Raw genomic sequence first — 283,921 nt, forward strand, 5'->3', positions numbered from 1 at the left:
CCCAGCCCACAGCCACCCCTGGACATGCCCTGCCCACCAGAGGGCCCAGGACCTTGCCCCCACACACCGGAGCACAGGCGCTAGACCAGGGAGCCCCAGGTCCTGCAGTCAGAGATCCTGGGCCTCAGCCCTGCCCACCAGCAAGCCTAGTCCAGCCTTGAGGCCACCCTCACCTACCAGTGGGCAGACACCAGCCCCAGGACAACTGCAGCCCCGCAGCCTGTTGTGACAGGACGCAGCCCGCTGACCAGCAGGCCAACACAAGCTTCAGGACCCCTGGACCCCACCCATGAGCAGTCTGACACCAGCTACTGAACCCCTGGGCCCTGCAGCCAGCTCCCAGGACCTGGCACTGCCCACCCATGAGCCAGCACTAGGCCGGCGTGCCCCTGGGGATTCTGCAGCCAGCCACCTCGTGACCTGGCCCCACCAACCAGAATGCGGCAGCCTCTGTGCAAGGCAGGGCCTGGCAACCAAATGGATGGGGGCTGGCCACGCCTACCAGGGCACCCTCAGTAGTCAGACCACCACAGCAGTAGGACCTATGCAGCCCTCACTGGGGGAACCACTAAAGCATACAGCTCTGGCGACAGGAGGAGAGTGTGCTTCTGGGGCACACAGGATGCCTCCTACAGAGGGCCACTTCTCCAAGGGCGGGAAACATAACCAACCACCAGATGCATAGAAATACAGCGATTCAGGCAAGATGAAGTGGCAGAGGAACATATTCCAAATGAAGGAATGAGATAAAACCCCAGAAGAAAACCTAAGTGAAGTGGAGATAAGCAACCTACCTAAGGATAAATGGTCATAAAGCTGATGGAAGAACTCGGGAGGAGAATGCATTAACGGAGCAAGAAGTAAGAAGTTTTAAAGAGTTAGAAAAGATAAAAAACCCAACAGAGGTGAAGAGTGTAATGAAATGAACACAGTAGGAGAAATCAACAGACTGATACAGAGGAACGGATTAGTAAGCTGCAAGACAGTAGTGGAAATCACTGATGCTAAAGAGAAAAAATAAGAAATGACAGTATAAGAGACTCCTAGGACCTCAGATGCACTAACATTTACATATAAAGGTCCTAGAAAGGGAACAGAAAAAGGGGCAGAGAACACTTTTGAAGAAATAGCTGAAAACTTCTGTAACCTGGGAGAGGAAACAGACATCCAGGTCCTAGAAGCACAGAGAGTCCCAAACAGGACCAACCAAAGGAGGATCACACCAAGACACACTGTACGTAAAATAGCAAAAATTGGAGCGAACGTTAAAAGCAGCAAAGGAAAAGCAACAGGTAACAAGGGGACTCCCGTAAGGCTATCAGCTGACTTTTCAACAAACTCTGCAGGCCAGAAGGGAGGAGTACAATATATGTAAAGTGATAAAAGGGAAAAACCTACAACCAGGAATACTCTGCCCGGCAAGACTTTGATTTGATGGAGAGATCAAGAAATTTACAGATGAGCAAAAGATAAAAGTTCAGCACCCCCAAACCAGCTTCACAAGAAATGTTAATGGGACTTCTCTAAGCAAAAAAGAGAAGGCCACAACTAAAAACAGGAAAATTACAAAGGGAAAAAGCTCATCAGTAAAGGCGAATATTTAGTAAAGGCACTAAATCATGTACAAAGCAAGTAAGAAAGTTAAAAGTCAATTTAGTGTGATCATCTACAAAACAGACGTAAGATATGACAAAGATAGTAATCATGAGGAGAGTAAAAATGCAGGATAAAATGCGTCTAAAATTAAGTGATCAGCAACTTAAAGTAATCACACGTGAATATTACTATATATAACCTCATGGTAATGACAAACCCTAAATCTATAATGTTACACAAAGATACAAAGAACAGAGGAAATCTAAACACTAAAGATAGTCATCAAATCACAAAGAAAAGGAATTTTAAAAACCACAAAAACAACCCCAAAACAATTAACAAAATGGCAATAAGTACATACATATCAATAGTTACTTTAATGTAAATGGACTAAATACTCCAATAAGACAGAGTGGCTGAAATGGATACAAAAGCAAAACCTGTATATACGCTGCCTACAAGAGACTCACTTCAGATCTAAACATACAGACTGAAAGCGAGGGGATGGAAAGTGGTATTCCATGTGCCTGGAAATCTAAACAAAGCTTAGGTAGCAATACTTATCAGACAAGAGAGACTTCAAAATGAAGACTGTTACAAGAAACAAAGAAGGACATTATATAATGCTCAAGGGGTCAATCCAAGAAGATACAACTGTTGTAAATATATATGCACCCAACATAGGAACACCTAAATATATAAGGCAAGTATTGAGATAAAGGGAGAGATTGACAGCAGCACAGTAATAGTGGGGGACTTTTCAACACCACTTAAAATCAGCGGACAGATCATCCAGATAGAAAATTCAATAAGTAAACACTGGCCTTAAACGACACATTAGTTCAGATGGACTTGATATGTACATATTTAGAATATCCCAAAAGCAGCATACAGTAAGTCTCCTACACATGAACCTTCAAGATGTGAACTTTTAAAGATGCAAACATACACTCGCATGTCCAATCACATAAGTTAGTTCACGTCTGGCGTGCACTGTCACATGCGTGCATCCTCTACAAGCTGTTGTGCTTTTGTGTAGTTTACTATACAGCATAGAGTACAGTAGGTACAGTATTTTTATTTCAAGCCCAGGATGCCCGGAAGCAAGTGTAAAAGCAGTGGTGATGTAGCTGGTACTGCTAAGAAGCGCCAAGCGATAACAACTGAAACAACAGTGAAAACAGTTGAGAGAGTGGAGCAACAAGAGGAAGAAGAAGTGAAGAACCAAAGAGATTCACGATGCAGGAAGTGGCACGGGGGCTTTATCTGAGGAGGCACTGTTAGTGTTTGAGGCACAGGACCCGAATGCAGAATGGTAGACAAAGGTTGCAGCCGCTGTTCAGAATGTAATTCCACGCTACCGTGTCATCTATGATGAGGAAAAAAGAGCTACTACCCAGACATCACTGGGTCATTTTTTCAAGAGGGCAGACAGAATTGAATCCAGCAAGGAACCAGAACGTGTGGCATCAACATCAGGGGTGAGCGAAATGGCAGGTCGCCCTCCGTCTCCTATTGCTGACAATCCTTCAGCTCTACCATCTCCCACCTCCTCTCCCTCCTCCAGTCAATAACTCTTCTCGCCTGTTCACTTGATGCCAGCCCCTGTATGCCAGCTGTTGTGCTGTACTACTGTACTTTTCAAGGTATTGTACTGTTAAAAATTAAAACCCTTTTAATCTTGTTTGGTTTTATGTATTATTTGTGTGAAAAGTATTATAAACCTATTACAGTACAGTACTATATAGCTGACTGTGTTAGTTGGGTACCTAGGCTAACTTTGCTGGACTTACAAACAAATTGGACTTACGAACGCACTCTCAGAACAGAACTCATTCATGTGTAGGGAACTTACTGTACACATTCTTTTCCAGTGCACATGAAACATTCTCCAGTATAGATCACATGCTAGGCCTCAATACAAACCTCAGTAAGAAAATAGAAATAATATGAAGGATCTTTTCCAACCACAATGCTATGAGACTAGAAATCAACAAGAAAACTGCAAAAAGCACAAACACATGGAGCCTGAATAATATGCTACTAAACAACCAATGGGTCACTGAAAAAGTCAAAGAGTAAATTAAAAAAATACCCAGAGACAAATGAAAACAAAAACACAATGATCCAAAAATCTATGGGGTGCAGCAAAGGCAGTTCTAAGAAGGAAGTTTTAGGGATACAAGTTTACCTCAGGAATCAAGAAAAATCTGTAACAATCTAACCTTACACCCAAAGGAACTAGAAAAAGAATAAACAAAACCCACATTCAGAAGGAAAGAAATCTTGAAGATCAGAGCAGATATAAATGAAAAAGAATAAAAAACAGAAAGACCAATGAAACGAAGAGCTGGTTTTTTGAAGAGAGAAACAAAATAGATAAACCTTTACCCAGACTCAATCAAGAAAAAAAGGGAGAGGGCCCAATCAGTAAAAATCAGAAGTGAAAAAGAAGTTACAACCGGCACCACAGAAATACAAAGGATCAGAAGGAGACTACTATGAGCAACTATACACAGTGAAATGGGCAAACTGGAAGGAATGGACAAGTTCTTAGAGATGTACAAAATCTTGAGACTGAACCAGGAAGAAACAAAGCATGAACAGACCAATTACCAGTGGCGAAACTGAATGAGTAATTTAAAAACTCCCAACAAACAGAAGTCCAGGACCAGATGGCTTCACAGGTGAATTCCACTGGACTTTCAGAGAAGAGTTAATACCTACCCTTCTGAAATCATTCCAATAAACTGCAAAGGAACACTTCTGAACTCATTCTATGAGGCCACCGTCACCCTGATACCAAAACCAGACAAATCGAAGAAAAAACAAAGTTACAGGCCAGTAACACTGATGAACATACATGCAAAAATCCTCAGTGAATTAGCAGCTGAATCCAGGAATACATTAAAAGGATCGTACATCATGATCAAGCAGGGATATAAGGATGGTTCAGTATCCACAAATCAATGTGATACACCACATTAACAAATTGAATTAAACCCATATTATCATCTCAATAGATGCAGAAAAAGCTTTTGACAAAACTCAATAGCCATTTATGATAAAACCTCCAAGTGGGTATAGAAGAAACATACCTTGACATAAAGGCCATATAAATAAGCCCACAGCTAACATACTCAATGGTGAAAAGCTGAGACATTTCTTCTAAGATCAGGAACAAGACAAGGATGTCCTCTCTCGCCACTTTTATTTAGAAGTCCTAGCCACAGCAATCAAAGAAAAAGCAATAAAGCGGATCCAAATTGGGGAAGAAATAAAACTGTCATGTTTCCAGGTGGCATGATACCACACATAGAAAATCCTAAAGACGCCACTAGAAAACTACTAGAGCTCAATGAATTTGGTAAGGTTGCAGGATACCAAATTAATATACAGAAACCTGTTGTATTTCTGTATACTAACAAGCTTATCGGATGATGGTACAGACGAGCAGACACAAATACAGTGGCTCTTCAAGCAATTCTGTGTAACCGTATTGGAGACGCTGGATTTATTATATCAATAGCATGATTTCTGTTTAATTTACATGCGTGAGATCTGCAACAAATCTTCATACTTGACCTAAGCCACTCAAACCTACCTTTAATAGGACTTGTACTAGCTGCAGCTGGAAAATCCACCCCATTTTGGTCTCCGCCCTTGACTCCCTCAGCAATAGAAGGTGCTACCCGTTTCAGCCTTTCTCCCCTCAAGCACAATAGTTGTAGCAGGTATTTTCCTTCTCATCCTCTTCTACCCTTTAACAGAAAAGAATGAGCTTATTCAGACAATAACACAGTGCTTAGGGGCTAGTACTGCATTATTTACAGCAATATGCACTCTTACCCAAACGGATATTAAAAAAATTGGCACTTTCTCCACTTCAAGCCAGTTAGGCCTTATAATGGTAACAACCGGTATTAACCAGCCTTATCTAGCATTCCTCCGTATCTGCACACACACACCTGTTTTAAGGCCATATTATTTACATGCTCTGGGTCTACTATTCACAGCCTAAACGATGAACAAGACATTCGAAAAATAGGGGGCCTAATCAAAGCAATACCCTTTACTACAACAGCCCTCATTATCAGAAGCCTAGCCCTAACAGGAATACCTTTCTGTACTGGATTTTATTCTCAAGACCTCATTATCAAGACTGCTAATACGTCTTATACCAACGGGCTGAGCCCTGCTAATAACCCTAATCACCACATCCCTCACAGCTGTTCACAGTACTCATTATCTTCTTTGCATTATTCGGACAACCTCGCTTTCCCACCTTAACTTTCATGAGTGAAAGTAACCCATTCCTAATCTATTCTATCAAACGCTTATTAACGGGGAGCATTTCGCGGGGTTTATCATCTCCAACAATACTCCTCCAGTAACAGTCCCTCAAACACCTATACCCTACTTCGTAAACCAGCTGCCCTTGCTGCAACTATCCTCGGCTTGACTCTAGCCCTCGAACTTAATCTTACTTCTCAGAACTTAAAATGTAAGTATTTCTCAGACATCAAGTTTTCCAACCCCTCAGGATACTTTCCCACTCTCACACACCGTCTAACACCCTACTGGAACCCGTCAACAAGCCAAAAATCAGCATCTTCTCTCCGAGACTTAATTTGACTAGAAAGCATTTTACCAAAAACCACCTCCCTTATTCAAATAAAATTCTCTACATTAGGATCAGAACAAAAAGGCCTAATCAAGCTATATCCCCTCTCACTCCTCATAACCCTTGCCCTGAGCACGATTCTAGTTACGAGTAACCTCTATAATAACCCCAACACCAATAAGCAGTGATCAACCAGGAACAATCGCCTGCCAAGAAGCACAGCTGTACAACGCCGCAATTCCCAGCCTCTTCCCTAAAACACCAGACTCACCACCTGTATCATAAATTACTCAATCCCCTAGCCCACTAAACTGAAGTACAGTTTCTACCTCCTCATCTTTCAAAACATAAAACACCACTGAAAACTCTATTATTAAGCCTGAAATATACCCAAGACAGTCTTATTAAGAACCCACACTTCTGGGTACTGTTCAGTAGCTATAGCTGTCGTATTACCAAACACTACCAACATCCCCCCTAAATAAATCAAAAGTACCATTAATTTTCAGCCAGTTAAGCCAACTATGCCCTTTTCCCCGTGGGGGCCCGGTGTGCACCTCCTTGGTGGTACATGCAGCCTGTTGCCTGTACGGGTTGTCCTCAGGGACGCTGGGTTCAGCCCTTTCCAGTGGACACTCGTGACTGGAATGCTGTCCCCAGTCTAGGCTGCAGACAGGGATGCGAGGTGCCCTTGGAGAGCTCCAGAGCACAGTGGCCAGGGTCCACGATGGCCAAGTCATCATGCACATCCACACCAAGCGCAGGACAAGGAGCTTGTGACTGAGGCCCTCTGCAGGGCCCAGTCCACGCACGTGCTCTGGCCTCCAGAAGATCTACGTCTCCACGAAGTGGGGACTTACTAAGTTTACTGCGGATGAATTTGATGACATGGTGGCAGAAAAGTGGCTCATCCCGGATGGCGGTGGGGTAAAATACAGCCCTAGTCACGGCCCCTGGACACGTGGCGGGCCTTGCGCTCAGGAGGGCCTTGGCGCCGTCCCCTCCTTACTCGGGCGCACCAATACATCCTACTTTCCTGCTTTTTTAAAAAAAGAAAAAACCATTAAATCTAAAAATGAACCACCAAAAGTCAACACAGTCCCACAACCAGCACCACCACCCAGTCAGTCCAAGCCCTCCAGAGACAGGGGAAGGTTTTGAAGAAAACCCCATAAAATCACAAAGGACTCAAAATAAATACGTTGTATCATTATTCTTCCGTGGAATCTAACCATGGCCAATGACATGCAAAATCATCATTGTTATTCAACTATAAGAACACTAGTGACCAACATCCGAAAATCACACCCATTAATAAAAATCATCAACAGTGCATTCATTGATATTCCAGCCTCATCAAACATTTCATCGTGATGACATTCTGGCTCCCTGTTGGGTATCTTTGATTTTACAAATCTTAACAGGCTTGTTCCTAGCAATACATCACAACGTCAGACACAATAACTGCTTTCTGATCAGTGACACCCATCTGCCGTAAATCAGAGATGAATCATTTGGTATGTACATGCAAACAGAGCTTCCATATTCTTCATTTGCCTACTTATTCATGTAGGACGTGGGCTATATTATGGGTCCTGCGCTTTTCTGGAAACATGAAAGATCAGAACTATCCTATTTACAGCGATAGCCACAGCATTCATAGGCTAAGTATACCCTGAGGACAAATACCGTTCTGAGCAGCAACAGTTCTTACCAGCCTCCTCTCAGCAATCCCACACATCAGTACAACCTGTTGAATGGATCTGAGGCTGCGTCTTGGTAGACAAAGCAACTCTACACAATTCTTCACCCTCCCTTTTATTCTCCCATTCATCACTGCAGCACTAGCAGCCGTCCACCTACTATTCCTTCACGAAACAGGACCTAATAACCCCAAAAGAATCCCATCTGACATGGACAAAATTCCATTTCACCCCTACTATACAATTAACGACATTTTAGGTGTTTTATTACTAGTTCTAGCATTGATAGTATTAGTCTTATTCTCACCCTACTTACTAGGAGACCCCGACAACTACACCCCAGCAAATCCTCTCAATATACCACCTCACGTTAAACAAGAATGTACTTCCTATTTGCATACACAATCCTACAATCAATCCCCAAGAAACTAGGAGGAATACTAGCCCTAATCTTTTTGATCGTAATCCTAGCATTTATCCCAATGCTCCACACATCCAAGCAATGAAGCATAATATTCTGACCCCTTAGCCAATGCCTGTTCTGAATCCTAGTGGCAGACCTATTCACACTAACGTGAATTGGAGGACAACATGTAGAGCATCCTTTCGTTATCACTGGACAACTAACATCTATTTTATACTTCTTTCTAATCCTAGCACTAATGCCAGTAACCAGTATTGTGGAAAACAATCGCCTGAAATGAAGAGTCTTTGTAGAAGATACATCATCCTGGTCTTATAAACCAGAGAAGAAGAACAACACATCTCCCTAAGACCCGAGGAAGTAGCTCCAGCTCCACCGTCAGCACCCAAAGCTGAAATGCTCCTTACACTCTTCCCTGAAACTTTGGTCATGGGCCATTTACAAAATTGAGTACTATTTCAGTATTAAAATGACCTCATTTTACAATAAACTAGTGTGTACTTCGTGCATATCTGCATCACCACATCAATACATACATACATGCCGTATCATACATAATACATTTTATGTATAATCATACATTTACCCCGTGCTTATAAGCATGTAATTGTATTATTGATATTACATAGAACATATACATTGTCAATCGTACATAGCACGTTAAGTCAAATCAATTCAGGTCAACATGCATATCATATCCAATAGATCACGAGCTTAATCACCAGGCCGAGTGAGACCATCAACCCACTTGGCATGTGTCCCTCTTCTCGCTCCAGGCCCGTGATCTCTGCGGGTTTCTATTGATGAACTTTATCAGACACCTGTTTCTTATTTCAGGACCATCTCACCTAAAATCGCCCATTCTTTCCTCTTAAACAAGACTTTTTTTTTTTTTTTTGCGGTACGCAGGCTTCTCACTGCTGTGGCCTCTCCCGTTGCGGAGCACAGGCTCCGGACGCGCAGGCTCAGCGGCCATGGCTCACGAGCCCAGCCGCTCCGCAGCATGAGGGATCTTCCCGGACCGGGGCATGAACCCGCGTCCCCTGCATCGGCAGGCGGCCTCTCAACCACTGCACCACCAGGGAGGCCCTAAACAAGACATCTTGATGGACTAATGACTAATCAGCCCATGCTCACACATAACTGTGGTGACATGCATTTGGTACTTCTTAACTTTTAAGGGATGCTTGGACTCAGCTATGGCCATCTGAGGCCTTAACTCAAATAAATTGTAACTGGACTTTAATTGAACATCATTTACCAACATCATCAACCATAAGCTGCTGTTCAATGGTTACAGGTCATAAGAAGATTACACGCACGTGTGCAAGTAGAGTTTAACCACCTACCTAAAATTAAACAGACAAGAAAACAACCCAATCACACTGTTGACCTTTTAAAAAACGCACAACATGAGAGTTGCGAGCTAAGTTTTATTTGGGACAAAATGAGGACTGCAGCCCGGGAGAGAGCATCCCAGATGGCTCTGAGAGACTGCTCCCAAGAGGCAGGGGGAAGGTCAGTATATATGTGACTGGTGCAGGGGGAGTACCTGCAATCAAGCACATACTTTTTACTGAAGGTTTCTGCTGGTCTTATGCAGGTTACTCTGCTGATCTTGTGCAGGTTACTCTGCTGGTCTTGTGCAGGTTACTCTGCTAGTCTTGTGCAGGTTACTCTGCTAGTCTTGTGCAGGTTACTCTGCTAGTCTTGTGCAGGTTACTCTGCTAGTCACGAAGAGCAGGCGTTGCCATGAAGGATTTTAGTGCTTTTCTAGATATAAAGAGATACAAGAATTGGGCTCATAAAATGGGCTCCTGGAAGTATCTAACTATCTGAAGACCTGTTCTGCCAGTTCTTCCCAGCACAGAGAGCCTCGTTCCAGCTCTCCACCTTGAACTCCTTTCAGGGGTGCTGAAAGGGAGAGCTGCAGCAGCACAGAATTTACTCCTTGTAGAGGTCGATGGCCAGTACCAATTTGTCATTAACAGGACCAATAAACTACTTAGGTATTCACCACTTATATAAACAGACATCTCCCTAGATCCAGTGGCCATTTTAATCAAAATTTTAATACTAAATCTGACATAAGCCACATAAAATAATCACAAATATTAATCCATCACATACATCAACTTGTTAATGTAGCTTAAACCCTAAAGCAAGGCACTGAAAATGCCTAGATGAGTTCATTAACTCCATAAACACATAGGTTTGGTCCCAGCCGTTCTCGTTTTTAATAAAATTACACATGCAAGCATCCACGCCCCGGTGAGAATGCCCTCTAAACCACTGAGATCGAGAGAGGCAGGCGTCAGGCACGCTAACACCAGCAGCTCACAGCGCCTTGCTTAACCACACCCCACGGCAAACAGCAATGGTAAAAATTAAGCTATAAATGAAACTTCGACTAAGTTATATTAATTAGGGTTGGTAAATTTCACGCTAGCCACCAGGGTCATAGATTAACTCAAATAATAAGAAATACGGCATAAAGCGTGTTAAAGAGTAATGCAAAATAAAGTTAAGTTTTAATTAAGCCATAACTCAAATGAAAGTAGATGAAGACGATTTTACTATTTCCTGATAACACAGCAGCTAAGACCCAAACTGGGATTAGATACCCCACTATGCTTAGCCCTAAACCCAAATAATTACAAGAACAAAATTATTCGCCAAAGTACTACTGGCAACAGCTTTAACTCAAAGGACTTGGCGCTGCTCCACACCCCTCTAGAGGAGCCTCTTCTATAATCGGTGAACCCCGATAAACCTCACCAACCCTTCCTAGTTCAGTCTATATACCGCCATCCTCAGCGAACCCTAAAATGGCATACAAGCAAGCATAACTATTATACATAAAAACGTTAGGTCAAGTTGTAACCTACGGGGTGGGAAGAAATGGGCTACATTTTCTGTATCAAGAACATATTTTCATCACACGAAACTTTTTATGAAATTTAAAAACCAAAGGAGCATTTAGTAGTAAATTAAGAATAGAGTGCTTAGTTGAATAAGGCAATGAAGCACGCACACACCGCCTGTCATCCTACTCAAGTATAATAACTTCCTATAATCTATCAGCAAATACTAATCATATGCAAGGAGACAGGTCATAACAAGGTAAGCATGCTGGAAAGTGTGCTTGGATAAATCAAAGCATAGCTTAAATAAAGGACCTGTCCACCCAGGAGATTTCATATCCCATGAATGCCTTGAACTAAAGCTAGCCCAACACCCCTCCCATTATATTAGCATAAGCAGATTAAACATTCACTCAACACTTAAAGTATAGGAGATAGAATTTAAATTACCCTCTGGCGCTATTGAGGAAGTACCGTAAGGGAATGATGAAATATTAAAAGTAATAAAAAGCAAAGTTTACCCCTTGTACCTTTTGCATAATGATTTAACTAGCAAAAATTTAACAAAGAGAACTTAAGTAACCCAAAACCAAACGAGCTACTCATGAACAGTTTATTAGAACAAACTCATCTATGTGGCAAAACAGTGAGAAGATTCGTAAGTAGAGCTAACAAGCCTAACGAGCCTGGTGACAGCTGGCTGTCCAAAACAAGAATTTCACTTCAACCTTAAAAAGTACTAAAAATCGTTTTAAGTGTCTTTTTTTGTTTGTTTTTACGGTATGCAGGCCTCTCACTGTTGTGGCCTCTCCCGTTGCGGAGCACAGGCTCCGGACGCGCAGGCTCAGCGGCCATGGCTCACGGGCCCAGCCGCTCCGCGGCATGTGGGATCTTCCCGGACTGGGGCACGAACCCGTGTCCCCTGCATCGGCAGGCAGACTCTCAACCACTGCGCCACCAGGGAAGCCCCGTTGTAAGTTTTAATGTATTTTTAAACGTTAGTCTAAAAAGGTACAGCTTTTTAGAAATGGATACGACCATAACCAGAGAGTAAAAAACAAACACCACAGCTGGCATAAAAGCAGCCACCAATTAAGGCGTTCAAGCTCAACAATAAATATATCCCAATACCAACAATAAACAAATCAACTCCTAGTCTTACTACTGGACCAATCTATTAAGTTATAGAAGCAATACTGTTAATAAGAGTAACAAGAAATATTTCTCCTTACATAACTTTACATCAGTAACTAATAATATGCTGATAATTAACAGTAAATAAATACAACTCAACACTAAATTATTAACTACACTGTTAATATAACACAGGCATGCACCAAAGGAAAGATTAAAAAAAGTAAAAGGAACTCGACAAACACAAACCCCGCCTGTTTACCAAACACATCAGTTCTAGCATAACCAGTATTAGAGGCACTGCCTGCCCAGTGACAACTGTTAAACGGCCGCAGTATCCTGACTGTGCAAAGTAGCATAATCATTTGTTCTCTAAATAAGGACTTGTATGAATGGCCACACAAGGGTTTTACTGTCTCTTACTTTTAATCAGTGAAATTGACCTTCCCATGAAGAGGCAGGAATAACAAAATATTAAGACCCTACGGAGCTTTAATTAGTTAATCCAAAAATATATAATTAAACCACCAAGGGATGACAAAATTTCACATGGGTTAACAATTTCAGTTGGGGTGACCTCGGAGAACAAAAAAGCCTCCGAGTGATTAAAATCTAGACTTACCAGTCAAAACATAGTAGCCCTTATTGATCCAAAAACTGATCAACGGAACAAGTTACCCTAGAAATAACAGCACAATCTTATTCCAGAGTTCATATCAACAACAGGGTTTACAACCTCGATGTTGGATCAGGTGGTTCTGAAGAACCTAGGGGCAGGACAGGAATAAAGACGCAGACGTAGAGAATGGACTTGAGGACACGGGGAGGGGGAAGGGTGAGAGAGTGGCATGAACTTATATACACTACCAAATGGAAAAGATAGCTAGTGGGAAGCAGCCGCATAGCACAGGGAGATCAGCTCAGTGCTTTGTGACCACCCAGAGGGGTGGGATAGGGAGGGGTGGGAGGGAGACGCAAGAGGAAGGGGATATGGGGATATATGTATACATACAGCTGATTCACTTTGTTATAAAGCAGAAACTAACACACCATTGTAAAGCAATTATACTCCAATAAAGATGTAAAAAAAAAAGTCCTACCTGATCTGAGTTCAGAGCGGAGTAATCCAGGTCAGTTCCTATTATATATTTCTTCCAGTATGAAAGTACAAGAGAAATAAAACCCACTTCACATAAGCACCTTAAAATAATTAATGATATAATCTTAACTTAATTAACAAATACAAAATAGCCACCCTAGACCAGGGTTCGTTAAGGCGGCAGAGCCCGGTAATTGCGTAAAACTTAAACCTTTATTACCAGAGGCTCAAATTCTCTCCCCAGCAAAATGTTTATAATCAACATCTTAATGCCTATTATCCCTAGTTCTTTTAGCCATAGCACACCTAACACTAACTGAACGAAAAATTTTAGGTTATATGCAACTCCGAAAAGGGCCAAATATCGTGGGACCATATGGCCTATTACACCCCATTGCAGATGCAGTCAAGTTATTCATCAAAGAACGGCTACTACCAGCTACATCCTCCATCTCCATACTCATCATCGCCCCAATCCTAGCTACCCCTAACCGTATGAGTCCCCCTACTCCTTCATTAATAGAAGCCTGGGAGTGTTATTCATACTAGCTACATCAAGGCTGGCTGTATACTCTACGTGATCCCGATGGGCTTCCAACTCAAATTACACACTAATCGGGGCCCTACGAGCAGTAACACCAGCAATTATTCTTTCATTGGTTCTCCTAATAAATGGATCTTTCACTCTTTCAACCCTCATCACAACACAAGAACAATTATGATAATTTTCCCATATGACCACTGGCTACAATATTTCTTCCCATTCTAGCAGAAACTAATTGAGACCCCTCTGACCTGACAGAAGGAGAATCTTGATCTTGCATCAGGTTTCAATGTAGAATACGCAGCAAGCCCATTCACTGTGTTTTTCCCAGCAGAATATGCCAACGTTATTATGATAAATATCTTCATGACAATCTTACTCCTAGAAGCATTCCACAACCTGTACATACCAGAACTCTATACAACCAATTTTATCATCAAAACACTATTACTGGGTTTCCCTGGTGGCACAGTGGTTAAGAATTCGCCTGCCAATGCAGGGGACACAGGTTTGAGCCCTGGTCCAGGAAGATCCCACATGCCGCGGAGCAACTAAGCCCATGCGCCACAATTACGGAGCCTGCACTCTAGAGCCCGTGCTCCACAACAAGAGAAGCCACCGCAATGAGAAGCCCATACATTGCAACTAGAGAGAGCCGGTGTGCAACGAAGACCCAACACAGCCAAAAATAAATAAAATAAAATTTAAAAAAAACCTACTATTAATAGTCTCCTTCCTATGAATTCAAGCATCCTATCCTCGACTCTGATATGATTAAGACATTTACTCTGAAAAAATTTCCTACCACTAACACTAGCCCTATGCATATGACCCATCTCATCACCCATAATATCAAGCATCCCTCCACAAACATAGTATGTCTGACAAAAGACTTTGATAGAGTAAATGATACAGGTCTAAATCCTCTTATTTTTAGGATCATAGAAATTGAACCTACCTTTCAGAATTCAGAATTTTTCGTGCTTCCATATTACACCATATCCTATAATAAGGTCAGCTAAATAAGCTCTTGGGCCTCAAAAATGTTGGTTTATACCTTTCCTGCACTAATTAATCCCATCATCTTTATTATCATCTTAACAACCATTATCTCAGGAACTGTAATAACCAGCTCCCACTGATTAATCTGAATCAGCTTCAAAATAAATATACTAGCCATTATTCCCATTATAATAAAAAAAATTTAACCCATGAGCTATAGAAGGATCCACTAAATATCTTCTAACACAAGCTGCTGCATCGATACTACTTATAATAGCAGTTGTTAACTTGCACTCCGGCCAATGAACCATCACCAAAATATTCAATCCAACAGCAGCAACAATAGCCCTAACCATAAAACCAGGCCTATCCCCATCCCACCCACCTCAGTGCATCCCGTTAATAGCAGGCTCAACGCTATTAACACGACAAAAACTTGCACCCCCGTCAGTACTGTATCACATCTCACCATCTGTCAACCTAAACCTCATATTATCTATAGCCCTGTTATCCATCTTAATTGGGGGCTGAGGTGGATTAAACCAAACCTCATTCAACATGCATGTAGTGGAGGCTATTTTGCAACCACGTGGATGTAATAGAGGGTATTTTGCTAAATGAAATAAGTTAGAGAAAAACATACTGTATGAGTCTCACTTAAATGCGGAATCTAAAAAATAAAACTCGTCAACAAAAAACACTCAGAGAATGAACTAGTGGTTCCCAGCGAGGAGAGGCAGGGGGCGGGGTAATGCTGGGGGATGGGATCAAGAGGTACAAGCTACTGCGTATACAGTCAGCTTGAAGGATGTACTGTACAACACAGGGAACACAGGCGATGCCGCACAGTAACTGTAAGTGGAGCACGATGTACATGCTGTAAAAGCTCGCAATCGCCACACTGTGTATCCGAAAGGAACGCTGCTAACTGACTACACCTCAGCGCAGTTATGCAGACATGACCGTAAGGGTGGGGCAGGGGACCCATCGCCTACACTGTTCAAGGTCACCTGCAGTCCCCGCTGTCCTGGCGTTGCCGGGTCTTCTTCCCGTCTCTCCAGTCTCTTCTTCCTGGGAGGGGAGGCAGTTCTGGTCTGCCTCAGGCTGTTCCTCTCAGAGATGAGGACTCAGCCTGGCCTGAGCATCTGCAGGTGACCCTTCTCCAGCGTTAACGTGGCACAGCGGGTAGGTCCGTGCCCCCTGGGCTCCGGCCCCGGCCCTGCTCCTGAGATGGACGAGGTCTAAGCACGGTCACGTGTGTCTCCTGGCCCTGTATGCCTGCCCAGGAGAACGGGGTGGGCAGCCTGAGAGCTCCGGCCTTCACTCTGCCAGCCACCCGCCCACCCACCGGGCTGTGAGGAGGCGTCTAAGACCCGCCTGGCCCAGGCCACCCCCAGACTGGCGAGCACGGTGGGCGTTATAACTGAAGCCGGCCAGCGAGGGACCTGGGGCCAGCCCCAGCCATGTCAGGAGCCAGAGACAGTCCTCCGCCGGGTCCCCCCTTCCCTGTGACACAGGCTGCTGCAGGGCCCCCTGGGATGACCTGCTCCAGGTCCCACAACACGTGCTGCGCGGTACGCATTCAGTAGGCACTGAGCGCAGAGGTGACAGCATCTGTCGCAGCAGTAGCAGTAGAAGAAATGTCTCTGGAGAACGCTCAGCGGGCGAAGGGCAGTAGTCACCAGCTCTGCGTGTGGTCACCTCGCTGGGAGAGGGGCAGGTGGCCGTGTTCCCAGGCTGGCTGCCCCAGTCGCCAGCATCCTTGCCCGCGGAGCAGAACAGGAGACCTCCGTGCACGTGTCTGCAGAGAACAGGACGCAGCCAGGACCTGCAGGATCCGGGCTTCCCCAACCCGCAGCTGTGGCTCCATCCACACACAGCCCCACGGCCCACCCTCCTGCATCCCACCACCCTCCCCGCTCAGCTTCCCCCAGGCCCCGCCCAGCAGGGTCACGGAGCTGCCCAGCCTGAGGGTCATTCCAGGTGTCCACCTCCTGCATCACCCGGTCTCTTTCCGTCAGACTAGGGAGGTTGCTCAGGAAGCTAACAGACCTACCCCATGACCCTGAAATCCTGCTTCTGGGTATTTATGGGTAGGACACAAAAAACAAGATCTCAGAGGTAAAGGTTTTACCATACGTACACGCTACTGGGTACACGAGTGTTTACTGTGCACCCGGGAGTAATCTACACCTGTGTGGATACAGGCTAGGGTTTGGGGAGGACAGGGCAGGAGCTGGGACCCACGACAGTCAGAGGCAGATCAAGTCGGCCCTGTAACAGGAGGGTGTCCGGAGGGTCTCGGAGATCAGAGCCCAGGCGGCGGGGAGGGGGATCTGAGCCTCTGCACCGAAGAGAACATCCAGATATTCTCACCTTCAAGTTCACCATCTCCCGCTGCCGCGAGGGCCCCGTCCGCACCCCATCTAAGCCCTCTTCGCGCTGGCGCCAGGGGCCCATCCAGGCCTTTCTCAGCAGCCACCCTCTCCCTGCACCTGACCGTTTCCTCTTCTGCTTTATGAAGGTTACCCCACAAACGCAGCGACAGCTCCCGACGCTGAGAGGTCCCGGGAGTCCACTCCTCCAACCGCCACTTTCCCTCTTCTCGGAACACCCAGCAAGAATCTCCCATACACGCGGCCCCCGTGCCCTCTGCCCCGCCCATCGACAGGCCTGGCTCCCTCACCACCTCCCACCGCCCCGCCCCGCCCCATGGGCACTGGTACCGGACGCTGACGGCGTTGACTCGCTCGCTCGCTCGCCCTTCGCCAGGCTCCTCCTGGGGGTCCTGAACACGACCGTCTTCATCCTTCCGTCCGCCCGCTGCTTTCCCCCATCTCCCAGCCTCTCCCATCGTGCCCTCCACGGGCGCCCCCCGACCCAGCTTTCAGCTACATCTGTTCCCCACAGGCTCCCAGGTTTTACCTCCGCCCGGCTGCACAGCCAGCTTCCCTCGAACATCTCGTCCGCCGTGTCGGGCAGGCGTCGGGCTCCACTTCACCCCAAACCGGCTTTGATTTTCTCCTCGACAGCCTGTCTTCCTCCAGCTTCATCTTTACTGCCTGTTTACGTCACAACTCCTGGCATCGTCCTTGATTCCACCGTTTGATTCCTGAACATCCACTCCGTCAGCAGGCCCCGCTGGCTCTGCCCGCAAGATGTACCCGCAAGGCATACCGTCACCTCCACCCACGTCTCCCCAGCTTCCCAGCCTCCGCCGTCGTCCCGCTGCTCCCTACAGCCCGGCCCACACGGCAGAGCGACCCTGGTGCTAGAGTGGGGACACAGCCGCCCTCGGCTGAAGGTCCCCCAGCAGTCCTGCTCTCAGGGTTGGAGCTACAGACCTCCCATGCCGGCCAGGCTGCCGATGCAGTTGCCCGGGGGTGGCCTGGGGCCCCAGAGGTCACAGCTGGGTTCCCATCAGCCCCAGGGCATTATTCCCTCCACACTCACGTTCCCCCAGTTACGGGCCAGGGTTCCAGGCACTGGTACTGTCACGACCAACAAATTCAGAAACAGGTGTTAACACTTCTCGCTTCTGTCAGTCGAGGATAAGATGACAAAAATGTATAATTTACTCTTCTCAGTGGAGAGCTGTTTTTGGAAAGCAGTTCTCACAAAACAGGAAATGTTTTGTTAGTATGTAACGGGCTTACTATATTTTAGTGATTACTATAAGTGAAAACCGAGACAACTATCGATACAGCCCACCAAATCCCAGCTCCACTCTCTCTGTGAAGTCAGTTGTCGCCCAGTCCTGAGACCAAACACATGAGGACACTGCCTGACAGGACGCACGGCAGCCACCCCTCTATCCTTAGGTCCCGTCGCTGTCCCACCCAACACTTGCCAAGACAGAAGAAGATCCAGGCGACAGGGATTCATTCCTGCCCTGGGGTTGTACATGGGGGACAAGTCGGACTCACCTCCCACTGTGGTGCGGGGGTGACAGCCGGGAGCAGGGTGGTGCCACCAACGGGCAGTCAGAGGAAACAGCAGAGGTGGAGGCGTCTGTCTGAGCTGCTCTAACAGGACCGGACTGGGGGCTTAAACACGAGTCGAGTCCTCACAGCCCAGAGACTGGACGTCCAGGACCAAGGTGACGGCAGATTCAACGTCTGGTGAGGCTTCTTCCTGGTTCACAGACAGCGTCTTCTCTCTGTGTCCTCACATGCAGGAAGGGCTGGGGGCTCGCTGGGGGCTCTCATCAGGGCACTAATCCCATTCACAGAGGCTCCACCCTCATGACATCATCACCTCCCAAAGGCCAACACCATCACGTCAGGCATTAGGATTCGACAGGAGCTTGGGGGACACACATTCAGACCACAGCACTGAACCGACGTACAGGATTCATGCTGAGGGCAGACCAGAGAGTGAGACCTCATTAGGGGGAGGACGAGTAATAAGGAATCCAGCCAGATGTTGATGGTGGTCAGAAGTTGAGCCTGGGGAGCTCTGACTAAACTGACAGGAATCTTGCTGAAATGAACAATGAAAATCCAGATGCTGAAGCCTGAAGGGTCAGGGCCTAGTTGGGAACTGCTCAGAGAAGCCCAACCAGTTTGGTCCAGGAGAGACTGTGACCCTCCTCTGCTCCAGACCACTTGTCACTTCTGTCACACTGGTCCAGGCTGTCCCTTCTACAGGGTGCAAGGGGGCACAGTGTTCCTGGAGCCCCAGTCCTGTTCCCAGAGCTCCACAGGCTCCCCCAGGGCGTGTGACAGGCAGACCTCAGATGTGAATCCAAGATCTCTCCATCACTGGAAACTGATCACAATAACAAGAATCACATGACTTGGTGGGTGTCCCGGTGCATATAAACCTTGTTCACACTATGTTTCAACCTGTTATATATACGGACTTGCACCTGAACAGCCTATACACCTTAACACTTCATCGCTAAAAAACGCTAACCAGCACCTGAGTTTTCCAAGTCAGAATCAGTAAAATCACTGTCACACATCAAATAACGAAAGTTTGAAACACTAAGAATAACTAAAACACGACAGGGTGAGTAAATGCAGTTGGAGAATCGGCACCAGGTTTGCTCAACGCAGGACTGCCACAAACCTTGGATTTGTAAGAAACGCAGCATCTGCAGAGCACAGAGCAGTGGTCGCCGGAGCCCGTGGGGAACAGCAGAAACGTGCGCGGCAGCTACTCGGGAGAAATGTGTTATCTGACCCAGTGCCAGGAAAGTCACCCAGGGTCCCACTCAAGGAGCACCTACCCTCAGCGCAGGACCAGGCGGGGGTCTCACGTGCAGGAAGCACAGCTGCCCACCACCCTCTCCTCAGCCCTGCAAACAATGGCATTTCCCACAGTGGTCGGGGGACTCGGCCCTTGTCCTTCACATTCAGAGCCTGCCATCTCTTGGAAAAGCGTTAGTGACCCTGGGCTTGCCTCGTACCCGGTTCCTCAGGGCTCCATCCTGCAAGTCGGCCCCTTGGGTTGATTGGGAGGGGCTGCACAGGCCAGCCCCAGGCCAGCCCTCCACACCCCTGGGCCACCTTCCTCCCCTGCTGCCCCGGGTAATTCCAGAGAACTCGGTGCTCTGACGGCACGGGGTCCGCTTCTCGCTTTTAAAGGTGAGCAGCTTCCCCTGACAGAGGCTTTGCTAGGGTGAGACCCCCTTTCCAGCTGTGGCCCGGGGGTCACGCGACAACGCCCCCGGGATCAGCCAGGACGTGATAACACGGTTCCCTGCGTAGAGCCTGAGTATCTTATCTTGATCCACCCCGGAGGGGAGCCTGCCTGTCGCATCTTCATTTGGAAGTGGCAGCACAGGCGACTTACGTCTTGTGAAGTGACCCCACTTCCTCATAGCTCAGAAGACACTGAAATACGTACACCTGTGGTTTCTATTACGTTACATTTGAAACTGTACAATCAGAGACTTCCCTGGTGGCACAGTGGTTAAGAATCCACCTGGCAGTGCAGGGAACATGGGTTCGAGACCTGGTCCGGGAAGATCCCACATGCCGCAGAGCAACTAAACTCGTGTGCCACAACTACTGAGCCTGGGCTCTGGAGCCTGTGAGCCACAACTATTGAACCTATGTGCCACAACTACTAAAGCCAACACACCTAGAGTCTGTGCTCCACAATGAGAAGCCACCGCAGTGAGAAGCCCGTGCACCACAAAGAAGGGTAGACCCCGCTCGCCACAACCAGAGAAAGCCCGCACGCAGCAAGGAAGACCCAATGTGGCCAAAAATTAACTAATTTAAAACACCTGTACAATCAGGGAATGGAAATCCTGTGTCACAGCTGCTGATGAAATCCACAAACATGGTCTTACCGTGTTGAAGCCCCGGGCTGAGAATCGCATTCTGTCCGCTGCACTAAGGGCACATCCGCTCAGCCCGCAGCACAGGACGGCACGTGGGGACACAGCCTAGCGCCCCGGGGCCTGAGTCTCTGCTGCGACGACTGGCCTTGCAGCCACGGGCAGCTGGCCCTCCCTCCGGCTCGTTCCTCCACCTGCAAGCTGAGCCTGGCCCTCACAGCCGCAGAGTTGTATCCGTGCTGCCAGGGACAGACAGACAGGACCCAGTCTGTGTCGAGGGTGAGGGGCTGGGGCTGGGTAGAAGCCTCAGGTCCCCATGCGGGCTGAGCGCAGATGAGGTTCCCTCAGCAGGTGACCTCTGTTCCCTGGGATGGCCTCCCTCCAGCCCACAGCTCTGCCTGCGGTGCGTCAGCCTCCCCCTCCAGCTTCACCTGCCGTGAAGGGTTAGGCGTTAGGAGAGCCGTTTACTAGTCCTCTGCGCCGAAAGCCAGGTGTTTACCTCAGGCAGTCACCTCCCCGCTCCGGGTCAGGCTCGCCTCCCTGGGAGCTGAGATGCTGGACCGGTCCACGGGACCAGCTGGTGTCCATCCTGGAGGTGGGGGGGCGGTCTACACCCCCCGGGATCCAGTGCCCTGGGCTCCTCCAGCCTTCGTCCTCCACTCAGGAAGTGCACTAGCCAGGAGGGAAGGGAGGACTGCGGGCCTGGGAGGAAGGAATTGCCTCCGAGTTCTGAGACCTAAACAACTGAAAGACTAGCTATTTCTGGTAACGAGTTACTTGTGTCTTCAGACCAACTGGAAAGGCCCAGCGTCTGAGGGTGCTGAGCCCAGCTGGACCAGGTTTCCCATGGGGGCTTTCTGGAGATGGTGCATTCGAGCACCCTCCTAGGCGACGTGTCACAATTAGTCACGGTTGCTGAACCAGGTTCGTTCTGCCTGGTGCAGAGCCAGCCAAGACACTAAGCCGCCGAGGTCTGCAGCAAGAAGTGCTTAACTGCAAGGCAGCCAAGCAAGCAAGCTGGAGAACAAATCCCAGGTCTGCCTCCCAGAAGGCAAGGCGCTGGGGTGCTAATGGGACAGCAAACAGGGCAGCCACAATGGGAAAAAGGTGTGTACTCGTCCTTCTGCGCAGGCGTAACTAGGCTCCAGGCCTCTGCACGTTCACAAGGTCTCCAGTGCAGGCGCAGGCCCAGCTGAGGGGCCGGTGGTCCTACCCCATCTCAACTGGCTCAGCCCTAACTCGACACAGCTGACTCCAAGTTCCTGGAGAACAACTCCGACAAACACTTACTGATTAGGCTGCCACGCAAGTCTTCACAACCTTCATTAGGGACGGCAGGTGAGTGCGTTTAACCCACGGTTCAAGGTTCAGCACCCCCATCTTCTCATCGTTCCTCAACCTCAAGGGAGGGGTGAGGATGCCTCTGGCTACTCCCTGCTCATAAGGGGCATAGATCCAACAAAGGCTTGAGAAGTCGAACTGTCAAGCACTCATTTGAGTGTATTTTCTTGTTTCTGGTTTGACATTAACACTGATCCCAATAAACAAATTCCACCCAGACACCGCTGTCAAGGTAGCCACAGGACCAAGATTGGTAATTGAAACTGCAAAGACGTACCCCTCAGGGGCACAGAGAATACCAGCCAGGGTTAACATTTAGGATTTTTAGGGATCCAGGGAAAGACAGGGGTCAGGTGATCAGCCTGATAGGTTACCAGCACAACCAAAGCAGAAGTCCTTCCAAGCCTGGGAGGTTAGAAACAAAGGACTGACAAGAGAACAGATCCTTTTTATAACAAGTTATTTAAATTGCCTTCTGAAGCATCTGATGTGACCAAAGCCACCACTGCAGCAAACCCACTCACCCTGATTTCTTTCTCGCAGCTTCTGAAAAGCAGCTGAAGATCTGTTGGGGTTCACCTGCCGCTGGAAGAAGTCAGTGTCGGGGACTGGAACCAGGCAAGGTTTGGATGACCTTGGTCGCGGTTTTCCATCGCATTTCTCATAACGTCCCGTCCTGCAGGGATGAAGCCTGTCTCCTGTATGTTTATCCTTCAAGATTTCAGCCTAGGGTTTCTGTGTAACTGCCTTTAAAAGCTTCATTAAAAGGATTTTGCTATGAGTCCAAACCTGAGGGTCCAGGTGTAGCAGCACCCAGGCGCTCCCAGGAATCCCACAGTTGTCTCCTGGTGGCAACTGCAGTCCTGGCTAGAGCTTCCCTCCCGGCAGGGAGCAGCTCTCTGTCCTTGAGTTCAAAACCCCAGAATATTTAACGGAGGGCTGAGAATCTATCTTTTTTTTTTTTTTTTTTTTTTTGGCGATACGCGGGCCTCTCACCGCTGTGGCCTCTCCCATCGCGGAGCACAGGCTCCAGACGCGCAGGCTCAGCGGCCGTGGCTCACGGGCCCAGCCACTCCGCGGCATGCGGGATCTTCCCGGACTGGGGCACGAACCCGCGTCGCCTGCACCGGCAGGCAGACTCTCAACCACTGCGCCACCAGGGAAGCCCTCTATCTTTTTCTTGGACACCTGACAGCCTCTTTCAGCCAAGAAGTTGGAAGTCAAACCCATACCTTGGTCTCAGAAGTCCTTTGTCTCACTGGTAATGAGGGCGTTGTCCACAGCCTGGAGCAGGGCTCCCCTGTTTAGTGCAAGGTCCCTCAGGTCTCGCCAGGATTTCTCCAAGTATTGCGAGAATTTTTAACTCCCTGAAGAAGCACTGTCCAGCAGTGAAAGCAGACAACTCGGGATTCAAAACTCAAGGGTGTGCAAAAAAGACCTCCTTCAAGTCCAAGATGGTAACCCAACAAGAGTCTGTGGAGAGAGTCCTTAGCAGAGTATGGTTAGGGGCTAGGGATGAATTCCTACAGCTTGTTAATTGCTCTTCAATCACGTAACACACATTCAGCTGTGGACCAATCACCACGTGACCAGCAAGAGCATATTGGCTCATAATGCAAGGAGGCTGTTAGAAGTTCACCCCACGCTTTGCTTGCTACTTTATTGGATACTGCATTAAGTTTGGAATGTCTGGCCCCCTGCAGAGCCTGGCCCATACAGGTGTGGCCATCTCTGCTCTCCCCAGCACCCCCCATCCACCCATCCCCCAGACTCACCCTCTGTGGTATCGCTCCCAGAATCACTGCAGGCTGTTTCTGAGGTTAGAGCGATAGAGCCTGCAGCGTGCAGGTCTGCTCAGGCGGTGCTTCAATGTCCACTCAGCGTCCAGAGGCAAAGGCAACCCTGGTGTTTAATTCAGTCCGTCTCATCCCAGAAGGGGAGTGAGGCCACCAGGCACGTACAGAAAACTATCAGTGGTTCTTTCCCAGCCGGAGAAAAGGTTTTCTCAAGGGCTCTCCGCACACCCCTGTTACTAACAGTCTCAAAACAAAGTTTAGAAAGCCAGATATTTAAAACCGAGTTCCCCCCACCACCTGTGCTGATAAGCCCCACCCTTGACTCCCACGGCCACGTCACCCATATGGAAAACAATAATGGATTCGGAGCGATCATCCTTGGTCGCCGGCATCATCAGTTACCTGGGGCACCTGAGAATCATCCTTGGTTGCCGGCATCATCAGTTACCTGGGGCACCTGAGGATCATCCTTGGTCGCCGGCATCATCAGTTACCTGGGGCACCTGAGGATCATCCTTGGTCACCGGCATCATCAGTTACCTGGGGCACCTGAGGCGCCACCTGCTTACCATCAAGAGTCTCAGGATGGGGCACTCGTCCAGCGTCCCTCCTGCCTGCAATATCCACATTTGGGGGGGTCCCACTATCAGGCTCCGCGTTCAAGGAGGGGAGCCTTGAGGCTTCCTACCTTTTGCCGAGTCCCTCATGGGGGCCTCCGTTTGATCCGGCTCTTCCCTGGGTTCAGGCGGCCGCCAGCAGAATAACCCGTTTCATTCTCCTTTGCTCCCTTTTCTCCTGAACCTGGTCCCTGCGATTAAAAACAAAACAAGCAGACACAGACAGACATGAACACATGAGACCAGAAACCAGAGCCCCAGCCTCCCACCCCGGTACCTCAGCAGCCGCGACCTTTCCTATTGTCCCCCAAACGCCCGCCAGCCGGGCCTCCAGCCACCATTGGGTCAGGACCATCCAACGATGGAGACGCAGGTGCAGTTCCACTCACCCAGAAAATGTCTTCCTAACCAAACCCAAAAACCGTTTTTCTAGCACAAAACAAAACAAGCACAGAAGGTCGGGGTGCCTGGTGGGGAACTGGGGGACGGCCCTGGAGCCAAGGGACCCGAGGCTCAGGCTCGGCTACCGGCTCCCGGTACCCAAGAGGGGCCACAACCCTCGGGCCAAGGTTCCTCTGGACTCCCTCCCGGCCGGCTTCCAAATCTGTTACCAAACCAAGTTCGTTTCGCTCAACGCCCAGCAAACCGAGGTTTGAAGCAAGGAGAGGTTTACTCACAGCCAGACCAAGAGAAAACAGGGCGCCTCAAGCCCACCTCAGCGAAAGCCAGGCCTTGCCGGGTCAGGAATAAAGCGGCTGGGAGGGGTGGGGCCTGAGCTGCGTGGGGCACGTGGGGGCAGGCTGAGGCGGGGCGTGGAGGGGTCGCGGGGGACGTGGGGGGCGGGCTTAGGCCGGGCAGCTATGGGATGTGGGGGGGGGGGGTGGGCTGAGGCGTGAAGCACGTGGGGGCGGGCTGAGGCGGAGCGTGGGGGACGTGGGGGGCGGGCTTAGACCAGGCGGCGTGGGGGACGTGGGGGGGTGGGCTGAGGCGGGGGGCGGGACGGACGTGGGGCACGTGGGGGGCGGGCTGAGGCGGGGCGTGCGGGGGCGTGGGGGACGTGGGGGGCGGGCTGAGGCGGGGCAGGGCAGGGTGTGGGGGACGTGGGGGGCGGGCTTAGGCTGGCAGCGTGGGGCACGTGGGGGCGGGCTGAGGCGAGGGGGGGCGTGGGGGGCGTGGGCAGTGCGGGGAGGGCGCGGGGAAAGGGAGGAGGTGCGTAATGGACCTTCTGCGCAGGCGTAACTAGGCTCTAGGCCTCCCCAAGGTCACCAGGTCTCCAGATCTTCGGCAGGCCCAGTTGAGTGGTTAGTGCTCCTATCCAGTCTCAACCGGCTCAGCCTAAGCTCGAGGCAGCTGAGCCTGCAAGCTGCCGGAAAACAGCTCGGGCAAACAGCTTACTGCTTAGGATCCCTGCCGCTTGGAGGACGTGAAGTCTTAAAATGACCTTGATTAGTGAGGGCAGGTGCAATGTATTGACTCATTACCCACGCTTTCAGTTTGAGCCTCAAACGAGGGACGTGGCTGTGATCCTTGACTTATAAGGAGGTTTTAAAATGAGATTGCTCACAGGAATAGAGCCTCCAGGAGACGTTCAATTGTTCACGGTCAGTGTCCGGGGTTGAAACCTGGCCCGACTAATAACAGGGTCTGGGTGGGGACACAGCATGTCTCATGCCTGCTTCCTCCTCCTGAAACCCCGGGGCAATGCCTCTGACGAGTGTTTAATGACTTAATGTAGGAAAGCAAATATCTCGACTTACTCTCATGTTTTAAACTGACAGCCAGCCCTTCTGAGGCTCAGAACCTCAGGAACGGAAGCCTTAAAAATCATACAAGCCAAGTTTAAAATGCGTTTTAGAGCATCACATAAGCAAACAACCTGACCTATAGGGGTTCAGAGAAAGAAGAAACCGCTAGGCGGCGGGGGCTACAACGGAGACAAGTCTTAAGCCCCGAGTTAGATGGGAGCTCTGAGGGCACAGGTGTGGCCTGTATGGTTGTTGACTGCACGAGGGACTTGTGGCAGCTGAAATCCAAGAGCTCCACTCACCAAGCCCCGTACTTCCACTTTGTGGACCAGTAGGAGAAGGGCAGAGATGAACCTCATTCAGGGGGCAGAATCTATCAGTGTGGGTTAGGGAGAAGGGCTGCACCACCTTCTAGAACTGGGACTTCATGGAGGGAGAAGGGAGCAGACTGGAGGCCAGTTTCAGCAGGAATCCGCCCTGCTTTACTTTGGTGCCTGGCAAAACAGAATCCCTCAGCATCAGCTGGGTGCAAGTAACAGCGGTACGAGCAATAAATAGTGATACAAGTAATAACTAGTGATACAAGCAATAAACAGTGATACAAGCAATAAATAGTGATACAAGCCATAAATAGTGATACAAGCAATAGTGATACAAGTAATAGTGATACAAGCAATAAATAGTGATACAAGTATTAAATAGTGATACAAGCAATAAATAGTGATACAAGTAATAGTGATACAAGCAATAAATAGTGATACAAGTAATAAATAGTGATACAAGCAGTAAATAGTGATACAAGCAACAGTGATACAAGTAATAGTGATACAAGCAATAAATAGTGATACAAGCCATAAATAGTAGTATAAGTAATAGTGATACAAGCAATAGTGATACAAGTAGTAAAGAGTGATACAAGCAATAAATAGTGTTACAAGCAATAAATAGTGATACAAGTAATAAATAGTATATGTAATAAATAGTGATACAAGTAATAGTGATACAAGCAATAGTAGTATAATAAATAGTGATGATACAAGCAATAAATAGTAGTGTAAGTAATAAATAGTGACACAAGTAATAAATAGTTATAGAAACAATAAATAGTAGTACAAGTAATAAATAATGATAAAAGGGATAAGAGCACAGCCACCACCACTATTTTTCTTCCCCTGTGTCATGAAAGGCTTCATTACATTTACAAGGAAGTTCAGGCTTGAGTTTTATCGGTTTTTTTCCAATTTTTTTAAAAAGGTATATTTGACATATAGCATTGTATTAGTTTCAGGTGTACAACATAATGATTTGATATATGTGTATATTGTGAAATAATCATCACAGTAATTCTAGTTAACATCCATCCCCTTACATGGTTACAAAATGTTTTTCTTGTGATCTTTTAAGATCTAGTCTCCTAGCAACTTTCAAATATACAATATTGTTAACTTTGGTCACCATGCTGTACATTACATCCCCGGAACTCATAACTGGAAGTCGGTAGCTTTTGACCCTCTTCACCCATTTCGACCATTCCTCACCCTCATCTCTGGCAACTGTCAATACAATCTCTGTATACACATATATATATGTATACATAAGTGTGTATATATATACACACACACACACACACACACACACACACACACACACACACACACACACACACACACTACACCTTCTTCATCCAGTAATATGTTGATGGACACTTGGGTTGTTTCTATATCTTCGCTATTGTAAATAATGCCGTGGTGAACATGGGGGTGCAGATATCTTTTCCAGATAGCAGTTCTGTTTCCTTTGGATAAATACCCAGAAGTGGGATTACTGGACCATATGGTAGTTCTATTTTTAATTTTTTTAGGAATCTCCATACTATTTTCCATAGTGCCTGCACAAATTTACTTTCCCACCAACAGTGTACAAGGTTTCCGTTTTCTCCACACCCTCACCAACACTTATTTCTTGTCGTTTTGATAACAGCCATTCTAACTGGTGTGAGGTGATGTTTCATCGTGGTTTTGATTTGCATTTCCCTGATGATTAGTGATGTTGAATATCTTTTCATATGCCTGTTGTCCACTTGTATGTCTTCTTTTGAAAAATGTCTATTCAGTTCCTCTGCCCATTTTTAATTAGATTGTTTGGTTTTTTTTGGCTACTGAGTTGTATGAGTCCTTTATATATATTTTGGGTATTAACCCCTTATCAGAAAAACAGGCTGTCTATTCCCCATTGTATTACTGGGGGGAAGTGTGAGATCATCCATCCCATCTCACAGGGCTGAGAAATTAAACACTTTATCCAGTCATTCAACTAGTTGAAGCATGGCTAAGGTGAAGACATACATCTTTCTATTTTCAGCCAAATTCACATTTTATTACCACAGGATGGTGCTTCTTACGAGTAATGTTTAACTAGCTTATCATTTTCAATTAAGATTCCCATGTCTGTTTTCAGAAAAGGAAATGCTTAGGAGATTTTAGAAAATGGTACCGTTTTCCCCCTCAAATTAGTTGGTTGATTTTTTTCATCTTCAGCAACATGGTGGTCTTGTCTAAGTTTCATTTGGGAGGGAAATAGGAAAACCACCATACTGTGAGCATACACTGAGTCATAGCTTTTCCACAAATGCTTTCAAATCTTGGCTGGATCTGAGCCAGCAGGGGCCAAGAACCAGAAAGGGTGGGGCTCTTTGTTTTTGAGAATAGCTTCTTGGTTGTCTGCTTGTTAAATAATTCAGTCAGATTTAAATTTGGGGATAATTAGGTGAAAATCAAAAAAGGTAAAAAGTGATAAAAGCTAATTAAAATCTCTGATTTGGGACGTAGTAAGAAAACTGAATCTATTGCTACTAAGGGCTTGCCAGTAAAATTGGCACCTTATGGGGGAGTGTCTGGTAGACCGAGTGTCCCTAAGCTGAAGGTGGCTTGAGACACAGAACTTGTCCTGCTCATTAGTTGAAGTTAATATCTGTGACAGTATTGCTCTGCTTGTTGCTTTATACCCAGGCAAGCGCACAAAACCTAACAAAGCTACAATACCATGCATTTGGAACTATAACATAGAACACAGTGTTTCTATCCACATAAGTAAACCAAAGAGAAAAATAATAGAATTGAACCTGAAATTATTTAAATTTTATATCAAATGTTGCTGCCCCCAAAGAAGTAAGTTTAATTAGAGAGGAAGGAGGGAGAGCCTTGAGAGTCTGAAAGGAGGCCGCAGGGATGACGAACTCTAACATTCACAGTGTTTCTTTATCACATTAAAACTCACTTCAGGGATTCCCTGGCAGTCCAGTGGTTAAGACTTCGCCTTCCAATGCAGGGGTACCGGTTTGATCCCTGGTCAGGGAGCTAAGATCCCACATGCCTTGTGGCCAAAAAACCAAAACATAAAACAGAAGCAATATTGTAACAAATTCAATAAAGACTTTAAAAATGGTCCACATAAAAAAAAAATCTTAAAAAGAATAGTCTCTTAAAAAAAAAAGAAAAACTCATTTCAAATTCTGCCTCTTCTTTACCTTGATATCTGACTCACTTAAAAAAAATGAACTCGGGGCTTCCCTGGTGATGCAGTGGTTGAGAATCCGCCTGCCAATGCAGAGGACACGGGTTCGAGCCCTGGTCCAGGAAGATCCCACATGCCACGGAGCAACTAAGCCCATGTGCCACAACTACTGAGCCTGTGCTCTACAGCCCACGAGCCACAACTACTGAGCTCGCGAGCCACAGCTACTGAGTTTGTGAGCCATAGCTACTGAGCCCGTGAGCCACAACTACTGAAGCCCACGCGCCCGTGCTCCGCAACAAGCAAAGCCACCAGAATGAGAAGCCCGTACACCACAACAAAGAGTAGCCCCCGCTCGCCGCAACTAGAGAAAGTCCGCGCACAGCAACGAAGACCCAACGCAGCCAAAAATAAATAAATAAAATAAATTTATTAAAAAAAAAAAAGAACTCCCTTGAGGTACAATTTAAATACTATAAAGTCAATGGACCCATTTTAAATATACAGTGAGATGAGTTTAGAAAAACGCATACACCTATGTCACCGGCATGCCAGCCAACATCTCCATCACCCCAAGTGCCCTGGGGGGGCTCCTCCCAAGCCATCCCCCCTCTTGCCCTAGACTTCACTGTAGATTATTTTGCCTGTTCCAGAACTTCATGTACATGGGAATAGACAGTCCTACGTGTCTGACTTCTTTCACTCAGTTAACCTTTGCAGCTTTATCAATGTTGTTCTTTTTGATTACCGAGTAGCATTCCATTGTATGGATGTAACAGGACTTGTTTATCTAGTCACCTATTTATTGATGGGTTGTCTCCATAGGGGCTGTTTTGAATAAAACTGCCAAGAACACTCCTTGTACAAGTCTTTTTATGTAGTTGGGATAAATACCTGGTGGAATTGCTGGGTCAGATGGCACTTATACACTTAATTTATGAGACTGCAGGTGGTGTTCCCAATACAATGTCCTATCTGTGCCCCCATCACCAACATACAAGAATTCCAGTCGTCCCACAGCCTTGCCGACACTTGGTGTTGTGAGAATTCTCCACTTTATCATTCCAGGAGCTGCCTCGTTAGTTAATCTTTCGAATAACTGCAAGAATTAAACTGTAGTGTGATCTGCTAACACGGTCTAGTGGGAAAGGCAGAAACCAATGCAGCTGACCCTTGAACAATGGGGAGGTGGGAGCACTGACCCCCAAGCCATCAAAAACATGGGTACTGTTATCTCTGCCTCAAAAACAAAGGAAATGGTCCACGACTCGGCCGAGGGCAGGAAGCTGAAACAGTCTGGATGGAATCAGGACTCCACCCCTCGTTCTTTTGATCCCACATATTGTGATCTCTAATCAAACACAAACTTTCCCCAAACTTAGTCAATTTAAAAATCTGTAAAATGAAAATACAGGTACTACGCTTATTGAAAAAAAAAATTCGCATATAAGCAGACCCTTGTAGTTCAAACCCGTTCAAGGGTCAGCTGCAATTATACACTCCAAGCTGCCCATTTCTGTAAAGTAGAGGTTGGGACTTGATTCTGCCGGGGGTCGGGAGGGAACCATCCTAGGTCCCTGAGATTCGGCGTGACTGCATCCGATCTGCTTTGTGCGTCTCTGGCTGCTCTGCAGAGACTGGCCATCAGGAGGATGAAACTTAAAAGGGGAAAACAGAGACACACGACACAGACCAGACTCTGATCCTGAAAGCTGACTGTAGGGCGGGAGAGAGTGTAGGCGGAGAAACGGGCAGGTCTGAAAACACCTTAACCAGGAAGGCACCGTGTCAGCTAAGGGAGAAGGCAGCTTTGAGCAGCCAGGCCTCAGGGTGCAGAGCTCGGCACAGAGACAGAGCTGCCCGCTCGCTGCCTGGGGGCAGCAGCTGGGGACCAACCAGGTCCTCAGCCAGATGTTTCAGCAGAGTGATGGCAAGAGAAAGAACTTCTATTCACAACACTTCTGACACCAAGCGTGTGGGTTTTTCCGCATGCCAACCAATCCTCCGACGCCAGCTGGGTGTGCTACCATCCACACGGAGTTAGCATCACGTCCTGCAGTTGAGGGCTTGGTGCCACGATGCCCAGCTCCACACACCAGCCCAGGTCTCTCACACTTCTGACTTGGGTCCCCACAAGCCCTTTCTTGGGTTCAGTAATTTGCTCACAGAACTCAGGCAAACACTGCTTACTGGTTTATTACCTACTGAGGGATAAGATTAAAGGTTACAGACGAACAGCCAGGTGAAGGAGCACAGAGGGCGAGGTCTGGGAGGGTCCTGGGGGCAGGAGCTTCCGTCCCGGGGAGTTGGGGATGTGTCCATCCACCTGGAAGCTCTCCAAACCCCATAGTTTGTGAATTTGTTTGGAGGCTTCATCACGTAGGCACGATCCATTGTTAACTCAATCTCCAGCCCTCTCCCCTCCCAGAGGATGGGGGTGGGGCTGGAAGTTCCAAGCCTCTCATCCTGGCTCAGTATTTCTGAGCCATCCAGGAGCTGCCTCACTAGAACAAACATGCTCCCATCACCCAGGAAGCCCCAGGGTATTGCGGAGCTCTGGGCACGGGCACTGGGGGCAGACACATCTGTCCGCTAGGTCACAGCTGTGTCACAACAGCCAGGTGGGACGGGGCGCAGCGGGCAGGGGAGCTGGGAATTGAAGCGGTGAGCATCTCAGGTCGGGTTCTGCAGACACACACCCTCGTTCAGAGTTCACGTGAAGGGTCCCAGAAACAGAGGTGGGGCCCGCCTGCAGGCACCGTGATGAAGGTCTGGAAGTCGGGGTGGGGATCTGTGGGGTGGATGGAAGCAGAGACAGAGCAGAGGTCTGAACCTGGACTACAAAGTAACCGCGGTGACCTTGGGCAGGAGCAGGGCGACTCGTCCCCGAGAAAGGCGTTCATGTCCTTCTGGTGTGGACGGGAGTGGGCAGAGGGAGGTCACCCTCTGCCTCAGCAGTTCTAGATACAATGGGAGTCAGCGTCCTGCTGAGAGGGAGAAGCGGTGGTCAGGGGGTCAGCCCCGTGGGATGGTCAAGGCTGGGATCATCCCTGTGGGGATGGGAATGAAGCCGAGCTTAGGAAACATCCTCGAGGATCGTCCTGGGTGACGCAGCTCCAGAAACGGGGGAGAACTAGAAGCAGGGACTGCGGGTGGGGTCGGTCTGAGCCCCTCTGTCCACTGCAGCCTCCTTCCTCTCCTCCGCTGCTCGGACCACTCGGCACCAGAATTCCCAGAGCCCGGACACGGTCCTCCCCCACCCCCTGCTCTTCCTAGCAGTCCTGGATAATAAGGTCAAGGTGGCTGACTGCCCAACCCTGAGGTGTGCTGGCCTCTTACAGGACAGCAGGGGCTGCAGATGCCCTACTTCTCACCGGCGGAGAAGCTCAGGCCACCAGGTCAGAAAAACATATGTACCTACACACAGGAGTGGGGTGCGGGGCGTTCCTTTGGGCTCCTCGAATCATGGCACCTTCCTGACTGCGTGTCTCCTCGGCACTGACGACCCTGTGCTCACCCTGCTGAGAATCAGAGCTTATTCTGGGCAGGACCAGGGCTCTCCGAGCAGGAAAGAAGCTTCTAGAACAACCGTCCTCCTTCTCTGTCCCTTCTTGGACATTCTTTTCCAGCTCCAGCTCCCCAAACTTTGAACCGTCCTGCCAGAGGAGAGAAGGGGAGGGCGGGATGGAGGGAGGGAAGAGACACAGGGCTCCAGCCCACACAAGTCCAGGTGTCACCTGCTGGCCTCAGGGGAGCCTGCATGTGAACCTGAAGCCCTGGGATGGAGGCCTTGCACCCGGCTCTCGACCCACGTCTGCGGCTGGTGGGCGCTGCCTGCCCTTCTCGGGGCCCTTCGCCTCCCCCGCTGGACACGGAGCAAAGCGAGAAAACAGCTCGGGCCTCATGGCAAGGGCTCTGGGAACAGAACAGCCCTGTCTCCGCCTGGAACAATGCTTCCTTCTCGCCCTCCAGATTCCCGTGACGCCAGAAACAGCAGCCGTGGGACCCGCCTCACTGATCTTGCCGGGTTCCTCCGCCTCGTCGCCGCTTCTTGGCTTTCCTTTCCCTCCCTCGCCCCCTCGTGTCTCGTTGGGCTGCCGGCCCTCGGAGGGGACGCGGGTAGGGGCGGGGCGGGGCGGGGCGGAGATGCTGCAGGCAGGCCGCGGAAGGGCGAGCGAGAGCGAGGGAGGGAGCGGCCCGGATCAGCGCACAGGGGCTGGGAGCCCCTCCCACTCGCCAGCCGCCTCCGTCCCAGCCCGCTGGTTTGGGGCTGAGCGAAGGCACCCACACACCCACCACGGCGGTCGTTTCCATAGAGACGGACACGCAGCTCTGGGCAGGGGGTGTGCTCCAGGTCTGTTCTCTTTTCACGCAACGCAGTGTGTTTGACGTTCATCTCAGCCACTGAGTGCAGTTTATTCCTTTCTGTTACTGTCCTTTCTGATACTGTTACACGCAGCGCTCTCCTGTGGGGCCAGACCACACTTCGTGGCTACAGCCACCCTTTGATGCAATTTGACTTTTCCCAGTTTTGAACTATGTGCACTGTTTTGAACAGTTTGAACTGTTAACGAATAAAAAAATTCTTTTAATGGTCTTTTTACGGGCTTATGTTTTCTTGTACCTTGAAGGAATACCTAAGAGGGCGGTTGCTGTGCTTGTCCTACGAGAAGCTGCAAAACAAATGTTCCAAATGATTGTACCATTTTACACTCCCATCAACAGTGTGTAGTTGTGATGGTTAATATTATGGGGCAACTGACGGCCATGGGTTACCCTGATTGAACATTTTTTCCGGGTGCTTCCAGAGAAGATTAGCGTTTGAGCCCATGGACTCAGTAAATGGCCCCCACCCCATGTGCGTGGGGATCGTCCAATCAACTGAAGGCTTGAAAAAAACAAAAGACGGAGGAAGGAGGAATTCCCCATTTTTCTGCCTCATTGATGAGCTGGGTCATCTCAGGTCATCTCCTGTCCTCTGACTGGGATTCACACCATCGGCTCCCTTGGTTCACCGGCTTTCCTGAGTCAGATGGCACGTCCTGGGGCTTGTCAGCCTCCATACTTGTGTGAGCCACTCCCTCATATTCAGTCTCTTTCTCTCTCCCTCTCTCCCCCTCTCCATATATGTATATAATATCCCACTGGTCAAAGAGGAAATTACAATGGAAATTCTGATTCTCTTCCACATCAGGGCTTACAGGAAATGGTGATATATCTGAAGAACACTAGAATAAACTAGACAGGACTGGAGGCTTCAATCGGAGTTCTTTCTGCCCCAGCACCATGCCCCACCCACTTCAGCATTGCCCTTCCTGATGGCCCTGAGCTTAGGGGGTCAACACAGCCATTGTGGAAATGGGGAAGCTGCACTCTGTGCTTCTAGTTATGATGCTGCTACTGTATTGTCCCCATGGTCCAAAATAGCATGATTTCTGAGTGAAAAATGATGACAATAGCAGCCTCCTGAACTTCCTTAAGTTTCTTAAAATGAACTTGTGAGCCATCTATTAGAAATAGTGATTCAATATGTTTTGTTGCTCCTGAAAAAAAAAAAGTTAGACCCAAATTATATTATGGCTTAGTGAGCATCTACTCTTCCCAGACATCATACTGCATTCTTTATATAGTTCTCCCTTTTAAACTTCTTATCTATGATGTAGATATTATTAGTCACATTTTCTAGATGGTGAGATGGAAGCTCAGAGACCTGTGTAAGTCACACAGGATTTCGTTAGTGTTAGAAACCAAAATAGGATCCCCAAATCGACTCCCAATCCCTTGTTTCATCCATATACAGTATAATTTCCCTCTTATCTCTGCTCCACTAGATCAGAAACACAACACGTAACAGGATTTTCCTGTTGTGTGGTGAACAGAACTAATTCACTTGGTCTTTCTACCTCTGTCTACCATGGCTACTAAGAAAATTGGGTAGGAGAACTTTGAATAAGGTATTCAAAGAGCCCTAGGAAAAGAGACCCCAAATAATGTTTCTGATACTAAAGACACTGAGAGGAAGTATCTTTTTCAATTGATTCAGGCTCTAGTATCTTCCCAGGGTGCTCTAAGATAGGTCTGAAATAGTATTTAAAAACAGCTCAGTCTTTTTCCATAAAATTAGAGAATGCTAATAATAAACATTGCTAAAATATTCCCTTACCTACTCTTATTTTTTTCCCAAGCATTGTAGTCTTTATATGGTAGCTATGATTTATGAGTCACAATTTCCAGGGAAAGAAATTTTACAGAGCATGGGGGCTTTAAAGGCACTCAATGTTCAAATTAGCTTTCTGACATTTAGCTACATGGTCTTCCTTCTATAAACCTAGTGAATGGTACCTTAGATCTTTAAGGTGTCTGGCAGTTCTGACGTTCTGACTTTAAATTACTTCTAGAGAGAGATTTGGTTGAGAGATTTGGGCAGGAGATGGGAGAGGCTTAGGGCATGGCTCATCTGTTTACCTTGTTGACCAGGTAACAGGCAACATTCTTCAGCTGTCATTTTGGTTCCTATTCTTGTTAAAGATGCTTTGTCTCGAGTTTTGTCCTATAGCAGAAATTAGAGCAATAATATGCTTCCTTTTTAAAATTATAAAACAAAGAAATGCTCCTGGCAAACAATTCCAACAGCACAGAAGGAAGTTCTTGTTTATCTTAGGCGCTTCTGTGAGGAACCAAACATATGCGTGGATTTTTTTTTTTTTTTTTTTGTGGTACGCGGGCCTCTCACTGCTGCGGCCCCTCCCGCCGCGGAGCACAGGCCCCGGACGCGCAGGCCCAGTGGCCATGGCCCACGGGCCCAGCCGCTCCAAGGCATGCGGGACCCTCCCGGACGGGGGCACGAACCCGCGTCCCCTGCATCGGCAGGCGGACTCCCAACCACTGCGCCACCAGGGAAGCCCTGCGTGGATTTTTAACCTCAAATGGGCTCGTAGTATAAGGATGCTTTTTAGGCCCAATAGCGCTGTCCATTCCAAGGGTGAAAACGCAGGGTCAAGCTCTCCCTCTTACAGCATTGCTTTTTGGCTCTTACAAGATACGGAATTCTAGAACCCATGTTCACCGTCAAGGTAAAGGTGAAAATGAGCGCTTTCCAGTAAAAGGCAAGCTTTAAAAATTGTCTCGGCAATGTGTGAAATCATTGCATTTCCAAACTCCAAACACTTGGCGGGCCTCGGGGCAGCTGACCTTCTGAGGAGCCAGGAACGCCCCTGCTGGCAGGGCCAGCGAGCGAAGGGAGGGTGGGTGCTCTGGGGACAGCGAGGGGGGTGGGGAGATCTAGGGGTGTGATCTACCCGGCGGACTCCGCCCACGCGCGCGCAGCCCGAGGGCTCCCCGGGGAAGAGATGGGGGTCTGGGGGTCCGGGGGTGCCCTGCCGGGCGCCCCCCTGCCCACGAGTGAGCAGCCCGAGGGCTCCGTGGGGAAAAGACACGGGTCTAGGGGTCCTGCCTGGCGCCCCCAGCCGACGTGGGCGCAGCCAGGCTGGGCTTTGAGCCGAAGGAGGGGGTGCGGGTGGCCACGTGGCTCCGCAGGAATGCGCGGGCGCGGGGGCGGGGCGCCGCAGAGGAACGGGCAGGCGCGGAAGCCAGTGGGAGCCCGGCACCACCCAATCCAGCCAATCACGGCGTGCGGGTGGGCCTGCCTCCCAGTGGGTGGGGCGGGGCCAGGGCGCATCCCGGGGCCGCGGACAAGAGGAGGGGAGAGGGGGTCCTCGGAGGGACGGCGGGCCGGGGTCCTGTCCTGGCTGCAGGGTGAGTGCGGGCCGGGGATGGGCGGGGGTCCTGTGGGTTGAGCGCGGGCGGGGGGCGGATGGCGGATGGTGGGTGGGGGTCCTGCGGGGTGAGAGTGGGTGGGAGGCGGGCGGGGGTCCTTGAACGGCGCCTCCAGCGAGCCCACCTATCGCGGGGATTCGGAGTTTCCTTTTTTTCCTTTGAAAGTTGCACTTCTGCCTAACTCTCCCGAATTGGCCAGATACCACCGCTCCTAGACGTCCGGGCTGCCCGCCCGCCCCAGGTTTTGGGTGACTGTGCGAGGGCCACTCGGGGTGCACCTTGCCCCCGGGCACGGACCGTGCAGGTGGCGGAGCTGAGGCCCGGGACAGCCCCCATTTACCGCGAATCCCGGCGGTAACGGGAGCCGGGTCGAGACCCCGCAGGCTGTCAGGAGGGTGCAGGAGGGACCCCAGGCCGGGGCCCCAGTGACGTTGCAGGAGGAGTGGCGAGTTGGGGTGTTTAGGTGGGGAGCAGTCATGTATATTTTCCGATAGAGGAAGAAGTCCTTGGCCCACTTTAGGGTGAAAATAATTACTATTGTACTTAAAAAACCCGTACGTGTTTCCTCCCCCTCCCCCCATCTACCATTCCTGGGGAGACTGAAGCGGGTGTGCTGCCAGTGGTCGGCAGGTACCTTGCTCATCCCCACCTGGCCGCACCTCCCCTCTGGGAGACCCTCGGTTTGAACGTAAAAATCTGAGTAAATGTTTTAGCTTTTAAAAGGACGTGAACATTCTGAGAAAGCAGCAGACGTACTTGGTGCAATGTAATATTCTTTTCAATTACTAGAGGTAAAAATTGTCATTAACTCAAAATGCAATGGATTTTTAGCTCTTCTTTGGTTGAGCCACAAAGAAAAAAAGTAGCATCAGTGTTCTGGATTTTGTGCAAGAGTTACTTAATATCCCTTCAGGTAGAACATTGGGAGGGATAACGTTTTCACTGTTCATTTATTGCTTAAAAAATGTATTTTGGACATCTGTTTTCTAGGAAATAACTTTTATTATAATGGAAAGATGAGATATACTCTGTGTAATTTAAAAATATAATTTACCCCTTAAGCTCGCACAGTGTTTACTTCATTGGCCCTGGGATATGATTTAGTGGCCACATGTGCAGTTAGGTGACTCAGTGACTCTTTATGGTTTCCTGATTTCATGTCCATAAGAAAAGTCACTCATAGAAAGTGGTATTTCATAATAGATTAGCCTCTCCATACAGGCCAGATTCTATCAAAGCAGTTGTAGACATTTAGGGATGAAGTAAAATTCAAAGTTATTCAATATAACTTTTCATCTTTTAAAAATCGAACTTGACTTTCTCGTTTTACCAAATTTGTCATCTTGATATTTTGACGTGCCGCGTTTTCTCTGCAGTTTTTCTGGTGGGGTTAGAAGAACTTCTTGACTCTTTGGGAATTCTTGGAGATCGAGGGGTTCTGGTGGCATTTGGACCCTGGGCTGAGTTCTGGAACTGCTCACCCCACCCTGGGGAGTCAGGTCCCCACAGAATTTGTTTACTCACTTTGGAAATTGCTGGACCGCAAGTGTGTGGAAATGCGTTTTAAAATAAGGACGTTCTGCATAAGTTAGAGTAAAATAAAAATGCTGTGAGTTTGGCTGTATTACTCTGGAATATCAATAATACAGACCCCTGTTGAAAACTACAATGTTCTTATTGCACAAGGCATGATAGAAAAGCTGCAACGAAAAATTCACATCTTGGGATATTCAGAGCATATTCATGTATACTTCATACATTATTCATAGTTTGCACAGGTAGAAACATACATGGAGTGAAACAAGATAGAAGGGAACATGGATGTTAAACATTTATGGGGAAGGATTACGGCTCTCTCGGTTAAGCCTTCTGGAAGTGTAATTTGAGAAAACGAGGTGGCAAGTTCTGGGAGCTTTGCGGTACAGAGGGGTGTGCAGGTCTGCGGGTGGGGGGCAGGGCCAGCTCTGGGGTGATGGCTGTGAGCAGTGAGGCACAGGAGAGCTGGCAAAGGACCCTCTTATCTGCCACCAGCCCCTACCCACCATACCCCCCCTCGTTGTCTCTCCTTCCCAACTCAGGCTTTTCAAAGGTCCAGACATCAAAGTTTGTTTTTGCTGCTTCTTTGTTTTTGCGTGCACAGTTTCAAAACTTTGATTATAAAAATGAGCAGTCATGGCACTGGTGTTATTCTTTCATTTCCTGTTCTTCTTTATATCATGAAAGTAATGCGTACCTGCTAGTAGAAGGTGCTTTCTCTGGGTTGTTGATGTTTTATGGTTTCATTAAAGAGTGTTCAAAAGATTTTTTTTAAGTTTTTATTTATTTTTTTTAGGTTTAAAGTGTTTCTCTTCCATGAGCTACGTTCTGATACTAGAAATTACTTTTTGAAGTAAAATGCAGCGCCAAAAGCTTCTCCAGCCTTGCAGTGCCCTTGGGAAGGGGAGCTGTGAAGAAAGGTCATGGGTGGGTGAGGGTGATGCTTTGCGCTCCCACACAGATGGCTGAGCTAGCCTTCCACTGGGGGGGCTGGTGACCTGGTGGCCTGTCTGAGACTCCAAGGGCTTGGCTCAGTGAGTCCCCTGTGACCCTGACCTGGGCATTTAGGAAGAAAACAAAAGGAATAGGTGAGGATGCCCGAATACTCTGTACACTGATAGCTACACGTAGCAGAGGACCTTTCACACGCGAGGTGTGTCAGGGTCCTGAGGGCAGGGCTTTGCTTCCTGGGCTGAGGTTTTGCTCTTTTTCTTGGGCTGGAGGCCAGCAGGCTGTGGGGAACCCGAGCCTCATGTATGGACAACATTTTTTTTTTTTTTTTAAGAAAGCACTCTGGACATTCAGACTCCGAAGTCAAACAGATACGAACTTTGAACTTGAGTCATTTCTCAGTGGTGTGGAGAATGGGAGCTGACAGTACTGGAAAAGCTAAGGAGTTTTATTTTGATAAAAGTGTTCTGTGCACATCTAGTGTTTTATTCTGTTATTCGCCTTATTTCCCTGAAGGGAAGATGGGCGGGGGGTGACTTTAGCTGGTTTCTGACTTGACGGGACGGAGAACATCGAGCAGAAGGGGTAGCGTCTGTGCTGAGGCCGTGCTCAGCGCCCATCTCCACTGGGGTTGGAAGGCCTTAGACCCCCGGAAGGACGTAGGGGAGTCGCTTGGCTGCTCTGCCTTCTGGCCAGGCTCTGCCTTACGGGCTTCAGCAATGGCTTGCAAGGGCTGCTCGAAAGTGTAGGCATCTGCCTGGTGGTGGGGATGGGAGGCGGGGTGGGCCACTGTAGATACTGCCCAGGAGTTCCAGATTTAACCGTGATCCCATCTTGGGAGCCAGAGCCTGCTTCTGGGTGAGGAGTGCTGAGCTCTGAGGGCAGGAATCTGGCATGTTTCTTGCCTCCCTGTGTGTGCAGGTCTGAGCCTGGCCGGGTGGCGGCGCCTGCTCCGGGCTGGGGCTCGTCGCGGGGCTGGCCGCCTGTTCCCTCCCGAGGACGTGGACTTGGCCCCTGGCCCCGGCCGGCCGGCCCTCTTGCTGCAAAAGTGATAAGACGTTGACTGATGCTTTGTTCTCAAGCACTTGACTCCGCAGGTCGCTGGGAAGCAGCCGCGTGGGCAGCACCGATTCACGTCCATCAGAGAAGCTTGGGCTGGACGTCACCTGCGTGGTCAGGGACTCAGCCAGCGGGGCCCTTCTCCCAGAGCAGTGCCGGGCATGGGCCTCCGTCTCAGAGTTCTTGTCCCGGCTGGCGTGCCCTAGATCGCTTTTCAGTTGGAACTAAAATCAGACTCAGGCTGTTGGGGTCCAGGGTCTGCGGAGGACAGAGTCCCGTCTCAGGCCCAGAGCCGGGGTCTAGAGGGAGCCCACTGGGCCTGCTGCCGGCCTCTGTTCTGCAAGAGCGTTTAGACACGTGCTGCTCCTGGTGATTTAATAGGAAGGAATGAAAGGTGCAGCATTTGCCAGATGACAGCAGTATTTGGGAAACGAATCCCAGGTAGTTGCAGGGGGGAGAGATTGTTTGCAGAGTGTGCGGCCGCTGCAGCCAGTCTGGGCCGACAGGAGGGCATCCGGACCCTGCCTCATCTCCTGCTCGCCCCGGAAGAGCCGCCGCCTTCTCCACCTTCGTGGGAGGAGGGTGAGGACCCCGGGGAAGGTGAGGAGGGTTCACACCAGGGTGCTGTGCCCACGGCTCATTCCCTGCCGGCGCCTGGGTGTGCTCCGTGGCCCCGTTTCCTGGGCGCGCCTGCCGTCTGTCCGGAGCTTCCAGCAGGGAATCTAATGTTAGGCCATCGCCTTAGGCCTCCGTCTCTCCCCTGATGAAATACATTCAATGTCATTTTGTTTTCATGCGTTTTAAAAATCAAGTTCTTGTACTTAAACTTTAAAAAAAAAGAACAACCTTTTTAGAGATGGGAAGAGGTGCGGGTGGTCACATGCTGCAGCAAAGCTGGAAGGGATTTATTAATTTGATGGATATTTAGTGAGCACCTACTGGGTGCTGACTACCAAGTGCTCTCAGTCCCAAGACTAGGCAGTGAGCAGAAGGCCCAGGTCCTTTTCTCATGGGGCTTGTGTCCTGCGCCCGGGAGACACTGTAGACAGGAAAGTAGATAGTACTTTAGATGATGATAGAAATAAAGCAGGAGACAGGCCTGGGGGTGCTGGGGGGAGGGGCCTGCTACTCACAACGATGGCGGGTAAGGCCTCACCGGGAAGGTGATGTTCGAGTGAGGACCTGATGGAGAGTGACAGCTGCGCTCATGTCCACCCAAGAGCATTGCAGGCGGAAGGAGCAGCCCGTGCAAGGGCCCTGCGGCAGGAGTGTGTTGGGAGCAGCAGGAAGACTGGTGGCCGCAGTGCTGAGTGATGGAGGCTGAGGCAGGGCTCCACCTTGGGGAGGAAACAGTGACAGAAAGGGGTGCGAACGCCGACTGTGCTTTCATGGGGCCTGCTGGGTGCAGCCTTGAGAAGGTTACAGAGGAGCAGGAATGGGGGAAGGGAGGCCAGTTACGAGGCTTTTACAGAAACTTAGGCAAGAGATGGATGGTGGCCATGGAGGGAGGGAGAGACGGCTCACCTCATTGGGGATGTGCTCTGAAGGTGGAGCTGACAGCATTTGCTGGTGGATTAGATGGTGGGGGGAGAGAGAGAGAGAGAGAGGGAGGGAGGGAGGGAGGGAGGGAGGGAGGGAGGGAGGGAGGGAAGGAGGGAGGGGGAGGAGAGAGGGGGCGTGAACAAATATCTTTGTGATATCCTGTTTTTGTTTCCTTTGAATAAATACCCAGAGATGGGATTGCTGGGTCATATGGTAGCTCTATTTTTTATATTTTTGAGGAACATCCATACTGTTCTCCATAGCGGCTGCACCAATTTACATTCCCACCAACAGTGCACAAGGGTTCCCTTTTCTCCACACCCTCACCAACACTTGTTATTTCTTGTCTGTCTGTTGATGGCCATTCTAACAGGTGTGAGCTGATATCTTATTGTGGTTTTGATTTGCATTTCCCTGATGATTAGTGATGTTGATCATCTTTTCATTTGAATTTCTTCTTTGGAAAAATGTCTATTCAGTTCTTCTGCCCGTGTTTTTAGAAATCAGATCGGTGGTTTTTCGGCTATTGTGTTGTATGAGTGCTTTATGTATTTTGGACATTAGCCCCGTATTAGATAGATAATTTGCAGATACTTCCTCCCATTCTGTAGGTCGTCTTTTCACTTTGTTGATGGTTTCCTTTGCTGTGCAGAAAGTTTTTAGTTTCATGTGGTCTTGCCTGTTTATTTTTGCTTTTGTTACCTTTGCTTTTGGTGTCAAATCCAAAACCTCATCACTAAGACTGATGTCAAGGACTTTATCACCTGTGTTTTCTTTTAGGAGATGTATGGTTTCAGGCCATACATTCAAGTCTTTAATCCAGTTTGAGTTAATTTTTGTGTATGGTGTAAGGTAGTGACCTAGTTTCATTCTTTTGCATATAGCTGTCCAGTTTTCCCTGCACTAATCATCGAAGAGATTGTCCTTTCCTCTTTGACTGTTCTTGCCTCCTTTCTTGCAGATTAATTGAACATATACACATGGGTTTATTTCTGGGCTCTCAGTTCTTTTCCATTGATCTATGTGTCTATTTTTTTGCCAATACCATTCTGTTTTGATTACAGTAGCTTTGCAGTGCAGTTTCAAGTCAAGAAATGTGATGCCTCCAGCTTTGTCCTTCTTTCTCTTGGCTATTTGTGTGTTTCCATACAAATTTAAGGATTGTTTGTTCTATTTTTGTGAAAAAAAAAACCATGGGAATTTTGATAGAGATTACATTGAATCTGTATATTGCTTTGAGTAGTGTATAGACATTTTAATGATAGTAATTCATCCAGTCTGTGAGCACAGAATATCTTTCTATTTATGTGTGTCTTCTTCAGTTTCTTTTACCAGTATCTTATAGTTTTCAGTGTATAGGTCTTTTGCCTCCTTGGTTACATTTTTTCCTAGATTTTTTCTTTTTGATGCAATTGTAAATGTGATTGTTTTCTTAATTTCTCTTTCTGACAGTTCATTATTAGCATATAGAAATGAGACAGGTTTTTCTATATTGATTTTGTATCTTGCAACTTTACTGAACTTGTTTATTCTAACAATTTTTTTGGTGGAATCTTTAGGGTTTTCTATATATAATGTCGTCAGCAAATAGTGACAGTTTTACTTTTTCCTTTTGATTTGGATGCCTTTTATTTCTTTTTCTTGCCTAATTGCTCTGTCTAGGACTTCCAATACTATTTTGAATAAAAGAGGTGAGAGTGGGCATCCTAGGCTTGTTCCTGATCTTAGAGAAAAAGTTTTCTGCTTTCCATTCTTGAGTATGATGTTAGATGTGGGTTTGTCCTAAATGGCCTTTATTATGTTGAGGCACATTCCCTCTGTACCCACTTTGTTGAGAATTTTTGTTTTGAATGGGTGTTGAATTTTGTCAAATGCTTTTTCTGCATCTATTGAGATGATAATATGATTTTTATCCTTCTTTTTTAATTTATTTTTTATTTTATATATTTTTAGAATTTATTTTATTTTTGGCTGTGTTGGGTCTTTGTTGCTGTACTTGGGCTTTCTCTAGTTGCGGTGAGTGGGGGTTACTCTTTGTTGTGGTGCGTGGGCTTCTCATTCCGGTGGCCTCTCCTGTTGCAGAGCATGGGCTGTAGGCACGTGGGCTTCAGTAGTTGTGGTTCGCGGGCTCTAGAGCGTGGGCTCAGTAGTTGTGGTGCATGGGCTTCATTGCCCCACGGCATGTGGGATCCTCCCGGCCCAGGGCTCAAACCCGTGTTGCCTGTATTGGCAGGCAGGTTCTTTACCATTGTGCCACCAGGGAAGCCCCTGTCCTTCATTATTTTTTAAAATATGGTGCATCACATTGGTGGATTTGCAGATGTTGAACCATCCTTGCATTCCTGGAATAAATCCTTTTTACTTAATGTTGAATTTGGTTTGCCAGTATTTTGTTGAGGATTCTTGAATCTGTGTTTATCAGGGATATTGGCTTATAACTTTCTTTTCTTGTGACATCTTCATGTTCTGCAACTTTAGTGAAATTTATGAGATATGTACAGCACATTCCATCCAAAAGAAGCAGAATGGACATTTTTGTCAAGCACACATGGAACATTCTCCAGGATAGATCACATTAGCTGACAAAACAAGTCTTGATACATTTAAGAAGACTGAAATCATATCAAGCATCTTTTCTGACCATGATGGTGTGAAACTGCTAATCAACCACCAGAAGAAAGTGGGAAGATTCGCAGAAGGTGCCCATCCCTGTGGCTTGGCTGCCATAGTTGCACTTTCTGTGCCGTCTCCTTTGCCTCTCCCTCCTCATTCCCATCATCATCATGGTCATGAGCCTAGCCTCTTGCCCTACAGCCTCCTGGGGGATGGCCTCCATCCACCTGGCCCTCCTCCCCGATGCCCTGTCCACCTGATGCCAGTGTGACTTTTTTTTTTTTTTTTGCGGTACGCGGGCCCCTCACTGCTCTGGCCTCTCCCGTTGCGGAGCACAGGCTCCGGACGTGCAGGCTCAGCGGCCATGGCTCACAGGCCCAGCCGCTCCGCGGCATGTGGGATCTTCCCAGACTGGGGCACGAACCCGTGTCCCCTGCATCGGCAGGTGGACTCTCAACCACTGCGCCACCAGGGAAGCCCCAGTGTGACCTTTTAAAAAGGCAACTCTGGCCACATCAGTCCCTGATCAAACACCTTCCGTGGCGCCTTCCGAGCTGAGGCTCTGACCTGGACAGGCCCCACCTCAGGCCACAGCCTCCTCTGCCTGCCCTTGCCTCGTGCTGCTCTCCCCCGAGCCTTCCTCAGGAAAGCTCTCTCCGCTCCCCACACTGAGGCTGCACTCTGGCTCTGTCCTCCTTCCTCCCATCCTAGGGGAGTCTCAGCCCCCCTGCAGCAGGGCAGGTGTGATTGCAGATGCTGCCTGGACACAGCCCTCCTTCCCACCCCACAGTGGTCCACAGTGTGGCCCAAGCCAGTGCTGGGTGTGTGGACAGTGCCAGCATCCCAGGGGATGGCGTCTGTAGGGTGGGACCAGGTGGAGCCAGGCCGCCCCACACCTGGGCTGAGCTGCTGCCCCTGGACGCGTGATGAAAGGCTCCAGGGAGCTTTGCAGGGACAGCGGCTTCGTCTGCATCCGACTGCTGTAATTACACGTTCGCACAGCACACTTCCTTCTCTGTGGAAGAATTCCATTGTGTTTCCTGTAAATAACGGGAACTCCTGCTGGAATATGAGCCCCTCGGCCAGGGCCCTCACGGTCTGTCACCCTTGACCTTGACCCACGTGCCCCTGCAAGGAAGGCGGGGGATGGACGTCAGCCCCAGGGTTTTCCCAGGTTCCTTCCATTCCTGAGGCTGGATGTCCTTGTCTGTAAGGATTGTTTCTGAAAGTTGGGATTCACATCATGCAAGAAATTGCTGCGCGTGTGGGTCACAGGAGGAGGGGTGGGGCGTTTGCTGCCGTCTCGCCTCCTCGCCGCCCTCCTCCCCTGATCCCTTGGGGTGATTTGGTGCCTGTTTGCTCTGCGTCCTTGGTCAAGTCCTGAACTGCCAGTGGCTGGGGTGCTCTGTGCCTGTCCTTGGAGGGGCATGTGTGGCGGGGGAGGTGACAGGGAGGCCTGGGCAGACGGAGGACAGGCTGCAGCCCAAGAATTAATCAGAGGAAGAGATGCCCACCAGCCGACTGAGAGGGCACAGAGTGTCACACACGGAGACGCAGAGGCCAGGCCGGTGACCCCCTCGCAAGAGTAACTTTGTCCGGTTTTGTTTTATGAATATAATACCCCCTTTGATGAAAACATTTCTCAAGGACACTGCCAATTAAAGACAGAACTAACTGCGTCCTTGGTAAGTTTTGCGATGAAGCGACGGTGCTTTTTGTCTAGGTGGTTTTGAGGTGAGAGAAGGCTCTCAGGCTGGGTTGTGTGGCCACGGACGACCGTGTGGGGGGCCTTGGATGCGGGCAGGCTTCAGGAGCCCGTGGGGCGTGAAGCGTTTGTGCTGTGAGTCTCTGGGTTCCTTGGTCCTCGGGGGCAGCGGGGCAGCTGTCTTCCTGATGCTTGAGTCTGGCTCGGGGCGCGTGCATCCCGGCTGACGTGGGCCTGCGGCTGGGGGCAGGGCCTGCTGGATTCTGGAGGGACCTGGCACAGAACAGCAGCAGTGCAGGCCAGGCCAGTCCAGGTCAGTCCAGTCCAGGCCAGGTCAGTCCGGTCCAGGCCAGTCTGGTCCAGACCAGGTCAGTCTGGTCCAGGCCAGTCCAGTCCAGGCCTGGCCAGTCTGGTCCAGGCCAGTCCGGTCCAGGCCAGTCCAGTCCGGTCTGGGCCAGGCCTGGCCTGTGGTCCAGGTGTTTAAGGGATGGAAGAGTGAGGGGCAGAGAAGGTAAGGGAGAGTGGAGACAGGAGCATCGCCCCGCCCCGACCCCCCCCCGCCTTGTCCACCCCTGCCCCCCACAAGTGTTCTTCTGAAAGCAGACCCCGTGTCAGGCACAGTTCTGGGTTTTGTTCCTTATTAGCAGGCCCTAATAAATAATTAAATGCATGTTTTCACCCCATAAAAGTGCAGATTATGGCCTGGGCATCATCAGCCAAGCTTCCACGTGTTCATTCTTTTGGGCCTGTGTGTCGCGGCCTGTGGTGTTTGCAGGGACAGTGTCTGGGGAGGCTCCAGGGCTGTATCCCCCTCCTGAGCCACGTGGACTCCCCAGGGGGTGGGCACACAGAGAGAGACAGAGAGAGAGACACAGAGAGACACACAGAGAGATACAGAGAGAGAGACACACAGAGAGACACACACACAGAGATACAGAGAGAGAGACACAGAGAGACACACAGATACAGAGACAGAGACACAGAGAGAGAGACACGGAGAGACAGAGACACAGAGAGACAGAGACACAGAGACACACACACACAGAGATACAGAGACACAGAGAGACAGAGACACAGAGAGACACACACAGAGATACAGAGAGAGACACAGAGAGACACACAGATACAGAAACAGACATAGAGAGATAGAGAGAGACAGAGAGAGACAGAGACACAGAGATACAGAGAGAGACACACAGAGAGTCACACACACAGAGATACAGAGAGACACACAGAGATACAGAGAGACACACACAGAGACACACAGAGAGACACACAGATACAGAGAGAGACACAGAGAGACACACACAGAGATACAGAGACACAGAGAGACACACATACAGAGATACAGAGAGAGACACAGAGAGAGGACACAGAGAGACAGACACAGAGAGACAGAGAGAGGACATGGAGAGACAGAGACACACACACACCACACACACACGCAGAGGTGCCCGGGAGCTGTTCGCAGGGTGAGTTTGGGTCAGGAGTATGCAGGAGGGGGTTGGTTCATAAAGATTTGCAGTCAGGGCAGCAGGGCCGAGGCAGCGCGGGTGTGGGTGGCAGAGCGTGCGCTGCCTGGGGCGGGGAGGGCACGATTCCCAGCCTCCGTCCAGGTGAGCACCCCTCCAGGAGTTCTGAGGGGTTGATCCCCTGGACAGGGGACCATTTGGAAAAGATGGTGAGCAGGTGAACATCTGTGGGTTGGATGCTGTGTAATAGCCATTGCCACACGGAATACATCACTTCTGTTCGCTTTTTTCCTTTCTGAGGGGAGGGGAGGAGGCCCCATGGAAGTGGCCTCAGTCTGACGTGAGCAGAGAAACACGGGACCCAGGACACACCCCCAGCGAGGCGCCATGTGTGCTCTGCACTCCTGTGCCCTTTGCGGTCCAAATTCGATGAGCACAAAATAGACGCCCTGACGGCTAAGTTCTGTGCTCGGCTTAGGGAGTCCCTCCCTCTCTCCCCGCTCCCTTCCTTCCTTCTTGTTTCTGTGCTTTTCTTTCTTTCCCTCCCTCTCTCCCCACTCCCTTCCTTCCTTCTTGTTTCTGTGAGCATTATGTCTACTTAAAAATCTATGAAAATGTTCAGTGAAAACGGTTGGTGTGTTTGGTTTGCCCTGGAGTTTGTTTGGTTAAACTTAGATGGAGCCTTTCCAACAGGACTCATACCGTAAGGTCCTGTGAGCTTTTAGTTTTTCCTTCCTGGATCTCCATGTGGAGACAGAACCTTCCTGACGTGAGGTCGCTGGGAAGCTCGTGGTTTTAGGCAACGGCGGACCCAGCGCCAGCGGCCGTGAGCCATGAGGATTCGTGCGTCCCCCGCATCCCCGGGCTCTGTCCCCGGGCTTGAGGTGCACTGGCTCCCGCTGGGCTCTGAGTGGACATCCAGCCCTCGTGCGGGACGCTAGGTGCCCCTGACCTACCGCGGCGCAGTCTCTGGTGCGTGGACTCGACGGGTCCCAGCTGGGTGGGTCGGGGGCAGGCTCAGCCTGTAGTCTGTCCGCCAACTTTTTGTGACTGGACAGCACGGAGGCCGGGGTGGGAGTTGGGGAACCAACCCCAGTGCTGTCTGCTCCCAGGCCCGTGGCCGCCAGCAGAGATGTCCCTGTCACCTCGGTTCACAGCGAGGAGACCGAGCTCGTCCAGCCGGAGGGCGGAGCCGAGGAGGGTCTCCCCGGACTGGCTCTCGAGTCCAGGCTCCCAGCCCCCTGCTTACTCGTCATGCTGCTTCTCAGTGGAAAGGACCTTGTGGAGAGCCCACTGCCTTCCACACCCGCAGGACCCAGCGCGTCCCCTGCGCAGGGAATACCTGCTGGGAGTGGCGGCGGGTCCCGTCCCTCAGAGCGTCCACACGTCCACGGTGCTCTCCCTGCAGGTCTGCAGAGACGGCCAAGATGCTGGAAACCTCACTGGAGCAAAGACTCAGGCTATTTCCATGAACTTAAAAAAAATCAAGTGACTGGGGCACTTCTGTCGCCGCCCAGGCTCTGAGGCAGAGTCACAGCCGCACTGCAGGGACCATCTCTGTGCCCGTCTCTCCGGGCTGCTACTTCTACCGCGTGTGTCATCTTTTTGTTGGAAACCACAACCTGAGTGCACAATGAAATCTCTCATTAGGATGCTTAAGTTGGAAAATGGCAGTGACGATCCCCACGGCCCTGCAGCCCAGGTTGGCCTTATTTCCTGCTGCTCCTCTGCCGGGGAGGAGCCTCGTGAAAGCGAGACTTGTCCTCCGTCCCGAGGTCGGTCATGGGCCGATCGGGCTTCATGCCGTCCCTAAAACCACCCGGAGGGCATCCGGGAGATGGCAGGTGCCCAGTTTCGGGGAGCAGGCTTCCTAGGGCTGCTGGGAGGTCCAGGGGCTGAAACTTCAGTGCTGGGTGATGCCTACGTGGAGTGGAATTCAGATCACGGACACCCAGGCCCCCCACATCCAGAGGCAGATCCTGTGTGTGTGTGTGTGTGTGTGTGAGCTTCCAGGAAGGCAGTTTCCCATGGATGCCGATTTGGGAAGAAAAAACAGTCCCTGAGTGTCGTGGTCTGACTGAAATTCATACGCAGTCACACACGCAGACCGAGGCACCAGGGGCCTGGGTTCCAGTCCCAGCTCTGCCTCTGGAGACAAGAGCCGTGCTCTCTCGGCTTCTCACCCTCGGGTAGGACGACTAGGACGGCTGCGAGGTCCATCTTGGCACCCTGGGAGCGCTCTGCGGGTGAGCGGTGGTTGTTTAATAGGATCGGGCATCAGAGTAAGAAAAAGCACAGGCATAGTCTTTCTTTGTTTTGTCCCACACGTTAGCAATGGGAAACGAGAAGTCAATTTGACTCTGTTTTGTGCATTTTCAGTAGAAACAAATAGCATTAATGAGATTTGTCCAGCGTGGTTTAAGGTGAGTAAATGACGTGATGGAGAAACCCGAATCTATAAGACACGGAAAGCCACGTGGCCGTCAGGTCCCGCGTGGCTCTGCGCCCCACTTGTTCTGGACGAGCCCGGGCAACGCGCCAGCAGTGTCTGCGAGGGACGGTGCTGGGGTCACACGGGTGCACGGGGCGTGCTCTGCTCTGACGCCCAGCTCCCTGGCAACTTGGGCCCTGTTCTCACCGACCCGGCAGGGCCTCGGACTGCTCTGCGTTTGGCTGGTTCGTGCTGGGGAGTGAGGCAGAGCCTCCGTCCTCAGTCAGTGGTGCGGATGTAAAGTAACGTGGGAGCCCTCATCGCCCCGGGAGCCCCGACCAGTTCCTTCTTCCTCGCTTCCTCCCAGGGCAGGGATCGCACTGTCTTCCTCCTGTGGACCCATGTCTGTCCTGCCCAGCAGTGCCTGTGGGGTCCTGGCACCGGGTCCAGGGCCGCCCAGCAGCCCCACCTGCTTCCTTCTTGGGCGTCACCTAAGGCGCAGCACCGTGGACGCGGTCCGTGTGTCTGTGTCATGTCACTGCTAACCTGGCGCCACACGAAGCCGATGTGAATCCAACGGGATGTTAAATTCGCACTCGGGTATTTTGATTTACTTCTTGGGAGAGGACACGGCAGCAGACGTCGCCCCGGTTCTGTGTGCTTCTGAGGCCCCGAATCCTCCTGTCCTCCCTCCTGTTCCTTCCCTGCAGCCCCCTGGGCCTCCGTGTGTGTGTGTGTGCGCGTGTGTGTGTGTGCACGTGCACACATGCACTCACCTCTGTGTGCGTGTGTGAGCACTCACCTCTGTGCATGTGTGTGCACGCGCATGAGCATGTGTGCGTGTGCACACACCTCGGTCACGTGGCCGTGCACGTGTGCATGCGTGTGCCCTTGTTGTGACTTCGCAGACCAGGATGTGGCAGGTGTTGGTTGAGGGTTTGTTGACTGAAACGGAAGCAGTCGTTTTACGTTCGCTCTCAGGAGCCGGTATGTCTCCCTGTCGAGAAAGGTTTGGTCGTCCGCTTACTGTTCCAGGTTCTCCGGGACTCGAGTTCCCTGACCCTTGTGGTCTGAACCTGTCTGTCGTAAATGGTTTGGAAACCGCACTGCAGTTTCTCTCTGAGAGGGTGAACTGCCTCGGTTGGCGTCACTGAATGTGGTGTGTCGTCCGTGGGGCTAGGGTGTCACTGAGGGGCTTCCCTGGGCCTCATCTGGGACCCTGAGAACCGGGAAGGTGCTTCTGCAAAGTGAGGCTTCCCGAGTGAGGTTTGCTTTCCTGCGGCCATTCTGGAAGAATCCAGGCAGGTGTTGGTGGTGTCAACACCCATAACCAGAGACCTTGGTTCACAGGATGCTGAGGGGTGCGGGACCAGCCTTCTCACGGCTTGGCGGTTCACGCTCATTCTTAGACCAGCGTGCGAGGAAACAGGAAGAGCAGAAAAGAGAAAGGAAACAAAGCAGGATGCAGGCATCCGGCCCGGACCCAAGGGTTTACTGACCCTCTGGCTCGAAAGGGCTTGTGGAAACGGTCAGCCTCCTCCTTCATCCTCAGAAACTAATCCTTCACTCAGAACTGTTAAAGATTTAGTTGAAGGAGGAAGAAAAACCATTGGACTTGCGTGTCCATTTCTCCCCTTAGAACATGTGTGAAATTAAGCAGAGAATCAAGGCATCCTGGGCCGGGCCGGGTCCGGCCATTGAATCCAGCTGCAAAAATCAACCCCTGGCTGCAATTCAAGGTGACGTCAAGACACCGGCGGTCTCCATCTGGCTTTGCCCTGAGCGTTATTTCGAGGCGGTTTGCGGTCCTCACGTCCTTAGATCTTTCGCTGCGGCTATGGATGGAATCTGCGTTTTCCTTCTCTCAGGCTGTCGGCGGGGTGCCCAGAGGCGTCCGGGGCCACCCTCCCCCCGGCCCTGACAGCCTGTTTCATCCTCGCAGGTCCCGGATCCTCCGAGCCCAGGAGCGAGGTGGACGCGGCAGCATGGACCAGCCGGGCCCGCCGGCTCCCGCCCGGGAAGGTAACAGGTTGCAGGCCGGTGGCGGGGCAGGTGAATTGGGGCTGTTTCCCAGGCTCCATGCTCTGGGCATCACTAACCCGCGGCCTCTGGGGTGGGGCCTGGGCTAGGAGCTCCTGGGAGGGAGGAGGGTCTACCCAGGCCCTAGGGGGCGGAGGCCTGGGGGTCCTGGCCCAGCCCCTTCACCCATCCCTGCGGTGCCCACACCAGTGTCTAGGGTCTCCTGTGTTTACTTTCACCCGACCCATCAGAACCCCCTGGAGGTGGTAAGGGGGGTGACGGCCCACTTCAGAGACGAGATTTAGGCCGAACCCTGCGGCCACTGGCCACCTGCCAGCGGAGCTTAAGGCAGCCTCCTTGTCGGCTCCCTCCAGGTCTGCCAGGGGTTCTGGGGCCTGTTTCTGGGCCGCAGTTTGATCTGAGTGTGAGTGGCTGACCTTTGAGGTCTTCCAGGCTAGACCCGACTTTGACTGTTTGAACTGAAAGCGAGACAGACCAACACCGCTCACCACTTTTCATCCCCGTCAAGGAGGTGATGCCCAGACGATGCCGGGCAGCGTGGCCTCTCGGGGACAGGCCTGGGGTCCCCACGGCCCCCTGTGCGCTGGGCCATCTCCTGGTGCTGGCCGCACGCTCCCGAGCGTGGCCCGGGCAGTGGGCTCCCTCCTACCCCCCGACTGCCCTCCCGCCCCTTCCTTCCTGGCCTTTCACTGAAACCAGCCGTCGCTGTCTTCTGTGCCGTTTCGCTGTTTCCATGGGGCACCAGCACCCTCGGCACCCACGCAGGATAGGGAGCTGCCGGGCTCCGAGGTGCTCAGGGGGCGTCGGCTGTTGGGGGCATCAGAATACAAAAGGCAGGCCCAGAAGCACCTGCACCTGGATTTTAGGACTGGGTGACGTGCGCGCTGCTCAAACCTGGTGGCAGGTGCGTTGTCCTTCCAGGACACAGGGCCTGCTTTCCGCAGAGGAGGCCACGCCTGCCTCCCCAGCTCTCGGCAAACGCCCGTTGTCCGCCGGTGCCCACCCCCCAGGGGCTCGGCCTCCCAGTCACGCCCCGAGTTCTGCAGAAACGCCCGTCCACCTTCACCCCCAGAGGCACCTCTGCGCTTGGTCCCGGGAGGAGAGGGCCCGGCCCAGCAGCACCGCGTCCTGGCGGGTGGGCCTGCAAGCCTGGGACAGGCCTCGGCCCAGGGCGCATGGCCAGACGCCCGGGCACCGCGAGGTGGCAGCCAGGCCTGTGCGGGGACTCAGCTGGCAGGAGGCCGCGTCCGAGGTCCAGCCGCAGGGATGAGATGCTGAGGCCTGTCTGCTGAGAGGGCAGCTTACATGTTCTGCCGGCGGGAAAAGCAGAGAAGAGAAAAGACGGTACCTGTGTGGGGTGGAGGCTGATTGCGGTGATGATTTCACAGAGCACAGGTGGATCAAATCATCCAGTCCTGCGCCGTAAATACACAGTTTTTATTTGTCACTCATACCTCAATAAAGACGGAAGAGGACGGGCACAGAGAGCGAAGGGTCCCTCGGGGGGCTGGAGGGGCGCTGAGGGCCGAGCAGAGTTCACCACCCTTTCCCACGAGCGCCCTCCGTCCTCTCCCCGCAGTGGGCCGCGTGCCCCCCACCCCTTGCTGCTCCAGCACCAGGTGCTCCTGGGCCCTGCTCGCCTGCTGTCTTCACGGTCGCGAACGAGTCTCACCGGCAAGGCCTGTCGCTCCCGGGGCGCAGCCAGTCTTGCCAGGCTGTTCACGGGTGATTCCCCCGACCCTGTCCCCAGGCAGGGCCCCTCTTAGCTGGGAGGTGACTCGCAGCTGGGAGTAGGTGGGACCTTCTACGTGGACCAGCTTCTACATGGGCCGCTTGGGAGGTTTCCTCTGGGGAGCCTGGGGAGGTCCCGCCGACGTGGGGTGTTGAGGATGCCGGGAGAGGACCAGCTCCATCTCCCTGGGCTGATGGCTGTTTCCTGGTTGACAGCCCAGGGCTAAGACCACGATTTAAACATGTTAGTACCATGCCTTAAACATGATTATACTCTGATACAAGATTTTCTGGGTAGTTAACACTTGTGACGATTAGCAATGGGGATAACAGCCTGGCATCGTTTTTGATGATTCAGTGATGCTTTAGGTATAATTTCCCCCATTGTGAAAATGAAACTGTCCTCTTAAAAATTCCCTTGAGGGACTTCTCCGGTGGCGCAGTAGATAAGAATCCACCTGCCAATGCAGGGAACACGAGTTCGAGCCCTGGTCCAGGAAAATCCCACATGCCATGGAACAACTAAGCCTGTGCGCCACAACTACTGAGCCTGCGCTCTAGAGCCCGTGAGCCACAACTACTGAGCCCGCGTGCCGCAGCTACTGAAGCCCACATGCCTAGCGCCTGTGCTCCGCAACAAGAGAAGCCACCGCATGGAGAAGCCCGAGCACCGCAGCAAAGAGTAGCCCCCACTCGCCGCAACTAGAGAAAGTCCGTGCGCAGCAACAAAGACCCAACGCAGCCAAAAATAAATAAAATTAAATCTTAAAAAAAAAAATTCCCTTGAACATGACAGAGGGGCTGGAAATCACTGAGGTCCGTTCTCCCCAGCACCACTGGGACACTTGTGTTTTCATCTGTTCTCTGTCTTTTCCCTCATATTTCTTTTCTGCATAATTGCAGCCATTGAATTTACATTTTTAAGATTGTTGAGTATACATTTTTATGTCATACTTGAAACTTTACAAGTATTTTCCGTGTCACCACATAGCTTTCACAGCTGTCATTCTCAGTGGCTGCATAGTGTCCTGTGCACAGTGTCATAACATGTTCAGGTGAGGTAACGCTATCCATGTCCATCGTTACCTGTCATCAGGCACCTGTACCTTTTCCAGAAGCTTCCTTGGCGACAAGTCAAATCGTCCGGGTAAAGTGGGATTTGGGAGGAGGTGGGGTGTGGCGGAGAAGCCTGCGGCTTCGAGGGTTTTGCACACAGCTGCTCGGGTTTGAGCGTGGTCCCTGAGGTGCGTGAGCGGATGACTGGCCTCATCTCTCCAGGCCTCAGTTTCCTTCTCCTTTGGGATAACAGCTGGAGCAGCCCCGCCCTCAGGAGGTAACATCCATAAAGCTCTTAGAGGCGGGGCCCCTGGAGGCTCTCAGAGAGTCAAGTTAGAAGATGCTCCGGGATGTAAACACGGTATTACAAGATGGTCCAGGATGTCTCAGGATGCAGAACTCAACACTTTGATGATGGTAAAGTCACTACCAGCTAAAGCTTTTCTATAATTAATAGCAAAACAAAAGAAAAGTGAGTCATGGTGGGGAAAGGACGTCAGTAATGTCACCATGTTCCTGCTGCTTCGGGACAGTCCTCACCAGGTGCCCGGTGACGGTGACGAGCTCGGGCAGAAGTGAAGGACAGCGGGTGGCATGCCAGCGGGTGACAGGGGGCGGCATTGTTCCGCCACCCTGCTGCCCTGGGACCTGGTCCCAGCTGTGACACGCAGAGCCTAGAGGCAGCAGAGGACGGGCTGTGAATAGCCCCTTGTTGGTGGGGCTGTGTGCGGCCTGTTGCTTCTTAAAGCTCTCCTTCATAACAGTAAGAGGAATTAAGAAACAAATGCCTTCATTTGAAATAAAGAGAAGCATATCTCGGGTCCAGCTTGCATATTATAATCAGCTATGGTCTTACAAGCCCCAGGAACAACATGCCTAGCTCCGATCTCTGAATTTACAAATACTCTTTTATTTTTTTCCCTTAATGTGTTAATTTGTGGCACATCTTTAACAGGTGTTAATGGGTTTTCAGCTGTCCTGGAGCGTTGTCTGCTCACAGAGGAGGGATGACCCCTGCGGCCAGCGCTCTCCCACTGGGAGTGCCAGGGACCCCAGCCAGCCCATCCTGATTCCCGGGGTTCCTGGTCAGCTGTGTGGACTGTGGCCTTTGGTCCTAACTTCTGCCAGGAGTTGCGGGCTACCGGGCTGGGCTGGGACTGATGGATTCCCTCCCCCACCCCACCCCGCTTTCCCTGCAGCTGCCGCCTCTTTCTCTCCTTTTTCTTGCTAAATCATTAGGTACTCAGTTTATTCACTGAAGTAAACCGGCGAACACATATTAGAGCAAAAAATCTCTGAAACAGGGCTTCCCTGGTGGCGCAGTGGTTGAGAGTCCGCCTGCCGAAGCAGGGGACACGGGTTCGTGCTCCGGTCCGGGAAGATCCCACACGCCGTGGAGCGGCTGGGCCCGTGAGCCATGGCCGCTAAGCCTGTGCGTCCGGAGCCTGTGCTCCGCACTGGGAGAGGCCACAGCAGTGAGAGGCCCGCGTACAGCAAAAAAAAAAAAAAAGAAGAAAATTAAAAAAAATTAAAAAAAATCTCTGAGACAGAAAAATAAAATTTTCCAGAACGTTTTCTAAATACAATTGTCATCATTTCCTTAAATTCACGTTTGCCAAATACATGTGACAGGGAAATAATACCAATTAAATACCCTGACAAAAGTGATGGGGAAAAAGTAGCTTATGTTTTGACTTAGTAACAACAAATCATGCCGGGCAGTGTTGAGATTCTCGAGAGCACGGACTCCGAACTGCATGCTGGGGTTTTCTCTTGTCAAACCTCTTGTTTGAGATTATATCGTACAACTGCCAGACTTTGAGAATTAGATAAAATATACCTACAAGTGAATTTATGAAAATTGTTAGAAAAAAGCTTTACAATATCTCGCACTAAATGGGCTCTAAAATATCTGGGAGGGGACAGAATGAAACATGAGCCGTGGGACCTGAGACACAGGCTCTTCCGTGACCACCTTCACCCATTTCTTTTTAGAACAAAACATTTGTAAGTGTAATTTATTAGTATTTATATACATAATGTACAGAAAACTCAGACACAGAGGATTTTAATGCCATTTCACATTTTAATTCCAGCATGTGCATTTTTTTTTCCTGAAAAAGATTTTTAAAGAAAGTCACCCCCTAGTGATTTGAGATTATTGCAGGAACAGTGTTCTGAGCCTTTAAATTCAACTGACTTTTTTTTTTTCCTTTAAAAGTCTGCATGAGGGATCTTATTGTTTGTCATGTAAAAACCCTTATATGAGCAAATCCTTGCATCCCCTCTCACTTTCCCCCAAAGAAAGCAGTGTTGGAAAGAATTCTCATGACCAAGGTGACACAGGTAGCTCACCGCTGTGGATTTTAACCGTGAGGACGGTACGCAGCCCGCCAGGATGAACAGAAGGGATGAAATCATACTGATCGCGTAGGAACTCCTGAGTTACACGTTGCTCCTCGCCTGGTGGTTTATTTAATGTTATTCCAAGTTGATTTTTACGAATGGGGTTCTCAGTCCAGGTGTAAAGTGTGGGAAGTGCTTTTTCTCTTCCTTTCTGTCTCTCCTGCTTTTTTCTTTCCAGACTGTGAGTTGTGGGTCCTTTTGAGAGGAAAGCCAGATCGCTGCCCCAAAGCCTGATGGCACGAACTCTCCCCAGTAGAAAGGCAGTGGGTCAGGGCTTCCCTGGTGGCGCAGTGGTTGAGAGTCCGCCTGCCCATGCAGGGGACGCGGGTTCGTGCCCCGGTCCGGGAAGATCCCACATGCCGCGGAGCGGCTGGGCCCATGAGCCATGGCCGCTGAGCCTGCGCATCCGGAGCTTCTGCTCCGCAACGGGAGAGGCCGCAACAGTGAGAGGCCCGCGTACCGCAAAGAAAAAAAAAAAAAAAAAGGCAGTGGGCCAGCCCGGCGGGGGATGCGGGGAGGGCGTGTCCTGGCGCCGCCAGCACCTCCGGGTGCCCATCTGGGTGCTCATCGCTGGCTGACTTTGGCTGCGGTGTGTTTAGGAGCGTGGAGGCCGTTTTCCCGGTAACGCTAACACTGTGGTTTACGTTACTTTAAACTTCAGAGAATGAAGTCAAGTACGACACTAACAACAATGAGGAAGAGGAGGGGGAACAGCTGGATCTCGACGGCGTAGATGAAGCTCCAGAAGCAGACAGACGGGCTCCGGGCGCCCCCGAGGCCCGGGACACGGGAGCAGACAGCCCCGCCGCCAACACCACCGTCCCCGCCACCAACACCGCCACCCCCGCCACCAGCACCGCGGCCGGACCAGGTGCGTCCTCGGGCCACCCAGGGACCAGCCGGCCCACCTGTGGGTTGGAACGTCCTGGGGAAGGTGGGGTCCGGGAGCCCGAGATGTGTGATGTTTCTGTAATACGATGTGAACTGAAATGACTTAAGTTTGGCCGAGATTCTCTTATTTGTTTTCTATTTTCCGTGATTTTCAGTCTTGTCTACCTACCTTTCTATTTATATTTTGGGGGAAACAGGTATTGTTATTTTCTAATAAAAATGGCCTCACCAGTTTGTCACTGTGTTGCATAAAACATTTTTTCAAAATAATGCCGTTTGAGATGAAATGTAGAAGTTTAATTTATATTTTAAAATTTGGGGGTGGAGTTGGTGACTTTTATTCACTCAGCGATGGTCTGGTTGGGACCGTCACCACCTCTCCACGTGGTTAGTGACCCCCCCCACTTCTGGCAGCGTGTCACCCATTCGCCTCATTGGAGGAGCCCCCCTGGGCTCAGCCAGGCTGCGTGCCCCGCCTCCAAGGTCGCGCTGACCCCACCGATGCCCCAAAGGACAGTGCTTCCGGACCTGGGGTGTGTCGGCCGTGCCCTTGACGGCCGGGTGTCTGCCACGGGCTCCTCTCACCCTCAGGACACGAAAATGGCACGGGAGCGGACACAGACGCCCTGGCGGAACCGCTGAGACCCGGGGTCCCGACGAGAGTCAACCCCTACTCCGTCATCGACATCACACCCCTCCATGAGGACCAGCCGCCGCCTCCGGACCCGGAGGCCGAGGGGGAGGGCGGGGGCCTGCACGTGCCCAGCGGGTACTCGGTGCCTGTGCCCTGCGGCTACGCCGTGCCCTCCGGCCTGCCCCTGCTGCTGCCTGCCTACTCCAGCCCTGCCCTCACCCCCGTGGGCCCCGCAGGTAGCGCTGCCGCACCTGTGCCTCACCTCGCGGGGCGGCGGGGTTGGGGGGGAGGGCAGAAGGTGCTCTCCGTCTCTCGGGGCAGACTGCACACCTGGGGCGTGTGTGTGCGTGTGCGTGCGTGTGTAGCAGGCACACTGAGGACCCGGGAGAGGGGCAGGAGTCGGGAGAATCAGGAGGTTCCTCAGGAAGCCGGGCAGGTGCAGGGAGCCTGTCCCTGTACCTGTGATATTGGCTGTCGGGGGCCGGGGTGCTGAGGGGGCCCAGCTCTGTGATTGGGGTTTTGGTTCAGTGAGTCACGGCTTTCACCTCCACTTAGCGGGAAGAAGCAGGCGTGTAGCTTCGAGGACGTGGTTTACGCAGCCGCCTCCGTCGTCTTTGCAGATGCCCCTTGGCTGCATTGCTTCAGCATCCGCTGTTTCTGCAGGGCTTCAGTTTTTAGGTTTAAAGGGAGAGTGTGTGTCTCCCCGAAAGTCACATGTTGAAACCTAACCCCCAAGGTGACGGTGTCAGGAGTGATGAGGTCATGAGGATGGACCCCCACGCATAGGTTCAGGGCCCTGATAAAGGACCCCAGAGAGCCCCCAGCCCTTCCTCCAAGTGAGGACGCAGAGAAGATGGTCTATGAACCTCACAGAGGGACCTATGCTGAGGGACCTCAGCAGACACCGCACCTGCCAGCGCCTTGACCTTGCACGTCCAGCCTCCAGGTTGTCCATAAGCTGCGCAGGCTGCGGTGCTTTGTGGGAGCAGCCGGGGCCCGAGTGTGCAGCTCACCGTTGTCCCGGCCGAAGCCCGTGGGCAGTTGCCACTCCCTCCTCACCTCCCACCCCCCGCACATCCAGGTCAGGAGGGCAGCTGAAGACACAAACCATCCCTCCTCTGGAGAAGTGCAGTCGGTTCTGTTCAGAATGAGCCCAGTAAAGGCATCTCGGCTGAGTTTTCCCTTCTCTCACCTGCTCTGCTTCCATGTTCTGTGCTGGGACGCACCGTGAGGACTGTCCCAGGTGTGGACGTCCTGATGGGCAGGAGTAGCCCCGAGGACATTGGCGTCACAGAAGCATGATCAGGACATATTTGTGTGAAATTTCAGTAAGAGGGTTCTTTCCTTCCCAGTTAAGACAGTTGAGGAAAACAGGGAGTTTGGTTGTCAGATATCACCAACTTCAGTACTTCTTTCTTGAGAATCTTTTGAGCTTGTCATGTAGACACATTTTCAAGTAAATCACAATTGCAAATTCCCATGAAAACTTAAGAAACAGGAGATAATTAGGGTGTTTCTCTAGCTTGGTTTCTTTGGGCACCGTTTTATTTCAGGTAGTTTCATAAGACCTTTGGGTGTCACTCTTCATCATAATCCTATTTTGAATACGTTTGATCTAAAAACTGAAAATCTTAAATCTATCAGTTGATCATCTTCACAATAAGGTAAACCTCTCATTGATAAGAAAGGAAAATATGAAACCATTTTGAGGATAAAAAGCAACTTCCTCAACATTTCCTTCGGGCGTAAAACAATGTGAACTTCTTCTCTTTCCTGGCAGAGACACAAGAAGGAGCAGAAGACAGCCAGTTGAATTCCTTGAGTTCTGAGGATCCAACAAACAGGTATCTTTACTAATTTTCCACGGATGTTCTGAGTCCCTGACCTTCTCCTGAAATGTCGTGCGCAGTGATTCCGAGGCTCTTACTGCCCAGGCCCCTCCCCCACCCCGTGGTCTTTCTGTCCTCCGTACCCTCTCCCCTCTCACCCAGGGACCCCAGATCGGGTCTTCCTGAACACCAGGACTCTTAAAGACGTTAACATTATGCTTTGCAGAAAAAGAGAAAACTGCGGGTCCACAGCCACAGAGAGCTGGATGACGCGCCACTCCCGTCTCCCTGCCAGAGACGTTCAGAGTACTTAACCTTGTAAAGGTTCTCAGAATCCCGAGGGGGAGAAAGGATCTTTAACTTTGTCTAACCCAGCTTTCATCTACAATTCTTGAAACTAACTTGATTATAAGTCTTTCTTTCGTGCCACTTGCCTTCACAAATGCTGTTGCATCTGCTCGAAATTCCCAGGAAAATCCCCTCCCCTAGGCAAACTCCTACTCACCCTTCAAAACCCTTAATGTCTCGTTTAGCTTAAATGTCTCGTTTCATGAAACTGTCCTCCTCTGCGCTTCCAGAGCTGTGTGCACGCACCTGCATTGTGCTCTGCTTTGTGCTTTCACTGTTATTTCTGTGTCCCTTTCTGCTACTAGATTGAATTCTTCAAAGACAAAGACCAGGTTTTGTGCTCTGCACACACCTGCATTGTGCTCTGCTTTGTGCTCTCACTGTTATTTCTGTGTCCCTTTCTGCTACTAGATTGAATGCTTCAAAGACAAAGACCAGGTTTTACCAAGTCTTAGAGCACCTACCCCCTAGCATGGGAACATGCTTGGTGCATGGTAGGTGTGTTTATTTTTTTGTTTTTAAACAGCTCTATCGAGTTATAATTCCCATACCGTAGTACATTTCACTTATTTAAAGTGGACCATTCTGTGGGTTTTGGTATATTGCATTATTCGTTTTAAAATTGTGGCAAAAATATATACCATAAAATTTGCCATTTTAACCATTTTAAAGTTTAAAATCTGGTGGCATTAAATACATTTACATTGTTGTGCAACCATCACCACTATCTACTTTTGAAACTTTTTCATCGTCTCGAACAGAAACCCTACCCACAATCCCCCCTCTTCCCAGCTCCTGTAACCTTTATTCTGCATTCCGTCTCTATGAATTTGCCTACTCTAGGTAACTCATATAATTGGAATTGTACAGTATTTGTCCTTTTGTGTCTGGTTCATTTCACTCGGCATCGTGTTTTCCAGGTTCATCCGTATTGCAGTGTATGTTGGAATTTCCTTCCTGTTTAAGGCTCAGTAATATTCCATTGTGTGTATATACCACATTGTGTTTATCTACCCATCTACTGATGGACACTTGGTCATTTCCACCTTTTGGCTACTGTAAATAACGCTGCTGTGAACGTTGGTGTACAGGTATCTGTTCAGGTCCCTGCTCTCAGTTCCTTTGGGTACATACCTAGGAGTGGAATTGCTGGATCACACAGTAATCCTATGTTTAACTTCCTGAGGAACAGCCAAACTTTTTTCCATCACAGCTGCACCATTTTACATTCCCACTGGCTGTGTGTGAGGGCTCCAATTTTTCCAAGCTTACTAAACGTATTTCCTGCTTTTCAAAATCATCGCCTTCCTGGTGAGTGTGAAGTGGTACCTCGTGGTGGTTTTGATTTGTGTTTCCTTGATGACTAATGATGTTGAGCATCTTTTCATGTGCTTATTGGCCATTTGCATGTCTTCTTTGGAGAAATGTTATTCAAGTCCTTTTGCCCATTTTTGAATTGGGTTTGTTGTTGGGTTGTAGGTTGTTTTATTTTTTCTGCGGTACGCAGGCCTCTCACTGTTGTGGCCTCTCCCGTCGCGGAGCATAGGCTCCGGACGCGCAGGCCCAGCGACCATGGCTCACAGTCCCAGCCACTCCGCGGCATGTGGGATCTTCCCGGACCGGGGCACGAACCCGGGTCCCCTGCATCGGCAGGCGGACTCTCAACCACTGCGCCACCAGGGAAGCCCCGGTTGTAGGTATTTTTTTATATAGTCTCAATATTAAACCCCTATCAGATAAGTGATTCATGAATTTTCTCCCTTTTGTGGGTTGTCTTTTCATTCTCTTGGTAGTGTCCTTTGAGGCACAAAAGTTTTTAATTTTGTTGAAGCCCAGTTTATCTATTTTTTCATATTATTTCCTGTGTTTTTGGTGTCCTGTCCAATAAATCATTGGCAAGATCAGTGTCCTGAAGCTTTTTCATCCTTTACTTCTGAGAGTTTTATAATTGTAGCTCTTAAGCCTGGTGGGGGGTGTGTTCTGTAGAGGTCTGGTGGGTCCAGTTGGTCAGTAGTGCTGTTTACATCCTCTGTTTCCTTATTGATCTCCTGCCTGGTTTTTCTATCCAATATTGAAAGTGCTGTACTGAAGTCTGCCCTGTTGCTGGAACTGAGAGGCCCAAGTCTCACTTGGGTGTGTCCGTACAACCCAGCATCGTTTGGGGCACATAGTGAACCCTCTGCAAGATCTGAGAAACAGGAGGACGAGTCAGGCCTCTTGGGACAGGGACTGCGTTTCTTCATGTCTCGTTGCACTGGATGCTGTGCTAGACATGTGGTGTGTGTGTGGTAGGCATTCAAATGCACTTATTTATCCATGGTTGTGGAGGAAATCTTGAACCTGGTGTATCCTGTAATGCTACCTGGGAAAGTGCCCAATTTGCATGCACAGTGACTTTTTAATCACTGGAGGGATTCTCAACATCCTGATGTTCTGGTGTGTTTTCTTTAAGTGAAGGTCCAGTCCATAAGGAGGACAGTGCCCTCGCCCGGTGGGTTGCAGATCCGGCCAACACAGCCTGGATGGAAAGTGAGTACCATGGCCGCCGGGAGCCTGGAGGGCCACCCCTGAGCCCCCCGGGGACAGTGCGTATCTGTCAGCCTCAGCCAGTTATTCTCCTGTCCTGTGTCCATTCACCTGAAGTACTGACCAGAGCTGACTGTGTAGATGCTTCCCCAGGGCCCCGTGAAGCTGTCACTTTGTCTCCCATCAGATCATCTCCGCTGTCTGCATCCCAGCATCTCCCTCTTCCTGATTGATTCTTTCTAGTACAGGTCTTGGTTTTTGTCATAAAAGTTAGAGATTTGGGGACTGAGGCATGAACAAGGCATTGTTTCTTGTGATCCCCAATGAGATGATTTCTCATGGTACCATATTAAAGAGGGAGTGGGGGATGCTTCAGCCAGGCCACTGACCAGATGGTGCAGCAGACCTTCTGTTCCATGTGTGGTGTAGAAAGCAGAGCTAATTTTGTTTTTTATTATTATTTTTTAAAGTGAGGCTTTTCTAATTATCCCTTTTACTATCCACTGGCTCACTGATTTCTGTGTAATCATCTTATATGATTGACTTACAAGGTAGAACCATCTTAATCTCCTAATTATTAAATTCTCCCCTGGAATGTTTCATTCTGGTTTTAATTATGACATTGCCAAAACAAACAACTCAGCATAAGTAGATGCTTCTGCTAGGGGGCTATTACCTCTGGAGCATTACAGGATTAAGTTGTCACCTCACTATCCTCAAGCAGTTTTATTTCCCAAGTAAAATCTGACATTCTCCCATGACTGTTTTTTTTTTGTTTTGTTTTGTTTTGTGGTACGTGGGCCTCTCACTGCAGTGGCCTCTCCCGTTGCGGAGCACAGGCTCCGGATGCGCAGGCTCAGTGGCCATGGCTCACGGGCCCAGCCGCTCCGCGGCATGTGGGATCTTCTCGGACTGGGGCACGAACCCGCGTCCCCTGCATCGGCAGGCGGACTCCCAACCACTGCGCCACCAGGGAAGCCCCATGACTCGTTTTTATTAGTAGAACAGCTGTATTTGAAAGTAAGGTCTGTACATCAACAGCCTCCCACACTGCCTAACGGGGGTGCAAATACCGTGGTCGCAGTCGAGGAACATTATTCCGGGACAGCAAGCCTCTCTGACGTGGGAGCTTGAGTGCAGCACGAGAAGCAGCTGGGTCCTGGGAATGTGGGGAGGGGACGGTGGCCGCATGTCAGAGGAGGGCGAGGCTGTATTTATGTCATTTTGGCTTGCGTTGGTTAGTAACCAGTCACCTTCGTGGGTTCCAGGACGGAGGACCCTATAGTTTGGTTGGCTTCCCTGTAGAGCATGGAGCTCTTCCGAATATGTGCATGAACTTCAAACCCCATTGCTCTCCTGTAGGACCACTGACACGCACACGGAGTATCTGCCCGTGGAGGATCCCTCCTTTTTTTTTTTTTTTAAAGAAAACACCTTACAGTTTCCTAGGATGCTAACGTTTCACATAATGCAGTTTGAGAGGTTTTGTCCTCAAAGCTCAGCATTTTTATACGCGCGTGTGGCCACGTTTCAGCTGCAGGGGTGAGAAATGAGATGACGCCATCGGTTGATTTTGAAGCTTCCTACCCGACAGCAGCAGTGAAGCTGTCCCTTTGTTTCTGAGACTGCATGCCACCTTTGTAATTTTTGTGTATCAGAACACATCAACTGCATAAAGTTAAAAATGTTTATAAGAGCCATGTGGAGACGTGTAATTGAATGCAAAATAATGGAATAAATTGGCTTGGAGACCATAAAACTCCTGTTGGATACATTTCACAACCGCTTCGTTTAGAGATGTCCTTCCATCCCAAGGAAGTGTTCTGCCCTAAAAACAGTGCTCATGCTTTGGTAAGGCCCCACGAGTCATCCTTATCATAACACTAACTTCTTGAGTAGCCGTAACATCACAGGAGTCTGTAGCTCCGTGAAGTGCAGGACGTTCTCCCTGGGTCGGGGTCAGTTTTTAAAGTTCCCCTTCCTTTTCTTCCAGATCCGGAAGAAGCCATTTATGATGACGTGCCAAGAGAAAATTCAGACTCTGAGCCAGGTTTGATTTTTGTCTGGGCTGGAGTTTTATGAGATGCACTTTACCGTCATTCCCTCTGGATGTAGGCGGGCAGGCAGAAACCTTAGGTGCACAGCTCTGTGTGTCTGTAATCACGTTTCGTAAGGTTACGGTGTCTCACCGATGTTGTGTGGTACAATTTCGTGTGTGCACGTGTTTATATCCCAGCCCTCAAGATAGGGTAATTTTCTCAGTTATCCTAAAAAGAAACAGGAGGAGTTAAAGATGGGAAAAATATGAGCGGAAAGGGAAGAAACATGGAGGCTTGAAGGGCCGGCATGTCTCTAATAAATGATATACAGGAAGTCATGGAGGAAGGAATTACTAAGAATTTTCCAGGATTACAGATGTAAGTTCCCGGGTTGTAGAAATACGAATTCAAAGCAGGTTGAGCATGAATCCGCCACGAGGCGTGTACAATTCCAACTGCCGAGCACAGCCCACTGTGCATATCTTAACAGTGACAGGAGCGAGGGCGCAGTCACCCGGGAGGAACTGCAACTTCTCAGCAGGCTGGGACACAGCAGGGTAATGTTCCCCAAGTGCTGAAGAAGGCTCGGTTCCAGCCCGCATCTTCACATCCAGCCCAAGTCTTGTCCTTGAACAAGAGAGAAACGGGCAACCTCAGACGCAGATTGGAGAGCTTCACTGCTCGTAGACCCTCGAGGAATAGTTCAAGGAAAAGGGTACTGAACCCCATAGAAGGCAGGAAAGAGTAGTGAGCAAGTGAACTGACCCCCTCTCATCCCCCTGAGGGTGTTAGCACAAACTTAGAGCCCCCTTCGCCCGAACGGCGTGATGCAGAACACCCCAAATGAAATGTCAGGAAACCACGTCTGGCAGCATCTCAGCAAACAAGCCAAAGCCCATCCTAACCCTGGAGGTTTGTGTCCAGAGTTCAGGTATCTTTCAACATTGGCTGGTTCTTTAGATGTTATTTCCCACAGAATCAGGCGAATGACACAGACCATACGCTCATCCTGATACATGCTTAGAAGGTACTTGGTACCGTGCCTTCCAGTGTTAAAAACTCCTGATAGGAGGGAACTTTCCCAGCCTAATAGAGGACATGTTCTTAAAACCGACAGCAAACTGCGTGGATTCATTTATTCATCCCACAAATGCTTTGGACGCTGTCAGGTCCCCAGCACTGTTAGGGCCTCAGCTAACGGAGGCCTCCTCCCGAGATTCCTACATGACAGGAGACCCGTGCTTACCTTCGGCCCTCTTTCTACATAAACCAGCCAGGTCCTTAGAATAAGTGTGCTCCGGGGTAGTTATTTAAGTACCTGCTGCAAATAACGTGGGGACTAAAGGCAGGTTGCTGTAAAACCAAGTTTGAAATGCATTTTTGAGTAATTGATCCTCCCTGGTAGACCTTTCCCAGCTCAGATGGGCTGATCTGGGGTCTCAAAAATCAAACGGCAACAAAAGGTGGGCTGGCGGTGCCCCTGCCGATAGCTGTTCTGTTAGACCGGTGTGTCCCCTCTGCAGGCAGTGCCTTTGGCATTGTATCTGGCGGCGTAAACAGATGTGCTTTTCGCTAATTCTAAGATGACTGATGTGATGAAGATATTTAAATACAGTAACAGGTTATAGGTACTATGGGCTAGTTTTAGCACAAAAGCAAAAGTTATAGTTGTTTGCAGTAAGCTTCACTTGCATTCATATTTGAATATCTCTGTCATCCATCTGTTTGTGATCTGTTAATCTGTCTGTATGTCTAATCTGTTTCTATTCCATACATTTATCTAAAGAAAAATTTTCCTTTGTCAGAAGTTCTCTATGGGCAAGACATCATTGGGTATAATTGTGGTGGCTTCTCATAGACCAGTGGTCCTCAGGACGTGGATGGGGCTGGGGGGTTATCAGAGCTTTGTCACCCCACGCCCATCAGTCCAGCACCTTTCCGGGGGCGGCCACACCTGAGGTTCCGTTCCTCCAAGCTTTTCCGAGGTACCAGCCCCCAACGATGTGGTCAGATGACGAACGTGCACAGACAGAACAAGAGCCAGTGAGGGTCTACGTTTTAAATTTCCTTTTGGCATTTATGCATTCAGATGAAATGATTTATGATGATGTTGAGAATGGAGATGAAGGTGGAAACAGCTCTCTGGAGTACGGGTGGAGTTCGAGCGAATTTGAGAGCTACGAGGAGCAGAGCGACTCGGAGAGCAGAAACGGGGTCCCCCAGTCCTTCCTGCGCAGCGACCACAAAAAGCAAGTACGTGTCCAGTGTGTGTGCCTGAGAGATAAAACGTTCTCACGTGGACATGTGGACGGGACTATAAGATGTCATTTTCATTCGCATACTATTTTAAACTGTCGTTTTTTAAGCTGTTGATACGTACTTTGAGAAAAGCACTAGATGTTGGCAAAAGAGAAGACTGCCCTTAGTTCACGTAATAGAATCTTGGCAGGATGGGAAAACTAAATTTATATAAACCAAATCCCTCCAAAGGCCCTAAGCGAGTTCGCTATCTTGAATAACTTACGTAAATAAGCATTCCCTGGGTATTTGTGTTGTGTACACGTAACGCTGTCTGTGCCCAGCCCGCTGCATGGACGGAGCCTGGCCGGGTGGGACACAGCACAGCCCTGCTGTCCTTTACGGGATGTTTTGAACCTCAGTGTTCTCAACACAAACAGGAAGATATAAAAATAGAACATGTTACAAAAGGATGTTATAGGACGAGAGCGGCTGAGCTGCCCGGGAGCACCCTTAAGGGGAGGGAGTGTGTGTGTGTGAAGCTCCCGAGATGAGGGTCCAGGGAGGAGCTCCAGGTTGCAGAGTGGATTCCAGGGCTGGAGGTTGTAGGGTGGGGATCTGAGAGAGGCCCTGCTGAGGGAGATCACCCCACTGAGGTGTCCGGTGTCCAGGGGTGACTGGCCACTCCGAACACTCTTGTCGTTGGGCGTTTTGGCTGTTGGTAAAAGGGTGATTCCCACTGCCGTCCACGGTCACGTCAGCGCGCCATGTCCTTTCTGTGTGACGTCTAGATGCAGGCCACACGCTGGTGGAGGCTGTGGCTAGTGCCTCGTCATCACAGCAGAGTCGATAAGTCAGGGCAGGACCGATCAGTTACGCCTCCCCCTGCCTGCACCCCCGTGACCAGGCCGATGGGCCCCTGGACGTGGCCTCCACGTCGGTGTGGCTTACAGATTACTGCGGGCGCATCGTGTTCGTATAGTCTGTAATCTTGTCCTGAAACTCAAGAAGACTCTACCAGTTGGTGGTGGTCAACCCAGCTACTCAATATCATTAACAAGCTTTCCCCAGAACTTAGCTGTCTCTGTCACCAGAGTTATTACAGCTGAGACTTAACCAGCGAATGAAGCTACAGCTGTCATTTTAAACGGAGCTGGTAACTAAGGTGACATTGGCTTGTTACAGCCGAGTCCAGCATTCCAGGTTTAAATGGAGATTTTAAATACGGCACTGGGGCCTGATCTCAGCAGGATGGGGCACCCAGTGGGGCCTTGGAGAGCGGTTAAAACGCTCATAAATTTCAACTTCAGCAGGCCTGGCGGATGACGTGCAAACTGGGCTGGTCAGGCGATGGCCCCTGAGCCGTGGGCACGATTACTGAGTGGACACTCCGCCCTCTTGGCCGCCCAGCTGGACCTGTGTTCCCAGATGCACCACCAGCAATGCTGATAGAGGAGGCCGGGTGGCCCAGCAGCAGAGACAGTGGAGGGCCAGCCCCGGGCGGCCGTGAGTGCAGAGTCCTCACCAGGTCCAGCACGCGTCCGTCCTGTGGGGCAGCGTCCCGAGGGCAGCTCTAAGGAGTACCAAGTTTCCTAGTTTAAAAAGTCGTATTTCAGAAGCTGCCAGGATGACACTGTAAGTCGTTTAAGACTCCCCTCATAGTCTCAGATTTTATTAAAAAAGTTGCTGAGGTGTCCTTGTCTGGGCTGACATGGGAAACACTCACTAAGGAGCAGGGGCCTCGGTTTGCCTATTGGAGACGTTTGTGATCACGTGAGGACTGAATTACAAGATTTCACCCCATCCCCGTGGGCTGCAGAGAAAGTTATGTCAGTTTGGAGACTTAAAAATCTACGTGGTCGTCCCCAAATCGTTTCCCCCATCGATACAATCTTGAATTCAAGCTTCTTTTGCTTTGGTGCTGACACAGCGGAATAATGTTATATATATTTCTACATTTTTGATCATTTTAATTTCACCAAAACGTAAAGGCGTGACGGTGTCCACATATTTCTGTGCATTTACTTTCTCTTGTTCAGCATAGAAGAGTCTCCAGCCTGGCTCACCTGGAGTCTGTCTTCTGATGATGTGTCTTCCTCACTCATGTGTTTATCTCTCGAGAGCCGGTGGGCTAGGAGGGGGGGCCCGGGGCAGTAGGACCTTGGTGTGTGGACATCACCCACCAGATGCTGCTCAAGCCCTTTCAATGTAAGATTGTCTCAAAGCACCGGAAAGAGCGTGTTGTGAAAAGCTTGTATCTCTTTGTACTGTAGCTTTCCCATGACCTAACCCGCTTAAAGGAGCACTATGAGAAAAAGATGAGACATTTGGTGGCAAACGCGGTGGGCGCGGTAGAGATTCAGCAGCTAAAGCACAAACATGAACTGAAGGTAGTGTGGTTCACGCTGAAAACGCTTCTGCAAAAAACAGACTGTCCTTTAACGAGAAAACTCAGCCCCAGAGCTGGCCAGTTCTGCCGGGGTGGTGGTTCTCACGGTGCGGTCCAGGGAACCCCAGGGCCACCCGGGCAGTGGCGAGTTCCTGTCAATTCCGGGGCATCCTTCGCCTCTGTCCCCCTCCGTCCCCCAACGTGTGGACGGAGGCCCCAGGGCGTGACCCACGCCTGCTGGGACGTGGGATACACCGTCTCCACGCTAGACGCGAGGCAGGTTCCCCCAAGTGCAAAACAATTGCACTTTTTTTGTTGTTTTGGAAAATGTAGTAATTTTTCATAAAACGTTACCTGAGACAAAATGTCATAGGTTAAATATTTTTTTAATGAATATTAATAAAAATATTCAACATTTTTCTCAATTTTAACTCCTTACGTAGTGTAACATAGATAAAGCCGGTAAACCAGAACCGTTTGGGCTGCTCGATGACTTTTCTGAGTGTGAAGGGCTCCTGAGACCACAAAGTTGAGAACTGCTGGGTGTGAGTGTCGTGGTGTCCACTGTTTGAGATGTTTTAAAAGGACACTGTCAAGTAACCTTTCCTTCACTGGGATCTTCGTCCTTCTGATGTTTGTGATTTGTTCACACGTGTTGCAAGGCACTTACCTGAGGCAGGTGTTCACTCAGAAACGTCTCTGGAACATCACGGCTCTGTTCCACGCTTTTCGGTGCAGGAGCGAAGCCCCCGGAATCATGGCATCTCCTCCGGCACAGCGTTGGGCTGGTTCCGTGCAGGAAACAGGCGGAGCCCCTGGGATAATCTGGAGGCCGGGGTGGGGGTGGTTCCAGGGAGCACAGGGCCGGGTGGTCCAGGGAGGGGTACGAGGCAGGCCAGCTCAGCAAAGAGAGGGGAATATGCACGATCAGACGGCGGCAGAGCGGCAAGGAGCAGGTAGGGTGACTCGTCTGGGGCCGGCTACGCGCTGCCGCCCTCTGCAGGAGAAGCAGGGCCTGGCGTGTTGCTGCAGCTGTGCGACCCTGGGCGGCCGTTCCCTCCGCCCGGAGCCTGGCACCTGTGTGGCTTCACCTGGAGCCGGGGCTCGGCCCCCTGGAGGGTCCCTGGCCGTCTGTCTGTCCCTAATTCTCTGACTCCTTGGAGGGAGCATGGACAGCGTGTACAGCCCGGGTCTGGGCGGCGGGATCTGGACGATGGGGGGGTAGGGAACTAAGGAGGGGCGCACAGGCAGCGCGAGGCACCAGCGGTGGCTGCGGAGAAGCGGGGACGGCGGGCGGCTATCCGGGGTCGTCAGCAGACGAAACCGCGTTTGGATGAAGGGATACAGGAGTCGGAGCAGGCAGAGTGGCTTTGCCGCGTTTAACCTGGCGGGTAGGCGGTGGTGAGTGGCTGGGCGTCCGAGTCGGGGTCAGCCAGGCAGTGTGACTTGGATCTGGTGTCCATCGAGGTGGGTGGTGGGCCAGGGGCACATCCTCAGGGACACAGCCTAAGGCGCGGGGACAGCGAGGAATTGCAGAGTCGCTCGGGCTGGAGTTACGCGTGTCCGGCACCAGGCTGCAGGCTCCTCGAGTGGGAACCCCCCAGGGGCACAGCTCCCGAGTCCAGGGTGCACACTCAGCCCCCGAGAGCCCCTCAGCCGGCGGCGCTCTGCGCAAACGCGCAACCGGGCAGTGGCCCCGTAGAAAGGGCCGCCGGAGGGAGGCCAGGCGAAGCCCTGGAGCGGAGCGGGCGGGTGTTGAAGCCTCTCCCCTGGGGAGGATCGCAGGAGGGCGGGGAGGCCGGCACCTAGACAGACCCGAAGGGTGTTGGCTTGTGTCATAAGAGGCCATCTGGGTTTTCTCTAAAGGATCAGTCGCTCCGTACCCAGTGGCCAATATCTCAGACGTTAGAGTCTAAGGATAAGAAATGGGGGTGAAATGTCAAAGCACATCATTGGGGGCTTTTGGCCCTAACGGCCAGTCTAAGTGTTATGCCAGGAGCCTGGTTTGAGGGAACCAGGATGGACAAACTCCCCTGCGGGGGCCGGTGGTCTTTCCAACCCTTCAGTCTCCGTGGAGGAGGGGGTCTGCCGACCCCTCCCGCGGGCCGTCCCTCTGTCTGTATCCCGGCAGGTCTCTCCAGCTGGCCATTCCTGTGACCATCAGTACGAAGGGCCCGTGAGCCGCTGGACCGGCCTCCATGGGGAGCCCCGGGGAGGCTGGGGAGTGTCCAGCGGCTGAGCCGGCTGGCGGGTCTCCAGCCAGGGGCTCCACTGTTTCCTGCCATCTGTCCGTTGACCTTGGGCAAACTGTTCACACCTGTGGCCTCAGCTCTCGGCACTCGGCTTCTGCAAAGCCCTTTGCAAGTGTTTGTAATAAAAACGAAGACTGACTTAAACACAGCAGGAGACTTTTTTAAAACTATGTTAAGGAAGGGCTCTGTTTGTAAATTTGTTTTTCCTTCTTTTTTTTTTAACCAGCAAAATAAAGACCAAACAGCCCCAAACCACACACACACACACACACACACACACACACACACACACACACACACACTTTCACAACAGCCAAGAAAGCTCTCCCAGATCAAAAAGCCCATTTCAGATGATGTTTCCAGAGCAAACTACTTGACAGTATTCTTTTAAAATGGAGTAAAAGCAACAAGGAGGTTTTGCCAAGTCATCCCAGCCTCACCCGGCCTCCCTTCCCCGCAGATGCAGAAGCTCGTGAAGGCCGCCAAGGAGGGCACCAAGGACGGCCTGGAGAAGACGAAGGCTGTGGTGAAGCGGGGCCGCTCCTTCATCAGGACCAAGTCCTTCGCCTCTGCAGGTCTGCGGGACGCGGCCTCGGGGAGGCTGCCTGGGCTCGGGGCTGGCTCGGGGCAGTGAGGACTCCGGGGGCGGCAGGAAGTTGAGTGAATTCTCGCAGGGGGTGGATTTCGCCCCCCCTTAACTGGCTCCTCCCAGCAGTCGGGTGATCGGGGGTCCCCCCGGGGGCTTGCTCTCCCCCCACAGAGCCCCTGGATTCTCAGCAGGGCCGTGGATAATAGAACACAGTCACGGGGGTGCGTTCACAGTGCCCGGGGCTCCTGGGCACGTTCCTGCCCCTTCACGGCTGAGGCTGGGTACGGTGGGCTCTGAGTGGGGACGCAGGATCCTCTGTGCTGGTGAGAGGATTCCGGAATTCTCAGGTTCGTGAAACATTTCACTCAGGGGCAGCAGCCCGTGGCGCTTGTGTGTCAGAAAGATAGAGCCTGTCTGGGTGTGTTCACGTCGGCAGCAAGCTCTGGGCGCGGGTTCTCTAGCGTCTGAGCATGTCTGTGCGCTGGTGTGGTACGAGGTACCCGGCTGTGCGGGCAGCTGAGGGTTTACGTGCGGAATGACCGTCCTGACTCTCACTTGGTCCTTCAGGAGCACGTTTCTGTGTTGCCACTACGACCTTCTGATGGGCAAAGCGGGTGCCGGCTCAGTGCAGGTTGCTGATAGCCGTGCAGGGAGAGGACGTTAAGGTCACGTGTTTCCCCTGTGAATGGCCCGGGAAGACTGTAATTGGCCGTAAAGCCACCTGGGCCTTTAAAGAAGGTGTGATCCTCACGGAGCCCCCAGCCTCTTCACGTAGGATGGACAGTGTGTCAGGGGCTGAGACAGGGATGTGGATTTTGATAGAGTGTGCTCCCCGGTGGGGAGCTGGCCGCGGGCAGGTGCCCCAGAGGGGGCCCTTCGTGGGAGGGCACACAGGCAGAGCCCCACAGGTGCAGAGGTTGGGGTTAGGGGCCCCGGAGTCTGGGGGCTGCTCAGAAATGCCGACTCGGGCCCACCCGAGACCCCTGGACCAGGATCGCAAGGGAACGGGGTCCAGGTGCACGGGGCAGGCCGGAAGGCAACTCCAGGGGGAGAGTGACTAGAGTATCACAGGATCGTCCCTGGTTTGGGGGGAGGGGGGCCCATTACACACACCCCTGAACCCTGCGGCCTTAGCTTCCTGAGCTGTCAGGTGGGAAGCCCGGGCTAAAGTCTCGGCTCTTAGCCCTGGAGTTCACAGCGGGGAACCGGGAGCTCTTACAAATAGCGATGCCAGGGCTCCACCCCCAGGCCGTCAGTGGACCTCTGAGGGAGACGTCCGCACGCTGGAATGTTGTGTTTTTTTTTAAAGACTATTTTGTTTTTAGAGCAGTTTTAGGTTCACGGCAAAACTGAATGAAAAGTACAGAGATTTCCCATAAACCCCTAGCCCCACTCAGGCACAGCCTCCCTCCCCACTGTCACCATCCCCACCAAGTGGTCCATGTGTTACAATCGTGAACCTACACTGTCACATCACCATCACCCAGAGTCCATGGTTCACATCAGGTCTCACTCTTGCTGTTGTACATTCTGTGGGTTTGGACAAACGAATAAGGAAACATATCTATCATTATAGCATCATAGAGAGTAGTTTCACTGCCCTAAAAATTCTCTGTTCATCCTTCCCTCCTCCCAAACCTTGGCAACCACTGATCTTTTTACTGCTTCCATAGTTTTACCTCTTCTAGTTGGACCCATACAGGCTGTAGTCTTTTCAAATTGGCTTCTTTCACTTAGTGATACGCATTTAAGGTTCCTTCATGTCTTTTCATGGCTTGATAGCTCCTTTCTTTTTAGCTGAGTAATATCCATTGTCTGGATGGACCACAGTTTATTTTATCCACCCACCTACTGAAGGACATCTTAGTTGCTTTCAAAGTTTTGGCGATTGTGAATACAGCTGCTATAAACATCCGTGTGCAGGTTTTTGTGTGGTTATAAGTTTTTGGCTCCCTTGGGTGAACACCAAGGAGCATGACTGCTGGGTCATGTGATAAGAGGATGATTAGTTTTATAAGAAAGCACTAAACTGTCTCCCGAAGTGTCTGTGCCATCCTGCATCCCCACCAGCACTTGGTGTAGTCACTGCTCTGGATTTTGGCCGTTCCAATAGGTGTATAGACACTGTAGGTTCCTTAAAGCTCTTCTGACAGTTCTTCTGTGCAGCTAGGGTTTTGTATCTTTGAATTAAATCATCTCCAGGTTCCTATTACCTAAAATTTCCTGTGCTTTTCTGGTTTCTAGCTGTTTTGTGAATTCTTTTTTTTTTTTTGCGGTACACGGGCCCCTCACTGTTGTGGCCTCTCCCGTTGCGGAGCACAGGCTCCGGACGCGCAGGCTCAGCGGCCATGGCTCACGGGCCCAGCCGCTCCGCGGCATGTGGGATCTTCCTGGACCCGGGCACGAACCCGTGTCCCCTGCATCAGCAGACGGACTCCCAACCACTGCGCCACCAGGGAAGCCCCATTGTGAATTCTTTAGATTACGTAGCTGCATCTAAGTTTTTAGAAATGAATTTAATTTGGGTCTAGAATTTTTGATCTTGGGGAAGTTGTGCTTTTTACAGACTTCTAGTGAGAAAGGGAGAAAGTCAGGAAGTTACTAAGTCTCCCTTCGTTTTCCTTGACTATCGAGTGTTGGTTCTTAGTCATTCACAGCTGCTTTTCTTTGTTTCTGACTTTGATATGTTATAGATTAAGACATTGAGATATGTATTTCTACTCTGCCATCTAGGTGTTCAAATGACACCTCGGCTTTTTGAAGTTAGACTTCAAGTATTGAAAGTCTCAAATATCAACAAACACCACATTCCTCTTGTGGGAAGGATATTTTCTTGGGTTTGTTAAAACTTCACTTTACTCATTGCTGGGCGGAAAGGAGACGTAGAACTGAGGTGTCTGCCCAAGGCGTTGCTTTGACAGCCAACTTGACTGCGCTGTGATGTTATATCCTGTTTCAGTGTGAAACTAGCACATTCTGTCTTCCTTTAAGACCACAGACCCTGTCTTGAAGAGGAACAGAACTTGTTCATTGACGTGGACTGCAAGCATCCGGAAGCCGTCCTCACTCCAATGCCCGAAGGCTTGTCTCAGCAGCAGGTAGGATGCGCAGGGCGGATGCCCCCGTGCTTACGCCAGGACGGCTGTGCTGGCTGGGAATTACCTGCTGGCGCGGACTCCCAGCCCTTCCAGCCACCTGGGCTCGTCCACTGGCCTCTCCTGGTCCAGCAAGGAAGGGGTTAACCCAGCAGCGAGCCTACATATTTTGAGTATCAGCCCCAGTGTGATTGTAAAACTGCGTGGAATATCTGCATTCTTTGTGAGGGTCATTTATACTCATTCACACTGATGGGACATCTCCACAGAGGGACTAGATGTGACTGTGTAAAGTGTGTGTGTGTGTGTGTACCTAGTGCCTGAGTCTGAGATTAAAAGATAGATTACCAGCAGCTCACGAAGTTAGCCGAATATCGATGAATTTCTTCATCTCTGAAAATACTGTAGGTAGCAGAGGGAAGATATTCCGTGGTTTCCATTTGATTATCTTTGGGTAAAAGGAAAGGAAAGCTTCGGAAACAAGGGCGTCAGAGACAAGGGCGTACCACAGAGTTGGGGGCACTGAGGGGAGGAGTTGATGGTTTTGGGTGGGGTGTGATTTGAGTTTTTCCCACGTGGGCAGCCTGATGCAGGTCACGGAGACTGAGAGAGATGACAGATGTTGTAAATAGATGATGTAGGTAGATAGACGTAGGTGGGTGATAGGTATACAAGGTGGTTGATAGATGCATGCATCATACACACGACACGCGTGCACAGATGTGGTGTGCAGACAGAACCACATACAAATCCTCTGTGGCAGGTTCAGAGTCTGGTAAGAAAGATGACAAGCTGCGTTGCAAAGTCTGCCGAGGGGCTGTTAGCCATAGGTCAGGCTGGAGGAGGAAGCTGGCTCTTGGTTGGGTTGCGGGGGGCAGCAGAGCGGGTTGAAGGTGCTAGTGAAGTGTCTGGTGTGTGGGTGCTGGGCTGTGAGAGGCCGCGCTCGTGTGCTCAGGAGGGGACACGTCAGGCAGGTGTAAAGGTCACCCCCCTCATCTTTGCATGCCCCCCGTGGAGCACATTCACAGGAGGACACCCAGGCCCAGAGGGGCCTTGTGGTCAGGTGGCATTGGGTGACGGGCGTGTCCGGGTCCGGTGCCCCCCTGGACCCCGCATCCTCAGCTCCCTCGTGCTCCTGGGGTTGAAATGTGGCCGCGTTGCTGGCAGCGACGTGCCGACGGTTTTTGCAGGAGCAGAGAGGCTGCTCTTCGCTGCCCCCCTGCTCGCTGCCCAAGTTCCTGGCTCACCCACCTCATTTTAGCCTCACGAGTCTGAAAAAGGGCACTGATTGCTCAGAAATACTCTCGATGTTTCCGGGAGGCCTCCCCTGGGGCTCCAGGACTTGGGTCCTCTTCCCGGACGGTGTGGGGGTCATGTGGTTGGGAGGCTCGTGGCGCCTCCCCATGGGGGGCCCGCGGGTGAGGGACTGTGGCCGCCATGCAGACGCATGTAGGTGCGGGGCGTCCCCGGCCAGGCCGAGGCTTGGAGACAGCAGGGCCATGCGGGTCGGCCAGGGGACGGGGGACAAGGGAGTTTCAAGCCTGCAGGATCTCAACAGACACACACACCTGCCAGTCAGTTTTGTCCCCCGGAGGGCCGGGTGGTGACAACGAGGACGGGTCCCTGGTGCAGAAAGGGCATCTCTGTAGGCGCCCCCCACCCCGGCCCAGTTCCCACCCCGGGCCCCACACTGGGGCAGGGGAAGCTCCTGCCAGGCTGCTCACTTGTTCCGCCAGCGCCGTCCTCCTTCCCTTGAAACGGGGACATGGCGTCTGCGGTGTCTTCCTCGTGGCCCCACAAGACAGTGACGCGACGCGTGTGGTGGCCCTCGGCTGAAGGCGCCACGCCAGGCGCACGACAGCCAGAGAGGGTTTGTGTTTTGGTTTCTGCGCCGCTCCCCGCAGGCTCCCTTCTTACCCCCTGGTTCACAGAGGTTGTTTTCCCCGCTGGTTACTGCTTGTTCTCTGGGGAGTTTTCCATTAAAAGATTAAACCCGATGTCAGTGCTCTTTGAATTTTTTCTTCCAAAGTTGAAATAAGGTAATGTATCTGTCAGGAAAAATGCTGCATGTGAAGCGTTCTTTACATGCCCAGTTTGGTGGGAGGAAAGCCTTTATTTCCTGGGTTGTCATTTACTTGAAAGGTGGCACTGAAGCTGAAGGATGAGGCCAGCATCCTCTGCCGTCTGGCCTCTGATCCAGGGTCCAGGCATAGGGAGGGGCTGCTGTCCTCCTCCTCCTCCTCCTCCTCCTCCTCCTCGTCTCCGCCCCTCCCCTTTACCCCTCCCCTCCCCTCCCCTTTACCCCCTCCTCCCCCTCCCCCTCCCCCTCTCCCCTCCCCCCTTTACACCCTCCTTCTCCTCCTCCATTGCTCTAATCACCTCCTGGCCCAGGCACATCTCCCGCGGGTCCCCGTGGCCTCGTAGGATCTCAGTCCAGGGCTGAGGTCTCCCTGCAGCCTCGGGGTCAGGGTCCCGGGAAGCCTGAGGCCTGAGGACCCGTGTTGGCTGTGCTGTCCACGCACTGAGTTTAACTGAGGGGCTGACCCGACCTGCAGGAGCCCTGGGATCTGGGGGAGATTTGGGGTTTTATTTTGTATTTTTCAGTAACACCAGTTCCAGGTCCTTTGACCTGATACATTAGTGTCATCTCAGGACTTAAAAAAACATATTTAATTCCTAGGTGAGACCCCCCCCGCCCAAATCCTGAAATATCCTGACCCCAGAGTTGAGACAGTGTGTGGGAATCTGAATTTTGGGAGAAGGCTGGTCCACATTTGACCATCCGCATTTTGGGGGTGTCTGGGTCGTGGGGTGCCACCCTCGTTTCAGAGGGAGGGGTCATCGCTGCGGCCGCGTGTGCTTGTGCTTTAATTCCAGACTCATCTGCCTTTTACACACATCACTTTCTTCCTTAAGTGTCCTTGAAGGTTGCTTTTTGCCTTCGTTTTGTGAAGGAGCAGCCCTTCTGTAAGGAGAGGAGTCGCTCCCTTGTGGATGTCGGTGACTTGACAAGAGGCGCGCCCCGAGGATGTGCCTTCTGCCGCCAGGTGGCGTCGCGGCTCCTGGGATGGGGCTGCCGGGGGTGGGGTTAGGAGCAGCCTTGTCCTTTCTATGCTCCACTTGCCATTTATTGGCAAAAACAACTTTGCGAATGGTGTGTAAACTGGACAAAAGTGCCCAGTGTCGTCATTGGCCTTAAACAGGCATCTTACAGCCAGAAACTTGTGCTTGCGTGTCCTCTAGTCATGAAAACAAATCCCAAAGTGATGTCACTGTTTGAAATGCAGGCATCTCGGGTCTGGAGGAGTTTTTGCACCTGGAATTGACGTTGGTAATTTACTGTCTGCGTTCCTAGCCTTGTAGGCTTCGAATGGCCTCAAAACAAAACAAAACTATACCTCCACCTTCCAAAAGTTGTTTTTTTTTTAAAAACTTTGGAATAATGATTTTAGATGTGTTGGTAATAGCATTCTTTGAGTCAAGACTGGAAGGTTTTTTTCCTATGTTTAATGTATACATGAAATACCATGTAATTCCATGCTCGGCACATAAAATCCAACCCGTTAATTCAGTTCATGATTGTTGGATGAGTGAATGAAATTGTTGTTAATGCCGTGATTTAATTGTGTTACTGTAGTTGTGGTTTATGATTTGAGGTTTACAAATAACAGAATTGTAGTGATGGGGAACCAACGTTTTGTGCCCATCGTGGTAGGTAGTTAATGCACTAATATATTTTAAGGCCTTGGGAGTTTTCATTTATGTACTGTCTTGAAAACAAAAAACTTTTTTGTCCACAAGCCTCAACAGAAGTCACATTTATCTGTTGTGTTTTCTGCGGCAGGTTTTGACTGTTGTCTTTCAAATTCTCAACAGGTCGTAAGAAGATACATTCTGGGCTCGGTTGTCGACAGTGAGAAGAGCTACGTGGATGCCCTCAAGAGGATTTTGGAGGTATCTAAACGCCACGTTGTATAACGGATATGTTTCGTGAACCTGTGAATTATAAAATACTCAAATTGGCAAAATTCTTAAAAGAATCTGAGAATTGTGTCTGTGTATTGACATCAAAGGTCGCCTGGTCTGTTTGGGCACAAACGTAGCCGCACAGGTGAGTTTCTCCGCGTTCTTTCATGAACCCTGAGAAAAGCCTGGGCCGTCCTTGTGCGTTTCTGCCTCAGCAATACGAGAAGCCGCTGTCTGAGATGGAGCCCAAGATCCTGAGCGAGAGGAAGCTGAAGACGGTCTTCTACCGGGTCAAGGAGGTCCTGCAGTGCCACTGCATGTTCCAGATCGCGCTGGCCAGCCGCGTGGCCGAGTGGGACTCGGTGGAGATGATCGGAGACGTCTTCGTGGCCTCGGTAACCGAGCTGGCGTGCCCAGAGGGTCTGTGGGTCTCCCCTGGGCTCAGGGCCCCTCCCTTCTCCCACGGATGCCTCAGGGTGGGTGTCCTGCCGGCCTGAGCCCAGCTGCACCCCACAGCGCCCCGGCCGACCCTGCGGAGCTCTCCGCGGGGGCCGGTCTGAGGTCGGGAAGCTGAGCACGCGTGTGCGCCCAGGGGAAGGATGTAGAGAGAAACGTCCAGAGGCTCCGGTGTAGCTGCCCCTGGAACACTTCAGACTACACACCGTCCAGCTTGGGAGGCATCACAGGCACCTTGATGATGGTTTCGTCGCCGAGTCAGGGCCCTGCTTGTGAACGGTTTTGTGGGGTTGTTGGCGTTAAGCCCTCACAGGGTCTCACCCCTCCTGGGAACCGCCTTGTGGGAAGATACCCACCTGTTTCCCTCAGCCCTGTGCTCCCTGACCTGGTGTCCCGTTGTGCGGGCGCAGCCTCCGGGCCCCGCGGTGACACAGGACGCGAGGGGACGCGAGCTGGTCCCACAGCTGCGCTGACCTTTCCCAGCAGGAGCTGCCGCAGCCCTGAGCTCCAGCGCTGGGTGGCTCCGAGCCATTTATCTTCGGCCCGTTTGTGAATCGTCCACACTGCGGACTGGCTAGTTTTCTGTCTAGAGGTAGCAGAGGGATTCTGAAGTTGACTGAGCACAGCACTGTCAAGAGACAAGAGCTTGAAAGAATTTTAAGTGTCCGTGTACTTAGAGGAGTGCTGTAATGTGATACGTGAAACCTTGTTTCTATATAGTCTGTGCGTGTGCTTAATGAGGTATATAAAGTATGCTTTGAACGTAACGTGGAAAGAGAGTTCTTACTAAAATGAATTTGCATAACCCCCTTCAGTGATCTTTATGAAAAACAAAAAAGAGATATTGGACATTTACTTTTTTATTGCATTTCTGCCTATTTTATATATTAGTTTCAACTCTTAGTCTGTCCTTAAAATGTTTACCTTGGGAACATTTTTTTAATGTAGAAGAAAATCTTTTTTAAAAATATATAATTTAGATGAAAGCATTTCTTCTCTAAGTGGCCCCACATCTACTTATCGGACTCGCTGTCTGTCCTCAAGAATATGTGGGATCTTAGAAGCATAAAAGGGAGTGAGGCCAATGTCTCTGCCTCTGGAAACTTTTGCGCTTCTGGGAAAATTGGGCAGTGGGCCTATGTGGCGTTGCCCCTCAGCCTGGGGAAACAGGTGTGGTCAGCTGTCCTCCCCTGGGCATCTCAAGGGGATGGTTAGGTCAGGATGCTGGAACCTCCACATGCTGAGGTGCAGGACATTCTGTCCTGGAGGTGAAATCCACAAAATGCCAGTCAGCAGGAATTTAAAGGAGGGTGTCTGTAAACACCATCTTTATACGACTGTAGAGTGTAGTCAGGAACATTTCTTAACTGAAACCCAAACTTGCCACAGTTTTGAGCAGGGCAGCCTTAAAGAGCATTGGCAAATAAGATCAACCAGCCATTGAAAAAACCCTAGCAAGTCTGCTTAAGAAAACAATGATCACACACAGTCATAATGAAGTTTATCCTATGAAAACATCACAGTGACCGAGCGGTTACCGTTAGCGCGGGTTCCAGCCTTTCATTGTGAGCTTGGAGAGGAAGCAGGTGGACGCTGCATTACTAACATTTCTCAATTTCCTCTTGTATTGCAGTTTTCTAAGTCCATGGTGCTGGATGCTTACAGTGAATATGTGAATAATTTTAGCACAGCTGTGGCAATCCTTAAGAAAACGTGTGCTACAAAACCTGCTTTTCTTGAATTTTTAAAGGTAGGCACTTTTAAAATGTTTTTTGTGTTTCATCACCCTCTGATAACAGGTTTGATGTCAAAATACTTTGTAGTGAAATTTCACCAAACCTTCCCTCTAAATGTATCATGTTATTTATTGTAAAGGTTTTAGCACCAACAGGACCCTAGGTGTTGGATCAGTGCTGGAAAGGATGATGAAGTTTTTAGTGACAACATAGCTCTTTGAAAATAACCTTCATTTGCACATCCTTAGACATATGTGGCTAGATGGGAGGGGTCGGAAAGTGGAGATCAGACCCCGAACCAAGTGGCCAGCTGTTGCTCAGCACAGCGTTAGGAGTAACAGAAGGGGGCTTTGGAGTCGGTCGGGGGCTCCGTGGCTTCTTTGGGTCAGGCAGTGAGCAGACCCCCTAAAGATGAGCCCCCGCGGTGGGTAGGGGGGCTGCATGGTCCGCTCCTTCTCTGACATCGGGTGTCGATGGGTGACATTGAATCAGCGGCATCCCTGTCAAAAGACGCCCGTCACAGGCTGGGACGTAAACGTGCCCAGAGGGCTCTCTGCCCGTGGAACCAGCATAAAGTTCCCCTTCAGATACTGAGTCCCGGGGCCGGGGCCGGGGCCGGAGTCTCATCTGCTTGAGGCTCCAGTTTGCATTATGACCTGGGACCAAAGCTTGTTCCTGTTATGTGAACTGTGTTCTTGGAAGGTTCTGCCACCTGCACAGTGAACCCTGGTGGGTGTCCTCGCCCAGGGTGAAGGCTTATTTAGGCTGAGCTATACCCGCTCCCTCTCATGTGATATGGTGGTTCCCGCTGAGGCAGGACCCGGGTGGAGGTGGCCCGTCCTTAGATCGACCCCACTCTGGAAAGCTGCAGTCGGCGCTCTGGCCTTCCTCTGTCACAGCAGGAGAAAGGAAACACGGGACGACCTAAAGTATACTTTTTCTGAGGAGTTTGTTGTGGTCCTGCTGGTGCCGACAGTACCTGACAGGAGGCCACCGCAGCCCCACCGTCAGGCCGCCAGCCCCCGGCGGCCTAGGAAGGCAGGCCATCCAGTCCCCTGTCCTACCCCAGGCGCCTGGTGTCCACGAGGTCAAGCCGGGCTCTGGGCTCCGCACCGCGTGGCCCCTCAGCTGGAGAGAGCTGGGGACTCCTCCCCAGTTTGTAAATGGTCAGCCTGGGGCGTCCCCTCCTGCCAGAGAAGCCTCCCCTGCGGAGGGAAGGGGGCGCCTGGCCCTGGCCTCCCTCCCCCCGGCCTCCCTTGGGGAGACTTGCCAGGACACGGACACGCCCCAGCCACACCCCGAATCTCCACGGCAGAGCGAGGGCTGAAGTGGGGAGGTTTGTCCCAATGCAGGACACGCCGCGGCAGCCGCAGGTGCTGTGCCCCAGGTGCAGGGCGGGTGCCTTTAGGGGCCCGTGCTACTCCAACTTGGGATTCTGTCACTTTCGTCTTTCTTTCTTTTTTTTTTTTTTTTTGTAGCTGCATTTTGTTGTGATTGTAGAATCTTAGAAACTAGTTTGACTCTTAGAGGATTGAAATGAGCTCATAAATGGCTCTTAAAACATCAGATAAAAACACTGAAGCTTTCAGTTCAGAAACCAGCCAGGGCTCGCCGCAGCCTGAATGACGTCAGCGTGCACTGGCGGTGTGTGAGGTGTAGAAGGTGTTGGAGCAGGTTTGGAGGCAGCCTCTCCGTAGAGGGGAGCAGGAGCGAGCTCCCCCCGGGGCGGCGTCCAGGCGGGAGCCGCGAGTGCCGGCCCTTTGTCCCCCGCAGCAGTGCCAGGAGGCCAGCCCCGACCGCGTCACGCTGCACAGCCTGATGATGAAGCCCATCCAGAGGTTCCCGCAGTTCATCCTGCTGCTCCAGGTGAGGCCTCCCGCGCGATCCGGCCAGCGGTCCCGTCGTGCCGTCGTCCGTCCCTCCGTGTCCGAGCATCTCCTCGTGGAGACGGCAGGCTCTCAGCTGCCCCCGCTCCCGGGTCGCTGACGTCAGGGCAGGACCGGGGGCGGCGAGACCCCAGCCTGCAGCTGCCGGTCCCTCTGGCCCCCACCCATGCTGAGCTCCTCTCCTGGGCCCGTCGGGACCCCCCTCGTCAGCATAGACTCTGGGGGGGGTGAGAGGGACTTGTTATGAACACCAGACGCCCCTCCCCCCATCCCTCAGGAAATTCCGAGGGCTTTAGGGGCCCCGGGCCAGGGACCTGAACGGGGGCAAAGCCGAGGGAGTTTTCATTAACCACACGCGCTCGTGCCCTGGGGGAGGCGGGCTGGTCACCAGGCAGGTAGACATGAGATGTCCAGGGTCCTGCTCTGGGGTCAGGTGTGTGCCCAGTGGGGAGGGGCAGGCCCAGAAAGCTGCCGGTCAGCCGCGGAGCCGACCCGCTGCTTGGAGCGCGGGAGCTGTGCAGAGAGATTTCCCAGGTACTCCGGCCCTACGTTTTTTTAGACTAAGAATTCTCAGTTAGGTACGTGCGTTGATCTGAAGAGTAGAGCTGGCTTTGAGTGCAGACATAAAGCATCGTCGGATCAGGAAGGCCTTGCCCTGCCGTGTGATGTGCTGTCAGGCCCCTGAGACCTGGGACCCGCGCGCCTTGCGGGCTCAGGGCTCACCCTCCTTAGATGAGCGTCAGGGCGTTTGAATCGGTTATTTCCGAGGAGGGTCTGCAGTGGCCTCCTCCTCTTCCGGTTTCTCAGGGAACACTCAGCTCGTTTCTAGAGTTAAATCAGGCGACTTGTTGGCTCCCCTAGTCATTAAAAGTGATGAAAGATGAACTGAAATCATCCCCAGGGACATGGAGGGTGCATCAAAGGCCTCGAGGCCTCGCTGGGCCCGCCCGTCACACGGTTCCAAATTTTAAAACTTGGTTCTTGTAAGAAGTTTGCTCTTTCCTTTTATTTTTATTTTTACTTCCCTCTAAATGTTTCAGTTTGCTGAGCAGAAACAGATGAAAATTCTTAAAGTCCGAATCCAGTTACGATAGACTCCAGGGTTTTGGTTTAAGCACACGTCCTCGTGGACAGACGTGGCCCCTGGGCCTGGCCCTTCCCGCGTCCCTTAGAGCTTCCTGTACGGCTCGTCCCCTCCCACGCCCCCGACCCTCCAGGGCAGAAAACAGCCTTCACCCCGGCCTGATGGCGGCACAGCACCCAGACGGCTGGTCCCAGGTTGGTGTGAATGCGGTTCCCGTGGGCAGGTGTTCAGTCCTTCCTGCGGTCTGAGCACAGGCAGTTCGCAGGGGCAGGGGGCTCAGACAGAGCAGGGCTGGTTCCCAGGAGAACGCAGTCGGCGTCAGAGAGGGGCGGTGTCTGTACTTCTGTATTTCTGTACTTCAGAGATACCTTCAGGTCCGTGTGCAGGGACCCTGCTCTGCGGGTAAGATGCTCCTGGGAGTTGGTCCTGGAGAGGAACGGGGTGGGAGATGGGCAGGCGCTTCCCTCCCGCCGAGCTCCGAGCCCTGCTGCGTCCGCGTGCGCCGAGGGGGCGGTGAAGGGGGATGGCGTGGAGGGGCCCGTGCCTCTGACCCCCGGCTGCTCCCCTGCCTCTCCTTGTCTCACCACACCTGACCCTCCTTGGCTCTCGGGGCCTGTTACCTGTAGTTGCGATGACCCTATAGCCGTCCCCCAGAGCTCGGGATCAGGCTGTGGCCGTGTCTTTTCTGGGCCTGCCGGTTTCCACTACGTGGTCAGTCCCCCAGGAGCCTTTGTCTTTATCCCGACTCCCGTGTTCTCCCCCGTATTGTACCCCAATAAGTAACAGCCTGGCAGCCGCCGCGCACCCCCCTTTCCTCCGCTCAGCTGTCCGTCCACGTGCGGCGCTGGTTCTGTGGATGGTGCTGGGATCCGGGCGGGCGCGACCCAGCTGCGCTGCTGGTACCAGAGCTCCTGTGAAGATGATTCATTTTGCTTGTAGGGTTTGACGTGGCTCACAGGGAAACCATCGCGTGGAGCAGTGTGTGTTGTTCATTCAGACGGGGAACATGCGATCGTTAGGCGAGTTCTTTCCAGACCGAAGAGAACAGGAAGCTTAAGAAGATAGGGCTGCTGAAGCTCCCAGGGGCGGGCGGGCCGGGTGGCCCGGGCAGGGAGGCCTTGGTCTGGCTCGCCCTCCTCTGCGAAGCTGGCAAGGTGACTGCACCTGGCGCCTAGACGTCCCCCTCGAAAGTTGACTCAGAGCCTGGAGTTGGCTCTCACCACGCTCGCGGTGCCGTTGGTGCCTGTGCTGTGCTCCTGCAGGGCCGCCGCGCTCCGCACGAACCAACGGCTCAGAGCTGGGCGCTCAGGACGCAGACCCGCCGGCGGGAAGGGGACTCCGGCCGTCGGTGGGTCCACTGGTCTGGCTCACGCTGAGAACAGCAGCCTGACCGTTACCAGAGAGCAGAGATTTCTGAGGTCCTGGCGAGCTCGCAGTAGGGATGGGTCCCTTCCTGGAAAATGGTGTCTTGTTTCCATTCCCATCCCCGTTTAATAAGGCAGTTTTGTTTTTGCAAAAGGAGCTTTGAAAGTTCAGCCAGATTGTGACTCATTGAGTTTGTTACCCTTTCCCAGGGCTTACTTTATTCCCCAGAAGCAGTGGATGCCAGGGCCAGCCTCCGGCTGCCAGAGTCGCGGGATGCTGTTGGCGGGGGTGCGCGGTGACCGCCCGCTGCTCCCACCCCCGCATCACACGTCCGCCTCCCCTCTGCCTTGTTCCTCCTCAAGGACATGCTGAAGAACACGCCCCGAGGACACCCCGACCGGCTGCCCCTCCAGATGGCGCTGACGGAGCTCGAGACACTGGCGGAGAAATTAAACGAGAGGAAGAGGGACGCTGATCAACGCTGCGAAATCAAACAGATCGCAAAAGCCATAAACGAGCGGTACCTGAACAAGGTTGGGAGTTTTCCTCTCTGTGCTGAGGCTGCCCTGCTTCATGCTAACGAGCCTTCGCCCTCTGAGCCACTTATCACTAACCTCCTGGAACCTCTCGGCCAGTCCCTTGGCCCAGAGTTCTTGACTGAGGGTCCGTGGAGAGCCTCGGGGTCACGAACGCTGCACAGTGTGCACAGAGCCTTCGTAGTCTGTGCATTTTCTCAGGAAAGGGGCTCGCAGATTGACTAGGTCCTCACATGGACCCAGGACCCCAAAAAGGTTAAGAGCCACTCTTTTAGCCAAATTTTACTTTCAAAATGCAGCGTTTCATCCTAGTCCTACTTGAAGCATAGATACTCACGTGCATTCTTACTTGTATCCATGGTGCGTGGACTGGGCTGTATTTATCATGAAGAAGGGACGCAGAACACAGCATGAAAGCAGTTCTTCAGCACAGCTGTACCTCAGCTTCATATTTACAAAACCATCTTCCTGCCACCATAATCCAGTTTCACATAGGCTTTGCCGGTTTTATCTGAAGCTCTAGTCCACAGGAAGAGGTTAATGGATATGAGCCGTGTTAAATAATTCTGTTTTGTCAGCAGGGGTACTTTCCTACTGGATACTGACATCCAGTGATGTAACTACAAGAACTTTATTGTCATATGTTTTAAGCTTCGGTTTTCCCTGATTCTCCAAAGGATTTGTACAGGAATTTTTACAGGCAGAAAATTCCCTTCGCTGATATTCTCGAGGTGGCCCATGTTGTTTAAAATCCTGCTTCCCTATGGTACCCGAATGTCTGGGAACCCCTGACAGTCCGAGGGCCCTCAGAGGTGACGCATTGCTTACCGTTGCGCTGGTGAGGTTGCAGCCTCATCCCCGTGAGGTCGGCCGGCCCGTGTGGACGTCTGGGCCAAGGACTCCGGATTTCCTTCTGGGCTGAACGGCTAAAATAAGTTCTGTATGACCTATGTCACTTTACTAGTAAATATGAAGCCTCTTTCCAGAGAACCAAGAGTCCTTTGTTTGGCCCAGAGAAGTAAAACGTGGCAAACCATGAGCAGTCAGGAGGTTTTCTTCAGTTTGCTGTCCTTGGGAAAAGTAAAATCCCAGACATTCCCGGTTGATACGGCGTCCTGAGTAACAGAAAGGTTGGGGCGACCGTCTGTAAGGATCGGAGCGTGTATTCCTAGGAGTCCCTGAGAGAGAGAGAGCACATTGAGTGACGGGTGAAAACCAGCGGAGCCCCCGTGGCTGCGTGAGCATCTCATAGCCAGAGAAACTGCTCACATCAGGAAGTTAGATCCCTGCCACTGTGTAGATTCCTTAAAAAAAAAAGCCACTTTTTGAACTCTATACCGTACGTGCACGAAGCGTGATTGGGAATATAAGGATTATCTGTAGAGAAGAAAGAATCTATAAAACCTTGACGTTGTCTGCTCGTGTATTTTGCCAGGCTTCATTCTCATTGTTCTTCTTTTTCTCGGTGGTCTTTGAACGTCCAGCTTCTCAGCAGCGGGAGTCGCTACCTCGTCCGCTCCGACGACGTGGTAGAAACCGTCTACAACGACCGGGGGGAGATCGTGAAAACCAAGGAGCGCCGGCTCTTCATGCTGAATGACGTGCTCATGTGCGCCACGGTCAGCGCCCGGTAGGTCAGCAACCGGCAGGTCAGCACCCAGGAGATCAGCACCCGGCAGGTCAGCACCCAGTAGGTCAGCGCCCAGTAGGTCAACGTCCAGTAAGATGCACGGCTCCGCGGGGAGCTCTGTGGTCACAGGCGGTCTGTGTCTCGGTGAGCGGATGCCTTCGCTTCCCCTTCACTCTGGACAGATGTGTATGCAGAGCTCAGCCTCTCATCCTGTGACTTGCATGGGTCCAGGGAGGGTCCCCGACTCACTGCTGGTGGAGCTGAGGGGCGCGTGGGTGGGTTTTCTCTGTAAACATCAGGCAGATGTCAGAGCTGGAAACTGAACCGAACTCCGTTTCTAGCCATCCTGAATCAGCTATGGTTCCTGTCCGTATCATCGTTCAAATCCTTTCTCATTAGTTGCTTCTCTATAAACATGTTTTTGATGGTTTTTCTTATAAAATTTGGGTATATTGGGCTTCCCTGGTGGCGCAGTGGTTGAGAGTCCGCCTGCCGGTGCAGGGGACACGGGTTCATGCCCCAGTCCGGGAAGATCCCACATGCCGCAGAGCGGCTGGGCCTGTGAGCCATGGCTGCTGGGTCTGCGTGTCCGGAGCCTGTGCTCCGCAACGGGAGAGGCCACAACAGTGAGAGGCCCGCGTACCACAAAAAAAAGAAAAAAAAAAGAAAAAAAATTGGGTATATTTATACTCTCTGAAAACCCACTGTGGAACCGCGTGGTCAGTCCTGGTGGGAACGCCAGAAGCACCCAAGCCCGCAGTTCAGAGGCGTCTCTCTTGAGTCTCCAGGGGATGAGGCGTCCCGTGACTGACTCCTTGGCTGTGCCTGACACGAGGGTTTCTGCCCCTTGCAGCACCTCCCATGACAGCGGTGCCCTGACATCGACCGGCCAGAGGTATTTGTTGAAGTGGAGCGTCCCTCTCGGGCACGTGGAAGTGATAGAATACGGCGGCGGCGAGGGCGCGGGGGAGAATGGCAGGGGTCCCGTGGTGCCCGCGCCCGAGAGCCTGGCAGTGGTGGCCGGCGCCAAGCCAAGTGAGTGATGCGTCTCGGACGCGCTTGCAGGTCTGGGGCCGCCCTGGCTCTGATGTAACCTGCTCGGTCCTCAGCCCCTCACCGTGTCAGGAGACCTGGTTAAGACGGTAAATCTGTCGGGTGACACGGTCCTAGAGCCTGTGCTTATTAACATTGGCTGGCGCAGGTGGACACACGTGCCAGCCGGGAGGCTCCTCTCTGAGCCTGTCCCGGTCGGGGTCCGGGGGCGGGGGCCCTGCCCTTGGGATGCATTCCATCTTCCTGGTTCGCGTCCTGTCCTGCGCTTCCCGCCAGCAGCTGCGGCGGGGGCCCTGCTCTCTCCAGAGGCTGCATTGAGTGGATGCAGAGAAGGTCCCAGAGAGCGTGGGCCTGGGTGGTGCTCTCAACTCTGCCACCCCTTCCCCTTCGGTCTCCACGGAGGTGGTGCCCGCCTGTGCCTTTCACAGAGAATCGGGGGAAGAGGGTCCCGGCGCTTGCCCAACGGTCTTATAATACAGTTATTGTTACTCAACGGTCTGAAGATTCTAGATTTTGAACTTGGTGTCATAATCATTACTTTCTTCTTCTGTTTTCTTTTTGTTTTGCTTTGTTTTTATCCAAGTAAAGCCTGGCTAAATTTACTCACTCACTGGCCTTGGCCCCTGAATTGTGGAGCACTTAGAGTACAGTGAATGGGAACTTTCCATAAATTGTTTTATATATAAAATGAGCCTTTATGTTTAAATTTATAATACTAAAAATAAGTGTGTCAGGGCTTCCCTGGTGGCGCAGTGGTTGAGAGTCCGCCTGCTGATGCAGGGGACGCGGGTTTGTGCCCCGGTCCGGGAAGATCCCACATGCCGTGGAGCGGCTGGGCCCGTGAGCCATGACCGCTGAGCCTGCGCGTCTGGAGCCTGTGTTCCGCGACCTTTTAGACTGTGGTGTTTCTGACACGGTCAGAAGGAGGCTGCTTTTGAAAGATGCAGCTTTTCTGAGCGAACATGCACGTTCATTTGGGTTTACAGGAACAGGTCGCGGTGACTGTTGGGTCCCATCTGATGGGGCATCTCTTTTATTGTTTGTTCTTCTTCTTCGCCTGATGTTAACAGTCTTGCGGTTTGGTGGTCTGCTTGGGATGCTAGTTCCTTGAGCATGTGCTCCTAAACTCCTGAATTGCTGATGAAAAAATCATGCTTCTGTTTAAATAACATGCATACCGTCTCAACTAACAATCGAAATACCAAACTGTATCACAGACTTTTGTAAGGAGGGACCAGCTGAGGAGTGGTTTTGGGAGGGGGACAGAGTGGGAAAGGGCTGGAGGGAGAAGCGGTCTCCCAGTTGACTTGATGGATTAAAATTTTACTTAGTAAGAGCAACGTGAAGACTTTGTGTGTTAAATGTTCTTAAAAATCCGTTTAAATTACTTGGAAGTATAGCAAATCCTATTTATGTCTTGGTTTTGTGAACAAAAATAATGCCTTTGTGGGTATTACAATGGAAGCAATCCCAAGGTGGATTTGTGATCAAGATTGCCTCATTGTGTTCAGATCTCCAAGGATGACTTCGATCCATGAAGTAGATGCTGTGTTACAGGGAACACTGTGTTCTCACGTTCAACTTCTAATTTATGGTTCGTACTGAGCCAACTTAGAATAAGATTCAAGTCAGCAGTATTGAAAAGCAGAAAGCAGGATGACTTAATTTGTAAAATATTACACGCGAGAAAGAACCTGGACTGTTTCCTGCTGCATTTGAGCCCTAGACCTTATCTCGTGCTCCTGTCAGCTATGGCCCTAGATGTTATCTCGAGCTCCTGTCAGCTATGGCCCTAGATGTTATCATCTCAAGCTCCTGTCAGCTGTGACCCTAGATGTTATCTCGAGCTCCTGTCAGCTATGGCCCTACATGTTATCTCACGCTTCTGTCAGCTATGGCCCTAGATGTTATCTCGAGCTCCTGTCAGCTATGGCCCTAGATGTTATCTCGAGCTCCTGTCAGCTATGGCCCTACATGTTATCATCTCGAGCTCCTGTCAGCTATGGCCCTACATGTTATCATCTCGAGCTCCTGTCAGCTATGGCCCTGGATGTTATCTCGAGCTCCTGTCAGCTATGGCCCTAGATGTTATCTCGAACTCCTGTCAGCTATGGCCCTACATGTTATCTCGAGCTCCTGTCAGCTATGGCCCTAGATGTTATCTCGAGCTCCTGTCAGCTATGGTCCTAGATGTTATGTCGAGCTCCTGTCAGCTATGGCCCTAGATGTTATCTCGAGCTCCTGTCAGCTATGGCCCTAGATGTTATCTCGCGCTCCTGTCAGCTATGGCCCTACATGTTATCTGTCTCGAGCTCCTGTCAGCTATGGCCCTAGATGTTATCTCGCGCTCCTGTCAACTATGGCCCTAGATGTTATCTCGAGCTCCTGCCAGCTATGGCCCTAGATGTTATCTATCTCAAGCTCCTGTAAACTATGGCCCTACATGTTATCTCGAGCTCCTGTCAGCTATGGCCCTACATGTTATCATCTCGAGCTCCTGTCAGCTATGGCCCTACATGTTATCTCGAGCTCCTGTCAGCTATGGCCCTACATGTTATCTCGAGCTCCTGTCAGCTATGGCCCTAGATGTTATCTCGCGCTCCTGTCAGCTATGGTCCTAGATGTTATCTCGAGCTCCTGCCAGCTATGGCCCTAGATGTTATTTCGCACTCCTGTCAGCTATGGCCCTAGACGTTATCTCGAGCTCCTGTCAGCTGTGGCAAATGCAGATACGTAATCCTCATTGTCTGTCAAAAGAAAATGTCACTCTGTAGAGTACATCTTTTTCTTCATTCTGAGTTTAAGGAGAACTTTGCTTCCAGGTTATCTAGCTGCTCACTCTGGCTTTACAACTGGTGATACTGCTAAGTCCTTAAAGGCAGGACCGAGACCACTGAGTGGTCCGCAGATAGACCTCAAGACCTGAGAAGTTGCTGTAGAATCGGGGACCCTGGATCCATCTCCATCCAAGGATCCTCTTACTCTTATGGTTTCCATTACATGTGTGGTCGGACGCCAGGAGAACCAAGGCTAAGGTCAGAGAAGGAAAACAAAACAGTTGCTGATAACGCAGTAGAATATCTGTCTCTTGGAATAAAGGAGAGCAGAGTGCAAGGGATTGTTAATGTTTAGGCAATGCTGGCTTCTTGAGGAGAAAGAATTAAGGTGCCCATTCGTCCCTTAACAGGTCTGTGTCATCAGCAGATTGTGACAGTGGGAGTTTGACTGGCTGGTGTCTTGGTGCCGGTATCCAGGTGGGGAGACTCCCGGGGAGGACATGTTCTCGGTCCAGCTGTCCTGGGAAGGGCGCTTTGCAGAGTCGCTGCCCATCCTGGTGTTCACATTGTCCAAAACTCTTTGAATAGTCTTAGATACATGTTACTTCTTAACTTTTTATTTTATTTTGGAGTATAGTTGATTAACAATGTAATGTTGTGTTAGTTTCAGGTGTACAGCGAAGTGATACAGTTATACATATATCTATTCTTTTTCAAGTTCTTTTCCCTGTAAGATTTAACCTTATAGGTTATTACAAAATATTGAGTATAGTTCCCTGTGCTACACAGTAGGTCCTTGTTGGTTATCTATTTTAAATATAGCAGTGTGCACATGTCAATCCCAGACTCCCTAACTATCCTTCCCCCTGATTCTTTCCCTCTGGTTGACCTAGAGATTTATCATACTGAGTGAAGTAAGTCAGAGAAAGACAAATATCATATGATATCACTTATATGCGGAACCCAGAAAAAAATGATACAGGTGAACACAATTCACTAGTGTTAAGTGCAGAGTGTTACCAGTCGAGGTGCCAAGTGGACAGACAGTGTGGGGGGCGGGCGGGGGACAGGATGCTCTGGGTACCGAGTCTGGAGATCAGGGGCGATGCTGGCAGAGACGCAGTCAGCGCCGTGGGCGCAGATGTTTGCCTGGGATCCTGGTTTAGTGCGTGCCTCTGTAGTTTCCTCATCCTTAAAGTGGGTTTAATTTTTAGCTCTGAGCTGTGAAAGGGGAGTGTGGAGTAGATGGTTTTCAAAATGCCTTCTAGATTAAAAAAAAATGGTTTTTAACAAACTAAAGTTCGCTAATTCTGAATGCGCTGGAAGACGGGACTCAAGCCCCGTCAGCTAAGTTAGAAGTCCTGTTCCCCGTTGATATTCATGTGACTGTTCTGCTGTTTGAACGACTCTGTTCTGAAGCTCAGTGCTGCAAGATTGGATCTGTTACTCAGCGGCGGAGACAGCATGAACCCTGCTGCGCGCCTTTGCTTTGCACCCTCCGTGTCCTTGAGTTGTGACACATGATGGCCTTAAACGTTTCCCTCTAGTGCAGGGCCCTGCAAGCTGGGCTCCCTGGGTTGGTTTAAGCTTCCAGGCCCCGGAACTGACTTTGCAAAATTCTGTGCTAATAGCGTCTTATTTTCACCCTGCTCCACGCTTTCTCAGGAGGTGGGTTTATGAGAAAATAAATTGCCCTTTTGCTAGAAATAAGGTGACGCTGTAGAGTGTTTTCTTCATTTAGTTCCCACAAGTGGGCCCTAAAGCGCCCCCAGTTTGCAAGGAATTGTACTAGGTGGGCGCCGTGGAGGGTGTGAGGGGCCGTGGCCACAGGGGCCTTGGGGGGATGAGCTGCCGGACCCTCAGAGAGTCACGTTACACAAGAAGGAGAAACCTTCACCACCCAGCAGCAAACGCTTCCCAAGGAGAGGTTCCTGAGGCATTTCAACAGGTGAGAAGCAGCTAGATCTGGTTTAAAGGGAAGCACTTCTTCATGTGCAAATACTGATACATGCCATCTTGTAAAAATCGCGCCCATCGCTCTCCACTTCGTTACTTAATCCTTAAAATGGGCAGTAAAAGCCAGACGCGTAGCTGGGCCTCTTTGTCGCACAGTGAGATACACTGTAGGGGCACAGGACCGGCCTGGGCTCTGGGGCGCTGAGCGGCTGGACCAGCGTCCAGCTGTGGAGCTTTCCTGTTGTGGGGCAGGGACGCAGGCTAGGGAGAGCCGTGGTGGACATGGCGCTGACGTGCGTGTCGGCGGTGGTCTGCCCTGTGCCCCCCGCCCCTGCCGGCAGCCTGCAGGGGAACAGATGGCAGTTCCAGGGAGCCAGGCGCCCCTGTTTGGAAATGGGGCCCTTGTTTGCCATCAGGAACTTTGCAGAGAGAATGGAAGGCCAGCCTGACAGTGTCACTTCCCATCCTGAAGCATTTACGGCGTGTCCCCTGTAGGCTGAAATCTAACACAGGTGCCCAGATCCCTGCTATCTGGCTGTGAAGGGGGAAGCCGGGGCAGTGGGTACAGCAGCTCAGGAACGAGGGAGGGGGCTACTGCCATGATTAAAAGTAAGCTGGAGGCTTCCCTGGTGGCGCAGTGGTTGAGAGTCCGCCTGCCGATGCAGGGTACGCAGGTTCGTGCCCCGGTCCGGGAAGATCCCACGTGCCGCGGAGTGGCTGGGCCCGTGAGCCACGGCCGCTGAGCCTGCGCGTCTGGAGCCTGTGCTCCGCAACGGGAGAGGCCACAACAGTGAGAGGCCCGCGTACCGCAAAAAAAAAAAAAAAAAGTAAGCTGGAAGAGGGACTTTCCTGGCGGTCCAGTGGTTGAGACTTCGCCTTCCAATGCCGGGGGAGCGGGTTCGATCCCCAGTCCGGGAGCTAAGATCCCACATGCCTCCTCGGCCAAAAAACCAAAACATAAAACAGAAGCAACATTGTAACAAATTCAATAAAGACTTTAAAAGTGGTCCACATCCAAAAAAAAAAAAATCTTAAAAAAAAAAAAAAGCCGGAAGAGCCCTAAGCATCCTTACACTCCAGGGAGCAGCATCTGGGCAGGGGGTGCGGGGGACGGAGCCCCTCTGGGGACGCAGGGAGGGTCTCCACAGCCAAGTGCAGAGGCCAGGGTGGGAGAAGGGCAGATAAAACCGAAGACCGGAGAAGTGATCCCAGCTGAAGACAAAGTGTGAAGAATAAACAAGAAGCAGGTGCTCAGGGGCAGGGAGGAGGTGCTCTTCATGATACAAACAGAAGTGAAACCTGCATGAGGTTGGCTGTAAGAGTGAGGCCAGCTCTGAGTGAGGCCAACCTGCATGAGGTTGGCTGCACGTGAGGCCAGCTCTGAGGCAGACGGAGGGGCCCTGGACCCAGGGTCCAGGGCCGGAGCTGATGCTCGCTCTGCAGGGCGTCAAGCTTTCTTTCAGCTGCAGATGCGACTTTGGGTCGACTCCATTCTGGAAGGAAAAGGAGGGAAAGTTCCCCGTTAGACCCGGGCTCCTTTGTAGGCACCAGCGTCGCCATCAGAGGAAGCAGAGAAGTGTGTTCCCCATGCGGAAGCAGCTGCCCGAGAGGGACAGGGTGCTCGGCGGCGGCTGGTCTGCGGGGCAGAGGCCACCGCGCAGTCCAGGCGGGAGGGTGGGAGAGAGGCTCCCACAGAAGTGTGCATATCCGGTCGCCAGACTGTGCCCTGAAGATGTGTAATTTTTAACAGTCCGTTCTTCCTCGGTAAAAAGAAAGTCCTTGATTTGTAAGGTATCAAACTTTTCTGAATGAAAGTTCTGGAAAGGAGAGCTTGTCCCGAGGCCTGCTGACTGCTGGGTGGGGCAGGTCTGCCTCTCTCGTTCAGTGGGGTGTTTACTCAGCCCCCGCCCTGCATCCCTCTCGCCACCCCAGAACCACCCACTGTCTCTGGGTTGGATTCCGTCTGCAGTGTCTCCGTACCCCGTTTACTCCTCTTTGCCGCGCCTCCTGCCTGGAGACCCCTGGGCCCGGACTCTCCCACCACCCAGGTGGCTGGTGTGACGCAGGGGCCTCGGCCTCAGCTGCAGCCGGTCCACACCCACTGGGGCCTGAGTCCGCACCACGGGGAGTCTCTGGGCAGTGTTGCTGTTTCCTTGGCCACATGGACTCCACTTAGCTTTCAAACCCTGAATTTTCAAGCCAAACTGCAGGGGTTTCCATGGAGACGGGCGCAGTGAGAAGCCGTCTGCTCCCAGAAACCCAGGGCGCTGGGCATTGTGACCAGATGGTAGGAAGTCCACCCAACAAAATTCTTGATTTGCAGGTCTGTTGTTTATATGAATGTAGCCAGAAAAAGAGATTCTTTCCTAAACTGAAAGTAACGTTTGGGAAAAGAACGACGGCTCTTTGTTCTGTCTTGTGTGACTTGAGCGGATGCTGTGGTGTTTCGTGCGCGTCCTCTGGGTTCATTAGCGTCTTACTCGCTGTTTGTGTGTTTGTGTCCCCAGCGTGCCCTTCCATAAAGCATCTCTGACGCTCACCACACGTGTGAACTTCGAGATGTTTTCACGTTGGGTAAAGGCAGAGAAACTCTATCTGCCCAATAAGGAAGATTCTCTAACCCGCCAGGAAAAGTCCTCTTCTCCCTCTGGGGATGGGGTGACTCAGGCAGCGTTGGTTTTATCCTTGATGAGATAGGATGGGGCTGGTGGGGCCTCGTGAACGCAGCTTTAAGGAGGAACCAGGCCCAGTCCTGTGACCTCCCGTTTCCTGTCCTTCCCCGTCTCCAGAGCCTGTCCCTGGCGCCCGCCGACCTCTCTGCTCCAACACGTGACTCTAGACCACCCTGGACGCTGGGCCTCGTCCTCCCCGGCTCCCACCCCGCCCTCCCTCTGCTTGGACAGGCTGGGCCTGTCGGGTCCCAGCTGCCGGGTGGTGAACGGCATCAGTCCAGTGTGTCGGGTTGGCAGGAGGCTCCTGGTGACCCAGGAGTCCGAGTGCGGCTGCCCTGGGGCTGCCCGAGCCCTTCTTGTTTTCACACCGAGGACCATCCGCCCACCTCCAGGGCGTCCCTGTGCGTTCAGAAGGTGCACAGGGGAATCTGCCCTTTTCTTCCTTCCTTCCTTTTCTTTCTTGTTCTGCCGTCTCTGTCTGAACCTTGCACTTTACCTACTCTCTGATAAAGAGTGAAGAGGCTTTACAGGTACCTATTCATTTATGATGCTCTTGGTTACAGACACAGAAGGCAGAGTTCTAAATCAGCTCCAAAGCTCTGCACTGTCCCCCCTGGGATGGCTGCTCACACAGGGCTTCCAGATGACTCCACCAGTCAGGCAAGTGTTACACTGAGGTGCGTAGAAAGTCACCATCCTCACCATCCACCCACTTCACTCCCGAAACCCTCCAGTAGCTTCAGAACTCTTTGTGTGCTAACTGTTTGCTTAATGTCCCCCCAGACTTAGATCATTTGGCTAAGCGATCAGCCCGAGTCAGCGGTGGGTGCTGTTCTCGCAGGCACTGGGAGCCTGTGCACCCACTCAGCTCATTGCAGGCCTCCTCTCCATCCTTTTAGAAAAACGTTTAGAGAAGGCTCACTGGGGCGCTCAGGTTGGCGTTGGGAAGAGCGCGGTTGTTGAAACTTTGGTTGCAATTAAAGGTCATTTCTAGAGACCAGGGACCTTTTACTAATAGTGATTACATCAACGGTGCTTTAAAAATACAAATTGTGACACATCCGATGGACTAATTCACCAGCGTCCTTCAAAAATGTCAAGGTCATGAGAGAGAGATGGCCTTGAGGCACTGACCTAGCAGACTGGAGGAGACTTATGGAGGTGTGACAGCTTCATGCGTCGTGGGACCCGCCTTCACGTCCCTGGGAAACTGGCCTCCGTGGGGAAGCCAGTGAGGTCTGAGTAGAGCCCGCGCTGGTTGGAGTTGCTGCAGCAATGGGAATTCCTGCTTTGCACGATGCTTCTGTGGTTCTGCAAGGTTAACATCCAAGACCTGGTGCAGGGAACTCTGTGCTGTTGCAGCTTTTCTGTAAAGTCTAAAATTATGTCAAAATGAAAGATCGGAAAGGGAAAAGCATCTACTTACTTGAAAACATTCACTTTTAGAAAAATCTGGATGAACGAGACTCCCTTCTTGTGTCTCCTTCCTCAAGCCCCGGCGTGAACACGCCTGAGATTTGTGCTTTTTGTTGTCTTGTTTTGCAGACAGAGTTTACATGGGGCCGGGGCAGCTGTATCAAGATTTACAAAACTTGCTGCATGACTTAAATGTCATCGGTCAAATCACTCAACTGGTTGGAAACCTCAAAGGAAACTATCAGGTGACGGTCGAAGCCACGTGGCTTCAAATTCTCTTTTAATTTCTAAGTCGTTGTCAGCACGTGACCCCACCCTCCCGGTTCTGTCAAAAGCAAGAACTGATGTTACTTTAAGAATCCATCTGATTGTGTATTTTCTCCTATTTCGGAGAAGGTGAAGCGCTTTGGGTGTAACTTTTGTTCATCCGGAGGCTGACTTGAGCGTCAGTTCTCTTAGGAATGTCCCAGCACCACGTGACCCGCCTCCCAAAGGTGCTTTCTTCCTGATCAGATGAGTGTTACTGGTCTCCCTGGGTTTTTCATGTCTCGGCATCCCTTTTTTTCTCTCCCTCGGGATGGTCCCGTCTTATTAACACCTTTACGTGTGCTTGTGCATCTCCTTCCTAGAATTTGAACCAGTCGGTAGCCCACGACTGGACCTCGGGTTTACAGAGGCTTATTCTGAAGAAGGAAGAGGAGATCAGAGCGGCCGACTGCTGTCGGATCCAGTTACAGCTCCCGGGGAAACAGGACAAGTCAGTAAAGGGAGCCTCCGGGCCAGCACCGAGAACGGGGCCCTTTGTCATGACGTGCATGTCTTCGCGGTTTGGGGATTGTATCGGAGGGGCAGGCCCCGTGATTGGGTTTCACAGGACGGAGCCCACTGCGTGGAGTGCAGTGTCTTTTCTTCTCCCCGGCAGGTGCGGCCGGCCGACTTTCTTCACTGCCGTGTTCAATACCTTCACCGCTGCCATCAAGGAGTCCTGGATCAACAACCTGCAGATGGCCAAGCTCGCCCTCGGTAAGAGCCGGTTGATCTCAGCTAAATGAGGCATGTTCGAACCAGGCACAATGCCCGTTCCTCTTCTCTGATGAAATGCACGCCCGAGAGGATGAGGTCACGGCTGAGAAGTAAACTTTACAACAGGTTCATCCATTCACCTGAAAGAATGTTTCCACGTGGGAAAAATCAACCCTAGTGTAGCGATTTTTAAGACGTTTGTGTTATAAGTTAAGGGTTGTAGGGGAAAAAACCCTCACTTTTATTATAACAAAACATTAATATGAGTTGAGATGGTTCAACACAAGTGAAAGTCCTCTGAGTCTGTGGCCTGTGAGGCAGGACCCAGTCCCGGGTCTGGTCCACAGGATGAGAAGGTGATGGCTCGTCTCAGCCTGTTTCCTCACCCCTCACCTGTGAAATAAAACACAGGAGTGGACCGAATTGTCCCTGAAGACCCTCTAAGCATGAAAAATAAGTCCTGTGGTTCTATCAGAGATGGGAGTGACTGATCATTTTCTTGTCCCTACGTCCCTTTAGCCTTGCCTTCTTTTGATCTGTGTAGCGAACATTTAGATAGATGGGTGGGCGGGATAAGATACCTGGATGTTATTTACACACACACAGGTCTGTTACTCAGGACACGGGGATGTCCTGCGTCCATGTGTGTGTAAAACTCTCATTCAGGTGCAAAACAATCCGAAATGTTAACCGAAAATAAAATACGGAAGAGAAATAGGCCTTGTGATCCGAGGCTGGTGGCACGAAGGCCATCCGGGATGTGATCTTCGGAACAGGGCTCCCTCCCTCCCCGAATGACTCAGTGGTTTATCAGGCCAGCTTCGGGGTGACCCTGTGAACAAGGACACGGATAGGCTCTGAGGATAAGCTCCCGTTTGTCTTCAGATGCGTCACGTTTTCAAAGCTGAGATGGATGACTTGCTTTGTAGTAAAACATTTCTTGATTTCGTCGTACTTTCTTGTCCCATGGTTTTGTGCCATGTTAGAAAACTTCTCACTCTGTCCCTGGTGTTTGAATCTAAACATCTCAGCTAGTTTGAAAAAGGGACAGAGGAAAACAGACCAGACCCAGGTGGTTTGCGCTTTGATGGTTCGCAGTGCCCCCGCCCCCAGCCGATGGCTGGTCCACAAGGCGGGAACGGGGCGGTGGGCGTCCGTTAGACTCAGGGCAGAGCGCTTACCTCATAAAGCCGCAAGTCTGCAGCCTCCCCCGTGAGAAGAGGCTGTGCTGTTTTCCAGAAGGAAAACCCTCAGTTCTCCAGTCTTACCCAAAGTAGGGGCCAGACTCTCCCCCTGCCCCCGGGCCTGTGCTCGTTGCCCACCTCTGTTCCCTTCCCCCGGCGCGGGCACAGAGGAAGAGAACCACCTGGGCTGGTTCTACGTGGAGGACGACGGGAATCAGATCAAGAAGGAGAGGCACCCCCTCCTCGTGGGACACATGCCCGTGACGGTGGCCAAGCAGCAGGAGTTCAAGGTGACGGGCGGCGGGCGGTTACCAGGAAGGGGCGCGGGGGCAGCCTTGGGCGTGGCCCCTCCGGGGCCCATCTGTGTAGAAGTCATTTAGGAGGGTGGTGGTCTGAAGCCAGAGGCTGCTTATGCGGAGCCGGTGCTGGGCTTTCCTCCGAGGCCCCGCGATCAGGCCCCGTGGCTCAGGTCCGGCAGCTCCGTGCCCGTCGCTGGGCAGCTCGGCTTCCACGTGGTCATAATTGGAGACCTTCCGGTGGCCCGAAGCATGGTGCCCGCTGTTGGCTGAAGCAGACCCCGTCTGCGGGTGGCGTTTTGTCAGTGTCCCTGTGCAGTGGACTCTAGCACTGCGGCCGGTGTGCACACACTGCAGAGACGTGTGGGTGTGTCTTTCTCTAAGAAATGCATTTTCCTTTCTCACTTTGGTCTCTGGCCGACACTCAGTCCTGGAACCTGGGCTTCCCTGGAGCTCCCTCAGCTGATGGGGACCATTCCCGCTGGCAGAACCTGCACCCCGGGAGAGGCAAGGGCCCTGTCGGTGTGGCCTCAACCCAGAGCTGCAGCTACCCGGGGCACACTTAGGTGTTGCTTCTAAAAAGCAAATTTCTGAGACTCACACATCAATCTTTCCCTCTCTTAGCCTTTGGAGTTGCCGTGGTTTATGTCAGAACGCTGTCATCCCTGTGAGACGTGCCCTCTGGCCTCCTCTGAGTCCCATTTGAAATTCGGGCCTTTGATTTTTTTCTCCCCTTTAGATCGAATGTGCCGTTTATAATCCTGAGCCTTACCTAAATAATGAGAATCAGCCAGACTCGTTTTCCACGGCTCATGGTTTCCTGTGGGTAAGATGCTTTTGTTTGTTTTTTGTTTGTTTGTTTTTTGCGGTACGCGGGCCTCTCACTGCGGCGGCCTCTCCCGTTGCGGAGCACAGGCTCCGGACGTGCAGGCTCAGCGGCCATGGCTCACGGGTCCAGCCGCTCCGCGGCATGTGGGATCCTCCCGGACCGGGGCACGAACCCGCGTCCCCTGCATCGGCAGGCGGACTCCCAACCACTGCGCCACCAGGGAAGCCCCTTTTTGTTTGTTTTTAATGCAAGTTCACGAAGAATCCATGTCCACAGCTAATGAGATGAGAAATGACAGAGTTGAGTGGTCCGATAGCTCGCTGTGGCTGGTGTGTCCCAAATTGTGTCTATAAACATGGGGGACACAAACAGGAAAGGGGGCTGATCACTTTTGGAAAAGGTGTTGAGTTCTAAGGCATTAAAACATTTCTCTCTTTTCTTTTTCCTGTAAAACTTAACTAGATTAAATTCAGTCCAAAGTCCATGAACTAATAGAAGCATTGGAATATTTTTTCAGTTTGGGCGGTTAAATGGCATGGAGTTTTTTCTCTTCCAAGACCATGCTGGCTGTTCACGCTGGGGACTTAGCAGTTAAAATGAGTTTCTTCCAAATGAAGCGCTGCCTTTGAACGGTCCTGCGTTTGCAGTAGACGTTGCTGGCTCGTGCAAGCCAGAGGAATTGCTCTGTGGTGCGTTTTCAGGTCTCCTGGTGCCCCCCCCCCCTTGTGGGGAGCCGCCAGACCTCCTCCACGATGGGCCCTCTGTCCTTTTGCAGCCCTACCTGGCTCTCTCCCGGGTGTCCTGACCCCGCGTAACTCCCCACACACCCCGCCCCGTCTCACAGCCAGAGCGCTGGCCTGCTTGGAGTCCCTGGTTGAGTTTTGGAAAGAAAACAGCCTGATGAGCTGATAGGTCTCTGCACTCAGCCCAGAACGAAGGGATGGGCTGAATTCCCTCAGGGCTTTTGAATTTTAGAGGAGGTTTTTTCCATTTCAGGACCTGCACCGGGTCAGACCCCCGCTTCCTGTAGGCCCGAGCGGGCCTGGCAGTTCGACATTGTCCCGGGAAAGGCAGGGTGCTTATTGATCAGAAGGGGAAAATCCGTTAGAATAAGGAGAGGGTCATGACATCCTCAATGTTGATGGAAAAGAAGAGGCATTTGTGAAGAACGCACACTGCCCGGGACCAGGCGAGCGTTCTCGTGTAGAGCCAGGCATGCTCTTCCCTGGTAACAGGATCCGGCTCCTTCCCACTGAAAAGACAATCAAATTTAGGTTTAAGTTGGGAAAGAAACCTTGCCGAGTGTTCCTAAGTGATCCAGCAAACAGGGGGCTCATAAATATCATGGCAGCAGTAGTACAAGTTCTAGAAAAACAGCAACACTCCCTGATGTGTTAAATGCCGGGGACCCACTTTGAGATCCAGTCTCACCCCTTTTTGTCTCTTTTTAAGCCCTTGTTTCTTCAGGCAAGGCCTGGTTTAAAATTGACACCAGCCTGCTTTTTCAGACTTTGAACTGTGCACGGATAGGCCTTTACCATCCTGTGGTGCTAGGTGTGTGGTTTTTAAAGGATATAAATGTGACTTTTACAAAAACAAAGCTGTGTTCTTGTTATTAAAATTAAAAGAAAAAGATGACCTAATTAAACATGTTGCAGAGGGAGCGGGGCTCTGTGAGCAGACTGTGTAAAGGTTATTTGGTCCTCATCGGCCAGCTGGTTCCCACGTGGGAGCCGGATCTTGCCGTGGCTGTGGGGTGTCAGCCGTGCACGTGCTGTGGAGCCCCTTGCAGCCCACTTCTTCCCTCCCGAACCCCCCAGATCGGAAGCTGCACCAGTCAGATGGGTCAGATAGCCATCGTCTCCTTTCAAAACTCCAGCCCCAAGGTCATCGAGTGCTTCAACGTGGAGTCCCGTGTCCTGTGCATGGTGTATGTGCCCGCAGAGGACAGGCCCCGGGAGCCCGAGAGCACGGGGGGCCGAGTGCTGGGCATCCCCACCGTCTGCCTGGGGACAGAGGAGGGGAGGTGAGCGTTGCACACGGGCCCCTCGGCTTTGCCAGCCGCGAGGCGGTGGAGTCCGCCGGCCCCTCCCTGACCCCCTTCTGTTGGGACGCGGGTGGAGACTGTTGGGTCCAGGACTTTGAAGGAGCCAGTGACTGAGGAAGTCACCCTAGGAAACCCAGGGGGGCAGCAGCTCCTTGTGGGGAAAGTTCTAGTTCTTCCTGCCCTTTGCCGTGGACACGCTTCATCCTTGTTCATGCTGTAAAGTGCATGTCACTCTTACACTTTGCAATGAGACAGAGCCTTGTTCTGTGTTATTCTCACACGGAACATGGTCAGAGTATAAAGGAGAGTTACGATGATTTTCCTGATGGGAAGTTCCTAGATCTACAGGAAGAACTAAGGTGTTTGTTTGTTTGTTTAATAACGCAGAACTTCTCTTTTATAAGAAAAAAGAGGGAGATCAAAGTGGTAGCAGTCTTTACACCACGGCCAAGTGGGACGTTTCTGGAAGGAGTGGCAGGCTGCGGGGGATGGACAGGAAGGTCGAACGTGGTTCTGCTCGGCGGGCTTGCACTTCCCGTGAGCAAACGTACCCATGAGCTGCCGTTTCTCTTTTCCAGCATTTCCATTTATAAAAGCAGCCAAGGCTCCAAGAAGGTGCGGCTCCAGCACTTCTTCGCTCCCGAGAAATCCACGGTCATGAGCCTGGCCTGCACGCCCCAGAGCCTGTACGCCGGCCTGGTCAACGGGGCCGTGGCCATCTACGCCAGGGCAGACGGTGAGCGGGACCCAGGCGCGTCTGCGGGGCGGCAGGGGCCACGGCCGCGCCTGGGGTGGGCCGAGGGAGTGTCACTCTGCACCGGGCCTCGCAGAACGCGAGGCTCATCGGCTTTTATCACCCCTCGTCCCGAGGCACCTGTGACTCGCTTGGTCCTTAAAGGAGTGTGTGAGACAGACAGCCACCCGCCATCGTTGCACAGTCAGTCCTCCTGCTGGCTTCTCCGTGTTCCTCAAAGGGATGCGTTCAGTGCAGGCCTTTATCCTGCCCTTGCTCGAGGCCCTCGGGGCTTCTCTTTTGGGATGGAGTGAGGTGCATGCCCCTTCGGTGTGGTGTGGCTGTCACCAGGCTGGGGGCCGGTGTCACCATCACCACAGGGAGAATCTGATCGTCAGCCTGGTTCGGGAGACCCTGGGCTGATCCCCTGTTGCCACAGATTCGAGCAGTCCTACTTCTCACACCCTGAGGGGTTGGACCATAAACAGACCATAAAACTAGGGCTTAGCCCAGCTTGGGGGGAGACTGGGGGGCTCAGGAGCCCTGGGAGGAGCGCCTGCAGGCATTGGGGTCCAGGCTCTTTGGAGGACGGCAGTCAGGCGAGCCCTGGAGGATGAGCGTCCATCCCAGGAGTCCTGAGGCTGGAGCCGCTGCAGGTCCCTGGGACGCGAGGGGCTGGAAGGGCAGGAGCCGTTCCTTCTGAAGGCGGATTCCGGGGGTGGGGGTGGGTGTCAGGATCAGGGGCACCTCGGGGGGCATGATTACTCTGCGAGGACGCGTTGTTTCTCTCCTGCTGGATGGGATTTGTGTTTAAATACACGTTTATTTAGAACCATGTGAGTGTTTATCGTGGGATTCTGTTTCTCTTCTCTGCGACCTTTATCTGGCTTTGGTAGCACGGCTTTGCTCATTCAAGTTGTTTTTTCCACTGATCCGGTAGAGATTAAATTTCATGGGAATTATTAACAAGTTGAAATTTTGAAATTACTATAATATGTCTGGTCTAGCAGACCTCCCAACTTGATTTGGAGTGTCTGTGTCCATTTCTTCCAGTGTTACGAATTTATTTAGGCTTTATTTTGATTTATTTAATTGGGGAGGGGGGTATTTGAACCTTTTTTCCCAGATTTATTGAGCTATAACTGACATATAACATTGTGTAGATTTAAGGCATACGGTGTCTTGATTTGGTGCATATCGCAAAATGATCACCGCCGTCTGCCAGCTCACACCTCCATCACGTCACATACTTACCGTTGCTTTTTTGTGGTGAGAACATTTAAGATGTAGTCTCTTAACAACTTTTAAGTGTACCATACAGTGTTGTTAACTGTAATCGTAATGCTGTGCACTAGATCCTCAGAGCTTATTCATCTTATGACTGAAGTTTGAACCCTTTGCCAACATCTCCCATTTTCCCACCCACAGCCCCTGTCAACCACCCTTCTACTCTCTGTTTCTATGAGTTTGGCTTTCTTAGATCCCACATAAAAGTGAGATCATACGGTAATTGTCTTTCTCTGTCTGACTCGTTTCAGTTAGCATAATGCCCTCAAGTTCCATCGTGTTGTCACGAATGGCAAGATTTCATTCTTTTTTACGACTGAGTAATATTCCATTGTATATAGGTACCACATCTTCTTTATCCGTTCATCTGTTAATAGACACTTAGGTTGCTTCCAGGTCTTGGCTGCTGTAAATAGTACTGCATTGAACATTGGGGTGCAAGTGTCATTTCAAATTAGTGTTTTCGTTTTGTTCGGTTATATACCAAGGACTAGAATTGCTGGATCATACGGCAGTTCTATTTTTAGTTTTTTGAGGAACCTCTATACTGTTTTCCACAGTGGCTGCACCAATTTATTACATTCCCACCGAGAGTGCACAAGGGTTGTCACTTCCTCACATCCTCACCAATACTTGTATTTTTTTGTGTTTTTGATGATGGCCGTTCTGACAGGCGCGAGGTGACATCTCATGGTGGTTTTGATTTGCATTTCCCTGATGATGAGTGATGTTGAGCACCTTTTCATGTACCTGTTGCCCATCTGTATTTCTTCTTTGGAGAAACGTCTGTTTGAGAAACTGAATTTGAATGAAATTGAAAGAAATATCTTCTTTTAAGATGGATCCTGGAATTCCGAACCTCAAACAGTGATAAAATTAGGCGTCCTCCCAGTTCGAAGTCTGCTAATGATGGAAGACACACTGTGGGCGGCGTCTGGAGGTCAAGTGTCTGTAATCAGTGTGGAGACTGATGCCGTGGAGGTAAGTCATTCTAAGTGGCTACACAGTGCGGGAAGACGCACTTCAGAACCAGTGCGACTAACTTCCCAGGCTGATGTCGAGGATCGCCTCTCGCGGGTAGAGAGGTCAGGCAGTGTCCTGCCTGCGGCTCTGTGCGGAAAGAAAATCCCTCCTGGTGTGGCTTAGAAGGAAGGATTAACTCAGAAGTCCCAGAGCCCTTGTCTAGCCACATCCGTGGACTGATTGTCTGTTATTTACCTTTAATACAGACGTTACTTTAAAAGATGTATTCGGTATGAACATACTAGTAAGTGTTCAAGGACATGTGGAAAATTAGTGTTTGATTGAAGAGGCGTTTCAAGTCAGTGTGATAAATGGATTATTCAGTAGAGATCATAGTCATTGGGAGAAACCAGACTGCGTCTCAGGCCCCAGCTGTTCACCATTGGCGGCATTCTGGAGCGAGGGATGTTAGAATTACAAACAAAGCCACAGACTGACAAGGTACAAACAGTAGGATGGTTCCGTGACTTTGCAGTGGGGGGATCTTTCCAGATACGTCGTATACCTAGAAGTTGCCACGGTAAAGAATATGATAAATTTGGTGAAGTTTTAGAACCTTTTTTTTTTTAACATCTACTGTGTGTTGTTTGTATCAAAACTCTCGTAAATGAAAACTGATAAAATATTTGCTGCACCTGCCGCCAAGTGTTAGTGTTCTTATAGAAAGAGGATTCTTGCTAAGTTAAAGAGAAGAAACCAAGCTAATAGAAAACGTTCAAAGGACATGAACAGGCAGCTCACAGAAGAAATACAAGTAGGCGACGTACTCACAATACACACACACAGATAGTGTACTCACATGTGGGTGTACGTAAACATGTAGCCATACACGTGTATGTGTGTATGTACATATATACACATGGAGATGAATTTCACTTCTCATTGGACCTCTTGAATGTTTTAGCCACGTTACTAAAACATGCGATACACGTGTAATGTGTTTAGCCATGTTACTCCTTTTATTGTTAAAGATGAGACAGACCTACTTATTTCCTACCTGTTCATCACCGTCTTGTCTCTTCGCTCCGCTCTGCCGTAAGGAAACTCCTATAACACGGGTGCTTTTGCAGCCAGTGAACTACCTCACAAGTGAAAATCTCACAACCCTCACAAGGAAGGTAGTGGGAAGGGAAGTGTGTTCAGGTGAGGGTCGCGGGGGGTGGGCCCACCTCTCTGTGGATCCGGGGCCTCTTCAGATGCTGCCCCGAATCCCTGTGGGCGGCTTGGGGAGCAGGTCCACGCCCAGGAGCCGAGGTGCTGTGGCCAGGAGCTTGGTCCTGCATGGACTCCAGGCTGGCAGTCTTGCTGTCAGACCGCAAACCGTTCTTCCACCTGTGTTGTTTCCGACGTGAGCTCCCCAGGGGCCCGCAGGACGGAGCCTCTTCAAGTGACGGGGTCAGCCGGTCAGCCGGCCAGCCATAGAGGAGATGGGGCTGGTGTCCAGAATAGGAGGCAGGAGACAAACCTGTGAAATTGCTTTTGCCCGTTTTTTTGTTTTTTTTTTTCCCCCACCGCACCGCGTGGCTTCTGGGATCTTAGTTCCCTGACCAGGGATTGAACCCAGGGCCTTGGCAGTGAGAGTGCAGTCCTAACCACTGGACCGCCAGGGAAGTCTCTGCCCAGTATTTTTATGGTAACTTCTTGTTTCTACTTCTCTCCACCTGCTCCTTTTTACTTCGCATGCCTCAGAGTAATAAGAAGCCCTCAGTGGGGTGTGGAGAGGTCATTAACCACGGCCCCTGTGCAGGGCACTTTATAGGCGCTGTAACCACTGCTGGGCTGTATTCCACTGCCTTGTACACCAGCAGTGTCGCACCTTATCGGTGACGTAGTGAGGGTCAGAGTCCAGATCCTAACTCAACCGTGCACTGCACGGTGGTCGCAGGTGAGCCGCTTACCTGGGCCTCAGGCTCTGATCCACAAGCTGGCGATCAACCAACTTCCTCATCAAAATGAGAGGTAATATTGCCAGCAAAGAGCACCCCAGTAGTGGTTGCTGTTTATTACTAGAATAAATTATTATTAGAGTAAATATACAAGAGCCAGAAATAGCATTCTGTTAGCTGTATTTCAGTTTCTTTTCACAGAGAAGGAATAATAACGTAACAATCTTTCTTTAGAACATCTCTCCAAAACCAATACGTTAATTTTGCCATAAATTCGTACCGAAAGCCGGAATGATGGTTTCTATAGCTGCTGCCAAGGCGATTCCAGACTAACATAAGGTTATGACCTTATTATCATTAAAGGGTTATTTCCACATGCTCCAAAGGATGTATATGCTGTAAATCTTGAAGGCTCAGAAGTAACATATTTGGATTTAAATAAAAGCCTCCTTTCTGTCCATTTTTAGTGCCAAAATGAGTAAATGTGTTTATAGAGAGAGAAGCAAAATCTACTCGGTTATTAAAAAAACGTAATTTATCCAGTAGTTCCGCCGGGCAGGGAAATCACAGTTGGGGTACCGGTGCAGCTCTGCAGGCTTGAAACTGCAATGCGTCTGCAGCCTCTTTGGTTGGGGTGAGGGCAGCTGCTACAGGGAAACTCCCTGAATGTGCCCTGTCTGTAGGGCCAGCGACATGGGGCCACGAGGCTGCACTCGCTCTGCGGTGGGCTGAGCAGGGTGTGAGTTCTGATGTCCAGGGGCATGAACGTTCTCGCGGTGACCTCTGCACGGCAGTGGTTGGCACAGTTGCAGCGGGGACAGCGGGGCTGCAGTGCCAGCTCGGCGTTCTGATGGGGCAGCGCCGAGCACCTCACCCAGAGGTGCCGAGCCAGGCGGGCTGTGCGTGCGCCGCGCGGCAGCAATAAAACTCCCCGCCTTCCCGCCAGGTCAGGGGAAGCAGACGGGGAAGCATAAGCGTTAAATGCACGTAATGAAGCTGCAGTCATTGCACCTGGATCTGGGGTGGGGGGGCGCCTTCTTTCTTCCTTCCCAGCTACGTAGGGCCTTCTTCACGGGGTTTACTTCATGCCCTTTAAGAAAACGTTGAGCTTTAGGAACATGGACGCAGCTCTGAAAGCAACCTGACGTTGAAGAGCGGGCGGTTTGTTGAGGATACGGCGGGTGCTGACCTCACAGCTTTGTTTCTCGGAGCCCCAATTTCACAGGTAGTTTCGGTTTAATTACTGGAGCTGTTTAAAGTAAGACCTGTCCTTCCTTACTCTCGATTTTCTGCAATGTGCAGTGTTCCTGACTCAGGACAGACAGACAGAAGGACAGGAGAAGAAGAAAAAGCTTTCCTTCCAACCCTACCCCCAACGTTGAAGACAAAAATAGAATGAAAGAATGAAATGGATACGATACTAAAGGTGACCTAGTAGCAGAGCGTTTTCTGAGTTGATGCGTTTTTTTCCTGATGAGATAAATTCCCGTCATCGTATAGAAAGACACGAATGCGGGGCACAGAGGCGACAGGCCCAAGCTGGCAGGCAGACCGGTTCTTGAACACCTACTGCCGGTCCCGGCCCTGCTACCGTACCCTGCAGAGACCTTCAGATCCGCATGATTTCAAGGTGGCAGGAGACTCCGACACCCTGTTGCCCAAAGTTCCTGTTTTCACACAGAAGACCAAGCCTCTGAGAAGGTGGGAGACAATGGCCAGCATCCCAGAGATAAATTATTGTTCACATCACCCATCATCCAGCACAAATGTGTCACGCATTTAAGAAGTACAGTGCTGTACAAAAAACCCCAAAGCCCAGGAAGAACTCACAGGCCAGGTGCCGTGCCGGAACAGGTGAGGGCAACACCAGCTACCTGGCCCCTGGGGGCAGGTCTGGGGTCAGGACTGGCTACGGCATCTGCAGGGCCCCACGTCCAACGTCAGTTAGCCCGGACTCCGAGATGCCAGCAGCCCGAGCATCATGCCAGGTGCGGAGCCCTCTGAGCCTGAGACCCCGCGAGGGTCACAGGCCCGTAAAGCCGCCCTGTCCGGGGAGAGGAGGACTTCAGCAGGCGGCAAAAACGCACGACATCTCAGAGGAGCAGTGCTGTGTGTCAGGACATGAGAAGGCAGTTCCTGGAGGACCTTTGCCCAGAAACAGGGTGAGTCCGAGCGTGGGGACGTGGGGTTGGCGCAGGTGTGGTCAGAGGGCACCTGGTCCCTCGCACGCAGGAGCGTGCGGTCCCCGCCTCGGTTCTCGGGGTTTCAGCCTCTGCCGTGAGCGCTCACGGGGCCCGTCTGGGCAGCTCTGTCGAGGCCGAGGCCGTGACCGTGAGGGCAGCCGCGCTTGGCTCGGTTCCCGGGGTAGATCGGCGTGTGACTTCCTGAGCCCCGCCACGCTGTGCGCGACGGGGGCCGTGTGGGGATTTAACCAAGGGACAGACGCCAGGAAATCTGTCTTCTCCGAGGACTTTTTTTTGCAAGGAGTTGAAAGGGGGGTGAGATTGGGGACTGAAGACTCACTGAGAAGGTTGCTCCAGAGCTCTGTCGGGAGAATTCCACTCCCCATGGGTGGAGGACAGAGAGGGAGAATCTGAGGTAGACTTTGCAGAACGAGGCACTTCTGTAAAGAAAAACAGCCAGTTGTGAGACGCCGAAGACCCGTGAGCAGACAGTGGTGGACCCGGGCAGCCGCTGCAGCGGTGGAGGTGGCCACAGGACGGCCGGGAAGCAGCGTGCAGGACGCGTGGGACAAGATGGCCCGCAAGACAGAGGATGGGAGTGGGGCGGCCAAGGCAGTCACCGAACGGAGCCACCGGACGGCAGGGACAGGGTGGGCCCCGACCAGCAGCGGCTCTGGGCTGCCTCCTCCCCGGGCTTGCTGAGTTCTTAGAAAGAAACGGAGGTTGAGGACCAGCAGACCGTGACTTTCTCTCTTCTTCCACGAGAAGTTTCAACAGTAACTGTGAAAGAGCCAGCAGCTGGGAGAGCGAGTACCTGAGCTCCTTTACGCTCAGGTAGCGCAAGGACTTCTCAGCATCACGTGACGTTTTTCTTCCCTTTTTGACCTCTCTTTGGAAGCCGCCTTGCTCTGCCAGAGATGGCCTTCCGGGAGCAGTGAGCGCTTTGTCCTGAGCTGACCCGAAGGACCAGCTGGGCTTCTCCTCTTCAGAGACGCAAAGCTGTGAGGCCGAGACTCAGCGCATGTGGGAGGGGTGGGCCGCTTGCCCCATTCCTCCCAGTCAGCCCCGCTCTGCTGCTGAAACCTTACTGCTAGGTGATACACACACAGGGCAGTGGGACGCGAAATAGTGCTACCGCTTCCTGCAGCCCTGGTCTCGGCAGTGGGCTTCCTCCGAGGGCATCTGTACCGGTTCACAAAACAGCATGGAAGCCATCCCCCTTGAAGCCTGCCGGAGAGGAAAGCCATGTCTGTTTCTGTGGTACAGGGCAGCCCAAGCCACTTCCACGGGCCGTCCGCAAAGTGAAAAGACGACCCACGGAAAGGCAGAAAATACTGAAGAATCGTGTATCTGCCAGGAGTGCATAACAAACAGCTTATATAACTTACAGCTCATCGATCAAAAGAAAAATAGTCCAGTCCAGACACGGACCTAGGATCTGAACGGATATTTCTACGAAGAAGATACACAGTCGGCCACACAGGGAAGGGTGTGCACCATCCTTAGTCCTTAGGGAAATGCAAACCAAAGCCACCATGAGACATCACGTCACGCCCACGAGGATGACAGCAATAGAGAAGGGACGTTAACAAGTGCCGAGAGGACGCGGAGAAGTCGAGAGCTGCACACATCGCCGGTGGGGACGTGACATGGGGCAGCTGTTGGAAAACAGTCTGTCCTTCCGCAAAAAGTGAAACGTGGAGTTGCCGTGTGGCCCAGCGTTTCCAGTCATACGTGTTTACTCAGGAGGACTCACTCTGTAAGAACTCGGGGGTCCTTCCTAACCGCCGGCACCGGCTCGTCCCCACTGACACGTGTTTAAATTAGACCTGTGATGAGCGGGGTCGCTTTGTGGGAGGGTGCACACGTGCGCGGAGGGAGGTGTCTGTGGAGGTGAGCATAGCACGGGCGTCTCGGAGGAAACGGCGGCCCCCCGGCTTTGGCTGCAGGAGGGGCCGAGGGCCTGAGCCAGTTGTCCGTCCCGAGAGCAGGGTCCTCGTCTTCCCTCCAGGGAGGTGCGCGGGTACTCCGGAGGGAACGCGCGGCCCTGGGCAGGTGGTGATGGCAGGACTGGGCGCTCAGGCCGTCGGGGGCGTCTGCGAACTCCAGAATCACTGTCACGCCTGAGTCCCGGCTTCAGGACGACCCCCAGGCCGCTCTCCAGCCCTGCCTGTCCAGCTGCAGTCTTCACTTAAAACAAGGTGTGGTGCCCTTGGACGGGCAGCCTCCCTTCTGACAAAATCAGAGACTCACGTGTCCCCCTCGGTCCAGCTCGGGAGTGCCGCGCGGCGTGGGTGCAGCGTGAGGGGCTAACCGGCGAGCCCTTTCCACGCGGGTAGGCGTGCGAGGATGGCGCCTTTGGCCCCCTCGGCCGCATAGTGGGTTGTAAAGAGCGTCCCGCACTGTTCTCAGTCCTTGAGGAAGGGGACAGAGGCGTAAGCCTGTTTTTCTCCTAGGGAGTTTTAAGTTACCTCTTTTCAGGCTAGAGAGCTGTGCAGGATTGTGACCTGCTGTGGGCTAAGAGGACTTCTTTGAGGGTAGTGTTTCTTCTCACTGTGTCTCCAAGCTTCACCCCACCTGCCCCCCGCCAATCCCTGGTAGGCAGTGACCACGGCTGCCCAGCACCAGCCCGTCCACCATGGGGGCAAGTTCCAAAAGTTCCCTCTCGGGGGCCCCGTGGGCAGGGTTGTCAGGATGGAGACCTGGAGCAGAGCACAGCCCGGAGGCTTGGGAAGGGCCTGGCCAAACGGAGAAGCAGCAGGTGGCCACCCGGGGACCGGACGGGGCTGGACACCGAGGGGACCCTGCGAGCTCGGCGGGGGCTTAGCCGCCCGTACAGGCCTCCTCGCAGGCAGACGTGGCCCTCGTTCCCGCTCAGGTTTGGGGGTGCTGATGGTCCACAGGCGTCCAGGGGCGCTGCTCAGCACCTGCAGATCTGGGATGACGGTGCCCTTGCTGTAGGTGGTTGAGGGCAGGTGAGATCCGGGGCGCCAGCTGGACAGGCGGGCGTGGTGGGGACGACAGCGCCACCCGAGGCTTCACGCGCGGCCCAGAGGGCGGGTCCGTGACGGCGACGTGAGGTGCAGCTCTGTGCTGTACCCCCGACGCCCCGCCGTCGCCTTCTCCTTGGTCTCCGCAGAGCCAGCTGGAGGCCCACCAGGAGGAGGGCATGGTGGTCTCACACATGGCCATTGCCGGCGTGGGCATCTGGATCGCCTTCACCTCGGGGTCCACGCTCCGCCTCTTCCACACAGAGACGCTCAAACATCTCCAGGACGTCAACGTCGCCACCCCGGTCCACCACATGCTGCCAGGTGGGCCCTGGGGCGCTGGTGGGCGGTGCCACATCCCCCAGGGCCGGGGCTCGGGGCTGTCGGGTGACCCGAACTAAAGCGCCCTTCTTAGAGCTCAGAGCCGCCCATCGCAGACGGTTTAGTGCTGTTAGTAAAGCACTGGGGCGGGGGGCAGGGGCAAGGATATGAGGTTGAAGGGCAGAGAAAAGGAGACTCTGGTGGGGGGCTCCACGGGGCTCCGCCAGCCCCACGCGGGAAGGGTGTTCCTGGCAGTGGGAGTCAAACCAGCCAAGGTGCAGGAGTGGGGTGTGGGAGCTGCATGTGGCTGGTGTGTGGCTAGTATGTACACGCGTGAGCTTGTTAGGTACGGGCGTGTGGCTAGTATGTACACGCGTGAGCTTGTTAGGTACGGGCGTGTGGCTAGTATGTACACGCGTGAGCTTGTTAGGTACGGGCGTGTGGCTAGTATGTACACGCGTGAGCTTGTTAGGTACGGGCGTGTGGCTAGTATGTACACGCGTGAGCTTGTTAGGTACGGGCGTGTGGCTAGTGTGTACACGCGTGAGCTTGTTAGGTACGGGCGTGTGGCTAGTATGTACACGCGTGAGCTTGTTAGGTACGGGCGTGTGGCTAGTATGTACACGCGTGAGCTTGTTAGGTACGGGCGTGTGGCTAGTATGTACACGCGTGAGCTTGTTAGGTACGGGCGTGTGGCTAGTATGTACACGCGTGAGCTTGTTAGGTATGGGTGTGTGCTAGTATGTACACGTGTGGGCTTGTTATGCAGGGCATGTTGCAAATGTGTGTATGTATGTAACTCGTGTGTATATGCGTTGCTTGCTGTGTACAGGTGTGTGTGCCTGGTGTGTATTGGCCCACGTCTCCACGGGGCTTTTAAGGACCAGGCCCACGCCGCACGGCATTCCCCTCCTTTCCCACGTTGGCTGCGTCTCCTGGCTCCCGGTTGGAGAAGAGAAAGATCCGGTGTGCAGCACGTGGGCTGCCACCCACACCGCGTGAACAGACCTGTGCGGGAAGCCCTCCCTGGGTGCTCGAATCCCCCGTCCCTGTTGTACCAAAGCCCAGCGGTCACGTACCCGTGGCCACATAACCTGTTTGCACCTGGGCCACCGGCTGTACTTCATCTTGTTTTCTTTCCTTCTTTCCATCCCCCAGTTAACGACTCCCATGTTTCTTATCCACCTGCGTGGCTTTCACTGTTCAGGTCAGGATCCTCCTGGGTTCCTGTGGAGCCAGGAGACCGTGTGGCCGGGTGGGGACACCTGGCGGCCCCACGTCCCCGGGCCCCTTGGCAGGTGTGCCCCCGCCTGCTGTCACCATCACCACACACAGTCCCTGCCCCCCCCTCGGGGCCCCCGCCGCCCTGGGCCTCCTATGCCTGTGCCAGGACTTAGGGCTCTTTCCCCGGAGCCCGAGCCCCATGCAGAAGGGGCCTTTGGGTGGCGTGTTCTCCCGCATCTGCCTGCTGTGTGCAGAATACCTCCAGGTCCACCAGTATCCGGGGATTCTGTGCTTTCTCTGCATCTCATGTTTTACTCCCAGGTTTGTAGCTGCTAGACCTGGCAGACGTGAGGAAGGTGGACAGTTAGAGCAGAAATCAGGGGCACTTAGAATGAGAGTCCTCTTGCTACGCCTGGGCAGTGGTTCTTGAATGTGGTCCTCAGAAAGGCGTCTGACGTTGGTCTGATTTTCTTGCATTTTGGGGAACAGGGAGGCCAGACACCCATGTCTTGTCTGTCCTCTTTGAATCGCCTTACCCTTGGGCCAGTGTTTCACGGTGAGAAGTGTTTCATTGTGTCCTCTCTGACACTTAAATACTTGTGTCAGTGCGTGTTTGCACCCTACGTGAGCCTGTGGAACTGCAGGTCCTTGGACCACCGTCATCCTGGACACGTGTGTAAGCCTCATTCTAGAGTTGTGTTCGTGATGTTGCCCAAATGGGTTTTTTATGTATATATGGCAATAACGTGTAAACTGTCCTTTCATGCTCTCACTGGAATATAAAATTCCAGTAGGTTCTAGAGATGAAGCCTTCCCAGGCCAAAAAGAACACAATTGGAAAAAAAAAATTACTGTACTCTACTGTGACTCGTGACTTTTTGTGGCAGAACTGAGAACCTATTTAGTTCCCTATACTGTAGCTCCTGACTTTTTGTAGCAGAACTGAGAGCCCTGTTGAGTTCCCTAGAGGTCTCAGCGCGCTTTCCCCTGTGGACTGGGACTCGTGTGCTGAGCTGCATCTTTCTGTCCGGTTTGGAGCTCTGTTCTGAGCACCATTAGTTCGAGCGCTTTGCCGTAAACCACATCATACTTGGCAGACACAGTGGATGACGGCGCCTGGGGTCAGCACACACATTTCGAGGGGCCGTCGGTCAACCTTCCTGGCCCCCAAGGTGGTTACAGCCCGTGGTTCAGAGGGCGGCATCTCCTCCGGGTCAGGAGGCTGCATGAGTCATGTCAGGATGCAGCTGTTTCCTCTTCGTCCAGAAGAGTCAGGGGAGGGTATTTGGATGAAAAAGTGCCGGGACCCCCGCCCCCTGTCAGATTAGCCTTCCCAGGTCCCCGCTGAGTGAGCACGTTGCTTTCCAGGGGTGACGTAACCAAATAAAGTGGCACGATTTTCTATGTAATACAAAAGTCAGTGTAACTCTTCTAAGTACCATCAACCACATCATAAGGGAATTCAGCAACTTAAACTAGACTCAAGGTTATTTATGAGTTAGGGAACAGACCGAGGAGTGGATTTCGTGTCCCCTGGGCTCTGGTGCCATCCTGTGCTAACCAGCAGCTGCTCAACCAGCAGTTGGTCTTGAGCTAACTAGCAGCTTCCTTAACCAGCAGTTGATCCCACATTAACCAGCGGCTCCTTAACCAGCAGTTGATCCTGCGCTAACCAGCAGCTGCTCAACCAGCAGTTGGTCCTGAGCTAACTAGCAGCTTCCTTAACCAGCAGTTGATCCCGCGCTAACCAGCGGCTCCTTAAGCAGCAGTTGTTCCCGCGCTAACCAGTGGCTCCTTAAGCAGCAGTTGATTCCGCGCTAACCAGCGGCTCCTTAAGCAGCAGTTGATCCTGCGCTAACCAGCAGCTCCTTAAGCAGCAGTTAATCCCGCGCTAACCAGCAGCTCCTGTACCAGCAGATGATCCTGAGCTAATTAGCAGCTTCCTTAACCAGCAGTTGATCCTGCGCTAACCAGCGGCTCTTTAACCAGCAGTTAATCCTGCGCTAACCTGCCCACCTCCTTGGTCTCTGTCCCGGGTGGGAGCCAGGAGTGGGTTCCAGTCACAGCCTTTCCAAGCACACTTGGAAGGCTGGCTGCTTCTCCTATTCTCTCCCCTGTTTGTGTGTTTCTCGCGAGCATTTGAATAAACCTGGCCGCCTCTCCTGTGCTCCTGTGTCCCCGTGTGAGAGGACAGCAGGGTTTCCGGAGAGCGTGCATCACACAGCGGCCAGCTCCCCCTGCCCCTTCGTGTTGATAACTCACTTCCGGCCCATGCCAACTCCAGCCTTTGTCGGCATCTCTGCCCCGCCCCTCCCGCCTCGCCGCCCCCTTAGATGCTGAGTGGGTGGCCCCTCTGCCTGCAGCTTGGCGAGCTCAGAAGGCCACAGCTGGTGCTTCCACAAGGAGTAGCCTGGACACCTCTCAGCAGCTCCGTCTGCAGACCCTCCGGAATGGGAAAATCTCCACGTTCCCTAATTACCATTCAGTTAAACTTTCATATGTGAAATTAAAGATGAATCCTAGACTACTTTGAAAATGGAACAAACCATCATTCGCTGGAACTGACGGCTTTCAAACCAGTTAGAAAGAAAAACATCCCAGTTTTCCCTGCTTTCGCGTTTGTTATGATGAAGTGAAGGTCTGGGGGTGTCCTCCCAGGAGCACCTCCCAGAAGCCCCGGGGTTGTTTCCGTTGGTCTTTCCCACCGACCATGTAGTTTTTCCCCTTCTCGTCATGTTTCGTAACCTTTCCCCACACGGTGACTTTTCCCCATCCCGACGCCACACAGGGCACCTTCTGTACCTTTGAATTGTTTTGTCCTTTCTCTTTAGAGAGATCCACTTCTGGAGAGAGTTTCTTTACAGAGACTAGAGAGTTTCCCAGATTTTCACTGCATATAACGTAACACAGATGTAAAAGCTGGAGACAGGATGAAAAGTCAGATGTTCTTAATATGCTATTTACAGGCAAAGAGGCGGGAAAATTCCTAAGGGGGATAGAAGGTCACTTTCAAAATGCATTTATGAATGAAAATAGGTAGTAAACTTTTATCCTTTGTAATTTGAAAGCAAGATCTTCTTAATGTTTTTATTAGTGGTTGGAAATATTTCACATCATATTTTACAAGGATCTGTTAATCCTCACTGTGGAGGTGGGCTGTTTGAAATTCCCTTTTCCTCATTAGTTTTCTTTAAAGCCAAGTGGTAGATTAAAAGTATTTCAGATGCTTCTTTAATAGTCCTAGGCCGATATTTTAAAAATGATATATTCTCTGTGAAAGAAAATTTAACTCACAAATTCCTTTTTTGGAGAAGAATTAAAGGAAACTCAGTTTCCCAGACCAACATATTTCAGGACGATCAAATAAATCACAAAACAGTTTATTCATACAAACAGTTTTTGCTTATATGCAGGACTTGGCTACCAAAATGAGGGTGTGGGTGGACTTAAATGATATAAAAACCCACAGCCAACCTCGGAACCGAGCCCTGAGACCACGTCATGAGAGTCTGCTTGTTTTTATTGTTGCCAGTACTTTCGTGTGTTAAAAAGGAAATTTATTCATATCTAGGACCACAGGACTATACCACTGCCCCAGTTTCTGTATTCCTTCCAGGAGGGTGGCTTCAGAAAGCGGCTGCAAAAGGGAAATAATAGCTCTGTCCCCTGTCCATCCCGTTGTCATGACATTCTCCACGTTGGCGTTGAGAAGTAAGATATCCAGATGGAATGTAACCTGCCGCCCCTGTGCACCAGGGTAGTGGCGGAGGCCCTACGTCACTGGAACAAAACAAAACACAGAGCAGTGAGCCAGTTCCAAAAGTCGCCTCCACCAGCTGCTTCCACCAAAGGTTCCCAGCGGGTTGGAGAGGAGGGTCTCCGCTTTGCGCGTTTGCTTTCTGTCTCGAGCGTAGCTGTGGGGAATCTTTAGGTCACGCGGCATCAAGTGAGACTTCTGCTCTGGAAGGCACACCCGTGTGTCCTGGGACGTTCCCTGGTCCCTGGAGCTCCTCTCCGAAGGGCTGCCCCACGATGGGACCACCTGCCCCTGGAGAGCAATCGTTGTGAGCTGTGCCCAAAGCCGTGTTTCTAAACGGCTTCTGCAGTTCTCCCTGGCGTTTGGAAATGGCAGCTCCCGGCCCAGGTGTAGACAGACACGCAGGTCCCAGTTGTCTCTAAAGCCCCAGCTGCTTCCACGGGCACGCATTTGGATTTCTGGGAACTTAATACATTAGCTTTTCTTCAAAAAATATACCTGTATTTAGAGGTAAAACCAGATCTTTAGTTTTTGTAGCTGTTGTCTCGGTTTGGTTTCAGTGTTCCGTTGCCTAAATAATCATAAAATAACTTCAGTGGGCGTGGTGACCTGCCTTTGGCTTTGGTGTTGAGACCATTTGTTTTCATGCTTTTTATCTAAGATGAACTTAGGTCAAACACAGAGATACTGAAAATGACTCGTTTCCAGAGAGCAGAAGAACCCAGCTGTTTCGAAGCGCCCTCCATGCCTTCCTGGGAGCAGCCGCGTGACCCTTCTCTGCTCTCGAGCTTGTGTGCTGAGCAGAGACGCCAGGAGGGGCTTAAAGCCCCTGTCGAAGGTGGTGGTGCTGTGGGCAGGGTCAGGGCAGGGGTGCGGTGCTCGGGGCCCAGACTCAGTCCCTGAGACGACAGTCACGGGGAGGCACGCACCTTTCCCTCCACTTCCTAACGTTGTCAGGCTGACCCACCTCTCTGGGCCTCAGAGCCTCGACTGCAGAACAAAACAAAACAAGGCAGAGCGAACAGCCAGAAGCTCCAGAGCCCTTGGACTCCAGCGTTGGGTGTCCGCGCCTCCCGGACTTTCCCACCGAGGCCGTGGGTGGTCTCCTTCCGACGGAACCTTTGGGTGCTCGCTTGCGTCTCTCCCCTGTGATGCTGAGCGCGGGCGGCGCTGGGAGCCCGTCCTACCTGCGAGCTCCCCTCTTAGCTGCCTAGGTGGGCGCTTGCGCACACGGGGCTGCCGTCTGACGTGCGTGTGTGTGCGTGTGTGCGCGTGTGTGTACGTGTGTGTGTGCAGCTCTGCCTGGAAGTGGGTGATTTACATGGACGGTTCGGGGCGGGAGTGTGTGATCGGCTGTGGAAGGGCCGCGCCAGTGGTGCTGAGAGCACCGTGCACGTGTCCTGAGGCCATGGCCGTGCTCTGCCGGGGTGCAGCCAGGACGCCCCCCAGGTCTCTCTCTTGCTCGTCCGGCTGAAGGAGTCGCGGTGTGTGGCTAGGGCTCCAGTGACACCCGCTGGCCGGGAGGGCTCGGGGCTGCCCGGGGAGCATTCTGGCGGGTCTGTAGGGTTTCTGGGCAGTGCCCGGGGTCCCTGCCCCAGCGTGTGGGCTGCAGAGGCCAGACTGCGGGGCACAAGTCTCTCCTGTCCCAGCAGGACACCAGCGGCTGTCTGTGACCAGCCTGCTCGTCTGCCACGGCCTGCTGATGGTTGGCACCAGCCTGGGCGTCGTGGTGGCCCTGCCCGTCCCTCGTCTGCAGGGGATCCCCAAGGTGACCGGTGAGTGCACCCCCCGAGTGCCTGCGTCTCCCAGGCCTCTGTCCTGTACTGTACTCTCGTCAAGCCCGTGGGTCTGTGGTCAGCTGTGTCTTTGCTTAAACAGTGTAAATTACTTAGGTGGCTTTCTCTCTCCCTTCGTCCCTTCCTTTTTTCCTTCCTTTCTTTCCTACTATAAAGACTATGTCTATTAATTTGAATCATCAGGTCATACTTTTGTCTTCCTGTTTCTGACGTCAGTGGTCCAGGGAGACCCTTATCCTCAGGACGTGTTTTCACGTTACCTTTTCTGCCACCTGTTGGTTTTGATCATTCTGTACAGTTTTGCTCAGTGAAAATGGATGCTTTTTTATGTTTTGCAAAGAAAGAGGCCCAGCATCTGAGAAAGCTCAGTTGTGCTGTTTTGCAGTGTTGCGGGGAGCTCAAATGGGCACAGCCTTTTTGGAAAACATTTTGGTGTTTAGGACTTGAAGATGCTTTTGCGTCAGGAGTCAGGGTTTCCAATTCAGGAAATTCTGTCTCGTGAAGCAGCCAACTCTAGGAATAAACCATGATGCAGAAAGAACAGGAAACGGCCTAAACATCCAAAATTAGGAGTAGGGAGACGCCTAAGACAGTGGTCGCGTTGCCATTTTAGAACGTAACACAGCCAGTGCAAATGATGTTTGCAGAGAGCTTGGAATGTTACAGAGAAGTGTTAATTCTGTAAGTTAAGTAAAACCAAGATCTTAAAATTTTATGTCGATTATGTAATAACTCTCAGAGAAAAAGATTTGTAGGAAACTCATTGAAATGTTAATAAAGATCTCTGTCTATAGTTTCTTCCTACTGTCAACTCTGGAATATTTCACTCTGACCGCAGGCAGCCCTTCCTTCCCTCAACAAGCTTTCACGGGTCTACTGCAAATAGGTCTGTGCTTTAGATAAATTCCTACTTTGTCAATGATCCACCTGTTAGGATCACGGAATTCCAACTTGGTTTATTCATTTCTTAACTGCTGTCTTCGTTATGACCTGCCTGTGATACATGCAGAAGCTACGTGGTGACTACGGGCAGTTTGAGTGGTAAAGGCTCAGGAGTCAGAAGCTCTTCCCATCACAGCTGGGGACGCTTCTCCCCGACAACCAAACATAGCCGTTCTCCTGCTGGGTCTCACGTCACCGTTCCATTGGTTTTTCTCCATAGTTTTGCTAACTTGTACCTTTTTTAAAAAAGAAGTCTTTAATTGTGCCATTTTCACAGTTTCTATCATTGTCTCGTCGTGTATGTATTCCTCTCCGGCTGCTTTCTTTCCACGTTATTTCTGAGGCGCATCCTTGTTGGTCACGTGACCGTAGCTCATGCGTGTCACTGCTCTGTAGCGTGGCTTTGTTCCTCATGTGACGTACAGTGGGTATTTAGTTGTGTCCTGTTCTGTGTGTTACGTGCTATGCCTCTGTGGGGGTTCCTCTGGCCACCCCTTCTCATAGGGACTCGGGTTCCTCTGGCTGTGTGTCCGGGAGGGGACCACAGGTGTGTAGGAAACACTCATATTCAGGTTCACCCGGTGATGCTGGGATGTTCCCCTGGGCTGTCGCGTCAGATCGCACCTCCATACCTGGTGTCTGGGCGTCCCCATCCCTTCACCCTCCCCCAGTACCCGCTGTTGGAGGAGTTCTTGACTTGTCCTTCAGCTCATGGGGGAAGTCACCTCGCCCAGCTGAGGAATCCTGTAACGTCCTCTGCTTCGGCCAGAGTGGGAGGGAGGTGCTAGGGCCCTGTTTCAGCCTCAAAGCATTTGGTGAAAAGGGCATCTACCCCCCATTTCTGTCACCTCACCTGCGAGGCGCTTAAAAATGGACATCCCGTTCCCGCCTGACCCTTGGAGTCCCGCTGTTATGGGGGAGTCTGCATTTCATAAAAAAGGCCTACAGGGAGCTTCTGGTGCTTCTTTTAAAATTGAATTCACATCACCCTTGAACTGAAGAGCCCCCATTTTAATCGATACCATAGGACTAACTTATTCTAAACCACAGAATCTTTTTAAAGTGAAAAATGGCAGGAAACTACTTATAGTTTAGGCATCTTATTCCTAGCATTGACATGTTTCAGGCATTTAAGTTTTGTTTTTGTTTTTTTTTGTGTGTGTGTGGCGGTACGCGGGCCTCTCACTGCCGTGGCCTCTCCCGTTGCGGAGCACGGGCTCCGGACGCGCAGGCTCAGCGGCCATGGCTCACGGGCCCAGCCGCTCCGCGGCATGTGGGATCCTCCCGGACCAGGGCACGAACCCACGTCCCCTGCATTGGCAGGGGGACTCTCAACCACTGCGCCACCAGGGAAGCCCCAGGCATTTAAGTTTTTTAAACCAAGATTTAGGGAACTTTTCCTAAATATATTATCTTAGAGCAGGCGAGAAGGCATTTATACAGAGAACAGGAAAATATCTACTTTATCCCTTTAAAAGTACCACGCAAGTACCAGAACTGAGATACCAATGACGAAAACCACGGTTGTATTTTAGACCATGGTTTTGAGAGCATTCTTGGACTTCACTAGAAATCCACGAGAACGTGGTCTGGAAGCTGTTTTCGCTCTGAGCTGTCGAGTACAGGGTTTTGCCGTGTGGACGGGGGGTGCCCAGGGCCCTGCCCGGCATGCGGAGCCCTGCTGAGCGCTGTGCCCTTTCAGGTCGAGGCCTGGTCTCCTACCATGCTCACAACGGGCCCGTCAAGTTCCTGGTCGTGGCCACAGCCGCCTCCAAGGCGGACAGAGACAAGCCCAGGGACAGCCCGCCCCCCGGTGCCGACCCCCAGGATGAAGACCAGAGGGACACGCTCCCCGGTGAGGGGCCCGGGCCCTGCCCGAGCCGCAGCGGCCCCGACGCCGTCTGGCTGGGGGCTTCGCTGGGCTCCCTCGCCCAGGCCAGCGACGTCTCCTCCACGTCTGGGTCCCCGACGCCTTCCCAGGGCTCGGGCTCCCTGGGGCCCCGCTCAGAGGAGAGCTTCGTCCAGGACCCCCTGCGGCTCCCCTGCAGCTCCCCCGGCCGAGGGCGGCGGGCCAGGAAGGCCAAGGCCAGCTCCGTGCTGGTGGCCTGCGGGGGACAGGGCCACCGGCGGGTGAGCAGGAAGGCCAGGCAGCAGCGGCCGGAGGAGTTGGCCTCGTCCGTCATGGTCTGGCAGATCCCCCTGCTGAATGTGTGAGCCAGGGTCGAGATTCGGGGGTGGCCTTTCAGCCAAGTCACACACCCCGAGTGGTCCCGCCGCATCAGCGCTGGCTGGGCGTGAATCGCCAGCCGTCTCGGGGCCGAAAAGTGCAATATCGTCAAGGCGGCATCTCCGGCAGCCCCTCCCTCCACCCCAGGCAGGGGAGCCCCGTGTGAACGCGCATGAGGAAGGGGGGTGGACGCCGTGTTTGAGTGGGTGGGGGTCCCGGGAGGATGCTCCCCCTCTGACCCCCGTGGTCCTTAATAAACACGGGACGCTGCAGACCTGTTCTCGTAGCCTGTCACCTAGAGAACTCGCAGACTCAGAACTCACGGGGAAATACAGCATATTCACTGGTGGAGGGGTTTATTAACAATTCTTAAAGTAATTGTACTTGATTCAGATTCACTACTTTTATTTATATTGTATATCTTTTAACTCCAGAATAGAATTTGTAACAATGAAGAAAGCCACGTAACACATACCAGGCCGGGTGGTGTTATGTGCTTTCTGAGTTGAACTGAGTTTTCCAAAGTGGTATAATGCGTGTACTGTATATTTTTAACAAAGTAGTATTTTTATATCGCATTTTTCTATTAAAAAAATTAACAAAGTTTGAGGCACTATGTTATCTGTAACGTTTCACAAATAACGTTTGCTTTGAACCAAAATCCTCAATGCCTGTCAACATTTAGACTCAAGCGTCAATGCCAAAATACCCACGTTGGAGATGCGTGTGTTTTAGTGTCTCAGGAGACGTAGAAGGTGTCTTGGTCCATCCTTTCCTGCTGTGTTTGCATCTGTCGACCAGGAGCGCTTCTAGCTTTGAATGCATGTCCTGAAGGATGCATGGTGCTGGTCAGGGTGGGCGCCGGTGCTGGCGGTGGACACAGGACACAGGAAAGGTGGCCCTTGGTCGGCAGACTGGCACTTGGGGCCCCTTCTGCGGGCGCCGTGCACGAGTGACCCGTGAGTTCGCTGTGCTCCACGTGTAGTTATCTATCAATGTTCTACTTACTGGATGGTTAAGAAAAACAATGCAGGTCCACCCGAGATTAATGTCTCAGCACTTTACAGGTGACTAAAAATGCTAATTTTATGACTTTGCCAAATATTTTCCAAGGTGCATGTGTGCCCCCATGTGAAAGAAATCTCCCCCCCAGCCTTCCTTAAACTATTAGCTGCTATCTTATTTCATGAATAAAGTCTTTTTATTTAAAAATACAATATCGTGAGTTGCCTTTTTTCCTGTGAAACGCAAAGGGGCAGTTAGGTTTGAGGGACGGTCAGGTGGTCCTTTCCAATGTGGCATCCCCACGTGCTGGTTTGGGAGTTTACGTGTGGATTCCAGAGACGGGCACAATGTACGTGTCAAAGAGCGCTTCGAATCCCATGTCGGTGCTGAGAAACTCTCTAGAGGCGCGTGTACTTGCCAGTTTTTATTTTGAGTGACGTCATGAGTTGAATTAGTTTAATATAAAATATGAAGAGGAGTGTCTAAAGTCAGCTCCATATTGTCTGCACTGATTAAAAATATACAGTTTCTCCGTGTTTTCAGTGTCCACATAAGACAGAAGTACTTGGATATGCCTTTTACTTACACCTTGATGCTCAAAGACTGTTTGGTCTTCATCAGTCCCTCAAAAAACTCAACTTACAAGTACCACAGTCTCTTATGGGATAAATAAGTAAACAATGAAAATAGTACCAGCCGAGGTCTCCACTTGTTGTAATATTGGTGACGTATTCAGGAAAGCCTTGCTGTCACTCACGCCCATCTGTCACTTCACCAGGTTTTACTTTCCAGCTGTGTGGTGAAGCTTTCAATATCACTTTATTCTATTCCCATCTTTTAATTAAAGTGTGAGTAGTCACTCCGGGACCCGGCCCTGCCGAGAGGCCCTGGTTCCAGCGCGGGGGAGGGACGCCGTGCCTTTTGAACCTGCAGTGCTCACAGCAGGAGTCCGGACCCTGGAGCCCGGAGAGGAGGTTTCCTTCCAGACGGTCTCTTTCCGGTGACAGGACTCCGGGCCTGAACAGAGTTCATGCTGGTCTGGAGGACTCCCTGAATTAGTACGTGTAACTGCTTCTCTCTCCGACAAGCTGCAGGAAATGGGATTCTTTGCGAGTGGAATCATCTGATTTGATTCTCTAAATCACATCCCAAAGTATCTTTTTCTGTAAATATTTTCATATATTGAATTTGATAAAAATGTTCTAGATCCTGAGGACAGAGGGATAATTTATAGCCACAGTTTTCTCACCTGTCAAATGGACAGAATTTAAGCCCTAGCGACTGCACTTTTTTTGGTGGCTTTTAGATTTATACACGCGTGAAAGCATTTCATAAAACTGGGTATTTTTCAGGCATAAAGCTTTCAAAGTAGCGGGAGCTCTGCATTGACATAGACCCGCCATCAGATGCCAGGTCACAGCTCCTGAGGGAAGAAGTGTGTGGAGATCGCAGCCACTTCACTTACTTTCTTTAAAAAAAAAACTGAGTGAGGGCTTCCCTGGTGGCGGAGTGGTTGAGAGTCCGCCTGCCGATGCAGGGGACGCGGGTTCGAGCCCCAGTCCGGGAGGATCCCACGTGCCGTGGAGCGGCTGGGCCCGTGAGCCATGGCCGCTGAGCCTGCACGTCCGGAGCCTGTGCTCCGCAACGAGAGAGGCCACAGCGGTGAGAGGCCCGCGTACCGCAAAAAAAAAAACAAAAAAAAAATGAGTGAATATGGAAGAAAAACTGAGTAGATGATTGCATGGTACTCTTCTGGAAGTTTCCTTACCCGTTTGTCAGTTCTATTCGGGCCCAGGGCGTTTCCTGCTCCCTGGGAAACCTCTTCTCCCTTCATCCCCTCCGCCACCCTGCGGGCCGGCGCACACACCCCTGCGGCCCCCGCCCAAGGCCCCAGCGGTGCCGTGCATTTGTTGGGCTGGCAGCGCCGCCCTCAGAGTCTGAAAGAATTAACTCTTGCAAAGCAGGTTAGTGAGTTCTTTGCTGCCTGACAGCTTCTGGGAATTGAAGGCACATTTCTGCAGCATCTTAATGGGGGAAATGCCATCCTGGTCCTTCCAGGTGGATTCCTGGTGCCTCTTTCGCCTTCCGGGCCCGTATCTGGCGACACTTCTGCCTGGTTCTGGTAAGAACAGGCCGAGTCCTGGTTCCGAGGTAGACAGGGGCCGAGTCAGGGCAGAAACTTCCATGTTGTCACGTGTAAATGGAAGGCTGTGACCCTGGAGCTTCGCCTGTCCCCCGGGCCCCCCTGCAGTGCGGGGCCCAGGGCAGCTCATTGCAGCCTCGCAGACACGGGGCCGGGACCGCTGTGCTCACGTCCCTCCGCAGATGGACACCGGCTTGGAGAAGGGCCAGTGGGCTGGGCCGGCAGAGGGGCTGGAGTAGGCCCGCGTCCTTCCCGGAAGTTACCAGATCTTGGATGACAGGGCTGGACTCACCGAGGAGGAAGGAGGGAGACAAGGGCTGGAGCCTCTACTGGGAGACTGGGGCGTGGCCAGGACTGTGTGACCGTCTGCCTGGAGCCCAGCCAGGGCACGGAGCAGGGAGACCAAGGGCTGGGAGCACAGACCTCAGAAAAGCCGCCCACGGAAATCGGGGATCCAGGAGCTCTTCCCTCAGTGTTTCCTGCCACTTGCTGCGATAATCGAGCACCCGTTACCGCGGCTTGCCTCCTGGAAATTCCGAACCCGGTTGCGTCCACCTGCATGCAGAGGGTCTTGGTAAGTCGGGGTCACGTAGACCACCTTGTCTGGCTTGTACAGCCAAGGATGTAGGACTGCCTTCTAGGGGATGACCTTCCTGAGTGTGCGGGATGCCGGCAAAGCCAGGGTGTGTGTGGAGCGCAGGCAGCAGGCTGGGGGCAGCAAAACCGAGGCCTAGGCGGTGGGGGCCTGCCCAGAGCCAGCGGAGCCCCGGGAAGGGATGCTGCAAGACTCTGAGAAGCAGCCAGGAAGCCTTCTTCCCCAGCGTCCACAGGAGAGTTGTCAGGGCCGGACACCTGCGCCAGGCGAGGAAGGGAACAGCGCGTGTGATGCTCCAGTCCGTAAGTAATGGGGGAGTTACCTTTATCTTCTTCTGCTCATCGAAAATAATTGCTGCTTTTCTTTTTTGGTGCTAGCGTATGGGATTCCTGTTCTGTCTTCAGTTCAGTGGTTCTCAATCGGGGTGAACTGGCCCCGGGGGCCATGGGGCAGTGTCTGGTCACCACCTGTGCGGGCGTGAGTGCCACAGGCACCCAGAGCATAGCAGCCAGGGATGCTGCCAGACACCCCGCAGGGCACAGGACACCCCGAACGTCCCCGGGGCTGAGGTCAGGTCCCGGAGGTTCCTTCTTGTTTCCTTCCAGCCCATTGCAGACATCACACAGTGTGGTGTCTTTTGTGATGTGAACGTACAGGATTCCCGTTCTGTTCCCAGATGTCCCCGACTTCTCACTGGTCTGTCTCATTTTAGCACTGTTATTCTAATTTGAGTATAAAAATACCTTGTTTAGGTCCTGAAACAGAACTTTTCCTACAGACTAACAGGTGTGAACAGGGGCAAACAGCCCACATTCAAACACCCTTACTTAAATTGGTGTTTAAGCAAGAGTCACTGTAATGGCTAGTCTAGAGCCTGAAGAAGATATAGATTCATACTTGGCCAAGAGAGAGAAAGGAAACCCGTGCTGGCAGGAGACACCTTAATATACGATATTTTAAGCAAGCTCAGCGTACGCGTATCCAGATGTACGCAAGCGACGGACGTGAGCTCAGGCTTCCCACATACACTCACGGTAGACGCGCTGTTGAATTCCTCAAGCACAGAACGTGTTTAGACGAGGATCCTCCGCCTAGACTTCGTGTCTCCCCAGGGTCCACGGTTGACATCAGGGGCTGTGAATTTCCAGAAACAATATGCTGACCGCCACGCTCTGGGCTGCATCCCTGCCCCGGGAGAAAGGTCCATCCCACCATCCAAACTGACGATCAGGAAACTACGTGAAGCCACCTTCCTGGTGCGTGAAGTTTGTGTTGCGTCTGAATTCCATTTCAGTTAGTTTTCTAGAAACACAAACCGGGGTAAGAACACAGGCTTTACTGCTGTGTTTACCACACGTCCAGCCAGGGGCTCGTTACTTCTTAGAACCTCCGTCTTCTCATCCGTACACAGAGTTAGTAGAAGCTGCCTTATGGAGTTGGCGGGAGATTTAGATGAAACAACGGCTGGAGGGTCTTCATTCAGTGCCTGGCGTACAGTCGGTATCAATACGTAGCAGCTGTTTCTCTTCGTTCTGTTCTCCTCTGGACCTGCAGTCCTGTAATTCACGATTATCCTCATGAGCCCATCAGTTTCTCCTCTATTTAGATGTTTTCACCCTTTCAACACATACATGGTGTTTGTGTGCAGTGGGCCAGGCCCTGTGCTGGGTGTTCAGGGCAGGTGGGCCTCTCCCCGACCCGGCTGATGTGCTGTCCCCACTGGGCTGTTCACTTCACTTCTTGAACAAGCCCCATCTCAGTAACTTCTCGTGCTGGATGAATGATGGCCCCAAAGGTGTCCACGTTCTCGTCATCCACTACTGTGAATATGTTACCTTGTGTGGCGAAAGGTACTTTGCAACTGCAACTAATTACAGATCTTGGGATGAGCATTTGATCCTGGGCCATCTGTCTGTCCTGTGTCATCACAGGGGTCCTTATAGGAGAGAGGCGGGAGGGTCGGGGCCAGAGAAGGAGACCTGATGACAGAACAGGTCAGAGAGAGCTTTGAAGGTGCTGCCTGCCAGCTTTGATACGGATGGAGGTGCTACAGGCCCTTCTAGATGCTGGAAAAGCAAGGACACGGATTCTCCCCAGACTCTCCAAGCAGAACTGGCCCTGCCGACATGTTGATTTCAGCCCGATGAGACCCGCGTTGGGTTTCTAACCTGCAGAACTGTAAGGCATAGATTTATCCTGTTTGAAGCCACTGAATTCATGGCAGTTTGTCTCAGCAGCCACAGGGAACCATACAGTCCTGTAGACTAAAGAAATGTTCCGTTTCTATAGGAATAGACACCACAGAGGGGCAGTCAGCGGGGCCACACTGGGCCGGTCTCCGGGGAGTCTGGGGAAGCCCCCACCCCCATTTTGCACCGTTGCTGAGAACAGAAGCCCGCCAGTGTGGAAGGAGGCCTGTCACCAGGAAACGTCGTCCGAGGTGTCCTCCTTAGGCCCGGGTGCAAGAGTGAGGATGGGAGGCTGCTTTCCCCTGCGGGTACAGGTGCACCTGGGGCGGCTCACTTGATCTCTGCTAACGTGGGCCGGGGTCTTTCCAGGCTTGGGAAACGTTCCCTACCCTCTTGCCTTCTGCAGCGAGGGAGGGGGTGGGGGCCCCAGGGCAGCAGGACACCCCGAGGGCATCCAGCCCCTCCCCCGGGCACACACAGCTCCCCTCGGCCCTGCCCATGTCCGGTGCCCGAGGACAAGGCCAGACCCGGATGCAGGCTGAGGTCCCTGAGACGGGAGGTGTGATCAGGAAGCTCGCCCAGGCGCCCGAACCCCCAGCCCCTCAGCGCCGCAGCCCCGCCTGCTGCGCTTCACCCGCAGGGCGACCCCGGGGGGCCGGTCAGATCCCAGTGAGTCCTTTGACGGGCTCTCCAGTTCCTGGGGGGCCTAAGGGCAGGCTGGCTGCTGTCCTGGGCAGGGGGAAGCCTTGCTCGGCAGCAGGACCGGAGGAGGGGTTCCTAGACGGGGCGTAAGGCAAGGCCTGCTGACTGGGGGCTGATTCGGGGAGCGGTGACAGCCGAGGGACTGGGCGCTCAGCAGCGTTCCCGTGGGGCTTATTCTCCAAACAAACCTGTCGAAAATAAGCACATTTCCTGTTTCTTTCCAGTGATAAAAGCAAAACCACATACTTTCAGGGGGAGATAAGAAAAAGCACAGAGAACGAAATACTCCGGCAGAGATGGTCCTATATGGTGTACGACCTTCAGCTCTTCTCTAAGGCTGAGCTATGGCCTGTGTGTGTCCCCCCCAGTCCGTACCCCAGTGGGATGGTGTCAGGAGGGGGGCGCTCAGGAAGGTGGTGAAGTCATGAGGGCGGGCCCGTGATGGGATTTGTGTCCTTAGAGGAAGAGGACGACACCCGGAGTGTGCTGGCTGCCTGCCGAGTGAGGACACAGGGAGAGGGTGCCGTCCAGACCTCCAGACCTCCAGGACCCTGGTCCTGGCCACCAGGACCGTGAGAAAGGACGAAGAGAAACAGTCGTATTTCACCACAGCCCGAGCCGACAAAGACAGGGCGTGATATAAATATGCAGCTACAAACACGGTTTAAAAAGTGTTGTCCGGGCTTCCCTGGTGGCGCAGTGGTTGGGAGTCCGCCTGCCGATACAGGGGATGCGGGTTCGTGCCCCGGTCTGGGAGGATCCCACATGCCGCAGAGCGGCTGGGCCCGTGAGCCATGGCCGCTGAGCCTGCGCGTCCGGAGACTGTGCTCTGCAGCAGGAGAGGCCACAACAGTGAGAGGCCCGCGTACCGCACAAAAGAAAAAAAAAAAGTGTTGTCCACGCAGCACCTGTGTGCTGGGAGCTGGGTTTGCAGAGGAGACCTTGGTGGGGGGACGGACCCGGAACCAGATAGCTTTGGGCCGGCGCACCAGCGCAGCACTGAAGCTCTGAACAGAGGTGTGGGCACAGAGCGGGTGGGAAGCCCCCAGAAGCGGCTTCACCGAGGGGGCAGGCCTTGAGCAGAGCTGGGAGAAGGGTAGCTGGGCCCTGGGGTGGTGGTCCCGCTGGGAGAAGTGGTGACTGCAGAAGGGCCATGAGGCCTGGGAGATGCTCCCTGGGGGTGGAGGACGGGGGGTGGGGATGAGGGCGAGGCAGGCCCTTCTCCCCCACCTCCACCACCCCCCCCCGAGATTAATTCTCTTTTCTGTATTGAAAGTTCAGATAAACAAGGAGTTTATCTGATGGCTTCGAAAGCACCTGACAGGGCCTTGCTGGAAGCGTGCAGAGGCACGTACAGGATTACGGGGGGTTTCCAGGAAGAACAGGCCAGGCTGGGTGGCACTGTCACCTTCGGGGCGGCAGGAAAGGGTGGCCTTTATCTGTTTATCCAGGATGGTGAGCGGAGGAGCCGTCCCGCATCCCCTCCCACCAACCGAGTCCTCTGCCCTTGTAGCCTCAGACCTCGAGGCCACAGGACCCCCGGGGTAGGGGGGAGACACAGCAGGAGATGGGCCAGGGCCTCTGAGGTCTGGGGGAGCCCCAGCCCAGCCGGCCCTCCCTTCTCTCTGCCGCCTGGACCTTCTGCTGCAGAACAAACCGCTGGGTGGAGGTGGGGTGGCAGAGGGGAGGTGGCTGCTGGGACACACTCCTGGCGCCCGCAACTGTCCCCGGTCGGGGGGGCCCATCCTTCCCCCGCAAGAGCTGCCGGCCTGCTTCCCAGGAGGCTGAGAGCAGAAGCTGGGGGCCTGAGGGAAGCAGCAACTAATCCGTGTCCAGCACTCTTGTAAACACATCAAGGGCGTCCCCACCTCCTGGAAGAAGGCCTGGGGGTTTCAAAGAGAGAGGCCCTACAAGTTTGATGTTAGCGGTTTTTCAAAAGTGTTTTCCTGGCGCCCATTTGAATCCCAGATCAGCAGGAGAGAGAGGCCCGCCTGGCCGGCTGTTAGATTTCCACGTAGATTTATTGGAAGTAGTTTAGAGCCCATTTTCAAACATTTTAACCACCAACCCCCAACTAATTTTTCATTGCTTAATTCCACAATAAGACATTGTTTGGAAAGACAGGGAAATACCCACCCTGTGTGCTGCGGTCTTAGCAGGGGCGTGAAAGAGCGTCAGCTTCCCAGGGACAATTGCCCGCTCGCCATCACCAGGAGTCCTTGGAGCTGGCCTGCTAAGGCGGCATGTGGCCCACTGCCCGTGTGCCGACCCCCTGCCAGGACGAAAACTGAAAGCAGTGTGTGGAAACGTGGACAGCAGTGGGACAGAATGATTGTGTGTCTAACTGAACACTAAGAACATGGCTTTGCATTTTGCATGTCATTTAAGACATTTTCTTTTTCTAGCAATTCATTTTTACCGTATTTTGGAAAGGTCAGTCTATAATAGATTGAAAACAGAAAAAAAAATAACTGATTCATTACAACAGACAGTTTGAAAAGCAGTGCTTATGTAGAGAAGACACAAAACCTCTGTATTAGTTTCCCAAGGCTGCTGGAACAAAGCACCCCAAACAGGGGCTAAGACAACAGAAATGTATCCTCTCCCAGCCTGGGGCAGAAGTCTGGGGTCAAGGTGTCACAGGGCTACGCTCCCTCTGAAGGTCCAGGGGAGGGTCCTGCCTGCCTCTTCCAGGGGCTGGCGTTCGCTGGCATCCTTGGTGTCCCTGATCCCTTGGTTGTGGCCACACCACTCAGATCTGTCTTAGGCTTCACGCGGCTTCCCTCTGCGTGTGTCCGTTGTGTGCCTGAATCGCCTCTTTTTATAAGAACACCGGTCCTATTGAATCAGGACCCACCGTAAGGACGTCATTTTAACTTGGCTCCCTTCAGAAAGTCTCCATCTGCAAATAAGCTCACGTTCTGAGGTCCTGGGGGTTAGGACTCCAACATTATTTTTTTGGGGGGAGAGGGACACAGTTCACCTGTAAGAACCTTTAAATTGGGGTTAACCAGAATGTACTATCAGGTAGCGGTGCTTATTTAGTTTATACTTTGAAGGATTTACCAGTTAGGCCTTTACTATGTAAAGATGACTTGAAAAATTAAAACTGTTCTGCAGTCACTGTATTGTCAGCGGGGTGCTCAGTAACACAGTGCATACCTTCTGATTTGGATTTCTGTCCTGTGTAACCTTGCAGGTCATCAAAGCCATCACTCATATTCCTTACTAGCTGACAGCAATGTGATTGAGAACAGAATTATTTGACGACAAGACCTACCCAGGTTCTGGGGACCCCCTTTCCGGCATAACAGCGACGGCCCGAGTCCTGGGGTCCTCCAGCCCCACCGGCATGAGCACCAGGTTTGCAGGCTGTGCTGGCCCCTTGGCCGGAGCCTCTTTTGTCCCACTCTGTCTCCTACTAGAGTTACGGGCAAGCATCATGACATTCCTGTGTGGAAACTTCCTCCAGGCTCACTGTCTGAAGTAGGAATCTTGAACCCAATGACATCTAGGGCAAGACTCCTCTCAAGATGCATATGCAGCACCCCTCCCCCCAAGGGCAGTGTAAGCTCGCAGGTTCACCTTTAACTCACAGCACAAAGCATCTTTGGGCTCGGGGCGGAAGTCCGTGTGGTAAAAGGAAGCAACAGGGTGCACTGGGACACCAATTTTATTTTTAACGCACGGATTCCTGGTACAAGGAGGATGGTTCTCGTGCTCATAAGCCTTCTGGATTTGCTCTCTGAAGCGTGGAGTCATTCATTCATTTGGAAGGACAGTGTTTCACTGTGAATATAAGCAAGGGCTTCGGGGTTGGGCTGGAATTCCTGCGCCACCTCACACAGAATGGAAGAGTTACATTACACCCTTTGAGAGTTAAATCTCAGCTGTCAAATGGGAGGAGGCCCCTCCTCCTGGGGTCCTGCGTGTGCGTGTGTGTGCGCGTGTGTGTGTGTGTGTGTGTCTACACCTAGTACTTTGCAGAACTCTGCCTACACTTACCTATAGATACACTATATAGAGACTTCTGTGAAGTCATATTTAATTGCAGATAACTTGTTCTAACGTTATAAATGCATACCTTGAAAATACTTTAAAATAACTAGCAAATTTTTGTTACTTTTCCAAAAGAAGACTTACTAGGATCGATACTAATAAACTTATTGGCCATTTAATGATGGTAATATTGACTCATTGACGAGAATTTGTCACCTCCTGGTAGCTTGCAGTCTGCTGAGGAAAAGTGCGTGCAGGACCACCTGACGTAGTCCACACAGACCGCGGTGCAGCGCAATAGAGAGTGGCGCTCAGCCCAACGAGGCCTCACTGGACCGCTGATTCGGCAGTGACTGAGGATGACTTCGCCCCATCACAGTGCTGGCCATTGCATGAGGCTAAAGAGACAGGCCTCTGTTGTCCTGTTCCAATCAGGGTTACTAAGGCATTAGCTTGGACCAGGGACTGTGTATGATATGAAATGTTTGCGCTGACACGACCGGTGCACGGTCCCATCTACGTCCACCGTTGGCAGTCTGGAGTCCGTGATGTTCCAGAGAGCTGGGCAGCATCCTCTATTCTGAGCACAGGGTTCTCAGGCACCGGCTTATAAGATACTTGGAAACACTCAGACATGAGAAAAAGAGCTTCCAATATTTCAGAAGTAGCTTACGAAAGGATGCAGACGCACCCAGAGTTCATCAGAGCTGAAGAGAGTAGTCAGGCTGGGCTTGGGTGAATATAGGGGGGCACTGGGGGGACGAGGGATTTCCTTTTGTACAAAATGGATAGAATGAACCAGGGAATGCGGTTTCCACGACAACACACAGATATTCTAATTAATTTTTCATGCCAAGAGACTCAAAGTGCTTTGTAGCAGTTGGATCAATTCCTGACAGCTACTGGAATTTAATTGCTTTTTTTTTTTTCCTTTTGGAAGGCTGAGTGGGGTGGTGCATGAACTCTTATGAGCCGTTAACACTTTGGGGAAATGATCTGTTATCTGGCACTAGCACACGGAGGAAAACACCATCCAGGGTCCTAACGGGGCTCGGAACAAGCAGCTGTGACTTACCAGCCATCCCCCTTGTGCGCACGATGCAAACTCTATGGGGGACACAACTGGGGAGGTAAAAATATTTGCTGGAGGTCACCCAGGGGGGCAGTGACAGAAGCAACACACCCAGGGGGGCAGTGACAGAAGCGACAAGTGTGAGCGGTGCTCCCCCAAGATTAACACCCGAGGCACGAAGTGCACTGTGCCCGTCGTCTCGGTCTGTCCCGTGGGGAGGGCAGCCATACCACCACTTTACACAGAAGGACAGTGGGCACAGTGTCTTGTCCAAAATGCACAGGACTTGGAGTGGTGAAATTGTTGTTGGAAATCCAGCCGGCCGAATTCCAAAGGTTTGCTCTCTCCACTGCTCCAGGCAGCTTCCAAATGTGGTTCAGAGTCCCCCGAACCTGGAACCCGGGTGCCCAGACTCTGCGTTCAGGGGCCTGTAAACCGTCACGCTCAGGATGATTCCATGAGCTTCGGTTCTAATTTTTGGGCACAGTTTTGCGTGGTGATACGTTTGCATGCTTCAAGTCTACCGTGCACGAGCAGGCTCTCCCTGAGCTGTGGAGGATTTAAACAGTAAAATAGTTTTCTTGAAATACTCTTGAAATGGATGTTTTTTTAAAAATATTTAAGATAGCTAGTCCTTCTTCTTGGCATTTTTATACCCCAGCTTCAATTTCAGGAAATCTACAGGTCCCTGGCATTTGAATGAACTCCTAATTAAATGTCATGTTCCTCAGCAATTTCCATTGACCATATTGGGGCCAGAGGGCAGTTTTAAAAATAAAACACCTAAAGTCTGAAAATAAATGGGGTTCCCCACACTCCTCTACTAGATGGTGCAGAGGTTGCATGGATGTTTTAAGTTAATTCATTTATTTTTTCATTCCTTCAATAAATACTTATTGAGAACTTAGTATATGCCAAGCATTGTAAAATCCAGTGGGAAGAGAAGTTAAATATGACTTATTAGCAGATCGCTGGAAGCTGGCAGAGTGGTGGAGAGGGTAGACCAGGACCTCTGTGGGGACAGCACCTGTGACTGGGGAAAGCTGGGTGGTCACTGAAGGCTTATCCACAAAGGTGGGCGGGGAGGCCAGATGAAGCCCTGATGCTGTGGGCCAGCACAATGTATCTCTTGAAAAGATGGCACGGGTGCTGCGGAAATGCATTTAAACTCCCCTCCAGACATCTTTAAATCATGGTGTAGGGTAGGCTAGTTACATGCGGTCTCCATGTAAAAAGGTAAACAGAGGTGCATTGAAAATAGCCCAGTCGATTCTAAAATATTTCTGACATACAATGGGTAAAATAAAAATGGCACATGATGGGAACTATTTCAGCCTCCAAAAGGTCTGTTTCCGCTAGAGTTAACTGATATTTTTATTTCATTTTATTTATTTATTTGGCCACCCAGCATGTGGGATCTTCATTCCCCCATCAGGGATGGAACCCATGTCCTCTGCATTGGAAGGGCGGAGTCTTAACCACTGGACTGCCAGGGAAGTCCCTAACTGATCATTTAAAAAAGTTATTTCCCGATAGTTTGCTCAGTTTCTGCTTCCTTTAACCCAAATCTTGATGTATTCTACTTAGCAAGTAAACAAATATGTTTTTTAAGGACGTTCTCAGGGTATTAACTCTGGTACTGAAAACCGAAGGGCCCATAACATTTAACTGGCAGAGACTGTTGAAGGCAAAATTTTTAAAAAGAAAAAGAAGTAAAGGCTCAGCCTCTCTGTGCCTATGGAAATTTAATCACTTTTTCACGAAACCTTTAAAAATAGCATTTACCATCAGGGGTCCAGTCTTAACTGGAGCTGACCCGGCAGGAAGCAGCTGTGCGCAGGAACAGAAAGCAGCCCAGGTCGGAGGGCACTTCGTCCCTCTCCGCTGTCAGGTCTTTGGGGATCTTGCTCCTTATCGTGGCTCGAGGTTCGGGCGGTCCCTCGTCGTCCTGCGCCCCGATCCCGCTGCAGGGACCTGGAGCTGGTGGGGGCCACGTCTCCAGATACAAGAACAAGTTTCAGCGCTTCCTCTACTTGGGTGTTCTGAATGTTTTCCTTTTTGTTCTGGAGTCTGTAAGGATGTAGGCAGTTTTCTTAACCACTAAATATTTCAACAATGCATCGTCCCTAATTTTCCAAATCATAAACACTAAATTACATTATTTCATGGTTTTTTTGGGGGGGGCGGGGGCTAGGACACAAAAGAGAGCTGGCAAAGCCTAGAGCGCTGGCGGTAACCTGTTCCTCGCTCCTTGTTGGGGCGTTGCTGGATTAAAGCTCAGCATCTACGAGGTGCCACAGGGTCCAGCGCGCAGCCCGCGCCCCTCCCGTGCGCGCACGGATGCGCCTGCGGTGGGCGCCGCTCCCCCGCCTCGAGCCGGGTGTCCGCGGGACCTCCCTGCGCCTGGAAAGGGTTAAGCGAGCGGAGGGCGCGGGGCGGGCTGACCTGGACTCGGGGCCGCGCCGGCGCGCTCCAGTCCGGAGCCTGCGCGCCCTGCCGGGGGCTGCGGCCACCCTCCCGCCCACGTCCCCGCGTCCCCGCCTCGGCGCGCTGCTCGGAGCGGCGGGGCTCCAGGCGCGGCCTCCACGGACGCGGTGAGTGTCGGGCCCGCTGCCGCCAAGGCAGGCCAGGGGCGCAGGGGGCACTCGTCGGGCCGGGCCTGGCCGCGCGGGAAGATGCTCGGGAACCCGCGGGCGCTCGCACAGGTGCGCGGAAGGCGGCCGCCCCGCCCGCGGGCGTTCTCACAGGTGCGCGGGAAGAGCCCCGCGCATGCGCGTCGGAGACCCTGGCGAGGGTTCCGGGTCCTGGGCTTGGGTGGGCGCCGGGGTGGAGGGCGAGGCGCAGAGCTGAGAGGTAGGGGTGGGCCCCGAAGGGGGGGAGGCAGCGGCGAGACGCCCCAGGAGGCGGAGGATAAGCGGGTGGGGGTCCCGGGGTGGGCGCTGGTCGGGACGGGGGTGGCCGCCGGGGCGGGGGCGGGGGCCGGCGTGGGGCGGGGGCCGGGGGTGTCCCCGCCCGCGGCGGGGGTGTGGGGAACGGGGTGGGCGGACCTCCGTCCCGCTCCCGGGCGCCGCGTGGAGGAGGGGGCCGCGGCGCGGGGACTTCCTAGGGCGCTCCTGCCGGAAGCGGGTGACGGCCAGTCCCCGCGCTGTGCCCGCGGTGACCGCCTCCGAGGACCCAGCCCCGGGGGGGGCGGCGTGGCCACTGTCCTTTCCGCCGCCAGTCGCGCCTCCGCGCGCCCAGCCCAGCGGAGCCAACCCGGGGGCGGAGCGGCCCGGAGCCCAGCGGGGAGGAGCCGCACCCCGCGTCCGCGCCCCGCTGCCCAGGCTGAGCGCTCCTTGGGCAGGCGGCCCGGGCTCGCGGCCACGCTGTAGGATGGCGGGCCCGGCCGCTTCCCCCTTCCGAGGGGTGTTTGGGCTCGGTGCCGGGCTGCCCGGGCCCTGCCTCGCGGACGGTCGTGGCCGGGCCGCGCTGCCTCTGGAGCGTCCATCCCGCGGGGCACAGGAAGCGGGTGGGAGGTCCCTCCCGGACCTGGTTCCCGGGGGAGGGGAGGAAGATGCGGAGGCGCCTCTCGCTCTCTCCTCCGATGCCCACCGGCCGAGACCCCCGCGACCCCCAGGGTCCGCTGCTTATGCTGCCGGGATTGCTGAGGGCTCGTGGGGTGCTGGGGGCTGGTGCACAGCGCGTGCTTTCTTTTCACGGAGCCTTTGCCCCACTGACCGACCAGACGGCCCACCAGCAGTGCTTGTTGCTCAGGTTTGAACGTGCCTGACAGCATGATGGCGCGGGGGCGAGGGGGTACGAAAAGGAGCAACATTTAAATAAAGACTGCGTGGAACCGGCTGACGCGGCCGGCGGGGAGGTTACATGCATTGCCGCAGCAGGCCTCCCATCCCCGACCCGCGCTCGTGCTGGGGGACCCCAGCCTCCCTCGGGGGGCTGCGCCTGTAACGTTAAAGAAGGAAGGTTTTAAAAAATTCTACCGCTTCTTCGGTTCCTACAGAACCACATCCTTTGTCTCCACCCACCCTCACATCTGTTCTAAGGGAAAGAAAAAGAACAAATCAATGTAATAAGCTTTATTTCGCTCAAAGCACTGAAGGCGCTTTACGGTCAGGTTTTTAAGCCCCTGCGCTGCCCGCAGTGGAGGGGCCAGTTCACTCTGTGCCTGGCCTGTTGTCACCTTCCTCCAGTCCCCATCTACCAACAGTTGCGCAGCCTCTAATTAGGACCCTTAATGGACGCCGATGTTGCCCTTTAGCCTTTTATCCCCAGCTAATGGGGTCCTATTAGAATCCTCCCCCCTCCCCACCCATGAAACACAGAAGGAAGCCCTCCATCGCACTCAGATTTGCCCAGGGACAGCCCAGGGAATGCGCGCTTCTGGTAACTGGCATTACAACTCTCCCTTTGGGGCCTAACACAGCAAAACTTTAAAGAAAGAAAGTCTTTCCAGCGTTTAATGTCAATTGCACAGGCAGTGCTGATAAAATAATCAGAACACAATGAAAATAGCTCAAAGATTTTGCTTACAGGATTTAAGGCAGTCTTGGGCTTGGGAGGAGGGGAGAGAACAGTTAAGTGTCCATCCTAGATCGGGACTGAGCTGTTGGGGCAGCCTGGCTTCGTGTGGTCATCTTGCTGTCCTAGTGTCTGGGCGTTCCTTAGGGCGGGCCCTCCTTCACCTGCAGAGGACTTTGCCTGCTGCTGGCTCCAGCCCTGGCAGAACAGAAGGATCTGGAACCTCATCTCTGAACATCTTTCCTGGCAGTCGCCAGTGCTTGATTTCATTTCCATATGTTCTGATACAAGTAGCCACGTTGTCAGCGGGAAGGCAGGAGGCCTCTTTTTAGTCCACTTTTGTCCCTGTACTGAAACTGGGGGCCCTCTGTGCTGTGGGACCTCCATCTGGGATCCTATTTCAGTTTTTTTCTAAACGCCGACAGCATAAATTGTCCATAATCATAGCTCTGCAGTGAAGCTGGAATTACTTAGGCAGCTGTAATGCCCCTCGGAGGACAGATGTGGGGTTGGCCTTAGAGGTGCCCTGAGAGGCCGTCAGTGTGCAGACCAGAAACCAGCCCCGTCATTTTGCACATCTTCCCCTGGTGACTCAGGACAAATCTGCTTTTCTCAGGAGTTCAAGGGATTAGTGTCTCCCCTGTGGCCTTGATTTCAGTTTTTTCTCTTGGATTTATTGTAATTATGCTGAAAGTATAGTGTTGGCACCTGCACCTCTTTGGGACATAGTTAACAATGAGCAATGACCTTTGGAATACAGCAGAAGCTTCCAGGAGTTTGCCTTTTACCAACAACCCAACTCCTGCCAGAACGAATATTAAACAGTGCCGTGGAAATTGAAGCCATTGCAAGTCTTCTGCAATATTTGACCAATTAAAAGCCAGTTTTTTCTTTCACAAACATTTATCGACTGTCTACCCCAGGTCAGGCACAGTTCTAGGTACTGGGAATGCCATGGCATCTAAAACAGGCACAGGTCCTCACCCCCCCCCCCCCCCGCGGCTTAGGCTCCAATAAGGTGAAAGGCATTAAAAATATAATCATGTTAATTCATGTGTAATAACAAGTAGACAAGTGGCCTAAATGAAAGGAATAAACCCCTATGAAAGCATCTGATGAAGGGGTTTTGAGTTGGGGTCTGAAGGATGATGAGGCCTGGCAAAGGAGGACGGCAGGGGACGGCCCAGGGGAGATGGTGCTCAGAGGGGCCTGGCGCAGCAGAGAACGGAAGGAAGGCCAGGAGGGGCCCCTAGGCCATGTCATAGATTTGTAACTTAATATAATTTTGATTCCTAATTAATTGTGGCATTTCCTCTATGTAAATTGACGGAGCTTTGCTCTCTAGGCCTTGATGGAGTAGGACGTGTGTTAATTTTACAGAACTGAGATGTACTGAATCACAAAGGGATCCCCATTCCGTGGGATGTTGTGGACAGAACGTCTTGTAAGCTGATAACCACTGTGCTGCTGTTGGATGCTGTTAGCACCGTTTTCTGGAAAGTCTTAGTCATGAGGACCTTGGTACAGATGCCAAGTCTGCTGCCTTTGTCTGAGCCACCTGTCACCTCCTGCTCCCACTGCAGTGGTTCCAGGTGGGCTTCACACAGCTGCCCTTCCCCCTTGATCGGTTCCTCTTACAGTCGTCAGGGTGGTCATTTAAAGACACAAATACTATGATGTTGGACGGCCAGTAGCTTCCCAGTGCCGTGGGCTGTAGTCCACAACACGGGTGACAGGACGCTCATTCCAGTTGGCGTGGTTGTCTGATGACCAACCCCACGAGCTTAGTGCCTGCCGTGGACTAAATGTCGGTCTTCTCCAAATTCACATGTTGAACCTTAATCCCCTGGTGATGGTATTAGGAAGGGGGGGCTTTGGGAGGTGATGAGGCATGAGGGTGGAACCCCATGATGGGATCAGTGCCCTCATAACACAGACTCCCGAGAGCTCCCTCTCCCCTTCCCCCACGTGAGGACCCAGGGAGAAGATGCTGTCTGTGAACCAGGAAGCAAGTCTTACCAGACACTGCGGAGAGGGAACTGTTTGTTCCAAGTCTACTGATGCCGAATATTAATCCCATCTAAAAATACCTTCACAGCAACGTCTAGGCTGGTACTTGACCAAACACCTGGGTCCTATGGCCCAACCAGGCTGACGCATAAAAGTAACCATGGCAACTGTCCTGTTCAGACGGGAGTGGAGGCGCACGGTGACCTGTGGCCCGTGACGGCCCTGCAGTGCAGTCGGGCACCCGCTGGCGGGGTTCCTGTTCCTGGGGGTGGCTCTCCAGTGCTCTTGGCGCTGCTTTGTGGATTCTAGGTTCTGCCCTCCGAGTCATCCTTCTTGTTTCCTGAGAAATGCCTGGTGTTCGCAGCTCAGTGGTTTTCTCAGCCTCTTCCCTGGTTTCTCTTTGTGCTGATCTGTTCCGTTTACTCCAAGTTGGCAGTGTCTCTTCCCGTACAATTATCTTAAACACATTGTGGGTTTTCTCTGGATATGTTGGGATTCAAGCCACCAGACAAAAGCTCCGTCCACAGATCCACATAAGTCCTTTCTCTACCTTGGACCTCCAGGGCCTGTGTCTAGTGTCCCCTCAGGTATTTATGAGGTCTTAACAGGGCATCTGATGGTGCCACCTGGATCGGTCTTTGCTCTGAGGCCCCATCTTAATTTGACAGTGTCGCAAGGGCTGGGAAAGAGAAGAGCTTTATCTTCCATCCCAGTGGGGCCTGGTTCCTTTATATTTGCTCCAAATCGCACTTGAAAACGGAACCCTTCCTTCTTCCGCTCTCCTCTCTCATCTCATCAGGTCACAGAGACAGAGCTCAGTAGGGTGACCCGGGCCCTGCCTGGAAGTCTCCTCCAGTGTCATCCAGCCCACCCAGCGCATCCTCCGTCTCCAGCATCGTGTGGCCACGGTGCTGCTGAGCCCTGCCCTCCAGAGCCCTGTCCAGGAACCCCATCCACCTGTCCTCGGAGCCCCGCTAGCAACTGCTTCGGAGCCCAGAGGCATCTGCCCACTGGCTGCCTGCTGCCCAGCTGGGACCGCTGAGCTTGCCGCGGGTTCCTGCTCTGGTGGCAGCACCGTCCAGGCGGGTGCATAACGGACCAGTCCAAACATACTGGCTCAAAACAACGGAGTTGACTTGGCTTATAAACCTGCCGTCTGGTGGGGAAGCTCAAATGAATTATCTGGAGGCGGACACGCACATCTGCAGCCCGGCTGGGAGCACGAGGGCAGCGGGGCTGGACCCGGCGCCCAGCACAGTGTCTCCGTGGCCTCTCGCTGTGCTCCCTCCAGCCGGGCATCTGGTGTCCCCGGACTTCTTACACGTTGGCACCGGGCATCCGAGTTCTGGGTCCTAAGAGAGGAATCTGTATTATTGCTGTTTTCAGCACAGCCTCACCTCACCATCATCACCAGTGTTTAGGATCCAGAGACCAGGGCACACAGGCAGACATCCGGGGAGCCATTGTCCCCCGTGAGAAGAGCGTGCGGGTGGGCTGGATCGAGGTCACCTTGGAAAGGATGGGCTGCGTCCTGCACTCCCCAGCACCCCTGCCCTCTAGCTCCTTCCTCCTGGCTGGCCAGTGGCCAGGGGGCTGTGGCGGCTCCTCGGGGCCTGTGCTGCCCACCCTGCAGCTCTGTGTGTGGCCCTCAGCCCGCCCTCCCATGAGGCCCAGGTGCCTGGATGTCGAGGTCTGTGTCTCCCAAAGGCCGGGCACTTTCTGGGCTCTGAGTGTAGGGGACCTTGTGTGAGGGGAGAAGTCTCACCCTCCCTGGTCCTTTGGTTAGTGGAGTCAAGTCACCGGGGTGACACAGGGAATAGAAACATGATGGGCAGTAGATCCAGTCCTCAGCTTATGTCAGCTCTGCTGCGTATTGATCCCGTCAGTCTGCACGAGGCTCTCACCTGTGCCAACTCCTGTCTTTTGAGTGCATGGAAATCACTGTTTGATTGAGTAGGAAATAAGACTAAGTACTTTTATCCATGTAGATAATCATCTTGATGTAGAAGTCAAGATATAAAAAAAAATTGTCTTCATTTCTTTTATGTCAAACAGACAGCACCTTGATTCCTTTCTTGTGCAACCGTTCTTACTACTTATTGTAAAGGGTTTGATATTTTGAGGAGAAACATTGAGATGGAAGACGTAGGCCCAGTTATGTGCCAAATGAGGTGGAATACCTGCGTGAAACTTTGAAATGAAGTGTAGGCACCTGCCGCCTTTTGGTCAGCATTACAGGCTCTGAGAAGACTTTTACGCTTTTGCACAAGGGCTTTTAATCCAGCTGACCTCTTGTGGCTTCGACGTGGCCCAGGTGTGTGTGTGGGGTGGCCTCGGGGCCTGGTCACTCAGGCTGTGAACTCGGGGGCACTTGTCGCTGCTGTGGAGTCCCAGCAGCCCCGGGACGAGGTGCACAGGCGGCCGGATCTTCCCAGGTCCTTCTGTCTGGTCGTTTCACCAGCGAAGACAAAGAAACACTGGAGCTCTCAGCTCTGTGACGTCAACCCCAGAAACTGCGCCTTCTTCACCGTCATGGGATTTGTAGAAATTATGAAAATCACTGGGTCTTAGACTTGTTCTCAGTGTGTTTAGGTTTCTGGAGTTGAGATAGTGCAGGGAGTGAAGCTGGCAGGGGTCCTGGGGTGTGGCTTCTAATTTAGCACAGCACTTAAGAGCTGTGTGCCCCTGGGCAAGTGGCTTACCCTCTCTGGTCTCTGTTTCTTCCTGTGTGTGTGAAACACAGGGAAGGGCTGGACCAGGTGCTCTGCCATCTCTCAACTGCAACGTTCCCAGTTTGGGGAAGGATTCTGGGACTGGTAAAACCCTTGGCAATTCTGAGATACAGCACGTCTTCAGTGTCAACATTTTTTTTCTTCAAACCTACAACCTAAATCAGGCCGGGGATTTAACGAAATGGATCCTTCATTTCATAGTTCTGTGCCTAAAAGCCTGGACATTATAAGAAAGCTTTCATTTGACCGTATTTTTCTACCAAGTATTCTTTCTTGGGGCCCAACCAAAACTTGAGTCATTTTATTTTATGCACACACTGGTGCACACACATACATGTGCACACAGAGATGTAACTGTACACATACGCACGTACACATTCTTGTATATGTATACACATCTATAGAGAGATGTGTATATACATATAATTTTTATGATTCTAAAAATATACATATTCATTATAGACAATTTGAAGATACCAAGAGTTATGAAAAAAAGTCACTCATAATTCTCACTATCAACATGCCTTTTAAACCTTTTGGTATTATTCTCATTGTTTTTTTTCCCCTGTTGTGTGTGTGTGTTGGGCGGGGTGTTTAAAATTTTTTAAATTTATTTTTTATTGAAGTATAGTTGATTTACAATGTTGTGTTAGTTTCAGGTATACAGCAAAGTGATTCAGTTACACATACATATATATATATATTCTTTTTCAGATTCTGTTCCCTTATAGGTTATTACAAGATGTTGAGTATAGTTCCCTATGCTATACAGTAGGTCCTTGTCGTTTATCTATTTTATACATAGTAGTGTGTATATGTCAATCCCAAACTCCTAATTTATCCCTCCACCAAGAGTGGGGTTTCTACTGGCTACATACTGACTACATGTACTGAATATAGTGCAATTTGCCGGTCGTATTCCTTGATGACCGTCCATTGTTTTCCTAGTAAGACGGCTCTGAACAGTAGCCTTGTCCTCAAGCCTCTGGCGGCCTCTGATTGTCCACAGCGGCGGCGCTTTGGTCCCAGTTGCTGGACGTCGTGATGTTCTGGACGAGGCTGGGTTTTGTTGAGGGGTCAGGCCGTCTCCTGTCGCCTGAGGGCTGTGGGCCAGGAGCAGAGCAGAGCCGCCCGCACGGCTTCTGGAAGGTCATAGGCTTGTGGGTGAAGGTGGGTTGGTGTTGCAGCTTGATGCTGTCCTGTCCTCAGGCTCTGAAAGGGCCCGTTCTGGTGTCTGTGGAAGATTCTCTAAAACCTGCAGCCCTTTCCGGAGCCTGGTCACCAAGGGCTGGACTGTGAGGGACAGAGCTGCCTGCCAGAGACCCCCAAAGAGAAGGAAGCCAGCCGGATGCATGGCCAGAGGGGGCCCGGCCTCCAGAAGGAGCATCGGTTGTGTGGCCTGGGGCCCCCGGGTGAGGTGCTGACGCGGCGGAGCCCACGTCTCCTGGTGAGGATGCTCTGAGCGGGTGCTCCGGGTGGGGGGCAGCTGTGCTGTGACCAGGAATGCAGACACCGTCCCCCACCCCCGCTGTGCCGCTTTACAGCTGCCTTTTGCACTCGGGGAGCGGCCGCCTCCTCGTGGAATTCCGGACCCGGATGGACAGACAGACTGTGGTAAGATGCTGTCTGGGGGCGGGGGAGGCATGTCGGTGCTAGCGTCACACGCAGGAGTCACAGCCTCAGAGTTTTGCTTTTTTTTTAAGATTTCATTTTTGGATGTGGACCATTTTTCAAATATTTGTTGAATTTGTTACAATGTTGCTTCTGTTGTATGTTTTGGTAACCACTGGACCGCCCGCCCGCCTGCGAAGCCCCCCAGAGTCTTCACATGCCTGACCTACTGTGGCATTTGCCAGGGTGGAGCGCCGTTTTCCAAAATACTCATCTTTCTGAGACTGAAGTGACCTCTCTCACCCTGAACCCACTGCAGCCATTCACCCCAAAGCCACATTTTAGGGGGAAAATGCCATAAAAATCAAGATGTTGGCAACCTTCATCTGTAAACTCTTTTGAGTCAGATGTTAAAAGAGTTTGCAAAGGCAGCAGGCTAATAACATCGTTTCCTCGGATTCAATCTCAAGATAATTTAAATATTTCGTCTTTGCATCCACTCATTCCTGGCTGTGTCAGGACTGGCCTGATAGGAGTGGCCTCTCTTGAGGCTCACGTGGGTGAACTCACACTCATCAGAACATCTGTCTTGATTTCTGCTTCAGAAACAGGTGAGCTAGCATCTCATCAGCCTTCTTGTCCCACTGAGCCACCCTCGTCGCTTTGAGGACAGAGACCACGTGTTGAATTCGGGTCAGTTCCTCTCCCTGTAATCTCCCCGCCATGCTGCTCCTCCGGACATCCAGGCAGCAGGTGGTTCTGCTTGGCTGTGGTTTCCATGCGAGGCTCAGGCCCTTTCCCAGGGCCCGCTGAGCCGGAGGGGGGATGTACTAGGTCAACAGCACCGTTTCTGAGAAGCCTGAGGACACAGGTGCAGCAGGAGGGCAAGGCAGGGACTCTGTCATTACATCTTAACTAAAGCAAAGCAGGACGGACCACAGAGAGAGGGGCTTCTATCTTGCTTTCCATTTACACCACTAATGGTAAATAAACAAGTGAGATAAATAGGAGAGAAATCTGGGTTCTAACCGGCCAGTAATAGGCGTGTGATTTCGGACAAGTCTCTCTGTTATCAAACCAAGAGCTTAGAGCTTTAAAAATGATAAAATGTGAGTTTTTATTTAACTTTCCCATATTTCCATTTGACTGGAACTTTAAACATAGGAATACCTACTCCAGCACTAAGAATACAGTGACTTAGGGATCTTCTTAGCTAGTGAATGACTTTACTTAATTGTGCTACAGATCGTGTGGCTTCCATGAGGGTCAGTAGCAGGCCAGATTGACTATTTAATTGATAAGTACTGATTAAACATATGGAAAAACTTTTTTTTTTTTGCGGTACGCGGGCCTCTCACTGCTGCGGCCTCTCCCGTTGCGGAGCACAGGCTCCGGACGCGCAGGCTCAGCGGCCATGGCTCACGGGCCCAGCCGCTCCGCGGCATGTGGGATCTTCCCGGACCGGGGCACGAACCCGTGTCCCCCGCATCGGCAGGCGGACTCTCAACCACTGCGCCACCAGGGAAGCCCTGGAAAAACATTTTTAAGTGGTAAATTATAAAATACTCAAACACTGTAAACAATGCAATAAAAATATTCATGTATCCCCGTGAGACAATACACGTTCTCGTCTTGCAGTTTATGCTTTGAATCTTCAGGAAGCCAAGTGATACAGAGCAGGTGGACAGCCCTCCCTTCCCTTCCTGCTCAGAAGTAACCACTGCACCGGAATTCACACCTGTCCTTTCCACACTTCCACGAATGACATATAGTATTTTTTTCACGTTTAAATGTATGTAAATTATACTGTATCTTTCTGCAAATGGCAGACCTTGAAAAATTCAAAATTATGTTTCTGAAATTTATGCACCTTGATACATGTAGATTTAGTTCATCCATCCTAATGTGTGTGGTGGTTTGGGCAGTGATAGAAAATCAGTCTAAAAGTAGTTCAATCAGTCTTTTTGTACAAAAGGACACAGCGCTCTTTCTAAAACACAAGAGTGATCATATTCACTTCTTTGAAGCCATCAGAGGATTCCCGTTGTCATTAAGATGCCAGGGCGCCACGGAGGGGCCCAGTCCCCTGACCCTGGGGCTCCTGGCTGCACCCAGCCTGTTCAGCTTCTGGAACTGGTCAAGCTTGTTTCCACTGCAAGGTGTCTGTTCTCTCTTCCACCCGACCTGTGTTTGTCTCCCTCTTGCTCTCAGAGGAGTCTTACCTGATCCCAAGTAGAAATCAGGTCTGTCCATCACTACTTCCCGGATCCTTGTTTATATTTCCTGCTGTGGTTTGTACTTCCTCTAGAATTCGTGTAGTAGTGGCTTATTTATGTTCGTCTTCTTCCCTGCGCTGGGAGCTCCCTGGGGCCTCGGCCAAGTCTGTTTGGTTCCTGCTACTTCCTAGGACCCAGGGCACCTCCTGGAACACTGTAGGTGTTCAGCATACATCCACTCAGTGAATGAGCAAATGACTGCATATTGTTAATTATTTCTCAGCGTTGGTGGGACTTGAACAGATTGAAGACTTGGGGAAAGTGTGGGTTGGTTTGACCCAGGCAGTCTCACTTCTGGCTCTAGCTTTGCATCACTGCTGGGACGTTCACCTCTCACTTCAGGGGACTCGCACAATAGACTTATTTTAAAAGAGTTAAGGTTGCCCAAATATTGCTCAGAATTGGGTCTCAGAGCTAGAGGTTTCCAGGGAGGATTGCAATCCAGGTGCCTCTTTGCAGAGTCTCTGTGATTCTGTGTGTGATCTCAGTGTTCACACCCTGCGCTTGTCAACAACTCCGGAACCTCGAGCCACAAGCAAAGGCAGGTGCTTCTCTTGCAGAATATTCGGGGTTTGCTCCCTGATGGCACGTCCGGAACCTAGGGCACAATTTGCACTCAAGTAACTTAGAGCCCCCCTTTTGAGTGAATGCACAGGTTTACCCTCATCCATTTTCCTTTCAGTTCTTCAGGGTCTTGGCTTCAGGGAGCGCAGGGCTGCGTCATAGCCGGGACTGAGGTGGGGCCCGTCTGTGTGATGTCACGTTAGGTGGCGGCTGAAGACACATGCTTCCGTGAGCGCGGCAGCGATGCCCCCATGCCCCCTGCTTTAAAGCGTGGTGACTTCAGGTGCGTTACTACATCACCAGCGAAGGGCTGTCTTGTGAGTCGTGAAGCTCTAACGCTGCTTGCGTCTCTTGAATTAACAATAAAGACCCATGATCTGTTGAAGGAAGGAGAAGAGTGAAGCTATTCAGCAGATTTTCACGACCCAGTGGTCCCGCTGGATTCAGGTCAATTTCATCTCTCTGCCCTGGGCTTCATCTTCCCGCAGATGGCTTGTCCTGGGTAATGGCTAAGGGCACAGAGACACTCACAGTTGCCACCAAACTTCTGAAACTCCCGAGCAGTGGGAAGTGGGGCCTGTGAACCCACGTGGCCGCCGACTTAGTGAACGGGTGCAAGCCACAGGCATCTTTTCTGAGGCCTCATGTAAAATGCCCCAGAGACGGGGAAAGAGGGGAAAAGTGCTCTCTGGTTTTGGTCTGCTGCTAACTTCGTTTGGTCTTTTGAGACGAGTAACGTAGTGTTTCCGGGCCTCCAGCATTTTCTCGTGTCCGGAATCAAGATCATGGCAATTCCTCTACCCGTCCTCATATGTGGAACATGAGGACAAAATGGAAAATTGCTGCGAGGGCTGGGAGCTGCTCTGGGTACAGGCTGCAGGGCTGTGCGCTCCATCCTGGTGGGGCTTTTCCGTGAGCTGGGACCGGCGTTGTCCGGGTTGGCACCTCACGGTGCGTGGTTACCAGGAGCTGGAGCCTGTGCGGGGCAAAGCTCTTTACAGACGTCCGTCTAAACCCCGCGGAGACCCAGCAAGGTGGCTTCTTGTTTACAGTCAGAGTTATTTCAGTTTCCAGGGACACGAATCCCACTCATGTTCGCTGAAGCCAGAAACAGACTTATTAGCTCGCAGACATCACAAGCCCTGGCTGGGGGTGACTCGCCCAGGGCACTGTCTCCTCTCTTTCTAGGTTTTGCTCTGTGTCGGCTTCACTTTCTTCTCCCGAGGACAAGCTTTCCCTTGATTTCAGCTCCCTGACCCACCCACCTGGTCGAAGCCTTTCTCCTGCATCACCCTTCAGCGGGAGGACCTGGCCTGGGGCCGTGCTCTCGGGACCAGGTGCTGGGAAGGTGGGGCGTGGGCTGGGCTGGAGCAACCCTGTGACTTAATCCCACTACCCTTTATGACTGTGGAGCCAGTGTATATTCGTTTCAGGAAATATAGAAACTGGGCATAGCTAGATAGAAGACAGTAAGAACCTGTCTCTGATCCAACGTCCACAAACACCAGTCCCTTTTGAAGAACCTTTTCTTTGTGAGCTCTGTATCATGTTTCACTGGTAAGGCATAAATACATACATACATACATTGTACGTAGTGCAAGAACTTGCTATAATAGGGATTTTTATCTGAATGTTTTCAGAGCTGTTTTTTCTAGGTTCTCTGGTTAACATTTATTCACTCACCATCCATCAGGCCTTTTCTGGGGGCCCTGGCAGAGCCCATCCCTGTGCCAAGTTTAGAACGATTAATGCACCTCCCTGTCGTGAATCCACATTCTCATGGAGAAGGATGACACACGTGCACATGAGGTGCTGAAATACGACATTCTGTGCAAACATGGACTGCACGGTTGCTGACCTGGGAAGTGAGGAAGGTAGTGTCTGTGACAGCAGGTCCCTGGGGGCCTGGGAATGAGCAAGAATTCTGGCTCAAAGGAGGAGAGGTGGCTCTGGGTGGCAGGGACTGTGCGGGCAGAGACCCTGAGGTGGGAACGCATATGCAGATGTACCTACACGGGGGTTACGTGCACAGATACACCCGTGTAGGGTTTACACACAGACACACCTGCATGGGGTTTACGTGCACAGACACACCCACGCAGGCTTTACCGGGGCGCGGCAGCAGTTCTGTGCTTGTGCGAAGGATGGAGAGGACTCCTGGGCAGAGGAGGGAGAGATGAGGGTGGCGGAGGCTTGGGAACAGATGGCTCAATGCCTCATTTACCAGCCTAAGGAGTTGGGACTTTGAGAATAGCTATTACGTAAAAGCTTCTCTTTAGGAAATTCTCTAATTTTACTTCCTCCAGTGAAGCCCTGCCGGAAGATTCAGCCGCCGTTACCCCCTAAATCAGGCCCACGCAGACAGCGCCGGCAGGAGCCCATCCCCGCCACGACCTGCCCTGTGTCTCTATCTGCTTTACTGTCAGAGCTGGGGGCGTCCTGAGTCACCAGAATTCTGCTCCCAGGATGCGCTGGGCAGGGGACCAGACATGGGAGTGTCTCGTAGGCGTCCACCAGCCCAGCGCACGTGCTGCAAAGTCGAGTGCTTCACGCTCAGAACTGTTGACAGAATGGCGCAGAGCATTGGGCCCAGTGCTTGGTGGCATGGGCGCTGAGGCCGGACAGCGGGTCCCCGTCTGGCTCTGCCACCTACTAAGTGCGGGGCTGATTAATTGTATGGTGACATCGGTTCACATCTCATTTCCTCTTCGGTAAAATGGGGCTAAAAACTACGACCCCACAGAAGGGTGGCTTGCGAGGGTCGCGTATGTCCCAGTGATGTAACACACGTGACAGCAGTCCCTGTAAAATAGAATAGGCGTGAGCTGTTTCATGATTACTCGCGCATTCAGGTTATGTTACAGCCCGTTGAGTCTTAGAAATGTCCTTCATGAAGAGCAGATTAAAAATGAGAGGTTGTAATCTGGCAGAAAAGACTCTGATTAACGTCACCAGACCTGCTGAAGGACGTCACTTCCCCTCTTAATTATTCAACACACCAGGCTGCTCACCAGCCCCGCCCATCCCCAAACCTCATGGAACATACGGCCTACACCCGGCTTGGGGGGTCCTCTCATCCAGGTGGTGGGTGTCTCCTCGGCCGAAGCGTGTACAGAGCCTTGCACACAGGGACCTGGGCCCTGCGCCCTCCGCGTCTCCCAAGACCACACGGCACCCGGCTTTTAGCAGCCAGACGGCCAAGCTCCCAGGACGACTGAGGAATGAAAACCTATTTTGTGAATGATGCTGCCTTGTGGCAGCGTTGGACTCCGTGTTCCAGGCACGCCGCTATGATGGCCTTGCTAGGGCCAGACCACGCACTGTGACGAGTGCAGAGAACGTGGGAATCAGGGCTGGGGTGAAGGTCACTGGCTGCCCTCCCCACCCCCACCGAGGCATCCGCTCCCACCCACCTGCATCCCTGCGCACCCAGAACCGCCACCTCATTTTAATTGGGCCCAAGGAAGAAGGAACCAGCAATATCTGTAGGAACAGCTGAAGGGAATCAACACATTCTATTATCAAACAGGTATCCTGACATTCCCTGCAAGTTTCTAAGATTCGATGATGTTTCTTCTGTTTGTGGTTTTCTTTGTGAAGTAACCCCAGGAGTTATTGGCTGTTCACTATGTGAACAGGGTCACGCTGGTGTGTGGGAAGCAGGCGGCGGGCAGGGCACAAGTGGTGGTTCCAGGACTCTGGCGTGTGGCTGGACACACGGATGAGATACGTGTCGGGCGTGACTTGGAGAACACCGAGGAGGAATCGGCTACAACAATAGGTGCTACAGACATTTAGATAAACTTCCTAAGTCTGTTCATTAATATTTAAAAAAACTGACTAATTATTTGAAACGGAGAGTCTCTTTAGCAACCTATATTATTCTAATGAAGCATATTTAATTTTAAATAACCTGATATCCACCTTAAGCACAAAAATAATGTCCACATTTGGGAAATCATAGACAATCTTCTTTAAGAAATTCATATTGGGCTTCCCTGGTGGCGCAGTGGTTAAGAATCCGCCTGCCGATGCAGGGGACACGGGTTCGAGCCCTGGTCTGGGAAGATCCCACATGCCGCGGAGCAACTAAGTCTGTGCGCCACAACTACTGAGCCCACGTGCCACAACTACTAGAGCCCGTGCTCCACAACAAGAGAAGCCACCACAATGAGAAGCCTGCACATCACAATGAAGAGTAGTCCCCCGCTCGCCGCAACTAGAGAAAGCCCGCGCACAGCAATGGAGACCCAGTGCAGCCAAAAATAAACAAATAAAAATAAATAAATTTATTTAAAAAAATCAAATTGAGAGTGAAGAAATTCACGGAGAGACTAAAAAATTCTGTTTAGATATTTACAATGTGGAGAAGAAATGTATAGCCTTCAGGGAGAAATGCTACCTAAGTTATATTTAAAGCAGACTTGTTCCTGTTAAAATATTTTCTCACTACAGTCAGGAGGGAGCCTGTTACCACACCCCACACCTCCACCGACAGATCCCCTCCCGTCGCTACATGGGGCGAAGGTGCTGCCGTTCATCTGACTGTAACAGACCCCAGAAGCAGTGCTCAGGGAAGAAATCCTTCCCGATGCCTCAGTCGGGCGGGGAGTTGCAGTTATTTTGCCGTCACCAGGGTGGGTGCCGGCGCAGAGTCCTCCAGGAGCCCCTTAGGGGGACTCTGATGCTGGAGCCAACTGCAACATGGGGGGACGTCCCCTTGCAAATCCCGGACCTCCAATCTGACCCTAAGTGTCTTGGCAGACTTGCAGTGCTCAGAGGACATACACAAAATGGGCTGGCTTCTTCCCATCCATTTTAAGGCCAAATCACAGTAATGGGCCATGCTGGGGAAAAAAGATATAGCTCCGAATGCGGACTTTCTTTAACATCGTTTGAAAAAGGAAGTGGCCCCTCTGCTTAATTTCCTCATTTCTCCTGTGGAAGCTGACCCTCTACCCTGCCAGGCGGGCGGGGGCCAGGACCTGTCATGCTGCAGAAGCTTCCTTCAGAAAGTGGACCTGCTGGGTGGCCTCCCAGCTCTTGGGATCCAGCATCACTGCTGCCTGCGTCGCAGTGACAGATGGTCTTCTGTCTCACCTGACAACACTCAGGTGTTCGGCATCACCTTGGCTGGGGGGGTGAACAGGGACTCCTGACCTGGTCACGGGGCAGAGAGCCAGCTGAGTGGGTGAGCAGCCGTCACACTTTGGATGGGATTACATGGCTGTGCTCAGGTCTCGGACCACCCCCGGCTCTGCCAGCCTGGTCTGCGATCCATGCCAGGGGCGCACAGGGAGCTGGCAAGGACGTGCCTGCTTGGACCACTGACCACCTGGGTCATATTTGTGTCATTGTGGACATGCAGCTCCTGCTTCTTGTGGCTACGACAAAATGTCTACTTAGCCTGATTCTTTCAGGCTTTAAACGGATTCTGTAGAGCTTTGAAAACCTAAGAATTGCAAACTTAGGTTTTTCAGTGTGTCCTATTCCCTGCCTTTCTTTTGAGTCTGTGATGACTTCCACGAAGAGGACTCTCAGAGGTTGGGCTTCTGCACGTCCCGATGAGAGTCAAGCCAGAGAAAGAACCAGGAAGTGCTGAAACCCTTCTCCTGGCCAAGAAAAGAAAGAAAAAAGTAGTTAGTTTTCTGAGGTCCAAGGTCTTCTGCATCATACAGAGAAAGTGTGAAAAGAATGAAGTAAATAAGAGAGCCAGTTCTCTGATTTTATTTCAGACATTGACGTTTATATGTATATTTGGGAAAGATATGTATATGTCTTCCTTTTTATCTGACTTTCCCTTGAATGACTCAGCTGACTAAGACAGCACCTCTGGCGTTTGGGAAGAGGCCAGAAGCTTTGCTTATAAAATCTGTGCAGGTTTCCAGTTTGTCATCACATTCCGGTCGCTGTGGGCCAGAGTGCATTTCCATCTCAGTGGACGCAGGACCTCCCCAGCAGCATCACGGGCTGGGGCACAGCTGAGTAAACACGTGGCACCTCCGTGACCCACATGCCCGTGGTCAGAGTTTCAGCTCATCCCGACTGTCTCCATGCTGCCTTTCCACATGTCCTAGACAGTGCCCTGCACCCTGTGAATATGCCCCAAAGGTTACTGTTAAAGATTTCTGTAAAACAAAGAGAGAAAGAGAGAGGGAGGGGAAGAGAGACAGAGAGAGAGGCGGGGAGGAAGGGAGAGACAGAATTGAATGTCTTGAATCTCCACCTCTAAGACACTTGTATTTCGGAGAATAATGGGAAAGTCTTTTTCGTAACACGGTAGCAAAAAGAGCAGGCAAGCATATATTTTTATACACACCCATTGTCTCAACCCTGAGCATTTATGGGGATCAGGCAACGGTATTAAGTACAATTAGTAGAAAATCAGAAGAGGTTGAGGGTAGGTGGTTAAGTATCCCTTTATCCCATTTGAGAGGTGAACATACCCTATAATGATGACGCATCTGAGCTGTATGTATTTGGTCCGTTTCTCTTGTCCGCGGCCTCTTCTTAGGAAAACCAGAGCCCAGTTTGCCCCTCCCCTTGTGCTAAGACCCCCCTTCTAGGCTGGGGAGTCTCAGTGAAGGTTTTGCCAATTAGGAGAGATAATTGATTATTTTTTTATAGTTCATCTGCAGGTGCTCACATCTGCCTTCCAAGCAGTTCCGTGGCTTTTGTTTTTTGTTTTGGTTTGGTTTTGTTTTGCTTTGGCTTTTCTTTTGCTGCACGTGTGCTCTTTGGAGGGTTGCTTCTCTGAGGTTTTTCAGAGCTACAAAGCCAGGAATGAGCCGTTCAGATAGATTCCAGAGTTGGAGCCTCCGAGGCCAACCCCGGAGAAAAGTCCTCAGCACCTTTCTCCAAATATTTGTTGTAAATGAATTTGAGAGAGTTGGCTGGAAAAGATTTCAGGAAAACTGTCCCGCAATAAAACTGAGGTTTCACAGGCGGGCCATGCTTTCTCACTTTAAGTTCTCAATTATACATACACATCTCATTAGGTCGAAATGAGGAAGTGGTTGATATTTGACTGCCGTTGTATTGACACACAAAACCCAGCAATTTCGTATGGTTCAACCCAATGTACTTAAGGCTCATGGCTGAATTGGGCTCTTCCTTAAAGGCCTCGGAAACCAGGGGAGGAACGGCTTTTTAATAGCTAAATAATCCCATATGTTTTATTCACCAAACTTCCCAGCACTGACAAGTCACAATCCCCATTCCCACCCTATCTGAATCCTATAACCTGAAAATTGTGGAGGGAAATGGGGTAGCTGCCACTGACACAAGGTAGCCCTATGGAAAAATGCAAATTCCAACATTCTGTCTCTTTCTCCTATAAACAGGAACACAAAGAGCGTGGTGACATGACATGGAAACACCTGATATTCCAACAAAGGAAGTCGCAGAGGAAGGCTCCCGATGGATGAAGGAGGAAAGCCGGTCTAGTGTGTGCAGTAACTGTGTCTTTCTAACACCCACCTGACGACTGAATCATGCCCTCCCCGCTTCCAGGTGAACATTGTCGAGGCAGGCCCATCAGGAGCGCTGCTGAGGCCAGGACACACAGATATTGTCCGGCTGACCATCCATAAGCCTTAATCGCACGTGGGAGTCACGCACAAAAAACAAGCTCCCTGGGGCGGCTCCCTGTGAAACAGCAGTTAAGTCAGTGTTCTGAAGTGTGGACTGCAGCCCGTCTCTGATTCGTTGGTCCTCAGAGACAGAGATGTGATGGAATGTGGAGGGATAAACACTGACTCAGGAAGAAAGGGCAGGCCCAGTTCCTTAGGAGCACCTGACAGCTCAGTTTCGCAGAGCAGGAGCTACAGACAGAGCCGCGGCTGCGGCTGCAGGGCGGTCCTGTCCGTGGACTGATCATCACCACGCGGTGCGGAGACCGAGCCACAAAGACCCCTGCATACGGCCGCCGCGCGGGAACCTTGCCAGGTTCACAAGTTCAGCCGGGAGCGCGCTCGAGTCGACACACCCCTTTTGCCGGAGAGGAGAGCGGGCGGGCGCGAGGGGAGCTGCGTGCGATTGAAAACCAGTGTGGACACAAGTGAAATCTGATCGCGCGCCAGCAGAAGCGTGTGAAGCTAGGAGCCCCGGAGGAGCCATCGACCTTGGGCAGCCCGAATCCGGGCGAAGTCATGCCGGGCTGCTGAGCGGGGACGGCAGCCGGAGCGAGCGCTCGCATGGAGAGCCCGGTGGCCCCCTGCGTCCTCTACCCGGGGGACGGAGCGTGCGGCCAGGCCGGGGGCCGGGGCGGCGCTCCCGAGGCTCCGGGAGAGGGCGGCCTGCAGCCGCCGGACGCGGCGGGGGAGGGGGAGGGCGCTGCGTCCCCGGCGCAGACACCCTGCAGTCTCAGCGCGTCCCTGTGCTTCAGCTCCGGGGACGATTCCCCGCCCTCTTGTCGCCGCGGCCGGCGGGTGGTGCAGAGGCAGTGGGAAGTCGGCAGCGCGGGCGCCGCGTCCCCGGAAGGGCGCGCGTCCCCTGAGGATCCCGTGTCCCCCGAGGAGCGCACGTCCCCAGAAGAGTCCGCGTCCCCGGAAGATCCCGCGTCCCCCGGGGAGTGCCCGCCGGCCGAGGAGCCCACGTCCCCGGAAGAGGCCGGGGACCCCGCGCCTGTGCCCCCCGGCGTCGGGCCGGAGCACGGGGAGCCCGACCTGCTCATCGAGGTGTCTGGCCGCCGGCTGCGGGCTCACAAGGCGGTGCTGGCGGCGCGCAGCGACTACTTCCGCGCGCGCGCGTCGCGGGACGTGCTGCGGGTGCAGGGCGTGGGCTGGGCGGCGCTGCGGCTGCTGCTGGCCTACGCGTACAGCGGGCGCATGGCGGGCGTGCGGCCCGACAACGTGGCCGACGTGGTGGCCGGCGCGCGCCGCCTACAGCTGCCCTGCGCTGCGCAGCGCGCCACTGACGCCGTGGCGCCGCAGCTGAGCTTGGCCAACTGCTTCGAGGTGCTGAGCGCGGCCAAGCGGCAGCGGCTGGCCGAGCTGCGCGAGGCCGCCTACCGCTTCATGAGCGACCACTACCTGGAGGTGCTGCGCGAGCCCGCCGTCTTCGGGCGCCTGTCGGGCGCCGAGCGCGACCTGCTGCTGCGCCGCCGCCTGCGCGCCGGCCGCGCCCGTCTTCTGGCCGCCGCGCTCGGCCCGGCCGGGGAGCGCGCGGGCAGCCGGCCGCAGAGCCCGTCGGGGGACGCGGAGGGCCGAGGCGACGCCGCCGTCTACTGCTTCCACGAGGCGGCGGGCGAGTGGCGCGAGCTGACGCGGCTACCCGAGGGCGCGCCGGCTCGGGGCTGCGGCCTGTGCGTGCTCTACAACTACCTCTTCGTGGCCGGCGGCGTGGGGCCCGCGGGCCCCGACGGCCGCGCGCGGCCCTCGGACCGGGTCTTCTGCTACAACCCGGCCACCGACCGCTGGAGCACCGTGCGGCCGCTGCGCCAGGCGCGCTCGCAGCTGCAGCTGCTGGCCCTGGATGGCCACCTGTACGCCGTGGGCGGCGAGTGCCTGCTCAGCGTGGAGCGCTACGACCCGCGCGCTGACCGCTGGGCCGCCGTGGCCCCGCTGCCCCGGGGCGCCTTCGCCGTGGCGCACGAGGCCACCACGTGCAACGGCGAGATCTACGTGTCCGGGGGTTCGCTCTTCTACCGCCTGCTCAAGTACGACCCACGGCGCGACGAGTGGCAGGAGTGTCCGTGCAGCAGCAGCCGCGAGCGCTCGGCCGACATGGTGGCCCTGGACGGCTTCATCTACCGCTTCGACCTGTGCGGGGGCCGCGGCGATGCGCCGGGGGCCGGGCCTGCGGGGGGGCTCAGCGTGCTCCGCTACCACTGCCTGGCCAAGCAGTGGAGCCGCTGTGCCTCGCACCTGCGGCCCCCGGGCGCGCCGTCGGGCCTACAGCCCTTCCGCTGCGCCGCGCTGGATGGCGCCATCTACTGCGTGAGCCGCGCGGGCACCTGGCGCTTCGTGCCGCCCCCGGACGGCGAGCCCGGCGCCGGCGACGCGGGCCCCGAAGGCAGCTTCGAGCTCCAGTCGCTCCGAGCCCCCGCGGACGCCCGGGGCCTGTTCTTCCCGTTCGTGCTCAACCTGCCGGAGGAGAAGCCAGACCGAGGCGAGGAGGGCGCCGCGTAGGGTGGGCCGGGTCACCCGGGCGTGTCCCTCGGCAGCCCTGGGCCAGGGGACGCCCCGTGGGCCGAGGTCCCAACTGGGAAACTGGAAGGGGCGAGGGGAGTGGAGGCGGGGAGGGAGAGAGTCGGGGGTGGGCCCCGGTGGGCCCCGCCCAGCCCACGGGATCGTTTAAAGGCTTAGAAGGTAGAAGCTTGTCGCGGGGCCTTGAAGACCTTTTGCGATGCTGTATTAAGGCCCGCTGCCTAGTCTGCATTCCTTTTGCTTTGCTTTGCTTTGCTTAATGGGGTCGATGGCAAGATGTAGGATGTGTGCAGATAGATAACCTTACAAATAAGATACAAAATACCTGAGAACGAAAGAAACAGAATGAGAGATGAAGCCTCCGAGTGCAGTGGGTGAGGCCTGGAGTGTACCGGGGGTGTACTGTCCTCGGTATCACTCGCGGAGTGGCCGGGAGGCCAGACCTGAGTTGTGTGGGGTACCAGGTACCGTTGCTTCCTGCACCATGAGGGGGGACCTCGGGGCCACCTCCCAGAGCTGAGATCCTAAAATAGGCCAACGTGAACTATATTAGTGGAACGACTGAAAGAAGGTCATACTTTTTTCGGCTTGAGGTTTAAAATTATAACTGATAAGAAAAGCTTTTAAACCCTTTCTAACTTAGCTTAAAAGTTCCTGCCACATGTGGTTAACTTGCGGTTGGCTCCATTCCAAATGGAGTAAGTATTAAGGGTGAAATCTTTGATTCCCAATAAGATCTGTCCAGTGAGAGCTGAAAGTATGTTCTGTGTCATCACAGGGGCCCAGATATGGTCAAAGGCCCACACACCTCAAGAGCAGGTCCTTCTCACCGCTTAACTGAGATGGGTTTAATATTTTCAAGTTAAGAGATGTTAATAATTATGTTCAGTGATGTAGTAACGAGTTGCTCTTATTTGAGTTCTGAATCTTCGGTGACTGAATGTTTTCCAAAGCGCATGTCATCAGTAGGAAAAGCTGACAGTGGCCGTGGTGCTTGTCTGCATTAAAAGGAGCATTTGTACCCACCAGGTATGCCCAGCCGCTTTGATGTTTCATAGTGGACTCAAAAAGAGTAGTATCCCCCCCCACCCCGCAAAAGAAGGTTAAAATCCTTTCTTTTTGAGAGTTCTAAAGAATAACATACAGGCACAGTTGAACCCACTACTTATGATGTTTTAAATATGAATTCTGTCATCCTGATGAGGGAAATTCATTTTTACAAGCATCAGTCTAAGAAATTGTGGCGGAGTGACAGCATAGTAACGTAAGGGGAAATAACATATATGTATAACGTAGTTTAGCAAGTAAACTACACTTTTCTAATTGTGAATTCCAGAATACCGTAGTAGAAGTAACATGAAATTCGGTACTTTGGTAGGGCACAAGGATGAAGAACAAATCCGTTGATCTTTCCTCATTTGTTATAACATTTTACTTTCCAAGTGTGTACACACAGGGCTTACTGTTGATTACAAGTTTAAGGATAAAGTGTATACGCTCACGGAGGCCAAGTGATCTGCATTCTGATTCCAATCCACTTGTTTTTTTATTACAATAGGAAAAGTACACACTGAAAGGTATTGGCACATAAGTGGATGAAGTTATGTGTACCTTACTATGATTTACTCGTGGATCCAGTGATGGGGGGCTTACCTCTGTCTGTGCCAATCAGTGGGTATGTGGGACATAGGTTATGCTTTTTAAAGAGCCTGTGGTTGTGAAAGTGATGAGTTAAGCTGTTTAGGAATGATAGCTTGAATCATGCTTGCGCCAGAGCACGGGAGTTACCGTTTCAGCGGGTGCGTCCTGGTGACGTGTGTGCCTACCCGTCACTGCCCCTGACCTGAGACGAGGCTCGGCCACTTGGTCCATCGTCTCAGGAAAGAAAAACAGGCTTCAGGTTGCCTGACTTCTTTGGCCCTTTGGTAGGAATAGACTGGAGACATGGCAGGAGGAAAAGAATTGAAATCCGAAATAAATAATGTCCTTCTAAAGACAGGAGCATTTCATATGATAGTACATTTTTCTCTAGACTTTCATTATTTATGGTAAAACTTTTACATGAAATGGAACCAAGCTAATATTTTCATTCCTTCCGTATCAAACTCATGAGATATTATCACTGTGATTTTACTTGAGAAATCATTCCTATGATGTTTACGGTTTCAAAACATCAACGCTGAAAGTGGGCTTCCAAAGGAAACTCTCCCCGTGGAAGATGGGAGACCTGTTAGATGTCACGTGTGCACAGCCACACGATAACATGCCCAGCTGGAGTGTGTGTATATTATTTCATCCTTTAATTGAACGAAGAAATGCCTGGACTAGACGTAGCATCACTTTCTGTGGGAGCTGGCCCCGGAGTCCCAGGCATTTGTCAGGATGAGATGCCCGAGGATGCCCAAGGATGGGTAGAGGATTTAGAACCTTGCAGACCACACTTCTACTAGTAATATCACTGAGAGCAGATACCAGAGCACCTGGCATGCTGAGAGGACCAGTTTAATTTGCTTTTGGAGGCCAGTACCTGGGGTGTAGGGCCAGGAGGGTAGTGCACCGATTACACCAACGGAAAAGCCACCCCATGCAAGATACTCGGTTTGGAGGACAGCTAGGGGAGGGGCAGGCCTGGCTGAGACTTCCCTCCAGGTCTGATGTTCCGAGGACGGATCATGTCACATTCAACGTGATGTGCCAAGGCTGTATGCAGCTCTATTTAGAGAAACAGTTGGTGCAAAAATATTCCTGCTCTTCGATCAGTTGAGTCAAACGAAGCTAGTGCGTTTACGACATCCATCCGTAGTTCACATGAAATTAAGAAACCCAGGCACACTGACGTTCCCAGATATTTGAAAGAGCAGTGGCATTTTAAGGGGGAAGGCTATGATTTGGGAAAGCTCGATCTTTTGGTTAGCTCACAAGCAATGACTTTTGTATTGTTAATCAAGGTTCATTTGGGATCCAAAGGAACGGGGTTAAGACGTCTTCACTTCCTCTCTGTTTTTACCTTTGGTTTGGGGAACAGCCGCAGTGCCGGCGTGGCCTCTGGCAGCTTTACGGGACTGGATTTGGAACTGGGTGACTCGATTTCTGAATCTCTGGCAGCACCAATCTCCTTTCCTTGAAGACAATGGAAGTTCTTTTGCTACTTAGTTAAAACTCCTCCCTTTGTATCAGTTTTGCTACAAATCCTTGAAATGAATCACCTGCTCGATTGCTGTTAATTTCTGGTGTCCCTTCAGTAATTCTAGAGCTGCTGTTTGATCTGTGGGTCTCTTGGGTAACTTCCTGTGAAAGATTTTGAAGTGAGATGCAATGTTTTTGAGGTCCTTTGTGTTTTCCTGAAGTTAAGATGGTTTCAGGACATAATCTGTTGTAACGCCTTCCTGGGGCGATGTGTAAACAGAAGCGCTCTCTTGTGTTCTGTTTTATTGTAGACGCTTTCCTAGCTTACAAAACGTTTTGTTTTGGTGTTTTTAAAAAATATATCAGTGTCCTTATTTTTCCCTTTCCTCTGCAATATCATTATTCATGGGAAGATAAGAAGAGCTAAAGATGAGAACGTGTCATCTTCTGGTTGCGTCTGAACGTATGTCAGCGGCCACGTTCTCTACACTTTCCCCCCTTCCAGGAAGGTGCCTGGACCATAGGAGCTGGCAGGGCACTTCGTACCTGCTTGGTGAATTGGTTTGAGATGAATTGAACTAAAGGCCTAGATGTGTTCTCATGCGAGATGAAAGCTCCTCTGAGGCTTTTGAAAGCTGTAAGCAGTGCTGCAGTGTGGCCGGGTATTAAAGGCAAACAGGTGTCTTGAAGACACAGTTCAGGTCGGCTGATGCTTTATGGGTCAATGCTTCAGTTTCTAGGTCCTGGGTACCAATCGCGTAAAACCTTGTACGTCTGTCTGTTTATCCTGAGATGAAATAAATCACTGGGCGATGCCAGCGCTCCTGAAACCTGTGCAGCTGTTCTCGTGTCTTTTCTTAGGAGCGGAGCCCTGGGTGGGGGGTCCTTGCCTGGGAATGTGCTCCCGGAGCTGGGAGATTCCGGCCCGACCTGCGAGGCCCAGGGCTGGAGTCCCCCGTCTGAATGTGGAGTCTGGGGACTCCAGAGGGTCCGTGCAGCTCCGGTTCTAAGCCGGGGGGTCTCTTCATACTCATCAGGTGCATATGAACCCCTTGGTCCCCCCTTTCCTCACCTGTCCCCTCGGCCAGCAGGCTGTGGGCCGCCCCCCGTCACTGCTTCCTGGAGAGGCTGTCCTCAACGACACGATGTTGGTTGTGGGTTAGGAGAGTTGGTGTGGACACGGGAGAAGCAGGAGCCAGGCTGGCGGGGGCGAGGTTATCACACTCACAGCCCGGAGAGGGGTCAGCGCACAGCTGGCTTCGTCGGGGACGCAGCGCAGGGGCGAGGGGAGAGCTGTTCTTAGGGTTCCCGTGAACAGCTGGGCACAGCTGCTCTGAACGATCCCCAGGGCTGGCAGGGGCCCCTGCTCCGCCCGGGGTGCCAGGCAGGGGAGATGTTCGCTCGTGTGAGGCAGGGCTGGGGGCGGCAGGGGCAGGATTGGCAGGGCTGGGAGGGGGATGGTTGAGAGACTGCTCCATGTGCTTCGCTGTCTCTCAGGAATCCCGGGCCCTGGGAGGAGAGGCTCTCCCGGGTCAAATCATCACACAACAGAGAAAATAAGAAACGAGGCCTAACCCAACTGTGGAGCCCACGGCCCAAGCCCCACAGAGGGTTGGGGGCCGATGAGTGCATCGGGTGAAGCTGGAAGCGCGTCCCTGGGTTCCACCGCTCCCCCTCCATTTCCCGAAAAACACCTCCTCCCTCTGGCGTCCAGAGGGGCACAGAATTGGGGCCTGAGGGGACTGTCTCCTGCTCTCCTGCCCTACCCACCAAGTTCAGAATAAACTGAGAAATAAGCTCAGCGGCCGAGCAGACACTTAGCAGCACAGGAGGGGAGAGAAAGTGGAATTTGGGTTGACTGACCAAGTGGCTGGTACACGCCACTGGAATCAGGCCACGGGATCCGGGCCTGCAGGTCCACAGGAGTCGCTGGATTGTACACACTAAAAATTTTCCATCTACTGTGATGTTCTGACCTCTTAGGTCCCGCCTGGCTGCGGCGAGTTGGCCCCCCTTCGCCCCCGCCAGCCAAGGGCCCAGCCAGGAGCCCGCCTGGGACCTATGCCAACAGCCCGGCCAGGCCCGGCCTCCTCCGCCTGCCCCGCCCCCGGGGAGGTGACCCTCCTCTGCCTGAAACACCCAGGCCGGGCAGCTCGGGGCAGCCCTGTTGCCCAAAGCCCAGCAAAATCACTAAAACCGGCCAACCGCACGCCTCTTATCTCTAGGGCCCTGTGAGTAGCACGGCATTTTTCATTCAGTGGCTTCTCCGTGCTGTCACTCAGTCAGCTTGGTAAACTAACGCCCGGCACAGACAGACGCCTGCGCCTTGCAGGGGGAGATCCGAAAGGGAGAGCCCAGTGCGAGGGGCAGGGCCTGCCCCCAATCCAGCACGCAGCTCCCCCGCCTGCCCTGGGGCGAGGTGGGTGCGGCGAGGTGCAGAGAGACATCAGGAGTACCCCCTGGAAATGTCCTCCGCGTGGGAAGAGGGGAGTGGGGGTATCCTCCCCCGGCCTCTGGGGTAGCAGTTTCCTGTACGGGAGGGGAGGTGAGCCGTGTGCATTTCAGAGCCGGGGGGAGGAGCCTGTCTAGAGGTTGTCCACTGCACCCTGTTGAGTTTCGAGCCGGAGTTTGGACGAGTGTGGCAGACGTGGGCTGTTGCACACAAGGTCTCCGGCGCTCTTTGCTCTGACCCTCTGCCGCGCACGGAAGCGTCAACCGCAGCCGCTTTGAGAGGGGCATGCAGGGTCTGAGACAGACCAGGGCGGCAGAGGTGGGTCATGGCTTCAGCACCAGTACCGGGCAAGCAGTTCTGACGCACATGGTGGAGAGATGGCCTGAAGCCCTGGACGGAAGGGTTCTGTGACGGGGATTCAGGGCGAGGCTCTGACGGGCAGGAGAGCCAGAGGTCGTCTCCTCGATGTGCCTTGGAGTCCGCATCCCTCAGCTCTGGAGGAGAGAGCACGCGTCCTGCTGCGCACCCCACTCTTGAGCCACTCGGCAGCTCTGCCGGTTCCGTCACACCGACACTCCTTACTCAGCCTCCTGGGATGGAAAGTGTGTAAAAACGCGGTGCACGCCCCCTTGTTTGCACTGGACGTGAGTATGGACTCCAGTGTTGCTGTTAACTTGTGGGGATTCTTTGAAAATTTACTGTTCCCTCTTGAAAACATTTCTTTTTTCATGGCAGAGTTGGAATCACAACAGAGCATTGTTCTTAAATAGCATTTTCTTCTGCAGAAATAGAGTTAAACCTGAACGAACCCGTGGCTTCATGTTTTTCTCCTGCTGAGTCTTGGGATTCTGATAATGAGTTAAAATGATTTTCTTGGCCTTTGGCGTCTCTTCAATTAGATGAAATGGCACAAAACACACAGGCTTCACAGACAGATGATGAATCCTATAAGGAACGTTGGGGCAGACGAAGGATGTGGTGAGAAGTCACAGAAGTCTAATATTCCCGCCCAGTGAGAAGGAAGGATGTTTTCTAACCTCTTCAGACAAATTCAATTAAATCTATTTTTAGGAAGATTTCCTTGTGCACAGTTCTTTGGAGGTCATAAACAAAGCACCACATGGAAGACTTCCGTTCGGGCTGGTAGGTGGTGTCCCTACCCCGTGCCACTAACTGCAGAGGGGCCTGGGCACTGCAGTCAGGTGGATGCCCCGTAACTGCCTGACTGATTTCCTGCGTCTTAGAAGACGCCCCCAGACCTTTCAGCAAAGCAAATCAAGCATTTGAATGCACCCAGCCTCATCCCAAAGAATGCATGCTGTAAACACGATATCGGGGTGTCTCAGAGGGTGGGTACCAACCACTGACCACTGGTCATCAGGGATGTGAACTCGGGATTTCCCTGGTGGTCCAGTGGTAAAGAATCTGCCTTCCAATTCAGGGGACGCAGGTTCGATCCCTGGCTGGGGAACTAAGATCCCATGTGCCGCAGGGCAGCTAAGCCCGTGCGCCACAACTACTGAGCCCACACCTCCACTAGAGAGCCCGCGTGCTGCCACTACAGAGCCCATGCGCTCTAGAGCCTGCACGCCACAACTAGAGAGAAGCCCGCGTATCGCCACGAAAGATCCCGCCTGCCTCAATGAAGATCCCGTGTGCCACAACCAAGACCCAAAGCAGCCAAAAATAAATTAAATAATAAATAAATCTTCTTTAAAGAGTGATGCGAACGCCACAGAGCTCCCCCTGGGGCTGGTTGTAACTCAGCAGGGAAACCACTGCTGTGGGGTCGCTCGCAATCCGTTTGGACTGCGGTTCTGTCTCTTGCTAGGTTGTAGGACAGACCCCTGGGCTCAGTAATGTCGCATTTCCTTATTTGTGAGATACGATTCTAACAGGTCGGGTGTGTGCGCTTGTCTGTCACGGTGTCAGCGGGATCAGTGCTTCTCAAGCTCGGAGTCCAGGAGAATCACTTAGGGAACTGCTTAAAGATAGGAATTCCTAGGTCCCAACAGGAGGGAGTCCCGCTGAATACGTCTGAGGCAGAGCCAGGGACCTGCGTTTTTAACAAACACCACTGTGGGTCGTGGAGCTCCTTGTCTGCTGACGTAACTGCTTTCTCACCCTCGCCCGGCACCTGTCCTGGCGGACGCCGCCTGACGTTGTTAAATTCAGATTGCCCCAAAGAGATGGTGTTTGTCACAAACCACACGCAGGATAAAGGAAGGCACAGAGGAGCCCCACTTACAGCAGGGGGGTCCCGGACAGCCCCCGAGAACTGCGGTGTCAGCCCAGTCACCCTGGGCAGAGACACCTGCTCCACCTGAGGACTGCAGTGGCCCCTCGTGGCAGGTGTGGTGCGCTTCTGGATGTGGAGACAGCAGCCGACTGAGGAGTCCCCTCCACCCCTGCCCACACGTCACAGTGTCCCCGTCATCAGCATCCCCATCAGGTGGGACATTTGCTACAATCGCCGGACCTACAATGACACGCCATACTCACCCTAAGTCCCTGGTTCACACTGGCGTTCACTCTTGGTGTTGGACGTTCTGTGGGTTTGGACAAATGGATAATGACGGGCGTCCACCACGACAGTGGCATGCAGAGTCGTTTCACTGCCCTGAGAACCCTCTGTGTGCCACCTCTTCATCCCTCCTTTCCTCAACCCCTGGCAACCACTCGTCTTTCACTCTCTCCACAGTTTTGCCCTTTCCAGGATGTCGTAGAGTTGGAATCGCACAGTCTGTAGCCTTTTCAGATTGGCTTCTTTCGCTCAGGTATATGCATTGAAGGCTCCTTCATGCCTTTCATGGCTTGAAGGCTCAATTCTTTTTAGCCCTAAGGAAATACTCCATCGTCTGGATGTGTCACTGTTAGTTTATCCATCACCTACAGAAGGGCACCTCGTTTGCTTCCAAGTTTTGGCGATTATGGATAACGTGTGCAGGGTTGTGTGTGGAACCGACAGGGTTTTAAATCCATGGGGAGGACGCGGCACGAATCTCACCCTCTGGCCTTTGTCATCTCCCTGGGGAATGACCATTTCTGGGGTGGCTCTGTCGCTCTCCCACACAGACCCTCTGGTGGCTTGCTAACACCCCTCGGTGGACCCCAGACTCCAACCCTGGCCCACACGGCCCCACGATCAGCTTCTGCCAACCTCTGCACGCCATCCCTACTGTTCCCCCACCTTCACGCTTTCCCAGGCACTCGAGCTGTCTTGCTGGTCCTCACCTGGGCCATGCTTGTGCCTGTCCCACAGTGTTTGCTGTTGTCCCCTCTGCCAGGGCCCTCTGTCCCCACGCCTCCGGCCCCCCATGTCCACCTGTCTCTCTCTCAGTCCTGCCCAGGAGACGGCCTTCGACACCACCCTCCAACCCAGCCACTGTCTGTGCGCTCAGCCTGCTTTGCTTTCCTTGCTGGCTCCTGTTAATATCTAGTTAGGTCGTGTCTTTATTTTATCTTATTTTATTTTGCGGTACGCGGGCCTCTCACTGCTGTGGCCCCTCCCGTTGCGGAGCGCAGGCTCAGCAGCCATGGCTCACAGGCCCAGCCGCTCCGCGGCATGTGGGATCTTCCCGGACCGGGGCACGAACCCGTGTCCCCTGCACCGGCAGGCGGACTCCCAACCACTGCGCCACCAGGGAAGCCCCCGTGTCTTTATTTTTATTATCCATTATGTCGTGTCCTTATTGATAACGTCCAGTGTGTCATGTCTTTATTATTACTATCCTGTTTTATCAGGCCTTTGCTATCATTATTTTTTAATTAATTAATTAATTTTGGGCTGCATTGGGTCTTTGTTGCTGCACACGGGCTTTCTCTAGTTGCGGCGAGTGGGGGCTACTCTTCGCAGTGGTGCGTGGGCTTCTTATTGTGGTGGCCTCTCTTGTCGCACAACACGGGCTCTAGGCGTGTGGGCTTCAGTAGTTGTGGCACAAGGGCTCAGTAGTTGTGGCTCGTGGGCTCTAGAGCGCAGGCTATAGTTGTGGTGCACGGGCTTAGTTGCTCCGCGGCATGTGGGATTTTCCTGGACCAGGGCTCGAATCCGTGTCCCCTGCATTGGCAGGCGGATTCTTAACCACTGAGCCACCAGGAAAGCCCAGGCCTTTATTATTGTTATCCAATTAGATCACGTCTTTATTGTTAATGTCTATTGTGTCATGTCTTTCTTATTATCCATTTATATCAGGTCTTTCTTACAGTTATCCACGTAGATCACGTCTCTGTTGTTACTGTCCCGTTAGAGCAGGTCTTTTTCTGTTTGCTGTGGTCTGTGCTCCCCAAGCTCTGTGAAGACATGGGTGGGCCTGGTCGTTTGACCCCTGCATCCCCAGAATCTCGGTCAGCTGCTGGGATGGCGGGCGCTCGGCTGGCACCTGTGAGCCGTGGGCACCGCGGATGAGCGCAAGATGATCTGCAGGGCAGCGTGTCCCATCCAGGAGCCCCACCGCCAGGCCCGGGATCTTGGAGAGGCGCTTATGTGGAGGAAGCAGAGCGCCCGGCTGCTGCCCCGATGGAGGTGAAAACCCTGTGGGTCCGGAAGTGACTGGCACCTACCTGGCCATTTTATGTTTCCCTGTGAAAATGCACGGTCCAAGCAGCCTTTGGGAGGCGCATGAGCAGGTAGGGCCGTTAGCTCAGTGAGCAGGCCCCCAATTTTTCTGTAGGAGAATCCTCCAAACCCAAACTCAAGCACATGCTCACGTTTCACTCTCCCCTCTCTCTCCTCCCCGGCCGTCCTCCAGCTCCACTGTCACGGGCCTGTGTCCACAGCGTCCCAGCCCAAAGCTCCCGCGTCTCTGGCCCCCGATCCTTCCAGAGCCACTGTCTCGCTCACCACACCCGAGTCTCATCAGGACGTCTTGGGAGCCACTGTGCCGCCCTCCAGATCAAGGCTTGGGTGTGACTGTGAGTTTCCTGACCTTTGAAGCCCGTCGAAGACAAACACAGCTGGACTTCAGTTGAAGCAGTGACAACAGGCTCTGTTCAGTTCCCACCCACGGCGGGGAGAGCCGAGGGCCCCTGGGGTTCACGCAGGGGTAATGGCGCCTCAGCAGGAGGCTGAAGGAGCGGGGATGGGAGAGAGGGGACCAGCGCGGTGCCGACATCCGTCCCTGTTCCGCAGCCGGGCCGCGTGTCTGTAACTGACAGTCGCCAAGTTGGGGATGCACCCTCCCCAGGGCCGCACCCTCCCCAGGGCCACACCCTCCCCAGGGCCTGGGAGGCCAGCCCGTCCTTCCTGAAGGCTCCGTCTCGAGGGCGTGGTGCTCAGGCCCCTGAGAAGGATGCTTCCGAGCTGTGGGAGGGTACATGGGCATCTCAGAGGGACAGAGGAAGGACCCACACTTGTCATCCCTTTTTAGTAAACGCTCTGAAAGGCCAGGGCTACGGCCAGGTGTGGGTGGGACAGATGGTGAATTCCCCCGGCGACCCTGAGCTTTTGGGGCAGGTGTTTCCATGGGGTCTGGGCCCCCCAGGACACAGCCTCGGGCCAGCGGCCCTGCTGGAGTTTGGTCGAGGGTCCTGGTATCACAGCTCGGATGGAGTGGTTGATGTGCAGAGCCCAGAGTCCTCAGGCAGACAGAGTAAACCCAGCTGGGGGAGACACTCAGGCACTAGTGAGATTCAAATCCAAACCCACTCCTTTTTCTGCAGATTTGACGTTAATCCTTCTAAGGCGCTCTGAAACATTTTCTTCTGCTCCCCTGGCATAAGTCGGAAACCCTCTAAAACTTGAGCAGTAATGGTACAGTTGGGCTTGCACATACAATCTAAGGAAAAGTTTAATATATCAGAAGCATCCGTCATGCCCATGGCTGTGGTTTCAGTATTGTGTAACCTTTAGGTATACTGCACACGCCGAGTCAGGCAACAGGCCCCCAGAATAATCTATGAGTAACCTGATATCAAGGCTGTTAGGTCACAAAGGCTGTTTTCCTTTGACAGCGCCCTGGGACACGGGAGGTCGAGGCTTAGCCCCCCATATCCAGCACAAGAACTGCCCAGCAGCTGTTGGCGTTTAGAGAGCGTTTACCCTTCAGATGCGATTCTGTGATTCAAGCGGTAACTTATAGAAGGATGTGGGCGCATCTACTTTGCTTTGGGTCTGAAACGGGCCCAGGATGGCAACCCGGGATGAGTGGGGAGGGCAGCCGGGTGCCCGGATGCAGTACGACGGCCGTGACTCCTCAGGCCTGGTCTATGGCTTCCATCAGGGTGCAGCGTCCTGGAAAGTCCTCCAAGGCAGGTCACAAACGATTCTAGCAAATAACCAGACCTTTGGGGCAGCTGGCTCAGCTCTCCCGCTGCGTGAACATTGCCCGGGCGATGTCCGGGTTTTCTTTGCCCACTTTTTGTGCTGTTCAGCCTCCCGTTACCTTTTCCTTGGAAAGACTCTGTAACCGACACCCTGATTTCCCAGGCCGAGCTTTGCACGGCAGGTGCTTTCCTGCCTTCCGTCCTGCTCTGTAAACACCCAGGGACAGGAAAACAGCAGAGGAGTGTCCACGGCCTTCCTTTGTGTGTGTGTGTGAAAGCGGCTGTGGGAATCAGCCGCTCTCGGCAGACAAAGGCTCTTTCTCTCCGCCGGCCTCCGGTCTGAATCTCCTACTGTTTTCTGGGTTCCAGTGGGATGGCGTCCAGGAGCAAATGAGGAACCTCGCAGGGGCCTCTGCTGCTGAGAAAGGTGACCGCAGTGGAGAAAAGAGCCAAGGCATCTGTGAATTCCTCACAGTTTTCCTTAGCAGTTAAAGGGCTTTCTGTGATGGGCTTGCTGTGTTCTTTTCAGGTCAAGGTCTGAGGATTTATGTCTGGGTCAGGGAAGTCATCCTCTAACCCTTGGCCCCAAGGAACGGATGGTCTGCCCCGTCTGGTTACTGATCATTGATGTGGCACAATTCAAATGCATTAAACCCAAACAGAGATTCGTGTTCTAGGGAGGGGCGATAATACACAACCATAAGTAGGAGTTGTTATCTCAACGGTGGTGGAATTCCCGTTGCGCCGGAGCCGCAGACAGAACGAGACGCAGCCGGGGGCTGGGGGGGCGGCGTGGCCAGCTGTGAGGACCCCAGCTGTGAGCAGGCCTAGCGCAGCTGTGTCTACGCTGCCGGCACGACCGAGGGTCCAGAGCATCAGGGAAGGCTTCCTGGAGAACGTGGTACCCAGCCAGGTGGAGGATGGACCCCAGGACACTGCACTCTGGGGGACAGAGCCTGACAGGTGAGGGATGACACGTGGCCGAGCAGGGCCGGCCGTGGGCTCGCTGTGGTTCTGGGGAGCGTGTCAGAGGCCAGGGAAGAGGCAGGAGGACCATGTGTGGCTGGTCAGTGCCTCCCGGGGGCCCAGTGAGGTTTCGGAAGCTGGTGGGGTCAGAGGAGGTTGGGGTGAGGGCCGTCGACACCTGCACGAAGCTGAGGCCGGGAGGACCGCGTGTCAGGGCTCACGGGGCCTGGACCAACCTGCCTCTCACTGCTCGCCGTGGGGGTGGAGGCACGTGCGTCCTCGGGGTGTTGCTGACACGAGAGCGCGGCCACCACAGACGGGAGTGAGCAAGGCCCACGCCCAGGGCTGTGACCACAGAGAGTCCAGGGCTGCTGGGCTTCTGTCCCTCCAGGAGCAGGGACACGAGGAGGAAGAGTCCCCCATGCCCCCGGGAGATGAGGGAGGAGTGAGCTCCATCTTCCAGAAAAAAAGCCAGCTTTCCATGGCCTTGAGGTCACGGGAGATAGTGTTAGGGACCAGAGACCCTTGGGCCCTGCTTCCCACCCCCCTCCTCCGTATCCCCGTGAACCCTGGGCTCAGAGGCAGAGGCTGGGAGATGGCCTCCCGGAGACCCAGGCAGGTGACCCCGGCCTGGCCAGGAGCCCAGGACCCTTTCTCTGTTCAGCTGCCACCTGCAGATCACGGAAATGCTGACTCGGTGACCTGCTCGGGGTCACCCCTTCCTGTTTCCTCCTGCTTCTCGCCCACGGCTACCTCCACACCACCCTCCACCTTCGCTGGAGCTCCTGCACCCGAGCGCCTGTGCCCACGCGCCTGTGCCGACGCCCCTGAGTCCATGCCCCTGCGTCCACTCCCCTGCGTCCACACCCCTGCGCCCACATCCCTGCATGCACGCGCCTGCGCCCACGCCCCTGCACGCACGCGCCTTCACCCACGCCCCTGCACCCGCGCCCCTGCACCCACGCCCCTGCACGCACGCCCCTCCGCCGACGCCCCTGCACCCACGCCCCTGCGCTCACGCCCCTGCACGCACGCGCCTGCACCCACGCCCCTGCACCCACGCCCCTGCACGCACGCGCCTGTGCCCACGCCCCTGCGCCCACGCCCCTGCGTCTACTCCCGTGCGCGCACACTCCTGCGCCCATGCCCTTGCGCCCACGACCCTGCGTCCACTTCCCTGCGTCCACACCCCTGCATCCACGCCCCTGCGCCCACGCCCCTGCACGCACGCACCTGCACCCACGCCCCTGCGTCCACACCGGTTCCCCATTTCCCTCCAGCCTCTGCAGGCACCTCCTCCGTCAGCACAGCCCCCGCCCTCTCACGCACTCCCCACCTCCCCCCTCTCTCCTGTCACCTGTCTGTCTGCCACCAACAGGCTGACTGTTCCTAGAAAACACTGCCAACCAGAACGAATGTTGAATGCATTATTTGAGACATCGAGAGGGGGCTGACTTTCTCCTCCTCTCTGCCCTGTTCTGGGTCTTCATTTATAAAGGTGACTGGGTGATGGCAGGGAGAAATCGGTCTCATGTTACAGTCCCCTGGAAAGAGGGCACAGCTGGCCACGCCAGGCACGTGGGGGGATGGCCAGGGGGTCAGGGGGCGGAGGACAGGACGGAGGGAAGACTGAGGGCACGGCCTTTACTGGGGTTTCCCGGGGAAAGGCAGGCGGGGCAGGGGGAACACATACGATTGGCTGCTTTTAGTGATTTTGCCGGGCTTTGGGTGACAGGGCTGCTCCGAGCCGCCGGGCACCCGGCCCGGGTGTTTCGGGCAGAGGAGGGTCACCTCCCCGGGGGCGGGGCAGGCGGAGGAGGCCGGGCCTGGCCGGGCTGTCGGCAAAGGTCCCAGGCGGGCTCCTGGCTGGGCCCTTGGCTGGCGGGGGGTTGTCTCTGCCCAGCCAGGCGGGACTTAGGATGTCAGAGCATCACAGTAGACAGAAAATGAAAGCCAGGATGAGGCACTGTCTCTGAGACAAAGTTCACTCCTCTAGCTGTGACTCCCTGGCTGCCACCTCCGACCCCCACCCCGACTGCTTCATTCTCCTTAGCCCAGACCTGCGACGTCTCTGGGGGCCTCCACCCTCCTGCTCGTCGTGGGGGGGGTGTGTCTGCTCGGGATGTCACTTTTTCCAACCCCACCCCCCAGCCGCCTGGTGTGTTTCAGCCCCGATCTCTTTCTGTCCTTCACAGTGTTGGTCACAACTTGTAATTGTACTACTTACTTGTTTATAATCAAATTGTTAATCAAAACCAATGATTACATACACTTAACTGTTGATAAAACGGATCAATGCTCAATTCACCACGTCAGTCCATCCATTTCCTATTTACTTTATTTTTAGTCCATCCTACTAAACCGTGAGTCCCTGGAGGGCAGAGACGTGTCCGTGGTTTCATTTTTGAGTTCCCGGTGCATTTCACACGGCTGGTGTGTCAGCGCTGAGGCAGGTGTAGCCACGAATAGCGGAGACTCAACCCAACAGCAGCTTAAGGGGTTTAGAAGTGTGTGTCCCTTTCCTTCCTGTGACAGGAGGAACTCAGCTCTGCATCTGAATCACAGGCTGGTGGGGGTGGGGGCAGGCATCCCTCCTTTCAGCACAAGCTGGACTCAGTCTTAGGGCTGCACCGCTACAGGGAGGAGGGGGTGATGCTGTAGCCGCCACGTGCGTCCCGAGTGAGCGCAGACAGAATGGGAAGCTGAGGAGGTGGGAGGCGGAGCTGCCACGATGCCCCTGCCCACCTCCTACTTCTGTTTCGTTTTTGTTTTTTTCAGTTCCAATAGCAAGTACTCAGTCCCACCCCACACAGCTGGGCAACTTCTAAGCAACAGAAATGCCAGCAGGAATCAGCTGTCTTACGGATCAGTGTTTTCAAACCTCGCGTTGTGGCTCACGTGTCAGGAAATCAGTTTGCTGGGATGCAGCCTCACATACGAGTTGAAATAGGCAGAATTACCAATATCAGAGCTTCTTTCTCTCTCACACACACACACGTGCCCTCTGGGGCAGTGGGAAGAGGCCTTTAACATTGCCCTTGCTGCCCTCCTGTGCCTGCCTGTCTACCCTCCTCTCCTGTCCATAAGACGTCTGGTGCCATGCGCCCAGTGATCTTTGCATCGTTTGTGATTTCCAGTTAGAGATCATGGAGACTGCGTCAGAGAAACAGGACCCGTAGGAGGTACAGAGATAGATAGATACTGATATCAATATAGACACATAGACGAAGATCTGTGTCTGTATACATACATAACTACATCTGTCTCTAGAAAGACACTTGTAAAGTATTCGCTCACGTGACGCTGGAGACAGAGAAGCTCTGTGATGAGCTGTCTTGGAGCTGAAGGTGCAGGGTGGCCGAGGGGGCAGCTTGAGGCCTGAGAGCTGGAGGGCTGCTGTGTAGACCCCAGTCCGAGTCTGAGGGCCTGGGAGCCAGGAGTGCCCGGGACAGAGGTTGGGCTCAAGCAGAAAGGTAGAGAGAGTGCATGTACCCCACTCTGTCTTTTGGTTCTGTTCGGGCCTGCAGTGGATGGGGGGATGCCACCAGACACACCCAGAAATGATGTTTACTCAGAAATCAGGGCAGCCCTGGGCCCCGTGGAGTCGACACGTGAAACCAAGCATCACAGAGGCAAATACGTTTGACACGACAGATGCAGCCCTGGAGGTGGAGAGAGAACCCGGGCGAAGAAGCCGGTGCACGGTGCCCACCCGGCGCAGCCGGTCCCACTGCTGCTGTTCTATTTAGAGAGATAATTTATACCTTTCCGTTCCGAATTCCATGTGCAGTATTTTCGCCTCAGAACAAGCAGGGGGGAAATTCTCGGGCCTCCTCCGCCGGATGGGACGATTCTGGGGCCTCCGGGGGTCTGTCTAGAACCCCAGGCCCCGCGTCCCAGGCTGTGATGGGCAGCGCTGCGTCCAATACTACCATCTGCTGGACAACGGGAGACATTACACTTTAGAGCCAAGTGTGAACTGAATGCTCAGGATGTTGAATTGGGGAAAGAGCCAGATGTTTGAAATGACGTTACAGCTACTATAACATAGATCAGGGCATGTAAGATACTTTCAAAACCCTTTTATGTACACTTAACATTACTTAAAGTGCATCCACACAATAAATGCTTGTTAATTAGAGAATAGAGATACATCTCTATTTTCAAAGGTGACACGCCCTACGACGAGTTAAATCCTCCAGGGACACACATTTCTGTTAATAACACGACACACGATAGGCTCCTTCATGTGTGCCCACCACGGTGTGTGAAAGTCACCCTCAGGAGTGAACAAACGTGGCTTCCTGCTATCAATAGGGGCCTTTTGGAACATCCCACATAGCAGCCCACAGTTATTAAGGAGGCTAGAAAAATTATATCCAGGATTTATAATATAAAAAATTAGGAACCTAGGCAGAACACTCGAGGAAGTGTTCCCATTTGGCAACCACAAGTTCATGGGATATTGAGGAAGAGATGCCTCTGTCTCATTTATCCGACAGTATCTCCTTCTGACGAGATGCTTCTCCAGCTGCTTGTCCAAGCCCGCAAGCCGGCCAGGCTCCGGGCCCCTTCCCTGCTCTGCTTCCCTGCAGTGCAGACCACCGGCCAGCGTGTTTGTGTGAACTCTCTGGGTCCTGTCTTACTGTGACCTCTGCTGTTTTGACTACAAATGTGAACAGTGCCCGCACATAGTGGGTTCACAGTAGCAGGGGCTGGTGGACAGGTGTGGGCTTCGGAAGGGCCCACATCCTCTTCATGACACACCCCCGTGTCCTGGGCCCTTCCTTTCACGGCCCTCTCTGGCCCTGGCAGACGAGTTTTCAGAAGTAACGCACGGTTTGTCTGAAATGGCTAATCCCCAGCAGAGGGCCTGGCCCCCACACGCACTGGATTTGTTCATCTGTGTTAACCCAACATCTTTCTCTTCAAAATTTCAAATCATGTGGAAAGTTAAGTAAGCGAATATTCCCGTAGGTATATTTCTGGAGCATCCTTCTCTCTCGGGGGAAAAGGTTTACACGTGGCGGCCGTTCTTTAATTTAAAAGGCAAATGACAGGCGGCCATAGGATAAAGGCTCACGGAGGAACTTGGCCCGAGGAAGCTGGCATACCGTCCCTTTGGGTTTCCCGGAAGCTGACCCAGAGAAGTGATGGGGACCTTCAGGGCAGCGGATGTGGGTACCACGGGCTCTGGGTGAGCGGGGTTCATTCCTGAGGACGTCAGCCTCTTAATCTGTGCCAGGAGGGGCCGGGCTACATCTTTAGGGCCATTTTCTCTCTCTGGGATCCTGTGCAGCCCACACGAGAGAGAGGGGTGGAGTTTGAAATGTCACCGCCTTTCCGGGAGCACAGTTATGTTTTTGCAAAAAAAATTATGTAGTGTCTTGGGTACACCAGCTGGTATGGGTCAACTATTTCAACACAGAATTTTGCTGGCGGGAAAACATAGCGCACAAGCCCAGTTTCTTCCTTGTTTGCAAGAATAAGTAAGCGCTGGGACACGGAGCCCTCCAGCGGGCATGGGGTCCTGGACTGTCTGAAGCAGCGGGGTAAATACTACGAATGCTATAGATTATTCTGAGCTAATGATCCCGAAACTCCCAGCTAACACACCAGCTAATGTTCTTCACGTAAATATTTGACGTGGTTGAAAATTAGGTTGCTTGATAGAGGAATGCAACAAACACGAATTGAATTGACATTGTTGGAGAGAAGAAAGAAGAATGACTATTCTAGATCCTTTTCTCCCTGCTAGTGCCTGGGATGTAGTGTTTCTCTCAGGCAAAGGGAGTGTGTGGTGAGAGCTGGCGTATGTGGCAGGGGTTGAGGCACTAATTAAAACCCCAGGATCCAATGCTGACTTGTCACTTGAAAGGCGACGCCCCCGGGTTGGCATACAGAGACTGTCTGTAGAGTTTATACTGCATTCTTCCGTCACACCCTCAAATGTTTCTAGAAGGGTTTAACTGTAAAACATTTCATTTGTATATTCAAATGTAAATCCGTACATACCAATTCTGTGCTGCCGTTAAGTCATCATTGGTTTTCCCATTTATTTGGAGAAGAAGACTTTTGGCGGATAAGTCACCCAGTTCCCATGGCTTCATCCTCCACACCTGACTTAGGAAGAGTGAAAGCATCACACTCACGCTGAATCCACACACCTTGGTCATTGTGATTCTAGACTTTGCTTGACTGCATGACAGACCTTTTTTTTTTTTTGGCTGCATTGGGTCCTCGTTGCTGCGCACAGGCTTTCTCTAGTTGCGGCGAGCGGGGGCTACTCTTCGTTGTGGTGCGCGGGCTTCTCACTGGGGTGGCTTCTCTTGTTGCGGAGCACGGGCTCTAGGTGCCCAGGCTCCAGTAGTTGTGGCTCGTGGACTCTAGAGCGCAGGCTCAGTAGTTGTGACACACGGGCTTAGTTGCTCCGCAGCATGTGGGATCTTCCTGGACCAGGGATCGAACCCGTGTCCCCTGCACTGGCAGGTGGATTCTTAACCACTGCGCCCAGGGAAGTCCTGCACGATAGACTTTCTGTGTGTCACTTAAGATTTGAAAGCTGTGCTTTCCGGCAGGAGGCCCAGAAGCGTGAGGCGAATAGTGATGCCAATTGGCTGCCTACCCGACAGGGGTCTGGGGACATCCCTTTCAGGTGGCAGGTCAGCGTGGGCGCCTGGGGGGTTAATTCATAAGTCGACTTCCTACCACTTACCCCCAGCACACTTTACACATTTTCTCCGCCTGAGGACAACAAACTGCTCTTTTAATTAACTTTTTGCATCTACGACAGGAAAGAAAAAAACACCATCCTATAACTTAGATGATCTGGACCAGCAGGCAGCCAGCTTTGTCTGTAAAGGGCCAGAGAATAAGTATTTTAAGTTTGTTGGACCTACTGATCTTTGTGACATAGCCTGCTTTGTTTTTGTTTGTTTTGTTTTAACATCCCTTTAAAAATGTAAAAGCCATTTTGGCTTAAAGGCCGCTGAACTTGGCCTGAAGGAATACACAGCCCTGGGTCATGCATGCCCCGAGCAGTTTTCCCTAATTTTTCTAAAATAAATATGTCCTGCCAATGAGGTAAATTCCAGTGGTGTGGGCCATTCCTCATAAATACCCCATGAGGATGTCATGAAAGTCTTACAAATTCATCCCAATTTTAAAAACTTTCCATGAATTTGATGGGTGTTCGTTTCTGTAGAGTTGGGACCATTTCTTACTTTCTCCGTCCCTTATGTATTTTTGTCCTGTAGACTTTTCTTCCGGCTGTGCTCCTTCTGCCTGAATTGCGTCCTTTAGTATTTTCTGCTGGTGGCAAAATGTCTTCCTTTCTCTTTGTCTGAGAAAACCAGTGACATTGCCTCATTCTTGAAAGATCACGTCTCTGGCTGTGGAGTTTTACGTTGGTGGCTGTGTGCTCTCTGTGCACCGTGGTTGCCGTTTGGCCTTGTGGCTGGTCAGAGGTCAGCTCGTTCCCACACGTCATGACTTGGAAGAAATCCCTTCTTTTCCTCTGCCTTCTGATAGGATTTTATTTGTATCTGGTTTTCTGCAGTTTCCTTATGATCAGTTTAGGTGTGGACTTCTACCATTGAACCTTCTTGGGATGTGTTAGTAGTCTGGGGTCTGAGGGTCAGTATTTTTCATCCATTCTGGAAAGATTCCACTGTCTGCATCTGTCGTCTCCGTGTCACTCTCTAATTTTTGCCTCTGGATAATTTATTCTGATTTAAATGCCACATATTTATATTTTTGTGCCAACTCTGCAGTAGAATCCATCCATTGTGTTTTTGATTTTGGTCATTTAATTTTTATTTCTGAAAGCTCTATTTAGTTGTTTTTAAAATCTGATATGTTTTCCTGTTATCTTAGGTATCTTCAGGATTGTCTCTTACTTATTTCAACATTTTCACATATTTTTTCACTCTAGCTTTGTTGAGACAAAATTCACATACCATACAATTCACCCATTTACAGTATAAAATGCAATGGGTTTTAGTATAGTTACAGGGTTGTGCAACCGTCACAGTCCATTTTAGGACATCTGCATCACCCCAGAAGGGACCCTGTACTATTTTTCCTCAATCTCTCAGCCCCAGACGACCACGAATCTACTTCCAGCCTCTGTGGATTTGCCTGTTCTGGACGTTTCATAAAATGGGATCACACAACATGTGGTCTTTGTGATTAGACCACATTTTGTTTTATCCATGAATCAGTTAGTTGTTTCCACTCTTTGGGATATTATGAGGAATGCTTCTGGGGACGCTGGGATCCCAGTGTCGTGTGGACACGTGATCCTTTCACCCAGCGTCTCTGTGTCAGATGCTTTGAGGCTCGGCCAGACTGTTCGCCAACGTGGGTGCATCACTGAAATTCCTCCTCGGCCCCCCCCGGCCTGTCCCCGTCTGTCCTGCTCACTGCCGTGGAGGGGGTGTAGGGCCACCTCGCTGTGGTTTTGGTCTGCGTTTCCCTGACGGCTGAGGCTGTAACGTTTTTGTTACAGTCTGCCCGACGGTGACCATAAGTGAAGTCTCTGTGGATCTGTTTTCGTCGGTAGTGTTCACGGACGTTACTTTATCTTTGACAAGATACTAGTCATTGTATTTGGAAAAGTATTTGGAGGAATAATTTTCCCCACAGCTGAGATGCCCTTTTTCAGATGTTATTTACATTTACGTCTGCGGGGCATTGAGTGGGTGGGTGGGACTCCCTTTAGCCAAGGTCAGGGCTTCTGGTCCTCCTGAGGGTACACGGGACCTGACCTGAGGCTGTACTATTGCACCCACCGTGTCCCCATCCTGAGGGAGTCCCTGGGGAGCTCCTGGGGGGTCACGTACTGGATTCCTCACCTCATTCAGGACGTGGGATTTTGATTTCTGCCTTCTACGTGAGGCTGTCAAATGAGCGTTACGTGTGACCAGCCGTCATGGACGGGGCTTCCTTATTCCCTCCGCTTCAGGCTGCTGTTCCTTGTGGAATTCCTCGTCGGCCTGTGTGTGTGTGTGCGCGTGTGTGCATGTGTGTGCTTGGCAGGGTTCTCCAGAGAAGCAGAACCAACAGGATGTAACACATAAAATCAATGTAAAAACCGAGCTAGAGAGAGACTGAAACTGGCTTGCACGACTGCGGGGCCGGCACGTCCAGCATCTGGAGGGCAGGCGGCAGGCTGGAGACCGGGGGGAGCTGTAGTTCGAGCCTGAAGGGGGTCTGCTGGCGGACACCCTGTTTATGGGGACCTTGGTCTTTTTCTATCAAGGCCTTCAACTGATTGGACGAGGCCCACCCGCTCACATCACGGAGGATAATCGGCTTCACTCAGAGTTCACTGATTTAAATGTTAATTCCATCCAAAAAACACCTTCACAGGAACAGCTACGTGGGTGTTTGACCAAACATCTGGGTGTCACGGCCTGACCAAGTTAACACATAAAATTGAATGTCCCAGTGTGTACACACAGACGCGCGCGCACACACACACACACACCCCCTCAGATTTTTAAAGGCGTACTTTCAGTATAAGAGTTACTACAAGTAACTAACCTGCCGTTACTCAGCTTGCAGCTTTTACACTGAAGTGTTTCTGACACAACTACTGTGACTCGCTGGAACCAAGTTAGGATTAATGTAACTTTTTTTCAAAATTGCAAAAGATTATTGGTAATATAATTATATAAATTTGCTTATGGTGTTTTTCCTCTCTCTTAGAAAACGCTTTTGAATTTCTTTTTAAAGAAATTGGTATGAATACATTTTTTGACGGTTCTGCCAGTTTTGTGCGCCCTCTAGTGGCCATACGTCGAATAGTCACTTTCTCAAGATTTCCAAAGCCTGGAAGGTTCGCAGCTTCAGCAGAGGCTAAAACGGCACTTCTGAATGTGGTCCCGAGTGGCCTGGAAGTTTCTGATGCCCGCTTACAGAGTCTGGGTGTCAAGAATCATTTTCATAATACCGATGAGGTCGGTGGCTATATCAACAGTGTGAGTTTTTGCTACTGTATGATGGGATTTGGAAGATTCTGTGTAAGTTCAGTGAAGTCTTATTTTCCAGTGGCCAACACAGGATGTCACAAATCGTGCATAGGGTAGAAGGCGCATCCAAGCTGCAAGAGAGGCCAAAGGATGTAACGTAACAGGCGTGTAAAGGTCGTTGCTATGGTTTCGGATTCCACATTGCAACTAATCTTTAAGAAATTAACCAGATGGTGTTTGCAGTAAAAGAAAACACTATTCACTTCTGAAAAGGCTGCTCAGATCCGCGCAGTCTTAAACTGTCTGTCAACGTGAGACTGGATCTTTCCCACACATTTCAGCCAAGAATTGGGCTGCAACAAATTGAATGCAGAAACACACCCTCCACTGTCTTTTCTTAAACCAAACGTCAGAGAGATTTGTAAAAACATAAAAGAGAGCCACTCTACCTATTTTTTTGTTTTCAAAAATAGTTATTTTCATAAATATGTTATTTGTGTTAACATAAAATGGGTTAGGTTTTGTTACTTTAAAGTGAATTAAAATTTCTAGTGTGGTACACGTAGGTAGATATATAACCCACATAAGTAAAAGCTGTTTGGGATATTTTTAAGGGCACATAGGGGTCCAAAAAGTTTGACAAAAATGTTCAAGAAACTTTGGGCTAAAGGACTACTTGATAATCTGCAGACAATTCATAATGAAATGTAATGCTGAATTACAAAACTAGAATGGGGTAATAATAATAATGTTTATATATTGTTAATTTTTGATACTTTAACATCATTTCATTTGTACGTCAAAAAAGTCAAAAGTTGACACTTGTATCTTTACTTTTCACAGCATTAAAGCAGGTTCCACTCCTGACTGGACCACATCTCTTAGGTCAGTTCATTTAATTTTCTTTCAAACAATCAAATAAGGAGTATTTATCACGTGTCTATTCTATGCCAGCCCCAGGAATAGTTGTTTAAAATAAAAAGAAAATGAGACACAGTTTTGACCTCTCCTGGGGAAGAATAATAATAGCCTTATTTATGTGCATTATTGAAAATAATTTGCTCAACTTTCTAATATCAGTGCCAAATTCAACTCAGGAAGGTCATCTTTTTTTTTTTTTTTTTTTTTTTTTTGCGGTACGCGGGGTTCTCATTGTTGTGGCCTCTCCCGTTGCGGAGCACAGGCTCCGGACACGCAGGCTCAGCGGCCATAGCTCACGGGCCCAGCCGCTCCGCAGCATGTGGGAATCTTCCCCGACCGGGGCACGAACCCGCGTCCCCTGCATCGGCAGGCGGACTCTCAACCACTGCGCCACCAGGGAAGCCCGGAAGGTCATCTTTTAATTTATGAATAATTGAGTACTTTTAGGCGCTAGGCCTACTGCAGGCCCTAGGTCTGCAGTTTTATACCTAATTGGCTGAAATTAGAATTTTATGTGAATAACCGTTCCATGAACTTAGGATACTTTTCCACTGGGGGCATCATCTGTACATTTTTTTCTCAGAGTCTTCTCCAAGTAAAATAGTCTGTGATGAGAAAAGGAATCTTTTAAAGAAGGAGGACAACGTAACGCTCAAGTCGAGATGATTCTGTGAAAGCTCCTCGTGAGCATGAAGAAAAGAAAGTGCAGCGCTCATGGGGAAGATGGCAAAACCCTGTGAACTCAGCTTTTAATCAGACCCGAAGGAAAAATACTAGTCTTTTGGAGGAAAAAAGTCATCCTCACAGAGAGAGCGCCTCTCGAGTGTTTCACTTTTTATGAAGTACATCTGGGCCCCCAAACGGTTCTGGTTCCCCAAGATGTGAGGTGACAACTTCCCCATTCGTGGGGCTGAGCTTATGCTGGTTGTAGTGAGGGTGTGGTAGTCAGTGTCCTCCAGAGAGACAGCCAACAGGACAGACGGATGGACAGACGGGCACAAGGGGAGGTTTATTATAGGAAGTGGCCCGTGGGGTTACAGAGGCCAAGAAGCACCCCCCATCAGCCGTCTGCAAGCTGGGGACCAGGACAGCCGGTGGTGGGACTTGGTCCAAGCTCAATTTCCGAGAACCAGGGGCCCCGACGTCTGAGGGCAGAAGGAACTGGATGTCCCAGCTCAAGAAGAGAGAGCGTTGTCCCTTCCTACACTCGTGTGTTCTATTCAGGACCTCAAAGGACTGGATGAAGCCGCCCACACTGGGGAGGGTGGTCTTACTCAGTTACTACCTCAAATGCTGATCTCTTCCAGACACACCCACCCAGACGCCCCCAGAAATACCGTTTCCCCAGCTCTCCCAGCATCCCTCAGCCCCGTCCGGGTGACACATGAAATAGGACTCCCCAGGTGACAGTAGGTACATGCCTGTTGTCTCAGAGTGTTTTTTATGGTCATTGCTCTCTTTTTTTTTTAACATCTTTATTGGAGTATCATTGCTTTACAATGGTGTGTTAGTTTCTGCTGTATAACAAAGTGAATCAGCTATATGTATACATATGTCCCCATATCCCCTCCCTCTTGCGTCTCCCTCCCACCCTCCCTATCCCACCTCTCTAGGTGGTCACAAAGCACTGAGCTGATCTCCCTGTGCTATGCGGCTGCTTCCCACTAGCTATCTGTTTTACATTTGGTAGTGTATATATGTCCATGCCACTCTCTCACTTCGTCCCAGCTTACCCTTCCCCTTCCCCATATCCTCAAGTCCATTCTCTACTAGGTCTGTGTCTTTATTCCCGTCTTACCCCTGGGTTCTTCATGACATTTTTTTTTTCTCTTAGATTCCATATATGGTTTCAGCCTGGGTGATAAGTTGTAAGGTCCTTCATTATAACAGAATTGTGGACACATGGCTGTGAATGGGAGAATCTGGGGTTTTCCAGGAAGCCTGGGGAGCCAACACAAACATATTCTTGATTTCAAGTAAACACAGAATTGAACGTCCTGGGGAAAATCGTTGTGGTTTTCCAGGCCTTGTCTTGTTCAAACGCCTAGTTATTGTCAGAGCAGGTCTCTGGGCCCAGATGTCACCCTGGTTCTCAGCCCTGACTGTGTCTGCTCTCAGGAACAAGGAGGTGGGAACTGAGCCGCACTGGATTCTAGAGCCTGTTCCTGACCTCCACGTGCTTAGGAAGAGCTGGACCTTAAAATGCAAATCAAAACCACCGTGAGAGATAACCTCACATCTGTCAGAACGGCCATCGTCAAAAAGAACACAACTAACACATGTTGGCGAGGGTGTGGACAAAAGGGAACCCTCGTGCACTGTTGGTGGCAATGTAAATTGGTGCAGACACTATGGAGAACAGTGTGGAGGTTCCTTTAAAAACTTAAAATAGAACTACCATATAATCCAGCAATCTCACTCCTGGGTATACATCCAAAAAAAAAAATGAAAATACTAATTAGAAAAGATGTTTATAGCAGCATTATTTACAATTGCCATGATATGGAAGCAACCTAAGTGTCCATCGTCAGATGAATGGATAAAGAAGATGTGGTACATATATATACAATGGAATACTTCTGAGCCATATAAACAAATGACGTTTTGTCATTTGTAGCAACATGGGTGGGCTAGGAGGGCATTATGCTAAGTGAAATAAATCAGATAGAGAAAGACAAATACCGTACGATGTCACTTATATGTGGAATCTAAAAACAAACTAGTGAATATAACAAAAAAGAAGCAGACTCACAGATGTAGACAGCAAACTAGTGGTTACCAGCGGGGAGAGGGAAGGGGGAAGGGACAATATACGGAGAGGGGAGTAAGAGGTACAGGCTATTAGGTATAAAATAAACTGCAAGGATAGACTGTACAGCACAGGGAATACAGCCTATATTTTATAATAACTATAAATGGAGTGTAACCTTTAAAAATTGTGAATCACTATATTGTACACCAGTAACGTGTCACATTGTACATCAATTATACTTGAATAAAAAAAAAAAAGGATTGGACCTCAGAGCCCATGTCTGGATGTGTCCTGTGGGCCTGGCCCCTCAGCAGACTTGACCTGTGTGTGGATCACCCCGTAACTCACCCTGGCTGTGGCTTCCCTGAGTGGGTCGTGGCCCAAGTCGCTTGCTGAACTGGTCGTGGCCGTCACCTTGACCTTGACCTGGCCTCACACACCCACTGTGGGAACCAACTCCTCCCTGGAGGCTAAATCATGAGGGCCTGAAAATAAAGCTATTTGAATTTTAGTTCAAACCCATGCAAGGCATGTGACCCTGCCAACGTTTTTTAACCTTTTTGGGCCTCAGTTTCCGAGTTTATAGGGTGAAGTGAGGGCCGGACGGGATGTTTTGTTTGGTTCTGAGCGTCCCCCGTGGGCTGGCCTTGGGCCTCTGTCCTCACCGCGTGCAGCCCCCAGGAGCCCAGGGGCACGCGGTCTGTCTCCTGCTGTGCACAGGACAGGTGGTCCCTGCCAGCTGAACTCACTCCTGCACTTTCCACCCGCCTTTGTTTTATGACAGCCTCTAGTTTACAAGCACCTGGCTTGTTGTGTTGTTGGTGATCTTTAAGCCGTTAAGCACTTTCAGAATCCTCTTGGCAGGACCATCCTGTGCTCTGGTTCCTGTTTCCTGGATCCTATTCTGGGCCAGGCCGCTGGCGACCGTGTTGGAGTGGGTGAGGCTCTCTTCTCCTGGCGTGATCGTTCAGGACTGAAATCATAGCATATCTGGGCTTAGACGAGGATCATCTAATTTAAGTCTCACTTTCCCAGTGGGAAAGCCAAGATCTGGGAGGGTGGAGAGAGTCTGCCCAAGGCACGCAGCTTCAGCAACAGATTAACAAACAGGAAAACCAGGCCCGGAGCCAGTGCCCTTGACAACAGCTCAGGGCCCTCTGGCCACGTCTTACCTCCTCTGCCCTTGCTATGATTATTTAATGACAGGGTAGAGATTAACTTCCCATTAATTGAGGGCCATAGCTGTACACAGGAACCCGTAAATAGCGTCTACAGGATAAAGGCCATGCTTTCTCATTTAGTAAAAATATATTGTTGAGCTTGTACGATGGGCCAGGCACGATCTGGTCAAAGTGAGAGTCCGGATCTAAACCAGCTCCTGTCTCTGCACCAGTCCTTGGCCGTTGGGGACAGTTGGTTTAGAAGAAAGGCCTACAGGGTACAGCTCTTAACAGTCAGGTGGCAGTTCTCGGAGTTTTAAAACACAGCATTAAGGATTGCATTGTAATCCTGAACGTTGCCAAGATGTAGACATCTGTGGTTGCCTTGACAACTATAAGCGGCTTCAACGTCAGCCTCTCCTCTCCCACATGGGTTTTCGTAGCCTCTTTGGGTCTCTCCTCTGCTAAGACAATTTTTGTCCTCTGTCTGGTCCAGATGAACCTCACGAGTTGGGAGACATCTGACCCCGGGTGAGCTGGGCTGCACGTCACCCATGGCCCTGGGGGCTCCCGGCACCCCCATCTCGGTGAGGAGTGCGATGGAGGTGACACGGAAGAGAATGCGCACATGATACCTGCAAGATACAAGGCAGAGAGCTGGGGCCAGGTTTCCTAGGATTAGTTTTGATTTACAAAAGATGGAAAAACTTCGGGCTCCATTACAGAGACGCTGAGAAATGCTCCAGGCAACCCGGTTGCTTTGATGTTGGGACGAGCACACTGGTCGGGTCACCACACAGTTTCTTGCTTACAGTGAAGGAGGCACATTAACTAGTTTGGTGTATTCAATAGGAAGCTCTTCTTTGTTGAGAGTGTTTTTTGAGTGGGTTTGGAGCTGAGCCCCTGTATTTTCGTGGCCAGCAGAGCACCCGGTGCTCAGAGCCCTGCCGGTGAGATGGGCGAGCCAGACCGGCGCCCGAGTCAGTGCGCATGCGCGGGTACCAGTCGCAGCGAGGGCCCTGGGGAGGACGTAACGGAGGAACCCCACTCAGACTGGGCTCGGAAAAGGCGCCTGAAAAATGGGTGCTCGAGATGAGGTCTGAACAGGGGTTACCTGAGCGGAAAGAGGGAGGCCGTGCAACCAACCTGGAGCCTTCCAGCCAGGACCCTGTGGGCGGGGCTCAGACGTCAAGGTGCTGGTCTTTAGATTAAGACATAAGGGCTCTGAGGGGCGTGGGGTGACTGCTCCGATTTGCCTTTTGAGACATTTATTTGGTCGTGGTCTGGAGAGTACGCGTCAGAGGAGCCAGGACGGGCGCGGAGAGAGGCTGTCGCCGTTCAGCAGGAGCCGGTCCCAACTTGGCCTGGGGCGATGGCCCTGGAGGGGGTCCGAGGTGGCGGGACTGAGGGTGTCCAGGAGGAAGACTGTGCAGGATCAGAAGGGCCTGGGGGAGGCGCCCGTGCTCCCTGCCTCGTGCTGCTCGTGGGGTGGGGACCGCTGGACACGGAGACGGGGCAGCAGGAGGGGGCCCGAGTTCAGTCTTCGCCTTGTTGAGTGTAAGGTTCCATCTACGCTTCCGATGGGGGAGGGAGGGCAGCTGGACACAGACTCTGGGCGCCCCCCGCCCGGGGAGGCACCTGCTTCCAGGTGGAGCCTCTGAAGGGTAAGGGGAGGGGGCCCAGTTGGGAAGAGAAGGGGCCGTGAGCAGTGCCCTGGGGCAGCTTTGACATCTCACGGTGGGATCGCATGTCTTGGGAGGGAGGTGGCCGTAGGGGTCAGACGGTGGCCGGAGGTTGAGGAACCTGAGAGCAGACACGTCCCTTGGAGGTGGTGACACGGGGTCGTGGGTGACAGAGCTATTTTGGTGAGTGATGTGATGGGAACAGAAGGTGGATTGGAAGAGGCCAAAGGACGAATGGAAAGGGGATAAACGGGGAACGCGAGCATGTGCAGGTTGGGAGCCAGGCCAGGAGGGCGAGGCTGCAGCTGGAGCGCGTGTGGGGCTGGGGGCCCTGTTCCCACGCCCGGAGGACGCTGGAAGGACGTTCGGGTAGTGACGCGGCTGCGGGGCGACAGCGTGGACACCCTGAGCAGACGGGAGGGTGAGACCAGGCGCCCCCCGGGCCTCGGCCGACACCCTGGGTATGAGGCAGGGGTGTCTCCTGGGGTTGCCACTCACAGCACCCTGGCTGTGTGTGCGCATGGGCGGGGGCCACCTTCGTTTCTGAAAGGTTTTTTCCTTCTTTTGGCTGAATACCGTCCTTTGCATTGTTTCCGTGAAAACTCCTTCCTAGCTTCATTCCTCTGCAGAAAATGTCTTGTTCCTCTTTTTGCTTTTAAGCTTTCCTCTTAATCACTGACTTTAAGCGCTTGGATACCGATATGACTTGCATAGTTTCATCCATGTTTCTTGAAGTTGATGTTTGTTGAGCTTCTTGTGTCTGTGGGTTTGTAGTTTTAGCAGTTTTAGGAACATTTTGCAAGTTATTTCTTCAAATATTTTCTTCTGTCCAGCCCAATCCCTTGGGGACCGGAATTCCATGTGTGTAATTACCTGCCTCAAGATGTCCTGCAGCTGAGGCTCTTTTTATTTTTTCCCATCTTTTTTCTCTGTATATTTTATCTTGTATATGTTCTATTGTTGCATCCTCAGTATTCAGCGATATTTGTTTCTGAAGTAATGTGCCGTCAATCCCATCAGTACCTGAAAAACCTCAGACGTGGAACTTTCTAGAAGTTTCACTTGGATCTTCTCAATACCGTCTGTGTTTTTATTTAGCATGTTCAATGCGTTCCTTCCTTCTTGAGCTTATAGAGATGTGAGAGCAGCCTTACCTTAGGGTAATTTGATGTGTTGCTTAGTCTGTGCCCTGTTGAGGACCTCTTCACATGTCCCGTGAACTGTGAGCTTTTCCTTTCTGGCTGATGGGCTCACGAAGTGTTCCTGACCCTCTATGAGCTCTGGGGATTATTCCGCACGAGAGGGATGGGGTCCACAGCACAGGGGGGCGTATTGGCCTTAGGAGCGGAGGAGAGAAAGGGAGTGTGGTTAAAAATGTTTATTAAGTTCTTAATTTCTATAGTTGGATTTTTCAGGTCTAGAATTTTCGTTTTATTCTTTTTAAACAATAAATTCTAAGAGAAAAGTCTAGATGACTTTGAACATGGCGATGACGTTTTAGGTACAACACCAAAGACACGATTCATGAAAGAAATAATTGATCAGTGGGACTTGGTGAGAATTAAAAATGTCTGCTCTGTGCAGAACACTGTCAAGACAATGAACAGACAAGTCACAGACTGGGAGCAGGATTTGCCAAAGACATATCTGATAAAGGACTCATCCAAAATATACAAAGGGCTATTAAAAATCAACAAAAGAAAATGAAAAACCTGATTAAAAACTGGGCAAAAGACTTGAACAGACACTTCACCAAAGAAGATACAAAGATGGCAAGTAGCATATGAGAGGATGCTCCGCATCACGTGTCATCAGGGAAGTGCAAATTAAAACAAGGAGATACCACTACATACCTATTAGAAGGGCCAAAATCCAGAGCACTGACACCATCAAATGCTGGTGAGGGTGCGGAGCAACGGGAACGCTCCTCACTGCTGGTGGGGATGCAGAGGTGGGAATACAGCTACTTTGGAAGTCAGTCGGGCACTTTCTCACAAAACTAAACATACTCTTACCCTGTGATCCAGCGATGGTGCTGGATGAGTTGGAAAACTCATGAAAACAAGTCTCACGAGTTAAAATTCATGTTCACATAAACGTTTGCACAGGGAAGTTTATGGCAGCTTTATTCATAATTGTTAAGACTTGGAAGCAACCAAGATGTCCTTCAGTAGGTGAGTGGATAGAATAAACTGTGGTGTATCCAGACAATGGAATATTATTCAGCACTGAGAAGAAGTAAACCTTCATGCCATGAAAAGTCATGGAGGAACCTCAAATGCATATCACTGAGTGAAAGAAGCCAACCTGAAAAGTCCACAAACTGTGTGACATTCTGGAAAAGGCAAAACTATAGAGATAGTATAAAGATCAGTGGTTGCCAGGGGTTGGAGGGAGGGATGAATAGAGCACAGAAGATTTTTAGTCGATGAATCTACTCTATATGTTACTGTAATGTGAATAAATGTCATACAGTTGCCAAAACCCATAGAAAGTACACCAAGAGGGACCCCTAATGTAAGAGGACTTGGAGTGATAATTGTAACAAAGGCACCCCTGTTGTGGAGTGTTGGTCATGGGGGTGGGTGTGTATGTGGGGGGACCAGAGTAGATGGAAACCACCATACTTTCCACTCCATTTTGCTGTGAACCTAAAACTGCTCTAAAAAAGTCTGTTTAAAAAAAAAAAAAGAGTAGGGCTTCCCTGGTGGTGCAGTGGTTAAGAATCCGCCTGCCAATGCAGGGGACACGGGTTCGAGCCCTGGTCCGGGAAGTTCCCACATGCTGCGGAGCAACGAAGCCCACGCGCCACAACTACTGAGCCTGCGCTCTAGAGCTTGCGAGCCACAGCAACAGAAACCTGGGTGCCTAGAACCCGTGCTCCGCAGCAAGAGAAGCCACCGCGATGAGAAGCCCGCGCACCACAAAGAAGAGTAGCCCCCGCTCGCCACAGCTAGAGAAAGCCCGTGCGCAGCAACGAAGACCCAACGCAGCCAAAAAGAAAGAAATTAATTAAAAAAAAAGAGTAAAGGATAAATTACCAAAAAAATATATGTTATTAAAAAAATAAACTCCAGTTCTCTGATGAAATTCTCCATTCTGTAGTCTTTTTTCTTGAACACAGGTAATTTAAAAAGGGGGTGGTTTCATCTCTCTGAACAAGGTCACACTCGTACGACGAACATTTTCAGAAAGTTCTCATCTAGACATGTGCTTTTCTTGAGGTTTAAACCATTCTCCCGTATAATCCAAATATGGAACACACAGACACACATGTCTAGGAAGAAAGACATTCTGAGGAGAGAGAGAAGGACAAAACACATTTCTCCAAGTGTACCTCCTTTGTGGTACTCACATTTCTGGGGCTTGAAAGGGAGGGCCAGTGATGGGGCTGATGGCCTAATGGAGTTGTCCGGGTCTACGGTTCTCGTTTCTCATATGCAGGGTTTGCTTACCATTCGAGGTGCTGCTTCATTGCCTAAAATGTGGGATTGTTTGAGAGGGCTGAGAAAATTCTGATTGCCCTTCGGAGCAGCTGAGAACATGGACAGGAAGCCAGACAGGAAGCTGGTGTTTAAAATCCTGCTCTGTGGTTTCTCCTGGGTGAGTTATTTACTGAGCTCCTCTAGGACGTGCCTGCCTCAGTGGGGCAGCTGCCTCACAGGATGGTTGTGCTCCAGGGGCAGGGTCCAGGGGGGCAGGGTCCAGGGGCAGGGTCGGGGGGGGCAGGGTCCAGGGGCAGGGTCCGGGGGGCCAGGGTCCAGGGAGGACAGGGTCTGGGGGGGAAGGGTCGGGGGGGTAGGGTCCGGGGGGGCAGGGTCCAGGGGCAGGGTCGGGGGGGCAGGGTCCAGGGGCAGGGTCTGGGGGGCAGTGTCCGGGGGACAGGGTCCAGGGGCAGGGTTGGGGGGGGCAGGGTCTGAGGGACAGGGTCCAGGGGGGCAGGGTCTGGGGGCAGGGTCCAGGGGGTCAGGGTCCAGGGGCAGGGTCCAGGGGGCAGGGTCCGGGGGGGCAGGGTCCAGGGGGGACAGGGTCCAGGGGGGCAGGGTCCGGGGGCAGGGTCCAGGGGCAGGGTCTGGGGGGCAGGGTCTGGGGGACAAGGTCCAGGGGCAGGGTTGGGGGGACAGGCTTAAGCCCCCATACAGGCAGGCCAGCAGTCTGAAGGGAGTGAAATTCATGGGGGAGTTGTGATGGGCATTGCCCCCCTCCCCTGTGGGGCCTGTCGGGTGGCATCTGCTGGGAAGATGGCTGAGCAGGGCTGGTGAGCTGGGCAGTGCATGTGTCCAGCTTAGAGGCTCAGGATGGGCCACTGCAGCAAGAATGTTAGGATCAGTTCTCTTTGGTGAGAAGTGAAACCCTCAACAACAGAGAGATGAGCAGTCGGGAGAAAGAGCTGGCGTATTTGGGGCTAAGGGGGCCCAGTTCTCCAGGCGCCCCTCCTGGCAGCCATCTGTTAGTGGGGGACCCACTGTGGACATGAGGAGATAAAGGCCAGCACACGTTCCAGACGGCCAGCAGCGCCGTTTCCACCGTGATTGACGCTCTGCTTCGTGTTTTCGCCAAAGCCTGGAAGCTTCTTTTTGACGGGCCTTCGATCTTTGCAACATGAAATAGTCACGAATATCCGGCCAGTTGGATAGACGTTTTCTAAACTGCGTTAGACCATTTCTTTTGGTGCTTTCTGAGACAGAATGTATGGAAGTTAACAAAATATCCTAGAATAATTTTACTTTTTTCAAGTATTCAAACAGATTTTTCTGCATTGAGCATCTATTTTGGCCCTGTGCTATAATTTCATGAAATCCTTAGGACTTAACTTTGCCCCGTAATCCATGTGACCCCGAGGTTTCCATGATTCAGAACGTTTCTGACGCCACGTTTTAGCTTTCAGTCTCCTTTTTATGTCCTCTGACATTTCTCCTTGATATCATTTTTTTCCTCCATATTATTGCAAATTTTAGCTAAATTTGTAGAAGTAAAATCACTGAGGCTTTTCTTTGCATTAGTCAGGATTCTTTAGGTCACACGTGATGGAAACCCAATGCCAAGTGGCTTCAGTAAAAAAAAAAGGGAATCCCTGTGGTTGGGAAGCCGGGGAGGGTGGCTGTAACTCACACCTCTGACCACATCCTCCGGGTTTCCTCTCTTCGGCTCCTGTCTGCTTGCAGGTTCAGCCCACGTTCGGAACATAGATGGCAGTGTTTAGGGAGGACAGTGAATGGCTGGATGGAGAGGGTGCAGGGATGCTCAGATGGTGAAGTAAACAGCTTTTACTCTGTGCCTTTGTGATATCTTGTTTTTTTTTAATGAAGTGTAGTTGATTTACAAGATTGTGTTAGTTTCAAGTGTACAGCAGAGTGACTCAGTTATGCATATATATCCATATATATTTCTTTTCCAGATTATTTTCCACTATCTCAATAGGTTATGACAAGATATTGAATATAGTTCCCTGTGCTGTACAGTAGGTCCTTGTGTGTTACCTATTTTATATACAGCAGTGTGTATATGTTAATCCCAAACTCCTAATTTATCCCTCCCCCCCTTTCCCCTTTGGTAATCATAAGTTTGTTTTCTATGTCTTTGAGTCTGTTTCTGTTTTATATATGGATTCATTTGTACTATTTTTTTAGATTCCACATATAAGTGATATCTCATGATATTTGTCTTTCTCTGTCTGACTTACTTCACTTCGTATGATAATCTCTAGGTGTATCCACGTTGCTGCAAATGGCATGATTTCATTCTTTTTAATGGCTGAGTAGTATTCCATCGTATGTATGTACCACGTCCTCTCTATCCATCCATCTGTCAATGGGCACTGGGGTTGCTTCCGTGTCTTGTGTGCCTCTGTGGTATTTATCTCGCTCATCCATTGACCTGTGCTGCTGGTCCTTGGCTACGTTCCTGATAAGCCAGATGTGGGAACAGGGAGTTTTTTGGACTCCCAGGCACTTCCTATATATTATTCTCACTAATTTTTGCAGCAGACTTAAAAGCCGGTTGTTCTCACACACACTGTGTCAGCGGGGAAACAGCCCCACTGCAGCTGAGCCTGGGACATGGCTGCAGTCAGCTCTGGCCTCTGAGGCGGGGCATCCCGACTCGGCCCGCCTCTCGGCGATAGGCTCCCTGTGACAGCCCTGATCAATCATGCCAGTCGTGTGTTATTTATACTTGGACACATGCTGCACCCTGCAGTCATCTGGGCGGGTTAGATGCCGCGCACGCCGGTGGTAATAACTATAAATAAGACGTAACTTGCCGACTAGGCATGGGTCCTCTTTTAGGTAGAAGTTCTGGCTAAATTAACCCCAGGATGAAACCAAGTCAGAGCTTGAGTCACCTCTGAAATAAATTTTAAAAAACCCAACCAAACACACACACACGCACCCCAGAGGCCACCTTCCCTCCATCCACGGCTAACAGCACTCTCGGGATTTGGTGTCAAAACAGTGAAAATGCTTTTGCAATCAGGTCTGTGTTAGAGACTCATCTGCGAGCGTCCGTTTAGGTACCAGGGAAACTTTAGCCCCAAAGCATTAAAGATATGTCTGCGAATTTATGCTCGGGGTGCAGTGGAGTCTGGGGAGGGCGGGCGGGGGATGTCAGGGCCCTGCCCTCTTTTTCTCGGTCGGTAGCTGCTTCCTCAGTTTCCTGGGCGTGAGAAATGCACTTTGCGAGTCGGGAAGGATGCTTTTCACTTTTCGATTTTTCCGCCTCGAATGAAACTTTTTCCCTCCTAAGAGCAGGCTGATGATTTATGATGCAGGTATCAGCGAGGGGCCAGGCTTCCCAAGGGTCTATAAATAGCATCTCCTCAGCCATAAATGGGAGGGAGGCTGGACGTTTGGAGGGAGACGTGCTTTGCTTCCCTCGGCCGGAGCCTGCAGCCCGGTGAGCCCGTGAGGCAGACGCTGTCTCCTCTTCGCCACCTTCCTTTCTCTCTGGGTGAGTTTCTCCTCTGCTTCTTTCCTTTCCTGATGTGAGGCTTTGGAGGAAGGAAGGATAGCGTGCAGAAGCCGGCTGCACTCAGATTTCCTAAGCAGAGGGTGTCAGGGTGAAGCCATGGGAACCAACGAACTCCGCTCCATGCAGAAAACCAGCCAGTAATTAGAGCCAAGGTCTGGGTTTCTTTGACTGGATTCGAATACTTTCTGTGTTGTTAGGAGGTTCTGAGCCCCTTCCCAGCCCTCGCACTTTAGCCCTCGTTTTTGCAGCATCTCCTTTTGGTCCCTGAGTTGGTTGATGGATGTCTGCAATTTTCACAAGTCACAGAAATGAGAGCCTCTGTCAGGAGAGGGCAGGTTTGAAATGGTGTGAAATAAAATTGGATATTTTCTTAAGAGAAACAGAAAGAAAGCAGGGCTATTCAGCTCAGACCTGACTGTAGCATCTAGGGCAGGGGACAAAAACAGTACTTCTTGTCACTGTTTCTAAGTTCTCCCCTCACAGTGATGCTTTTCTCCTTTGTGCTTTTTCATGCGTTATGATCCTGCAGGATTTTCAGGCTCAGTTTCCCTAAGAGAGCCTGAGCTTCCTCTGGTCATGCTCTTGAAACGCTGCCCCAGAAAAATGCAGTGGAGTTGGATGCCTGCACCCAGGAGGCCCGGGAGGGGCAGTGAGGCAGGAACGTGGGGTCTCAGTGCCTGGAAATGCTTAGCTCTCTCCACCTCCTGGTCTCAAGGTCCTTCCTCACTGAGTAGAAGTAAGACAGGCGTCGAAGAGCACACGCAGCAAAGATCATTTAGAGTAGCTATTTACTGGACTAAGTCTGGGTTCTATGTGCAGCGAATTCGCATGATGCTAACTCTGAATTAGGGACCTTCACCCATGTGCCTGTGCGTCATGAAAACAAGGGTAAAGTTTATGGGATGAAATATTTGTGTCACCGTTGATTTGTTTTTAATTCTCGCCATTTATGAAAAATGTGGTAAGTCGCTGGGTTGCTGGAAAGCTTCTGTCCAGGAAGCAGCGCATTATCTTGTCTCTCCATCTAATTTGATCCTGCTTAAGCGTTGGGCCCGGGTGGGTCAGGCTCCCTGGAAGAACCCTGGAGCTTCAGGGAGAGAGGTAGCTGAGCGACCTGCTAAGACATTCAGTCCTGGGGCTGAGAGGCTCTTTGGGGGACACTTGGGAAGCTGGCTGACAGACGTTAGACGTCAGGCCACGTCGGATGGTGAGGATTTTGAGAGTTATGCTGTGCTCAGTTATATTTACTTTTGGAGCTGAGTAGTTTGGAAAAACCTTGGGGAAAGTAGTCCCCGATGTGAATGGAACCCGTCTTGGGAACTGAGGGCATAGTTCCTTGGGGCTGTGGACCAACTGTACCCTTTCTGTTTCTCCAGAAGAGCTTTAACTTGGTGTGTTCATGGACTTCAACAACTTTAGCTGCACAAACAACAATTTCTTTTATTAAGTGGAAGGTAATGTGTTTTCATTGAAAACGTTTTCACAGATTAAAACCCTTCTTGGTGACATGAGAGATCGGTTCCAAATAGTCCTCGCAGGAAGGGATTAGGATGGAGCCTGTCACGGACGCACGGCCCCCAGTGCTTGACAGGCTCGTGTTTCATTTCAGTGTCATGATTCCCAAAGGTGTCAGGAGCGATGGTGGGTGGGAAGCAGGCCGGTGCCGAGTCAGACGCCGGGATGGAAATTTGGCTTCGTCACCGGGAACCAGTGACCTGAGGGTTAGTTTCATCACCTGAAGCGGTTTCCTCATAGGAAAGGTCGAGATTCGAACCAGGACAGAATAAGGTGACGCATCTCAAGTTGTGTAAAGTCACTCACGATCGCTGAAAACACCAGAACCTGTGTGTTTCATCAAGGTCGACTCTGCTTCTGTGGTATTTGAGGGCGGTCAGTGGGCGGAGCAGTGTTGCCTCCGGTGGTTTTAAACTTGGCCACAGATCCAGGCGCCTCTGGCGCGCTTGAAGGAATGTTCCTGCCTCCTCCTCTGGCCCCTCTGTTCTCAGCAAAACAAACTGAGCCCCGAGAGCTGGGTGGGCGGCAGGGTCAGCGCTGGAATCCCGCCCCCGACACCCCCTCCATGCGGGACTCACCCCCCAGAACTGTGCTGGGGGCCGCTGTCTTCGCTGTGTTTTGAGGCGTCAGCTGGGGGTCGTTTCCCTAAAGAGGAGAAAGTGGAGGGAGCTCTGTGCACACCGCCCGCCACGCCCTCCTCTCGGTGGGGTCCCCCTAGCACAGCTGGCCACGCCCCTCACGGCCCCAGGCTGAGGGGGGTCGGAGCCCATGCTGAGCCTGCAGGGAACTCGCTTCCACGAGGCGTCCTCCCCCCTGTCTGCAGGTCCCCAGTGGGGACAGGGACACCCGGGCAGGTTCTGGAATTTTTTTTTTTAATTTTATTTATTTATTTTTGGTTGCATTGGGTCTTCCTTGCTGCACGCGGGCTTTCTCTAGTTGCGGCGAGTGGGGGCTACTCTTTGTTGTGGTGCGTGGGCATCTCATTGTGGTGGCTTCTCTTGTTGCGGAGCACGGGCTCTAGGCGCACGGACTTCAGTAGTTGTGGCACGCAGGCTCAGTAGTTGTGGCTCACGGGCTTAGTTGCTCCGTGGCATGTGGGATCTTCCTGGACCAGGGCTCGAACCCATGTCCCCTGCATTGGCAGGCGGACTTTTAACCACTGTGCCACCAGGGAAGTCCCCAGGTTCTGGAATTTGAGGTCCACTGAGCAGAGCCCAAATGGGTGGCCTGGCGTGGGCTTGGGCTTGGGCTGTGTGGTGGCCCTTCCTGTGCACCTGGGCTGGGCTTAAGGCTCATACAGTCAGTGAGTGCGGGCAGGGGGCCCCATGCACAGAAGGTGGGAGTTTGCTGCCTTCCCCGGAGCAGGCGTCCCTAAGATGTCTCTGTCCTTGAAATGCAATGGCCCCCCGGTCCAGGCTTGGCCGGCGCGGGGCAGGGCAGGTGCTCCAAGTGCGGGTGGGTCAGCATCATGTCCACTCAGTTAGCAGAGAATCACGTGGGCTGAGCCCTGGGTACCGCCGCGGTCCCATGGTGTCCTGGGGGTCGTACCTCCAGCAAGTCCACGGTCAGAGCGAGAGCGTGGGAACCACATGCGCTCGACTCCGGCCCTGCCCCTGATCGCCGCAAAGCGCCTGCTCCCGGCAGGAGGCGTGAGGACTCAGCGGCCACACTGGCATCACATCAGCCCAGGACACGCCGGGTGCTGACTGCACTCGGAGCCCGCAGGTCGCTGGCTCTGAGCAGGAGCAGGGTCCCACCAAGGGGGGGCTCTGAGGGTGCTAGCTGCCACACTCTACACATGTCGAGATAGCTTATCCTCTCCGGTCACCTAGGCCATTTTTGGATTCTTCCCTCTGCCAAGAAACACACCCGGATCTGCAGGGTGACTCCACACAGATGTAAGTAAATATTGTGACGGGACAGGACCACTGGTGCAACAGCAGGTGCAGGGGCTGTTCTGGGTTTTTCTGCTGTAGCTGACTTTTCCTCCGTGAGTGCAGGGGTGATGGGAGAAGGCGTCTGGATGAAACTGGCTCCAAGTGGTGACCCGTGTGCCCCAACACATCAATCCAGTGACCTGTCCCCAGCAACGGAGTGTGTACCTTATGGGCGAAAGCTTTCCTTGAAGATTCACCCTGAGTAACTCACTGGAAAATCCCAGAGATGCAGTCGAGGATATTGTGCAAGTGTTAAAGTGATAAGTGCGTGTTTTCAGACACCTGCAGAATTCAACTTAACAGCAACAAACAACGATAGTGTGCTAGGGGCGGCCCCCAGTTGTTTGTTCCTCCCTACCAAGCACGTTGCCAGCACCGTGCAGATTCAGTAGAACGTCCAAGATAGAGAAATGATAGGTCAGCCCAAGGTCACTTCACAGTAGCGCTGGAGTCGGAAGTCAGTCCTAGGCCTGTCAGGTGTCAAAACCTGTGCACTTGACCTCAACGTTATGGTACCTCTTTCAAACCGGGGGTGAAATGGAGGGGGTATGTTTTTATTGGGTTCTTTGAGGTGCAGCATCCTATTATATATTTATAGTCAAATGTATGCCAGCCACAAGACACACGCTGGACCCTCAATGGAGACGTGGTAGTTGGTTTTTAGGAGGGAATTTTGAGGTGAGTTAGTGTGGAGAAGTATAGAAGACCCCGAAAGAGAAGTCTGGTGGCCTCTGGATGGGCAGGCACTTTTTGTATGTTTTTAGGGAACTCACTTCTCCCCTCTGGCTGTCGGGTCCCCTGCCCCACTCGTCCTCCCCCATAGAATAGGGGTTTGGATAATCCCCAAGGATCTTTCCAAGCTCTATAATTCTGTGATTCTAGAAAATCACAGTCTAAAGGGAACGGATCCTGAGACATAGACTTCGAGCAAATTCTATGCTTGTAAGGTTTTCTAACGTTTGCTTAGAGGTGTGCGCTGCAATGAGGAATGAGGGTGAGGGCCCGTCTCAGGACAGGACCTGGCATTTTCTGCCCGTTTCCACCCCCGTGTCCCCTGGGGCTGTGCTGTGGGGCCTCCTAAGGATCCTTCTTTAAATCGGGGCAGATTATTCCAATTTCAACACAGAGGACAAAAATGGAGCTCAGGTTTGGAGGAGTTCTTGTGCCCCTTAATTTGGGAGGTTAATAATCACAGGGCGGGCTTCCCTGGTGGCGCAGTGGTTGAGAGTCCGCCTGCCGATGCAGGGAACACGGGTTTGTGCCCCGGTCCGGGAAGATCCCACATGCCGCGGAGCGGCTGGGCCCGTGAGCCATGGCCGCCAAGCCTGCGCGTCCGGAGCCTGTGCTCCGCAACGGGAGAGGCCACAACAGTGAGAGGCTCGCGTACCGCAAAAAAAAAAAAAAAAAAAAAAAAAAAATCACAGGGATTTAGGGACATTGTCTGCGTCCCTTTTTAGAGAGAGTCAAGCAGCCCGGTAAGTTGGCATTTTACTTATTTGGGTGAACACGTGCAGCAAACGGCCGTCTAATACCTGCACGGCTTCAAATCCCCACATCCTTGCTGCAGGGTGGGTCTCGAAGACTTCTTGTTTGGGGAGAATTTAGCCAAAGAGCGCTCACTTCCCGGCATCCCCCAGACTTTGGAGCTGGGCTCAGCCCCAGGCCTGCCCCGCCCAACCAAGCAGGCCGACAAGTAGCCAGTGAGACGGGATTTTAGGGGACTGGGTCTGGAAGGCTTCCTGGAGACCGTTCTGTTCTCAAACCCCCCTTCAGAGCAGGAGAGTCTTCACCTCCTGCGTGGATGCCGAAACCTCCATGCGGCTGCATGCTCTCCGGGGCGACGTTTCCTGTCTGCTTTTCCCGAGATCCTGAGCCCCAGGGTTTTCCTGCTTCCCACTTTGCCCCTGGGATGCCCTCTGCCCGCCCCAGCTCCACCCATCACCTCCCCAGTCCATTGGGCTCTTCTCAAATGTCACCTGCTTCAGGGCCTCTGACTGCCGTGGCCCTGGGCCATGTGCTCCCCCGTTACTTCCCAGCACGTTTTGTGTCTCCTTTGCTCTTATCTCCTCCTCTCTTGTATTCTGTTTGTTTACTTCTGTGACCTGTGCTTTAATTATTTTTATTCTTATCGCTCACATTGCTTTTCACGGCTGCCTTAAACAAACTAGGTAGTTTATAGACATTGGGTGAGTTTACAATTAAGTGAAACGTGCGGCTCAATCTTCTGATTTTTATGGAAGCAAACGAGAAATGAAGTCAGGTCCCAGGGAACTTAATAGGCGTCCAGGATTATTTCCTCTTATAGACTCTTTCTTAAATTCTCTTCCCCCACAAGGGTTTTGCTAATTGGAGTTGATTTTCCTCTTTGGAACAACCTAAAAGGTTAGTGTGAATTGCAGGAGCCTGATTACTTTAGAAATTCCAGGACCTCTGCTCTGTTTGTTACTCTTTTTCCTAGGTGTCCACAAAGATGTCGCTTGTTGCCGTGCCCTTCTACCAAAAGAGACACAAACACTTTGACCAGTCATACCGTAATATTCAAACAAGGTACCTTGTGGATGAATATGCAGCGAAAAAGTAAGTTGTAATTCACTGATGGGGGCAGGCCGAGCCTTGATGACGAGCTTTGTCTGACTTTCAAGGCAAGAAGCTTTATCCAGTCCCCTGAAGACTGGAGGTGAACTGGTTTAGCCGGGGAGGTAGGGAGGGCCGTGCTCCCCGATGCCTGTGTCCAGAGCCAGACGGGGAACGTGGCTGACCCGGCTGCACAGCAAACTTTATGTGGGGCACTGCATGGCATCGTGGCAGGTCCTGGCAGATCTTAGTAGATCCTGGCAGGTCCTGGAAGATCCTGGGAGATCCCGGCAAATCCGGGAGATCCCGGCAGGTCCTGGTAGACTGGCTCTTAGCCCCTGGTTTAGCTCATGAGTCGTGGACCTTCAGTAATTGCTCCTTGACTTCACTCTTCTTCACATGCCTTCCAGAGCTAGAATCTGAAAGGTCACCAAACAGCGAGGGCGGTGAGAAGGAAACCCATGGGAAAGAATGTCGGTGGGAGAGAAGTTAACGGGGGCCGAGTGAAGATGGGATGGAAGCCCATCTCAATGATAATTTTGCTACGTTAATAATAATGTCGCAAAAGGTAGACTTTTCGTTCACGGCCTGATAGGCTGGTGTCAAGCCGCAGGCTCATCTGTGAGTTTCTGAGGTTCTGCGTCTGCAGGGGCCAGTGGCACATGCCCTGGCCGCCCACGTTTCCCCGGTGTTAATTTAGGAGGTGGACGCCGGGCACAGGCTCCGGCCTCAGGTCCCCGTCCCCGGCCCCTGTATTTAGAACCGCCTGTGGTCCTTTGTGCTTAGCTGCCATCCTGGTAACAAACAGAGCCAAACATTCTGTGCCCCTCCCAGCAGCCTCAGGGAGCTTCGGATCCCTTAAGATATACATATATATATAATCATGGCCTCAGGCCAAAAGGGCCTGGAAGGCACTGGCTGGCCTGAGGGAGGGGCAGGGGTGTCGTGCAGCTGAGTCTGGGGGCACGTCCCTGTGGGGGATGGGCCTGTGCAGTCGGGCTGGAGGCCACACTTAGGGGTGTGTGTGTGTGTGTTCACATGTGCAAGTGAGCGCATACATGCAGGTGTGCCTGTAGGCATGTGCATGTGTGTGTGTCCGCATGTGCAGGTGTGGGTGCCCTGCATTTCGAGGATGGTTTGGGGGCGTGATGTTGTTTGTGACGATGCATTTTTACACTTCTCCACCACATGTGATTTTTCCCATGTTCGCCAAGGCGCGCTTCCACCCAGACATCTTCCCAGAAATCTGTCACTCAGGAGTCGTCCTCGCAGAGAGAGTCCAGCCAGACGGCACCGGGGGGGACCACCTGCAGGTTGTGTGCCAGGAAGGTGAGCTCCGCGCTGGAAGAGGACGAGCAGGAAAGGAAGCACAGGTAACGCCCCCGGGGGCCGGGGGCCGTGCGCTGCCCTGGGGCCTGGGCAGGGGCTCTGCAGTCAGAGAATGAGGCGGTGGGGGGGGCGGGGGCATAGCTGAAAGGGGACGTGTGCAAACTGGGAAGGGAACACTTGCTGCAGTGAAAGCCACGCACGACCGCTTTCAGTCGATTCTTATTCTCCACCGTCATCGTCTTGATTCATCCCGACAAGGAAACGACGGGGGATGGATTTTCTGCATCCTCGTGCAGAAGAGAACCCTGCGGTCCAGAGGACCCACGGCCACTGTCCACACGTTGCAGCTGGATTGGCCTCAGGCCTCTGTCCTCTGCCCCCAGACTCACTCCCTTTCCCCAGAAAGCACGCTGGTCCCATTCGGAGGCCTCAGGACCTAAAGGGCTGAGTCGGAGTTTTCGAATTTCCACCACCAGCCTCTTCGGCTACTAAGGAACAGCTGTGCGGCTTGAGACATGAGTGGGGAATCTTCCAAAGAGAGGCCGGGATTCCAGCCACGTGTCCGTGTGGACACAGAGCTGAAGGGAGGGGGTCCTGTAGACCCTCATGCTTCACATTTCTACAGACTCAGCTCATGGGGAATATGTCACAGGAATGGGGTGGGTGACTAAGAACATCGGTCTTAAAATTATTTCCAGATCAAGAGGAACAGGTGGTCAACTGCCTTGGATCTTTTCAGAGCAGAGGACTTGAGCATCTCATGTATGCTTCATTTCGTAGCTGCTCTGTTTTTTACCCCTCACCTTCTCCTCCTACTCACTTCTAGAAAGTTTTCTCTGTATCGCTAAAACACTCAAAACTGGAAGGAAAATGAGATTTCGCTCAACATGTTTCAGTCTGAAAGTTGCACTATGACTAAGGAATCTATTTAGTGAAAATATTGTATAGCTGAAAAGATTAGCCTTTATTTATTTATTATTATTGTTTTGCGGTACGCAGGCCTCTCACTGCTGTGGCCTCTCCCATTGCGGAGCACAGGCTCCGGATGCGCAGGCTCAGCGGCCACGGCTCACGGGCCCAGCCGCTCCGCGGCATGTGGGATCTTCCCAGACCGGGGCACGAACCCGCGTCCCCTGCATCGGCAGGCAGACTCTCAACCACTGTGCCACCAGGGAAAGCCCTAGCCTTTATTTAAAAAAAATTTTGAATCATCTTTTAGATGCCTTATGGGAATTTTGCCCTGAAAATTTATTTTATTGTCAAGTGAAGACTTCTTTTGTGAAAGAATCACTTCAGAATGTGTACATTAAGGAGCTCGGTTTTTATGTGTTGGATTATTTCAGAAAGGCTTCTACTATGCTTAAGGTTTTGGCACAGGGAGTGAGAAGACCAGAGCTTTATAATTTTATTTTAATCAGTTATACCTTGGTGTGATCTTATCCCATAAAGTTCCTACTCCTCAGTTTCCTGGGGTGAAATAAATGGGGAAAGGAAGCTTGTATTAATCTGAACAGTCAGGGGAGTGGGTTACCATGATTGACGTGGTTCAGCAAAAATGACTTTTGTGACAATCCTGGCTGTTGGAAATCTTCCTAAAACACATGAAGCTACTCTTACAATAGCAAATCTGACTCAAGAATGTATTTTGATTCTTGATGACTGATTATAACGTTACTGTGTCCCTGGAGCCCAGGGTAAATGTCAGTCCCTCTGGGCAAGCAGAGTGGATATAGGTCAGGGCTGTGTCAGCTCTCCACGGAGCCCAGCACCCATGCTTTGGGATTCTGCATTTTAGGACCCTCACAGTATTTTATTCTCACAACCCATGTGCATATCTCCCATGTGAAAGGTCTTATTGAAATTAGGTCTTTCCTCCTTTAAAAGTAAATCTAAGTAATTGGAGGTTTTGGTGAGCGGGGCCGGAGTTAGTGGAGATTTTATCGCAAGCCCTGCTCTGTCCCTGCCATTCGAGGGAGCCCGGTGTAGGGTGATTTGAGGAGTTCGATGAATTCCAGTCCTTATTATGATAATTCACTACTCTTGCTGGCCTTCCTGAAAGTACGCATTTATTCCTTACCTCCTGTGGCAGATATGAGTTTAACCTACAGGACAAATCGGTCCTTGGAGAGAGATGAAGTTATGGGTTCATCAGTTTGAGTTAAGCTGTGTCTTCATGTAAAATAAATACCAGTGAGGCATCGGTGTGCCCTGAAGGGTCTGGAAATGTCCTCCTGGAAGATACAGGGGATTAGAAATGTCCTTTGACGCCTCTACTTCTGTCCTGTGAAAAGTGGGCCTCCCTGCGTTATGCAGCTGTCGGAGGGGCTTGTCTTTAGGGCAAATGCACGATGAGTGACATCATTCTGCACAAGGGGGCAGTGTCACAGTCACCCCATCACAGACTAGCAGGGGTGCCTTCTCAATGTCCCAGATCACAGTATTTGGGGCTGGGCCGGCCAGGGGGAGCAATTCTAGTTCTAATATTTATTATAAAACATTCGGGACTGGCGGTGCTATTGACAAGTACAATTCACATAGACATTCTAAACGAGGCCCAGGTGGGACTTCTGATCCTTTAAGCTTATCAGGACAGTTTGCGGCACGAATAGAGATTTGCCTTTGCTTACGCTGTCATTTAGTGGGATTCACTGCAGACAGGAAAGCTCGGTTCCTGCGAGCCCTCTTAGCAAAGCGCTCGCTGTTTCTCCCACCGGGACCTACAAAATCATTTCTGTGCGTGTGCCTCCAAGAGTGAAGGGGAGCCGGGCAGTTGGGATTAGGGTGATGTGACGGGTGTGCACCTGTGCCTAAAACCTAGACGCTTGTTCTCCTCCGTGGAGAATCACCATGAGCAGAGGGTGTGGGGAAAGGCCGGAGGGGCGAGGAGATTGTGGGTGTGTGTCCGGGGAGGGGACGCAGGCAGGTGTGGACTGGGCTGGGCTGGTCGGAAGTGAAGACGAGACTGAATCAACACTGGCTCGGGGTTTAGCTTGTATTATAGTTCCTGTCTCCACGGTTCTGCCTGAAGAAGCTGCAGAGTTTCCTGAAATTCTGTGTTCAATCTCCAACTTCCCGGACACCTGACACCAGGCCTGCGATTTGCGCTGTGTCTGGAGAAGCGCAAACTGGTAGTCAGGGCTGCGGGAGAGGCTGGGGATGGGGGGGAGCTGCCCGGGTTCTAGGACGGCTTTCCCCACGCCGCTGGGCCACACAGAGCAGGAAGTCCTCCAGTCTGACACCTCACCTTTATGAGCCACGTCCACCTGGTCCCCGCCTCCCCGGCTGTACACGTGATGCTGCCGTTTTCCCTTCCCGAGCAGCCCAGGGAACAGCAAGCCTCTGGCTCTGCTGGGGCCTCGGGAACGCGGTGGTGAAGGAGGGGATGGGGCCGGGGAGGGGTGACAGGGTGGCTGGACGCACCGCTGGGCCAGGCAGTGCCAGGATGTAAGCTGTGGAGCCCATAGAGGTGGCCCTCGGGCCAGAAAGGAGGTGCCCCTCATTTCTCTGCCCCGACAGATTAAGAAGCTGCTGACTGTATCCTTTTACTTTTTCTAGAATACAGACTTATTTCTTAATTTGAATCTATTAGTTCAGAAGGCTTCACTTCAGTCTTAAATTCACTCAGAAACGGCAGCCTCTAAGGAAAACGAGTGGGTCCTGTGAGTCGCGGCACAGAGGAGAGCTTGCAAAAGAAGCAGAAGTAGCTTCTCTCCCACCCTCTCCTCGAGCCCACTTAGGAAGTCCCCGGGGACCGCGTGTCTGGTCCCAGGCCCTCAGTGACCACATGCCATTTGCACGTGTCCCGAGAATACTGTGGCGTCTTGGCTTCTGCAGGTACCAGTCACTGGTGGCTTCCTATGGGGAAGCCAAGCGGCAGCGTTTCCTCAGCGAGCTGGCCCAGCTGGAGGAGGACGTGCACCTGGCCCGCACCCATGCGCGGGACAAGCTGGACAGATACGCCTTGCAGCACGTGGACAGATACGCCCTGCAGCACGCGGTAGGGGTGGGCGGGTGCCGGGTGCAGCTGTGCCGTCAGCACGATGCCCGCGGGCCTGGTGGCGGGAGCCTCGCGCCCCTGGCACCCTGACGCGCTGCTTCCCGGGGCAGGTGGACGACAGTCTGGCCTGGGAGAGGCACTTACGTGAGGAGCGGCTGAACAGAGCCCCCGAGATCCTGGTGCAGCTCCGGTCACACACCATCTGGGAGCGGATGTCTGTCAAGCTGTGCTTCACCGTGCAGGGCTTCCCAACCCCCGTGGTGCAGTGGTGAGTGGGGGCGCCTCCCAGGGGCGGAGGCCCTGCTGCTCTTCCTTTGAAGGATCTGCACCCGTTGATTCACCTGAGCGGGTGGAGAAGATCAACCTGCAGGGAGCGCGCGGCACCTACTCCAGGGACCAATGCTCTTGAAACTCACCAGGAAATGCGTGCATGAAAACACGGAGGGGCCCCTGGAAATCCTAGGCAGGCGTTTTCATTTTAGTGCAATTGACCCAAATGATTTTCCAGAGGACTTTTATTGAAAACCAGGTTCCCGGAAATGACCTGTGTTTACCTGCAGCTCCGCTTTTACTCATGTACGTGGAGACCCTAAACTCCAAGGCTCTGGAACCACAGTGAGAGGGTTCCTCGAGCCTCGTGACGCTGAAAATTAAATAAGCCCCACGGACGACACTTTTAGTTTCAACGTATGTTGCTAAAACTCACTTGTATGTTCATTTATTTTCCCACTTGCTGGTACCGAGTCCCCAGGGTCTGTCGTTGGCCACAACACCGTGCTTTCACGTGCGTCCTGGGTTAGGGCTCTCAGCAGCAGAGCAGAAAAGTAGTGCCTCCGCTCTCTGGCTGCTCACGGGGTGGGCCGGGGAGGCTGAGAGCCGCCCACCCTTGCCCTAGGGGGAGCCGTGGCCCTGCTGTCCTGGGGGGACACCGAGGCCAACCTCCTCCAGGCAGGGTGCAGAGCAGTTGGGTCTCTCCACGTGCACTCCAGCTACACCGCGGCCTCCCTCCAGAGGCTGGGCCAGGGCCTAACCAACTGGCTACGTTTGTCCTTGGAGTGATGTATCCAGAGTTCCTGACAAGTTCCGGGGGACCTTTGGCCCACGCTCTGTCCCATGCAGGTTGAGGGTTGCCCAGGTAGTCTGAGTCCTGCCAGAGCCCCCTCCCCTTAAACAGCTGAGAGTGGGCTCTGAGCCTTTCCCGTAGCTGCTCCCGTCCTGCGATCCGAGTGGTGAATCAGGCAGAAGCAGAGCGAAAGTGTGCTGCATGTGTGTGTGTGTGTGTGTGCGCGCGCGCCTGCCCACAAGGGGCGGCGGGGGATGGGAAACAGGAAGGTGGGGACACGTGCAAAACAGCCAGTCGGCCTTTACGCTCAGACAGGTGTTTCCCTCTTTCAGGTATAAAGACGGCAGCTTGATCTGCCAGGCAGGGGAGCCGGGAAAGTACAAGATTGAGAGCAAGTACGGGGTGCACACGCTGGAGATCAACAGGTAAGGGCTTGGCGGGCACGGCCGCGCCCCAGCACCTGCCCAGGTGAGCAGCCTCCCAAACACAGAAGCGGCGGGCAGCTCACACCACATCTGGATTCCGCGTGACGTTCCTGGTGTTTCTGAGTTAAATATGGGTGGTAGAGGCTTCCCTTTGTTTCCTTGGGGTCAGGCCAGAGGGATGTGGATTCAGTGGTTGGTTCTGCGGGGCTCCTGTTCTGGGAACGAAAGGAGAAAATGGCCTAAGGAAGGACGACAGTGCCAGGTGTGAGGGCCACGGGGAAACGCACAGACACCCTCACAGCCTGCTCAGCAGCCGGGCTGCATCTCCTGCAGGTTTGGGCAACGGTTCCTAAGCTCAACTCTTCAAGGAGACATGACCTTTATTTTCTTCTCGTAGCAAATTGAAAACATGCAGTAAATACAGATAACTAAAAGAAGGTAAAGTTCATCCGTATTTCCAGCCTCCAGGGTCGGGATTTTGGTGTACTTACAGCACTGCCGTTTCCCTTACACAACACACGTGTAGAACCGTACAAGCACGTTTTGATTTTTTTTTTTTTAACAAAAGTGAGATTCCGCTGTTCATCTACTCTCTGCTTTTCTGTATACACAGCTTTTATTTTCTACAAAAAAGATCGTAACATTATGCAGATTAATTAGGACAGAGGCTAACAGGTTACAGTTAAGATTAAAATTTGTGTCGAGTCATAGCCTTGTTTCTCTAGGTACATTTGAGGCTGTTTAGAAAAAGCTGGAGGCCCTGGCGCCATGGGCCCCACTGGCACTGTTTATTGAGAACCTACTCTGTGCCCCACACAGTCTAGGAACTTGTGTTAAAGCGACCAAAACCTCGATTCCTGACTTGGAGGTCCAGAACATGGCGGCAAGCCTTAAGTGTAATAAGAAGGGAATCATACAGTAGATCAGGGTGACGATGCTGGGTGCAGGGGTCAGGGCATATGGCCTGGGGCTGGGGCGGGTGTGGTGTTAAAGGGGGGCCAGGCAGGCCTTAGAGGAGAAGACATCTAAGGGGATGGAGGAGGGGACAGATGCGTGGGGCGGAGGCTCCGAGAAGGAGCTTCAGGACCCCAGGGCTGCAGCAGTTGGTGGGAGTCATAGGACAGAAGGGTAGAGGTGTCACCAGCGCCGTGAAGATCACCCCGGACCCTGTAACCGTCACAAGGCTGTTACTGGGGGCAAAGGGGAAGTGAAAGATCTGTTTCCAAAGGGTCACTGACTGCGAATGGATAGTAGGGCAGACTTGGACAGCTTGGCCGAAATTCAAGAAAGATGGTGGGGCTTGGACCGCCGTGGATGAGGTGGAACCAGTGAGGTGGGCGGGGACCGATTTTGAAGTTAGAGCAGTAGGATTTGCTGATGGATTGGATGTGGGTGTCAGTGAAAAAGAGGGGTCGGAATCAGCCCCAGGGTTGGGGGCTCCTGCGTCAGCTGGGGTGCGGAAGGCTGAGAGTGGGCGGGGTCTAGGCATCCCACTTTCCTTCAATTTCCAAAATTTCCAGAAATTTCCACAGGCAGTAAGCCATACTATCTAGAAAGAGAAACTTTCCTTCTTTTGAAGAGTATTTTTATTTGGTGTGTGTGTGGGGTGACTCTTCTAACCTGGGATGCCCTAGCAACTGGTTTGTTTGCAAGCTGAATTTTAGTCATCATTTTGTAAAGAGAAACGAATTCCCTTTCTCAAGTATGAAAAAGTCCTGTTCACACTACGTTGGCAACTTTTAAATTTGTACTGGGAATAAGAGAAGCTTTGAACCATGAGAACTAAATCAGTGAGGCCCCAATATATCCAGGTGTCCTCAGATATATTACGTGGAGTTTGCCTCAGCTTGCCAAGAGTTAAGGAATTTGGGACAAGGAAATTTTTGAGACTAACTTTTCTCTCAGTATTCTTACCCACATTGGGACATTCTTAACAGATGAAATGTAGAGAGTCTTCAGAAAAAAGAGCCAGGGGGAAGCCCGCAAATTACAGCTGACCTCAGCTGTTCATTCCAAACTGCTGAGTTACCATCATCTGACCTGTGGCCGGCTAAGTGGTGAGGAATATGTTGGCTCCTTTGCTCCACTGGCTGGGGAATGAGCTCTTTCTGTTACAAGAGTGACATTTATTCCTATGAATATTCTTTGGCCACTGTCGCCGAATTCTTGAAGTGCCAGAAAGAGAGCTTAGTTCCCTTTGGTACTGTTCGAATTTAAGCTGTAATTCATACGATTTTATATGCTCATAAGATTTTCTCTTGGGACTCATAGGGTGAGTTCTGCTTCTTCAAAGAATTTTCATGCTGCTCTCGCGTTTTTATAAAGGTGCTTAGAACATCCTATCTTGTGTCTTATTCTAACCTCACCTCTCTGCGCTCCCCACTCCTCGCAGGGCGACTCCAGGGCTAATCTCTTCTTACACTTTATTTTTAGACTTTGATATTCAAATTCTACTTTGAATTAAGTTGTAAATCCCGTGTTAACACCACTTAGAGTTTGAGTACATGGGGCCTGACTACGCAAGAGAAGTTCATGTGCCACTTAAACGTTTGCCTGCCCCTCTTTAAAATAGATGAAGTGTTACTAGTTTCTCCCCTGGAGTGGTTTTGGGAGCACTTCAGATGGAGACTTTGGGCTGCAAACGTGCCCCACGGAAGTTTGTAAAAATTGAGACCAAAGGATACCACCTCTGCCTATTCTGGGATGAGGTCCAAAGAGAAAATAAACCCGTTTGCCCCTTAATCACTCGCTTGCAATTTCTGACAGCATGAAGTAGAGGCTCGAAATAGACTCTGTGGGCTGGCAAAGTGCTTCTCCTAGCGTGGCGTCGGGCAGGAGAGGAAGATTGGGGGCCCCTGGGCTGTGGTCAGGCATGTGGGTCTCCAAGTGACCTGTGAACAGAATTTTAAGTTGGGCACAGTCTCCTCCGAATCTGCAAAGTCCTGCCTGCCTGGTCCCTTGCTGTGTCCTCTGTCCGGTGCCCCCAGGCGCCATGCTTCCTGCAGCCCACCCCCTGCAAGGGCAGCCAACAAATATATATGAGCCCTCCCCCAGTACATGCACGTGTGTTTGTTTATAATCTGTACATGTTCTACTGTATTTTATAGAATGTAAAACATTTACAAAAGAGATGTGCAAAAAGAACGAGACAAGAGTAAGCATACCGGAAGTTCTAACTCTCGCCTGCATCCTCCCTCAGCCGGGTGCGCCCTGCCTGGGGTCTGTGGTAGTAAATCAGTGGGTCTGGAGGTTTTTAGGGGGCATGGGCTTCTTTACAAATCAGACGGCCCCGTGGAGCCTCTCTTCTGGATAGGTGCACGTGAGCAGGTGTGCACGTGTGTGGTGCACCAAGATCCTGCCTCCAACGCGCCTTTTCCCCAGCCTGGTCCCTCCTGCTAAGTACCAAGTGCTAACTGGTTACCTGACCGGCTATCAGCGCTAGAGTGTTAGGTACGTCTGCCTCCGGGGTCCTAATTCTGTGAGTCAACTGAAGAGCAGCTCAGACTCCGGCGGGAGACGCTGCTGTCCAGGTGGGCTTGGTGCCTGGGGCTTCTCCTGCCCCTTCTTTGCGTCACAAACCTCCTTCTTGGGTTCCTCCAGCTGTTCTCAGCTAAGAAACTATGGAGAGCAATTCACTGCAGTTCTCAAAACGCTTAGAAATCCGTGCTGTTTCATTGGAATGTAAAGGCAAAGGAGAGGACCTTCTCCGGGGAGGGAAAGGGAACCTCTTTTGAACTTCAGTCCAAGAATTCAGCTATACATTTCAATGAATAATATACACAGTTCATACAGTACTATACAGTTGCAGAGTATTTTCAAATGCATTGTTTTATTTAATCGTCAGTGTCCCCCAAGTAAAGTGTAGGTGTTCAATAAACGTATTTGAGACGTTTTAAATACATACTGTTTATTTGTTAAAAAGTCAGTAGATGAGACTTATCAGGCTGGCCTGACGAGGGCACAGACCTGAAATCAGAACTTGCGGCTGACGACTGCAGTCTTGTAATAGTCTGAGTAAACATAATTTTGCCCCGGCTTTTATTCTGATTGCACAATATTGAAGAAAAGTCCTGATTCACAGCGATTAGTGGTCGCAAATGGGAACATTAAGTTTGACCTTGAAATCTCAGAGTGTAATTCAGTTAAGCAGGGAAGGCGTGAGCAGCTCTGCCTGAGGACCGTCGCGCGCGCGGCACAGAGCTGTGTCTGGGCTTCAGTGAGTGGCCAGTACGTGGTGTGTCCAGGGTGTGTTGCTACTGTTGTTTTAAAAACTGCTGAAATTCATATTGAAGAAGAAATTGGTAGCACGTTTGGGAGATTTGGTTTAAAAACTATGGGACACAGTTTGGAAACTACCGAGACTAAGTAACGTCCAGAAAGGCCTTTGAGGGAGGTATTGAAGAAGACGGAAACAGGTTTATGGTGACGGATGGACACACTCTGAGTGACGTCTGTACACGGTCTTCTCGAGCACTCGACGTGCTTCAGGCACCAGTAACCTCCTCACTCAGCAGTGGGTAGCGACGCTGACCAGCTGGGCCCGGGGACAGCCTTGGTTCAGGTCCAGCGGGGGGAGGGCCACTTCCTGTGCTGGGCTGCCCCGTCTGTCGGCTCTGGGTGGGGTGTCTGTTTTTGTCTTATGGCTCCTACTTCTGAGTCTGTGTCACAGTCAGGTTCCATCCCAGCCTCCAGGTCGGGGGATCTGGTGCGGCAGTCTGTACAGGAGCCTTTGCCTCTCCCCTGCATTGTTCTGTCCCCCGACTCCCCAGCCCATGCCCGTGGGCGGCCCAACCCTCCGGTCTGCAGGGAGGGTGAGTCCCGCTAGTGGGGAGGGATCTTTGTAGAGCAAGGTATAGGGCTAATCCCAGAAGAATACTTCCTGTTTGAAGAATGCGTTTATGAAAACACAGTGGTTTCATTGTTTAGAAGAAATAACCCAAGGGCAAGGTTAAAAAAAATCCAAGCGAAGCCTAAGGTTATGGAAGAGAAGAAATTCTCCACTCGTCCCTAGACCCCCAGCCCTAGCCGTGTTCCCAGAGGTAGCTGCTGTGGCCTGTTTGTTGGGGGTGTGTGTGTGTGTGTGTGTGTGTGTGTGTGTGTGTGTGTGCGCGCGCGCGCTCAGTGTGTGTGTAGATCAGCAGAGAACATTAATGGCCAGTGATGGGGAAAGCATCCGTGTTATGGTTACGGGATTTTTACATGTTGTACCGTCACTCTTACTCTGCCCCTGGCGATACGCTGTACCCGCAGTGTACGTGGAAATGGCACGGCAAAGGAATGTGATGCGTTCAGGCTAGAACTGCAGTTTTGTTGAGGGGCCTTGAGGTTGGCCTGTATCGCTCCAAGGTGAGCCTGAACGTAATGCACTGGTTTGAACATCTGCGGTCGCGGCTCTCTCTCCCTTGAGCAGCGGCCATGACGGGAGGCCAGGTGGCATCGCCGGGCGCAGTGGAACTGGATTAGAACCTCATCGAGGCAGGGACGGGGTTCTTCCCAGGTAGCGTGGGTCCCTGAAATGTTCTCTCTCGTTTCTTGGAGACACTGTATGTTTTGGTCAAAGAAACTATTTTCAGCTCCAAGTGGAATAGAAAATACAATAAGATGACGAAGGACTTCCAAAGAACGGGTTTGTCTCTGGGTTGCTGGATGCTTAAAGCATCTAAACGTGAAGTCTGAGTAAACTTGTTCTGTGTTTTTGTCGCTATGCCTGTGGTGCCCATGCCTGGAGAGATGGCAGAAGGCCTTGTGGACCTTGTTTACCCAACTTCTTAAAGGCTCTACTTTCTCTCCAAGTGAATAGGGTAATAGCACTGTCTTGCTGGGCACTTGCGACTTTTATACAGAGTAGCCAACGGAAAGTAACTAGCAGAGAGTCAGTTGAGTAAGAGTCCTCACGTCAAGTTTTGGGGGGAAGCTGGTGGGAAGACAGTTCATAGCCAGAAGCTAAGCTTCGGCTTCTGTGGGATGGATGTGGGGAGCTGAGGAGCCCCACCCCTGAGAAACTGGGCTCCGCGGTCCCTGGGCCATTGTCCTTCCCGGGGGTGGACATGCGTCCCTCACGACGCTCCGGGCCCGGAGGCCTCAGGTGGGTCCAGTCTAGGCACCTTTGTTACGCCCATGAGTGGGTGCTTCCTGTCTGGGCGATCCCACTGCTTTGGGGGTCTGTTCAGGGAACCCCTGGTGGGGAGGGAGGTGGGGTTGATTCTCCTGGAGGTTGAGGCCATTGGAGCTGCCCATTGACAAGATAAAACCACAGATGCTGCAGGTAGACAAACAGAACCAGAGGGAATACAAGCTTCTCTCTGAGAGTGCAGTTCAGCATTTCCGGAAGTGCTAGTCCACTGTCTTCCCCCGCAAAGCCAAAGCCACGGCATCGTACGGGATCAGACGCCACCCGTGTCTGTAGTTAATACCTCACTCCGGGGGCACAGCGGGCACTGCTCTCAAACAAATCACTCACGAACCAGGGGTCCAGGTCCCACGAGCTGCTGTCGAGGAAGGCTGTGCTCGAGTTCGGGTCACTGACTCTCAGAGACCAGGCCGGCCCCCGACAGCACGTTCAGGACGCTGTCTTGCTTTTTTCCCTCCAAGGGTGGACTTTGACGATACTGCGACCTACTCGGCGGTGGCGACAAACGTGCACGGACAGGCGTCCACCAATGCGGCAGTGGTTGTGAGAAGTGAGTCTGCCGTCTTGCGGGGATGGGGCGCTGTCTCCCCACCTTCTGTCCTCTTTCTCCGCCGTGATCGCCGGACTGTCTTGCAGGATTCCGAGGTGACGAGGAGCCGTTGCATTCTGTGGGGCTCCCGATCAGAGGTAAGTTGATTCTGTTCCTTCTTTGTGCAGAAAAATGTGTACTGACATAGCATATCATTGAAAAATATTTTCTAAGCATCAGATCTCTTTTCAAACTGTGTTGCAAAAGGCCCTTTCTCCTGGCTGGTGTCGGTGTGCTGACCGTCGCTGCCATAGATTCAGGGGCTCACACATCTTGGGGCTGATGCAGGATTTAAACCCTTTACGCTTTGCACGTGGCTCAGAGCACGCACCCCCTGCTCGCTCTGCCTTCCATCCTCCGTTGGCACAAATGACCAGATTCCACTCCGCGCTGGTTTTCTGATTCTTCAGGAGTGGCTGAGTCAGCTCGGGCACCATAACAAACAGCACACCTGGGTCTTGAACATCACACAGTTACTTCCCTCAGTTCTGGAGGCTGCAGGTCCGAGGTCGAGGTGCCCACCAGGGAGGGGACACCGCGTCCCAGCTAGCAGGTGTGGGACACCGTGTCCTCATGAAGAGCTGAGAGAAAGGGCTGTGGTCTCGTCCTCTCCTTACAAGGGCACTGACCCATCCCGGGCCCCACCTCCACGACCTCATCCAGCCTAATCACCCGAAGGCGACCCCCAATATCTTCACACCGGGGGGCGGGTCTTCGACCTGAGAACGGGAGAGACACAGGCGCTCGGGCCACAGCGCAGCCCGTGAGGATGCGAGCGCAGGCGGTGGTGAGGGGCCTGCTTTGCCCAGCTGGCCCGCCGTGTGACCGCGCCCTCTGCCCCGTGCAGTGCCCCTGCCCTCCGTGATCCCGCACATGCACTTCGACGTCCAGTTTCTGGAGAAATTCGGTGTCACCTTCCGGAGGGAAGGCGAGACGCTGGCTCTCAAGTGCACGCTGCTGGTGACGCCGGACCTGAAGCGGGTGCAGCCGCGGGCCGAGTGGTACCGGGACGGTGAGTGTCGCGGCCTCTTGCACGCTCTGCGCCCACACCTGCCGTGCTTGGGCTCGGACCCCGGCCTCACTGGGGTGATGGTGAGATTTGAGCCTTAGTGTTGACCTGGCGCTTTCTCCACCTCCATGACAGCTGCGGGCGGCAAAGCAGGCGAGCCTGGGGCAGCTTGGACCTGCGTTAACCTTGAACTTCCCTGGGAATGGGTTTAGCAGGGAGGCCTGGAGGTAGATGAGTCATGGGGGGTTGTTATAGCTCCATAAAGAGGGTCTCCGTGTGATTAGGAGGAATGAGCGGGGTATCTGTGTCTTTATGTTTTTCCTCTGCTGAAACAGTAGCTACCATTTATTAGAGCTTATTGCGTCCGACTCTGTTCTGAGTGTGATAACTCACTTGATTTTCATCAGGTCTTTGGGAGGGAAGTGTTGTCAACCCCCTAAGTGGGCAGCTGAGACAAGGAACTTCCTCGCCCTACCCCCGACCTCCGGGAAGTGGCAGGGCTGGGAGCCCCATTCCCGGGGCCCTGCTCCACTGCTTCCACCAGCCAGCATGGGCTGCCCTGTGCGGCTGTGGGGTGTGTGTGTGTGTGTGTGTGTGTGTGTGTGTGTGTGTGTGTGGTGTGTGTCTCTGTGTGTGTGGTGTGTGTGTGTGTAGTGTGTGTAGTGTGTGTGATGTGTGTGTGTGTGGTGTGTGTGTGTAGTGTGTGACGTGTGTGTATGTGGTGTGTGTGTGGTGTGTGTGGTGTGTGTGTGTGGTGTGTGTGTGTATGTGGCGTGTGTGTGTGTGTAGTGTGTGTGTGGGGTGTGTGTGGGGTATGTGTGTGTGGTGTGTGTGTGGTGTGTGTGTGTATGTGGCGTGTGTGTGTGTAGTGTGTGTGACGTGTGTGTGTGGTGTGTGTGGTGTGTGTATATGTGTGTGTGTGATGTGTGTGTGTGTGGTGTGTGTGACGTGTGTGTGTGGTGTGTGTGTAGTGTGTGTGGTGTGTGTGGCGTGTGTGTGGTGTGTGTATATGTGTGTGTGTGACGTGTGTGTGTGTGGTGTGTGTGACGTGTGTGTGTGTGGTGTGTGTGTAGTGTGTGTGGTGTGTGTGTGGTGTGTGTGGCATGTGTGTATGTGGTGTGTGGTGTGTGTGTGTGGTGTGTGTGACGTGTGTGTGACGTGTGTGTGTGTGGCGTGTGTGGGTAGACTGTGGAAGGAAGCTTCATCTCGGGCTGCTGCTTCTAAGGGAGCTCGCTCCCTATGGATTCAGTCACAGAACATCCTGCCTGTGTTTTTTCAGGGCCTAACCCAATGCAGAACAGCACAAAGAGTCACACGCCATTCCTGCCATAAGGTGTTTATAATCCAGTTGGGGAAAATACACAAAATGGTAAAGCAGAGCCTCTGTGAAGTGTAAGGAGTGTCCCAGAACAGGCTGTGATATTTTGCCAAACGCATGGCACTGGCCCCGCGCACTGTTAAAGTTAGCCAAGAAAGCAGGTTTGCGGTGACGATGGAGAGCTTTATGGAAAGAAAAAATAGGCCGTTGACAGATGAGAAGGGCTCTGAGCTGGCAGAGGGGGAGGGGGACCCCTGGGCCCAAGCGCAGAGGAGAGGAACAGGTACGCGTCCCAGGTGCAGAGGAGATGCCTGTGACCTTGCAACCCCCGGGAGTCCGCTGCTGGGATCCGAGGGCACTGGGCTTGTGCTCTTCGGTTGGAATAGGATAGTTGTGTCTGATCTTCATGGTCCGGGAGGGAGAGAGGAAGGGAGAGAGCCTCTTTGTGGTGGCAAAGGAGATTAATTTCCCCTTTGCAATTCTACTTTAAGAGTTAAGTTCTAAGATTCTAAGTTACCCTTTCTGGAAATGAAAGGGGTTCGAGGAGCGTTCTCCTAACATTCCCAGAGGATGTTGGCATGGATCTTAGAAGGTGTTCCCGTGACTGGGAAGTGCCCGGGATTCTGGGGACCCGCAGTTTCATAGTCTTGGCCGATTCCAATGGAACAGGCAGGTTCAAGGCTGCACCTGACAGGCTGTCCTCTCTGCACTTTCCAGCTACGGATGTTGGCAAATCAGTAGGTGAACAATAATTTCTCATGATTTTATTTTGTGTCTCCTTGATATCCAGTGTTGAGTATTTTTCGTCACTTCCCTTGTTTCTTCTCCCGAAATTTGCCTCTTTGGTTTCGTCGCCTTCTGACTGGTTTGTTGGCACTGTATTATTAATTTCTAAGGAACGCTGGTGGGGGACTTCCCGGTGTCAGCGTCTGGGTGAAGTGCGTTTCGAAGCCGCAGCAGGGCCCCTTGCAGACGAGTCCCGCCTTTCACACTCTGCGTGCTGACCTCTGTCCTGTCCCGCGTGTCCCGGTCCCCCCAGCCCCACGTGTGTGTTTGTGCTCCGGGTCAGGCTGGCGGGGACCTCTGTCCTCCGCGTGTGCCCCGGGTCCCTGCGTGTCCCTGAAACCCATCTCCCTTGATCGTCTTCCAGACGTGCTGCTGAAGGAGTCCAAGTGGATAAAGATGTTCTTTGGGGACGGCCAGGCCTTGCTGTCCTTCAGCCACCTCAACAAGGACGACGAGGGTCTCTACACCCTGAGGATCGTGTCCAGGGGAGGGGTCAGCGACCACAGCGCCTACCTGTTTGTCCGAGGTGCGCAGGCTACGGGTGGGGTGGGACGGGGCCCAGACGGAGCCCAAGGCTGCTCCCCGGAGATGGCCTGACCGCCGGGAGGTGTTTCCTGGGCGCGTCCCGATTATGTCCGCGACATAAGCAGGTGTCACTGGGGATGGAGCAGAGGCGGAGCTTTGTGTCCCTGTGGCTGATAAATTGCTGGAATTCGTAGGATGACTCCTTGGAGTGAACAGCCCCGAACTGCTGATTCTGGAGGAAATCCACGCGGGGAGTGGGGTCTGGAGTGGAAGGGCCCGTTCCCGGGCCGCCTGGGCCTCCCTCCCCTCTTCCCCTGCTTAGGCCTTGTGACAGGGCCAGGGCCGTGGCAGGAAGGACTGACACTGTCATGACCACTGACTTCAGTCACATGTGTGTTTAAGACAGTAACCACGGGGGCCACACCTCCGGGGTGTTTATACCAGGAGACACGCGTGTTGTCATGTTTCATCCTCCCAGCAGCCCACGAGAGCCTGTCCATCCCACTCATGGAAAGGAAAACAAAGCTCGTGATATCCCAGGCACAGTGGTCGATGTTATATATATACGTGTATATATCTTTATGGATATGTATAACATAGATATTTATGTATTATCTATAAATGCCTATCATATATAGGCTTGTGGGTGTACATATTCATACATGTGTAGACGTATATGTCACATATATATACTTTTATTTAAGGGATATATAAAATGGATAAAATTATATATAATATATATATATGTGTATACATACATACAGGTGTGTATATGTGTATGTACACACACACATACATATTCACATATGTATATATAATCTAAAGTTCTCACAGCAGTTTTGGAAGAAAATACTCTCTCTTTCTCCAGGGAAGGTGTAGCGCGCAGAGGCCTGGGCACTTCTCTGGGAAGCAGGAGCTGGCCCCCTGCAAAGCCCCGGCCCTGTGTGCGGGGCAGTGAGTGCCCCCCAGCCGAGCCCTCACCCTGCAGCGGCCCTGGCTCGTGCAGCGGTCTCGGGCATAGAGGCCCCTCCTGGCTGAGGCCTGGCCGGCCCCTCCCCGGGACACCAGTCTCTTCTGGGTGGCCGGCGGCTGCTTTCCTGACCGGGACGCCCCTCTTCCTCTCCCCGCGGCCCTGGCCACTCTGCCCCCCATTCCCCACCCCTGCCTTACCTGCCCTGTTCTCCGTGTCTCCTGCACCTGTATGCCCACCTCGGGCTCCAGGTTATATGTGCCTGGAATGACACTGTCAGTATATTATTTTTTCCAAACCATTTCCGTTAGATCCCTGGGGTTTTAGACACGTCCACAAAGTTTTACCATTTTTATTTGGTTGGCGTTAAAATGTGCCTTCCATTCTCCGTGCGTGCCTTCTAGCAAGGCGTTTTGCCCCACGAAAGCACAGTAAAAGCAGTAGCTGACATTGCCTCGCTTGTGCAGCCAGCAGGAGGAAAATAATGCACGTATGGGGAGTTTAAGTGTTCTGACAACTTTCTGAGGACTTTGAATATGAGAGACAATATTTGACTTGGTGTGAAGAAATCCTTAGCTTTTAATATGCTGAGGAGATGGGAACAAGAAAGTGTACAGTGCTTACACTGCTAAGAAGGTCCAACTGCCCTAGGTCCTGAAGAAATACACATTTTACATGAGGAAATTAAATGTGCAGTGTATTAACTTTCTAAATAGCTCTGTTGGCCTTCAGGGCCGCCGTAATTAACAGTTGAAAACAAACGTAATTGCACTGTGACCATAATTGGCTGTGGAAGGGATGCATGGGTACGGACCCAAAGCGTGCTCACGACTTGCAGGAAAAAAAATCTAAGTCCTCAGACCTTCGGAGGACTCTGAAACACACAAGTGTCTAAGGTACTATCTCTCAGGTGTTCAAAAGGCCTCATTGTATTATCATTACATCGGTCGGTTTTGGACGACATGACATTATGTGATGACATGCCATCAGCAGAAGGTGAACTTCAACTTGGATTCGTTTACGGAAAATCACAGACTGAGTGTGTCATAGAGGACAGAGTGTTTCGAGTTTAAAGACTCATCAGTACATGTATGTCTCTCGTCACCAATCTATCAAGGGCGTGAGGACTAGGCAGGGGAGGAGAGCAAGCAGATAGCTCACTGAGTTTGAAGAAGTTGTCAGCTGGCCTCAGCTGTCCCCCCCGCACCCAGGACCCTGATCACGTGACTCCCCTCTCCTCTCCCACCCCAGACGCTGACCCCCTGGTCGTGGGGGCCCCTGGCGCGCCCATGGACCTGCAGTGCCATGATGTAAACCGGGATTATGTCATCGTAACTTGGAAGCCACCCAACACGACCAAGGAGAGCCCGGTCATCGGCTATTTTGTTGATCGGTGAGTGTCCACTGATTCCTCTGGGGATGGAAACGTTCCTCAAAGGAGTATTACCCAGGACGAGGTGTGTAGGTATTTCTCTGATCTCAAGTTTGTGATGCCGTTCTTGATGGGATATAGGTAACTTCACTATTTGGTTATTAGTCACTCCTGGCTGGGTAATTGGAAAGTATCACCTGCCAGGCAGGGCCTCGTGTACCCACACCGATTCCATGTGTGCTGGCTGAGGCTCAGTTTGCCTAACTGGCACCAGTATCAAATCCCACCCTGCCTCTCCAGGCTTGCTCTGAGCCCAGCCTGCAGGCTCCGCTGAGGGTCCAGCCTGGGGCTAGGATGGGGCTCCGCCCGGCAGGTCTGTGCTCAGCCCTGTTCCTCCCTCCGAGGACGAGGGCCTGGGCATGGTGACGTCGGGCTGAGGATGCCAGCAGGAATTTGACATGCAGTTTCTGTATTGACATTTCTCAACCTGGGAAAAATGGAGGTCAATCTTTTCTACATTTTCAGATTTCTGGTCAGGACTTAATATTTCCTAAAGACTTCCAAATTCCTCATGACAAGCGTTCTAGAAAGAAACATCTTAACGTGATTGGAGTAGACGGTGAGCCAGCCTCGCAGCGAGGACTCACTTTGTGTCCCGGGGGAGAAAGATGCATCTTTGGGACACCGGGTGAAGGACCGTTGATTTCCTGGGCCTAGGCAGCAGACGTGCCAGGGAGCTTAGGGGCACCCAGAGATTCTATGGTCTAAATTGAAAGAGAACCGTCAGGGATAGATCTGAAATAACCTTTGGAGGAGATTTTGCCTAAATGTTTTTGAAGGGGAGAATTGAGCTTCAGCTGTAAGTTAGAAAGACTCAGGGACGATATGTGTATATACTACGTTTCCTAGACAGCTCTGTCTTTTAAAGTTTATTTATACTACTATTTGTGTAAATCAATATTTCGACAGCATTCATTTTACCAGTGGGAGATGTTCTCCTGTTATAACTGTGAGATATATATATATATATATATATAATATATGCGCGTAATGTATGTATACAGCTCTATATACTTACTAGACTGATATAGTTGTTATTCTCTACTCTTATTTTTTATGTGAAGATGTGAAGTGGGAACTGACAGTTGGGTTCAGTGCAATGACCGCCCCGTGAAGATCTGTAAATACCCCGTAACCGGACTTTTTGAAGGAAGGTCCTACATCTTCCGCGTGCGGGCTGTCAACAATGCAGGGATCAGCCGGCCTTCCAGAGTCTCTGAGGCTGTGGCTGCCCTCGACCCCCTTGACCTCAAACCGTTACACGGTAGGGCGCGCAGACTTCAAGTTCCAGCAGTTCTGTGTGATTTGTTCTTTCTCTTTTCCCCCCATCTTGTATCTGAGCCTCGAGAACATCTTCAGAGCTGAGCACAGCACAGCTGTGCCTCATGGGCTCCGATGGCCGTCAAGGTCACGTTAGGGGTGGGGATGCCAGGCTGACATTTACACCTTGAAACGAAGGTGCTTCATCTTCCTAAGGCTCTTCACTGAAATCCAGTTAAATTGGTTCAGAATTAGACTTTTCTTAGTCCACTGATGTTGTAATTTCAACACATGATGAGGCTCAGAAGGCGGTGAAGCCAAGCCCCCCACTTTCTGAATTTTAATTTCACATGACCCAGATTCCTTAACGGGATTGGGCCCTTAATTATGGTTTTAAGTGGGTCACTGCATTTTCCTTACCTGCGTGGCCTTCGGAGCACAGGCTCCGGACGCGCAGCACAGGCTCAGGGGCCATGGCTCACGGGCCCAGCCGCTCCGCGGCATGTGGGATCTTCCCGGACTGGGCACGAACCCGCGTCCCCCTCATCGGCAGGCAGACTCTCAACCACTGCGCCACCAGGGAAGCCCCCTGCGTGGCCTTTTGAATCCAGTACAAAGAGCCAAGAAGCACTGGATCTCTTTGAGACCACTTCCAAAACATCAACTCTGAGGACCTCAGAGTAGTGCGAATGCTGTCATCGTAATGCAAAGGTGATTCTGGGGGCTTCCCTGGTGGCACAGTGGTTGAGAGTCCGCCTGCCGATGCAGGGGACACGGGTTTGTGCCCCGGTCCGGGAAGATCCCACATGCCGCGGAGCGGCTGGGCCCGTGAGCCATGGCCGCTGAGCCTGCGCATCCGGAGCCTGTGCTCCGCAACGGGAGAGGCCACAGCAGTGAGAGGCCCGTGTATCGCAAAAAAAAAAAAAAAAAAAAAGGTGATTCTGGGAATCCAGCGCTTTCTGGACGTCAAATTCAGCACTGACCTTTCTCTCCGCAGCAGTCCACTGGGAGGGAGATAAAGAAATCGTAATCTATCAGGAGGACCTTGAAGGTAAGGAACTCGTTACCATTTCCTTTCAGCTGCTTATACCCTAGGGATTTAGGGTTGTAATTAGAGAGTGGTGGGTACACTCTTCACATGTAAAAATAAAAACTGTGGGTCAAGCTTAAGGTCTATGGAATTTAAAAAGTCAGCAGGGAAGAGGGTGAGAATGAAAGTGAGAGTGGAGGTCAGTGGAGTCCTGGCTTCATGGCTTCATGTGGGGTCTCTCAGGCATCCTCGGGGACCTACAGAGGAGTAACCAGACCCAACCTGAGACTTGAGTCCTGGCCGAGGCTGGGGTCCTTTCTCCCAGACTCCACGACTGAACAGTATTTTATTTTATTATTTTTTTAAGCAAAAATTTTATTTCTAACATTTTGACTAAAAGGGACTAGTTTTCCTATCAAATAATGTCCCTGTGGTTTGAAAGTTTGCATTTCCTTTTTTCTATTGGATTTTGTGCACACTTCTTAATAGTCCTTAGATATCTGGGAAGATAAATTTACTGAGAAGGAGAATCTAGCATCATTAACCAGGAATCCAAAGATTTTAATTGGAATTGTAACTACAGTTCACAGAGGACAGTGAGTGAAAACTTAAAAATTAGTAAGTCAGAAAGAGAAAAACAAATATCGTATATTAACGCATATATGTGGAATCTGAAAAAACTGGTATAGAAGATCTTATTTACAAAGCAGAAATAGAAACACAGACATAGAGAACAAACGTATGGATACCAAGGGGGAAGGGTGGGGGATGAATTGGGAAATTGGGACTAACATATATACACTATTGATATTATGTATTAAATAGATAACTAGTGAGAACCTACTGTATAGCACAGGGAACTCTACTGAGTGCTCTGTGGTGACCTAAATGGGAAGGAAATCCAAAAAAGGGGGGATATATGTATACTTATAGCTGATTCACTTTGCTGTACAGTAGAAACTAACACAACATTGTAAAGCAACTGTACTCCAATAAAAAGTTAAAAAATAAAATAAAGTCTTAGTTAAAACCTCTGCTTCCAGAAAAACTCAGAAACTGGGAAAGATGCCCAACAAGTAAGTAACAAAAGAAAACAATTTAGGAAAGGTGAATGTTATGACCTCCTAAACAGCTGATGAAAACACAGATGTTTGAGTGAGTAAAAAATGGCCTAGTTATATTGGAAGAGATGTTTGCTGCAGGAGACCAGCCTGTATAAAATACGTATTTTGGGGGGAATTTTTGAATTTTATTTTATTTATTTTTTTATACAGCAGGTTCTTATTAGTTATCCATGTTATACATATTAGTGTATATATGTCAATCCCAATCTCCCAATTCATCATACCAACCCCCCCCCCACTTTCCCCCCTTGGTGTCCATACGTTTGTTCTCTACATCTGTGTCTCAATTTCTGCCCTGCAAAACCGGTTCATCTGTACCATTTTTCTAGGTTCAACATATATGCGTTAATATACGATACTTGTTTTTCCCTCCTAGCAATGGCTTCTTTTTTTTTTTTTAACATCTTTATTGGAGTATAATTGCTTTGCATTGTTGTGTTAGTATCTGCTTTATAACACAGTGACTCAGCTATACCTGTACATATATCTCCATATCCCCTCCCTCTTGCGTCTCCCTCCCACCCTCCTTATCCCACCCCTCTAGGTGGTCACAAAGCACCCAGCTGATCTCCCTCTGCTATGCGGCTGCTTCCCACTAGCTATCTATTTTATATTTGGTAGTGTATATATATGTCAATGCCACTCTCTCACTTCTTCCCAGCTTACCCTTCCCCTTTCCTGTGTCCTCGAGTCCATTCTCTACGTCTGCGTCTTTATTCCTGTCCTGCCCTAGATTCTTCAGAACCATGTTTTTTTTTTTTTTTTAGATTCCATATATATGTGTTAGCATATGGTATTTGTCTTTCTCTTTCTGACTTACTTCACTCTGTATGACAGACTTTAGGTCCATCCACCTCACTACAAATAACTCAATTTTTTTCTTTTTATGGCTGAGTAATATTCCATTGTATATATGTGCCACGTCTTCTTTATCTATTCATCTGTTGATGGACACTTAGGTTGCATCCATGTCCTGGCTATTGTAAACAGTCCTGCAGTGAACATTGTGGTACATGACTCTTTTTGAATTATGGTTTTCTCAGGGTATATGCCCAGTAATGGGATTACAGGGTCATATGGTGGTTCTGTTTTTAGTTTTTTAAGGAACCTCCATACTGTTCTCCATAGTGTCTGTATCAATTTACATTCCCACCAACAGTGCAAGAGGATTGCCTTTTCTCCACACCCTCTCCAGCATTTATTGTTTGTAGATTTTTTTTTTTTTTCTGTATGTGGGCCTCTCACTGCTGTGGCCTCTCCTGTTGTGGAGCACAGGCTCCAGATGCGCAGGCCCAGCGGCCATGGCTCACGGGCCCAGCCACTCCACGGCACGTGGGATCCTCCCGGACTGGGGCACGAACCCGCGTCCCCTGCATTGGCAGGCGGACTCCCAACCACTGCGCCACCAGGGAAGCCCTGTTTGTAGATTTTTTGATGATGGCCATTCTGACCAGTGTGAGGTGATACCTCACTGAAGTTTTGATTTGCATTTCTCTAACGATTAGTGATGTTGAGCATCCTTTCGTGTGTTTGTTGGCAATCTGTATATCTTCTTTGGAGAAATGTCTATTTAGGTCTTCTGCCCATTTTTGGATTGAGTTGTTTGTTTTTCTGATATTGAGCTGCATGAGCTGCTTGTATATTTTGGAAATTAATCCTTTGTCAGTTGCTTCGTTTGCAAATATTTTCTCCCGTTCTGAGGGTTGTCTTTTTGTCTTGTTTATGGTTTCCTTTGCGGTGCAAAAGCTTTTAAGTTTCATTAGCTTCCATTTGTTTATTTTTGTTTTTATATCCGCTTCTCTAGGAGGTGGGTCAAAAAGGATCTTGCTGTGATTTATGTCATAGAGTGTTCTGCCTATGTTTTCCTCTAAGAGTTTTATAATGTCTGGACTTACATTTAGGTCTTTAATCCATTTTGAGTTTATTTTTGTGTATGGTGTTAGGAAGTGTTCTAATTTCATTCTTTTACATGAGGCTGTCCAGTTTTCCCAGCACCACTTATTGAAGAGGCTGTCTTTTCTCCATTGTGTATTTCTTGCCTCCTTTATCAAAGATAAGGTGACCATATGTGCGTGGGTTTATCTCTGGGCTTTCTATCCTGTTCCACTGATGTATATTTCTGTTTTTGTGCCAGAACCATACTGTCTTGATCACTGTAGCTTTGTAGTATAGTCTGAAGTCAGGGAGCCTGATTCCTCCAGCTCCATTTTTTATTCTCAAGATTGCTTTGGCTCTTCGGCCTCTTTTGTGTTTCCATACAAATTGTGAAATTTTTTTTCTAGTTCTGTGAAAAATTTCAGGGGTAGTTTGGTAAGGATTGCACTGAATCTGTAGATTGCTTTGGGTAGTATAGTCATTTTCACAATGTTGATTCTTCCCATCCAAGAACATGGTATATCTCTCCATCTGTTTGTATCATCTTTAATTTCTTTCATCAGTGTCTTATAATTTTCTGCATACAGGTCTTTTGTCTCCTTAGGTAGGTTTATTCCTAGGTATTTTATTCTTTTTGTTGCAATGGTAAATGGGAGCGTTTCCTTAATTTCTCTTTCAGATTTTTCATCATTAGTATATAGGAATGCAAGAGAAATCAATGTTTTTGATTTTGAGTCCATGTCCCCTGCATTGGCAGGCAGATTCTCAACCACTGCACCACCAGGGAAGCCCCCCTTGTATGTTATTTGTTGCTCTTCCCTTCCTGCTTTTAATATTTTTTCTTTGTATTTAATTTTTGATAGCTTGATTAATATGTGTCTTGGTGTGTTTCTCCTTGGATTTATCCTGTATGGGACTCTCAGCGCTTCCTGGACTTGACTATTTCCTTTCCCATGTTAGGGAAGTTTTCAACTATAATCTCTTCAAATATTTTCTCAGACCCTTTCTTTTTCTCTTCTTCTGGGACCTCTATAATTCGAGTATTGGTGCGTTTAATGTAGTCCCAGAGGTCTCTGAGACTGTCCTCATTTCTTTTCATTCCTTTTTCTTTATTCTGCTCTGTGGTAGTTATTTCCACTATTTTATCTTCCAGGCCACTTATCCATTCTTCTGCATCAGTTATTCTGCTATTGATTCCTTCTAGAGAATTTTTAATTTCATTTATTGTGTTGTTCATCATCGTTTGTTTGCTCTTTAGTTCTTCTAGGTCCTTGTTAAACATTTCTTGTATTTTCTCCATTCTATTTCCAAGATTTTGTATCATCTTTACTATCATTATTCTGAATTCTTTTTCAGGTAGTTTGCCTATTTCCTCTTCATTTGTTTGGTCTGGTGGGTTTTTACCTTGCTCCTTCATCTGCTGTGTGTTTCTCTGTCTTCTCATTTTGTTTAACTTACTGTGTTTGGGGTCTCCTTTTTGCAGGCTGCAGGTTCGTAGTTCCTGTTGTTTTTGGTGTCTGTCCCCAGTGGGTGAGGTTGGTTCAGTGGCTTGTGTAGGCTTCCTGGTGGAGGGGACTGGTGCCTGTGTTCTGGTGGATAAGGCTGGATCTTGTCTTTCTGGTGGACAGGGCCCCGTCCAGTGGTGTGTTTTGGGGTGTCTTTAAAGTTAGTATGATTTTAGGCAGCCTCTCCGCTAATGAGTGGGGTTGTGTTCCTGTCTTACTAGTTGTTTGGCATGGGGCATCCAGCACTGGAGTTTGCTGGCCATTGGGTGGAGCTGGGTCTTAGTGTTGAGACAGAGATGTCTGGGAGAGCTGTAGCCGATTGCTATTACTTGGGGCCAGGAGGTCTCTGCTGGTCAAATGTCCTAAACTCAGCTCTCCCACCTCAGAGGCTCAGGCCTGACACCAGGCCAGAGCACCAAGACCCTGTAGGAAAGAGAGAAAGAGAGAAAGAAAGAAGGAAGGAAGGAAGGAAGGAAGGAAAGGAGGGAGGGAGGGAGGGAAGAAAAGAAACAGAACGAAATAAAGTTATTAAAATTTTAAAAAATTATTAAAATTAAAAAAGTAATTAAAAAAAGAAAGAAGACAGCAACTAAACCAAAAAACAAATCCACCAATGATAACGAGCTTGAAAAACTATACTAAAAAAAGACACACACAGACACACACAGACACACACACACACACACACACACACACACACAAACGGACAGATATAACCCTAGGACAAATGGTAAAAGCAAAGCTATACAGACAAAATCACACAAAGAAGCATACACATACACACTCACAAAAAGAGAAAAAAAGGAAAAAAATGTATATATAAATCAAAAAAAAGGAAGAGAGCAACCAAATCAATAAACAAATCTACCAATGATAATAAGCTCTAAATAGTAAACTAAGATAAGCATAAAACCAGAAACAAATTAGATGCAAAAAGCAAACCCCAAGTCTACAGTTGCTCCCAAAGTCCACCTCCTCAATTTGGGATGATTGGTTGTCTCTTCAGGTATTCCACAGATGCAGGTACATCAAGTTGATTGTGGAGCTTTAATCCGCTGCTCCTGAGGCTGCTGGGAGAGATTTCCCTTTCTCTTCTTTGTTCTCACAGCTCCCGGGGCTCAGCTTTGGATTTGGCCCCGCCTCTGCGTGTAGGTCACCTGAGGGCGTCTGTTCTTCGCTCAGACAGGAAGGGGTTAAAGGAGCCGCTGATTCGGGGTCTCCGGCTCACTCAGGCCGGGGCGGAGGGAGGGGCACGGAGTGCGGGGCGGGCCTGCGGTGGCAGAGGCCGGCGTGACGTTGCGCCAGCCTGAGGCGTGCCGTGCATTCTCCCGGGGAAGTTGTCCCTGGATCCCGGGACCCTGGCAGTGGCGGGCTGCACAGGCTCCCCGGAAGGGGGTGTGGAGAGTGACCTGTGCTCACACACAGGCTTCTTGGTGGCGGCAGCAGCAGCCTAGCGTCTCATGCCCGTCTCTGGGGTCCGCGCTGATAGCCGCGGCTCGCGCCCGTCTCTGGAGCTCATTTAGGCAGCACTCTTAATCCCCTCTCCTCGCGCACCAGGAAACAAAGAGGGAAGAAAAAGTCTCTTGCCTCTTCGGCAGGTCCAGACTTTTCCCCGGACTCCCTCCCAGCTAGCCATGGCGCACTAACCCCCTGCAGGCTGTGTTCACGCCGCCAACCCCAGTCCTGTCCCTGCGCTCCGACCGAAGCCCGAGCCTCGGCTCCCAGCCCCGCCCGCCCTGGCAGGTGAGCAGACAAGGCTCTCGGGCTGGTGAGTGCCGGTCGGCACCGATCCTCTGTGCGGGAATCTCTCCGCTTTGCCCTCCGTACCCCTGTGGCTGTGCTCTCCTCCGTGGTTCCGAAGCTCCCGCCCTCCGCCACCCGCAGTCTCTGCCCGCCAAGGGGCTCCTAGTGTGTGGAAACCTTTCCTCCTTCACAGCTCCCTCCCACTGGTGCAGGTCCCGTCCCTATTCTTTTGTCTCTGTTTATTCTTTTTTTTTGCCCTACCCAGGTACGTGGGGAGTTTCTTGCCTTTTGGGAGGTCTGAGGTCTTCTGCCAACGTTCAGTAGGTGTTCTGTAGGAGTTGTTCTACATGTAGATGTATTTCTGATGTATTTGTGGGGAGGAAGGTGATCTCCGGGTCTTACTCTTCCGCCATCTTGAAGGTCCCTCTTTTGATCTTTTCTAATCATTTTACTCTTGGTTGGTGTCTTCCTACAAACATTTAAATTAATATCCATGCTCTCCTTTTAATATCATGCAAATCTTCCTATCTCTCTTGAGTTGCTCGATGGAAAAGTAGACACCTCATTCTTGGAAAGGCCCGAATAGGCTCTCGCAGATATAATGAGATGGTTTTTGTTCTACTATTATATATCCAAGCATTTACTGCACTGTTTTGGATAAGCTCATTTGTAGCTAACGCATTGAATTCATCCTTTGCTCTGAATGCCGCAAACTCATTTACAGTTGTTCATTCTCTTGAATTCTGTCCTCTTGGGCGTTCTAACAATTCCGAACAAACTTTACGTTTCACTGACTTAGAGGCGAGTCTCTGGGGCAGGTTCTGGAGGCTGTGGTCAATAGAACGAAAAGCTGGGTTTGGGATTCGAAGGCCTAGGCTTGGACCCCTGCAGAGCCGCCCACTAGCTGTGTGATCTTGGGAAAGCACTGTGTTTTCCTGAGCTCGTTTCTGAGCTGTGTTTCCATCTCATATGTCCACCTTCATCCGGTGTTGACGTGGCTCGTTAGAACAGGGCTCCAGACCCGGAGGCTCCAGACGCGGAGCCTCCAGACCCGGAGGCTCGTGACCCGGAGGCAGAGGCAAGCGCAGGACCCGCCCCCAGCAGTGCTGTGGTCAGCACACCCCGGAAGGCACATGGCCGTGGTCACTCTTTTTGTTTTGCCTCCATTTGCTGTTTCTCTCTCTGAGGACCCTCTCAGCGGTAGGAGTGTCGGTAACAGACATCAGTTTACTTCCTTGGTCCTCCCCTTGGCTCCCGGGGCCAGTTTGCATGTCCTCTTGTTCTGTCCGGGGCTGGGGTCATCTGCAGATCTCCAAGGCTCATTAGTGCATGGCCCCGGGTGGGGCGGAGAGTCCGCATAACCCAAGCCTCCTCCCGGATCGGGGAGTCCCTGCTGACAAAAGCCGGATTCTTCCTTCTTGTCTTGGCCTCAGATAAAGTGCTCCTTATTCCATTTTCCAGGTCTAAACACAGCGAGGCATTCAGATCTGAACGTGCAGGAAAGGCGATGCTGCACTGGTGTGTTCCCACGCCCACACTGCTTTATCATGTGCGTCATTTCCCGTCTGCCCCCTTGGTTTGTCCTGTGTCATCTAGTACCTCTGAGGTGCACCGCCACTCAGTTTGGAAGCTTGTCTGCGCCACCCAAGGGTGGGTGATCTGTGTCTTCTCTCTTTAGGGCCTCTCCCTGGGTCTCTTTAGGTGTGGACACGGCAGGTGGATCCAGAGAAGGCGTGTAGGGTGTGGCGGGGCCCTGCTCTGCCCGGCACACTTGGCACCTTTCTGGACATTCTCTCGCTCCTTGTTTGAAACCCAACCCATTTGCCAGATGCTCCCGGGTAAGCCCACGGCTGTGCCTCTGCGCCCCTGTTGCCTGTCAAATGTGATGAGCGCGGTAACAGGACTCTTACGAAATGAAACCCAGGCTTGTTTGGGCCGTTTCCACACGGCTGTTAAATTCCTCCCCGGCAGTGCAGTCCAGAGGGAACCATTGGATCTTCAGCAGGGCTCCCAGGTGTCCTGGGGACGTTTTGAACCATCTTAATCTTGTGCTAATCTAATTGGAAGCTCATAATATTTTGTATCGCAATGACTGGGACTGTGCGTCTGGAAAACCTCCACCCCTCATGAAAAGTTCTCACATCCAAACATAACACGCCTGACACCTAGCATTTTTTTTTTTTTTTTTTTTTTTTTTTTTTGCGGTACGCGGGCCTCTCACTGTTGTGGCCTCTCCCGCTGTGGAGCACAGGCTCCGGACGCGCAGGCTCAGCGGCCATGGCTCACGGGCCCAGCCGCTCCGAGGCACGTGGGATCTTCCCGGACCGGGGCACGAACCCGTGTCCCCTGCATCGGCAGGCGGACTCTCAACCACTGCGTCACCAGGGAAGTCCCACCTAGTATTTTATTAAAAAGAGACGTGTGTCAGAAGAGACGCAGTGGGCTTCTTTGATGCGGCTGTTCTATTATAGTTACTTGCTAATTGGTATCATGCTGGAATTTTAAGTATATAGACATAGATGCGATGCTTGTGGATGTGGAACGGATCTACCCAGGAAGGGAAGCCATGTGCTTTGGAAGTCGCTATATTGTTTCCATGCTTTAAGGGCATAATGAAAGGAAAACAACCAGAGAGGGCCCTTAGAGAAAGTACGACCCCCATCTTGGAAGGCTTCCCTGCTGCAGAACACCATTGCTGGTATCTTCTCTGCACAAATCCCCCATACAGTCAGAGCTGCATTTCTGGTTAAATGCCCTGTTTCTTCTGGGTGAATTCCTCTCCCACTTCCAGCTGAAATTCTGGATGAATTTTGGGTTAGATTCCTTTCTTATGAATTGGCTTATATTGGAAACAGAAGTAATTGGACGATCTTTACCAGTTCATTATACTTTGGCTCTGGAAAAATAGTCCTTGCAGTTTGCTCGCTTTCCCAGAATAGAAATGAAGCAAAAGCCGACACTGATCCGTGAGGCCTTGAATGCCTGGAAAGTAGCCGAGGGTCGTGCTCCCAAGATGGGCTGCGGCAAGCGGGCGGACCCGGCTCCTGTCAGCGCTCACGGTGTTGATTCCTCCTCCAGGTGATGTTCAGGTTCCAGGACCTCCCACCAACGTCCACGCCTCAGAAATCAGCAGGACATATGTCGTCCTCAGCTGGGACCCACCTGCCCCCCGTGGCAAGGAGCCGCTGATGTATTTCATTGAGAAGGTACACCCCGGGTGGGTTTCCTGAAGCAGCAGATCTCTGTAGGCTTTCCCGTGGTGCTGTGTCGTGTGTTTTAAGGATGGGCAGCTCTCAGATCAGTTATTTAACGTGAAGCTGCAGACACTGGCTGAGCTGTGAATGCCTGAGGGGTTCTGTGAGGGGCGTGGCATCCGAGGAGCAGGTCCCGCTCAGGCTGTGCCACCCTCCGCGGGGGCCAGTCAGGCTCCCGGCTCCCCGCTGTACACGAGGGCCTCGCACTGAGGCGGCCGCCAGCTTTCTTCCTGCTGGAACATTCTAGGCTCCCAAGTTCTGAGGATTCCGGATGTGGGCAGGGGGACAGCAGTCCCTGCTCTCAGTTTGCTCATAAGCTGAGTGGCCACTTGGTGGCGATCGTGTTGAGGAATTCACACTTCAGATGGCGAAGGGTTACACAGAATCATTGGTTTGCAGACTTTTTAGATCTGGACGCGTAGGAAGAAATAGTTTGTGTGTTGCAGACACACACACACACACACACACACACACACAATGAATGTACATCACCAACTAAATTTCAAACACAGTATCCTTACTCCGTGCCATGTGTTCTCTCTCCTGCTTTGAGATCCAATTGCACTAAAAATGCAGGTTGTGACACAGTCATTCAGATCGCTGGCCTGTGATTGGGCTGTGGACCATTGTTGAAAAACCTGTATAACCATACGAATCCTGTAACTGTGGTTTTGTGATACTAAATTTATATTACAATGTACTAGGCAATCCAATACGTGTAATATACACATAAAGTCTATAACTCTTAATGTGAGCATATATGTCTCATACAGTAGTAATGTGTAATACAACAAGGTGAAGGAAGGCAGAATGGAAATGAACGGTTTTCAGGCTCCAGACGGTATAATGACCCTCAGCTTTCTCTACTTATCTGCAAGGCTTACCTGTGGGCAGAGTCAAGTGTTAACTTCTTGCTGCTGGGTGCTAACTTGTTGTTTTGCATCATGAAAATCTAGTGGTCAGCCCTCCCAGGAGGAAAGGCGCTTTCTCAGGCCCTCTTCAGAGACATTTTCCTACTCACCTACCCAGTGCCGGAAAGACCAAGTTTCAGCAAACGCATTTAAAAATCTTTTAAAATTTTAAATTATTTTTTATTGAAACATGGTTGATGTACAGTATTATGTTGGTCTCGGGTGTAGTATGTAGTGATTTGACATTTGCATACACTATGAGGTGGTCACCACAAGTTTAGTCACCATCTGTCCCCATACAAGGTAATTACAGTGTTATTGACCATCTTTCTTCTGCTGTACGTTATATCCCTCGACTTATTTACTACAGGACTGGGGGTCTGTACCTCTGACTCCCCTTCCCCTATTTCACCCCCCACTAGCAAACCCACTTTTAAAAAGAGGCCTGCCTCGGGCTTCCCTGGTGGCGCAGTGGTTGAGAGTCCGCCTGCCGATGCAGGGGACGCGGGTTCGTGCCCCGGTCCGGGAAGATCCCACATGCTGCGGAGTGGCTGGGCCCATGAGCCATGGCCGCTGGGCCTGCGCGTCCGGAGCCTGTGCTCCGCAACGGGAGAGGCCACAGCAGTGAGAGACCCACGTACCGCAAAAAAAAAAAAAAAAAAAAAAAAAAGAGGCCTGCCTCACCGAGGGCACCCTTGCATTCCCTACCCGCTGCCACGGGTGGTGAGCAGCAATACAGGGTGTGTGATCAGGGAGAGGAAGCTTCCAGGACAGCCTGAGGGGAGCCGTGGTGTCCAGGGACTCCGGGAGGGAGGGGCAGCAGGGAGCCCGGGAGGGAGCTGGACTGGGCTACTCCCCAGTGAGCTGGCCGGGCGAGGCACCCACCTCTCTCTGTTGCTCACGGAGGACGGTCCTGCCCCAACGCGTCCAAGGTGGTCTTTGGGGGCCTTAGTTCCTGTCAGGCCTAAAAGGAAACACAGGGATGAGTCAGCGTCCTCTGTCTAGTCCTGTATTTCCACTTTATGTCACGACCAGGCACAAGATGCTAGGAACGGCGGCGCTCTGGTTAATAGCTTGGCATCTGAGCACAGTTTGAAGCACGCGTCTTCCCCCGAGTGAGCTCTGCTTGGAAGGCCCACGTGTGGCCACAGCCCAAGGTGCACGGCCTGTCTTGTCCATGTTGGGCTCATGTGCTGAGAGTTTGGCTGCGGTGAAGGGAGTGGTGCCCTGTGGTTCTTGGGGTGCAGAACCCCAAGAACTTCCTCCAGCCCTGCTTAGAAGATGGGCACTAGCTTTTCTAGAAGCTTGGCTGTAAGACCCAAACAGTGTTTTCCCCACTCCCTCCCTGTCTTGCCTCCTTCAGCCCCAGGGTCCTTTTCTCCCATCGGCCCAGCTGAGTGTGCCCAGGGCTCCCCTGCTGCCCCTCCCCCTGCTCTCCAGATGGCGAACATACTCGGGCCCAAGGGGGCCTCTGACTGTGGACGCCTGCGTCAGTCCAAGAAAGCCACTTCACTTTTGCTGAAATGAGAGAAGACTTCTCTAAACAGGGATCTAATTTCTAGAAGCCTGGGTTGTTCGAAATGCTTTCCCAGTCCTTTCTGGCAGCCTTAGTGGGGTCAGTGTACACCCAACTCTTACTACCTCAGGATTCCTTTCACAAAGGGGGCTTATCTCTATAGGAAAAAACTAAATTAGACATGTAATCCCAGTTTTAAAAGTAATTGCCAATGATAAAACTTAAACACGCAGCATAGAAAATTTGGAAAACACGTATATGTTACATAGAACAAAATGAAAATCACCGATAATTTGATCACGCAAAATAGTCATTATTAACATGTGGGACATATTTAGTCTTTTTCTCCATCGGTTTTTATATCTTGATATATCATACGTACAACTGGCATCCTGTATTACATTTAACAAAATGATACAATTCCTCTCCTCTGAGTAAAGATCTTTATACAGTAATTTAAACGGCTACATTTAGTGTATATGTGTCATTTTGTATCATAATGTACCCACCCTACTGCTGGTCATTTAGGTTGCTGTCCCTTTGTTATTACTATAATAGCTGAGAAAGAGCAAAAGGTTTAAACTGGAATGCGAGCAGTTATGATGGAATTTTACACGTCTGCTCCTCAATTATCTCTAATTGTTTAGAGTTCATCCTGTCTTTACTAAAACTACGACCTATGTATTGATTCCCTGAAGACTTCCATAGGTTATTGGCTTTCACGTAAAAATGTTCTCTGGTAACATTTCCAACTTTGGGTAGTTTCTCACCTCCTTCTCCAAATTGGCTTCCTTTTCCTAAAATTCAGAACAGAGGTATTGATGGCCCCGGAGGTGCCGTGGGCTGTGGGTCCCCCGCGGTGTAACTGAGGGCCAGAGCGGAGCATCCCCTCCCCCGACGCGGGTCTGGGGAACATGTCTCCATCGAGGCCCCTGTCTTTGCAGTCCGTGGTCGGGAGCGGAAGCTGGCAGCGGGTCAACGCACAGACGGCCGTGAGGTCCCCCCGATACGCTGTCTTCGATCTCACCGAGGGGAAACCATACGTGTTCCGAGTGTTGTCAGCAAATAAGCATGGCCTGAGCGACCCGTCGGAAATCACCGCCCCCATTCAGGCCCAGGACACCATCGGTGAGTTAGCGCGAGGGACCAAACTGTAGGATGGGCCCCGAACAACGTCCCCCGTGTCGGACAACCAGCACCTGCATTGATAAAGACGTTAGTGTCGCACGTGATTTAAAATTCAGATTGCCTTAAAATTCCGTTTTACAAGAGATGAAGATCTCTCTGCCTTGTTTTGGTCAACATTTCTCCAAAGTTCCATCTTCTTTTTATGAAACCAATCAATGGATTAGCAATATTTTTAGGCAATGGCCACTTAAAAAAAAAAAAAAACCCAACCCTAAATGCATCAGGGTTTCTTGCCCATATGGCTTGAAGTTCCCTCGCAGAAGATGTCAGATACAGATTAGAGAAATTCTGAATTGTGCGAGGGGAGAAATCCATGGTTTGCTTCTGAGTCCCTTGCAGAGTCCCTTGAATCTGATAGAATTGTGTCCTATTTTTTTTTTAAATGGCTAATTTTATATCCCCACATAGTTCCTTCCTGGGTAGTAAAGCGCGTGTGTCACTGGGGGAGTTTTGTGGATGGGTCTGCAGGGGCGGCAGGGGCAGGAGATTCTGTGATGGGAATCTCTTTCTTTGGAAGGGAGCGACTTGGGGACAGAGAGCACAGGGACTGCCCGGAACCTCCTGGGTGCCCCCTTGCCCTGCACCGTCTTCCTTGTCCAAATCTCATCTAAAGCCCCAAGCTCTGCGGACGGGAGGGCCTGTGGGTCTCTGGCGTGCCCCCAGACTCCCGTGCCGCTGAGCCTGTGTCCCTGTCCCCCCTGCACAGTGGTCCCCTCAGCCCCCGGCCGCGTCGTCGCCTCCCGGAACACAAGGACGTCAGTGGTGGTGCAGTGGGACCAGCCGAAGCACAAGGAGGACCTGCTTGGCTACTACGTGGACTGCTGCGTGGCCGGGTCCACCGTCTGGGAGCCCTGTAACCACAAGCCCGTCGGCTACAACAGGTGCTGCCTGCTCAGGTCCCCCTCCACCTGACATCCTCGCCCCCGAGAAAACGTGGGAAGCACACCCCCCCGGGACCCACTGGGCCTTCGGGTTCAGGTGCCACGGCAGGAACACCTGTGACGTCCACACCACGGGCCGGGTTCCTCACCCACACATGGGGGCTGCAGAGCTGGAAGCTGGGGAGCTAGTTCTGCCCCGTGGCTGAAGTGCTTTGTCTGTCGATGAAGAAAAGCCCCAGAGCATCTCCTCTGACGTACTCAGCGTTTAAGACGTACCCTGAACAGGAGAGTTAAAGTAGCGACCGGGACGGGAAGGGTGTTTTATTTCTCTGTATTGATGTTTTGAACTTTTAAAATTGCTTTGTTCACAAAGCTGACAGGCCCTCCCTCTGGCCACCAATTGCACAAAGCCGGGGAGGGGGTGGAGAGAGGCTCCAGTGCAGGGGCGACGGCGGCTCTGCCTGCAGTGGGGCCGAGCATCTCTCCTGCCGACACGGACTTGCTCCCGTCTCACGGCCTGCAGGGAAGGCCTGGGTGTGTTAGGGTTCCCGCAGGACGCGCTTAGGAAAATAGCTGTCAGATCCTCCACTGCGGACGGGTTATCCGTTACGTCTCTGACACCCTTCCCTCTTCACTCTTTAAAGACCAATAAATTGGAAAAAGCTGTGGCTGGAAAAGAAGAGACACAACTGATGCTAAAGTTAGATGTTATGCACAGTCCACGCCAGCGAGCGCAGGAAGAGCTCCCAGAACAAAACACCTCAAATATGCTAGTGCAGGAATTTCGTGAATGCCTGATACATGTTTGCAGACTTGAAGATAAATAACTATTGCTCACGTTTACTGAGTACTTGCCGTGTGCGAGGTGGCTGTGCTGAGAAGTAGGTACTATGATCCTCTTTCACAGATGGGAAAACAAAGTCTTTCCGGGGTTAGGTAACTTGACTGAGGACATAAAATCTGTTAGGTCTCCAAGCCAAATCTTAGCCAGTGTGGTGTCACTCCTTCTCCTTAAGTTTTACAGACGTGAGTTCTTTTAGGAAAGGAGAGGAACCCTACTTTAGAATAGAGCTTCGATGCAGACAAAACCAGAGGGCTTGGAAATGAAGGGGGAGCCTTGGCACTGAGTGAGGTCACTCAGGATTTCCAGGGCTTTGCTTCCTGCGCCCCCCGCGGGCAGCAGCTGGTGCCCCCGCCGCCCCCCGAGTCCAGCTCCCTTCAGCCCCAGAGTCGTTGGCTGTTGCTGGCTTACGTTTGGACGTGGCGTGTTGATTGGAATTAATATGCATCCGTGAGGCACTCGAAGAAGTAAACTTCTTTTCAGTCCCAGTGACGGATGTTCGTGGCGTGTTCAAGATGCTCTCTGTGTCTATTGTAGGAAGAAAAAGGGTTGAGCCTTGTATTCACGCCCCCGATTCGTGTTTTTGTCAGGTTTGTGGTGCACGGCCTAACCACCGGCGAGCAGTACATCTTCCGAGTTAAAGCCGTTAATGCTGTCGGGACGAGTGAGAATTCTCAGGAGTCTGACGTCATAAGAGTCCAGGCCGCCCTCAGTAAGTAATTCATGGGCGACTCTGTACCAGCTTTCGGTTCTCCACTACGTTTTCATTTCTGCACGAACAGACCTTTATGATGCCGTTTAGAATATTACCGGAGGGGAAAAGTGGATGTAAATTGTTGAACAGAGAACATGCAGTTCTGTGGAAACCTCTCACCAATTGGCTTGGAAATGCCAGTGTGAGAGGGAGAAAGGATAATATGCTAGTAAAATGCAAATTGAAAAGAGAAAATATTATCAGGGGTCACACTGGTTTCCAAGCGCACGTGCCCCCATTACAATGTATGCTGTAGGGTGTGACCGTCTCTTTTCAAAATCGGTGCGTTCAAAACAGAACGTCGATGGCCTTTTCAGCTATTCTTAGCTCAAGGAACTTAACGTCATTCCAGAGGATTTCAAATGTTTATGTAACTCTGTGGCTTTGTTCATAAATAGTGATCTTTCAAAATTATCATTCTGACCACACAGAACGCTTCGGGGCCAAACTTGCAGTGATGGGCCCTAGGAAGCTTGATCTGTGCAGCTCTGTGTTGTGTAATGTTGGTCTGGTTGTTTCATATAAAATGGACCCCATGACTTAAAAGTATTCAGGAAGATTTAGAACCACGATCGCCTCTTAGACACATTTTGAATCATAGTATTATCTTTTCACTTCTGAGAGAAATGTTTTGCTTTTTATTTTTGTCTTCAACTAAATCTAAAAGTATCTTCAGAAATTATGATTTCTCATCTAACAATAGATAGAATAACATTACTGGAATTTCTAAGGAATGTCAAATCTGATGACACTTAGGTGGGTAGTATAGTAAAAGATTAACTCTTATTTTAAGCTCATTATAATCTATCAGTTTTTACCAGGAGGGACTTTCAAGCATTATCACTAGCCTCTTCAAGTCATTCCTACTAAATGAAAGCCAATCATTTATGTTTTAATTATGCAATAAGACCAGCTCATTCCCGGGTACCTGTATCTTGGGTAACAGAGGATGATTAGACGTAGGTTGCTCGGAGTTGGGGAGGGGGGAAGCAGAGACACATCCTCTTCAACCTGTTAGGAAAAGATGGTCCATTTCCGAGCAGCGTGTTCAAAAGGGAAACTTGAATTCATACTCATTTGAATTAATCTGAAGTTTCTATAACTATGGGGGAAGTTAAGACTCACTGGCCTAAGTCTATCGGTCATCACTGGCTGTGGAAGGTGAGGTTGTCATTCTTCATGGGCGTGATGAGAAAGCTGCTCTCTCAAGGTTTTCCTTAGAGGAGGGGGAGAGTCTTTTGTCTCAAGTGTCCTTCTTGGCCTTTGTATTATTGAAATATTGGAGGATGTATGTATGGATGTATGTATTGGAAGATGTATTTAGAAATTGCAATAAATATATATGAAAGAAGCTTTTTAAAAACTTACTCTCTTTAAAAGAAGAGACAAAGACAAGCGAAGATGGTGAGCAGGGAGACCTGGACAGGACAGAGGGGACAGGCACCCAGGGCCACCTCCCGCTGCTGCCCGTCCCTCTGAGATGCTGGAGCCGGCCGCGGTAGGTTAATGGTTATTGCACTAAGATCCGGGTGACTTTCCCGATGTGTTTCCTGCAGCTGTCCCGTCCCATCCTTACGGGATCACCCTTCTGAACTGTGACGGCCACTCCATGACCCTGGGCTGGAAGGTGCCTAAGTTCAGCGGTGGCTCACCCATCCTTGGTTACTACATAGACAAGAGAGAGGCTCACCACAAAAACTGGCATGAGGTCAACGCCTCGCCTCTCCAAGAGAGGATCCTGACGGTGGGTGCTCATGGACTCGTTCCCTTTTGCAGGCAATTTCTCCTGTGGGGCAGGGTCCCCGTTCTGTGTCTCAGAGTTCAGTGACATTAGGCAATTTGACACAGAAACAAAAGTGAATGAAACAATTCACCATGAGAACTTAGGGTCACGGAGCATCTTCTCTTGAGAAGTGAAGCAGAGGAGGCGAGCCGGCAGGTGGGTCGTTTGCAGGTGCAGGTGTTGCTGTGAGCGGCATCCGGCCTCCAGCCCAGTGGCTGGAGCTCTCAGCCTCGGGGCAGGATGCGCAGGAGACGGTGACGATCGAGGCTCCTCTGCTTGTTTGTCCCCATTTCCCAAGGAAGGCGTGTGCTCAGACTTCCCAGTGAGCCTCTTGCCCAACTACACGTTCCATCTGGGTGCAGGGAGCGCGAGCCACATGGACTTGGAGTAAGAAAGAGCAGAACCAAGTCTCCAGGCGAGCCCTCGGCAGCCCGCGGGCAACAGCTCTCACCTCCCTGAGCCCCCACTCCTCCCCGTGAGCCACCACACGGGGCTTCTCGTGAGAGAGATGAGGGAGAAGGTGTTTACTTAACGGAGCACGCGGGTCGGTGACGGTAGCTCACGCGGTTACCGGGTAGCACGCCCACCTGCTCATTCACAGGAGTCACGTGGTAAAGCGAGGGGTTTTTTGCGGGAGGCGGAGAAGAGGTCTAATCCCTGTCTTGTACAAGATTCTGTGCTAATACCTATATTTATGCAATACGTATTTCTCATGCGTTTTATTGTGTGTGACGCGTATTGCCAAAATTCAACCTCGGTGCGAAGATCCTGGTGTTTTGTGCACGCTTGTCCCCGGACACCTTACTATTGGCTGTCAGGTCCCAAACTCCGGAGGAAATGCCCGCGTACTTTCTGAATGCCGGCATTCCACGAGGCCAGACCTGCCTTCCGGGGGATAAAGCGGCTCCACGTGACTCGTGCTTGCTTTGGGAGCTGCTGTGTTCAGAGACAATGTCATCCAGATGCTGTGTTTGATCCAGTGGCCGGGCTGCCAGGCAGGGCTGATGGTCTGGTCCAGGGCCTTCCCTCCATCTTCTGTGGCACCGACCAGGCAGAGTGGACCCTCAGGGGCCTCCAGCCAGTGTGCGGGGAGGAGACAGGTCACTCCCCACCGCCCCCGGCGAGGATGCTTCCCGTCCCGGGCCCTTGACACCTCAGGTGTGGTGCCGCCGGGGGTGGAGGGTGGAGGGTGGAGGGTGGAGAGCCTGGGCCCGAGGTCAGGTCCCGCCCACCATTCTTCCACTGGCTCCTTGTGGCTTTTGTCTCTGAGCCTGTCTTCCTGCCTGGGTCATCACGTCATCCCCGGGGGGAGGGTTTATGGAGTGAATGAGGCAAACCGTGTCGGGGTGAAGGTGGTGACTGTAACATGCAGGTGGATCGATAACCTTCCACAGACACGTACCCGACTTACTGACAAGGTCCCTCACCCTCACATTCCATCTATAAATCAACCAGGAATACCCCCTTTCCCCCGATGGATCGTGGGTCGTAACGCAGCTTTTGTTTCACCTATTAATTAATTAATTTAAAAAAATTGAAGTACGGCTGATTTACAATGTTGTGTTAGTTTCAGGTGTACAACAGTGATTCAGTTATACACACACATATGTGTATATATGTATTCTTCAGATTCTTTTCCCTTATAGGTTATTACAAAATACTGAGTGTGGTTCCCTGTGCTGTACAGTAGGTCCTTGTTGTTTATCGATTTTATATACAGGAGGGTGTACCTGTGAATCCCAACCTCCTAATTTATCCCTCCCCTGCTTTCCCCTTTGGTAACCATGAGCTTGTTTTCTATGTTTGTGGGTTCATCTATAATTTAAACATCCTCTGAACAGGTGGAGGGCTTGGCAGAAGGCTCACTCTACGAATTCAGAATTGCTGCCACCAACCTCGTGGGGATCGGGCAGCCGTCGGACCCCAGTGAGCTCTTCAAGTGCGAGGCCTGGACGGCGCCGGAACCGGGTAAGACGGTCTCTCCAGGACTCATCCCTGGGTACCTCGCGTGCACACGCAGGGCTGGCCGGAGAGGGGGCCTTCCCAGCCTCTGCAGCCAGCAGGCTTCAGTCACTCTGCACAGATCCTGGTACCACTACCACGTGCCAGGCCCGGGGCAGAGCTGTGCCTTAGGTGGCCCCGCCCTGTGGTCTGGGCCGTGGACACACAGGTGGGGCAGTGACAGGCACGGAGTCATTAGCACTGAAGTGTGAGGCTGTGGGGCCACCCACCCCCAGCTGCTCCCCCGAGCCGAGGATGCTGTGGCCGGAGGCGGGTCCAGGGCAGGCCTGCGCCAGGTGGACTTCTCCCAAAGGGGCGGAGGGAGGCCAGCTCCCAGCACGAGAGGCTCCAGTTGGGCCAGAGTAGGGACAGCAGGACCTTACTGACTGTGTCTTCACTCAAGTCTCCTCCTCCCAGAGCACATGGGAGCTTGGGGCCTCTGGTTCTAAAGTGAACATTGACAGAATCTCTGCAGTTACTCACGGCTCCACATTTCAAACTGTTTTCACAAACTTGCAGGGACTGGGCATTGATTTCTCTGTATCCGGTCCATCAGGACCGCTAATGCCATGGATAATATGCTCACGGTTTGAACAAAACAAAGTGAGACGAAACAACGGACCTGAAGTTGAAGCTGAAAAGCTCTAGAAACTGTTCAGTTCTGTGGCCAGATGATGTGGCTTTTCGTTTTCTTCTTTATTTTTTGGGGGTGGGGGATACTTGTTTTAATGAAATTAATTTTTTCCCCTTGGAAGAGTCAGTGGAAGGAGAAGCCGTAGAAGTTCCCAGGGGCTTTGGGGGGCTTAGAGTGGTTGGTTCGGGTGGGACCCCTCCTGCCTTTACTGCTCAAGGCTCCCCTGGACCTGGGCTTGGTCACTGTCACAGGCGGGCCTGGGGTACTAGGCTGGTGGAGCTGGTGAGAGCTTGGTTCCCCGGGTGGTCAGACTCCCTGGGTGAGTCCTGTGATGCCCGGGTTTCCAGCCCAGCAGGTGGGCGGGTACCTCAGGATCCTCTCCTGCACACCTTTCTCTCTGTGAGACGTACCTGCTGGTCCCGGGCTAGCGTGTGGACCTGTGAACTAGTCCACAGGCTCACCTGACTTTTCAGGTCCTGCCTACGACCTGACGTTCTGTGAGGTCCGGGACACGTCCCTGGTGCTTCTCTGGAAGGCCCCGGTGTATTCGGGCAGCAGCCCCATCTCTGGGTATTTCGTGGACCTTAAGGAAGAGGATTCCGAAGAGTGGATCACCGTCAACGAGGCCACCACAGCACATCGCTACCTAAAGGTGACGGTACACCTTCTCAGGCATTGTCTTCTGGGGAACGTGTTTCATCCCTGTCGGGGGTCTAGCTCAAAGCCCCCACGGAACTGTGCACATGAACGGGTACCCCTGCTGCCAGCTAGCGGGGTTCCAGGAGGCGCCCGCCCCTCCGTGGACGTGGGGAACGACTGCATGTGGGGACCATCTGGGTGGGTTTCCTCTGCTTCCTGCCGTCTGACAACCCCCGGTGGTGCTGACACTTCACGGTCATGGACTGTGTTGATGTGCCTTCCGCAGTGATGACTAGAATTATGTCTTTCCGCACCAAGCCCACGTTTACTTCACTCAGTTCCCGTGATCGCTGATGCACGTCTATCTGATAAACACACATACACACGTACACACAGTGTGAACACATTTGACAGAATTATGATGTGTAATTTCTCTGTCCCCTCTTTCTCCAAGTACTTCTGTTTTTAGCACCTGCAATTCACCAGTCACTGGGGTCAGGTTAGTGGTGACAGTGGCTTAGACCCGGGGACCCAGCTGCCCTCATCAGAGGCTTTCTTCTTTGGGTTGTGGGCTCTGGGGTGTGGTTTAGACAGAAAGGCAATGTGCTTCCTTAAAGAAAGGCCGCACCTGAGTGACAGGTAAATGGACAGCAGCCTCTGGAGAGCAGTTGGACAACATGAAACAAGATCAGTGTCGTCTTCTGAATGAACAAAAACTGCTCAGAATCCAGCTAAATGAATTCGTTAGAAATTAGCTAATATACATTTTATTTTTGGTTATCAATGCAGATTACAATATACGTCATCTGTAGATGTATAAGACATGGGTTTAATTTTTTTGTGTGTGGTACGCGGGCCTCTCACTATTGTGGCCTCTCTCGTTGCGGAGCACAGGCTCCGGACGCACAGGCCCAACGGCCATGGCTCACGGGCCCAGCTGCTCCGCGGCATGTGGGATCCTCCCGGACCGGGGCACAAACCCGTATCCCCTGCATTGGCAAGCAGAGTCTCAACCACTGCGCCACCAGGGAAGCCCAAGATGGGTTTAATTTTGATATTGCCCCAATGATGGGATATTTTGCACAAACTAAAAAATCACATGTGAAATGATATTTACTCCCGTAGAATTATGTTAAATATCAACACCAGATTATAAACTAGATGATATGATTTCAATTCTGCTTTAAAATATGCAAAGAACAAAGAAGAGGATATATCAGAACAGTAGCAACCCTGTTTATTCTCGCCAAGTGAGGTCATGAGCCTGCCCGTCTCCTTTTCCCTTCTGCACTTCCTCTGTACGGCTATTCCGACTGGAAGAATAGGCTATTTGTAAAAAGAAAACACGTCTGTAATAAAATGTGATGAAGAATGAAGTCATTTTCATCTGTCTGTTCACATGTGACGTTTCCTCCTTCTTTCAAGGTCTGCGACCTGCACCAAGGAAAAACCTACATCTTCCGTGTCCGGGCAGTAAATGCGAGTGGGGTGGGGAAGCCCTCAGACACGTCGGAGCCGGTACTTGTGGAGGCCAGGCCAGGTGAGCCTCATCTGCTCGGCTGTTAGCAGGGCAAACCTCACAGCAGGGTGATCTGGGAGGAGGGATGCGTGTGTGTGTGTGTGAATGGACGGCGGATGCATGGACGGTACCCGTCACATTTATAGAAGGAGTTGGATTGACAGACGCAGTACAGCATGTCTTCAAAGACCCACTGCACGCCCCCCGCCCCCCCTCCAGCATCCTGGGCAGGAAGGGGCACGTGAGGTCATTCTGCAAGGGTGGCTGGGTCTTCATTTCAGCAGTAGAACGTGCAGGGATGACGATGGTCTTTTATGTTACTGCTGAGTTTTGATCAGAAATTATAAAGCCGCTGGCAATCCTCTTGGTTAAAAGTAGTAAGAGCCCAGCTGAGGGGACCTTGGCGGGGAAGTGCTTCCGAGGGGGGGTTGGTGAGCTCACGGGATACGTGGGGAGAAGGATCTCCGGAAACCATGTTTTCCCTGGATTTCTCCCCTCCCTGGAGATTGGCTCCATGGATACCCTCACACCCGGCTCTGTGCTCCTCTGTCCTCCTGGCAAGGGGCGCGTCTGTGTGCACCTGGCTCAGGCTGGCGTCTCTCCTCCAGTTCTGATTCCTAAGGGACAGATGCTGACTGGCCTGTGTTGGGCCAGGTGTCCACTTGGTCAAAAAGGAAGAAACAAACAAACAATCCCCCGAAGGAAAAAGTGGAGAAAGTAGAGCCCGGGTGTGTGGGAAACAAGTGCCCTAACCACGCTGCCCGGGCCCCCAGGAGTGGCGAAGGGTCAGATCCCAAAGGGCAAAAGGATCGTTATGGCCGGGATTGGCAGCCCAGAGGGTTTTCTCCAGCGGTGCTGGATGCAGAAAAGGAAGTGGACAGACATGTGATGACTTAAAACCCAAACCTGAACTTCCCTGCTTTCCTTCAGCTGCCCAGAGGGCTCGCTCTTTCACATCTGCCTGATGTCCTGGGTAGACCCTAGGCAAAACCTGATGATTCGATGTGAAACAAGCCCTCCGCCTGGGCCATCCCTCCTCCAAAAACAGGACTCGGAAGGATACCGTGTTCCTAAGATGCTCCCTGGCGTTCTCGCCCGGCAGGCACCAAGGAGATCAGCGCGGGCGTGGATGAAAAAGGCGACATCTACCTGAGCTTTGACTGCCAGGAGATGACGGACGCCTCTCACTTCACGTGGTGCAAATCCTACGAGGACATTGCAGGTGACGAGAGGTTCAAGGTCGAGACCGTGGGGGACCAGTAAGTTCCACTCTGGAGTTGGCCATCACCACCTCTTAGGAACGCCTGCAAACACAGTAATTAACATACCGGCTTTCCTTCCCTTTCAGCTCGAAGCTGTACTTTAAGAATCTGGATAAAGTGGACTTAGGGACTTACTCTGTGTCCGTCAGTGACACGGATGGTGTGTCCTCCAGCTTTGTCTTGGATGAGAAAGGTAACACCTGTAGGACATAGGCTTCCCTTTGGGGGTTTTATAACATTTTCAAAGATTGACCCTAACAGAGAAAAGACTGATTTGCTTAGAAAAGGGGTGTGTGTTTGCAGGAGCCTGGGGGTGGGGAATCCTTTTTAAAGCCAAAAATTACTTTGGAAATTACACAAACTCTTGAGTTTGTACTCTAGCCACTAAAGAAATCACTGATCCGGGAGTATTTTATTTCTTGCTGTATATATTGCTTTTATAGCCTTCCACTTGTACTTTTAGAGATGAGTTTTAGTTACGTTTCATTAGTTTGGCAAGTAGCATATTAGCAAATAAGTCCGTAAAATTAATGAGAGGCGCACAGATGCAAGAATCCTCCCTTTTCTCCCAACATGGAATAATCGAATAATCAGATGATGAAAGAAAACACATACATGTATATATATACACACACGTTTATATGTATATATTTTTTTATGTGTGTGAAATAATATTTAATTTCCATAGTTAAAATCACTCGCTCTGTTATAAACAGCAAACAGCAGAAAGAAGTGAAGAAAGTCGGTTTACTCTGACCCGGGGAAAAGCAGCCATTTCTCTTAGGCAGGGGCCAGGGTCTGAGTCCCTCAGACAATGAACTGGCCTCCGGAGGAGGATTCTTCCACTGCCTGGGTTGATGTTTGTGTCCAACCCTTATCTACCACCCCGTGCTGGTCAGAGCCAGTTTTACAAGTTTGTACGATGATGAGTGAGTGATGTGGATGGAACTGTGTAGCATTGGACAGAACCCTCAAAACTCCACGTTGGGCCTTTAAAAACTTCTGAGTCTCTGAGGGCCCTCAGTTAAAATGCCTTAAGTTTGCTAGTCTAATCCTTTCCTTATCAGCTGGCATCTTGCTTGGCTGCAGTGAAGGGTGTGGTCCCAGGAGAGGGATGCAAGGGGGGATGCCTAGGACGGGTGGGGAGGGGACAGGGTCTGATGGCCGCAGGCGTCCGCAGGTCCCATGCAGACGTTGGGGGCATTGGGGTGAGCCCATGTGCATTTCACGGGACCAGCAGCAGAACAGCAGAGGGGCTGCACCATCTCTGCTTCCTGGGTTCCCTGGCAAGCTCACTGCTCACAGACAAGGCGGGAAGGGACCGGAAGCTGCTCACCTGCATTTTAAGCTGCCCTTTCTGACCCTCACTCAGTGGCCTTCACACAGCTCTTTACTAGCAAAACATCCTTAAAGACTTCTGACAAGTGCTGTACTCCTCTGCTCCATTTGAAAGTTTGCAGATGACGTTTTCACCTTAATTTTACATCGTTGCAAAGGATGAGCATTTCCAGCACATTTTATGCTGTACACGGACCTCAAGTACATTTCAGGCAAAACCTTGATGCTGCCCCTTTAGCTCATTTGATGGATGGAAGCTCCCACTGTGAGACCTAATGGGGGTGTCAGCCCTCACCCTCAGATCAGCCGTCTAGGTGGAGTTACTTCTGGTCACAGAAAGTCTGCTTCATTGTTCATTTCAAATAAACAGATGCATACAGACCTTGGTGACCATGGTCTCATTTCTAAATGTTAATTTTAAGAAGAAAGGAAGGAAGGAAGGAGGGGGGAAGGAAGGAGGGAAAAGGAAAGAAATGGTTTAGAACCTTCAGTTTTTCTTAACTTGCTCTTGGGAGTCTCAGGAGCAGTGCATTTTTACTTTTTAATGTATCATTATTATTTATTATTTAAATTCATGATAATACACCACAGTGAAATTCTGGGTGGGTGAGAGAGGTGCTGAAGCAGGATGCTTTTAACGACCAATTTCAGGAAAGAGTTCATATGGAATTAGAGGATCTGGAAATGGGTCCCTTTACATACCCCCCTCTCTTTGAGGAATACACCTGCCCTCCCAGTGCCCCCCACTCCCAGGGACCTCTGCCCTAACCCGTCCTAACGGGTCCCGTTAGTAAGTGGGTTCTTTAAATGAGGATCTTAGTTGCAGGCGGTCATTCACTGGAGGGAGTATTCAAAGTTACAGTCATCCCATGTCTCCTTTTAACTCCCAGTTCTAATTTCTTTCACAGCCTCAAATTAAACTTGGTGATGTGATGTCAAATCTCTGCTTTGCTTTTAAGCCAGCTTCTGAACGTACAGGTCATAACCAGTGATTATATGTTTCTTAATTTTAGAGATGGAACGTTTGGTGACGCTGAGCAATGAGATAAAAAATCCCAGTAAGTGAGCCTGGAGCTCAGAGCAGGATTGCGCTCTGGGAAGGCATGTTCGTTACCGCGTGCAGCTCTGGAAGGGACGCTTTGGGGAGAGGACGGCCTCGTTTTGTGCGCCAGCTTTTACACACTTGTCAACAATTCGCTCAAAACAAGTATTAGCTAATATTGTAACGTGTAGCAATTTTCATGGCATGCAGTGTTTTGGATTTCGGGTTGAGTGTGGCTGTTTAATCCAAGTGAGAATTGTATCAAATGGGATCTTCAGTTATTGGATTACATTGAATTCAGAAAGAATATATCCATCTGTGGTCACCGGGCCCATCAGGAAAGCAGACCGTGCATGTGCAAGGCTTCACGGGGCATGGAGGCTTTGAATGCAGCGCCAGGCCAACTAGTGTCTCATTTCTTTGTTTTGGTTTTCATAATCCAGTTCAATACTCCGGGGTTTCACATTCTCCAAAAATTTAATAACGAGGATTGATATTTTCCTATAGTACACAGCTATTCCTTCTCACAGGGATTCACGCATTATTGACTTGTGATCTCTTTTCTTCCTGTAGCAATTCCTCTGAAGTCAGAATTAGCTTATGAGATTTTTGATAAGGGCCAGGTCCGCTTCTGGCTGCAGGCTGAGCACTTATCACCAGATGCCAGCTACCGCTTCATCATTAATGACAGAGAAGTCAGTGACAGCGAGGTGAGTTCATGTGTGCGTGGCCTCTGGCTTTGGAGATGGCCAGGTATTACTTGGGAAGGTCAGTTCCTGAAAGTCAGTATTCTGGGTCTGTCTTCATCCCTTTTCGAGCTGTAGACGTTGGGGCGTAGAAGGCTGACAACATGAATGAGAGGTGGTTGATTCTTGCAATGTACAGAGATTTGGTCTCGGTTAGATGAGAGATCAGGAGGCCTTTAAATCCAAGCCTGTTGGAATTAAAAAATGAGCAACTACGTTTAGAGACTTGGTGTTATGAAAAGGTTCGGGTTACGTGGGGCGGCGGTTATCCTCAGTGGATCAGTTTATTCACTCTTGATGACAGTTTTGAAGGTATATTTTTGCCCTGATGTGAGCAATGCCTCCCTAGGCCCCCCTCCCACTGAGAGCTGCCCATGGAAGGTGTCGGCTGGGAAATTAGTTTCTGCACCTTCCCTGAGCTTTTAGGCTGCCCCCTTGGCCTGAGCGGAGAAAAATGTGTAGGATGCTATGATACAGACACTTTGCCCTTCTTCTACTTTTAATTGTGTAGAATGAAGCTGACAGATATTACAAGATATATTATATTACATTACATTATTACATTATATATTATATTACATTATATTATATATATACTATATAGTAATATATTATATTACAAGATATATTACAGATATTTTGCCTGTGGCACATTGTGTCTCCATATATGTCCTCTTGTCTAATTATTACAGCGCAACTGGGAACCCAGTTAAAAGACGACCTGTTTGATGGAGCCTTTCTTTGTTGTTCCGCGGTGCCCTTGGGGTCTCTCGCGTCCCACCATCTTTACCCCCTCCGCTCTCTTTTCCCTTGGTACCCAATGCATCGTGTCTATTTAGCTATCCCGCCGAGTCCTCAGTGCCTCAGCGGTGTGTCTGCTGCATGGGTATTAGCGGGATGGTTGACATGTGGGGATTGCTCATGCCAGGTGCGCGGCCCGCTCTCTCTCCCTCTGAGCTGGGCACCTCATCCCTAGTCTGGCCTCTGTGTCTGATGGGTTTTTAGTAAAGCTTGGTTAGACGAACGTCCCTCGGGCAGAAATCGTGTATGGAGAAAGGTTACGCGAGTTTTCTTATCCAGTCCGTCTTCCCCATGAGAGTGATGGCATCCTCGGGGAACTGTACAAATTGGGGAGTTGGCTAGTAAGTAGAAAGCATGCGGTTTCCTCCTGGCTGCCAAAAAAGCCCACAGTATGGATACTGTGTACGGAAGAGCATCACATGATCAAGGTAATTGGAGACATTTTCTTTGAGCAGAGATCATGCTACGGAATGCAACGGAATTTAGTGTAATTGCACTTTATTTGTAGAACATCTTTTGATTAACATCCCTACCTGCTGTGGAGAGCTTGCCTCAAATACGGATGTCTTTGCTACCCGGCTCATCGTTTGGAATACGGCTGTACTATTTCCTTCCTTAATTAGCAATCCACAGGTGACTTTTCCATGTGGAGACTGATGCTGTTTTGTGAAAGTCACATTATAGCCTGTATTTATGGCCCCCATAAAATCATTGAACATCATCTCGCCGCATAACGGCAATCGCTAGAAGCCTGATTCTTTTCTCAAACCTACCCAGAGCCTGTGGTGCAGAAGCTGAGAAAATGGAGAAGGCTCTGGATTGTTGAGAATCCGGCTGGTGAGTGTGGTTCCTTCTCACTTCTCAGACCTAATTAGAGCAGGTTCCTAGAGGCCTCTACTCATAGATGTTTGATGGGGGCGAGCATCTTACAGACCAGAGCAGCACCGTTGTCTGATCAACTTGAAATTTGCTCCCCGTATTCAAAAGCAAATACTCAAAACTGCAAAGAAACTCAAGGACCCCGGCGAGGTACACCTGTTGCAGCCCTCAGACTGCTGTTCCTTGCCCAGCCCCCAAGAACTACTGGAGTCTCCGGGGAGGGAGCAGTGTCCTGCTGCCGTAATCAGGAGGCTTCCTGTAATCGGTACCGCCTCCTGAAATGGCCTCTCTCTCAAAATGTAATCTGAGCTCATGTCTTCTCGTTCATTGCTCTCTCTCTCTCACTTTATATACACCAAGTTCCCATCGAGAAAAAAATCTAAGCGATGTTGTACAAGTACACAGTGTATGCTTTACTTACTTGAAACAATATTGGAGTTTCCGATTTCCAGGTGATTTTTGTATGTTTCCTGGAAGTCAGGGCCTGTGGGCAGGGGTGAGCTTTATTCACTTAAAACCTGAAAGTCATATTTGATCAAACAGAACCTCAGGCATCACGTTAACCCTTGGGACCTCAGACACTCATCTTCCTTTCCCCGTGGACGGCAGCTTATAGTCTGCAGATAGTTTTTGATTGTCCGCCGTAGCCTAGAAAAATGAGCTGTAAACTTGCCCTCCTGGAGCTTATCCCAGAGTTGAAGAAATACAGCTTCAATCAGAGAATGATATAGAAAAAATACAGAATGAAGAGCGTGTTAAAACAGTACAGCGAGCACCGATTCAGAGAAGGCGGGGGTGTGGAGAGGCTGGAGTAGTTAGGGGAGATTTCAAGAGCAGTGGATTCCTGGGTTCTCCTTCGGAGGAGGAACGCAGAAAATGGGCCCCGGAACAGGCGGGCCCTGCAGCTTGCACACGCGAGAGCTAGCAAGGTGGGGGACCGGGGGGCGAGGAGGGTGGGCTGACCAGGGGAGTGGCCACAGGGCATCTTGGAAATACACTTGGATTAAACGGAAGGGGTCAGACAGCAGAGGTGCCGCTTCCAACGTCAGGCAGGAGGGTTTAGAAACGATGCCCGACGCTGAGGGAAACGGGCTTAAGGATGTCGAACAAAGGTGCTATTTTGCTAATATCCATCTTCTCAGCTCTCTTGTGACACTGGCATTTGGAATCCAAAATATAAATGTCACCTGAAAGAGAAAGAAGAGCGTTGTGAAAATAAATACACACGATGTGTCAGAAAAAGGCCGATCTCACACATTTTCTGTTAGTTACCCGCAGATAGGAGTTCTTTGTGATAGTCTCATCAAGGTAAGGGCTGTAGGAGGAGTGCAGGCTCTCGGGGCAAGGAGTGGCCTTTCCTCCCTCTCGTCCTGTTTGTTGGCTGCTGACCACAGGTTACTGGCAATGACTCGCTCATCTCACCCCACAGCCCCACCTTCCTGGGACGGCTCATTACTCAGGCTGGGAAGCCTTTGCGTAAATCCCAGCTGGGCTCCTCTGGAAGGAAGCAGGAATGCCTGCAGGAAAGGTCACCAGCAAAGGTTGTCATGCTTTTGTTCATTCTGGGCGTAGCGTTGGGGGGGTCAAGGCCAGAGGAAGCAGCCCTTCTGTGGTGTCGTGAGTCGTGTTCCTGAGGGGAGCCCCGGTCCCTGTGCTGTCCTTGCCCTGAATGACGGCTGCATCGAAGACGAGTCATTCTCGGGATGTGCTCCTTCTGCCTCCCTGACCCCTGCTTGTTTGCAGATATCGTATCCAAGGGTGGAATAACAAGACATGGTCCATTCGCAACCACACGTCAGTCTCTGTAGCTCATCAGAAGCGATGAGAGCAGAGTCTGAGGCAGACGTGAGCTCTGGACGGGCGGCACCGGGAAAGGGTCCCCATTGGAGGCTGCCCGGATGGGGGATGCAGAGCCTGGGCACCTTCAACCCTGGTGCTGGTGGCGGTGTTGAGTGGGGGCGACCAGTCGTGATGCCCGTGTCCCCAGAGTCCCCGAGACTGAAGCCCTCATGGCTGTGGAGATGGTTGGTTGTTGCCTGTGGTTTTGTGATCGGACATGGCCAAGGGCGCCCCGTTCTCTTTCCCCCGTGTGCTGAGTTATCTCACATCAGGTGCACATTCCCGAGGAGTGTGCAGAGTTTCTGCTGGGTTCTTCGTGTGTAGGTCACTCCCCACACAGACCTAGGGCTTCATCGCCGAATGTCCCTCGTTTGATCTTTGGTTCACCAAGAGGTCCCTCGTTTGCTCTTTGGTTCACCGAGAGGTTCAGTGGCTGAAATTTCTTTTTGTGTGTTTTTTGGGCACCATGATCCCTTAAGATACAATAGTTGATGCAACCGTTAGGTGCCAGTGAGAAAACTGGAGGGAGGAATTTCACGGTGGAATTCTCCCCTTCCTTCTGTGCTCCCAGACACACAGAATCAAGTGTGACAAGTCAACTGGGCTTATCGAGATGGTGATGGATCAGTTTACCATCGAAAACGAAGGCACCTACACTGTGCAGATTCACGACGGAAAAGCCAAAAGTCAGTCTTCTCTGGTTCTCATCGGAGACGGTATGCTGCATGGAAGGTCTTCATGTGTCTGTAAAGGAAAATTCAAAGCGAATTCTTTCAACCAGAGAGAAGCAAATGTATTTCATTTCTATTTGTTTCCCCTCAAATATTGGATTTAGCATTCAAGGCTGTCCTAGAAGAGGCTGAATTTCAAAGACAGGAATTTCTCAGGAAACAAGGTACGTGGTTGGCTGGCTTCCCCACCACTAGCACAAGACAAAGGTTTAGGATTTGAGCATTTGCTTGGAGCAGATCCTACTTAATGCCAAACGACTCTAACTTCGATTTTAAATGATTGAGAAGTCAGACCACTTCTTAGCTGTAGAAGTTTGGATTCTCTTCTGTTCTTTGACCTTTCCCTTTATTTCGTCGGTATTTTCTCTTGCCTCTACCTTGAAAGCCCTGGAATCTATTGTTGAGTGTTGTTATTTTCCTGCAGTCATAAGGAAAGGGTGTCTCCATTACACGTCCAGATGGAGTCCAGTGATTGTGACAAAAAGGAATAAAGAATGGGGGTGGGTGAGTCGGGGGATTATTAGGAGAAACGGAGAGAGGGCAGTAGTCCCATTTCCAATAGCCAGGAGTTTGTTATTTTACTTAAAAGTGTGTGAACTTTTCAACTTTTAGATGTTTTCACTTTAATTACAAACAATACTTTTTAAATATATCGTTTTAAAAATGCATATGAAAAATAAATAAATAAGTAAAAAATACAAATGCATATTAACTAGATACAAAGGAAAATGGATAAATTTAAGAAACTGAACTACAACCCAAGGGTTTATTTGAAAAGTATTTTTTATATGGGGTTTCTATCGTTTTTGAAAAGAAGTTAGAATACAGCTTTTAAAATATAAAATGAAGACATTATTTTTATTGTTTTAAGTTATTTTTAGTAGTCAAAAATATTTAGTTTACTCATTTCTACAATATGATTTTTTTTCTACAATATGATTCCTACAACTTTGTAGGATGTATTTATATGGAAGAAATCAATAAATACTTTCTAAAACTGCTTTGTATTTTTGTGTTGAATGTATTATTAGCATATGACTTCTGCATTTATATTAAGTAAAAATGATATTTTTGAAAGATATATAAATTAATCTTTGATTTCAAATGCTATATAAATACCATGTGTTGACATACTTGCTAGGTCAAACGGCTTTTTCTTCATCTTACCTCAATTAGTTCTCCTATTTTAACGTTTTTTTATACCATGCTGTTGGATGTTGTTAGACACATGTCTTGAGAAAAAAATATAGTATTTCATTATTCTTCCTGCTAAAGAGCAATAGCTATTAGACATCACCGAGAAGGAGAGATCAGACAGCATCACCCAGCTAGAAATAGAGATTTCAGTATCAGTATTGCACACACTGACTGCGGAGCCCTGAAAATTAGTTTTATTAAATTATCTTGGTTTCAGACTGAACAGCTACTTTCTTCTGCCCAAAATGCATTTGTATGTGTGTGTGTAAATGTATACATTTTTTTCCTTTATTTAAACTTTTTTCCCTTTTTCCCTGCCAGGCCCTCATTTCGCTGAGTTTCTGCACTGGGATGTTACAGAAGATTGTGAAGTCCGGCTGGTCTGTAAGGTGAGGAATCGATTCTAACCAGAAGAGAGTGAGACTCCCATTCTCGTGACAGTGGAGACAGTCAGGGAGCAGCTACGTTCAGGTCACACTGGTGGTGAAGCGCAGGGGGTTGGATTAGGGGCGGGTGGTACTCAGACTTTCAGTCTCGTCTGTGGTCTCTGTCAACAGATTACAGGGGCAATGGAACGAAGATTCAGGTAGGTAGTTTATAAAATATTTATTTAAGATTTCAGTAAGTGAACATATGGGAAAGAATGCTGTGGTGAAATGTATCTGGTAATTTCTATGCTGCTCATATGATTTCTTTAGGAAATAAAAGTATGTTTGGGGAATAAGATGCTCTTAAGTTTTTGTTTGAGCAGTTCAGTCATAAAGTAAGCCTGAATCACTACTAACTATAAAAACCTGTATTTTGGGGAACAGACTTTAAGTTAACGAGCCCCTGCTATATGGCTGTCTCTGTAGAAGAAGAGGCTGTGGGGAAAGCTCGATCGTGCATCATTTCTGTTCCCAAGCTACTCACAGACAAGAGAGGAAAACAAGCAGACAACACAACAAAGCGGTGAATCCTGAGCTGAGTGCGGGGGGATGACTGAGAAGGATACAGGTCGGCGAGGGTGGTCCTGAGCTGAGTGCGGGGGAATGACCGAGAAGGATACAGGTCGGCGAGGGTGGTCCTGAGCCGAGTGCGGGGGGGGATGACCGAGAAGGATACAGGTCGGCGAGGGTGGTCCTGAGCCGAGTGCGGGGCGATGACCGAGAAGGATACAGGTCGGCGAGGGTGGTCCTGAGCCGAGTGCGGGGGGATTACCGAGAAGGATACAGGTCGGCGAGGGTGGTCCTGAGCCGAGTGCGGGGGGATTACCGAGAAGGATACAGGTCGGCGAGGGTGGTCCTGAGCCGAGTGCGGGGGGATGACCGAGAAGGATACAGGTCGGCGAGGGTGGTCCTGAGCTGAGTGCGGGGCGATGACCGAGAAGGATACAGGTCGGCGAGGGTGGTCCTGAGCTGAGTGCGGGGGGATGACTGAGAAGGATACAGGTCGGCGAGGGTGGAAACTGCTCCCACAGGCTGAACTGTGAAACAGCTGCGTGGGAAACGGAGCCGCAGCATTAGAGGGTGAATTATGAGTCGGCCGCTGTGGAGAGCAGTATGGCAGCTCCTCAGAAGTAATGGGTGGAATTACGGTACGATCCAGCCTCAGATAGATACGTGTGCACCATGATGGTGGCCGCGCGATTCACAATAACCCAGTGTGGGGGTGGCCCAAGTGCCCATTGATGGATGGATAAACAAATGTGGTAAATTCGCGGGCTGTCATTCAGCCATTTAAAAAGGAAGGAAATCCTGTTACCTGCAGCAACACGGATGACCCTTGGGTGAAATAAGGCAGACCCGAAAGGACAGACCCTGTGTGATTCCACTTACGTGAGGTCCCTAGAGCAGTCAAACTCATAGACAGAGAGTAGGATGGAGGGGGCCAGGGGCTGAAGGATGGGGGTAGGGAGTCAGTGTTTAATGGGGACAGAGTATCAGGTTGGGAAGACGAGAAAGTTCTGGAGGTGGTCGGTGGTGATGGTTACACAGCAACGTGAATGTGCGTAGTGCCACAGAACTGTACACTTAAAAATGGTGAAGATGGTAAATTTTATGTCATCTGTATTTTACCACAATAAGAAATACATAAGGTTGGTAAGACAATTGGGGGCTGGACCAGAGGGCATCCAGCAGGGCAGAGGTGGACTCTGGTCTGCAGACGGCGGGGAGCCTGCCTTTGGGGTTTTCAGGAACGTGATGACTCTGGCTGTTTCTTAAGGCCGGAGGGGAGGCTGCCCAAGAGGCTCAGTGAGAGATGGGAACTCAGACGAGCATAGTGGTCACGTGCACAGAGTAGGAGATACGCTGGAAGACTGTTGGGGAGCTATGGTTCCAGCAGGAGTCGGTGAGTAATTGGATGTGAGCGAGGACAGTGTCTTGGACGATCTTAGGTCTCTGTCTTGGAGACCAGGTGGTGCTGTGATACTAACCGGCACTGCAGGGGCAGGACCAATTCTGAAGATTTTGAGGATAAATTCAGCTTTGCAAGTACTTCGTTGGTTACGCCTGTAGCACAGGCGATATGGTATAACCAGCGCACCGTGAGCCCGGCCCTCACAGCAAGGTGAAGCTCTGCTGTGGAGGCTTATGAGGTAGCAGGACACGCGTGGCGGTGAGCACGACGCCCGTGGGGCAGGTTTGCTGAAGGGCAGCCTTTGGAGACAGAAAGATAACGGAAACTTGGAGAATTTTGGAAAATATCATGTTGTCAGAGTAGAACAGGAGAGAAGGATTTTTAAGGGAATTACCGAGGGGAAGTCCTCAGGAAGTAAGAGGAGAAACAAGAAGCGGCTTCATGGAATGAGGAAGGCGAGGAATTCAAGGAGTGAAGACCGCACAGCGGCGTCCTGAGTGAGGCGAGGGCTGACGCGGGGCCTGCCGCCTGTCCGGGTGGGCTGGTGGCCGGGGGCTGGGAGTCCGAACGGCGCTGGCTGATGGGATGGAAGATGGGTGAAGACTGAGCTGAGCCCATCACAGCCTGGGAGTCCCAGCGGGTCGTGGACGTGGGGGTCAAGTCCTTCTCTCCCCGCTGGCTGGATGGGGACATTCAATCATGTTTAGACGCTGAGCGGGAAAGCAGAAGACAAATCAAGGGTGAAGGCCACCTGTCAGAATGGCCATCATCAAAAAGACAAGAAATGACAGATGTTGGCAAAACTGCGGAGGAAAGGGAGCCCTCGTGCACTGTTGGTGGGAATGTAAATCGGTGCAGCCACTGTGGAAAACAGCACGGAGGTTCTCAAAAGATTAAACATAGAGCTACCAGGGCTTCCCTGGTGGCGCAGTGGTTGAGAGTCCGCCTGCCGATGCAGGGGACGCGGGTTCGTGCCCTGGTCCAGGAAGATCCCACATGCCGCGGAGCGGCTGGGCCCGTGAGCCATGGCCGCTGAGCCTGCGCGTCCGGAGCCTGTGCTCCGCAACGGGAGAGGCCACAACAGTGAGAGGCCCGCGTATCGCCAAAAAAATAAATAAATAAAAATAAAGCTACCATACGATCCAGCGATCCCAACTCTGGGAGTCCATCTCAAGGAAGTGATGTCACTCTTGTGGAGAGACACCTGCACCACGTGTTCGTAGCAGCATTGCTCACAATGGCCAAGACGTTGACACAACCAAGGGTCTGCTGACGAATGAATGGCTAAAGAAGATGTGACACACACACACACACACACACACACACACACACACACACAGAGGAATATTATTCAGTCATAAAAAAGATGGACATTCTGCCATTTGTAACAATATGGATGGGTCTTGAGGGAAATAAGCTCAGTGAAGTAAGTCAGACAGAGAAAGACAGACACGACATGATTTCACTTCTATGTGGAATCTAAAAAAAGCCAAACTCATAGAAGCAAAGAGACAAGTGGTGGTTGCTAAGGGGTGGGGGAGATGTTGGTCAAAGGGTACAAACTACCAGTTATGAAATGAGTAAGTTCTAGGGTCTAATGCCCAGCGTGGTGACTGTAGCTAATAACACTGTATTATATACTTGAAAGTTGCTGAGAGAGTGACCTTGCGTGTTCTCACCACTCACACATACACAGTGGTAACCATGTGAGGTGAAGGATGTGTTAACTAACCTCATTGTGGGAACCATTTTTGCAATATATACGTGTATCAAGTTGTGTACATTGTACACCTTAAACATACACGGTGGTAAATGTCAATTAAGGCAGCGGCTATGTTGTAGTCAGTTGGCCTTTCTTCTGACAAGGGTGTCCTGAGTACATGCTCACAATGGCGGTGGGACAGATAGGCTCCCCATGTGCTCTGACATGGTGTAGGCCCTCCTGTGAATATTTGATAATATTTTAAGTTCCCTGATCAAAGTGAGTCATAAGTCTTTGAACACAGCTATTGGAGAAACTGAATAACTATTGCTTGAGAGGTGAGTCTTTTGCAGTTTAACCCACCTAGCCTGCGTACTCATGTCCCATCACTCCTGGGGTTCCGTGAACCCTTCTTCCACATAGGTTTTTGCCTAATAATACTTTGGCAGGTGGTTATGGTTCTATTTACTTACATAACAAAACACATGGAGAAAAATCAATGTGTGAACGTATTCATATTATAACTTTACAGAAAACCATCTTTTAAAAGAAAAGTTTAAGGCAAGAGAAGCCTCAGTCATGAACGGAAGGAGATCTGGGAGAGAGATTTCTCACACACCTCCAGTAAAGCTTTGGGGAGAGCACACTCAGACACTGTGAGAGTCGGGCAGGGCCCCATGTCTCAGGAGTGATCCTGTGGTGACCTTTTCCTAGATACTTATGTGCATGTGAGGTGCGCGTATTGAAAAAGTGGTAGAGGACTTCCCTGGTGGCGCAGGGATTAGGAATCTGCCTGCCAACGCAGGGGACACAGGTTTGAGCCCTGGTCCGAGAAGATCCTACATGCCGCGGAGCAACTAAGCCTGTGCACCACAACTACTGAAGCCCGCGTGCCACAACTACTGAGCCCATGCACCACAACTACTGAGCCCGTGCACCACAACTACTGAGCCTGCGTGCCTAGAGCCCGTGCTCCGCAACAAGAGAAGCCACCACAATGAGAAGCCCATGCACCGCAACGAAGAGTAGCTCCCGCTCACCGCAACTAGAGAAAGCCCACACGCAGCAACGAAGACCCAACGCAGCCAAAAAGAAAGAGAGGGAGGGAGGGAGGGAGGAAGGAAGGAAGGAGGGAAGAAAACAAAAAAAAAAGTGGTAGAGACATTGCAGAGAGTTCAGAGAAGCGACAAATGAGTTATTTGGGGACAGAAGACACCCCCCTCCCCCCCACCCGCACCCCGAGCTACAGGACAAATAAAGTAACTGAGGATATAGGTTTTAGAGAACAGAGGCTGAAGGTCATTGGAAAGGTTTTTATTTAGCACCCAAGGACCGACAGTGTAAGAGTAAGAGGCAGCAGTGCTGAATTAAGGTGGGGGAGAGTCGGGGATTGGCTTGGCGTGGAAACGGACACAAGGGAGATTTTGAGGTGTTAGGACAAAGGACATCGTCTGCTGGGATTGTTTAGCTTCGCTTCATCCTGACTGTCACCACGTGGTCCTGGCTTCAGAAGGAAGAGCCTAGCTCCCAGACCAGCGGGAGACAGCCCTGCACTTACTCTGAAACATTTATGGAATTATTCTCCATATCGGGCACGCTGCTGTGCCCGTGTGCAAGTGCGAGTAGAACATTCCGGAGCCCTGCCGTCTGGGATTGTCCCCCAGGGCTGTCGCCAACGACAGCAACTGACGTAGCTGCTACGGGAAGTCTAAAATACATTGCACTGCTACACTCTCGGAACTAATCACGTGCTCTCAATGTTGGTAATTTGTTTTTTGTCGCTGACATCTCTGTTGTTGAGTCTGTATGGGATGTGAATGCAGAATGGTCCGTGTCACACAATTCAATGTGATCAGTACATTCCTCTCCAACAGAGCCAGAATTCTTCTTCGTGGGACGTGTAGGTCAGAGCATGTGACTTGAGATGCTTACTCATCTTTGGAATTGTGCAAAGCTGAGTTTCGAGTTCAGCTTATGGCGGAGATTGAATTTCGAGGAATTTTAGTAGCAGGAAAGTCCTCGTGCCCAGTGGGCTCGTTTTGCATTAAAGTTTCTTTCCCCTGCGTCTGTGTGTCCGCAATGTCATGTTGCCAAAAAAGCAGTCACTCAACAGTTTTATAGGCCAATAATGATATTTTATATTATTTATAAATTTAAAATACACTGCTTACATCTTGTCTTTATTATTGACATCTCACCTGAACCAAAAAACCTTGCACCGTCTAATTTCATGGGTTAGCACGAAGAAGAATCATTTGTTCTTCCGAATGGAACTGTCAGGGCTTAATTATTTTAGAAGCTGAAATTTAGAAATGTATTTGCTATTATTAGAACCGACAGCTTTCCCATGTGCATTTGTCTGAGACTGCCTATAATAAAAATTGATTTTTTTTTTTAGGTCCGTGATTTCAAATCAGAGTAGACTTTTTTCTCATGAGCCACAGCGATTCACATACTCAACGTAAGATTCCTGTCTTGTAGGTTGCAAACACCAAGAAGGAAACCGTTTTCAAATGGCTAAAGGATGATGCTCTGTATGAACCGGAAAAGTTGCCTGATCTGGAGAAGGGGGTCTGTGAGCTGTTCCTACCAAAGGTACATTGTGTAAAAGAAAAGAGGTAGAAACAGGATAAGAAAGTTCTCTCAAACAACCTGTGAATTCTGCATTATCTCCCAGTTTGCCTCCTAAATTTCCATGGTTTGCAAAGAGAACGTATCAGCCTGTATTACCTTTTGTATCATGGCGTCAGTTTTATGTACATATGGGATGTGTTTTATTTGCAGTTGTCAAAGAAGGACCATGGTGAATATAAGGCAACCTTGAAAGACGAGAGAGGTCAAGATGTGTCTGTCCTTGAGATAGCTGGCAAAGGTAGAATAAAACCTTCTTCCTTCTACTAAAAGGAAATCCACTTCGCCAGCAGGATGAACTGGGTGATAAAGGCACAGCGTCTGTATCCTTAGTACATATTGTTTCTTTAGCGGGGACACAGGAAGAGAAAATAGATTTGTACTTGAGTTGCATTCAAAGCTGTTTGAGTGTTTTAGAACAAGGTATGATATTACTCTGGGCTTCAATGAAATGCTGTCTTAGTTCACCTTCAAGGAGCCAAGTTCTATCTTGTGACAAATGTATTAAAGTGATCGAAACAGTGATGAAGAGGTTCAATTAAATGTATGGTCGGATTTATGTCGAGCAAAATGTTCCTTGTTTAAAAAGTGAATAGATTAGAAGGATTTATCGCCACACATGAGCCTTTTATGGGTAACTATTGCCATTTTAATGTTTCATTTTTCAAATGAACATCCTGATTCCCTGTATCAATTTAATTAAACATGAAAATGCTGCTGATAAAATTAGACACCGTAATGGTACGTTTCCTTCTTCCTTTCAGTGTACGAGGATATGATTTTGGCCATGAGTAGAGTCTGTGGTAAGTAAATGCCTTCTAACTTTCAAGTCATTTTGGTGCTAAAATTGCTATTTCCCGAGAAGGGCATTTTCCACAGCTAATGGAACCACAGTGCAGCTCCTGTGAACAGGCCCCAGATTCAACGGCGGAACAGTTACCTGACCGCCTCGGTGATGCTTTTTAAGGGGGTTTTCGGCATTATATGCAGAATATGTTTTTCTTAAAAAAAAAAAAAGAGAGACAAAACAAACTCAGTTTGGACTCCCTAATTAGCCACTTCTTATAATTTGCCTTAGGTCAACTCCGATGATGCTTTGTCCATAATTGCTCTCAGCGTCTGCGTTACAAATGCTGAATAGCGATAATGAATTTTGAAGCCTCTGGTTTTGTGTCTGGTTTAATACATACTAAACCACTTTTTAGCTTTGCAGATAAATTCTTCCTCTCTATTTACCCTTCCATGGAAACTGTGAGAACAAAGATGTTGGTTATTAATTTGATAATAATAGCTTACATTTGTAGAGGGCTTTCTGCTGATAATAAAATTTTACGGCTGTGGGCTTTCTAGAGGTGACCTAATTGATGTCATCAGATCAGGCACCTAAGACCCGGAGCAGTTAGGTGGCTTAACCACGGGGCTCTGGAAGCCGGTCAGGACCAGAAGCTCACATCTCTCCCAGGTCTGAGCTCAGCTGCTGCCCCGTAAGGTTTTTCGGTCATTCTTCTGGAAAACTTCTGACGTTTATTTTTTCATCACTCTCTCAAAACGTCCCCGTAAGATAGACTGTTCCTCTTTGCTTTTGCTTGTCACGTAGGTGACCACATTTTGAATGAGTTTTACTGCTGATGATTATTAATGGGCCGAATGCCACTCCATGGTGTATACGCCACTTTGCGAAGGTACATGAAGCCACTTGAAAGGCGGCTTCACGCTTATGCTCCATGGGATGACCTTGCATTAAAGCATCATGTGACCTGTAACACTGGTGATGCGAGTGGTCGTGGTGTCTTGAAAAGTGAAGGTACCAGTGCAGGGGACAGAGGTAGTTTCCTGTTGTATTCTCGTGATCTTGGGTCCTAGGTGCCCGAGCCTGGAAGGACCACGTGCGTCTTACTGAGAGTTAGTGTGGTGGGCAGAGAGAAGGCACGGGACACACGGCATCACGTTTCAGCCTCTGTCCTCCCGAGGAGCCAGGCCCTGGGTCTACTGGACGCTGCGTGTTCAGTGCTGTTGCAGCCGGAAAGGAGCAGAGCAAGCGTTACCCGATCTACGAGGTGGCTGTGTTAGTAGCAAGCGGGGGCTTCTCCGCAGCCCATGCGCGCGCCCCGTTATCCCAGAGCTTACCCGTCTTCCCGGCTGTCCCGCTCAGGCTGCAGTGGGCTTTCCCTGCAGCCCTGAGGTGTCGTGGCTGTCTGGGGTGTCGGTCCGGGTGTGACATCTGTGGTTCCCACGTCCCCTTGCTGCATCCATCAGGGACCTCGGTCACCTCCATCCTCTGTCCTCTGACCTCAGGGAAGCTGTGCCTCTGCCTCTTCTGTGTCTTCTGAGAGCCCTTGGGGGTGCTGACGTTCAAGCACATACTCAGACACGCTCACACATACACACACCCTCACTTCTCCTCCACCTGCCCCCTGCCCCCCAGGAATATTCTTAATCCTTGAAGACGCCATGATTCCTGTTCGGGTTCCAAGTGGGCTCTTGTCACCTGCAATCAGTGGCTTTTTAGACCTAATGCAGCCCCGAGCTGGTCTAACCGATAGCAGACAGCGCTGAGTGCGCCACTCCTGAAACAGCCGGAGTGAAGATGGGTACGCGTCCTCCGTGCTCTGCTGACAGTCACGTGGACGCTGTGACGCGAGTCACGGTCTCGCCACGCGTGTTGGGTGCCTGGTGGCCTCTGCCTATTGAACGAGGGTCCAGCTCCACCCGGGAGAGGCGTTTTGGGTCAAACTCTATAGTTCCACGGAGCAGCGTCAGACGTAATACTGGGTTGTTGTAAGGAGTACTTCTGAATTTTCAAGTAGAGAGCTGTCAGAACAGTGATTTCCTGTTTCCTGGAGCACAGAAACGTTTCCCTATTCGTTTTCTTGGCTTTTAAACCAAATTTCCCTTCACAGCTTGGGGGGGGGCGCGGTGTGGGGAGATAGTGTTCCGGAGCTTCTAAGTCCAAACAGCTAAGTCCAAACAACAGGGTTTGCATGTTGGGAAGCAATCAGTGGCTCTTCTTGGGGACCCCCCCCCAAATTTTGTTCGAATTTCAGGGCCAACTAGAGGCTTTGGATAAATATGGGATCCTCACGTCAGCCTCCCGGGCTTCCTCCTTCCCGACCCTGATCCCACAGAGAGGATCCTGCAGTGGCTTGTGGGTGGCAGAGTGTAGGAGGCTTTCCTGCCGGGTCAGCTAGCAGCCCACAGAACAGAACTGTTTGTTCTTCGTGTCCCGAAGGTTAAAGGCTGTGCTTGGCTGTGAAGCAAACCTGCTGTTATAGAGAGAGTTAGGGTTCCTCAACCTCTTCATCCTTATAATAAGGAATTTGGACAAGGCGACATCCAAGTTCTCATCCAGATGTAAAGTTCTGTAATTCTCTGGCTGCAAACAAACGCGTTATAAAAATCGATGCCAAAGTTACAGTTCTCTGCGTGGATGATGCTCTGTGTGTATGTGTGAACGTGCACGTGCTTCTGTGTATGTGTGTGCATGCCTTTGACATTCCTCTTCATTTCCATGCTGACTTTTGAGATGGAGAAAGCACAATTGGAGACTCCAAGTCCTTGGTTAGGTTTTCGGCATCTCCATGAACTGTATCTGACAAGACGTGCTGAGGGACTCTCTATTTTTGCAGAACCTTGGAAGAGACCCACATTATCTAGATGAGGACTCTGGTCACCGAGAAGTTGTGTGACTTGTCCTGGGTCACTCAGTTAACCACTAGCAGAGTATTCTCATGTCCCTAGATTAGGAGTCCAGCCTTCCTTCTACAGCACTTCGGAACTCCCCCCTCATCACGAGATGTGTATTCTAAGACGTTACCCACCCAGCTCTTTAACATTGGCAGTCCTTCAATTTTACAAAAATGTCTAAGGTGTATTTTGCCTAAAGGGGGCCAAGCTTAAACTGTATACCTTGATTTTTAATAGTTATAGAACTCTGAAATGTCTAATCAAATAACTTTAAGAATCAGTTGTGAAACAGAAATACCAATGGCAGAACTTACTTTCGGTGTGGCGACTGTGTAGATTAAATACCTATCTGGTTAAATACCTATCTGGTTAAATTTTAGATTAAATACCTATGTGTAGATTAAATTACCTATCTGGTTAAATTAGATTTATACCAGATTAAATACCTATCTGGTGTGTAGATTAAATACCTATCTGGTTAACTTTTGTCTAATAAGATATAAATGCCCCTTAAGCCTTCAGAATCAAGGCTCAGTAAGGATGCAGCAGATATAAAATCAGAAAATAGGGCTACAGCTTCCTAGGTCATGTTGCCCTGGTCAGCGTCATTCTTGGAAGTCAGGCTCTTGTGATCTGATTACTTGGAACATGCATCCTGCCACCCTTTCCTCCCTGTGGTGGGCGAAGTTAATCATCTGTTGATTTTCTAGCTGAAATGAAACCCATCTGGTTCTGTGGGGTAGCGTTTAATTCTGTGTGCAGGGCTTGATTCTCAGTATTTAGGGAAAATGCCAGGCACCATCCTTGCATTTGAGCTGAGAACTGCTCTCCTGTCTGTCCGTTTCATGGATGGTACCTTTCCCTCCTCCCCGCTTGATTGGAAAACCTTGTGGGCTCGTGATCATTTACCGACTGCGAGTGTAGTCTGAAAAATGACCCTCGACTTGAAGCTATTTGGCCTCTTTAAGACTGCAACATTTCCGTATTTTTGTGCTCAGGGATGGGCAGCTTGTTACCCTCTGCATCTGGTCAGCCCACTGCCCTCCCCCATGTAGGGAGAAGCAAAGCGGAGGAAGGGGTTTGAATAAAAATCATTTTCTGCCTTTCTCTCTGGGCAGGAGTAGAGAGAAAGAGGACGCCAGAGGCCATGGAGGTGGGGCATTCAGCTAGACGGGCTCCAGCCACGGAGCTCCATGAGGGGATTCCCATCCCTACATCATTTACATGGATTTTCCAGAAAGTTCTATAGGGGATTGAGTGCCTAGGGGCTCCATTCCCTTCAGGGGAAAGGTTATTTTAGCAAATGCCAGGAAGAAGGAGTGGGGAGATGCAAGAAGGTGGATGCAATCTTGCAGACAGGGCAGACCCCGTCAGTTTGGAATCTCATCTATATGGGAAGCTTGTGTGTGGTCTAATTTATAAGTTGATTCCTGTGGTAATGACGGGATGGAAGTGGTCAGGGATGTGAGAAGTGCCCTTAGGGAATATTTTCTTGGGGCCATTGGAGTTCCTTGATGCTATTGTCAAAGAGATTTTCAGATAATTTTGGTGGCAAAACTTACTTAATGAATGAACATGGCCTGGGCAAATGGTAAGGATTTGTGGCTGACGGATGATAGAATATATGCGTGAGGATGCATTTACAGCAGGATGTAACCTGGCCACAGGGCTTGTCCATCCTCACACAGCACAGACGGCTTTCCTCAGATCTGAGTATGTTTTATTTTCTGCAGGAGCCTCTGCTTCTCCACTGAAGATACTTTGCACCGCAGAAGAAATAAGACTTCAGTGTTTCATGAAATATTTCACCGAAGAAATGAAAGTGAACTGGTACCACAAGTAAGTGTCCATGTGCCGTGGACTGTGGCCATGCCATCCATGGGGCGGTGCCCAGGGCTCACGGCTGGGACACGCGTTCATAGCCAAGTCTGCTCAAGACTTTGTAGTTTTGAGAAATGATGACAGCCTTGGGCTCGGGGAGGGACCATCACAGAAACTGGGGGGGCAGGGGGTGGGGGGGTGGAGAAGGAGAAAGATAAAGATGTGCCTGAAGGTACTGGAGACAAAGTTCTTCAGGGTTTTGGTTTGGACAAAGGTGGTTTTACTGGTGACACACATTTTGTCTGGAATCCAGCAGAGCTAATGGAAAAATAATATTTGGAAAAGGTGCTCCAGATTTCCAGTCTGTTGGTTTCTCACTAGATTGATTAAAGAGAAAAGGACCAAAACAAACTTAATTGTACGTAAAAGAAGAAAGCGAGAGGGATGAAACCCTGTACAAACAGCAGGTTTTCTCTGTATTTCATGTCTGCTGCTGGTTGCCTGTCCAGGTGGGCATGTTCGCTACTAAAACACTGGAGAATCTCATTATGGTCACAGCATGTGGACGAGTGCCTGCCCCCAGCCCCCTGGAGTTTGCCCTTCCGACCATCCCCCCAGGGTTATCTCTAATGCACTCCGTCAAAGGGGGCGGATGGAGCGGGGACCATGGTGTCTGTCTCTAACCTGAGGACATGATCAACACTTGCAGGCCAAGTTTTCAGTGATGTCCATATACCAAAGTCGTCTGCTCCTCCATGGACTGGGACCTCAGAGTGTCCACGTCGTGCCTTTAGATGTTATTTTCCCTAATTAACATTTCAAAAGGCAAACTTCATGCTTATGACTACTTTACTTGTAAAACCATTATTGAGGTGAATCTATTTGTGAGTAAACCGAAGTGCTGAATGGATAAATGTCTTGGGATATCTTTTTCCTATTTACATTTTGACGTGCTGTGCTTTTGTCGTAGATGTTAGTTATGATCAGAAGCATAAACTAAGAAGATGTACTGACGTCTTAGTGCATCTGTGTTTGGAATCCTGCGTCTCTGTTTTTGGTAGTTAGTATGGAAATCTGTATCGGGTGCAGTCACTGCAGATCCCATACTAAGGGGTTTGTGGGGAAGTGGCTTTTTCTGGAGGATTCCAACAACAGGAGCTTTGAAGATTGAAACTCTGGTGTAGTTTTGTGATGTAATTGTTGATAAGGATATATTTTTTAAAACCAATGAGTAAATGTCTATTTCTAGCGGAATCAGACCTTCTCCTGGAAAAGGAGAATGAATCACTTCCTTCTCTGGGCTTCTTTGTCATTTACAGCCTGTCATCTTTCAGTAAGTTGTGTGCAGCTGTGATAAGGGTCTTATCTTCCCTGGTAAACGCGTCTGTCCCCTGCAGAGGGCTGCTGCTTCTCCAGCTTTGCCTCCCAGGGCACGGCTCGCTCTGTGCTGGGTGCCGGGCGTGCAGAGTTTAAATACATGCCACATCCCGCGGGAACACGTGCCTGGGCACGCGGGTACCTGTATGTTGTGTTACCGTGTGTTATACACTTCACGCACATGATTTCATTTAACCCTCACAAAAGCCCCATGAGCTTGGTATTAATACTCATATTTTATAGATGTGAAAACTGAGGTTTTGCAAGCGGAAGATAAATCATTCGTTCAAAGTCACGCAGCTAGTAAGTGAAAGAGCAGGGATCGAACACTAGTTGGTCTGATTCTGGCCACTACGGTGCCGAGGGCCATCCAGCCGAAAGGAGGGGACTGATTGCAGGCGGGCAGACGGACTGAGAGATAAGGGCTCGGATCACACGTCTGCCTCATCAAAAAAGTTGTATCAGAAGAAACCATCCCTAGAGACCAACAGAGCTTGCGGTCGTGTTGCAGATTTCCACGGACTCCTGAGCGTGGTTGTCGCCATGCCTTCTCTTCTCCAAGCAGAATCAACACAAGTATTTCTTCAGTTCTTTAATAAGTAAAATATAACCTTTAGTTATTTTTTACTACTTGACTACTACATAGTATTCAGTGCTACGTTAAACTTTATTTTATAGTTATATTCTATCACCGAAATATAACCTTGGTTATTTTTCACTATTTGACTATTAAGTAAGTTCTTGTGAGGCAATACTTGGAAAAATAGAGAATAATATAACACATTTGTTGAAATAACAATCTGCGGGAACTCCCTGGTGGCACAGCGGTTAAGAATCCATCTGCCAATGCAGGGGACGCAGGTTCGAGCCCTGGTCCGGGAAGATCCCACATGCCGTGGAGCAGCTGAGCCCGTGCGCCACAGCTACTGAGCCTGCGCTCTAGAGCCCGGGAGCCACAACTCCTGAGCCCGTGTGCCACAACTACTGAAGCCCGCGTGCCACAACTACTGAAGCCCTCGTGCCACAACTACTGAAGCCCACGTGCCTAGAACCTGTGCTCCACAACAAGAGAAGCCACCGCAAGGAGAAGCCTGTGCACCGCAATGAAGAGTAGCCCCCGCTCGCCGCAACTAGAGAAAGCCCGCGTGCAGCAATGAGGACCCAACACAGCCAAAAATAAATAAATAAATAAATTTATTTTTTTAAAAAGAAAGAAATCCAATGTGCTGCTGGATGCTAAATGGCCCACCTAACAGAGTCAGGGACGCCCAAGGGAGACTCGAGCTGTGGACCTGAACATTCTGTGCCAGTGGGTGGCGAGAAATCAATAGAGAATGGTGAGGATTTGGGGAAACGTGGGCGTCAGCAAGGCCGATTGTTCTTTGACGAAATGCTGAGTAAGACATCGAGGGCCACTTAGAAGAAATGCTGAAACCTATCTCAAACGAGTTAGAAGCATACGAAGGGGAGCTCAGCAGACATGTCCCTTCGCAAAAGGATTTTGTTCTCTTGCTCGAAGGTGAAATTACTCTGTCGTCGAGAAAGGGCTAGACCTCCAGTTGCTAAGTATGGACCACTGAAGACTTAGAAGCATCACAGCCACTGAAGACGCCACATGGCCTCTTTATAGAAGAAAACGCTTTGGATTTTAATTCAAACGGGAAATTTCACATGCAGAGGCCCCTGAAATCTCAGTGAAGCCTGGAGCTCCCTGGGGGAGGGGAGATGCGGGGCAGCCACGCAGGTGCGCCCACCACCCCTTCCCACCCTCTCCTCCAGCCCCTCCCCACACCCTGCAGGGACCCATCTCCTGGGTTTCTTTCGCACAAACGAGCAGACACACCTAGGCTTTCTTCCATCCTCCTCTTTCTTACCTTAACATAAGATGTTTTAAATTTAGCTGGGAGTGAAGGGATTTGGGCATGTTTTGTGATCCAATAATAAAACCAAGGAAGAGGTTTTATCCGACTTGGCCCATTTAAGTCCCAAAACAATAACAAATAGTCCTTCGAGGCAAAGTCACTGTCTGGGGGTAACAGTGATAACAGATTCAGTGCAGCCAGCAGCTGTGCTTTGCTACCAGGACTTGTTTGCCTTCTTATAAGTTGGCTAATTCAGCAGAAGCCAGCCTTAGCGGGTGTAGGGTGAGGGTGGGACTGCTGATCAGGGAGGGTTCTGGAATTCACCCCAGGGGTGGAGCCAGGCTGGGGGCTCTGAGCTGGGAGGGGGAGCCAGGTGTGTGGGGGGGTGTCTGCTGCTGGCCCTCTGCTGGCGGGTAGCTTCACATGGTGTCTGGGAACAGCATTTGTGCCCAGTCCAGCAAGGCGTCAGGGCTGTGACAGAGGCGGGGTCAGAACTCAGGTCAGGGCTTAGGATGGAAGGCGGGTGGCTCCTTTCTGGAGCTGAGCTCAGGGTCACGCGCCAGGCGGTGCACATGCTGGCTCAGGGGGCCGTGGGCTCCTGCGCTAGAGCCCAGGTGGGGTTAGGGCTCTGAGAAGGGCGCCCAGCGGGTTGCGTGTGGTTTGGCGTTTGGTGGACTCCCCCTCTAGCGCAGCGTTCACCCCTCGTCCTGGCTGAGCCGATGCTGCGGTCATTCTCCTTTTGCGACTGGATTCTTTCACTCAGCATAATGTCCTCCAGGCCCATCCATGTTGTAGCAGGGGTCAGAATTTCCTCCCTTTTTAAGGCTGAATAATATTCTATTATAGGGATGGGCCACAGTTGGTTTATCCATCATCTGTCGATGGCCACTTGGGTTGGTTCCACCTTTTGGCTACTGTGAGTCGCGCTATTATGAACACGAGTGTACGAATATTTGTTCGAGCCCCTGCCGTCAATTCTTCTGGGTGTGCCTCCACTGGATCACGTGGTGACTCTATTTTTAACTTTTTGAGCAGAAAAATGCCATACAGTCAAGAGTATTTGAGTCTATTGCCTATTACCAATAAGCATATGTTAAACCACAAGGTATCTTTAAAAACTAAGTATCAGGTTTAATTTCAGAAGGTTTTCAGAGCTGAGCTGCTGATGTAGTTAGTAAATGTATAATATCCAGAAAAATCTATGATGACACCAGCTCCAGCCGGTTAGAGGAGGCTCTCCCTGAAAGATGTGTAATATTGCCCCACAAGTATCGTGCATATAATATGCGATTCTAAATTGAGTATGTCCCTGTGACTTTTTCAAAGGGATGCTAAGATTGCATCGGGTGAGCACATGAGAGTTGGTGGGAGTGAGGAGATGGCCTGGCTGAAGATCTGCGAGCCCACTGAGAAGGATAAAGGGAAATACACCTTCGAGATTTTTGACGGCCAAGATACCCATCAACGGTCACTTGACCTGTCCGGTCAAGGTAAGATCATTATTCTTTAGCACCTAGTAATTTTGTACTTAGGGATGACCTTAGTGATCAAGGATGCTGAGAGGGAAGCTATCTGATTTTACCACTTTCATTCAGAGAACATGACTTCATTCATTTGGCTGTTTCGTTAAGCAAACCAATCAGTTTTCATTAAGCAAAGTCACGAGCAGGGCAGCTAAGGGAATGAGTAAAAGCCAAGCACGTTCAAACGGTTACTAACGTACAAAATATTTCCTTGCAGCTTTTGATGAAGCGTTTGCCGAATTCCAGCAGCTCAAGTAAGATTTGCATGCTTGGCTATCCTGTTTCCGTCTGGGGTCCAGATGACGTGGTGTCGTTCTGGCTGGGTGTGGGAACATCTGTGGACGCCTAGCTGACCCAAGGAATGTGATCTTCCTAGGAACTGGGATTAAAAATAACAATTTAAGCCATCCCGTGTTTAGAAGAAGGCATTCTTCTAAACTGTAAATGCATCTATCAATTAATTTTAGAGTTACAATAACCCTGGGTTAATTTTTTTTTTTTTTTTTTTTTTTTGCGGTACGTGGGTCTCTCACTGTTGTGGCCTCCCCCGTTGCGGAGCACAGGCTCCGGACGTGCAGGCTCAGCGGCCACGGCTCACGGGCCCAGCCGCTCCGCGGCATGTGGGATCCTCCCGGACCAGGGCACGAACCCGCGTCCCCTGCATCGGCAGGCGGACTCTCAACCACTGCGCCACCAGGGAAGCCCAACCCTGGGTTAATTTAAATGAATTTAAATGCTGAATTTCTGAAATAGGTATAATTATAGCAACACATCACACAGGGCAATTTTTTAATATTATATATTTAGGTTCTTTTTTAAGACTTTCTATTTCTAGGGCAGTTTTAGGTTCACAGCAAAATTGAGAGGAAGGTACAGAAAATTCTCATTTCTTTTTAGCTGAACAATATCCCAGTGTTTAGAGCAACTTTAAAGAATAACTGGGGATTTCTAAACATGTGTGTAAAGTTTAGAGCATCCGACATGGAGAACAGTCTTTGTCTCATACTAGATTATTCAGTAAATATTTGTTGAATGGATGAATGGACGATTTAGGTAAATCAAATACCAACATTTTCAAAAATATCTAAAAATCTCCAATGTAATCTGGCGAAAAAAGAAACTTTTCTGTGAGTTTTATCAGCTGGAAGACAGGGCAGTGGGAAACGGCAGGAAAAGTACATACATACGGGTCCTCAGACCCTGTGACCCGAATGTGTTCTTCTAGGAGAAGCAAACACGTTTCCTCGTTCATTTTGCTTTCATCTCTAAGAAACCTCTGAAATGTGTGATGCTTTTGGTTGATAGCATTTGCTCATGACTCTTTTATTCTGTTCTCTGCCCCCCTTTAATTTTCAGGGCAGCTGCTTTTGCAGAGAAAAGTAAGTACATGTTAGATTATAGCAAGCACAAAATATTATTTTGGGTGGGGCAGAGGGTCTGTACTTAAGGGTGTTCATTTTGTGCATTGAATAATAGACAGCAAACCCTGTCGCCCGCTTGGAAACCCTCAGGACTGTCCACAGCCCCTGCCGCTCTCAGCTGCTCATCCCCAGCTTCCCCACAGCCCGCCTTCCAGCTCCCCCACCCCCCCACCCCGGCCTCCTTTCTGCCTTCACCTTCCACCACCTGTTCTGTGTCCTTTCACGAGCTGGTCAGTCAGGAGCGGCCGCCGGAGGAGGCTCAGGACAGGCCCAGGAAGGACAGTTTGTTGGGCTCTCGGGTCCTAGAGGCAGGGCCACGCCGGGCATGTGGGGGGATGGCCAGGGGGTCAGAGGGCGGAGGACAGGACGGAGGGAAGACTGAGGCCACGGCCTTTACTGGGGTTTCCAGAGGAAAGGCGGGCGGGGTGGAGGGAACACGTACGATTGGCTGCTTTTAGTGATTTTGCCGGGCTTTGGGTGACAGGGCTGCCCCGAGCCGCCGGGCACCCGGCCCGGGTGTTTCGGGCAGAGGAGGGTCACCTCCCCGGGGGCGGGGCAGGCGGGCTGTCGGCATAGGTCACAGGCGGGCTCCTGGCTGGGCCCTTGGCTGGTGGGGGGTTGTCTCTGCCCAGCCAGGCGGGACTTACGATGTCAGAGCATCACAGTAGACAGAAAATGAAAATACCTGCAATACATCCCCCTGCAAAATCCCCTCTCCAGAGGCCAGGCCCCCAGTTCCCAAACTAAATTACAGAAGGACAGGGTCTGCCCTGTGTTGAGCCCCTGCTGAGACTTTCCTCCTCACGCCCGGCTCACGGCCGCGTTTCCTCTCGACCGTTTCACGAGCCCCGTGCTCGGAGTCACGTACCCCCTGCTCCCACCCTGCACCTTAGCACGGGTCCCCGCTACGGTGTGCTTTGCCCTGTGTCCTCTCCCGGGCCAGCACCCCCCTCCCAGCTCCTGTTGCGCCCCTCGGTGCTCAGCCCGGGGCCCGACCCCCAGCATCGTCCCCGTGGACGGTTTTCTCAGCAGTCGCTTTGCTCTTGCAGATCGCGGCAAGGTGCTCGGCGGCTTACCCGACGTGGTGACCATAATGGAGGGAAAGGTGAGGGCAGGCAATGAAGCGGGGGGTCCCCACGGCAGGCCCAGTGCCAGCAGCCGGTGTGGAGGGGGGCGTCCTGGGTCCTGCTGGGCCCAGGCTGCCTCTGGGAAACTTGTGTCCTCAAAGGAGGGACTAGTCTAACCCTCCGCATGCACACAGAGCCCCTTTCCCGTCACGGGGAGACACATTACGTGGTGTGTTTGTGACACCCGGTGTTTCCAGCCCCGGTGTCCACCTGGCTCTGATGCCACAGGTCCCAGGGGCTGGTCGAGGGCGTGAATGAAGGGGCAGGCGGGCCCCACCCACACCCTCGCCCACGCGACCCACCCGCCTCATGTGAAATAAAAAGAGCAATCTCCGCTCCAGCTGTCAAGGTCATTTTGGGGTGTATAAGGGAAACCATTTATTGGAGTTATCATCGGTCACCTGTCACTGGAATTACTGATATCTAATTGGTACTTCTCTGGGCGCTTGAGTGGTTCCATCTCAGTGTCACGGGGACATAGCTACTTGAGAGAATTTTTATTAGGCCAAAACACGAAAACGTAGAGCACTTTTCTTTCGCAGCTGAGGGAAACCTGGCGAGCTGTACCTGCAGGTCATGGATTGAGGATTAGCAGTAGTTTTACTTTATCCTGGACCGAAAGCATGCTTTGCTAAGTGTCCACAATGCAGTTTATCATAAGACAACGCAGTCTCTGGATTTGCCAGAAGAACTGGTAAAGGGAACCCATGAGTCTGAATATAAAGGAAATTTAGAACCAGGCTAAAAATATCTACTGAAAAACCCAGAGCTTGATTGCCTTGAAATTCTTTAATCAACTTACGCATGGATTAGATCTAGGAACAAATAGAAAAGATTACCTTTGAGTTTTCTCTCCAGCTGCCCCAGGAAGCTGTGAACTTCCTGCTCTTTTTGGATCCCTGGTGTCTAGTGTGGTGCCTGCATATGTAAAGAGCATGTTGACTAAATAAATGTCCTGAAGGGCAGATCAATAGCCGAGTGGGTGGAGGGCCCAGGCTGCTCGGAGGCCGCCAGGCTTTTCTTTCTCTAACTCTCCCCTCTCTGCCCACCCTCCCTCCAAGACCTTGAACCTGACCTGCACGGTGTTCGGGAACCCGGACCCGGAAGTGATGTGGTTCAAGAACGACAGGGACATCGAGCTGAGCGACCACTTCTTGGTCAAGGTGGAGCAGGCCAAGTATGTCAGCATGACCATCAAGGGCGTGACCTCCGAGGACTCGGGCAAGTACAGCATCCATGTGAAGAACAAGTACGGGGGCGAGAAGATCGACGTGACGGTCAGCGTATACAAGCACGGGGAGAAGATCCCCGACGTGGTGCTGCCCCAGCAGGCCAAGCCCAAGCTCCTCCCCGCGTCCGCGTCCTCGCCCACCCAGTGAGGGGCGGCCCAGGAGCCAGACGGCGCGGGTGCTTGTTCCCAGCAGGTGACAAGGGCCCGCGGCGTCCAGCGTGGCTTGATAGTCAATCGTGCGTTACGGTTTTAGTCTTCAGGTTTGGTGATTAGGGGTTTCTGTCCTTCTAAGCTGAAAGGCGGATGTTTTCCGGGAGGCTGCACCGCTGTGTCTGCAGGCGCTAGACGGGGTGGGTTGGAGGTGAGCTGACGTTGCGCTGGGGTCGTGCCCTCTAGTGCCCTCAGGCCTAGGGGCTCTGAAATGCTGGTGGGATAGCGTGTGTGCCTCCGTACTCTCAGCTCTCTCTTGCTTCAGGTGAATAAAACTTTAAAAGGCAACTTCCGGTGTTTCTCCTGTACCATCGCGTCCCCAGCACATCTGCCTGCTCCCCTCTGGCTTGTTTAATTAGGGGTCACAGTGCAGCTTCACAGCTGGAACAAGCAGGTGATGCACCCCGAGCGGGGAGCCTGGGGTGGGGACCAGACTCCCAGCACAGCCCGCTACCCCCAGCAGCTTCCCCGTCAGGACTTGGGCCCGAGGCTACTGGACTGGGAAGGTGACGTCTCATGCGGGCTTAGAAATGTCCACGGGATGTAAAATCACTGTCAGGAAAACAAAATACATAGACGGCTGCATGCTTTTTGAGTGTGCTAATAAGGCATTTCGAAGGGAAGGAAACTCATTGGAAACAATCACAGTAGTGGTCATGGGGGGAAAAGTGAAACTTGGCTGTTTGCAGAAGATCTCTTGGTGAAGATTTAAAAATGTGTGGGATGGACATATCCTTTCTTTGAACTTTTCCCCTTTTTTGGAAAGAGGCTGAAATTCCTCTGGCATAAAAATCCTATCTCCGTAGTTTAGTTTTGTATTAAACATATTGTTCCGTAACAGAGAAAGCTTTGAGAGTCCAGAATGTTCTCTCTCTGTGTCATGAAGGCCAATACAAACTCTCTGACATTGGATTATATTTTCCTAAGGTAATCAAAGAAATCCTGAATTGTAAGTACGTCCCTCATGATGCCAGCCAGCTGAGCAGGCTTCTGTGAGTCTCGATACGAATTTTTAAAATCATTTTGACCTCTTCTGTCGTACAGGTGATCTTTAGCCGAGTTTCTTATTACTGCAAAGTCCACCAGTGTTTCCGAGAACATCGTTGGCAAGGGTAGACCCAGGCAGATTTCTCTATATTTGGCCTTTATTTAGTTAGAAAGAACTTGCTTAATTTTTAGTTTAGTCATTTTTGTTTAGCTGTGGTAAAATTCCCTCTGGGTCCCAAGCCCTGAGAATCTGGGGCGGATGGGGTTCCTGGTCTGAGTGAAAACCTGAGAAAAAGGCGCTCCGAAGTCGAGGGCGGACGCAGACCGTCGAATTCCCTTTCTCCACTTCTTTGTTCTGTCCGGGCTCTCAGTGGATTGGATGAGGCCGCCCACACTGGGGAGGATGGCCTTCACTCAGTCTGCAGGTTCAGACGCTGATCTCGTCCAGACACACGACCTCACAGAAACGCCCAGAAACACTGTTTTCCCAGCTCTCCGGGTATCCCTCCGCCCTACCCAGGTGACACACACAATCAGTCTGCCCACTACCACAGGGTGCGGTGGCCTCTCCGGGGGGCACGTCCGGAAGCACAATATCCCACCGTCCTTCACTGGAAGTTGAATTCCATCGTGCGACCCGGGGCAGCCACTCTGTGTCCCTGTGCGGCTCACAGGCCACCATCTGCGGGGGCACTTTAGGACCATGTAAACACCCCGCTCCTCTGCGCTTCCCCACCCGGATTTTAGCGCCCACTGATAAGTCTCGTCTGAATCCATCTTCGTTCCGATGGTTGAGGAGGGTGATGCTTCCGACAGCTGCACCCTCCAGGCTTCTTACTCAGCATCCAGCTCTGAGCAAGGGTCCCCTCCCCGTCAGGCGTGGGTTTGTGTGTTGTGTTTCTGTCTGTGCGAATGTCTGTATTTATCTATCATCCTCAGGTTGGACCTACGGGTTCCTGTTTTATTCAGTGGACTGTAATATTTTACTGTCCTTATTTATTCTTATTCCCAAATTGTCCAGATTCAGCTTGAATACCGTGTTCTGTGTTTGGCACCTGGTGTGGGGAGTCCCCTTTCTGGGGGTTTTGTCTGGGTGTCACCCGTACCTCCGACCTCTCAGCATCCGCAGGCTGGAATCTTGTGAGGACTTTCCTCCTGGTCATTTGAAGTTTGCGGTGACCTTTGTCCCCTAATACCGCAGACGTCAAGTTCACATGTGGCTTCATGTTCACTCCTGCCTCAGTATGAAAGCTCGTGACGAGACACATCTGCCTCTGTTTCACGACCTCAGGCCTTGGTAAGGACGACTCCTTGCAGAAACGCAGTGCTTGGAGCCCAGGTCCAGCACCGAGTTCCAGCTCAGCGAACAGCCAGCTTTTTATTACGGGCAAGTCATTTGGATTCTTTTTTTTTGGGAAAACATAATATTTAATTATCATAGCATAAGGTACTCTTTTTTTTTAAAAGGTAGAATAAAGGTTGAATAAAAACATAATCAGACACAATGAAAGATGAAAATACCCTCCCATGTACCTTTTCTTTTTTTTTGCAATCCTATCATAAATGGTATACATTTTTTTATACAGTAGGTTCTTATTAGTTACCTATTTTATACATATTGGTGTATACATGTCAATCCCAATCTCCCAGTTCGTCCCACCCACCACCACCCCCACACACACACTTGGATTATTTTAAGTCTTGTTTTTTTGTATCTACAAAAATGGAGGGAAATGATGCCTTTTACGAGTGAGTGTGATATGCATTCTGATAGCTCAGTTCTAGAAAGAGTGAATTTCAGATTCATATGATTATGAAATGTGGTAGGTGAGGGTGGAATGGGGGCTTCTAAAGGAATCAACCATCAGTTAAAAATGTCTAGTTCTCTGGCCATCTCATGAGAATTGTTAGGTGTAAATGCATATGAATCAACCATGGAAGAAGCCTTCATCTGGGAGGAGAACAGGCTGAGCAGGTGGGAACGTAAAGGACTGAAGTGTGACTCGGCATTTGTAAAAATGACGCTTCACCAAACTGATGATGTTACCAGACGTCAGCTTCCAGAGCTGAGACAGGACCTACTAAGGGGACCACAGACCAAAACATTGTTCTGTAGCTTAAACATTCCTACTAGCTGCTTATCACCCAAAGAATATGTCACTGCTTCTGGGTGTATGTTCAAAGGGAGTGAAATCACTGTCTTGAAGAGATACCCGCACCTCCATGCTCCCTGCAGCGTTATTCACAACAGACAAGACATGGCAACAACCTGGGTGCCCATCAAGGGTGAGTGGAGAAGGAAGATGTGATGCATATTTGTGAACACACACACACACACACACACACACACACACACACACACACAGTGGAATACTGCTCAGCCATAAAAGAGAATGAAATGTTGCCATTTGCAACGACATGGATGGATGTCCAGGGCGTTGTGCTCAATGAAAGAGCCAGGCAGATAAAGACACACACTGATTGATCTCCCACGTGAAATTTAAAGAAGCTGAACTCAGCAACAGAGAGTAGGATGGTGGTTACCAGGGGCTGGGGGGTGAATGGGGAGATGTTGGTCAAAGGGCACAAGCCTGCAGTTACAAGATGAGGAAGTTCTGTGGTCTAACGCACGGCACGGCGACTATAGTCAATCATACTCCATTGCATACTGGAAAGTCGCTAAGAGATCAAATCTCAAATGTCCTCACCACGAAAAAGAGATAGTAACTATGTGATTTGAGGCCGTGGCGGGGTCACCGTTTTACAGTAGACACACGTGTCAAAATCATCCTACATCTGAAACTCATGCAATGTTATACGTCAGTCATATTTCAATACACCCAGGGGAAACGTCTGTGTTATCTTGTTCAACTCACGTGGGAAATACAGAGATTTTGCGTCTTCTCAAACTGGGCATTGAGATTGCCCATATCCTATTTTTAAGCAATAATTTTGAAGTTACCTCATTCACGTGCACCTCTCTGCCCTCAGGCCTGGCCAGAATGAAGCCGCGTGGCTCGCTTTTCAAGCTTCGGAAGGGCTTTTGGGCCAAAGCAGAGCTTCCTGCAGTCAGAGCGCCCAGGACCAGGGCGGGTCCTGATTGCGTAGGATTCAGTCCCCCTCACCTTCTGTCAGGTGAATCCTGGACACCAGCGCCCTTCCTAAAAGAATCTGCCACTTTCTTTAGTCAATAAACATGAAAAGGAAGCCCATTCCTGATGCTGATCCCACCTGCATTTCCGTTTTCAGAAAAGGAGGCCCGTGCTGGATAGTTACCTCTATGGTCGAGAGTGAATGATGCCATTACTAGGGCTTGTATTTCATACGTCTGCCTCATTCAGCCCGTGACAAGTGTGCTGCTTTCAGTAAAACGTGTGGGGTTTTTTTTCCATGAAACGTTTTTACCCAGAAGTGCAGTGAGAATCCACATGTGAACGTTAATGACTTAGAAAATTAAAAACCATAAATAGATTGAGAAATTTCATAAAAAGTACACTTGCATTAACGATGGCATGAAACAAATGAACAGACGCATTATTTGTGACGTATCTGAGAGTATCTCATTAGTGGTTGGATATTTATGAAAGTGTTTTTTAAAAAATGGATTCAAACAATTTTTTAACTAAATGAAGGTCCGTTTGTGTGTCTATCGACGGGGGGGGGGCGGGGAAGTCGGTAACTGGAGAGCGAAGGCTTTGTTTCTACTTCACAGAAAGTTGTTTCTCACGTTTGGGGTTCTGGGCTAGTGCTTGAGAGAAGTTGGGGTTCTGTTAAGGTGGGCTTCCAGCAAGGGTGAGAGCTGCATTAGGAATGTGATCAAGGACACTGGGAAGTTGGGGTGCCTTCGCATTCTCAGGGGGGAGCGGTAGGGGGGACTGTCTATGGAGGTCAGACCGGCGCGGTTCTCCTTATTTTCTCCAGGAATGGGGGAGTCTAGGCCTGGCGGGGCCTGACCTCAGCTCACCTTTCCAAGCTGGATGTTGGGAAAGGAGGTCCTCAGCAGATGGTCAGGCGGTGTCAAGAGAGGAAGGTCCCACTTTGTGTTCTGTGTTTTAGTTATTTTTTAATTGACTTACTGGTTATTATGTGATTGTTGGACAGTTATGAGAAGCCAGTAGGAAGATGGCAGAAGTAACATTAATTTCATGAAACCACTTTGTGGTCTCACCGCTGGACTGATCCCGTCCACCGTGGCCAGCCGACGGCCCACCAGTTCCAAAGCGTCTTCTCTTTAAACCGTCTGGAAATTTCCAGACTCTGACCCAGGCGGCCCTACGGCTGCCCTCTGTTTGGTGACCTTAGGCAGGCTTCCCGCCCCCCCCCCCCGACTCGACTCGAACCTGTGACTCCCTCAGAGATGCAGGGAAGCCTTCCCCTCTGCCGGTTTCACAGCCTGGGCCCTGGAGCCCCTCTGCGATGCGACCATCAGGAGGACAGGGCCCCGTCTCCCAGTCTCTGTGGGCGCCAGAGCGTCACTCCAGGCGGCTCCCAGTGGCAACCACAGCCCGGGGAGTTCAGGTCAGATTTGCCGCCGGTTAGTTTATTCTTTAGAGATAAGGATCC

General features: G+C 51.3%; 5 protein-coding genes and 1 pseudogene across 16 annotated transcripts in view; 5 read left to right on the top strand and 1 right to left on the bottom strand.

Moving 5' to 3' along the window:
- The window catches only part of CLN8 (CLN8 transmembrane ER and ERGIC protein), a 56,075-nt gene extending 47,219 nt beyond the window's left edge, over positions 1–8,856 (top strand). For all 3 annotated transcript variants that reach the window (XR_009538329.1, XR_009538333.1, XR_009538332.1), the window contains one exon: positions 8,581–8,856. The gene's annotated coding sequence lies outside the window, so the exon portion shown is untranslated. The remainder of the gene's footprint in view (positions 1–8,580) is intronic.
- Positions 6,724–6,841, top strand: LOC132512832 (small nucleolar RNA SNORA70; annotated as a pseudogene).
- Positions 8,857–37,970: 29,114 nt separating the features above from the next.
- ARHGEF10 (Rho guanine nucleotide exchange factor 10) lies at positions 37,971–126,940 on the top strand. 10 transcript variants are annotated; one of them, XM_060136308.1, is made up of 29 exons: positions 37,971–38,049; positions 53,322–53,431; positions 59,274–59,483; positions 60,095–60,373; positions 61,918–61,981; positions 64,767–64,843; positions 66,834–66,890; positions 68,969–69,132; positions 71,391–71,507; positions 74,219–74,333; positions 77,339–77,445; positions 81,319–81,396; positions 81,624–81,803; positions 83,498–83,614; positions 85,374–85,466; positions 88,298–88,468; positions 89,956–90,101; positions 90,955–91,136; positions 100,105–100,220; positions 100,605–100,732; positions 100,898–100,998; positions 102,351–102,472; positions 103,218–103,304; positions 105,128–105,333; positions 105,933–106,090; positions 108,213–108,355; positions 115,606–115,780; positions 122,411–122,533; positions 125,199–126,940. In XM_060136308.1, the coding sequence occupies exons 2-29, from the start codon at positions 53,365–53,367 to the stop codon at positions 125,708–125,710; spliced, it is 4,095 nt and encodes a 1,364-aa protein (XP_059992291.1). In that variant the 5' UTR covers positions 37,971–38,049; positions 53,322–53,364; the 3' UTR covers positions 125,711–126,940. The 10 variants fall into 10 exon arrangements, with proteins under 10 accessions (XP_059992291.1, XP_059992293.1, XP_059992295.1 ...); XM_060136310.1 differs by having other exon boundaries at positions 53,322–53,401; XM_060136312.1 differs by lacking the exon at positions 37,971–38,049 and adding an exon at positions 51,155–51,194 and having other exon boundaries at positions 53,322–53,401.
- Positions 126,941–132,779: 5,839 nt separating this feature from the next.
- LOC132512814 (basic proline-rich protein-like) lies at positions 132,780–141,203 on the bottom strand. Its single transcript, XM_060136735.1, has 5 exons — positions 139,874–141,203; positions 139,245–139,402; positions 133,675–133,765; positions 133,299–133,531; positions 132,780–132,851 (listed from the first exon to the last, which is right to left on the bottom strand). The coding sequence occupies exons 1-5, from the start codon at positions 141,201–141,203 to the stop codon at positions 132,780–132,782; spliced, it is 1,884 nt and encodes a 627-aa protein (XP_059992718.1).
- KBTBD11 (kelch repeat and BTB domain containing 11) lies at positions 139,961–165,247 on the top strand. Its single transcript, XM_060136503.1, has 2 exons — positions 139,961–140,022; positions 158,483–165,247. Exon 2 carries the CDS (start codon positions 159,335–159,337, stop codon positions 161,267–161,269), a length of 1,935 nt encoding a protein of 644 aa, XP_059992486.1. The 5' UTR covers positions 139,961–140,022; positions 158,483–159,334; the 3' UTR covers positions 161,270–165,247.
- A 32,172-nt stretch (positions 165,248–197,419) lies between these two features.
- Positions 197,420–278,659, top strand: MYOM2 (myomesin 2). The gene is made up of 37 exons (XM_060136558.1): positions 197,420–197,529; positions 203,461–203,579; positions 204,791–204,949; positions 208,740–208,902; positions 209,013–209,170; positions 210,298–210,390; positions 216,982–217,070; positions 217,157–217,207; positions 217,957–218,121; positions 220,587–220,748; positions 222,969–223,110; positions 224,214–224,413; positions 225,407–225,460; positions 234,765–234,892; positions 238,312–238,495; positions 239,262–239,436; positions 240,868–240,989; positions 242,588–242,775; positions 244,656–244,782; positions 245,923–246,101; positions 247,514–247,628; positions 248,710–248,866; positions 248,956–249,062; positions 251,221–251,265; positions 251,823–251,959; positions 256,086–256,230; positions 256,350–256,409; positions 257,764–257,831; positions 263,966–264,079; positions 264,269–264,356; positions 264,880–264,918; positions 269,533–269,638; positions 274,186–274,349; positions 274,600–274,636; positions 275,739–275,761; positions 276,853–276,908; positions 277,992–278,659. The coding sequence occupies exons 2-37, from the start codon at positions 203,473–203,475 to the stop codon at positions 278,307–278,309; spliced, it is 4,425 nt and encodes a 1,474-aa protein (XP_059992541.1). The 5' UTR covers positions 197,420–197,529; positions 203,461–203,472; the 3' UTR covers positions 278,310–278,659.
- Positions 278,660–283,921: the final 5,262 nt, after the last annotated feature.

Source organism: Lagenorhynchus albirostris, chromosome 21, assembly GCF_949774975.1.
Source record: "Lagenorhynchus albirostris chromosome 21, mLagAlb1.1, whole genome shotgun sequence".
NCBI lineage: Eukaryota > Metazoa > Chordata > Mammalia > Artiodactyla > Delphinidae > Lagenorhynchus > Lagenorhynchus albirostris.

Excerpts from the sequence above, each read along its gene's own strand:
- ARHGEF10 (XM_060136305.1), top strand. The coding sequence starts at position 53,221 with ATGGAATCTGCGTTTTCCTTCTCTCAGGCTGTCGGCGGGGTGCCCAGA. Across the intron at positions 74,334-77,338 it reads CAAGTCCTTCGCCTCTGCAG|ACCACAGACCCTGTCTTGAA; the intron begins GTCTGCGGGACG and ends TCTTCCTTTAAG. Across the intron at positions 100,221-100,604 it reads ACCTCAAAGGAAACTATCAG|AATTTGAACCAGTCGGTAGC; the intron begins GTGACGGTCGAA and ends TCTCCTTCCTAG.
- LOC132512814 (XM_060136735.1), bottom strand. The coding sequence starts at position 141,203 with ATGCTGTCAGGCACGTTCAAACCTGAGCAACAAGCACTGCTGGTGGGC. Across the intron at positions 133,766-139,244 it reads GCACAGCTGCTTCCTGCCGG|GTGACAGTGCCACCCAGCCT; the intron begins GTCAGCTCCAGT and ends GCCGCCCCGAAG. Across the intron at positions 132,852-133,298 it reads GGGTCCGTCCCCCCACCAAG|GCAGCCAGCACACTCCGGGT; the intron begins GTCTCCTCTGCA and ends CTCACTCGGCAG.
- KBTBD11 (XM_060136503.1), top strand. The coding sequence starts at position 159,335 with ATGGAGAGCCCGGTGGCCCCCTGCGTCCTCTACCCGGGGGACGGAGCG.
- MYOM2 (XM_060136558.1), top strand. The coding sequence starts at position 203,473 with ATGTCGCTTGTTGCCGTGCCCTTCTACCAAAAGAGACACAAACACTTT. Across the intron at positions 239,437-240,867 it reads AAGCCCGTCGGCTACAACAG|GTTTGTGGTGCACGGCCTAA; the intron begins GTGCTGCCTGCT and ends TGTTTTTGTCAG. Across the intron at positions 248,867-248,955 it reads GTCGAGACCGTGGGGGACCA|CTCGAAGCTGTACTTTAAGA; the intron begins GTAAGTTCCACT and ends CTTCCCTTTCAG.